This window comes from Oryctolagus cuniculus, chromosome 11, assembly GCF_964237555.1.
Source record: "Oryctolagus cuniculus chromosome 11, mOryCun1.1, whole genome shotgun sequence".
Lineage (NCBI taxonomy): Eukaryota > Metazoa > Chordata > Mammalia > Lagomorpha > Leporidae > Oryctolagus > Oryctolagus cuniculus.
In genome coordinates this window covers 62,073,897-62,362,254 of record NC_091442.1, presented here as the reverse complement: position 1 = coordinate 62,362,254, position 288,358 = coordinate 62,073,897, and the positions used below count along the sequence as shown (strand labels likewise).

Genomic DNA, 288,358 nt, shown 5'->3' with positions numbered 1-288,358 from the left:
AAAGAAAGAGAAATAAAGAAGAAAACAAGCAAGAAAGTAACTGGTTATAATGCCCATGCCCCACAGTGGAAAACCTGTATTTAGTCCCTTACTCTGACTCCTAACTCCTGTGCTATGTGCTCTCTGGAGGCAGTGATGAAGGCTCAAATATTTGGGTCCCTGTCACTCATATGGGATTCTGGAAGTGAGTTCCTAGTCCTGGCTTTGACACTGTCCAAGCCCCTTGTCACTGTGGCATTTGGGAAATTAACCAGTGAATAGGAGTTCTCTCTGTCTCTCCATGTCATAAATAAACAAATAAATAGATCAGGACAAATTCTAAGAAGGAATCATACAGTATTAAAATAAAAATACATAAATTTGCTAACTTACTAAATAAACTCAATAACATTTAATAAAATAAGCATGTTGATTGAATTCTTAAAAATAAAATGTTTTGATTATTGATATAATTATCCTTTGTGCTCCAATTAGCTCGTCCATTCATTTATTCATTTTTTCATAATTGTGTATACTTCATACACATTGGCCGTTGCCTGAGCACTGATTGTACTAGGCCTTGAGAAAAGACACAGGTTAGCAACTCAGAAACTTTCCCCCTCAAGGAGTCTAATGAAAGAGACATTCAATAAAATGTAGATTTCAACATAGCCTAATCATGTATAGAGATAAAATGCATGTGCAGAGTACACTTAAATTTTCAGGCTAGGCCTTCTTTGAGGAAATGATATTTTGCTTAATAATGAACAGATCTGGTGAAGAAACATCCAAAGAGTTTAAACGTTTATGACAGGGTATGGGAAAGCATAGAGCTTTAAACCTATGTCAAATATTGGAGAAGGAATTTAATATGGTAGGATTTTCTGAAAAGAAATATTCACATCAAGGAGAAGAAGTCAAAGGCAGGGTGAGGCACCTGTCAGATCATAGGGTCTGGGTAATAAGTTAAGGCATGAAATGTTAGCCCAAATGTGATGGAGAGGCACTGCAAGACGTGGTTCAAATTACTTTTAAGAAATACGCTGGCAGCACACTGCAAACCTATGCTAGAGAGGAGACTATTGCATCAATCCAGACCACATGTGTTCATGTCTGAATTAAGGCAGTGCAAGCAGAAATTGAAGAGAGAAGCGAAGATGTAGGAAGTGGTAGAATCTATAGGAGTTAGGAGTTCAGAGAATTACTGTGTTTGTGTGAGCATCTACACCTGCGTGACCTTTATTTCTAGGCAGTAATTGGGGAATAATGTTTCCAATTAATAATAAGGAATAAATAGAAATAATAATAAGGAATACATAACAATAAGGAAAAATAGAGCAATTTAAATATTATAGATGAGAAAATGTTTCAGAATTATTATGTATGATTTGCCAAAGATCCTAACCTAATTTTAACATTTCTACTGTAGTATCTTGGCTTTTTCATCAATTCCTTCTGACCTGATTGATGGCTATATGAAGGGCTAATGACAATTAATATTTTATAAAAGTTCCCTGTTCACATCAAAATGGTTAAAAATAGCATGAACTACCTTTTTAGTAAATAAACCTGCCAAATTAGCCAACATTAAAATAAAATGCATGCTTCTTGCTTTATTGGGGTTCATAATCATGCAGGAGAGACACACATAGAAAAAGAAATTTGCACAAAATTCCAAGGCAGAGTAATGAACATTTTATCTAAAAATAGGTCCCAAATAGCCGGCTATGAAAGTGGGAGAGGACACTGAGGGAGATTTAAGACAAAAGATTAAACCACAGTTTTATGGACTGCCAATGTAGGTAATCATGGGAAAATTCATCTAAGAATCAATCAACCCAACTAATTTCCAAACATCCCCTACACTCAGCATTTTGACTGAAGATGTAAGCTACCAGCAATCTTAGTGATGTTAATGAGGTTTTCCAAAATCAGGAAGTGCTACAGGTATCTGAGGCATTAAAATAGAAGAGTTAAGGGTATGGACTCTGGAATTATAGAAATAAGTTTGAGTCTTGAATTTCTAATTTGCCATTAGAACTCAAACTCTCTGTTATCTCAGTCACCTCATTTATAAAACATTATACTGACATACAGATGAATAGAGATGTATAGACTCCTGGAACAGAGTAGGGTGCTCAGAAATAAATCCCTGCATCTGTAATCAACTGATGTTGGACAAAGGTGCTGTGATCATTTTTGTCCGATGGGGAGAGGAACGTCTTCCATAGACAGTGCTGGGAGGTCTGGATATGCACATGCAAAAGAATGAAGTTGGACTGTTAGCTCACAAAATACACACACACAAAAAAAAAAAAAAAACAATTCAAATGGGTGAAAGACATAACCCAGGACCTGAAAGCATAAAACTATCAGAAGAAAATATAGAAGAAAGACTTTGACATTAATCTGGGAAATGATCTCTTAGCTATGACCTCAAAAGCACAGGCTCCAAAAGCAAAAGTAGATAATGGGATTACATTAAACTAAAAAGATTCTGTAAAGCAAGGGAATAAATCAAAAGATGAGAAAGACAACCAAAGAAATAGGAGAAAATTATTTGCCAACTGTATGCCTATCTGATGGAAGGTTAACATCCAAAATATATAAAGAACTCCCATATCTCTATTGCAAAAAATACAAATAATATAATTTAAAAATGGGCAAAATACCTGAATAAACACTTTTCATGAGTAAACAAGGGCATGCTTTTGGCACCTTAGTTAAATTGCTGTTTGAGACACTTGTATCCAAATGCCTGGGTTTCAATCCCAACTGCACTTGCAGCCCAACTTCCTGATAATGCACACCCAGCAGCAGATAACTCAAGAAATCAGGTTTCAGGATCAGCATTGTGACACAGCAGGTAAAGCCACTCCCTGCAGTGCCAGCATCATACGTGGGCACCTGATTCTGTCCTGGCTGCACCACTTGTGATCCAGCTCCCTGGTAATGGCCCGAATACTTGGGCAACTGCCACTCGTGTGGGAGACCCAGGTGAAGCTCCTAGCTCCTGTCTTTGGCCTGGTCCAGCCCTGGCCATTGCAGCCATCTGGAGAGAGAACCAGTGGATGGACATTCTCTCCCCATGTCTCTCCTTCTCTCTCTGTAACTGTGACTTTCTAATAAATAAATAAATAAATAATTCTTTTTTAAAAAAAGAAGGAGTTGGGTCCCTGTCACCCATATAGGAGAACCTAGATTGAGTTCCAGACCCCTTCCTTTGGTCTGGCCCAGCCTTGGTGGTTGTGGACATTTGTGAAGTGAACCTGCAGATGGAAGCCCCCGCCCCGTCTCACAAACACACACACACACACACACGCACACACACCCCTTTCTCTTTTTTTCTCACCCTTCCTGCCTTTCAATTCAATTAAATGAACGAATGAGTAAACTAAACTTCAAAAAAGAAAAACAAACAAGTATGTAAAGAATGGTGAAAATCACTAATCATTAGGAAAATGCAAATCAAAAGAAGTCACATCATACCTGCTAGGATGGCTGTTATCAGAAAGATAAAAGATAGGCCGGTTCCTCCGCCTGTGGTGCCGGAACCCCAGGTTCTAGTCCCGGTTGGGGCACAGTTCTGTCCTGGTTGCTCCTCTTCCAGTCCAGCTTTCTGCTGTGGCCTGGGAAGGCAGTGGAGGATGGCCTAAGTGCTTGGGCCCTGCACCCGCATGGGAGACCAGGAGGAATCACCTGGCTCCTGGCTTCAGATCAGCGCAGCGCGCCAGCCCTAGCGGCCATTTTGGGGGGTGAACCAATGGAAAAGGAAGACGTGTCTCTCTCTGTCTAACTCTGCCTGTCCAAAAAGAAAAAAAATAAGACAAAGGATAACAAGTGTTCATGAGAATCATGAGTAAAGTGTACCCTTGCACACTACTGGTGGAAGTATAAGTTGGTACAGTTATATGTAACAATATACAGGTTCCTCACAAAATTAATGATTGAGTACCATTTCTTTGTATTTATTATCCAAAGGAATTGAAATCGGCTTTTCAGAGATATTTGCTCTTTCATGGTTATTGCATTATTCACAATAGCCAGGATATGAATCAATCTATATCCATTAGCAGATGAATAAAGAAAATTAGGGAATACACGCACACACACACACACACAGGTATTTCACACACACATACAAACAGGTATTTCACAAAAATTCTGGAAATGACTTAAAAGATAAGATTATTTTGGTGCAAAAGAAATGTGAAATCCATGCATAAGTCTTTATAACATACTTTTTATGCTTTTTCAAGATTTATTTATTTATTTGAAAGGCAGAGTTACAAAGAGTCACAGGCAGAAAGAGAGAGAGGTCTTTGATCTGCTGGTTCACTCCCCAGATGGCTGCAAAAGCCATAGCTGAGCTGATCCAAAGCAGGAAACCAGGTGCTTCTTCCAGGCTTCCCACCCAGGTGCAGGGACCCAAGGACCTGGTCCAACTTCTACTGCTTTCCCAGGCCATAGCAGAGAGCTGGATTGGAAGTAGAGCAGCTGGGACTTGAACTGGTGCCCATATAGGATGCTGGCTCAATAGGAGGCGGCTCTACCCACTATACCACAATGCAGCTGTCCCCATAACACACATTTTTCATAAATTTTTAAAGATCCTTCATCTACAGGAATGTCACAAATATTTTTCCATCAAAATAAACATTCTAATTAAATTTTTCCACAAAATTTCTGAAATATCTTCATACATATGTATATATGTATACACATATGCATGCAGACACAGACACATGTATATATAATAAAATAGTAAAAAGAAGAAAATACTACCATTGCAAATCATAGATGCATCTGGAAGACATTATATATTAGCTGAAATAAATCAGATTTAAAAAAAAATACAAATACTATGTGATTTCAGTACATTTGCAATCTAGGCTAGGGGGAAATGGTAGTGTTTGCCAATGGGTGTAGTTTTAGTCATGAAAGATAAATAAGTTCTGGGGATCTAATGTACAACAATGAGGTTATAATTAACATTAAATTATTGCAGTTAATATTTGCAAAGCATGAAATTTTAGATGTTCTCATCACAAGTACACCTAAGTGGGATCTATCTGAGTTGATTGATATGTGAATTAACTTGACTGTCATGATCATTTCACAATGTATATCAGATCATCAAATAACAATTGTAAATATGTACATTTTATTTGTCAAATATATCTCAATAAAGTGAATAGGCACTCACAAAATAAGAAAAAATACGTTCTCATCACATATTTGATAAGAAACTTTCGTCTAGAATGTATAAGGAATGCTTGCAACTCAGTAATATAAAGGTAAATCTGGGGCCGGCATTGTAGCGCAGCAGATTAAAGCCCTGGCCTGAAGTTCCAGCAACTTATGGGCGCTGGTTCTAGTCCCTCTTCCAATCCAGCTCTCTGCTATGGCCTGAGAAAGCAATGGAAGATGGCCCAAGTCCTTGGGCCCCTGCACCTGCATGAGAGACCCAGAAGAAGCTCCTGGCTCCTGGCTTCATATCGGTGCAGCTCCAGCCGTTTCAGCCATTTGGGGAGTGAACCAGTGAAAGGAAGACCTTTCTCTCTGTCTCTCTCCTCTTTCACTGTCTGTAACTCTCTCTCTCCAATAAATAAATAAAATCTAAAAAATCTTAACTGCTGCCTTTTGTGCAGCAGTTAAATCATTTCTTGTGATACCTGGATTCTGTACCAGAATTCCTGCTCTGAGTGCCAGCTAGTCTACTTTCTGATTCATCTTCCTGTTAACACCCTGGGAGGTAGCAGGTGGTGGCTCAAGTACTTAGATCCCTGCCAGCCACATGAGAGACCTAGATTGAGATCTGGGTTCCTGGCTTTGGACTGGGTTACCCCTGGCTATTGTGGGCATCTGTGGAGTGAACCCATAGATGGTAGTCTCACTCTCTCCTATCTCTCTCTCTTTCTCTCTCTCCATTTCAAATAAAAAATTAAAATAAATAAAAATTTTTAAAAATACTGATGGGCCATGAAGTGAAAAGGCAGACAGAAGCTTTGCTTAAAAAAATAAAAAATAAAATAAAATAAAAAAGGGGGGCAAGGAAATGTTGATAGACACTTACCCAAAGAAGATAAACAAATGGATGGTAAACACAAACCATAGTGAAATACCACTTCTCAAATATAAGGATGGCTGTGATACAAAAGACAGGATAAGACAAAGAAGAAAAAGCACTTTCCCAAAGCCTGGCAAGGACATGGAGATATTGGAGCCCTCATGTATTGCTCATGTGATTGTAATGTGGTGCAGCTGTTTTGTAAAACATTCGAGATTTCCTCAAAATGTAAAATATAGAATTGGCCGGCGCCACGGCTCACTAGGCTAATCCTCCGCCTAGCAGCGCCAGCACACCAGGTTCTAGTCCCGGTCGGGGCGTCAGATTCTGTCCCGGTTGCCCCTCTTCCAGGCCAGCCCTCTGCTGTGGCCAGGGAGTGCAGTGGAGGATGGCCCAGGTGCTTGGGCCCTGCACCCCATGGGAGACCAGGAGAAGTACCTGGCTCCTGCCATCGGATCAGCGCGGTGCGCCGACTGCAGCACACTGGCCGCGGCGGCTGTTGGAGGGTGAACCAACAGCAAAGGAAGACCTTTCTCTCTGTCTCTCTCTCTCACTGTCCACTCTGCCTGTCAAAAAATAAAAAAAAATTTTTTAAATATATAGAATTATCATATGACCCAGCAATTGCGGTTCTAGGTATACACCTGAGCAAAAGAAAACATACATGGTCATTACAACATGAACATAAATGTTTTAGAAGCATTATTCATAAAGGTTGAAAAATAGAAACAACTCAAATGGCCATTAAACAACAAAAATGACTGACAGTTAATGAATCTGGGGTTTCTTTTTAATGTGGTAAAACTAGCCCAATTTTATTTTGGTGATGTTTGCATAATTCAGTGAATATATGAAGCCACAAGAACAACCCTGAATTGTTCTTTGAATTGGGTGAATGACTGGTATGTGAATTAGGTCCCAGTAAAGCTGTTTAACAAAGAAACTTGAGAATGGGGGCATGACAAATCAAACAGTCTTACTTCCTCAAATTCTCACACTTCAGTTATATTCTCTGCCTCCTACGCAGATACCTGGACATTAAATTACAATCAAACGCTGCTTGACAGGTGCAGATTTAGAACAAAGAATTTTAGTCACCTAAGCTAGTTGCCAACACTTCTTTGGTTAAGGAGACAGACCAACCTGCCAAAGGCTTTAGATTCTGGGCCCACTGGTCTAGTCTCACTCCCTCCAGAACTCCAGGCAAGAGTCCAATTCTCCTTACTTATATTGTTGTTTTCTGTGCTGACTGCAGGTTTTTCCATGGACATCATTTTATTTAACATCTTGCTAATACTACGGAGTAATCAGAATTTCATTTTTCACCAAAAACTCTGCTAAACTCCAGGCTATTCACTAATTCTGTAACTAGAAGCTGCCTCATAGTCACCCAATTGTGAGGATGCTTTTATCCATTCACAACTTCATTCCCTCTGACTTTGTTTACCAAAACAAACCTTACTCTTTAATTATAAATTCTTGTTATATCTTGCTGCTACCCATATGTCCTAGTGCTTATGAACTCTGCCATTTGTTTTATTATTATTGTATTTCTTTGATGTACATTAGGGTTTGTTATTGGCATTGCTAATTCATAGACAAAGAAACTGTGACCCAAAGACGTTGCAAAAATGATTAAGCCAACATATATAGTCAACAGCAAAACTGACTTCTTTTGTATTTCATTTACTAAGATTTTATTTTATTTTACTAAGCTTTATTTCCCCAGCATCTGCCCCCCTCAGTTCATACAGATGTGTGCTGTGCCTTTCACTCTTGCAGATGGGAATGAGTGGATTCCTTGAGGTGAATGAATAAGTCTTATGTATTTATTCATACGAAGAGACTACAATAGGAACAAGGCATTTGCTTCTTTTGAACTTTTTGTTAAAATATGTTCCCAAATGAGGAATAATCTAAAACTGCTCCAGTATTTTCAAAAATGGATTCAATTATTGCTTTCAGAGACCTAGAAAATCCTGGCTTCTGCCCAGAGTGTGCTAGTGACACGAAAATGGGAGGATTAGCAGGGATCTGACTGGAAAAGCCTGCAATGAGTTATGAAACAGTCTGCATGTGCTTTCTAATAGCTAGTAAATGCAGTGCCATGTTTTTAAATAAATAATTTGCAGCTATGATCAATAATTCAGGGAAAGCCTAATTGACACAAGAAGATACATTCTCTTCTGTGGAAACCACAGGTTTTAGTTTTCCTCTTCAAGGTATTTGCCTGCAGGAGATGAGAGTAACTGCTCTGCAATATTCTCTATAATAGCTTTACGGTTCTGCAGATCTTACCTATAAAAGTAAAATACATTTCCTGCAAAATGTGCTAGATAGTTGCCTCTATCGCCCTGTTCTTATCCTTTAATTAAAAATTGTTGTAGTACTGGGTGTTTTGATCTGGTGGTTGGGAAACCAGCTAAAACACCCCTGATCCCACATCATATACATGGGTTTGATACCCAGCTCTGGCTCCTGACTCCAGCTTCATGCTAATAGGATACCTAGGAGGTAGCAGGTGATGGTTGGAGTGGTTGGGTTCTTGCCATAGATATGGGAGACCTAGTTTGAGATCTCAGCTCCTGAAGATGGCCCAGCCCAGCCCAGCTCCAGCCATTGCAGGCATTTGGAGATTAAAACATTAGCTGAGAACATACTTTCTCTCCTCTCTGCCTTTCAAATATATTTTAAAATTTTGTTGCAAAAACCAGTTACTTTCCACTTTTTAATGGAAGTGTTTCCTGCACAAGGCTACAAGATAAAATGGTAACTTCATGGGATAAAAATTTAAGTGGGGACAGAATGAGAAGTCTTCACAAAAATACTATCCAAAGCAGAGACTAGGGATTGTAACACCAGAGTACTGGGCATTTGGGTCTTGATTTTTCAAGAAATGTGCCTGTAGGGAAATTCAAAACTAGTAGAAAGAACAAGTTTCCTTACAAAAGGATAACCAGGACATACAATGGAGTTCAAATTGCAGCCAAGATCAGGGGAGACTGTTAAGTGTAAAAAGTTGATATTCTAATAGGCAGGAAATCCTATGGGCTTAAAGCAATTTATATGATGGTAACGGAATTCAAAGTCTCAACAGAATAATGCAAGGAAGAGAAACAAATAAAGTTTCAACTTACAAACCTAGAACTCGCCCTAGATTTCTTTTTTATTTCAGAATTTATTTTATTTATCTGAAAAGCAGAGTGACAGAGGAAGAGGGAGTGATGGAGAGAAAGAGAGATCGTTCACTCTCCAAATGGCTCCAATGCTTGAAGCTGAGCCAGGCCAAAGCTATGAGTCTGTAACTCCATCCGGGTAACCAATATGGCTGGCAGGTATCTGAGTCCTTGGATGACTTTCTACTGTTTTCCCAGCTGCATTACCAGGGAGCTGGATTGGAAGCAGAGCAGGCAAGACTCAAACTGATGTTCTGATATGGAATGCCATTGTCATTGAGGGTGGCTTAAACCGCTGTGCCACAATTCCTAGATTTCTTGTTTTCCCTTTTTCTCCATAGCTAATGAGTCACCAAGTTATATCAACTAGAAATTTCTTAGATACTTCTCTGTATGACAATTGCCCTCATCATTCCTTTCAATTCCTACAAAAGACCTTACAGGTTCTTTGTCACCTGCTGTAACTTCTTCTGCTATGTCCTGCACACAGCTGCAGAAGTGATCTTTCTATCCTAGGAATTTCTTGTCTTAAATCTGTCAAATACTTCCTATTGACTGCAGGGTGAAATACTAAACTTTGCATGGCTCTCATTAGTTGGATATGACTTGACTCTGATGAGCCCTTCATACTCTCTTGTCCCAGATGAACGTAAGGATGCTGGTACTCTCCAGAGAAGCCGGTATCTTTCAGGACTAAGTAACTTTGAATATTGCACCATCTCTGCCTCAATGGAATGCCCTTCACTTACCTTCATTTTTTTTTTTAAGATTTTATGATTTATTTGAGAAGTAGAGTTACAGACAGTGAGAGGGAGAGACAGAGAGAAAGGTCTTCCCTCCATTGGTTCACTCCCCAGGTGGCCGCAACGTCCAGAGCTGTGCTAATCCGAAGCCAGGAGCCAGGTGCTTCTTCCTGGTCTCCCATGCAGGTGCAGGGGCCCAAGCACTTGGGCCATCCTCCACTGCCCTCCTGAGCCATAGCAGAGAGCTGGAGTGGAAGAGGGACAACTGGGACTAGAACCGGTGTCCATATGGGATGCCAGCGCCACAGGTGGAGAATTAACCTACTGTACCTAGGAGCCGGCCCCCACTTACCTTCATTTTACCTGATCATCACCCACCTGTCCCTCTAAACTAACCTCAGAATGTGTTTCATCTAGAATGACTCTGTTAACCTATCATCTGCCTTCCCAAGTCCTACTTTTCTTAAATTTAATATTCAAACCTATAATATTGTATTAACTCCTATATTCACTGTTAGTTATAGTCTTTCTCACTATTCCTTGTGGGCAGTCAAGGTGTATTTCTTTTATCACTTTCCATGCATGGCCCAGGACTCTTAAGCAAGTCTTAAGTAGGTTTCAACACATAGCCCAATTCACTGGTACCTAAGTAGCTAACACTATCTAGGATACTGTGTTGAGAAGGATCAAGATTATACTAAGAAAAATAGGGTGGTTGATTAATGATATGCGTCTCGGTTCCTCATTGTAAGGACAGCAAAATGCATATATCATCCTTGCTCTATCTACTCTACCAAACAAGACAATCTCACAGTTTTCACTGAGTCTATGAGAGCATTCTGTAATTTAATGAAAAAAAAATCCAAAATTAGAAGGAAGAGTGATAATATTACACAGGAACAAAGCAAAACTGCAATGTTGGTCAAAGAATTTTAAGTTTCCTCAAACCTGTGGACAAGATTAGTGTCTGAATCTGGAGAAGGCTGAACTCCTCTATTTTAATTCTTGGGACTCAGAAAATTAACTGTAAAGTACGGAATTTTGGCATGCTGAATGCTTTGTCTATTTTTTCCTTAAAATATTGTAACAGATATACAAATATGTTGCATATTTATAGGGTATTAAATCATGTTTTATTACATGTAAATATATTTGGGCATTTAACATTTCTTTATAATGAAAGCATCCGAACTCCTGTCCTCTAGCTTTTATTTAACAGAGAAACATACAGTACATTAACATTATGCATAGTCACTATGTGATGCAATAGAACTCCAGAAATTATTTCTCTTATCTAGCTTTAACCTAGTACCCTTCAATCAACTTTTCCCCATCCCTCCCTCTTCACCTCCCTCCCCAGCCTCTGGTAACCAGCTTTACATTTTTTACCGCTATGAGATCATCTATTTTTAGACCACACATATGAGTCAGATAATTTTGCCTTTCTGTGCTTTACTTATTTCACTTAACATAATTACTTCCATTTCCATCTATGTTGTTGTAAATGAAAAGATTTAATCGTTTTTATGGTTGAGTAATATTCCATTGTGTATAGGCACCACGTTTTATTTTTCTATTCATTGGTGGATGAATATTTAGCCTGTTTCCATGTCTTGGCTATTGTGATTAGTGCTGCAATAAACATGGGAATGCAGATGGCTCTCCAACAGATTTCATTTCCCTTGGATACATACCAAAAAGTGGGATTGCAGGGTCATATGGTAAATTTAATTTTTGTAGTTTTATGAGAAAACTCCATACTGTCTTCCAGTGGCTGTACTAATTTATATCACCACCAACATTATGCATGGGTTCCCTTTTCTACACAGCTCTACCAACACTTGTTATATTTTGCTTTTGGATAATAGCCAATCTAATTGATATTTCATTGTAGTTTTGATTTGAACTTTCCTCATGATTAGTAATGTTCATCATTTTATCATTTATCTGTTGGCCACTTGTATTCCTTCCTTTGAGAAATGTCTATTTAGATCTGCAACTCATTTTAATTGAATTAATTTAATATATACCTTACAGAAGTTTTCTCCCATTCCATAGGTAGTCTCTTATTTCCTTTGCCATGCCAAAGTTCCTTAGTTTAATGAAACTGCATTTGTCTATTTGTTTTCTGTGCTTTGGGTGTCTGAGCTAGAAAATCCTCGCCTATTCCATTGCCCTGAAGTGTTTTGCCAATACTTTCTTTTTTAAAAGATCTATTTTATTTGTTTGAAAGGCAGAGTTAGAGAGAGAGAGAGAGAATCTTCCATCCACTGATTCACTCCCCCAAATGGCTGCAATAGCCAGAGCTAAGCCAATCTGAAGCCAGGATCCAGGACCTTCTTCTGCGTCTCCCACTTGGGTGCAGAGATCCAAGTGCTTGGGCCATCATCTGCTGTTTTCCTGGGTGCATCAGTAGGTAGCTGGATCAGAAGCTGAACAGCTGGGACTCAAACCAGCACCCATATGGGATGCCGGCACTTCATATGGTGGCTTTACCTGCTATGCCACAATGCCCGCCCCTAATAGTTTCAACATTTCAGATCTTTAATCTATTTGGAGTTGTTGTTTCTACATACGTTGTTTTTACATAGTGAGAAATGGGGGTTTAGTTTCATTCTTCTACCTGTGTATATCCAGTTTTCCCCATGTCATTTATTAAAAAGACTATTCTTTTTCCAATGCATGTTTCTAGAACTTCTGTTAAAAATTTGAAAGGCAGAGTTAGAGAGAGAGAGAGAGAGAGAGAGATTCCATTTGCTGGCTCATTCCCAAATAACCAGAACAGCCACAACAACTGGGGCTGGGCCAGGATGAATACAGGAGCTGGAAGCTTTTTCTGGGCCTCTCACATGGGCACAGGTTCCCAAACACTTGGGCCGTTTTCTGCTGCTTTCCCAAGTGCATTGCCAGGGACCTAGCCTGGAACTGAGTAAGTTGGGACTCAAACTGGTACCCTTATGGGATGCCGGCATCACAGGCAACAGCTTTGCCCACTATCCCACAATGCTGGCTCATTTTTAATATATTTTAAAGTCAAATAGTATAATGCTTCATGTGTTGTTCTTTTTGGTCAAAATCATTTGGACTATTGGGGGTCTTTTGTGGAACCATATGAACTTTTGTAACTTGTTTTTTCTAATGCTGTGAAAAATATCACCGGGATTTTCATAGGGATTGTGTTGGACTTGTAAATTACTTGAGTAGTATGCACAGATGGTCACACCTAGGTCCCCTAGTCACAAGTACCTACAAGCCCCAGGGTTGTGTGCCAAGCCCACAAGAAGCTGGCAGTGACACTTGCCAAAATGATTCTCTTACCCCAGAGCACAGGAACCTCCACCAGGTACAGAGAATATTGGAGGTTCAGTGTGTGAACACTGGCTGGGTAGCAGAGATCTTTGGACTTTATTAGACCTCATCACATACACATAGACTGACTCTGAACTCTAAGGCACGGTCCTAAGCTCCCTCTCTGGGCCTCTCCATGCTGTTGGAGTTTCACTTTCTGGCAGCAGCTGTAGGAGGACGGCAGATGTTGCATGGCTGTGGAAGCTCCATAAAGACACTCTACAGGTGGAGCTCCGTGTGACTGAATTCTTCCAGAGTGGCATGGCACACTCTTCCTGTACCTAGCAGGAGATGTCCCTCTATGTCACTTTCTTTCATTCTTGCTTTCTTCAGTGGGACCTTTCTTATGATCATGCCAAGACGAGGCACTGTGGTCTCTCACCTGGCTTCCGTAGCTCTTGCGAAGGTGACAGGTGTGCATAGCGTTGTTCACGTTAGTGTCTCTGTGGGGAGGCGGTCACCTTGGTTCCAATCTCCCGAGTGCTTTAAACTAAAGGAACACCAAGGTCCCCCGATCTTCTGCACTCTCTTATGTCTGGCCCACACTCTGCTGAAGTAAAACGAGAAGATGTCTCTGAAATCTTCCATCTGCCTAGGGACAAATCCTCCAAAACAAAATCCAGTGGTCACAAAGCCCCTCCATAGGAATTGAATCAGCTAGGGAAGGAAGATTGCCTCTCCATAGAGGAGACCAAAGGTTGACACCACAGACTGTGTCACAGGCTGTCATCTGTTCTTTTTTTTTTTTTTTTAACAGGCAGAGTGGACAGTGAGAGAGAGAGAGAGAAAGATCTTCCTTTGCCATTGGTTCACCCTCCAATGGCCACCGCGGCCTGCGCGCTGTGGCCGGTGCACCACACTGATCCGATGGCAGGAGCCAGGTGCTTATCCTGGTCTCCCATGGGGTGCAGGACCCAAGCACTTGGGCCATCCTCCACTGCACTCCCTGGCCACAGCAGAGAGCTGGCCTGGAAGAGGGGCAACTGGGACAGAATCCGGCACCCCGACTGGGACTAGAACCCAATGTGCCGGCGCCGCTAGGTGCAGGATTAGCCTATTGAGCTGCGGCGCCGGCTGTCATCTGTTCTTCTGAGGGCTTCGCCAGGACAGCTGATTATCTGAGGGACTTGCTATAATCCGCATAACAGGACAATCTTTCTTCCCTGTGTATATCTTCTACTCCCCTTCCCACAATTTATTCTGCCACCACCCCACAGAAGCTCTAAGTCCCTATTCCTTTCTGTAGCTCAGGATGCCATAAAGACTTCAATTATCTGGTCCTTCTTGGAGTCTCATTATTTCCTGAGGCTTGTGTGTATGCACATAATTAAAATGACTTTTCTCCTATTAATCTGTCGACTGACAGTTTATTTCATTGATTTAATTATCAGACCTTCAGAAGGAGGAGAGAGTGTTTGCTGTCTCTCTGCTACATGGTTATGTATGTAGAGAACTTAAGATTGAAGCAGAAAGAATATGTTTCTAACTCCAATTTTTTTTAAAAAAAAAATGGCATAGGTAGCCAGTGGTACACACTAGCATTGAAATTTTTTGGAGGAAATGATAAAGCTACTTGAGAATCTGTTGCAGAAACAGTTTTAGAATAATCCCAATAACCGTTCTCTGTGTCTTTACAAAGTTACAATATTGCAGTTGTTAAATGCAATATTGCAGGACTGGTTAAATGAGGACTGTGGATGATGGTTATTACCTTAGTAGATTCAATACGATATTAAGATAACATAATGCTGAGGGAGCTAGTATTTTCAAGGATCATTATTTAAAAGTAGCATCCAAATGAACTTTGTTGGGGCCAGCACTGTGGCATAGCGGGTAAAGCCACCATCTGCAGTGCCAGCATGCTATATGGGCGCTGGTTGGAGTCCCGGCTGCTGCATTTCCAGTCCAGGTCTCTGCTATGGCCTGGGAAAGCAGTAGAAAATGGCTCAAGTTCTTGGGTCCCTGCACCCACACGGGAGACCCAGAAGAAGCTCCTGGCTCCTGGCTTCGGATCGGCACAGTTTCGGCCCTTGCGGCTATCTGGGGAGTGAACCAGAGGATGGAAGACCTCTTTCTCTCTCTCTCTGCCTCTCCTTCTCTCTCTGTGTAATCTGAATTTCAAATAAGTAAATAAATCTTTGAAAAAAATGAACTTTGTTATACATTTGTTCCTGGGGAAGCAGTTGCCTTGCAAACAGATATGTTTCATAATAAGGTGATTTTGATTTTTTCATGACTAAATATCCCTTGGATAAGATACCAGCTCAACATAAATTTTTCCTCCACACATTAATTTTTTGTGAAGATGGTTTGTTCTTCATAAGAAGATTTAATTTTAAACCTTAAACATTGGATTGCATGTTCAACACTTTTTGATATATCTGGAAAATTTGTAACTTACAGTAGTTAATGGCTGTGATTACCAAGCTCCCCAAGGAGAGATTACACGTGTGTGCGTGCACGCGCGCGCACACACACACACACAGTTCTTTGTCTGCTATGATGCTGTTACTGGCATTCCTCCTTTTCTTCCCCTTCTTTTCTTTTACATTTCTATTTTCATGGTGACAATATTCAGTTAGATAGCCGAAAATGTAATAAGTTATGGAAACAATCATTAAGTGTTCTATATATAAGTGTATACACACACACACATATACACACACACATGCACACACACACACCAGGACACTAGGCCTTCAAAAAGTTCGTGGAAAATGCATATTATGAAAAAAATGCATGAATTTTGAGACTTTCTTTGCAACAAAACATTTATCTTTTAATTCCACTTTTTACCATGAACCTTTTGAAGTACCATCTTATGTAAGTTCAAGAGTTTGATAATATATGTGGCTGGCTTCACGGATCTTGTGCTCTCAGCAGACTTTAATTTAACTATGCCACTTCAGTTTACACTGTTTGATGCTAAAGACATGAAATATGATGAAAATAATCCAAAGCACTACATATTTTATAACAGAAAGGTTGGAGAAGCCAATCTTTGTTTTTGTTTTTGTTTTTGGGGGGCTCAAATAAATTTAATTCAAGAGGCATCTCTCATGAAAGACATATCATTACTCTTACTGTAATGGTACATTTTTATGGTGTCACCTTGACTGGATTAAAGAAGACCTAGAAATGTGGGAAAATATTACTTTTGGTGTGCCTATGAGAATGTTTCCAGATGAGGTTAGCATGTGAGATGGAGTAGACTTGCTAAGAAGACCCAGCCTTGATGTGGGTAGGCACCATCAACGGGCTGAGGTTCTAGAGATACTAAATGGGAAGAAATTTAGTCTCCCTTAAGGAGCGTGGATGCACTTGGCTCTGCCTCAGATATTAGTTGCTGGTCTTCGGATTGCAGCATTTACACCTGCAGTCCCCTTGCTGTCACACAGATGTTCAGCCTTGAACAGAGATTCACATGCTTATACTGAAGTTCTTGGATGTGGACCAAGCCACACATGAGTATCCTGGGATCTCCAGCCTGCAGGTGACCTGTCCTAGAATTTCTCAGTTGCCATGATCATGTGAACCAAACCTGCTCATAAATCCTCATATACTTATAGGCATATCCTATTAATTTTGTTTCTCCACAGAACTCTGACTTAAACACAAGGATAAATAAGCTTCTTGCTTTGTCTCCATCTAGCTATTAGTTCTAGAAAAACTTACTTTGTATTTCTGAACTTTTTTAGGCTTATTTGAAAAATGATGGCATTGAAATGGGTTGACCAACTCTTAATGACACTTTTGTTCTTAAACTCTTAGAATCTCATGAGTCACTTGGCTGACTAATGATATAATGGTCTTATGAATATTACTCACCAATATTTAGGGATTAGTTGTTGATATTGAGTCACAACATTTTCCAAAATTCTTTGGTTATACAAAAACAAAACAAAGCATAATGTCCATGAGGTCTATTAAAAATTCATGTTACAGAATGATTTTGTACATTCATTATTAACTTGGTCCTTTTTTTTTTAACTCCAGTCACTGCCAAATACATTACAAAAAGGCCTGGTGAGCACAAGTTTAAAGAAAAGATTTGGTTGCTTATGCACTGGAGGAGATGCCTGTCCTTGTCGGGGGAGGATTGCTTCCCAGAATCTTCATTCTTTCCCTCTGAGAATGAAGAGAGAGGCTGGGCCCACCTCAAACAACAGAATCTGCATTGACTAGTACTTGCCTTGTCAGTCTTGCCTTGTCAGTACACTAGAGCTGGTCTGACGCTCATGGAGAATGAAGCTGGAGGCCAGCACTGACAGATGCAGAGCCTGTGCACTCTTCCTCGGGCACACAAGGAAAGGCCGGTTATGTGCAGTGCAGAATGTGTCCAAGACCCAGCTGTGCAGGCCAGGACTCAGCACTTAGGATAGCAGGCCCTTGCTGAACTTTAGACTTACCAGGGAAACTGAATTTCCTAATCTTCTTTCCATAAATTTCTTTTGTTGATGATTTTATTTTATACTACTATAGTTTTAATGATCTTTGACTGCTTTAAAACACTGTATTTGGTTAAAATGGGCATCTTCTTACTTGATTGATGTTTACAGCCCTTTCATATATTCCCACTGAACTAGGGTGTTTTTTACTTGCTATGTGTAAAACTCCTTGTTTGGTGGAGCATTAAACCCTTGACTATAATATCAATTAAAAATGTTATCTCAAAAACCAAAAGAGAATGGGAGAGAAAAAGAGAGAAAGAGAGAGCAAGAGAGAGAGAGAGGAAGGGAAGGAGAAGGAGGAAGGAATGATGGGAATATCATTATGTTCTCAGAAATGTATCTGTTAAAAACTAAAAAAAGAATACATTAATTAATTAATTAAAATATTCCATTGGATTATTTCATGTTTCATATATGAGCCCTGCAAAAGAAATACTATCAGAAGTCATGAAGTAATATTTTATGCAGTAGTTTTGGAACATTGTATTTAGCTTTCCCAAGACTTGATTATATGGGGAGAAGACTGCAACTTGGAGAGTGTTACGTGATCACCGAGAGCTACACAGCTACTAAAGAGTAGTACACGTCTAGATGACTCCAATGTTCCCATCACGTGTGAGCCACATGGTAAGACAAAATACATGTTAGCTTCCTGTCTCTCCTTAATTAAAATAAATGCATTTGAATAAAGGAAAGAGGAAAAAGGCAGAGTGATAAATTGTAAACAAATGAAAAGTAACTGAAGACACAGTAATTAGTCTTTTTTTTTCTCTGCCCAGAGATTAGAGCATTGAAGGTTGCTAGAGCCAGTCTTAGAAAAGCATTTACATTCACTTCTAAAAGACTTCTCCTCACATTCTCTTTTCTTCATTTCTTACTCTGCAATTCCTCCAGCTCCCAATTACTTATCTGGCAGAGATACAACCAGATAGTAGAGGTACAATCAGAGTTCTTATCAGAATGAATGCAATAAATATCACTGTACCAAATTAAAATATATTTCACTGTTATCAGAAGAAAATAATGCAGTTATAATCCTCAAATCAACTAAACATCATCAATTTTACCCAGGTTTTTGAGACATGAGCTGAAATTGTGAACACCACAATAGTACCCAAGACTTGAAGCTAAGTCTCTACAGCACTTGAAAATGCATCAAAATTCTGTGTGTTGCTTGGTTTTCTATGGTTTGTCAAAGAAACAAAAATATAGAACCAAGACTATACATTGTAGCTTATTTGCCAACGTGACCTTAAAGACAATAGTCAGCAAGGAAAAAAAAAAAACACTTGTACATGTCTTAGTTCCAATTATTCAAGTCAATTATCCAAATTCACATGGATTTGCACAAAATGACATTTTTCTAGTACTTCACTTTGTTCACAAAGTGAATGCTAAGTTTGTCTGTTTTTATTTGTCTTGGAACAAAAGAAAGATATAATTCTACAATTGTATTCTGCTTATTATGACCTAAGTGTTCCTGTATGGTTTTATTTTTGTGTGGTTTTACTAGGCAGGGTTAGAAATATATTCTCTATTTGCAACTTGAGTTAATTTAAAATAAGTATTTATTACTTAAATGATGATTTTTAGATTCACCTGTAACTTATCATCTCTCAAATCCAAACATGGAGTCTTGCTGACTTCAGGTCTAAATTGCTTCCACTTGGGCTTTATTACATACACAACCTGATTTCATGTTTTTATCATCTCTTGGAATTGTAGCCTTCTATTGGTCCCCCTACATATAGTCTTGGGTTTTTCAAATCTAGTCTCCACACAATGTATACAGTGATCTACATATATGCATGTCTTCCCAGGTCATTCCCAGGTTTAAAACCCTTAACTGGTTCCATATAGTCCCAAGGTTAAAGCTAAATCTCCTTAATAAGTGACGGGGCAAAAAGGAATCCTGTATGTTAACCCCTGAGTGACTATTCAAGCTCTCCTCATGCCATTCCATGTTAAATTGTGTTCTTAAGCAGCATAAAAACACTTGCAGAACTATGGACACACTATGCCAGTTCTCACTCCCATGTTTTTGCTCGTGTTATTTCCATGCCTGGAATGCTTTTATTCTTATGTTTGGCCTAGCTAACCTTTATATAGCTTTGGCTTTATGTCCTCCAAGAAATATTCCTGATCTCTCTCTCTTGCACAAGCAGGATGATCAGGTTTTCCTACGCTATTTGTGCAGATCTGTGTCACTATCGTTTACTCAACAGAAAGAAAAAGAATCAGCTTGCATTTCCACCACCACCACTCACATACCTATTTGGACCATCCCATAGAGCAGAGGATATATGATCGTCATCTTTGATCTCAACACTAAGCTCTATGCCTGGCATGATGCCCAGGAGATGTTCAATAAGTCTTTGTTTAAATGAATATACTTGCATAATATGCCAGAAAATTTGTTTTCTGCTCAATTATAAATGCCTTATAAAAATGTCCACATTTATCAGCTGATTCATACTTTCATAGTCATGGAAGACTTAGCAGCACAGCTCTGTTTCTTGATGCTATACATAAATGTAAATGGAACCCTTGAGAGCTTGCCTTGCATTGAACATTCCCAGAGGCTATTCGGGTGGATTTTTTATAGTGAGTTCTTTCAACTTTGGGGAATTTGCACAATTAACTAATTTAAGTCAAGTTTAAATGTGTCCCAGCCAAATTCTCTGACAAGGGCAATGTGCTCTTGCTAATAGCAAAATACAAGTTTGAAACTGCCTACTCTTGGACATTAGGAGAAAAGTATCCTTTTTTAAACAGAATGGGTAATGAATAAAATGATGATAGTTTGTACAAAGGAAATAAAAAATAAAATTCAAGAAACTATTCAAAAATCATGAACTTCAAACCAAAAACATAATCATCTTTCTCTTATGAATAGGCTTATTACAAATAAAATAATAACCTTTTTTCCCTTCTAAGTTTAAATCTCTCCAGCAATGCCTGAACTCTTGTTCATTAGTCAACTAATGATGAAAGCTTATTTTTACTAAAACTGCAGAGAGGTCAAAGGGAGACCTTCCCAGATGTAAGAACTATGCACAGTGTTACATGCTACAGAAAATTAAAAAAAATCAAAGCAAATTAGTCAAGCAGAGAGAGCTTTTAAAGAATAGCATTCTCTTTAGCAGTCCTGTCAGTATCTCCTCTTTTTGTATCCATCTATTCAACAACTAATTATGTGGAAGCATATGCGGGTGCAGTATGGGGTGGGTGGACAGGGAAGACAAGACGCACATTAACAGACCAATGGAGCACTTAATAGATGCCAGGCATGGCTCTACACGTTTTCCATGAATTAACTCATGAATGGTCCCACAACTCTAAGAGGCACTCACGATTATCATCTCCATTTTACTTATGCAGAACCTGAGATACTGAGACTTTAACATGCCCAGTTTTCACACAGCTTATATTCTAACCCTAGTGTCTGAGCTGCAGTTACACTGCTAGTTGAGAAATGGACACTATTCTAGAAGTGCTACCCATGAGGCTAAACATGTTACAATCGTGATATTGATAGTCACAAGTTTGTCTCAGTCACCACATCACCCTTAGTTTGGATGATGCAAATAAATAGTAAATAGTGCTTGGATGAACTAGTTATATGAAGGCATTGAATCAAAACATTCAGGAATAGGAAAGATATTGAGAAAAGAGAAAATATGTACTGATGGTCTCGTATGGAATAGGCACAACCACTACTCAACCCCTATTTTACTGTAGTGGTTGTGAACAAGAATTCTGGTGCTAAATTGGTGGCTTGAAATCCTACCTATGGCGCCCTTTAGCTGTGTGGTCCTGGGAACCCTTACTCTCTCAGGACTTAACCATCTTCATCTGTAAAAAGGAGATAACAATAACTATCAAAAGGATTAACATTAGGATAAAACAAATGAATAAGGCAAATGACTTGTCTAAGAGTAATTTTGTAGTTATTGTCGCTATTAGATCAATACACTAACTGGAAGAGAATCTAAATCAGCTCTGCCTGGTACACTTCATGCCCTGTAATATATGGCAAAGAATACAGAAAACAAGGAGAGGAGGGTTTAGGAAAATATGTAGAGAAAAGGAAGAAAATGAAATGAATATAAGGCTAACACAGGCAGAAGAAATAGTAAATATTGGAGGAAATAAAATATCATGAATTCCTGGACCAGCATTGTGGCATAGTGGCTTAAACTGACACCTGAGACACCAGCATCCCATATGGGTGCTGGTTTGAGTCCTTGGCTGCTCCACTTCTGATCCAGCTCCCTGCTAAACGCCTGAGGAAAGCAGAGAAAGATGGCCCAAGTGTTTGGCCCCCTGCCACCCATGTAGAAGATCCTGATAAATATCCTGGCTTTTGGTTCCCGGCTTTGGCCAGGGCTGGACCATCTGGAGAGTGAACTAGTGGATGGAAGATCTATCTCCCTCTCTCCATGTGTCCCTCTCTCTGACTTTTAGATAAATAAATAACTCTTTTAATAAAAATAATTGATTCCAAAAAGAAGACCTTGTTTTGAGCTACAGTAACTGGTAAGATTTATTGAGAGGAATTCATCCCAGCAATTCATCTTTTTCATCTAGTTCCAAGCTATTGATTTCCCTGGGGAAAAACAAACAAGAGAAAATATGCAGGTAAATTTGAGAATGTAACATTTTCACTTGTATAATTCTAGTTTTCTATATATTAAAGAGCTTCCCTATGTAGTTCCATTGACTTTTAGACTATACATTTTTATCAAGATGGAATAATATAATTTTTACTTGAAACTTGACACAGGTCCTATACTCCCAGTTTCCCTGTGTTGACCTGAAATCTGTTTAAGATCAATAGTGACCCAAAGCCATTTTACTGGGTATCTGTTTAACACATTGTTGAGAGAACCAGGCAGTCCTTTAGACAGGGTCCATTGAATTGGACTGTGATTGCAAGCTGATATTGTAATTGGAAGTCTTCAACAGAGCTGCATGTAATCAACAGTCACTGAAAATGGACAGCCCTTTAATTCTCAGCAATGGTCTCTCTGGATCGGAACAGGAGCACAATGGTACAATAGTGCACGGCAGCGTGTTTACCAGCTTACTGCTGTGTTTCATTTCTAAGGATGGACAGGCCAAATGATGCTCCATTTGGCATCTCTTCCCAATTCTGTTTCATTTTATTATTATTATAAACACTTTTATTTAGTAGATATAATTTTCCAAAGTACAGTTTATGGATTACAATGGCTTTTTCCCTCCCACCGCACCCCTCCCATCTCCCGCTCCCTCTCCCATTCCATTCACATCAAGATTCATTTTCAATCATCTTTATATACAGAAGATTGATTTAGTATATATTAAGTAAAGATTTCATCAGGCTTAGTTTTCATATTTAACATTGCCAATTTTTACAGGAAGCATTCAGGCTTTTGTTGTTGTTGTTGTTGTTGTTGTTGTTTTTGGCGGGGTAGAATAGAGATGCTCTGGCATAATTCTAAAAGCAAAATCAGCTTGGCTCCCAAGTTCTTATCATATGCATTTCTTCCATATGCAAAACAAAATATAATCTGCATCTGATCTCCAAGTTATTCCTGCACCAGAAAAAAAGAGACACTATAAATGATAATCATGTGCTCAATTTCAGGATGTTAGAATCTTATTGTTGACCTTTATGTGGTAGCCTGTTTATGAAAACAAATCATGGAGAATGAAGTCAGCAAATTAGACCTCTATGAAAGGAGGAAAAAAGCTTCAGACTTAAGCAAGAAGCTATGTTAAAAACAGCTTGCTGCATAAATATATTTAGTCAGTAAGACAGTGAACTGGAAAACCAAATTAGGATCTTTAATATAAAAATCTAGAGCTTGGTGGCAAATTCTTAAAGAGAAAACTCACTGAGCTAGTAGAGAGATTTGTTACAGAAAGCAATCCAATTGAACATGGGGTAAGGGTGGGATATAATTTCCCTAGTTTGAGAGAATATATGAGTAGAAGAGAGTTACAGGGGACAAAATAAAACTTCCATAAGTCTTGGTTAAGAATATTTAGGAGAGGAACAGTCTACAAGAATAAATTCAAATTGGAAAAATGTCCAATTTTTGTTTTTATCCAAAATTGGGTGAAAGGGACATATCAAGACTATGTAAATATAAAATATTGAAAGCTACATGTGTAATGTGAAAAATCAAAAATGAGATGAAATTAAATACAGTATATATTCTGGATACTTGCTAGGCAATGTCTTAAAAGGGATTTTTTTTGCCAAAGTTATAGTACAGAAAATATTGGGGTTTCCTATTATTACTTTATTTGTACATATAGTATACATATAGCTATAGTACAATAATTCAATATATGTACATGATGTATATAATGATCAAGTGGGTTAGTTACCATTTCCAACTCTTTAACCATTTTGTTTTCACTTTTGATTCACAAACAATAATTGCATATATTAATGGGGTATAGTTTGAAACTTTAATAAAACTGGATAAAACCAGAGGACATTATGTTAAGTGAAATAAGTCATATGCAGAAAGAATAATGCCATTTATTCTGTCATATGTAGAAGCTAAAAAGTCAATTTTGACACAGAACAGGGAAATCATTAAACTGGAAGTTAGAAATGGGTACAGGGTTCTAAAATATTGGCTAGAATAAGGAATTAATGGTCTAAACTTTTAATCACAAAAAGCCTAAGCATTATCATTAGAAAGATAATTCCAGTACCACAGTCTATTATTTGTGGCATTTAGAGACAAATGAAAAGTGCTTTTTCCAATTTTAGGAATTTTTGGTAAGGAATGGTATCTTAAAATCTGAGGAAGCCTGCATTTCTGTGTGGATTTAGCAAAAGGAACCAAAGAAGGGCAGTAAACTGCGTAGATTTTGTATCTAGAGTGAAAGAAAATATATGTTGCAGTAATATGTCAGAGCTAGACAGATCTGCATGGATACAGAGAAGAGTTGAAGTACAAATAATGAGAAGAAAAAATGGTAGATACTAGACCCAACTGCATACAGGGACAATGACATATTCCAGTAATAAGTCATAGTAGCCAAAAATTAATGGTCACCAGATGGGGAAATGTCAAAAGGATATGACAAGTCTACACACATGTGAGAAGAGAAAAGTATTCTTCATTAAGCTGATTCCAAAACACTTTAACCATGAACCAACAACCACCCCATTCCATTCTCTCTCTTAACAAAGTCATGGTGTTTTATAGAGGAGATACAGATGCGAATAAATGCTATTATTAGTGAGGACCAGAACTGAGCTTTCCCCTTAACAGGATGCAACAATAATAGTTACGTCAAGTGGGCAATGCATTCATTCATCTTCCTATCCATTCCACAAAAACGATGTATGAAAAAAGGACTAGCATGATGCATGGTATGTAATAGCAATAGTAGAGTGTACCAGAAATACTCTTCTTTCCCTTTGTTATTAGTACTAGAATTATTACTACTATAATTGCTATTTTTACTATTGCTACACTAACTAACAAATTTTGATACTAGACAATCAATACTTAGAAAGAGTGACTATGATAATTTCTTATTCTGACTCCATTAGCACCTAACATTCTGTACAGCATATCAGTCACTGCCATTCATTAACTATTAAATGATGACATTAATGACAGAAAGACAAAAAAAAGTTGCAGTCCAAGTGTATACAGTAGCTGTAAATCTATATGATCAGTGCCTTGGTAGAGATCTGCATAAGGGATTGTCAGATCAGAGAGAATTAATTAACCCAGGGAATATTCTTAGAGGACCAGACCCCCAACTCTAATCTGCAGCCTTGTGAAGATGGAAATAGAGAGGATGGTGGTGGGGTTTTAAAAGCTCCGGATGTAAGGGATAACACAGGCAGACAGACATAGATTGAATAGAGAAGACCAAGACTTGAAGGTCATGCTAAGATCTTCAAGTGTTTGAGTGACAGGAAGGTAGAACTCATTGACAAGGTCTGAGTTACTAATGGTTTTGAACGTCATGCCAGGTTGTACACATTTGATTCCTAGTGCTATGGAGATTGATGGGAAGGTTTAATACTGAATGTTAACAGTAAGTTACACATTTTAGAAGTGTCTACCTGGTGGCATGGTGAAAGATAGGGCCTTGGAGATGAGGAAAATATTTTGTCAATGAAGTCAATGAAAGGGAATTTTCCAGAAAGAAGAGAAGACAATAGCATCAGGTGGACAAAGGAAGTATCTATCTGGATTTGGCAATTTGGGAGTTGTGATCTCAAAAGCATAGATCCATGGAGTCTTGACACTGGCCAGTAGAGTGTCATGAATGAATAGAGAGGAAGCTGAACTAAGTACAGACTGATCTTTTAAGCTCTTTTATTCAGAAAGGTATGGGAGAAAACCAGAGACAATATTTGACCCTTAGGTAAATACTGGATATAGAAGAAGCTTCAAAATATTCAGAAGTGGAGAGGTAAGAATCAGGTGGAGATCTGGAAACTGAAACTAGAGAAATGGACTGACATTATAGAAGCAAGATGTTTCAGTGTATAACTCAGTTATACACTGAGACATCAGGTCAGCCTCTGTGCAGTTAGAGAGCTACATGCTTAGAAAGTTCCTGTGACTGATTCCATGCTGCTTCCACCATCTTGAGATTCTTAATCATTTTTAAACAAGGAATTTTGCACTTTTCTTTGGTTTGAGCCCCATAAAATCTGTAATCAGTCCTAGTAAAAATTCTTTCAGTACAAATCATCTAGAAATGCTAGATTCCATAAAGTAAATAATCTCTAAAATGTAAAATTGAGGGACTGGCCTTGTAACATGGTGGAGAAAGCTGCTGCCAGCAATGCTGGCATCTCATATGGGCACTGGTTCTGTCCTGGCTGCTCCGCTTCCATTCCAGCTCCCTGCTAATGGCTTGGGAAAAGCAGCAAAAGATGGTCCAAATGCTTGAGCCCCTGCTACCCACGTGGGAGACCTGGAAGAAGCTCCTGGCTCCTGGCTTCAGCCTGACACAACACTGGCCATTGTCACCATCAGGGGAGTGAACCAGCAGATGGAAAATCTCTTTCTCCTTCTCTCTCTGTTACTCTGACTTTCAAATAAATAAATCTTTTTAAATATGCAAAGTTGAGCTCAGAGGGAAGTAAGTAACAGAAATTCCTAGGAATAAAGTAAAGAGAAAAATGAGTCCCTGTCCCATCAGTATGAGCACCAATACAAAACAGCCTTGGACAATTTTCTAGTCTTGTTAATATAAGGACTTGGATTTAACCTATGTCATTGCAAAAACTCACCAAAGTTAAAATGCAAAGAATATTTGTTTAGTGTTACACGCCAGTCTGAATTCAACTCCACCAAAACAAAATTCAGGAGGGTTTGTAAATACTGGGATGAGCTAGTGGAAAAGTACTGGAAGACATTAGGTGGAAGGTTGATCAATGGGATATATTCAGAACACTGAGTTATTCCTGAGTGTGTAAGAGTTTTTCTATGCAATTAGCCCACCTGTAGTTGGTAATTGACACCTACCCAAATTGGATTATCTACTGATCCAATCAGTTTTTGTCACGAATGCTAGAAGAAAACACCTTTATGAAGCTACCACACAAAAGATCATAGAGGGGTAGGCATTTGGTACAGCAACTAAGATATCAGCTGATATGTGCACATCCCATGCTACAGTGCCTGCTCTCAACCCCAGCTAACGTGGTTCTTGGGAGTCAGCAAGGAAAGTTCAAGGAGTTGTGTTGCAGCCAACTATGGAGGACACTTGGCCTGAGTTCCCAGCTCCTGGGCATTTGGGAAGTGAACCAGCAAATGAGAGGTCTCTGTATTTCTGTCTCTGTCTCTCTGCTTCTCTGCCTCTATAATAATTAAAACAAATTTATTTTTGGAAAAAATTTTGAAAACTGCACATAGTTTTTTCGTAATATACATTTTCAATGAACTTTTTGAAAATAGTTTATAATTTAGCCAGAACTTTAGACAGAAAAGTCTTTCTAGAGAAAATGTAACCATTAACTTAGATTCCAGAAGATTTGGAATCCTAATTTACATTGTAGAATTTTCTGAGCTTAAAAAAATATTATTAAATACAACTCACATGTCTAGAGTTTTCTGGGGTCTTAGATAAAATAAATGTATGAGCTGTCTAGAGGCATATAGACAGTACAAAATACTCAAAGATGCATTCCTCTTTAAAAAAATGAATTTACAACAGAAAATTACAAAAACATACAAGTAAAAGAATACAAAGAAATGTCAGCAAAGAGAGAAAAAGAAAGGATTAGATTTCTAGAAACTGTAGTTAATACAACCATAATATAAACTCATATTGTCCAATAGAGTAAGCATTAGCCACACAAAGCAATTGAAATCTCATTATAACTGAAGATTTTATTAAAATTCAGCTTTGTAGTCCTGTTAACCACATTTCAAGCATTTTGGTCACAGGTGCTTAATAGTCTCCATAGGTCCTGTAGATGTGAAATATTTTTATCATTACACAAAGTCCTACTGGACAGCACTGATAAGGACATAATATAATAAATATTTATATATAAAAAAACAACAGTTGAAGTGGTGGTTGGGTTACAGAGTTAAACTACTATCTGAGGAATCCTCATCATGTGTCGGAGTGCTGGTTGGAATCCCAGCTCCTCCACTTTCAATTCAGCCTCCTGCTAATGCATTTTATGAAGTAGGTGATGATGGCTCAATGGGTTAAGCCCCTGTCACTCATTTAGAAGACCCAGATGCAGTTCCAGTCTCCTGCCTTTGGCCTGGCCCAGCCTTGACTGTTGTAGGCACTTGAGGAGTAAACCAATAACTGGAAGATTCTCTCTCTCTCATTCTCTCTCTCTCTCTCTCTCTCTCTCTCTCTTTCTCTGCCTTTCAAGTAGATGAAAACAGGGGCTAGCACTGTGGCGTAGAAGGTAAAGCCGCCGCCTGCAGTGCCAGCATCCCATATGGGTGACAGTTCTAGTCCTGGCTGCTCTACTTCCAATTCAGCTCTCTGCTATGGCATGGGAAAGCAGCAGAAGATGGCCCAAGTCCTTGGGCCCCTGCACCCAATTGGGAGACCCAGAAGAAGCTCCTGGGTCCTGGCTTCAGATTAGCGCAGCTTCGGCCATTGCGGATATCTGGCGATGGATGGAGCCACTGGATGGAAGACCTCTTTCTCTCTCTCTATCTCTATCTCTATCTCTATCTCTATCTCTATCTCTATCTCTGCCTCAGCCTCTCTGTAACTCTGCCTTTCGAATAAAATAAATAAATATTTAAAAAAATTTACATGGGGGGCTGGCACTGTGGAGTAGCAGGTAAAGATGCCACATGCAGTGCTGGCATCCCATATGGGCTGGTTCGAGTCATGGCTGCTCCTCTTCCAATCCATCTCTCTGCTATGGCCAGGAAAAGCAGTGCAAGATGGCTTAATTCCTTGGGTCCCTGCACCAGCTTGGGAGACCTGGAAGAAGCTCCTGGCTCCTGGCTTCAGATCGACTCAGCTCTGGCTTTTACAGCCATCTAGGGAGTGAACCAGCGGATGGAAGACCAATCTTTCTCTTTCTCTTTCTCTTTCTCTTTCTCTTTCTCTCTCTGCCTCTACCTCTTTGTAACTCTGCCTTACAAATAAATAAATCTTTAAAAATTTTTACATGGAAAATCGAAACATCTAGTATAGACAGCGTGATAATGAAGAAGATAACAATTAGGCATATTTATATTCAAAGATTATTATAAAGTAACAGTGATCAAATGAATATGGTATAGCCTGAAAAAATAGGCACAAAGATAAATCAATTGGCATTAAAAGCCAAGAAATATACCAGAATGCATGGTCATTAATATTTTACAAAGCAACAAAAATGGTTCAACTGAGAAAAGGTAATGTGTGTGTATAGATAAAAGGAGGGTGGATGGGGCAGGCCTCACATCTTCCATAAAATTTATCTGAAAATGCTTCATGGTGCAAAACTGTAAAGCATCTAGAAGAAAGCAAAAATTAATCAAGGCGCTACTGGTTTTTGTTGTTGTTGTTGTTATTTTTGGATATGACACCAAAGACACAATCCATAAAAGAAGTAATAACTTACATTTTATTAAAATAAAAACTTTTACTTTATGAAAGAGATTGGTAATACAAAAGACAAACTACTGATTGCAAAATATTTGTGAAATATGTATGTGATAAGGGCTTTGTGTCTAAACTATAAAGAATGCATAGGGGCCAACGCTGTGGTGTAGTAGGTTAAACCCATGGCCTGCAGCACCTGTATCCCATATGGGAGCCTGTTCGAGTCCTGGTTGCTTTACTTCCGGTTCAGCTCCCTACTAATGTACCTGGGAAAGCAGTATAGGATGACCCAAGTCCTTGGGCCCTCACACTCCAGGTTGGAGACCTGGGAGAAGCCCCAGGCTCCTGGCTTCAGATCAGCACAGTTGCAACTATTGTAGCCATCTGAGGAGTTAATCAGTGGATGGAAGATCTCTCTCCCTCTCTCTCTCGCTTTCACTTTCTCTCTACCTCTCTCTGTAACTTTGTCTTTCAAATAAATAAAATACATTTTTTAAAAACAAATGCCATGGCCAGCACTGTGGAGTAGCAGGTAAAGCCGCCGCCTGCAGTGCTAGCATCCCATGTGGGTGCCAATTCGAGCCTCAGCTGCTCCAATTCCAATCCAGCTCTTTGCTATGGCCTGGGAAAGCAGTGGAGGATGGCCTAAGCCCTTGGGACCCTGCACCCAAGTGAGAGACCCGGAAGAAGCTCCTAGCTCTTGGCTTCGGATCTGCACGGCTCCAGCCATTGCGGCCGATTGGGGAGCGAACCAGCGGATGGAAAATCTCCTTCTCTCTCTCTGCCTCTCCTTCTCTCTCCGTGTAACTCTGACTTTCAAATAAATAAATAAATCTTTTTGAAAAAACAAATGCCTAAAATTTAAAAATGAAAAATGAGCAATAAATCTGAAGAGATGCTGGATTGAGGAAGATATGTATATGGAAAGCAAGTATATGAAGAAACGCTCAGCATACTTGTCATGAGGGAATTGCAACTTGAAACAGCGCTAAGATGCCACTACATATGTAATAGAATGGTTAACCTCTAAGAAACTGATGATATCAGAAATTAGCTATGGTACTGAGCAACAGAAACATTCATTCATTGCTGGTAAGAAAGAAAACTGGTAGGCCGGTGCCGCGGCTCAGTAAGCTAATCCTCTGCCTTGCGGCGCCGGCACACCAGGTTCTAGTCCCAGTCGGGGTGCCGGATTCTGTCCCAGTTGCCCCTCTTCCAGGCCATCTCTCTGCTGTGGCCCAGGAGTGCAGTGGAGGATGGCCCAAGTGCTTGGGCCCTGCATCCCATGGGAGACCAGGATAAGCACCTGGCTCCTGCCTTCAGATAGGCATGGTATGCCGGCCGCAGCGTGCTGGCCGTGGCGGCCATTGGAGGGTGAACCAATGGCAAAGGAAGACCTTTCTCTCTGTCTCTCTCTCTCTCTCACTGTCCACTCTGCCTGTCAAAAAAGAAAGAAAGAAAGAAAGAAAGAAAGAAAGAAAGAAAGAAAGAAAGAAAGAAAGAAAGAAAGAAAGAAAGAAAGAAAGAAAACTGGCACTGCTACTTTGGAAGACAGTTTGTTAACAAGGCTGGATAAATCCTGCCAAATGATCCAGCAACAGAGTTCCTGGTGTGTTTGAAAACTTAAGTTCTTACAAAGGCATGCATGTGAGTGATGATAGCAGCTTTCTTCATAATTGCCCAAGCCTGCGAGGCAGTTGGTTGCCTGTCAAGGTATGTATGGACATGAGGGTATACATGGGTCAATGCGTGTGATGGTCAGTTTTGTGTGTCAGCTTGATTAGACTAAGGGACATCTAGATACCTAGAAAATATTATTTCAGGTGTGCCTGTGAGGGTGTTTCTGGAATAGACTAATATTTGAATCAACAGACTGCATAGGTAGGCGTCATCCAATGATTGAGGGCTTGTGCAGACAAAAAGCAGAGGAAGGGAAAAGAGCGCTTTGAGGTCAGACAACCGTCTTCTCCTGCCCTCAAAGTTTGGTTCTCAGGCTTTTAGACTCATTACACCACCCGCTTTTCTGGTTTTCCATCTTTCATACAGCAGATTGTTGGACTTCTTGGCTTCTATAATTGCAGGGGCCAATTCCTCATCTACAAGGGCTTTTCAAAATGTTTATGGAGGGGCCAATGTTGTGGTGTAACAGGTTAAGCTGCTGCCTGTGATGCCGCCAATCCCTATGGGTACCAGTTTGAGACCCAGCTGCTCCACTTCCAATTTGGTTCCCTGCTAAAGCTCGTGGGAAAGCAAAAGGGAAGATGGCCCAAATGTGGGGAAGATGGCATTTTATCTCTCTGGTCTTTCTCCTCAAAACCAGTAATTGTTGTTTAATCATGGGGAAAACATCAGACTAATTCCAATAGAAGAAAATTCTACAAAATACCTGATCAATATCCCTCAAATGCATTAAAGTTATCAAAAACAAGTGAAGTCTGAGAAACCGTCACCTAAGGAACCATTACAAACCAATGTAAAGCAGTATTGTTTTCTTTTCTTAAAAGATTTATTTGATCCATTTGAAAGGCAGAGCAACTGAGAGAGGGAGAGTCAGAGAGCGAAAGAGATCTCCCGTCCACTGGTTCAGCCCCTGAATGGCCTTACCTGCTGAGTCTGCACCAAAGCAAAGCCAGGAGCCTGGAACTCCATTCTGGTCTCCTGCTTGGCTAACAACATCCCAAGCACTCGGCTGTGCTCTGCTATCTTCCCAGATGTACCAGAAGGGAGCTGGGCTGAAAGCAACTTGGAACAAATGTTCTGACATGGGATACCTCGGTGGCAAGCTGACTTAACCGACTACCTCACAAAGTCAGCCCCAAGGCAGTATCTTTTATAGAACACTAGATAAAGAAAAGAACATTGTTTTACAAACTTAGTAAGTCCAAAGGAAACGTGGTATTAATAGTATTGAATCATGTTGCATTACCAATTATAACAAAACTAACCCATGGTAGAGGAAATTAATGAATTAATAGAGGAAGCTAATTAATTCTAATGAATTAATAGAGGGAATTCGGTGCAGAGTACATGTGTTCAAACTGAGACGGATGTGTCTCTGAAGGGCTTTGTCACTGGGACCTTAGTGTACTCCAGATATATTTGTCACCTTTTTTGCTCCTGAGACCAAAGACTTGAAGCAGGCTGATTTTGTAAAAAACAGAGGTGTATTTTAGCTCATGAGTCTGAAGGCTCTAAATCCAGAAAACATGATGTGCTTATTGTGAGGGCTCCCCTGAGCTACCACTTGATGCTTTAAGACCTACTTGCTAGCACTGCCGAGTGCTGGGGATGCACATGGTGTCATATGTCAAGGGATAGCGAGTATGCATTTCTCTTTGCTTACAAACCCAGGATGAACCAATCATGGGGACTCCACCCTAAGGACCACCTAATCCTTATCTCTTACTGAAGGTCCCACTTCCAACCACAATTGCCAGACGGAAGTTCCACTCTCTTAATATCTCACAATGGAGATTAATTTTCAACACATGAAGCCTTCGGGGGATATTCAAATTGTACCCAAACCATACCAGAACATAAAACAATTAAATTTAAGTAACCAGTCCTCTAGCTTTCAGGGCAGTCTGCTAAGTTCTGGTCTCAGTGGAGAAAAATGCAATCCCTGTAACCTTACTGATAGCAACAGTGCCTTCCGGTCAGTGATGCAGCGAGGACTCTTAATAGAACCTCTGAGAGTCAACAGTGATATCAGCCTCAGTCTCAGCAACCACAAAATCATCTCACAGGCACCCAGACTCCAGGAACCATTTCAGAGTCTTTCATTCATAGGAGGATAAATCACATTCCCCTCTCCAGTGGAAATGCTAGAGTCCAGAACTGAACTCATGGAATGAGGGTGCCCTTCAGGGCTTTCAATTATCTTAAGGAAATGGATTCTTAGTCTATTTTGTGCTGCTATAACTGAATACCTGAGACTGGGTAGTTCATAAAGAACATAATGCATTGGCACGTGAGGCTGGGAACTCTAAGGTCAAGAGGCTGTATCTGGTGAGAGTGTCCTTGCTGCATCACAGCATGATGGAAGGCATCACCCGATGAGAGGCAGAGAGAGAGAACTACAGTTACTCTGGTAATAAGCCCACTCCTGTAAAAACAAACCTACTCTCAAGGTAATTTCTTATTCATTCATGAGCACAGAGCTTTTGTGGCCTAATCACCCTCAAAAGTACTACCTCTCAACACTTGGATTGGGGATTGCATTTCCAGCACATGAACTTTGGGGAACACATGCAAACCAGCTCCTTCTTGTTGGGGAAGAAGAGCATTCTCTCCGAAAGACAGAGAAGAATTTGGAAAAATATTTTTAGAATATGATGTTATTTTTTCACACTGATGATACAAGTTCTGTCCTTTATATTTCAGTGCAAGCTTCCCATTCTTACAGAGTCTTTACATTTCAAAGAATGTTTTCATTATCTATGATCAGGTGAAGGCTTAAAGAATGGTGAAAATTGGTGTGTACAGCAAAGGGGTCCCAGTGGGGACTGTTCTATTTCTATTTCACTGAATTTAAACCAGGAATCTGCATGAGGCTTTTTGGTTCTCTATATAATTCTTAGCGATTTTCAGTTTGAGAAAATAATTGAAGAAGACATAGAAGCAGGAAGGGCTTTTTTTAAAAGATTTATTTGTTTATTTGAAAGTCAGAGTTACACAGAGAGAGGAGAGGCAAGAAGAGAAAGAGAGAGAGAGAGAGAGAGAGAGAGAGGTCTTCCAACCCATGGTTCACTCCCCAGTTGGCTGTAACTACTGGAGCTGCACCAATCCGAAGCCAGGAGCCAGGAGCTTCTTCCGGGTCTCCCACGCGGGTGCAGGGCCCAAGGACTTGGACCATCTTGTACTGCTTTCCCAGGCCATAACAGAGAGCTGGATCAGAAGAGGAGCAGCCAGGTCTCGAACCGGCGCCCTATGAGTTGCCGGCTCTTCAGGCCAGGGCTTTAACCCACTGCGCCACAGCGCCGGCCCCAGGAAGGGCTTTTATGTTTAGAATATTAGAAGGGTAGAAAAAGAAATGAATTGACAAATGGAGGGCAAAATCCACTGTATGTCAAACATAGCATTATGTAAAGATATTACAGTGATTGATAGAATATTGACTCTACAGAGATTAGAAATTTGGAGTAGTAAATAAAGGTGACTTTTACAGATTATATACTATGTTCAAGAAAGTGCTCTGCATTAAAAAACCAAAAGTCTATTTGTTTGAAAGCCAGCAAGATAGAGACAGGTAGACAGAGTTCATCCATCTGCTGGTTCACTCCTCAAATGCTCTCAATACCAGTTCTGAGCCTGGCGAAAACCAGGAACTGGGAACACAATCGAGGTCTACCATGTGCGTGGATAGGGACCTAACTACTTGGGCCATAATCTGCTGCCTCTAGAGTGTGCATTAGCAGGAAGGCAGAATTGGGAAAGCAGCCAGAACTTTAATCCAGGCACTCTGATGCCAGCATTCCAAGCAGCACCCTAACTACTAAGCTAAATGCCTGTCCCAATGTGTTGCTTTAGATCTGTGTGATTTTATGCACAATTGACCCAGTGACAGAGGTCTGTAATTACTCCTTCTAGAGGAAATTGAAGTTGAGAAAACTGTAACTTGTCCAGCAGGTAAGAGATGGAGTTGGAATTCAAGCCCAGCATATTTGGCATTGAAGTTTTTCTTCTTATTTCTATCATATGTAAGGTTTAACTTCATCATTTTTTAACTTTATTATACATGGATTTGTATTATGGCAATTATTTGTGCTAACTTTATTATAAGATGACAGCTTTGAATAGAGTTTCCATCTACCAATTAGGCAAATTAGTATAAAAATAGCCAAGATATTATACTTATTATTGCTTGACCTCTGCATAGCCACTGTTGATGAACTTGTCAGAATATCATCCAAATTCAACAATTCGATCTTAATGTTAAAAGTTTGTTGCAAATTTAGAGCTAGAGAAGGATATATGTGGTGACATTCCAGCTTGTATTCATGTCAATATGTATAAATCAGCCAGTGTTTTTAAATGGCAAATCTGAGTGAATATGGTACCCAGAGAGGCAGCTGCTCTCATGAAGTTTAACTCCCAAGCTCCTCCTTTGTTTGATACAGACAGACTGGACAGACTCAAAAGTGATCAGTAGCTATTTGCTTTTACCATAGCATAACCTTCTAAAAAATTAAAAATTAAAAAAACCCAACTCTTCAAGTGGCATATGAGTTTATTTTTTAACTACCTTTCACACATACCATTCTCAATTATGGCATTATTTAACATCTGAGTGTCAATACTTTACCTTCTGTTGTGTGAAGAGAAGGAGGCACAGCTTCTCTGGCTTCCAATCAACCATAAAGTGTGTGGGAGTATAACAGATGCTGACTCTTTCGTCGTGCAGTTTGAGGTATTGCAAGAGGATTGAGCCACGACACGACTGCCCTAGATAAATACAGTGAGTGGTGTGCAAGGAATATTTCAAATAATATTATCCTCACATTTTCAAGATGTGAAAATGCAAACTCTGAAACCTGAGGCAGAGCAATAGTGTGAAGAAGCAATGTCAAGTATTCTCTTACCATAGTTTTCTCTAAAAATTCCATTATATTCCATCTATAACCTGTGTCCTTTATACTTCATGGAAGTCTTAGTTTCTTCAGACTGCATGCCAAAGTTCAGAAGGATGTGTCTTTCATTTACAATGAGCAAAGCAAACCAGAATTGTCTAATGTAGTATTAGGTGGGATGTTTTTCAAAGTATGAGTCTGTAATAAGGGCAAAATATGTTTCCTTTAATACTTACAAGCATCCTCTTGAGATGGACAATTATAAACTCTCAGATCCTAAAGTTGTCTTATTTTATTTATTGAGTTTATAGATAAGAGAACTAAAATATAGATATTGGAAAAGTCAATAATAGAATCTACTTTCCCTGCCTTCTATTCGTTTTTTTTTTGTTTTTTTTTTTGTTTTTTTTTTTTTTTTTGACAGGCAGAGTGGACAGTGAGAGAGAGACAGAGAGAAAGATCTTCCTTTTTTTTCCGTTGGTTCACCCCCGAAGTGGCCGCTGCAGCCGGCGCACCGCGCTGATCCAAAGCCAGGAGCCAGGTGCTTCCTCCTGGTCTCCCATGCGGGTGCAGGGCCCAAGCACTTGGGCCATCCTCCACTGCACTCCCTGGCCACAGCAGAGAGCTGGACTGGAAGAGGGGCAACCGGGACAGAATCTGGCACCCCGACCGGGACTGGATCCCAGGGTGCTGGCGCCGCAAGCAGAGGATTAGCCTATTGAGCCACTGCGCCGGCCTCCCTGCCTTCTATTCTAATGAAGCTTCTCTGTATAGTTTCATGAGGATTTTTTAAAGACTGTCTTATTTGTTTGAAAGGCAGAGAAGAGGGAGAGATAGAGAAGATCTGTTATCTCCCTAGTTCACTCCCCAGATGGTCTCAATGCCCAGGGCTGGGCCAGGCCCAATATCCAGAAGCCTGGACCTCCATCCAGGTCTCCCACGTGCACGGTTAGGGGGTTAAGCATTTGGGCCATCTTCCACTGCTTTCTCAGGCATGTTAGCAGGGAGATGGACTGGAAGCAGAGCAGTCAAGACTCAAACTAGTGTTCTGAGATGGGGTGCAGGTTTTCCAAGCAGAAGCTTAACCCAATGTGCCACAACACCAACCCCCAGGAGACCCTTTCATACATGCTAATTCCACCTCATTGGAAGAAGTACAAAGCAGGAAATACCTGCTAACGTAATGGAGAGATTTCCCTCCAACCTGGGATAGTCATTCCTTAAGCAATGTACAGAATACCTTATGAGATTTGTCTTCTTTCATTCCTGCATTCTGCCTTCCTCATATTCATCAACTTTGTAAGACCTACAAGGCATCAATATAATTGATTTACACCAAGTACTCATAGCCCAGGGAGTTTGCCTGGGCAGAGATCTGAAAGACATTTTCATTCTAAAGTAGAAATTTTTAAGTGCCGTGATTCAGCTGCTTGAGCCACTTTCACTTTCCTCCACTGTTCACTATTCTGACAAACATTACATAATGTGGAAGCATAAGGCAGAGGTAAAGTGTTATTGGAAGAATTTTTATTTTATTATTAATTATGCCCTTTTGTTTTACATTTATTTAGCGTTTGTGGTTCAGTGCAACAGTTTTTGAAGAGAAAGTGTAAGATCAAAGAGAAAGATTCCAGGGCTAGGTCTCTGGGAAATTTTGATGAGGTTAACAGCAAAGAATTAAAATCTGTGTTATTTCACTGCAATGGAGGACATAAAATCACTGATTTTTACAATGGAAGTTATTTAATGTGTTTTTCATGGGTTGGTAATCAAGTCTTCCTATTGTGTCTTCTCTAGGGAAGACAACTTTCAAATGTACTGATTATTCCACCAAATTCACAGCCAGTTTATCACTAAAGGTGTTTATTATTTTAAACAATAATTGGACTCCCAGAACAAACAGAATAAAAGTTTGATTTCGAAACACCTGGGAAGCAATTTACTTAGCCGAGAACCTTCTTGCCCAGAAAGAGAAAACTAATAATGCAACATGTAAAATGCGAGTAAACTGCTCTACAGTGCAAGATGATATAAAGGCTCCACTTTCAAGTGACAAATAAGGTGAGGCACTGATGGTGCCTCGTGGATCGCTGAAAAGGTTGTGTGCAGTAAATTGAAAAACAACAGCTTCTCTCTCCAGGTTGGTGACTCAACAGATTTCATCAGTAAATGTCATGCTGGAGCATATGGAAGATTTGCAAATTAAGTTGAAGTTTAAGAAGGCTTTTTCTATGGCAGAGAACTGTCTAAAAAATTACCAAAGGCCAAGATATTGTTAAAGTTTTATAAATAAAATATTTGTCTTGGAGGAACTGAGTTGGATGGTGCCCCTCCAACAGTTAGTTTCATGAGAGGTTTAACCCACTTCTCTTGCAAAATAGTGTTATTATACACTGATTTTTTTTTCACAGAGGTTTATTGGTGTCAAAAAAACCTCTTGGAAATGTAATTTGGAGAAGAAATTCTAGATGATGGTACAAAACTGGCTAACTTTATTAAACAATGATGATTCTTTCAAGAATGCTTCTTAAAAAACTCTGCAAAGCTGGAAAAGAGCTCATGATTTTCCTCCTGCTTGCAGAAATCAAGTGATTTAGCAAAGGAAGAGTTTTTGATAGCACATTTAAGTTGAAAGGTAAATTAGCCCAGTGCCGTGGCTCACTTGGCTAATCCTCTGCCTGTGGCGCTGGCACCCGGGGTTCTAGTCCCATTTGGGGCACCAGTTCTGTCCCGCCCGGTTGCTCCTCTTCCAGTCCAGCTCTCTGCTGTGGCCTGGGAGTGCAGTGGAGGATGGCCCAAGTGCTTGGGCCCTGTACCCACATGGGAAACCAGGAGGAAGCACCTGGCTCCTGACTTCAGATAGGCACAGCGCACCGGCCATGGCGGCCATTTGGGGGGTGAACGAACAGAAGAGGAAGACCTTTCTGTCTCTCTCTCTCTCTCACTGTCTAACTCTGCCTGTCAGGAAAAAAAAAGCAAAGAGAAGCTTTTGAGAGATCAGGTTGCAAATGGGAATTTTCAAATATTTCTGCTGCCTCTTGGTCATGAAATGAGAAAGGATATTGGGAGTTCCTAAGTCTTATTGAAATTCCCCTGGGAAAAAACATGGTACCAAGTTGAACAGTACCTTCCCAAAGAAAATCCTTCACAATGATTGCATGATCGAATAACCTCTCTTATTTTGAATCTTCTTAGTCTGTGAACTTGACTTGGAGAAAAGAGGAAAAATCTTATCACAGATGTTCACATAGTTCAAAAAGTTCATAGAAAAGTAGAATTAAAAGATAAGTTTGAAATCCATGCAGTTTTTAAAGCATATACATTTTTATGAACTTTTTTTATTACTCTTTTATTCTTTTTTTTTTTTTTTTGACAGAGTGGACAGTGAGAGAGAGAGAGAGACAGAGAGAAAGGTCTTCCTTTGCCATTGGTTCACCCTCCAATGGCCACCTCAGCCAGTGCGCTGCAGTCGGCGCACCACGCTGATCCGATGGCAGGAGCCAGGTGCTTCTCCTGATCTCCCATGGGGTGCAGGGCCCAAGGACTTGGGCCATCCTCCACTGCACTCCCAGGCCACAGCAGAGAGCTGGCCTAGAAGAGGGGCAACCAGGACAGAATCCAGCGCCCCGACAGGGACTAGAACCCAGTGTGCCGGCACCGCAAGGCAGAGGATTAGCCTAGTGAGCCGCGGCGCCAGCCTTGATTACTCTTACTATGCATTGGTTTCCTAATATTTTGTGACAAGCCAAAGCCAGGAGCCAGAAGCTTCACCTGCTCTCCCATGTGGGTGTCAGAGGCAAATGTACTTAGGCCATCTTCTGCTGCTTTTCCCAGGCTATTAGCAGGGAGCCAACCAGATATGGAGCATTAGCACCATGAACCAGTGCCCATATAGGATGCTGGTGTTGCAGGTGGCACCTTTACCCACTACATCACAGTGCCCGCCTCTTTGATAAGATTTTGAAGTCTGTTTGTTTAACAAAGTTTTTAAAAATCAAGTAGGAAATCAAAAAAAAACAAAGAATAAAAACTAAAATTTCTTCTATCTATGCTACTGACTTGCATCAAAGGTAACAGCTTCTATGAGGAAGAAGCAGATAAAGAGTAGGCTACTTAATTACCCCAAAAAAACAGGTTCATGGGAAAATGGCTATTTACTGAACACCATCAAGTCATATGCATATTAAAATATGGTTAGTCCTGATTCTTAAAAACCCATTACAGGCCGGCGCCATGGCTCAATAGTCTAATCCTCCGCCTTGCGGCGCCGGCACGCCGGGTTCTAGTCCCGGTCGGGGAGCTGGATTCTGTCGCGCTTGCCCCTCTTCCAGGCCAGCTCTCTGCTGTGGCCCAGGAGTGCTGTGGAGGATGGCCCAAGTCCTTGGGCCCTGCACCCCATGGGAGACCAGGAGAAGCACCTGGCTCCTGCCTTCAGATCAGCGCGGTGCGCCGGCCACAGCGCACCAGCCGCGGCGGCCATTGGAAGGTGAACCAACTGCAAAAGGAAGACCTTTCTCTCTGTCTCTCTCTCTCTCTCACTGTCCACTCTGCCTGTCAAAAAAAAAAAAAAAAAAAAAAAAAAAACAAAAAACAACAACACCATTACAATGAATTCAAAGTAGTGGACTCTAAAAGGTACAATGTTCTAAAATATAAAAGTCACAGAATAGAATGGAAATGGAAGGATGTGAATAGATAATACTTGAGCATATATTTCTGCAGGTAGTTAAAAGAGTAAAATACCCCATCATGTCTGTGTTGAAGGTGAATAATGCAGTGTTAGTGTGCTACTATCAGAACTTTTCCATGGACATTAATTAATGAGTACGCCTCTGCTGACAGTAAGATTAAAGGACTTACATAAATTAAACACAGTGTTTCCTCCGAATCTATTCTATATCTTCTCCACCCCACTGAGTTTTATACTTTACAGAATTTTTGAGTCTTCAAAGAATTTTGTAAATGTTAACACATCTAAATATTTTCTTTTCATTTCTCAAGTCTGTGATATCAATTAGCAAAATTAGTGTGACTGTATTTCTATATTCCACAGTTCATGTTTTTTCTTCATAACACTGACAGAATATACAGCTATTAGTCTTTGAAAACTGGTTGCAATGAGATTTTTGCACAGAATCAAACAAAAGTAAAGTAGAATAAATTCAGGGTATAATAAAGACATGGTCAAACTCACTTTGCTCTGTATTCAGGAATATATTTGAAAAATAAATAAAGTGAGAGATCTAAGGAATATGAAACAATGCAATTAATTAGGAAAAATAATCTTAGTATAGTAGTAGAATTTTTTTCTTACTGTACATATTGAACATTTATCATGAACACAATTTCCTCTAATTGAGTTTAGGATTTAATACTAAAAAAAAGAAAAGAAAAGAAAAGAAAGTGAATTTAACAACTGAAGGCTCGGGTCAATGAGGCTTTAGCTATGCGAGGTATTTTAGTTCTTCTCCACTGGGTTTGATTATACTGATTACATTTCCTCAGTAAAGAATCTTACTTATTCTTGCAAGAAAATTTAAGATTGTTTGAATTTAAAATTCCATCTAACTGTAAAGACCCTACAAAGATATGTTTGGATTTGTATAAACAACTCATCTTGCTTATATTCTGACACGATATGTGCAATAAGGATAATTGCAGCTTGTAAAATCACTTTCTTCAGTTCCACCATGTGGTTTCAGTTTTAAAAGACAGCCTTTGATTGTCATTTCCCAAAAAGTGCTTCTTGTACACTGTGACATATGGGAGCTATAATCAGAGTGATGATAAAAACAGAATTTCTAAAAGAAATGCCTAACTTATATTTAAAGTCAATTTATTGATTTTGTTTAGGAACTAATTTTGACATGTGTTTTCACCTTGACTTCTTCCCAGAACCCCCCGTTCCTGGATAACTCACTACTTGACCTTGTTGAGAAAGGTGTTTACTAGCTTAACAAATTTAAATTCAGATAAACTTAATCTACTCCAATTAATTTTATTAATTAATCAATTTATTAATCCACTCCAATCTTGAATTTCTCTCAATGTTTCCCATTTCTGTCATGAAAGACATCATATTTTGTTCAAATCAGTTATCAAAGAATGTTAGTTGATTCTTTGCTTTTCATTTTTGCTGTATCAACAAGCTCTATGAATTCTGTTTCCAAACCATATTACCATGTGCTTGCTCTACCCTACTCCTCCAACATTTCTACCTCATCTAAACTACCATAATACATTGCCTTAAAATTTTAATGAACTTCTACAATCGCAACAGGCTATTCTTTGCTTAGCAGTCAAAGTGGCATTTTAAAACATAGAGTGAAGGCATTCCTCTGCTTTAACTCTATAACCTACTATCTTACCATGTCTCTTTCATTCACTGGCAGGAACCACAGCTGACTACCCTGCATTAGCTAATTATCTAATTATTCTCTATCATATAACAATAATATTTTTGTGATACAATATATATTTGTATTCCTATGATGTTTTATTGTTAACTTATTATTTACATAATTTTTGCCATGCCTGTATTTGTCTTTTAATCATTAATCTACCCTAAATGAGTATAACAGTTCCAAACACAAAGTAGGTGTTCAATACATATTTTATGAGTAACATAAAAATGAATAAGAACATATTGGTAATTTGTTTTACCTTTCTTCTAATTAGTGTTCTCAAAATTATGTAACATAACAGAATATAGCATAGCATAATTATTTAATTTTTAATGTGTGCCAATATGTGAGATCAATTAAATAAGACTTAAAATTAGAAATTGTGTAAACTCTACTCCTCAAAAGTTTCTAATCCTCTTATTGTTATTTCTGTTATCTTAAATATTCTTCATAGTATAACAGAAATGTAATTTACTTATCCATTATGTTTTGCTTTTTTAAACCTGACTATAACATATATTCATCTAGTCTGAATTACTGTTTGTCTCCATCTGAAAAACATTCTTGCTTGAAATACTGATTTATGCATAGTATTTGCCTGATAAATACTTGTGGATAAATTAATATTTGGCCACCTTACTTTTTTTAGTTCTTGACAAGCAAGGAGTAAATTTCCAAGTTTGTGACAGGAGTGAGTTATCTATATTTTCTCCCTAATATATCAGCAAAAATGCATAGTTAACATTTTACAAGATGTTTAGATAAATTTTTAAATAATACAGAAAACAGAAGCAGAGTCTTTTTATTTAAACTTATTAGTACTTTAATTAGGCTGGAACTTATCCCAAAATGTGTTGAAAGAAATATAGACCCTCTAAATAGTTCCTAAAAGTTTCTGAAACTTTCTAAAGAAATCAACTAAAGAAGGAAAACATGATTTCATTAAATTGAAATTTTATCATTTTCTTGTTTTAAAAAAGATTTATTTATTTATTGGAAAGTCAGAGTTACACACAGAGAGAAGGAGAGGCAGAGAGAGAGAGGTCTTCAATCCTCTGGTTTACTCGCCAATTGACTACAACAGCTGGAGCTGCGCTGATCAGAAGCAGGAGCCAGGAGTTTCTTCCGGGTCTCCCACGTGGGTGCAGGGACCCAGGGACTTGGGCCATCTTCTACTGCTTTCCCAGGCCATAGCAGAGAGCTGGATCAGAAGTGGAGCAGCCGGGTCTTAAACCAGCACCCATATGGGATGCCGGCACTGCAGGCGGCAGCTTTACCTGCTATTTCGCAGCGCCAGCCTCTGTATCATTTTCTTAAGCATGGCTTTTCTACCTGCAACTGCTAATAATTACATACGATGCTTTTATTTCATAGTATCATATTCACTTACATGTCATACTCTGTTCTCAGCTATCTTTATTGTAGATTTATTTATTTATGTGAAAGGCAAAGTGGCAGAGTAAGAAAGAGAGACAAGATCTTCTATTTGGTGCTTCAACTCCCCAAATGACTGCAACAGGGGAGGCTAGGTCAGGCTGAAACTAGGAGCCCATAACTCTTTCAGGTGCATAGCAGTAACCCAATTATTGGGCGGCAATATGCAGACTGCCAGGGTGCCTTAATAGAAAGCTGAATCAGAAGTAGAGCAGGCCGGCGCCGCGGCTCACTAGGCTATTCCTCCGCCTTGCAGTGCCGGCACACTGGGTTCTAGTCCCGGTCAGGGCTCTGGATTCTGTCCCGGTTGCCCCTCTTCCAGGCCAGCTCTCTGCTGTGGCCAGGGAGTGCAGTGGAGGATGGCCCAAGTGCTTGGGCCCTGCACCCCATGGGAGATCAGGAGAAGCACCTGGCTCCTGCCTTTGGATCAGCGCGGTGCGCTGGCCGTGGCGGCCATTGGAGGGTGAACCAACTGCAAAAGGAAGACCTTTCTCTCTGTCTCTCTCTCTCACTGTCCACTCTGCCTGTCAAAAAAAAAAAAAGAAGTAGAACAGCCAGGACTCCAGCCAAACTCCCTGATATAGGATGTGGGCACCCCAAATGACTGCTTAATCCACTACACTACATCTGCTCTAAGTGTACATTTTACTTAAAGTGTCATAGGGTTGATTAGGTGGGTATTAGACAACTCTAGTTTGCATACCTTAGTTAACAGTGCCCAGAAGAAATACATTAATTTTCATTGGCATGTTAATAGGTAAACAATTCACAGTATTGTATTACTAAGAATTGTTTAATATTCATCAGCATTACTTGAAAATATATTTGAGCTTATAATGCATAAATATTAATTTTCTTATTTTTTTTTAAGATTTATTTATTTATTTTAAATGCAGCGTTAGAGAGAGAGAATGAGAGAGAGAATGTTCATTCCCCAAATGGCTGCAAAAACCAGGACTTGACATGGCTGAAATCAGGAGCCAGGAACTCCATCCAGTTCTCCCAGGTGAGTGTCAGGGGTCCAAGTACTTCAGGCCATCTTCCGCTGCTTTCCCAGGCACATTAGCAAGGAGCTAACAAGGAGGCGGAACAACCTGCACTTGAACTGGTGCTTACATGAAATGCTGGTATTGCTGGCGGAGGCTTAATGCTCTGGGCCACAACACTGGCCCCCACTTATTTCTTGCAAACATCTCTGCCAAGGAAACTAAGTATAAGGGTGAAGTGATCAGAAATAACCTGAGTGGGCTGTGAGTGGACTTATGTTGGCAGAAGTGCAGAGTTTGTCTGGAAGAATATGGAAAGGGTAAGGAAGGGATGGATGGATGATTTGAAAACACTTAGATGACAGGCCAAGGAAGTAGGACGTTAAATAATCATCAGTTGGATGATACTAGAGGCATTGGGGAGACATTATTGTGATGACTGTAGGAAGTGTAATTTGAAAAAGTGAAATATTAAAAGCAGTAAAAAATTTACAGATTCTGGCAATGGATTGGTTGTGAGTTAATAACAGCCTTGATGTGGGTCATTGGAAGTAACAATGGAAAAGAACATGAAAGGGTTTTCATTGCTTAGTAACTCTCTATGTGGACTTCACCAGAATATTCCTGGAACTTGAAATCCATGTTTGTCCTCTCTGAACACAATTCGGCAAGTCTGAAGAAGGAAATGAGCTTCATAAAGTTGATAGGAACTCATTAACTTCATCCGTGAAGGTGTGAAAAGCTGCAGTCTTACTTTTCCCAGCCAAGTGGGTTGTCTATAATAAAACACCTATCACTTCAGGGATTTTAAATTAGCAAGCCATCTGGCAGAAAAAAAAATAATGAGGACAGCATTACTCATGAGGGAGGGCTTGGGTTTGACTCAGAGTTAAGCAGCATTGAATATGATCTGGTTATATATGATTATAATTTTATATATATATAAAATTTAAAGTTTTGGTTCTCATTAAAATATTGTGCCTCCAAGAGTCACATCTTTAAATAGATTTTTGTGTTTACAAAATCTTAACATATGCATCCAAAAAGTGGCAATAATTGTTAACTAGATGTAGACCCATTGTTTAGTTGAAGTTTAGATAGTACTATGTGAAGGCCTCACCAGTTATTTGTATTCATCCTTTGCCATGAAGTACTCAGCTCAATAATGTTCTAATAAAGTCTCTTATCTCCTTGTTTGGCTTCCCTGACGATCCAGACTTATCAAGGTTTAGGAAAAACAAAACAAAATCCAGTGCTAGTAAAGGGAGATTCATTCACTGCTAACTGGTAAAAATGATGATTGGGTTAGCTTTCAGAAAAAAAAAAATTGTGTTTCAAATTTTCAATTGAGTCTCATGGAAAATTTTCCTATTCAATAAAGAAGTAATGAAACTAAAAAAGGATGCGTGGGCTTGGTGATAAAGCTGTCCATGCCCCATATCAGAGTTCCTGGGTCCAGTTCCTAGCCCCAGCTTCCATTTGCAGTTTCTTGCCAATGCAGACAATGGTGGATAACAGATGGTGGCTCAAGTAGTTAGATCAGTGGCACCCATGTAGGAGACCTAGATTGAGTTCCTGGCTCCTGGCTCCAGCCCTAAGAATCAGCACCAACTCTTGAGGGCATCTTGGGAGTAAACCAGTAATGGGGAGGTTTGTCTGTCTCTGTTCTTCTGCCTCTTCAATTAAAAAAAAAAAAATCTACTTGTGGGGCCAGCGCTGTGGCACAGTGGGTTAAAGCCTTGGCCTGAAGCGCTGGTATCCCATATGGGCACTGGTTCTAGTCCTGGGTGCTCCTCTTCCAATCCAACTCTCTGCTATGGCCTGGGAAAGCAGTAGAAGATGGCCCAAGTGCTTGGGCTCCTGCACCCACATGGGAGACCCGGAAGAGGCTCCTGGCTCCTGGCCTCGGATTGGCACAGCTCCAGCCATTGCGGCCATCTGGGGAGTGAATCAGTGGATGGAAGACCTCTGTCTCTGTCTCTACCTCTCTGTGTAACTCTGTCTTTCAAATAAATAAAATAAATCTTTTAAAAAATCTACTTGTTTAAAAATAGGTTGATAAGCCCTGCTATATCTGGAGGATGAAATATTATCATGCTTATGACTGACAGTTGGGAGCTGTTGAGGAGTCATTGGACAATGAGTAATGAGTTTAGGGGTCTGTGGGGTCTCATTAGGTGACTTACAGTCAGTAGTCACATCACAGAACATAGTCTCAGCTGGCAAAAGACAGGAAGTGTGTCTGTTGGGCAGTCTCTCTCCTCTTCCTCATGAAGCCATCAGGATTCCAGCTCAGGTCTCTACTGTAATAATCTAATCTATTATAATCACTTTCCAAAATGAACATCACAGTCTGATTAAGTTTATACCCTCTTAGAGCCATTAACACACGATTGGGGATTAAGCTCTTGCATGAGTCCAGGGAGACTATCAAATTTTAGGATGTATTAACTACACCCAAATTAGAAGGAAATAAATTTTTATTTTTTATAGGGAACCATTTTATGTTTATGTAGCAGACTGTATTATTGTTCAAAAATTATGTCCATAAGAGGGTTTATTTCATCCATCCCTTGACATCAGTATTGATCATGCCATTTGTTTCAATCATTGCAATGTGAGGTTATATATGCTATTTCTGAGCAGAAACCCAAAACAACATTATAGGATCCCACCATTGCTCTAGCCCTCCGCCAGGGAGGGCTTCTTCTCTCCATATCTGTCTGAAAGCAGCACATGAATTTCCCTTTGTGAAGCTGTTCTCCCTACCATCTCCCAAACCAGGACAAGGAAAGTGACCACTGAAGACAGAAAGTTGTCACTGAGATTGAGCTGCACAAAAACACCTTAATAAAATAACCCTTATAAGCTGTCTTAGTTCCTCTGGGTGGCTATAACACAATACCAAATACTGAGTGGTCTTTGAACCACAGAGATTTATTGCTTACAGTTCTGGAGGATGCAAAGTCCAACGCGAAAGAACCAGCAAATGGTCAGTTGAGGCCAGTTGTCTGGTTCTTAGAAAGTGTCTTGGCTGCATCCTCACAGAACAGGCAGGGCCAGGGAGCTTCCTGGGGCCCCTTTCATAATAGTGCTAATCTCATTCATGAGGGCTCTGTCCTTATGATGTAATAATTTCCCAAAAGACGCTACCTCCTCATCCACTGTCTTGGGGTTAGGATTTCAACATGTGAATTTTAGGGAAATTCAAGCGCTGAGATCATAGTATTTCCCTAAGTTCCTCCCTTGTATTTGCTTTGTTGTGATCTGCCACTCCTAGAAGGCTAAATACCTTTTATTTGCTCTTGTCACTTCACAGATTACCCTTTGTTAAAATGATATAGAAGAGGCAAATGCTAACCACCACTGTGAGTTACTCATCACTGAGTTTTCCCATGGATACGCACATTCTGTGCATAAATAGTTTTATTTCCCCTGCTAATAAGCTTCCATCCTGACCTCTTTCCAGGAGAAGAGAAAAAAAAAAAGGTATTTTTTAATCCTCCCATACTGGTTCAAATGTAATAATAGAACATTATTGGGGCCGGTGCAGTGGTGCAGTAGGTTAATTCTCCACCTGTGGCGCCAGCATCCCATATGGGTGCCGGTTCTAGTCCCGGCTGCTCCTCTTCCCATTCAGCTCTCTGCTATGGTCTGGGATAGCAGTAGAAGATGGCCCAAGTCCTTGGGCCCCTGCACCCACGTGGGAGACTGGGAAGAAGCACCTGGCTCCTGGCTTCGGATCTGCGCAGCTCCAGCCTTTGTGGTCATTTGGGGAGGGAACCAAAGGAAAGGAAGACCTTTCTCTCTGTCTCTTCCTCTGTGTGTAACTCTACCTCTCGAATAAATAAATAAAATCTTTAAAAAAAAAGAACATTATTAATAGGTTTTTCTCATATCAGACATAATTCTATGTATTCATTGGATAGAGATGTCTTTTTGCACAACTAAGTTTATCCCTGAACTTGTCATTTATATTTGATTTATAGCTTATGAGGGGAAATTTGAAGGATGAAACAAATTGTTAGTCATCAATTTCACATTACAGAAGGAAGCTTTACAAACTGAAAGAGAAAATAATTTTAATGATGTTTTTCTATCTATAGAAATAGATGCTATTCTGAAGAGTATTTCCTGGAGAGCGCCACAGGAAATTAATATTTGGTGTTAACTTGTTAATGCTGGGCTCTTTAGTAAGATGTTAAAACTAAAAATTGTACATAACTTTCTTCTAGACTGGTTATACATATGCCAGTTCTTGGAGCTAAATAGTTAATTGATATAGAATTTTTAAAATTTATTTTAAATGTATTCTCTCATAATTTCCCAATAGTTTCTCTTCTTGATCATTCTAGTTTTTCCTTTTTATCACTACAGAACATAAATGTTTGCCTTTAGGCTATAAAGCAAATAGTGTATTTCTACCAACTGTGGGTTGTTAATTAGACTAAATTTTTATAATATTTCTCTTTTGTTCTTTGCTAATACACAACTAAGTACAGAAATTGAGACAATATTGTGTACTGGAAAGTAGTTGGATATTTAAGTTCTCTCTCTTGATTTGCAAATTTGTTGCATCTATTTCACCTAAAGTTAAAATATTTTTAATTCAAACTAAGATAAAAGAGATATGTGACACTGCATCTTTGTAGCACTGGCCAAAGAACAGAGGCCAAAGCCACACTTCTGTTAAATAGACTATTGACCATTTCTACCCTGATGGCAACACTTCACTGGTGCGAGATTGCTGCATATTTTGTACATGTGTAATTTTATAAGGTATTGAATTTCCTTTCCCTGGCCCAGTTATAATGACACATAAATTTAAAATATCAATAGTAAATAGAAACATGACATTACAGGGCTAACTCTCTTGTTCGTGTTTCCCCTGATTTAATTTTAAATCTGGAGATCTATGTTCGTCCTTAAGTTAAAATGAGACCCAAGCATCTGCCTTTTCCCTTTCCAGGTCTAAAACATGCTTGTTCAGATAAGAATTAAAAGATGCAATATTAAGGAGATTAAGGAAATGCTTAACAAAATTTATCCCTACCTTTGTGGATGTTAAATCTCTCATTTAAACACTTTGAATACCTCAATATCTATGCCTCTACGTTGTGTTCTCCAATCTTATGTTTCCTATCTTATCTTTGCAGGAGGCACTTCAAAAAAAAAAAAAAAATTCCCTAGCCAAGTTTAATAACAGCTACTGAGAAGATTGATCCAGCCATATTCCTTACTCAACTTGATTCATTTCTGGCTCCTATTCATCAGGTAAAAAAAAATGCAATTATGAAGCCAGGTCTACATATATCTTTCCCCTACTTGTTTCTCATTTAACATTTTTTGTTGAGTTGTTTTTCTTTTTGTCTCAGGCTGGGAGCCCCTGGTCCTTGATAGATTCCGATCTCTCCATTCCTATCATGAGCTTCAGGAGATTTGGGTGATGCAAGTCGGGACAGGATAGGATTTTTTCCAGTCAGACATCTATAAACTTTCACTAATATAAGCCACAGTGATGACTTTCATAGGACATACTTCAGTGCCCAGCTCTACTACTGCGGGGCACAGGATGAATTCCAGAGGACCTTCCTTAGGCTTCTAAGTGATGTGACTTCATTTCTTTCCCAGGACATACAGAAAATAATCTCCCATTTGTTTCATTTGCTTTCCAGCAATGACTCTAACAATTTAATTAATTTCTCACATAGCTTGAAAAACTGACAAAGTCTAATCACTCCCAACTGTCTGTGTGGCCTCAGGGGGTGCAGCAAGGATTAAAAGGAACCGGCCACAGGTGATGGCCTCATCTACTACTCTCTCTTGCCTCAGCTACCTCAGGCACATATCCTGCTGGCTTTGAATAATAAAGATTTCCTCCAACAGTGTGTCTTCCACCACTACTTTTTTTTTTCTTGGTCTGCAAAAAGAAAAATTAGCTCTGCTCATTCCATGAATTTAACAAGTGAACATTCTGGTTTACCCTTTCTCCTCTGAGGGTAGATGAGAAAGTAAAATCTAAATAACCACTTAATTTCATCATGAGGGGTGAAAAGATGAAAAAGGTAAAAATTATAACTTCCTCCTTCTCCAAGTTGCATTTATACTTGATCTGGATTAATTTATGCATTCAATTTTTTTAAAAAAACGAACAAAGACTAATTCATGGATGTAGCAGTCAGCATCTCAAAGTCTGTAACAGTTCAGCATGGAATTGAATCACATAGCATATTGCAGATTTCTGTACTAGTATTCAGAAAGCCTACTTCATGTATTTAGAAGAAGGATATGTAATTTCGGAAGAGGAGCAGCTGGGACTAGAACCTGTGCCCATATGGGACACCAGTGTCGCAAGCAGCAGCTTTACCCACAACACCAGAATGCAAGAACAAGGAATGCATGGATTCCAAATGTTTTGTTCCAAAATAAACTAATCTTTTAATTCTATTTTCCATATACTTTTTGAAATACCTTCATAACATGTCTCCATGTTGGAATTAAAGCTACTGTCGTAAACAACAATGGACAATACTTCTTTTTCCTACTCTTGCAGGGTTGTGTCACTATGACTCAAAGATGTCTTTGCTCATCAATCAGACAGAATAAAGCTGCCAGGAAAAGCAGAGATCAGCAGCAGCAGAGATTATCCTGAGAGAGTTATTTCAGCATGGTAGAGATGCCACAATGCCTGCATACAGTTTTTCCTTTAATTCCGTGAAGTTTTTAGTTGTCTGTTCACCAGCTTCTTTTTGGCTTACAATGAATTTTTTTAAGATTTATTTATTTGAAAGGTAGAGTGTAAGACAGAGGGAGAGACAGAGAGAGAGAAAAATAGAGACAGAAGGAGAGAGTGAGAGAGAGAGTGCTTATATCACTGGTGTACTCCTCAAATGGCTGCAAAGTCAGAGAGTGGGCCAGGCCCAAACCAGGAACCAGGAACTCCACTGTGATCTCCCATGTGGGTGACGGGGTACAAGAACACGGGTCATTTTCCACTGCTTTCACAGGCACATTAGCAGTAACTTGAATTGGAAGCAAAGCAGCACTCTGCCTGTGGCGCCGGCAACCGTTATGCATTCCAGTTTTAACCCCAGCGGCTCCTCTTCTGATCCAGCTCTCTGCTATGGCCTGGGAAAGCAGTAGAGGATAGCCCAAGTCCTTAGGTCCCTGCACCCATGTGGGAGATCCGAAAGAACCTCCTGGCTCCCAGCTTCAGATCGGCACAGCTCCAGCTGTTGTGGCCATTTGGGGAGTGAACCAGCGGATGGTAAACCTTTCTCACAGTCTGTAACTCTACCTCTCAAATAAATAAATTAAATCTAAAAAAAAAAAAAAAAAAAGGAAGCCAGGAATCAAACTGGTGCTCAGCTCTAGGATGCCAGCAGATGCAGGCAGTGGCTTAACCTGCTGTACCACAACGCTGACCACACTTCCATTGGATTAAACTGGGTTTGAATCACTAGGAACTTCATGCTGAAAAATAATCATGAGGATAACCACATCTTCTATTATGCAATGCAATGTTACTGATGTCTCTGGACAACGTCTTTCCCTTCATATCACTTTTTTATTTCTAACTGATACATAAAAGGTATACATATTTATGGGGTAATGTGATGTCTTGATATACATATATATTGTATAATGTTCTATCCAGAAAACATTCAAAATTGTCTCTTGTAGATTTATGTGTATATACATACACACACACACATGCACATATCATAAATTATTGTTCTGTATGGTCACATTACTATGCAACAGAATACCTGCACTTCTTTATCCTCTCTAATTATAACTTAGTACATTTACTCATCCTTGTCCAATCCCTCTCAGTTCTCTCTTCTCCCAAGCCTCTGGTAGTCACCATTCTGCTAAAGTTCTGTGAGATCAGAATTTTCATTTATTTATTAACTTATACCTCTTCTTTATTTTTAATTACAGGATATCATGTAAACTCCCACACCAAGGTGGGGATGGAGGAGCACAAAGGGGATAAAGCAAACAAAACAAGTATTTCACAAGAGGCCCATGCCAGTGATGGAGCAGCAACTAGTGCTTGGGGAGTCTCAAGGTTAGAACTTGCTCAGGTGTTCTGAGGGATTCTCTTCAGCATTTCTTTGGAGAAGATTCAGAGCAGTTGCCAGCCAGTGCCCAATGTCTCACAGACAGTGTGGTTTTCATGAAGACCCTGAACAATACATTTCTTCTCAAACTTCTCAGATTATCTGAGGTAAGGGCTTCTTCTCCAGCCACAGCCTTCATGGCTTGGGCTTCCTTACCAACAGTGTAGAAACTGACTTCAGACATACGCATGAATTCTTCTGGTCATTCCTACAATAGCCAACTTCATTAACCGTGGCAGTGAGGGTAATGCATTATTAGGTACATAAATCTGTTGTGCAGCTATCTGTCCATGTAGACCCGCCCCTCTGTGATGTTCCCAGTCAAGTCAGGGCTAGAGTGGGTGATATCATTAGCAATGGTGAGAATAGGTATTTGAGTAATAGAGCCATTACTACCTTCCACGGGCCCAGATGCTAACAGGTTGTGGCTAAATCTGTATATATATGAATGAGGAACCACATTGACCAGAAACTCTTCCCTGATTGTAGAAATCTCTCAAAGTACTTCATAAGGACTCATGTATGTCAGGATAACCAGCACATGTTTTTTACACTGGTACCCAAGAAATTCTGCAGTGGTTAAGGGCATGCAAAGTGTGATGATTCTCTTAATGGTTGCATTAGCCAAGTTCAAAAAGAGGCAGACATTGTCCATTGACAAGGTCACCTTGAAGAACCAGGCAATTTCCATGTTTACACCCATAACAGCAAAGATAATTGTAAAATTTTCTCCAATGTAGCCTAAGACATCTTTTGATCTCTTTACCAAATGAGCCTGACAGCAGATGGGAGCTGTGATCTCATTGAAATGTATTCCATTAGTGGAGAAGATAGGCGTTTTCTGCAGCCTAGCAATGCTGTTCATCTCATCTGTGGCTGCAGTACCAGTCTGAATCTTTCCTTTTGGTAGGTTCACCACTGAGGACTGATTGGCTCACACATGATGACCAGGAAGTCTTCAGTCAGGAAAATGGGACCTCTTTGAATGCGCTTGCATGATCCATTGAACGTATCCTCAGACACTGGTGATCAGAGAATACTCCGAATAAATTCACAGGACAATTTCTTGGCCTTAATCTCTGAAGTTCCTTCAAATATGTGAACCACTGCTTTGGAAACAGCAACTTTTAGAACTTGCCCACTTTTCTGGGTGCCATTAGGTAACACCAAGTGGACAATCTCAGCATATCTGGGAACCTTAACATGATCGAAGATATACATGAGTCCTTATGAAGTGGATCACTGGCTCCTAATACAGCCTTGTATGTGAGGCAGGGCTGGGAGAGGAGGCTCCCGGCTTGCTGCCAGTGCCTGCTCCTGTGCTTCTGCCAGGAGGCTGCCCTCATGCTGCTGGCAGTGCCATCTTGTCTCTTCCTTCACCACCAGCAGAGATTAGATTAGATTAGATTCCACGTGAGTGAGATCATGTGGTACCTATCCTTCCTGGCTTATTTCTCCTAACATAAGCACTGCCGCATGGTCACAAGTCACAGGATTTCATCCTTCATTTTGTGATAAGCTAGTATTCCATTATATATATGCACCACATTTTCTTAATCTATTCATCAGTTAATGGGCACTGTTTCCATTTCTTGACTATGTTGAGTAAAGTTCCAATAAACAAGGGAGAGTGATTGTCTCTTGGACATGTATATTTCATTTCTTTTGGATATGTTCCCAGTAAAAGGACTGCTGGATCTTAAAATAATTCTTAATTTTTTGAGTACTCTATGTTCTGTTTTCCACAGTGACTGTACTAATTTACATCCCCAATAACAATGTGCATAGGTTCCCTTTCTTCCAAATCTTCACCAACCCTTGTTATCTTTTGTCTTTTTGATCATAACTATTTTTTTTTTAATTTTTTTTATTTATTTGAAAGAGTTTCAGAGAAAGGTAGAGACAGAGAAAGAGGTCTTCTATCCAATGGTTCATTCCCCAGGTGGCCACAATGGCCAGCCACCTGGCCGATCTGAAGCCAGGAGCCAGGAGCCAGGAGCTTCTTCCCGGTCTCCCACGTGGGTGCAGGGGCCCAAGGACTTGAGCCATCTTCTACTGCTTTCCCAGGACATAGCAGAGAGCTGGATTGGAAGTGGAGCAGCCGGGTCTCGAACCGGCGCCTATATGGGATGCTGGCACTGCAGATGGCGGCTTTACCTGCTACACCATAGCACCAGCAACGATCATAGCTATTCTAACTTGAATGCAATAATATCTCCTCAGGGTGTGACTTGCAGGGCCTTAATGGTTAGTGATGCTGAATATTTTTTCACTTACTTGTGGGCAATCTGGTGCCTTCTTTTGTAAAATGTCTATTCAGATTTATTGCTCTTTTTTTTTTAATGAACTTAGGTTACTTATTCCTATGCAACTGAGTTGAGTTACTTTTTTTCATAAATCTCTTGTCAATGTAAATAATCATGTTTTCAAGTTAATCTTCATATGCTGAAACTTTTTGCTTTAAAACTGTAGAATATTAACAACTCAAAGATTAGACTCACTTGTTAATTCTAAAGTAAAATTTGTATAAATAATATTTATCAAGAAAACTCTACATAAAGAGAAATGTGGAAAACTGCTTTCATGTAATTAAATGAAGTGTAAAATCCACACAAAAATTTGACCTCCTGATGGTAATACAGATATGTTTCATATTTAGTTATTATTTCAAATAAGAAATGATCACATTTGTTTCAGTCTAGGGTAATGAGAAAACTTCATTTCAGTACAATGTATTTCACATAGAAGTCAAAAAGTTTCATATGATGGTGGTGAGGAGGGTAAGGAGGAGGAAGAGGCAGAGGAGGAGGAGTTTCATTTGAATTTCATGAGGCGTCATTTATCTCAAGGTAAACTGTTAAGTGCAGAAATGTAATGCATTAAGACATAGTAACCTAGTGTCGTTGTTTTTTTATCAATGTATAGTAGCCAGTTTTGTACCCAGCATCCTCTCATCTCTTCACAAACCTCAGCAACACTGAGGAGAGGCTCTGTCTCAGCCTGCTTGAGATTTAGCCTGACCAAACCAAAACCTGAATCTTAAATACAGAGATTTCTTGAATGATGAGCACTGGACCCAAATTTATCCAATCAAAGAGGATTCCAGGGCTTGAGAGGATTCACTATGAGCAGATATGCTCTGTTTTTCTGGGCTTGAACATGTGATTATATAAGATTGCAATAGGCAGAGAAGAAGAAAGTAAATAATGATTATATATTTAGTGTGAATGAACCTGCCACAACCAAATTAGAAGAAATGCTTGGATGTAAGATACCAATAGGAAAACCAGCCACTGCAAAGCTTTAATAATAATCACCAGTTATGGAAAATTTGGTCACATAATTACTGTCATCAAAGGACTGTTATTAAAACAACAGGGAAGTAAAGGAAGAGATTATCTTCTCATCCTTCATAAGACTCCGAGAACAGAGAATTCAGAGAGAGGAAGAAATGATCAATGTGAGCAATCAGTGTAATCTCCCCACCACAATGGTTAAAAGGCATTTGTATCCAACAGTGTGTGTTTTAAAATAAAACAATCTTTTCAAAACATGTTTGGAAAAGCAAAACTCAACTCTGATTTCACTAATACTTTCAACTTACTACATGTGCTGAACTTTTATGTTGATTTCCGAATGAAAGTACAACATCAACCTAAGGGCTCTGACTATTCAAAGAAAACTGCTGGTGCCGGCGTTGTGATACAGGTTAAGCCACTGCTTGTGAAGCCAGCATTCTGTATTGGAGTGTCACTTGGAGTCCTAGCTGCTCAGCTTCTGATCCAGCTTACCACTGATGCTCCTGGCAAGTCAGTGAAGATAGCCCAAGTACCTGGGCCCTTGCCACCCATGGGGGAGACCAGGATGGAGTTCCTGGCTCCTGGCTCTAGCTTGGCCCAGGCCTGATTGTTGCCATTTGGAGAGGGAACCAGCGGATGGAAGAACTCTCTTTCTCGCCCTCTCTTGTTGTGATTCCCCTTCCAAATAAATTAAAATCTAAAAAATGAATAATAAATAAAGAAAAAAAAAAGATTGCAATAGGGGTTGGTGCTGTGGCGTAGTGGGTACCACCACTGCCTGCAGTGCCAGAATCCCATATGGGCTCTGATTCGAGTCCCGGCTGCTCCACTTCCAATCCAGCTCTTTGCTATGGCCTGGGAAAGCACTAGAAGATGTTGGGCCCCTGCACCCATGTGGGAGACCCGGAAGAAGCTCCTGGCTTTGGATCAGTTCAGCTTTGGCTGTTGCGGTCATTTCAGGAGTGAACCAGCGGAATGGAAGACCTCTCTCTCTCTCTCTCTCTCTCTCTCTCTGGCTCTATGTCTCTCTATAACTGTCTTTCAAATAAATAAAATAAATCTTTAAAAGAAAAAGACTGCAATAAACTGGCAAATATTGCGCAATTCCAAGAAGCTTTAGAGTGTAAACAGAAGAGGCGATTGCTACAGAATAATAATAATAATAATAATAATAAAAAAACAGAGTCCTAGTGACTTAATTTGAGCCCTTGAATCAAGCTGCACTTCAAACCAATTCTGAGGAATAATTTCCTCTCACTTATCCAGTTTGAGTATGTTTTCTGTCAGACAAAAATGAAATGAAAGTCTCTACTTATAAACTATAACTGGAATCAAGTTCTTAGATTTTGTAGATGTTTATCTAATCTCTCTTACTGGTTAAATGGAAACATAGTCCTGTACAATTTTTCTTTTCTTTTCTTTTCTTTTTTTTAATTGACAGGTAGAGTCATAGACAGAGAGACAAAGAGAAAGGTCTTCCTTCCGCTGGTTCACTCCCCAAATGGCTGCCACGGCCAGCACGCTGCGCTGATCCGAAGCCAGGAGCCAGGTGCTTCCTCCTGGTCTCCCATGTGGGTGCAGGGCTCAAGCACCTGGACCATCCTCCACTGCACTCCCAGGCCACAGCAGAGAGCTGGACTGGAAGAGGGGCAGCCAGGACTAAAACCCGGCGCCCATATGGGATGCTGGCGCTGCAGGCGGAGGATTAACCAAGTGAGCCATGGCGCCGGCCCACAATTTTTCTAACAAAATTTAAAACAGTAAATAAAGTAAAATTATTGGTAAACTCTCAAAGATCAGTATTGATGTACAGGTATCTAGTGCTTGCTTTGTACTTAATACTGAGGAAAAAGAACGAAAGCTTAATGCTTACCATTAAGGAAATTTCAGTAAATTTTGCAGGAAAAGAAATTTACATTAAGCAAGAGTAAGTAAATGCTCCCTGGGTGTTCTAATTAAATATTTTTGTTGAACACCTTCCTACCGTGTCTTGTGCCCCGTCTTTATATAAAATTACGTTTTGTATCCACTAGAGGGCTTTGAGTACTGACTGCTTGGTCAGAGTTTCATTGTAAATTCAGAGATATTTGCTAGGAGATACAGATTAGGTTGGAGAGGATGGAAAAGCTTGAGCTTGATATTCATGTTAATGTATGCATAAGGCATGAGTTTGTGGGAGTAGAGGATATTTGATGGGGAACAAATATCAAATTGTTCCCAAAGCACATTACACGCAACTATTCTGCACTTTAATTAGAAGAAAGTTTAGTCTCTGGCATGTTTACATAATTTTTCCCTAGTTCAAATGCAAGTATAGATTTTTTTTTTTCTGAGCCTGTGGTAATTTTATTCAAAATTTAAAATGAGCAGGAATAAATGCACATATTCAAGACTCTATCTTAACTGTGGTCTAATTAGTAATTAAGTTGTATTGTAAAAGTCAGTAGCTAAAAACATTCACTGGACCTTAGCAGTAATTCATTAGGACAAGATGTGGGAAGAAATCACTATTGCTTTATGGAATAACATGCGGCCAAAAATAGATTTATGAAAATAAGCCTTGGAGACTATAGAAACATTTTTAAAAAAAATAAGTCTAGAAATATAAGTAGTCATGTTATAGGCTTTTATCTTATTCCTTCACAAAACAAAGAACTCCTTTATTTAGAAGGGTGGTAGTGATTTGATTAAAAAAATAAACTAGCCAGAATATGAGGGCAACAACCAAGGGGTAAGTGGAGAGCAGGATTAGGTATGAAACAATCAGGAGATAATGGGCTGGGGGATTGGACAGACTGTGAGGACCCAAGTGGAGTAGAGTGGTGCCCACAGGTGGAACATGGTAATGTGCAAGGAGAAGGTAGAACACTGTTAATGTAGTTGTATTTTTCTACTAAATTACATTAGTTTTCCTATTTTTCTATCTTGGTGGAAAATAATTGTAACCAAATGTTACTTTCCTTTACTGTGTAAGTCAAAGTCCTTTATGTGAACAGTAAGGCCCTAAAATTGATCCCTAATTGACTCTCTGGTTTCATCTATTGCTTCCTCCTGTCACTCTCTTTTGAGACATATGGAACACCTTGCTGCTCTTTGAACAAGACAGACATGCTCCTGGCTCAGGGATTTTTGCACCTACTATCGCTTTTTTGCTTCAGAAGTTCTTTAGTCACACAGACTTGTTTCTTTACCTCATTTAGCTTTCTATGCAAATGTCACTGTTCTATCCCAGCTAAAATTACATGTTCATTATTCTTCCCTGATCTATTATTTTACTTAGCACTTACCACCTAAAATATTATTTTTATCTTGTTTATTTTCTCCATCAAATGTAAGTTTAATGAGTTCTGAATGTTAACCTATTTTGTTTACCACTGTAAAGTCAATATTTAGGACAATATCAATATATTGCATATACTTAAATATATTTGTCAAGGGGATTAAGTGGTAATGTTTCACAGCTTATTTAGTTGCATATTTACTTTTGATATTTTATTTATGTACTGTCTCCACCATTTTGTTAATTTGTTGAAAGTGGTGTAAAAAAAACTCTAAGGTGCAAATCACTCACTCCCATCAGGACCCAACCCCTAGAGAAAACACACACACACACACACACACACATACATACACACACACCAAAACACGTGGAAAGAATATAAAGGATTACAGAAAATTGTGGTATCTGACTTAACGGTACTGTAGATGGAATTCCTAATTGAAATGTATATAGAAGGCTGGCACCGCAGCTCACTAGGCTAATCCTCCACCTGCGGCGCTGGCACACCGGGTTCTAGTCCCGGTTGGAACACCAGATTCTATCCCGGTGGTTGCTCCTCTTCCAGTCCAGCTCTCTGCTGTGGCCCGGGAGTGCAGTGGAGGATGGCCCAAGTGCTTGGGCCCTGCACCCGCATGGGAGACCAGGAGGAAGCACCTGGCTCCTGGCTTCGGATCGGCGCAGTGTGCTGGCCATAGAGGCCATTGGGGAGTGAACCAAAGGAAGGAAGACCTTTCTCTCTGTCTCTCTCTCACTGTCTAACTCTCACTGTCCAAAAAAAAAAAAGGAAAGAAAAGTATATATAGAGTATGTTTTATCAAGTTCCACACTGTGACATGCCTGGTATTCCTTTGACCTTCTCTTATTTTTATTGAAATATTAAACACAGATGAAAGACCCTTGAGCGCAGGAAGATACAGGCTATCAAAACTCCAGGAGAACAATTTACACTGGACTCCGGGTGGTCATGAAAATCTCCTTGGCCAGTGATTAGTTAAGAAGTATCCAGAAGCTGCTGTTCTGGCTAGTGAAATAGCAGAGGGTGGCTACTGAAATGAGTTTCAGAGACAGTCCCTGCCTTCCTGTACAAGACTCAAGTTCATTCAGTATGGTGCTTTGCTGCTCTATACTTCGTATAGTCCCTTTGCCTGTTCATCATGCCTGGAGTGTTAATGTGATGATGGAAGGTGCAGCAGTCAAGAGGTGATAAACACAGTGGAAGCCAATGTATTAATAACAAAGCAAAAAATCAGAAAGGCCTTTAGTCTGTGATGAAGTTACTCATTACCTGAAATAGCTCTTTGGTAGTCACTTCTAGATTTCTTATTACATGAGCTGGGGTAGAGGTGGGTGGCAGCAACCAATTACCTAAGTTCTCTATATTTCTGAAAGCATTCTTAATTGGAACACTAAGGGATTATAATGTAATCTGTAGATGTAGATAACAGTGTCAAACAACAGTCTAGGTTACATCCCTTGTTTATTTATTTGCAATTATAGATTTCTTATAGTCTTTTGTCAGCAATTATTTATATTAAAGCTTTAATAGACTATTAGGGAACTTCATATGTACTTTTGATTTACTGAAAAAGATCAATGGTTTCATGAAGTAAAATTATGTTCAAAAGAGAAGATCTTTATAATGGATAATAGCAGCTAATACATATTATAAGTGAGGTGGAGTTCTAAATGCATTATATTTAATATGCTATTCAATTCTTAAGAGAATTCTACTAGCTTGTGTGAAATCTAATATAAATCTGTGGTATTTAATACATCTCAAACTCTATTTTGCATGTATCATTTTTTTTATCTTTTATTTAATGAATATAAATTTCCAAAGTACGACTCATGGGTTACAATGGCTTCCCCCCCATACCGTCCCTCCCACCCACAACCCTCCCCTTTCCCACTCCCTCTCCCCTTCCATTCACATCAAGATTCATTTTCGATTATCTTAATATACAGAAGATCAGCTTAGTATACCTTAAGTAAGGATTTCAACAGTTTGCTCCCACACAGAAACATAAAGTGAAAAATAATAGATGATTTTTTTTAAATGATGATGAAATCAGATCAGACCTATTGTCATGTTTAATCCCAGTGAGAGTCAAGTTGGGAATTGATAATTTCTTTTTTTGTTTTTTGTTTTTTGTTTTTTTTTTACAGAAGATCAGTTTAGTGTACATTAAGTAAAGATTTCAATCGTTTGCACCCCCATAGAAACACAAAGTGAAATATACTGTTTGAGTACTCGTTATAGCATTAAGCCTCAGTGTACAGCACATTAAGGACAGAGATCCTACATGAGGAGTAAGTGCACAGTGACTCCTGTTGTTGACTTTACAAATTGACACTCCTGTTTATGGCATCAGTAATCTCCCTATGCACCAGTCATGAGTTTCCAAGGCTATGGAAGCCCCTTGAGTTCTCCGACTCTTATCTTGTCATAGTCAAGGTCATAGTCAAAGTGGAGGTTCTCTCCTCCCTTCAGAGAAAGGCACCTCCCTCTTTGAAGACCTGTTCTTTCCACTGGGATCTCACTCACAGAGATCTTTTTGCCAGAGTGTCTTGGCTTTCCATGCCTGAAATACTCTCTGCATGTATCATTTTCCACTAGTTTCTAAACTCCACATTATAAAAAGTTCTGTACCTAATAAAGGAATATTACATAAAAATTAATAATTAATATCACTTATGATAAGACTACATAAGGATAGTTTGGTTAATAGATGAGACCAGCACAGCATAAATTGAATGTCAATTCCCCATCAGTATGTACTTTAAATGAAAGTATGTAAGTCTTCCTATTATCATGACCCAACATTTTCAGGTTCATAATTCTCAGAGCTATTTCCTTTCTTTATTATGCAAAATATGTAGCTTTAATCACTAGCTTGAAATGAACATTGTGAGAAAAGGTTACAGCAAAAATTTAAAAGTTTAATAATATCCTTGAATTTAAAATAATGATTAGAAGACATCCAATTTGAAGGCAATTTAGGCTTGCCAACTAGTGTCTTCAAGCATTTTGCTCTTGAGTCCACAGAGAGGAGCCGAAATAGCAGATAAATAGCTGCATTTCATGGTAAGTACAAGGGAGAACACCAGAAGTCAGCTAGATAACAATGGGAGTCTGGTAGAACATAGACCTTGGGTAGAAGCATAAAGGGAGAAATGAAGCCAACTGGAAACTGAGATCCCAGCCTCATGGCCTGGAGAAATCCTGTTTCAGGGAAAATGACAAACAGGACAGCTTTAGCAGAGACCTCTGGGATCAAAGCCTCACCCAGGCAATCTGAGAAAAAAGAGAAATTCACAGTCATCACAGATTCAGAGTCCAGTAAAGAGAGCTATCTGAAGAACCTGTGATCACTATGAGTTAGAAAAGAAACTCACATCATATCTTCCCCAGTCCCCAGTGCAAAGGCTGTGGCATGGAGGCACCATCTTAAAAAATGGTCTATGTCAGAATCCATACTGCCCTCTACCACAGCAATTGTTGCATACCCTCTTCTTTGGGACCCAGAGAAATTCTACCACACCATTTGAAACAAGCCAAAGAAAAAGGACTAAAAAATATTGCAGCCTCGCAAATCTAACTAGACCCAGTAGAGCAGTGGTAATCATAGCACCCTAGACTACACAGTCCTCTGCACTACAAGAGATAGGGGATGCATGCATCAGGGGGATCCTACCTCCAGGACCCTAGAAATTGGGGTATCTTCCCCCTTAGACTGGAAGGTCATACTTCTCCCTTATACCATTTCCTGGAGTCACTCACCACTGCTTGCACCCATGCACACTGCAACTCAAAGTAGTCTCTTGTAACCCTAGCCTGTTCTGCCAGTGGCACTTAGGACTGTGCACACACTCAAGAATGTAATTAACCCACTCCCAGCTCCAGGGTTGCTCCCTTAGCTGCAAGTCTTCTCACTAATGGCAGGTGGGGAGTTTCAGCACTGTTCTCAGCCCAGGCCATTCCTGCAGCACTGGCCCCTCCCTTGGCATGGGTTGAAAGACTGCACCCCAGGGATTTCAGCAACCATGCTGGGCCCAGAAACACTGACTCTGCACCACTGCTACCATCAACTAGAATGAATGGAGATGTAAGCAGACTATATAACATTCAAGTAGAATTAAAGTTAAAGTAGCCTTCCAAATCAACACTTGAAGACACATATACAGGAAAAAGCCTATTGTGAAACTCATCCTTTTAAGGTAATACAGACAACTGATTCAACAGTGCACAAATATCAATATAAAGACACAGAATCATGGAAAGGCAAGGCAATATGACACCCACAAAGGAATACAATAAAGCTTTAACAACAGATCCCCCTCCAAAAAAAGAATGGCTAATTGCCTGATGAATTAAAAAGAATGATTATACGGATATTCAAAGATCCACAAGAGAAGACAGACAATTGAGTGAAATCAGGGAAACAATGCATGACTTGAATAAGAAATTCAGCAAAGAGACTGTGATCTTGAAAAACAGACTAACATAAATCTTAAAAATGAGGATCTCAGTAGGTCAAATAAAAATAAAGTTGAGGGGCCAGCACTATGGCCCAGCCAGCCACCCCCTGCAGAAATTAGCATCCCATATGGGCACTGGTTTGAGTCCCGGATGCTCCACTTTCAATCCATTTCTCTACTAATGCACCTGGTAAAGCAAAGAAAGCTGGCTAAAATGTTTGGGCTCCTGCCATCCACATGGAAGACCCTGATGAAGTTCCTGGCTCCTGGTTTGGGTCTGATCCAGCCCTGGCCGTTGCAGCCATTTGGGGAATGAACCAGTGCATGGGCAATGTCTCTCTCTCTCTCTCTCTCTCTCTCTTTCTGCCTCTCCCTCTCTCTCTGTAACTCTGCCTTTCAAATAAAAACAATAAAACAAAGTTGAAAGGCTCACCAACAGGCTAGATCAAACAGAAGAAATAATATCTAAATATGAAGACAGGCATTTTTAAATAGCCTACTCAGACCAAAAGAGGAAAAAAATAAAAAAGAATTGAGACAGTCCCAAGATCTTTGGGATATAATTAAATGAATAAATATCTAAATTTGGGGAATTCATGATGAGAGGAGTAGAGGCACACTAAACATATACAATTTCTCCAACTTAGAGAAAGGTACATACAAGTACAGGAAGCCCATGAGACCTCAAGTAGACCCAAACAGAAAAGATCTTCACTTATGACACACTGTAATCAAAGTCTCAAAAGAGAAAGATAGAGAGAATTCTAAAATCTCCAAGATAAAAGCCCCAAGTAACTTTTAAGGGAATCCCCATGAGATTAACAGCAGATTTTTTCAGTAGAAAGCTTACAGACCAGGAGACAATGGAATGATATATTTCAAATTTTTAAAGGAATAAAACAACCTTCCTACAAGAATACTTTACCCAGAAAAACTATCTTTCATAAATGAGGGGGAAATGAAGACTTTACAAGACTAGGAAAAACTGAAATAATTCATCACTAGCAGACTGGCCTTACCAAAGATGCTTAGGAAAGTCTGGTATACAGAAACGAAGAAAGAAAACTACCATGATGGAAACATGTAAAAATGTAAAACTCACTAGAAAAAAAGCAAAGGATATTAAAAGTAAACAGGATAAATTTTTAAAAGACAGGCCTAGTCATTAATTGTCAGTAATAACTTTCAACATAAATGGACTAAATTTACCAGTTAAAAAGTATAGACTGGCCAAATGAGTAATATACAAAACATTCAACAATATACCGTGTACAAGAAACCCACTTCACCATTAAAGTTACTCACAGAGTGAAAGCAAAAAGATTAAACAAAGACATTCCATGCATATAGAAACCAAAAGCAACATGAACAGCGGTGTTCATATCAGACAAAACAGACTTTGTTAAAAATTGTAAAAAGAGAAAAAAAGGTAAAGATTGCTTTAAAATGATCAACAGGTCAATAAAAAGATAAAATAATGATTGATGCTGGAGCATCCAATACTATCAAGCAAACATTTTAGATCTAAGGAGTTAGGTAGACGTAATACAATAATATTAGAGAGCTGTAACATCTCATTTTCATCAATAGAGAGCTCATTCCGACAGAAAAAAAATTAGCAAAGAAATATCAGAGGGGGTCGGTGCCGCAGCTCACTAGGCTAATCCTCCACCTGTGGCGTCGGCACCCCAGGTTCTAGTCCCGGTTGGGGCACCGGATTCTGTCCCGGTTGCCCCTCTTCCAGGCCAGCTCTCTGCTGTGGCCTGGGAAGGCAGTGGAGGATGGCCCAAGTGCTTGGGCCCTGCATCCGCATGGGAGACAAGGAGGAAGCGCCTGGCTCCTGGCTTCAGATCGGCACAGTGTGCCGGCCGCAAAGTGCCAGCCATAGCAGCCACTTGGGGGGTGAACCAACGGAAAAAGGAAGATTTTTCTGTCTCTCTCTGTCTAACTCTGCCTGTCCAAAAAAATAAAAAATAAAAAATAAAAAAATCAGAGGTTAAACTACATTACAAGTCAAATAGACCTAACAGACACTTAGATAACATTTCATTCAACAACTGCAGAATACATATTCTTTTCATCAGCATATGGAACATTATCTAGAATAGACCAATATTTAGGTCACAAAAAAAGTCTCAATAAGCTAAAAAATGAAATCATATAATGTATCTTCTCTGACTACAGTGTAATAAAACTAGAAGTAAACAACTAAAGAAACTTCAGGAATTACACAATTCATGGAGGCAGTAAACTGTGTCTGGAAAGAAATAACAAAGACCAAAGCAGAAATAAACGAAATATAGATTAAGACCACAATGCAAAGATTCAATGAAAGTTAGAATTCTGAAAAGATAAGCAAATATGTCAAACCTTTAGGTAGACTAAGCACAAAAAACAGGGAAGACTTGAATAAATATGAGATCAAAAAGGAGATATTACAATTGATAACACAGAAATACAAAGCATCATAGGGAATATTATAAACACTTATAGGCCAACAAATTGGAAAAATCTAAAAGAAACAGATAAATTTGGGGATACATTTAGATTTAAAAAAAATTAAACAATGAAGACATTAAAGCCTGAACAGATCATTAAAATGTAATGAGGTTGAATCAGTAATAAAAAGTCTCCTAACAACAGAAAACCTAGGAATGGAAGGCTTCAGTGTTGAGTTATACAAAACTAATATGAAAAAATGTAATGTTATATGAGTGAAGTTGACATTTTAAGATTTGATGATTGTTATATCCCTTTTTTATATTATTGAGGAACAGTGGTTCTTCTATTTACTACTTGCTGAATTCTATTTACTGGAAGGTTAAACTTGTGATTACACAGTAAACAGAAAGTAAGTCATTGTAAAAATGAAAAGAAAAATAAAAAAGGAAGAAGAGAAGGTGGGAGAAAGTGTTCTTACAACTGTACATGGGAAATATATGAAATTCATTCCCTTTACATATATTTTTATAAATTGAAAAATAGTATATGGAGTAAAGATCTGTTGTACACTCTTGGTGGGAATGAATGCTAGTACAGCCATTATGGAGAAGAATATGGAGATTCCTCAAAAAACTAAAAATACATTTATCAGATGATGCAGCTTTTCCACTTCTGGCAAAAAAACTAAAACCAAAAACATTTGGAAGAGATAGAGAAACAGGACCGGGCTTAGATATGGCAGAAAAGTCAGAATGATAATACTGGAAACTTAAAATGACTATGACTAATATTCCAAGAGGTCTAATTGATAGTGCAAACATGTATGAACAGATAAAAAAAATGCAAGTAGAGAGGTGCAGATTCTAAGAAAATAATAAATAAATACTTGCGACCAAAACCACTTTAACAAAAATGAACACGGTTGTCGGAATTATTGGATTTAAGAGAACATAGAAAATAGAAAGACATCCTGAGTTCATGGATTGGAAAATCAATATTGCTAAGATATCCATACTGTCTAAAGTCATACACAGTTCTGACAGAGTACCCATCAAAAACACCAATGATATTCTTAATAGAACTAGATAAAACAATCATAAAATTCACTTGATACCACACAAACTACAAAGTAATCAAAACCATCTTCAGGTAATACAAACAGATTGCATTACGTTACCTGAATTCAAAGGTTTAGTAATCAAAATAGCATGTTATTGTGTAAAAACAGACACTCCGATCAATGCAACAGAGTAGAAAGTCTAAAAGTAAATCCACATATCTGTAGCTAACTGAAATTTCACAAAGTTCCCAAGGACCTGCTTTGGAGCAAGGAGTTGAAACTTTATATCCACAAAATACTTTTACAAGGATGTTTATAGCAGATTTATTCATAATTATTGAAAGTTGGAAGTAACCAAGTAGATAAAAGGATAAACCAGAACATCTAGGCATTGGAGTACTATCTAGCCCTTGAATAGAAGTGAGACAACAACCCATAAAAATACAGCAGGGCAACTTAAATTCATATCACAATGTGAAATAAGGCAATCTGAAAAAGGCTGCATGATGTATGCTTCTGACTACATGATATTCTGGAAAAGGATCAGTGGTTGCCAGGATACAAGGGGCTGGGATGCATGGTTGAGCACACAGGATTCTTAGAGCAAAATACTCTGTATAGAGGTCGTTATAAATTCATACAAAACATACAATGTACAACACTAAGTGAACCCTGGCAATAAAGGAAAAACAAAACAAAACAAAAACTATGGACTTTGGAAAATAATGATACGTCAATGTAGGTTTATCAATTCGAGTAAGTATGCTGCTATGGTAGGGGATATTGATAATGGGGGAGGTTATGTATGTATAGGAGCAATGGGTATATGGGAAATTCCTATCATCCTCTCCCCTTTCTTCTGAGAACGTGAAACTGCTCTATAAATCACCTTTTTGTTTTTGTATCAAGGGAATGATAGTAGGCCGGACAGGAGTTTGTGGACAGCCTCTGTTGGGGAGGCAAGGGCAACTTTTTGAAATGGGCTTGTTCTCGGTGTAAACCCATTAAAGTGAATTCTCTTGAAAAACAAACAGCAGACATTCATTTAAGTCCTTGGAAATGGACTGTATTTTCTGCTGTGTCTCAGTACCATTGACAGTGATAAGTGAAAACTCCTTAATGTGTGGATTCTATCAGAAATATTATGTGATTAGCATAGAGTCCCATAGTATTTAATGGTCCTTAAGAACAAGAAGTACAGATCTCATTTCAAAAATTTAACATGAATATTTATTTGTCATTTTAATTTAATAAGCAACATGTTTTTTAAAACATAGTATAGAAATATATATGCATATACTTTCTAAGAAAACAGCACAGGCTTGCAATAAAAATTAGTGAGCAGTAAGAAATAATTAAAATACAGTAACAATAGAGTACAAAGGAACACTGACAGTGCTAAATTGCATAATTTACACAAAAAATACTCTGATTTTATTGCATTTATCTCCCTCTCACACCACCACCCAAAAAAAAAAAAAAAAAAAGAATAAAGCTCAGCGTACAGAAGCACTTATGATCAAGGTCAAGGCTGGAAAATAAGTAGCACCTTTGGTCATTAAAATGATTGTCAACATTTCCAGGAAGCCTAAATAGAGCATTTCTGATTTTGTAAAGAAAGTAAAACTAATTCATATGTACCAAAAATTTAGTGGCTGCATATTTCAGTATTTGCATAGAATGTTTGACAAAATAAAAACGAATTCTTCAAAAACAGAATATTAATTTTAGACAACAAAAATGCTACAGGTGTTTTCTATATCTTACTGTTGCAATTAGCCAAAGAATTATTCTAATATACACTCAGTGTACATCACAGAATACTGCAGTAGTCTTTTAATAATCCAGATCCATCAATTCATTTCAATAAAGGGATTATTCTGTATCTGGCACTTCACTAGGCATCGGAGTTGTACTTATGACTAAGATAACATCCTTGTCCACAAGGAGCTCACAGTCTAGTAACAAAGAGATGAATTTGCAAACGAAAATTACAGGCAAAATTTGTTTTCCCACACAAGAATACAACATTTGGTTTGAAATTTTTGTAGTGAAACTTAGAAACTACAATAGAGGTTTTTCTACAATATTATGTCTATATAACACTGTAGTATAACTAAAAGTAGTAAATTATTCAGTACTCAAACAAATTTGCTTAAAAATGAAGTAGAAACAAAATTAACTGACTATAAATTAAAAATCATCAACAATATTAACTATTCCTGATTTAAATAATTCTACATTTTATTTCATTAAAACAAAATACTTATATGAAAATGCCAGTTCTTAAATTTTTTGGTTAATTTTTTTATACATGTCTTATTTCTCAAGGTGAGTACTGCTATATATACAAAACACTCCAGAAATAAATAAGTATACCAAAATCAAATCACAGTCACTTTAAATACATCCATTTGTCAGAAGGCAAAAAGAATATAGTTCTTTCTTATATTTAAAAATCTTGACAGGCATTTATTTAAATGAATCCTTTACATTTTATTAATTTTTTTTAACAAATGAAATAGTGCAGCTGTGATTTAGGTTATTTGGATTGAATTATCTTAGATGTCAAGCAAACCTACCCTTCTGTTTATTTCATTAGCAGAGTAAGGGTCATTGATATAGCATATAGCATGTGATGTTATGACTATTTGCTCAATGATCACTAAGACAGCTATAGAACAAACAAACTACCATTTTGACTTTACTTAATTAAAAATCAGAAAATATAGCATAAAAGTAACTTACATTTAAAATATAATCATACAGATTAAGTCCTAAATTCTATTCAATAAAAAATTCTTGCCAAATATTAACTAGATATGGCTACTGCCAATGTCCTAACATACACTTTACTAGTAACATTATTACACATAATATTTATATATTGCAAGCTTATTTTTATGCTCCAATTTGATGCTGGGATAAGAAAGATATTGTTTCAAAGATTGTAAGTCATAAATAAAATATTTCCAAAAAATCCTCAAAATGGGTAATTGTTCATTCTAGGAAATATTTAACACACTGGTTTAAAGTATCTGGGGGAAGGAGGTTTTTACATAAAAAGCTTCAATAGTATGTCAATTTTAGTAAATATTTGGGAAAAATCCTTCTCTTTCATTTTCAACAGAGGAATTGCTAAACCTGATTCGTATCTGATTAATGTATGATCTCACTTTTGTCATCATTTCAAACAAAGGGACATATTTAGTTGGTACACTGACTGTAGTTGTTAAGGCCTGTCACCTGTCAGAATGACAATGAGAACTTGGTACATACAGATGTCAGTTTGACGGAAACTAACTAAATATATCACAAATTGCAGATGTAATTATGGCCCTCCCTAATCATAAAAGATTTTACAGTTTGACAAATGAGTTCATCAAAACTTCTATTAAGATGTATTCTTATGGTAAATATCCTTGATGAATGAACAAACAAGTATTGAGTACAGATTAGTGTTTGCATACTTCTACATGGTGAGTCCCTAATATCTACTGAGCTACTAATATCTGCCTTTCACCAGAATCTGTTATTCAGGAGAAATTTTTGTTTGTTTCTGGAAGAGAATGAAAAGAGGAAAATTTAGAAAGACTATCAGTTTAGATAAGATGTGGGTGGAGATAGATGGTTTTTTTAGTATCAAAGGAGTTCTTCTTACATGTTGCCAGAAATATCCTGTGGATTTTGGTATTGTTTAGTTAGGGGAAGTAACTACTGAAAAATAAAACTGTCTGAAATAGATACATATTATTAATTAACCTATCTTTAGTTTTTTACATCAAGAAACACATCAAATCACATTATGGCAAGTATTTCTTGCATGAAATTAAGTAATTAAAAAAATTTAACAGTATGTATTTTATAATCTGGCATTTTACTTTAGGGAACAAAAAATGAATGTTTATTCTAAAACATGAACATAAATAAAATAGGAAATTAATGGAATACTGACACATGATTACTAAGAACACAATACTGGTGTGTTTTCAATTAATTTGCTATTGCTTTGATAGCATATATGGTGAAAAATCATTCATCCCATTATTTTTGATTCACCAAAATTGCCTGCTGTGGTAATCAGCAAATATTCTTCAAATTCAGTTTGCAAACATAATGTTGCAGAGTATTATTGGGGACATACATTCATTTGTGATGTAGAGAATTTTCTAACCGTAGGTTTGGAATATATATTTTTGGGAAAAAATTTAATTCACTCTGTAAGTCACCATTACCAATAGGAAAATTCAAATATGTTCAATAGAGCAAAAAGTTTGATAGGAGAGAAAAGGCCTAGTTCTATCTCCGACTCTGTATTTACTCAGAGGACTGATATCTATTAACACAAAATTCTGAATGTGATCTTGTTTTATACTATAAAAATGGGGATAGCTAACAAAATAAACTGATGCTTTTGAAAATGAAATGAATTAACTAAATGTATCTTTTTATAGATAAATATATCAAAAACAAAATATAAAACAAAATGCTATTATTTAATGCCCGACAAATAAAACATTTCGACTCATATGTCCTGTCTTAATAAACCAGACATCCTTATACTTTAGTTAGAAATACAAAGAAGATGATAGAAAAATAAAGTTTATTAAATGGTATGTCAGAAATTTGTACCCTAATGAATAAGTACAAAAACAAATCTAACTAAAAACTTTTATGATGCATAAGTAAAAAAAATAGAATCAAAGTTTTAGTCAAAAAAGTACATTTTAAAATTCCTCCCTGTAATTCATGAGATAAAAAATGGAAGCTTTTGTTTTTCCCAAAAGAATTTTTGCCCACTTTTTATGCCTTACTGAAAGTTCAATAACAACAGTGCCACATATAGCTTCTCTAGTTTACTTTGCCACATTTGAATTAAAAACAAAGAAACAAAAGAAGTCTGCTTTATCATGTGAACAAGAGGTATTTGATGAAATGCTCATGAATTTATGATCACTGAAAAATATTTAAGTACCACTCACCTTTCTAACAAGGATATGTGAATACTGAAAGAACATGGCGAACGCACAAATAGTGGAAATGTACCTAACCCCGCCAAACAAGCAAAAATGTCCATAATTAGAAGAAAAAGTGCCAAAAGGAATTTTACCTAGGTATCATAAAAGACAAAGGAAGAATAATTTTTCAAAATGATTATAGAAGAAAGGCGATCCTGAAAATTATTTTTTGCAATATTAATTTTACTGTTGAAAACATTTAAAATTATGGTTTTCAATAATATAGCAATTCTTTTATGATCTGCACAGAAATGATAAAGCAGCAGCAGTAGGAGAGAGAGAACTAAAATAAACCAAGGGTGAATACTTGGCACAGGGGCTAAGGCATTTCCTGGGATACCCGGGTCCCATGTTGGAGGGCCTTGGTTTGAGTCCCAGCTTTACTTCCAGCTCCAACTTCTGGAAAATACATACCCTGGGAAGCAGCTCAAGTACCTGGGTCCCTGCCACCCACGTGGGAGACCTGGTTTCCCAGGCCCAGGTGTTGCAGGCATTTGGGAAGCAAATCAGCAGATGGAATACCTCCCTCTGTCTGCCTCTGTCTCTTTCTCTCTGTGCCTTTCAAATAGAATGAAATAAATATTAAAATGAACCACATCATACAACCTTGTAAGAGCTAAGGTCTATAGTATACAACTGATAGCAAAGAAACTAGAACCATAAAAATGTGAGTTCAGCAAATTATTAATTTCTAATTGTACCAGAAAGATCCCTAACTGAGCCTCTTAGTTTTACACGGATCTCAAATATCAGATAATACAGACAGATATACAGAGATCAAAATATTAAGAAAAACGAGATGAGCAGAGTCAAGAATGCAATTCTGATCTTCAATTTCAGTAACTTTGATGCTGCTTGCTATTGTGAATGTTGTGGGAAAGAATCTACTTGGAAGGACGTATCAGTGACGTCATTGCACTGTCAGAACCTACAGGATGAAATGCAGTGGTACCGTGCTGTGAACTGAAGTAAACTTCAATTCTCAAAATTGTCAGGCACCTGAATAAAATTAGAAATTTCCAGGACAATAAGTGCTAAGAACAGGAAGATCAGGTTTTCTAGATTCCTTAAAATTATATTCAATTTTATGCATGTCTTGCACAAGGAAACTCACATTAACAAAAAAGAATCTTCTATAATATAAGGACCTCACTTAACCAGGAAATTTCAAATCTGTTGTCACCTGGGTGCTCGTATTTGTGAAGATGAGTGGCCCTGGCCATGGCTTCAGGAATAAGGCCATTAGGGCAAATCGCAAATAAGACCAGATAGATCATGGATGACTTTGTGAAAAATGCAGTGCATTGGATGTGCACCATCCGAAAATAGGTAAGGAAGGAGAATCACATTCTAAGAACTTCACAACTCCAGAGGGAGACGACAAAAACAGACACCTGTTCTCTCACTAAAACACATGGGCAAGAGGAAAATGATACTACAGATGTTCAGAGGAAGCTGTAAGCAAGTTAGTGTAGGGGAAGTTGTATTAACTAATGAAAAACGTAGGTACTATCTAGATGGACCAAATCATTTATACTTCATAACATTTTCTTAGATAACTTAGGATAATCCTAAAAATATATTTATGAAAATTATAAATCAAATATTCTGTACTAAGTTTTTTTATTTTTTGAGTTATAACAACAACCAATATGGGAATTACTTATTCACAAAAGCAAAATTTACCTTCTAAATTCAACTTCAGGTAAAATATGTTATGATTGAGTCATATACATGTATCACTGATTTTTTGAGGAAAAATCACAATAAAATAATCATGGCTATTGTATAATCACAATCAATATCTGAAATAATTTGCATTGGCTGGAAAACAAGTCAATTGGATATTACATATTCAGGCTATAGCAAGTGCAGTCTCTTATAAAAACTTAATAAATCATAACAAAAACCACAATTATACCTAATTGTCTTATCCATAGCTTTACATTTCTGTGCCTATATTTTAACCTACTTTTGCTTCTATTAGGAGGCAGTGTGATGGTGCTCTTTCTGCTTTTAGAAAGAGCTTTTAGGGGCTCTTTCTGCTTTTAGATAAACCTGAGCTTCCATTCGGTTCTGTCCTATACTATCTTTTAGCTTTGAACAATTTTCTTAGCTTCTTTGAACGTGTGTTTTTGCATTCATTCATCTCTCATATCAAGTTAATAACTTCTACCATGGCTTTGGTTTGAGTATTAAAAGGCATTATGTAAGCAAAATGCATGGCATGTACATATTAGTTCCCTTCGCACTTGCATCCTTTTGCCCTATTAAACTGATTTTTATTGTTTTCTTAAACATTTGTAATATTCTACATAAAAGAGAAATTTTTTTCTAAAGTGTTTTGAAAGAAAATTAAGAAGTGAAACGTAAAAATCATGTGAACTTATGCTGAGAAAACATCGTTCAATGTGAAATACACTAGAACCTGACCCATTATCCCTTAAAGTGTGTTGTTTGGAAACAAAAAGGGTCAGGGAAGAGGGAGGGGGTGGGTCAGGACAAGTCCCTAGTCATTGTTCAATTCCTGTTAATGAGGCATAATTAAGGCCCAATAGTGAAAAATATAAGATGCTCAGGTAATGCAAATGGGAAAATACTGAAACTAGCTAGTGATAATTTGGGAACCAGTTCATGACAACTCTCCTTCTGCACAATTTCAGGATGGAGAATTATGGCTTAGCAAGGATTTTAGTGGCGTACTCTGACAATGCTTCATGCTGTCTTTAACATCCAAAACCTTTTGTTTTCTAGAGGAAAATACATTCAGTACTAATTGTTGTAGACACAAAAGCAACCTATATTTCAAACTCCACTTATATTATTATGTACTAATGAAACTTCTGTGCTGATATTCTTTTCTCAATCTTTGAAAGACTTTGTTAAGTCAACATATCTATCAGGTTCATAGGCTGGAGCAAAGAAACAAGCAGACTCATTTACATGACTCCTGAACAATTCTGAATACTGTAAATAGCACTGATTTCAAGTGTGTAGTGGTTTACTTTTCAACATCAATGTATGGGAGTTAACACATTTATAACTGTACAGTACAGTACTACTGCCAGAAGTGACTATGCACTTCACACACATGTGCTTTGAATGTGCAAATTTACTTCTCTTTCTTCTCTAATAACTTAATACATTGTCTTAGAAATGAAGAATTAATGAATATAACCAAAGAGCAGCAAAGCAAATGTGAATTGGTTTTGACCTGTCTTATCAGGAAGTAAGTAAATCTCCACGGAGAAGTCCCCTGGAATGCATCCAACAGCAGGTCTTCACTGACAGGTGATAAAACGGAAATCTTAGATTTCCTTAGACTTAAAACCCTGTGATCATTACTCTTCTATTTATTTTCCCCTGGGGTCTGATATTTATATTAATTTAAAAGTATATTTGAAGAGAATTAAAAACATGTTCTGGAAATGTTTAAACTGGAGAAGTATTAGACAATTTATGCTGTTGGATTTCTTATGACGAATCAGAGTTGAATATGAAAACACTAGCAACAAAAGACAGCTAATTCAAGAATCAAGGATGGGTGAGACTAAATTAAAAACAGCCATATCCTGCCACATTTTCCTGATTTATGTATGTATGATGTTGGCACATCTTCTTTTATTTAATAATTGAAAAATACAAATACTTCTTCATATGCATAAAGCAATATTAAATGAAAAATGGAATTTTATATAGCTTCCTAAATATCAGCTGCATGCTTAATCAGTGCATAAATTTCGTGACTCAAATCCTTAATGTTAACTACTACGAAAGCTTGGTATCCAGGTGCAATCTCACAGGAGTTACAAATAGCACCTGCTTCTACTATAATAATAATAATAAAAAAGGAACAGCAAATTCCCTTTGACATCTTAAGAGTGACATCACTGCAATAATTAAGCACTAAATGCTTTTTTATCAATCATATTAATTTAAATCTTAGATTTATAGATATACATATTTGTACTTTTAGCCATAATGCACAATATCTTTCTTGTTTGAAAGTACTTTCTCACTCAAAATGATATTGATAGGTTTGAAAGCACAGAACTATCATATGCCCCTGTATACAAGTGTGATTCAGATTCCCAGATGTTTTCATATAGATATAAAAATGAGAAACTGCTAAAGCAATCTGGCGTGCAATATTTCAAGCTTCTGGCTATTACGATAAAAGTAAACTTACAACTGTAAGTCACACACAGTCTGTACTTCTAGAAGCCATTCTGAACAGATTCCTAGTTCAGTTATGTTTACAGGCAGCAGGAAACCTCACCAGGAGAGGGCAGAATTTTCAAATGCTGCCATTCCTATCATACCAGGCGTTTTCAGTGACGGAGTAAAAGCTTAGAAGGCTCATTAAAGCCACCTCCCACATTTAGGCAGTTGAATTCTTCAAAGCGGAACCTCTGACACTGCTATGTGATAGGGAAAATGAGCATTTGGTCTATTTATAAACCTGTTAACTATGTCTCCAGCATACTCGACTTTGATATTTCAGTATGACATTGAATCTAGATTGAGGCCTGGTTAAAATAAATCCCTGGTTATTACTTTCTGGATCAAGAATTATTAAAGTACTTTTAAAATCACTGGACATAACTCATTGCTAGGTGTCATTTGAATGTTTAATTTGATTCTCACATTAGATAAGAATTCTAAAAATTATTTGAGGGCTCTATAACATCAGGTGCTGATGATCCACCACCACCCACAAGGAAGTCATGTGCATGGATTAATCAAGTCTAAAGATACCCAGGAGTAACAATGATTTAAAACTGAGATTTCTCTTTTCTTTATCAAACTTATTTTGTTTATGCAAATGCTTTGTTACAGCAGTCTGTTGTATTTTAAAATTATAGTCACTCTCATTTTGACTCATGTGCTTATGTTTAAAATCCACACTGTAAAGTAGCATGCAGATATACATTTCTTTTGTCACCATGGATTGTTTTTTACTAAAAAATAATAACTATGATAATATTCTTTTAAAATTTATTTATCTTGTTCTCCAGGTACTCTGTACATTTGGATATGAATGTGTGTGTGTGTGTGTGTGCAGGAGAGAATTCTTGTCCCTTCAATTCTATTTTATACCTTAATGTTCAATAAAAAATGAAATAAGAAGAGGCTCATTTATGGGGTTAAACATCTTCCTAACTACTTACACAGGGGTTCAGGATGCAGATCTTTCTAAGTAACCAAGACTGGAAGTCACCTGGAAGACTTTGAAATTAGTATCATAACCACCACACCCAGAGTCGTATTTGGAAATAAATCTGTCACGTAGTTTCTTTGTATGCATATTCTCAACGTTTAACTACCCACATAAGTTTTTAAAACTAATTTCAAACTTGCCGCAGTCTCATCTTCACCCTTCACTGTGACTCCTCATTTCAGCTAAAAACCTTTCCAATATTTGAAAACACAAAAACCCATTCCTAAGCAAAGTCATAAACACTGAACTGGAGACGTGACTCTTGTTAAATATTGGTTTCTCTTTCCGATGGAGGAATATCCTGTGTTTGTGGAACCTTGACAGTAACTTCATCATCATGTGTGGGTTTGTGCAAGGGTTCACATTCCTTGGAGTCAAGCGCCTGCATTTTCTTCTTCTGTGCTTCTTCCATCTTCTTTTCCCGTTCAAGCAATCTATAGTTTATAGCATTGCCAATCAGCAGCCAAATGCTTGCTGTTACCACAACAGCCCCACAGGCTATGTACATGTATTTATATTCTTTAGTTATGTCCACCAATTTACCTAGGAGACAAAGAACATCATTTAGGCTGGCATAATAAAATAGTCATAAAGTAACAACATTTTCAAGTAAGTTTTTCTCCAAATTGAATACCCCGAATATTTAAATTAATGTCAAATGACTTTAGCAAGGACAAAGTATTCTAGATTACGACATCTATATATGCTTAGTAAAAGCATGAACAAGTCCTCTCAGCATTATATCAGCAGTACATTATATTTATTGAAAATTATTTTCCCCAATAAAAAGCAACACAGACAAAATAAGTAAATATGCATCTGTGTGTATGTTTATAAACACGTACTTGTGAGAGGTATATTTTTATATCTATACATGTAGATACAGACATAATCGTCTATTCACTTATAGCACACACACTGAGATTTCTTCAGCCTTCCTACACTTCCTTTCCTATTCCATAAAGAGAGGGAAACTATATCCTTTATGAGAGATGAAAGATCGAAGGGCTTTTACAAAGTTCCTGACAGGCCCTCACATTTACTCAGTACTACACTAAGCACTTTATCTGTAAGATGTCATTTGATCCTTACAATGGATCATTTCTGAGGAGTAATGGGACCATGTGTACATAGCCCCTAAGTGATGGAGCCTGGGCATTCACTGAGGTCCGTATAAATTTCAAGTTCTTAAGAAATCTCCAACATAGCTTCACCCAACCTCTTGGATAAGGTCCATGGGACCTTGGGGAATACGTCATCTTTCCATTTTTATCTGATTCCAAATGATCAAGGCCAAGCTAATTGGGAAGAAGCTACTTGTTCCAGTTGAATACTGAGACCACCAAAAAATTAACTTGCGGTCATTTAGTCTGAAGGTTTAATGACACAAATATTTTTTCAGCTCATCCTCAAACTTAGTTTTGCATACTGCATAGGTAAGTATTTTCGAATTTTCAAAAAAAGGCTTTCTCAGTGTCATGTAGAAATCATTTTAAAAGCTGACTAAACAGGGGCCAGAGTTGTGGTATAGCAGGTTAAACTGTAACCTATAATGTAAGCATTCTGTAATGGGTGCTGGTTTAGTCTCAGCTGCTCCACTTCTGATCCAGCTCCCTGTTAATGCAACTGGGAAAATGGCAGAAGACAGCCCAAGTGCTTGGGCCTCTACACCCATGTAGGAGACACAGATGAAGCTCTTGGCTCCTGGCTTTGGCTCACATCAGCCCCGGCCATTGCAGCCCTTTGAGAAAGTAAACAGGTGGATGGAAGATCTCTCTCTCTCTCTCTCTCTCTCTCTCTCTCTCTCTAATGGAAAAGTTTACATTTAGTCTGGCAGTTAATGCTGAGCATAGGGGACAGGCCAAAAATCTGAGTAACTCCACTGTTAATTAAACATTACACAAGTACAGTGTTTTTCAAAAAAGACAGTCTCACAAAAAGAATTTAATACTTATAGCATTTAAAGTCTACGACTAAACAATGCCTAGAGGCTGGTGTCGTGGCACAACAGGTTGGGCCACCACTTGTGATGCTGACATCTCACATCACAGTGCTGTTGGAGCCCCAGCTGCTCTGTTTTGGTTTTAGCTTCCTGAAAATGGGTGTGGGAAGACAGTGGACGATGGACCAAGTGCTTGGAACCCTGCTACCCACATGGGAGATCAGGAAGCAGTTTCTGCCTTGGCCTGGCCCAGCCCTGGCTGCTGCAGCTACTTGGTGATCAATCAGCAAATGGAAGATTCCTGTCTCTCCTTCTTTCCCTGTTGCTCTGCTTCTCTGCTAAATAAATATTTAAAAAAAAAGTCTTAACTTCAAAAATACATTTATGCATGTGTCTTGAAATCTCAGGCTCAGACAGCAGAAATGAATTTATCAGAATTTCCTTCTAAAAGCATTCACATCTGTAATCCAAAAGGAAACCAAAGAATAATCATAAGGAAATTCAACAGAATTTTAATGCTTCTATTCTGACTATTGTATCCCTTTCTTCCTTCCATTTTTCCTTTATATCAAACCAGCTTATCAATTTGAAAGGGTCTTTGGTGGTGCCCAATACGTAGCTAGTCTCCTTTCTGAACAATGTACCATAGCTACATTTATAGGAATATTTGAAAGTACTAAGGTAATCTTTGTCATTTAAAAATACGGAATCTAAGTACCTGATCAAAAATTAACTTTGCATGATTTTCCTTCATTCTTGCAGTAATGTAAAAATATGCCTTCCTTGAGCATTTAACAAATTCCAAATGATATAAACACGTATTCTAATTTAAAAAAAGATTCTGTTCTTTGTAGAGTATTAGTTTACATTTTTTGAATCCTCTTAATATAAACTTATCTGTATCACCAATGATAAAATAAGCATCCCATTTTACTTTATTTTTAAATATTTTTTTATTTGAAATTAGATTTATGGGATTTGGGGCAGTGGGGAGAGAGGCCTTCCATCTACTGGCTCACTATCCAGATGACTGCAAAGCCTGGGACCGGACTAGGAAAATCCAGAAATCAGGAGCTTCTTCCTAGTCACCCACGTTGGTGGCAGAGGCCCAAACACCTGGGACATCATTCACTGCTTTTCCCAGGCCATTAGCAGGGAGCTGGATTGGAAGTGGAACAGCTGGACACAAATCAGCAGACATATGAAATGCAGGGCAACACTACCCACTATGCCACAATGCCTCTCCCCCAACTTTATCCTTGTGATGTATTTTTCAAATGTACAAAACAACTGATAGAGAAAAAAAATCTTGAGAATTATGTTACTAATTATTAATACTAATTTTTGAAGTTTAGGTATGTGGTATAGTGATGAATCATTTCTTTCTTGGGACACCCATATTTTAGATCTGAGTTCCTGGTTCAAGTCTTGGCTATTCTTCCCACAGAGCTTCCTACTAAAGCACACTGTGGGATGTCAGGTGATGGCTCAAGTACTTGGGCCCCTGGCTTTGGTGTGGCCCAGTATTTGGGAAATGAACTACTTCTTGGATGATCTCTTCACATCTGCCTGTATCTCCCTCTTTCTAATAAAATGAAAATAAATAAGATTTTTAATTAAAAAATTAAGTTCAGAGTTTCAGGCTCTGAAAAAATTTAGGTATAAAATTGACTAATTATGAAAAGCTTTAAAATACACAATAAAACTCCAAATTCCTATTCCCCACATTTCATGCTATTAGTCTTACTACCAAACACATTATTAACTGTAAAGACAGTCTCTACTAATGGATAATAATTTAGTGGCTGTTGTCTTTCCTTGAAGAGAACGCTTCTTACCAGCAATAGGAGGGCCAAGAAGAACTGGCCCACACTCCACAATTGTGACAAGTCCCACAGCACTGGAAAACCTTGGAGCACCAACCAGGTCCATAAGCGTTTCAAAGAGAACACTGCTAACACTCCCAAATCCAAGGCCAAAAAATATAGCATACACCACCAGGCTTGTGTAGTCTGTTGCCAGAGGGCACAAGAGATGACATATTCCGGTGAACATGATTGAAAAACTGAAGAAGTACTGGATTCGGGGTCGAATGAGTTTGGAGTTTGCAATTAGCCCTCCAGAAGGCCTAGCAAACATATCAACAAAAGCCATAATAGACAGCAAGAAAGCTGCAGAATACTCGTCAATCCCCTGATCTTTAGCATAAGGAGCCAAGAATATGATGGGGGCAAAAAAGCCCAGAAACATGATGACGTTTCCCGAGAGGTATATAAGAAATCCTCTGTGCTTAAAAAGGGAAAAGTCTAAATACTTATTAATTTTTTCTGACATTGTTTTCTTCTGGATTTTCTGCAGATTTGAATCTTCTGTTCTTATGCCAATCTTATTCGTGGAATTAGAAGTAGTCTGTTTTGGTCTGAGGGGTCTCATGAGTGACCCAGCCACACAGGCATTCAAAAGTATACCTCCCAAAATCAAGAAGCTTCCCTTCCAACCGTAAGTGTTAAAAAGGTACTGATTGAAAGGAGCCAATGTACTTAAGAAAACAGGGCTTCCTGCCATAGCCAATCCGTTGGCCATGGGTCGTTTTTTATAGAAGTATTTGCCAATTATCGTTAAGGCTGGTTGCAGGTTGAAGGCTAAACCTAAACCTAGAAGGAACAAAACAAAAGAGAAAATAAAACCACAAGCACAGGATGCCACCCACAACAGAAATTACTATTCCAAATGTGCATTCAAGTAGGCAGGACTAAAAGTGCAATGTGGGTACTAATTTTGGATAATTATAAGTCTAAACATAATTGTGTAAGAACAAAAAGGTACTCAAAACTGGACACTTGCTATGACAATTTCACATTCCTTTAATTTTAAACCACAGAAATAAAACCAAGAACTTCTACTGATGGGTGAACCATCACAGAATAGGCTCAAACAGGATGACATTGTTAGTTCTTATTAAAATCACTTAGCTCCACAGATAAATTAATCTCATCCTCTTAATATATGTTTACATAACCACACAGAATAGATGTCTTTCTTGCGACAAAGAGCACAATTTAAGAATGTGAGTATTTTCCCTCTAGAGTTGAAGGAATATGGACAGATTAAAAAGGTCATGTTTTCTAACAATCTTACATCTCCCCACAGACATTTCTTTCAACACTATGTAAATAACAAAACAGAGAAATATATTTATGCCATTAATTGCATGCTCTCTCTGCACACCTCACATTCCACATTTAATGTATACAGATTCACGTGTGTTTACTTAAAAATTTTTTTTTGCTTGAAACATATTTTAATTTCAGAGACTAAAGCTGATTGCTTATATGAGTTGAAATTTCCACTGCCTAGGGAACTCCTTGGCAGTCTGGAACATCACCTTTGAGAAATGAGTCACAATAGTAATGAATAAGATCCTCTAAAATCTATATAAAATTGAATTTTACAAACTGCTTCTTTTACCTTCTCAGCCTAGGTATTACTCTACAATATTTCAGAAACTAGAGAAATAAGTTTAATTTCCTACATTGCTTAAATGGAACTGATATTGCAAAGTGGGTGTTCAGGCTCTGGAACACAGGGATCTGAGTACTGCACTCCTTCATGCAAGTACTTTCTGTGAATAAGAGGACTCCTAAAAGCTCTAAAGAAGGAACCTAGACAATGCTTTGGATAGAAACAGAACAGTATACATTCTAACTCTGTCTCAGCTGCTCCTCTGGGATATGCAGACTAAGTGTGAATAGATTGATTTAGAGATAATAAATTGACCAGCTTATGGTCAAGTAGCTTTGTAAGCAAAATCCTAAACTAAAACCCGGGTATTAATAAGAGGCAGCAGGTGATGGTTCAAGTAGTTGGGTCCAGGATACCCATGAGAGAGACTTGGATTGGGTTCTTGGCTCCAGGCTTCGGCCTGTTCTGCTCTGTCTGTTTCAGGCATCTGGGGAGGGTACTGTATCAGCAGGTGGGAGTTCTCTGTTTCTATATTTGTCTCTTAAATAAACGAATGCTTAAAACATTAAAAAAAAAAAAACAACCTAGGTATTGTGTTTCAAAGATAAAGTTTCTTTGTTATGTTCCTCCTTTCCCACCTTCCGTCCCCCTATTCTTGTGCCTTGGGATGTCCAGTGTTTGTTAACAGAGTCCCTCCCTTTTCCATTCTGGCATGGTAAAATGAACATAAGACCTGAAATCAGTAGATCTGAATCTGCCCCCAACTACTCACCTATTTTGCACTACTGGGTAAAATACTCAGACTTCCTGAACTCTAATTCACTTAACAACAACAACAACAACATCAAAAGCATTTTGTCAAAATCAAGTAAGTTCTAGAACTGTAAGATGTTATCTAAATGACATTATGATTACTATTATTTGCAATTTTTATGTTAAAATAACAAACAGCTAGGAACTTGTAAAGCGATACCCTCATTTTTTTCATTACACATTCCAACTTCCTAAGCAAAAGGTGATTTTTATTTTATAGACAAAGAGGCTGAGGTATAAAGGGGCTAATCTACCCATGACCACAAAGATAGTATGTGCAGCATTAGGTTTAAAAGCTAGATCTCTCCACTTTCAGAGATCAAAGTTGGAAGTGAAGTTGGCTAAGAAAGATCTATGGGAAATCCCTCATAGGTATACACAATGGTTGGCTCTAGAAGCATGAAAGTCTTCCAGACTCAAAGAATGGGATTCTATGTTAAAGTAACAATACTGCTATTGGTGTATCTGGTACAGGGACAATGAAACCATCTTCTCTCTAAATATACTGATTTGTAAACCTGTCATGACTTCTGTGGACCAGTGCACCATCAAGTCCACACAAGGAAAGCAGTGTTTTCTCCATCATGACAATGCTTAGATGTAAGGTTTAATTTACATGATCAATAAATGACCTGCCATAACAAAAGGGCAGAAAGAGGAGGAGATGCTGCGTAGAGAAAGATCTTAACATCTCTATTATTGTAGAGATGCAAGAATGTAATGTACGATTTAATATATGTATTTTGGATCACCAAATGATATACAAGTGTGTAACTAATATACTACACTAATGAGAAATGTGTTCACCTTTTAATCTATGCACATCAGAGAAACAGTCTCATTATATATTTACGTCTGATTTTTTTGGTCAGATTTTTCTTAAAATTTGAATGTAGACTTTTTAAAAGCAATTTATTATGCAGAACAGCAAAAATAATAATTTCCAAATGTATATATTCAGGTCGGTTTGAGTAAAAAAGACACTATGTATGAGAAACAATGATAACGAAGTGACAGCCTGTCATTCTAAATATCTGTGTTGATTTCAAATGTGACTTACCTGGCTTTTAAATAGAATCATTTGGGTAAAAAAGAAGGGAAATGTTAAAGAGCTCTAATGTTCACCAGAACACAGACAATAATAATTTTATTGTTGAAATTAAATCACTGTAACCAGAAAATATTTGTTTGCACAATTTTAACATTTTACAAGTCAGACAGATACTCTCAGTGGGAATGAGAAAAAAATTAAGTTTAAAAAAAATCATTTTTTTAGCTCCAGAAAGTCTGTATCCACCATACAATCTGAACTAGCAGAAGAGTAAAAAATGAGCAACTAAAAACGAGCCTAAGTTGTTTTCTTTTTAGCATTTGATAATATACTTCAATGCACTAGATGAATATACTTTAAAACACCATTGTTTATAGAAAGTAAAGTCACAGAAAATATCAAGAATTTCTGTTGTTCGTCCTCATAGGGTTCTTTAGACAACAGAAGTATTAAGAAGAAGATAAGCTGAAAAGAAAGCCTGGCTTACCTCCAATGAATCCCATAGTGAGGTAAAGCTGTATTACACTGGTACAGAAGGAGGCCAAGACCATTCCCAAACAACATAGTAAACCTCCTGCCATCACCACCGGCCGGCTGCCATATTTATTCACCAAAACACTGCTTATGGGACCTAAGGTGGAATGCAAATTAAGAAATATTCAGTTGTTCGTTATTCACCTATTTATTTATGTCCAACATCTATTACTTTTTAATTTGAGAAAGCACAGTTTAATCATCAAAATGCTCATTCACATTGAATGGAGTGGAGACGACTCACAATATTGCATAAATAACATGTGATTATTTAAAAAATTATTTATTTCATTGTCTTTGAAAGGAAGACACACGCACATACACACACACACACACACACACACAGAACGAGAAAGGCAGAGACAGAGACAGGAATCTTCCATCCCCAAATTCTGTAACAATCAAGGCTGGGCCATGGTGAAGCTAGGAGCTCAAAATCAATCCAGGTCACCCTTAGGGGAGCAGGGATCTGACTACTTGAGCCATGAACACTGTTTCTTAAGGTCTGGATTAGCAGATAACTAGAACTGGGAGCCTGAGCTGGGACTCAAATTGAGGTACTCCAATATAAGATACAGGTATCTTGACCGATGTCATAACTACCATGCCAACTGACTTAACTCTGACTACTTATTTTTCACCATATATGTGAAAGCACATAAAATAGCAAGTTAGAGGTATTCAACACATAATTTATTATGAACATAACCCTTCAGATATTGATGAAAAAATTTTTCAACAGAACATACCTAAAGTGTCTAAAATATCTTAATAAATACAAGCAAATTTATGTACCAAAAATCTAGGGATTACATAAATGACATGTCTCTGTTAAAAGTTTATTGTTCAGAATAATGTATATGTATATATAGACACATTATATATTTTATACATTAGACACAAATGCCATTGATTACAGCTCAAAATTTTTAATTATTTTCACTGTGAATTTCAATACATTTCACTGATTCTAAAATACCAGTTATTTTCATCCTGTATCACAATAACAGTGAGCATAGTTTACATTTGATGGCTTCTTCTAATGTCTGTTCATCAGGTGGCAGTCATAGGTAGCAGCATAGCCATCAAGGTTTATATAAGCCTGAATTTGGTTATGATTTATTGTGACTTGACTGGACAATGTTTAAACCTTCAAATTTGAATCAAAACATTTAAGAAGCATTTGGGAAACTTAATTAACTTTAAAGAGGAACCCAAGAATGATACATATTTTGCAAACACTTAGATATAGCTATAACTTATAAGAATATCCTCCACTTAATTTACTAAAAAGAAGTACATCTTTGAGAACAAGTTTTACTATTAACTCTCATAATACAACTCTTTGAGGACAGAGATCCTGCACGGGAAGTTAGTGCACAGTGAATCCTGTTGTTAATTTAACCATTACCTGTCTCAACTGTTGAATAGTTTTCTTTGTCATACAATTTGTTGAACTCTTTACTTATTATATTCTTCTGTGTTTAAAGTTAATTGAAAATAGATCTTAGTAAAAAAATAAGACTGGGAATAAGAGAGGAAGGAGGAAGAGGGGTGGGAGTGTGGTTGGGAGGGCGAGTATGGTGGGAAGAATCACTATGTTCCTAAAGTTGTATTGATGAAATGCAAGAAGTTTGTATTCCTTAAATAAAAGGTTTATTTGGGAAAAAAAGAAGCATATGGAGAAAGAGATGAAATGAATCCTGATTTTTGTCTTAAAAATCTGTTGACAACTTCTTGTAAGGTTGAGAACAAGTAGCATCAAAATTTAGAGAATGGGTTCAACTAATTAGATGACGTTGCAAAGAAAATAATGGACCTCTCTCTGAATAAAGATAATTTGCGTCATCCATAAGAGAACAAACCAAGGTGTGAGACGCACACATTAAGGACCTTAACTCAAAAGTTACTTGGAAGAGTCAGACACTGAATGAGAATGTTTTAGGAATGCCTTACTGAATTGATTTAACATGCACATACAGTTTCTGACATATGTTATATATTTGTGTGTGTATGTATGAAATAGTCAGGAATGATTAAAAATCGCAAAAATAATCTGTTTAAGCTTAAAAAGTGCTTTTGGTAATTAAAATAGGATATCTAAATTTAAGAAAATATTGTCCTTACTTTAGTGGGAAACATTTTTTCCATTGTTGTTGTGGCATAAAATAGCAGTGGAACTTAAGAATTGAGGCTATCTTAGAGTCAATGAAAGTATTTATTATCTTACAGGTCCTATCAATGTGCTAACTTATCTTCAGTCTACTTGTTCACACCCCACATTGCTGCAATGGTCTGGGCTGGAGCAAACTCAAGCACACAGAACCTGGAACTCCATTTGGGTCTCCCACATGGGTGGCAGGGGCCGACCAGCTGGGCCATCTTCCATTGCTTTCCAGATACATTAGCAGGAAACTGGATCTGAAGTGGAACAGCTGGGATTTGAACTGCAGCGCTGATATGGGAGGCAGGGGTTTCACGTAGAGGCTTAACCACATGCATCAAAACACCGGCCCCTTTTCTTTGTAATTTAAGAATTAAGCTTCAGTTCCTAACAGTATTTGATATTTTGCTACAATATATTTTGAAAGGACATTGGTAATAACACATAATTTTGGAAAGAGATAACTTCAAAACAGAATACAAAATTTTGCATCTATGAGTAGACAAAACAAAACTTCAAAAGGCCATGGGAAAACAAGTGTTGGGAGAAAAAAAGCCAAAGAAAATTGTGCAAGTTGTATTAAAACAATGAATTCTGTCCCTGAAGTGGCACAGGTCAACAGAAAAACTGATGAGAAGAAATTACACACATACACACACATATCTAAATGTATGCATGTATGTTTTTGTATAATATAGGACATGCACATATAATTAGGAAATTAGCTTATTTAAAAAGCACATAACTAACTCACATAGCTTTCTATGAGAAAGTGAGAATCTGAAGGAATTCATTTGCTTTAATCAAACATTGAGCTTAGGTGTGCAAGTTTCATACTACTCCATTCTTCTTTTCTTTAGATTACTTACCTGATTCATTTCAGCTTAACGGAAACAGTTCAATGAAATATCTTAGAATCCTCTACAAAACCATTTGGCTCAAAGAATAAAATAATAACACACAATTAAATCCTTAATGCATCAGAGTCTACAGAATATAATCAATGTAATTTTAAGGACCATGATGGATGCTTGTCACTCCCCCTCTTTGCGGAGGAACGACACAGGACCCTGCGCTGTTCTTTTGTCTGCTCGGCCCTTCCCGGGTTTGCTGCTGGTTCTTCCCGGGTTGGCTACCGTCCCTTCCACCTCCGTGGAAGGGCGGTTCCCCCTGCCACTTTCCCCACTTCCGCGGGGGAGCGGCACACCGCTGGCTGGCTCTCTCGGGGGCTGCTCAGATGTTCCTCAGGTGTTCCTGGTGCATGTTGTCTCTCTCCTCCTTTATAGTCCTCTTCCACCAATCCCAACTCTGCTACCCACACGCCGAGTACGCTGCTCTCCTCCAATCAGGAGCAGGATCAGCTCCTGCAGGTCATCACTCAAGTTGGCGAGAGGCAGCTGCGTAGAAGTTGTTACTCCCTTCTCAGCGCCATATTGTGGGAGAGCAGATGCATAGAATAAGTCTTAATTCCAGTAACTTAGTCTAGTCCGAGTTGCTCCCCACAGATGCTGTGATAAACTGACTATTATAATGGATTTAAAGGCATTTACCAATTATTCAGACTAATAAAAATGATCTATTCTCCGTTTTATAGTATGTATTCCATTGTCTATGTGGTGCCTGAATAACAAATGGACAAATGGGTTAATTAATTATTATAGTTTATAAATGTATTTGCTTAAATTGTGTAAATTTAAATTTGAACATAGGCTATGAGTCACAAATTAATCTCCAATGTATGACAAATAATTCTATCTATAGGTAGGGCTAATCACATCAAGGCTTTTTTTCCTCATTAGTGTGATTAATTAAGAGTAGCCACTAAAGAAAACATTTAGGTGTTGGCAATTTTTTTTGAGGATGCTTTAGTAATTTCCATAGGAGCAACTCCTAAGACACAATGAAGTAGAATTTTAACAAATACTTTTACTTAAATGATATACTTTAGTTAATGATGTTCTGTAGGCACGTATTTACATCTAAAATGATTTTCTAGCAAAAGAATGAAGAAATATTTAGAAATAATCAAGTCTGGAGAAAACTCTCTAACAAGCAGTTTAAACTCACAGGATAGAATCATTATTCGAGGACCTAAGAAAAGTGCTGTCCTGTGGCCATGCACATGAAACCTCGTTGGGAAGCAGTTTCTGCAAGCTGGCACTGTGTTCCCTTGGAGAAGCCACCTCCTGCTGGAACCCTGTCTTGGCTGCCCTTCCCAATGCTGCCCCTTTTCAGCATGAAGTCAGATGGGTTAACAGCCAGTCAGCGTGGTCCCAGTGGAATTTGGGGTGCAGAGTACCTACTTCCCCCAAAAAAGTTAACAACATTAACAAGATCAAAATGTCCAGCCTCCTTCCTTAGGAATCTCCAAATTTACCATGAGAATTCCAAGGGGGTGGTGATTCCATCCTCCTGAACTCAGTTTATTTGGAAAACAAGTTACCTATCTCTTATGGATGGTTTTTTTGTTTTATCATGAGCAAGCCAGATAGGATAAAGGACTGTTAATAAGGTCTTTTGATGGGTTTTGTCCCTGCCTTGTAACTGAATGTCAATCGGACAGTCAAGTTTTTTCCAAAAATTGTGCTTAAAACCCCAACTACCACAGAACACTTGGGTTTTTTTTTCTCTCTCGGAAGCCCCCCTCCATGCCACTCTGGCATGGTCTTTGACTATAATAAATCTTGCTTTTAAATCTCAAAAAAAAAAAAAAAAAGCTCTTTATCCCTTAAAACTAATTGTCAAATGCTATGAAAGATATCTGATCTGTAATAGCTGCAGAAAAAACCTATCATATAGAACAAAGACTTTGTTGCAAAGAATTTCTAAATGCTTAATATTAGCTTGATGAGCTAATTTTTAGTGTAAAATGCACACTACCCAACACCTCTCTCCATTCTACAAGCAGCTTGGTTTACTGTATTAATGTTTGTTACTGGTGAATGGCAGGGTTCTTGTATTTGCGCAAGAAAGAATTCAGGCGTGAGACAGAGAGTAGTGGAAAGTAAAGTAGCAAAGTTTATTAGGGAAGGGACATCCATAAGAACAGATAGGCACCTCTCCAGACAGAACTTGAGAGAGTGCCCAGTTGCTCGGACTGGGGGAAGATCGAGGTTACATGGCTGGGTGGAGAGATTACACCTGGGCAAGCCAGGTGGGCGACTCAACAGAGAGGCAGAGGGCTGAGCTCACAGTCTGGTTGAGGCCAGGGTTTTTTTGTTGTTGTTGTTTTTTATTTTATTTTATTTTTTTGACAGGCAGAGTGGACTGTGAGAGAGAGAGACAAAGAGAAAGGTCTTCCTTTGCTGTTGGTTCACCCTCCAATAGCCGCCAAGGCCAGCGCACTGTGGCCAGTGCACCGTGCTGATCCAATGACAGGAGCAAGGTACTTATCCTGGTCTCCCATGGGGTGCAGGGCCCAAGTACCTGGGCCATCCTCCACTGCACTCCTGGGCCACAGCAGAGAGCTGGCCCAGAAGAGGGGCACCCGGGACGGAATCCGGCGCCCCGACCGGGACTAGAACCCGGTGTGCCAGCGCCGCAAGGCAGAGGATTAGCCTAGTGAGCTGCGGAGCTGGCCAGGCCGGGGGTGGGGGATGGGGAGTAAAGGAGATGGGTCTTGCTTCCACACCTCTGGTCCTCTTCGAACAAAGGACTTTTTGGATGTAAACAGAAAAACTCCAGGGAGAATACTCAGATAGGAGTTTATCAGACAGGGGAAAGTCTGGCTGGCACCACCCCATTAGAGGAAGGACAGGGAGGGCATTTGAAGTGCAGATACTGGGCTGTACCTGGAGGGTTATCAGGCAGAAGGGGTGGGGACCCCCACCTGGCAGGTTATTGGGTAGGAGGAGGCAGGGCAGGATGGGACACTGGGCTGCCCCTGAAACCTTATCGGTATGACTTTGAGATGCAAATGCTGGACATAGATGTCTTCTCTTTAGGCCTTTGTCACACACATAAGCTCATATCTGACTTCTACCTAACATGTTGAAGGATGCAAATGCAATAAAAACAATACATTCCCAAAAGCATAAAATTCTTGTTAAATATGAGCTACCCTCACAGGTGTCCCTTTTGAATAAGCCTAAGACTGAATTATATTCTAAGCTCATTCCTTCATTTCTTTATTTAATTCAGTTGTTTAGGAAGTTTTACTCAGCATGCCTTTTTTGAATAATCACAATGTTTCATCATTAGTTATATCAAAAATGAAAAATGTTCTACCTGCAGAGTTATATCTGAAGACATATCTAAGTAGAGGAATGGTACTGTTTATCAAAATGCTTTATTCTATTTGCTCATCAAGCACACAAAAACATGAAGTGAAATAACAGTAAGGTCTTCTTTCTAAAAAACATTCACAAAGGTAATCAAGCTGTATCTAAATCAGACTGGTATAACAACTTTTATCTATTTATTTTAATTTAAATTGATTTTATTTATTTGAGACAGAGGGAGAAGGAAGGGAAGGGAGGGGGAAGGGAAACTGGGAGGGAGAGGAGAAGGGAAAGAGGGTGGGAGAGGGAACACACTCTCCTATTACCGGTTCACTGCCTGCAATAGCCAGGGCTGGGCCAGGCGGAAGCCTGGAACCAGGAACTCAATCCAGCTCTCCCACATGGGTGGCAGGAATCCAACTATTGAACCATCAGTACTTCCCAAGGTCTGTGTAACAGGAAGCTGGAATCAGGAGATGGAGCTGGAACCTGAATCCAGGAGTATTCTGATAGGATGTAGGCATCCAACTACCATGTCAACTGCTAGGCCAAATGCCCACTCCCATCTCAGAAATTTTAGTGCCAAGAATCATAGCCATTTTAATGAAACCATGAAGAATAGTTTCATCAGTGAAAAGTGACAGGATCACAACTATTACCTATACATCTGCTACATATTTGTCTTCTGAAAAGTAACTAGCAAACAGTTTTTTATGGTTGTGGCTTCATAAGCTTATTCTGGCAAGGAAGGTTTTATGAATTCTTGTGAATTACAGGAAGTGTTGTGCCCATACATATAACTTCTGTTGCACTTATAGTTGGTAACACACACAATAAACATTTTTTATTTAATTTTTTGGTCACACATTCTATTCTGATTTCCTTAAAGGTGGCTGTCAAATATCAATATGATTTATCAACATTTGTATTACTCTTTGCAGACTGTGTGCTAAGAATTGTATGGGCACTATTACAAGTGCTTTTCATGACAATCCTATAACATAATTACCTAATTAAAGCCATTTAACAGTTAACGAAATTGAGATGCAAAGTGTTTAAATAACTTGTTCAAGGTTACACAGTAGTAAGAGGTGGAATGTGAATAGGAGTCCAGGGTCATCTGATTACAAAGCTTGTGCTTTTAATTTCTTTCCAGTAAAGATTTAACATTCAAGAGATAAGACTGCTATCCTTAGAAAGGCCTTTTAGCAAGGTTGACTCTTGGCTGGCATTTCAAAGTGTTTCTATCATTCCCTAAGTGCTAAGAGTGACTGCCAAAAATGTACAATGTGTTTTATGCTGACCACTATACAAACAACACGCTTATGATAATCCCTTTTATATGTCTCATGCTCAATCTTCCTTTTGGGAGACTGGAATCTTGGTACATGGTAGGCAAAGGATATCTATGTGATCAGCTCACCAATTAAAAATCCAAACACGGAGGCTCTAATTATAGTTTCTTGCCAGTCAACACTATAGCTGTTGTCTTAACTAGTTGGTGGTGGAATTGAGCCCATTTTGTATGACTTCACCAGGAGAAAATTTTGTAGGCTTATATCTGGTTTTCTCTGGATTTTATCCTACTGTTGATTTTATTTTGTAGTCCTTCAATGTAATAAACCAAAGCCATGAACAAGAGTAAGTTGAGTCCTGTTATTCCTTCTAGAAAATCTGTGCTATTCAGACCTGAGAGTGGCCCTGTGGTGATAAAGACAATTACTATATCATTTCTCTCTTATGGATATAATTATAAACAGATTTCTTTGCTACATACTCAAAAACTGTATGATAAACACACATATATGAACTGTCACATTCTTTTGCAGACTGTTACAGTGCTTTTTCAACATGAACCCAAAATGTTTATTCTTATTTTCTCTCATATTGCATGAATCCACAAAAAACTCTAAGAGAAAAGTTGGATATATATCATATAACAAGTACTTCATAAAATATATTTGATCTCTGTAAAACCAAGAATTGGAGTTGACCATCAATTGGAGTTTTATTAAATTTTTATGCCTAGTATAAACACTGACAAAAGTATGATAAACTGCTGTAATTTATTTTTTATTTGCTTTATTTCAAATTTGTATATGTGATATCTATAACATCAAATGACAAATAAAAAAAACACTAGTGCAGAATGTGGAGAAAGTTGTTTGTGATTATAGAAATGTATTTATGTTTCCTACCACAGTATTTTTCTCACTAACAATGACTTTCAATAATTGAATGATTAATTATTATCTATAGCCAGTGTCTATAATCCCACTAAACTAGGGTCTTTTTGCTTTCTACATGTTAAGCTTCTTATTCTGTTAAGTACTGAATTTTTTGCTATAATGTAATTTAAAAATATGTTATTTCAAAAATGGACCAAAGAAAGGAGAAGAAAAGAGGGTAGGGTAAAAGGAAGAAGGGAAAAAGAAAATATCCCTTTGTTATTAGGATTGTATCTACAAATCACACTGAATCTTTATATTGAAACTCATTAAAAATTAAAAAAAATAGCAAAAAAGATTGATTTTCAGAGGTTTTTTTTTTGAATTAGAATACTATTGCTGTTTTAATTTGGACAGATGACAGGATCCTTTTCAGAAACTACTTGTTTGAGCTTTCACTGAAGCTGGGATTGAAAATCAACTTACTTCATGTGACTTCCCTTTTATGTTAATGAAATTAGTTTAGTTAATCAAAAACAAGATCATTAGGAAGCAGCTACTTGTATTTGCTTATATAAAGGATGGAGATGAAAAATATTACCTGGTTATCTTCAGTTACCATAATCCTCAATGGTAGTTTCTCTAGTTTTATTCATTTGGGCTAAGACTTTCTTCATGTCAGCTGAAGATATCCATGGTGTTTTCATTAGGTAGGAAGTCAGATATGAACTTATGTGTGTGTGACAAAGGACTAAGGAGACATTTGGGTCCAGCATATGTAACTCAAAGTCATCCCGATTATGTTTTCAGGGGCAGTCCAATATCTGCATCCTGCCCTGCCCCCTTCTAACTGATAACCTGCCAGGTGGGGGTCTCAGCCCCTACTGCCTGATAATCTTCCAGATGCAGCCCAGTATCTGCATTTCAAATACCCTGCTTGGATCCGATCCTCAGGGGATCTTGTTCACTCTTCCTCTAAACCCAGGGCGGCTCCAGCTAGGCTTCCTCCTGTCCGATACCTTCAGAGGGAAAACTCAGATAGGAGTTTTTTAGTATTTACATCCATAAAGTCTTTTGTTTCTGGAGGAGATGTGTGAAGACAAAGACCCATCTCCTTAAAAACCCCTAGCCTCAACCAGACAGCACCCTCAGCCCTCTGCCTCTATGCTGAGCTGCCCACCTGGCCTGCCCAGGTGTCTTCCACTCAACCATGTAACCTTGCTCTTCCCCCAGTCCGAGCGACTGGGCACTCTCTCTCAGGTTCTGTCTGGAGAGGTGCCCACCTGTCCTTACGGATGTCCCTTCCCTAATAAACCTTTCTATTTTACTTTCCACTACTCTCTGTCTCACACCTGAATTCTTCCTTGCATGAAGACAAGAACCCTGCCATTCACCAGTAACATTTCGACTCAGCTTTTTTTTTTTTTAAAGGTTTATTTTATTTATTTCAGAGTTACAGAGAGAGAGAGGGAGAGTTGGAGAAAGATCTTTCATCAGCTGGTTCACTCCCCAAATAGCCATATTGGATGGGGTTGGGCCTTGCTGAAAACAGGAACCAAGAACTTCTGCCAGGTCTCCCACATGGATTAGGGGCTTAAGCACTTGGGCAATCCTCCTCTACTTTCCCAGGTACAACAACAGGAAGCTGGATCAGAAGTGGAGTAGCTGGGACTCGAACCCACATCCATGTTAGAGGCTGGCATTGTAGGTAATGGGTTAACCCAGTATGTCACAATGCCAGTCCCTCAGCTTTCAACTAGTATTTCAAGTGTATAAGTTGATATTAAAATAATTTGAATGAATAGTTTGAGTATCTCTGGAAATCAAGGAAAAGGCTTTGTAACATGCTAGGTAGACACTTTCTGCAATGGCCAGAGTTGGCTTGATCTGAAGACAGGAGCCAGGAGCTTCTTCCGGGTCTCCCATGTGGACCCAAGGAATTGGGACATCTTCTACTGCTTTCCCAAGCCATAGCAGACAGCTGGATTGGACATGGAGCAGCCAGGACTCAAACCAGCCCAAATGGGATGCCGGCATTGCAGGAGATAGTTTTACCCGCTATACCACAGCCCCAGCCCCTGAGAAGATCTTTATTTCACCCTCATTCACAAATGAGAGCTTTATGGGGTACAGCATTCTGGGCTTACGGTTTTTTTTTTTCTTTTAAGACTTGGACTATATCTCACCAGTTTTCTGATGAGAAGTTCTCTAGGAGTCTAATTGGAGATCCTCTGAAAGTAATCTGGCACTTGTCTCATGCATATTTTAGAATATTTTCTTTATGTTTTACTGTGGAAAGTTTTACTACAATGTGTCTGTTGTGTTAAATATCTTTTTCTGGTAATGTCTGTTAGGAGTTCTGTGTGCTTCCTGTACTTAGACATACTTTTCTTTCTCCAAACCGTGGAAGTTTTCTGTAATTATTTCACTAAATCGACGTTCTAGTCCATTCTACATTTCCATACCTTCAGGAACTCTAAAGACCCAGGATCAAGGATGTTGGGTCATTTGAGAATATCACATAAATCTCCAGGACTGTTTTTAAGTTTTTTATTTTTTTTTTCCCAAAGATTTGTCTTCTAATTCAAATATTCTTTCCTCTGCCTCACCAAGTCTGCTGTCAAGGCTTTCCACTGCATTTTTTATTTGATCTATTGATTTCTTTATTTCTAATATTTCATTTTGATTTCTCTTTAAAATCTCAACTTTGTGGGACAAATTTTCATCCATGTCATGTAAAGTTTTCTTTAGTTTGTGGATTTGCTTCCGTATGTTTTTGAATAATTCTATAATTAATTTTTTGAATTCTGTTTCTGGCATTTCCTCAATCTCTTGATCTTTGGAATTGTTGTTATGTTCCTTTGGGAGATGGGGGGGTCATGGTGTCTTCTTTATTCTTGTTTCTTGAATTTCTGCACTTATTTTTAGGCACTTGCAGAGTTGACTTTTGTTTTTATCCTCTGATGACTTTTATCTTGAGCCATGCGTCTGTGGCTTTGTGGAATATCTGCACTTTCAGTGAATACCAAGCAGTGTTTGCGGGGTGTGGTCAGTGCTCCAGGGTGGCCCAAATATACAGGGTAACACTCAGGTTGAGTGTGGTAGATATCAATACCTAGCTACAGTCTGCCCCTTCTCATGTAACCACCAAGTCCCCAAAGTCCCAGCATATAAGGTTCCTACAGTCACTGGGTCCAGGGGTTTCTCTCTGCCTGCCAGCCTGTCCAGGCAACAGAGAGGCAGATGATCCTGGAGACACGCCACCTAGGCGTCTTGATCCTGGGAGGCTGTGGGCACCTCATGGTGCTATGTAGTTGCCTAGCAACCTCCCAGTGAGGCTCAAAGTCAGTGGGCACTGCAGATTGTTCCCTCCACTAGAATCTCTGGATCACATGCACACACAAGAGCCACTGGCCAAATGTTGCTCCTTGCCTACCGCTGCCACCAGTACTGCCAAGAAGATGGTGTCCTATCTCAGCCAGTGGCTGTGTCCTGGCACAAAGGCTTCCACAGCTGCTGCCCAAACCCAAAATGATGCCTGCCCTTTCTCTGCCAGGCAGCAGGCACTGTGGTGGGGCAAGGTAAATGTGAACCCTCTTCTTCCTCTGGATCTGTGGGCAACCACTGGCAACCGCTAACTCTCAGAGCTGCAGTCTGAACTCACGCCACACTCTCCCTTTGGCTATATCACCACGAGCTGCTGAAGTCTTGTCTCACTTCTTTCTACAAACTGCCACCTGCTCTGGCTCTCAGCTGTTACAGCCGAGTTCATGTTCATGCTGTGCGTGCACACCTTCCACACAGGTCCACAGCGTCCCTCTTCCTCTTGTAGGATTTCCAGTGCGGTTCTCTCTCCAATTCTCCACTGAGAGTGCACTTTCGACACTTTTTTTTTTCTTACTCTTTAGTCCCAGCCTAGCACAGCAGGTTGTTCCCTAATCTGCCATCATGGAATCTATCCATTTTCCACACATTTTTGAAGTCCCTTATAATTAATGCATAGTAGGGACAGAGGGTACTGGACAGTAAGGTGGCTTGCAAATTCATCTTTGCAATGCTGTTTCTGCAGATTCATGTGCACGCATGTATGCACAACACACACACAGACACACACATACACATATATAATATATATATATATACTTTTATATTTTTCCTCGTGTTGTCGTCTTTGCAGATATATAACCTCCTCAGATCATTTCTCACCATCACAGTATGTGAAACTCCCCCAAACTTCAATGAGTATTGCACGCTATTCTAAAATACACCATAAAATTCATAGCTCTCTTTTCATAGTTTATACACTAAATATTTTTTTTCTTCACAAATCTCAATGCCTGTTCTGTCAGTGCCCTGGTTGTGGAAAAAGTTCTCCAATTTTACTTTAGTTAAAAACTAATTTTTATGTTTCCACATCCCTTCCTCTCTCTATAAACTCCTTCTACTTCTGCATTCATTCAATCACTAATTCTGCTGTTTAAAAATGATGATCATGCTATTCACATGGGAGAAAGGGCAGGAAAATGGAAAAATGATGTGAAAACCTCGGACTCCAAATCTGACAGTGATTGTTGTTATTCTAAATGCCCAAGAAAAGATATCAGAATGACTTTGTTGTGTTCACAGGCTATATTATTCTCCAGGAGAAACATACCCTTCTGTTTAATCCTAGCACAACAGTTAAATAATAATAAAAATAACATTTTAATGGGGTCAGTGTTGTGGTGTACCAGATTAAGCTGTTGTGATGCCTGCATCCCATATCCGAGTGCTGGTTCAAGTCCTGGCTACTCTGCTTCCAACCCAGCTTCCTGTTAATGCAAATGGAAAAGTAACAGAGAATGAGCCACATGCCTGGGCCCTTGCCACCCACATGGGATACCCAGATGGATTTCTGGGCTCCTGGCTTTTGCCTAGTCCAGCCCCATCATTGCCATTATTTGGAGAGCAAAACAAGGGGATGGAAGATCACGTTTTCTGTGTCCAGCCCCAGCTATTGCTGTCACTTTGAGAGTAAACAAGCAGCTGGAAGATCACTCTCTCTCTATCCTCCTCTTCTCTGTCACTCTGCCTTTCAAATAAGTAAATGGATAAATATTTTTAAAATAAATAAATTAAAAACATTTCTTGAGGATTTAGCTCTATTTAAGTTCTTGACATATAAAATTAAATTTAAGCCTTATGACTGCTTCAAGAGTTATATAAAGATAAATAAAAATGAATCTTAATGAAGAATGGGATGGGAGAGGGAGTAGAAGATGGGATGGTTTGTGGGAGGGAGCGTGGTTATGGGGGGAAAAAACTGCTATAATCCAAAAGTTGTACTTTCTAAATTTATATTTATTAAATAAAAGTTTTCAAAAAAGAAGGATAAATAAATGCACCTTCAGATGGTTAAAAAAATTACTACTTGGTTTCTATTTTATCAATTAGAAAACTAAGTTGAAAAGTAACAGCTTTTCTTAAGAAATTAGACTTATTTATTTGAAAGGCAGAGAGAGAGTGAGAGTGAGAGTGAGAGTGAGAGTAAGAGCGAGAGCGAGAACAAGAGTGAGAGAGAATGAATCTTCCATCTACTAGTTCACTCCCCAAATGGCTACCATGGCCAGGGCTGGGCTATGATGAAGTCAGGAGGCATGAGCTTCTTCTGGGTCTCCCATGTGGATTCAGTGGCCCAAGGACTTGGGCTATCTTCTGCTGCTTTCCCAGACACATTAGCAAGGAGCTGGATTGGAAGTGGAACATCCAGGATTCAAATCTATGTCCACATGAGATGCCAGTACCACATGCAGAGGCTAACCTTTTATGCCACAGCACTGGCCTCAAGCAACAGCTTTTGAGTATCACTCCAGCCTCTGCTATAATGCCTACCAAATATCATTTTATTTTTCCTGTAACTTATAATAAAATCTTTCACATGTATATTTTTTTAAATTTATAATTTTTTAAGGAATCACATTTAACATCACATTACACAATATTTATGCATTACATTCCTGTTCTTTGTAATAATTTTTAAGAAGATGGAACAGGGACCTCAGGCCTAACTCCTGGAGAATTAACCCTATGCACTAGGAGCCAGTCATGATGGAACCATTCCAGTTGTATTACCAGATACTGGTTTGAACAGGTGCATTTTGTGTCAATTTAAAGAGTAAAGTTTTCTGGAGGTGTCCGAGAAAGGAGTTCCTCAGTCTTAAAAAGAAAGAAAGTGTTTCTGGATGTTTTCATGCAAATGTGATGCTTGGAGGTGCCAATCATCTCTGTACCATGAAACAGGTTAGAAAGATGAAGCAGAGTCTTAAGCCTTGAATAGAGGACAGAGCCAATGAGCCAAGCAAGCCAGGAGCTGTCTGATCTGCAGATTGACTACAACTTGACACCTTAGAGCCCCCTGACTTGTTTTCCAGTGTGCACTTGATTATTCCTTTCCTGCAGCCTAAAAGATCCTAACAGTAAAAGAAAAAAGTTAAACTACAACTAATAATTTCATAAAACTTTTTAATATTTTCTCATACTTGGCATCCATTAAGTAATTCCTTTCTCTCTAAAACTTGAAAAGTTAATTAATTTAAAAAATATATTGGTGTGATCTACCTGTAGCACATTTAAACTGATTCTGACATATTTCCAATTAGTTAAAGCAAATATATATACATGAATATATTTTTGCAATTATATGTTATATATATATATATATCAATGTGTGTTATGTCATTCACTTTTTGGGCATTTAGGTTGTTTCATTCTTATTTCCTCTTTTGGGAAAACATGGATTCCCTGCATAAGCAAGCCTTTTATTGAGCATCCACATGCTCAGAGAATTAAACTTCGTTGGTGTGACAGTAAATCCTGATTTACTAAAAGACTGGGCATGGTAACCTCAGCGAATGATTTAAGGCTGGATTTATGAAACAAGTATAACCAAAAAGTTAGAACAGAAAGTTGCTCGTGATTTCTGGGGAAGAGTCTCTTCCTAAAAAGAGATGCAAGGGAACACAAGAGGCCCTGTATACATTTGCAGCCCTAGACCACAACATCCCTTTTGTGAACATGAAGAGTTGCAGCAAATGGTGACACCCAGAGGAGGGCAGTTCAAGAGCATCAGGAAGGGTGCTGTGCTGCTTTATGGTTAGATGAAGTGAAGTGCATCTTAGTGTTTAATCACCAATTCAGATTTTCAGCTGGAAGCACCCCCAAAAGATAAACCTGTAGTAGGACCTATTATTTTTCCTTAAATGTTAGGGTAAAATAAAGGAAAGACTTGAACATACTAAGAGTAGTTATTTTAAAAATGGTTCAATCATATATCTTACTGAGAAACTTACTCAATTTTACTTTGAAGAACTGAGTATTTTCTTTAATAGTCTATTTAACAGGTTTCAAGAAATAAGTGTCAATCATAAATTATTGCACCACATGCATTCATGAAGTAAATGAGAACCTTAAATTAACAATGGTTTATTGCTGTTGTGAACCTCATAGGAGTTTAAATTAAATATATAACATTGTCTATACTTCCTGCTATGTTCCTCTTATATTTACCTCTTCACAAGAAACTGTCATTATATAAACCCTCCTAGCCACATTATCTCATAATAAAAATTTAACAAATGTTAAGAATGGTCTCTGAATTCTGATTTTTATGGCTAATTGTAGGACATATATGCTCTAAACTATGTAATATTGCTACTAGTCCAGGAGTTAACACTATGAATCAATCTTAATTAGGCATTTTATATTTTTGCCACCGTCTGAAATTTCTACAAGCAGACTCACCCATATTAGTGTTTACTGAGAAAATCTAAAATGAATGGATTAACTAAAACTCACTGTTTAACAAAAAAATGTTGACTGTTAGTCTTCTACTTCTGAAAGAGGAATCAATAAGTTCCAAAGAACACCTAACATTACTTGTAGAAACAGCATGTATGATGCACACTGGTAGTAAGAGGGGAGAGTGGACACATGAGCAGTGAACATTATACAGTTTCCAAATGCGAGTTTGTAACCAAACTTAAGGAAGAGTAAAGTATTTGCAATATATTTAAATTTACCAAAATTTTTAAAAAAAAATCATTGGTAGAATATAAGGAGGAACCAAAAAAGGGAAGGAACAAATGTCTAGAAATGTGGGCTCAAGCCAAAACTGAAAGACTGTGAGGTACACTATTGATTTGATACAGAAAAGGAAGTAGATAAAAAATAAGATTAAGAGGGGCTGGCGCTGTGGCGCAACAGGTTAACGCCCTGGCCTGAAGTGCTGGCAATCCATATGAGCGCTGGTTCTAGTCCTGGCTGCTCCTCTTCCGATCCAGCTCTCTGCTATGGCCTGGGATAGCAGTAGAATATGGCCCAAGTCCTTGGGCCCCTGCACCCGTGTGGGAGACCTGGAAGAAGCTCCTGGTTCCTGGATCCTGGCTTCAGATCAGCGCAGCTCCAGCTGTTGTGGCCAATTGGGGAGTGAACCATTGGATGGAAGACCTCTCTCTCTCTCTCTCTGCCTCTCATCTCTTTGTATAACTCTGACTTTCAAGTAAAATAATAATAAATAAATCTTTAAAAAAAAGTTTAAGATCACTAAGGTAGAAAGTGAGTGTACATTTTTAGAAGAAATGAAAGAGTGACAATAAAGCAGATGTAGGTTAAAACCAGAGTGTTAAGTATAACCTGGAACTTAGAGGTCCAATGAGTGTGTAATATTTCAGTTCCTTAACAGGTCTGACAACTCTCAGGTGAAACACTAAGATTTTTTTAGGATGAAAAATATGTAAAAGTAAGGAGTATCTCTACTAAGCACCAATAGATGCTGGAAGGGAAATTAAGTCAATGCATTAAAGTGAGGTATAAAGAACAGAGGTGCTGTGCTTTATATGGAAATATAAACTCATTTCCAGAAACAAATATGCTCCTTATATATTACTGAGTTCAATATCAGCTCTGAAGGTGTCTAAGAACAAATCAAAATAAATTATTGAAAATAAAGTAGAAAGCTATGATCAAGAGAAACCTGCAATTTAGTATTTTAAACTAGTTTTTTCAATATCTTTAGGTCAAAGAAATATGGAAAGTAGCACACCATCTTTTTCTTTTTTTAAAGACATTTTATTTTTCTGAAAGGTAGAGTTAAAACAGAGATGGAGAGATAGAGATAGGGAGATCATTCATTCTCCAAATGATCGCAATGGCCAGGGCTGGGCCAGGCTGAAGCCAGGAGCCTGAAACTCCATCTGCATCTCCCTTGTGGGTGACAAACACCCAAGCACATGGGCATTCTTCTGCTGTTTTCCCTGGCACAACAGCAGAGAGCTGGATTGGAAGTGGAGCGGCTGGGATTCAAACCAGTGCCCATAAGAGATGCCAGCATCACAGACAGGGGATCTACCTGCTGGACCAGAACCTGCCTTAGCACACTGATCTTTATTCAAGACATTTTACCAGATCATTAATGAAATTCCAGTATACAACATAGAAAATAGGTGTTGAATAAAGGTAACAGGCATATTAGGAGAGCTGTACTAACATCAACCTGGCTAAAAAGAATTGTTCTGTAATCCGTCAACGGATTCCATTGTGGAACTCATGCACACCATTTTTATGCTGACTACAACAGGGAACATGTGACTCCCAACACACACAACTGTACTGCATAAGAGCTTCCTTTTTAAAATAAGTCTTTATTTGAGAGAGAGAGAGAGAGAGAGAGAGAGAGAGAGAGATCTGATGGTTCACTCTCCAAATGGCTGCAATGGCTGGGATTGGTCAAGGGCAAAGCCAGGAGCCCAGGTGTCCATCTGGATCTCCCACATGGGTGCCAGGGGCCCATGCACTTGGGCCGTCACCTGCTGCTTTCCCAGGTGCATTAGTAGGATGCTGGAGAAGAAATGGAGGAGCAGGGACTCAAGCCAACACTCCAATATGGGATTCTGGCATTGTAAGCACTGGCTTAACCCCACTGCACCATAATAGTGTTCCCTCGACAGAGATTCTTTACTCAGAGTAGATCTGTCCTTAAAAGGGAGTGCTTGGCACTTTTGAGAACACAGTTTGGCAGGTGGGAGCAGATGCGCTGTTTCCTGCAATGTGCAGGAGCTGCACAGTCCAGAGTTGCCTGATCCAATGACATTAAAGTCCCTTTGAGATACTCAGAGCTAGATAAACAGAAATGAATTTTCTCAAGAGGGACACTTGATACAATGTTGTAACAGAGTGACAGAGTGGTTGCAAAATATCAATTTAGCTTGGATAAAGAAGATTTAGGAAGAGGACAAAAGCTTCCTTTTATTCTCTGAGGAACTGTCAAATGGGTGCAGTTACAGGAAGTTCGTTTTGTGTACAGGAAAGGTATTCTTCCTGCCTTTAACCTATTCAAGAAAACGTGGTGTGGCTGCCAATTAAGAACATTGTAGAGGAGCTCAAGGACTGAACTCACAATCTAAAGTTTCCTCAAGCAGTAAGATTTCTCCAATACCTTTCTCTCTATTTCTCCCTTTCTGTCCGTAGCTCTGTCTCTTAAGTAAATAAATAAAATCTTTAAATAAAGAAACTTCTCCAATAGAATTATTTCAAGTTTCTAATGAATAAAAGCTACAATTCACAAAATGTCAGATTAAAGATTTTTCATACAATAAATTTCAGTGTTTTGAAGATCTTTAAATTTTTAAAAATCACTTATTTCATGTATTAGAATGGTGGCGAGAGACAGCGAGTGAGTGTGAGCACCCCCATCTGTTATTCACTCCCAACTGCCTGCAACAACTATAGTGGAGCTAGATGAAAGTCAGGAGCTAGGATCTTAATCCAGGTCTCCCATGTTGGTAGCAGAGACCCAAGGACTTAAGCTGCCACCTGCCGCTACCCAGGATGCACATTAGTAGGAAGCTGGAATCTGTAGCAGGGCTGAAACTAGAACTCAGGAACTCTCGGACAGGATGCAGGCACACCAAGCAGTGTGTTGCTGCTACGCCACGTGCCCTTGTCTGGACATTGTTTTTCAGTTTAACTGTCACAGTGTCTACTAGAGAGGCTTGGGTTCCTTAAAAAACAATGCACATTCCCTAACAAAAAGTGTTTCCTACAAGAAACACAAAGTGTAGCCTCATTATTCAGTAAAGTGTCAGATTTTCTACCTTCTGTGATTTAGTTTTGATACTGTAGTGTTAATGATCATCATTTGTGACATATTTATTTGCTTGAATATGTCCAAATATCATGGTTATTAAAGTTTTCTAGAGAAGCACAGAACTTCATTTTTTTTTTTAAATGTCAATCTAAGCACTCTGAAGCATACATTCTTCATTCCTTTGTCAAGGAATAGGAATTGACTCCATTAATTAATTGCTCATCCTGAGTCAACTGTTCAGTGCTCTGTTGGGATAGTGGTGAAGAGAATGCTCTCCTAAAAATTATATGGTGGGTGACAGAAAATTAAAAGATACAGTTCTACAGCTGTGGGGATTTCTCTGATCATCTCCAGCCATCGGCAACCTGTGCTACAGCAGCCTAGTGTGGTGACACCTCTTGCAAAGACTCTCACATCCAAAACAGGTTCTCAGGGAAAGTAGATGCTTTTATTTCCATCAAGGAAGAGTCTGGGCCATTTGGTAAACCAATGTTAAAAATCATTCTAAGTAAGCTTTCTTTACAAGATTTGACAATTCTGTCTTGGTACTTTGCTCTAGAATTCACTCGTACATTCAGAAAATAGTGAGTACTGTTTATATACCAGGTATTTTAAGAACTTGCTTCACTGTTGGAGGTAAACAGATCCTACAGTATCCAAGGGTGGGGTACTGGAACCAAAGGAACCCAGGGTACAGTAATAGGAGGTAGTTCAGACACATAAAGAAATAATCGAACTGAAATCTGATCTGTTATTGTAGAAGTCTCAACACAACTATGAGAAAGGAACATTGTGGGTATCTCAGGGAATAGGGAAAATTTCACACTGGAGAGACAGCAAACATGTTAGACGGCAGAAGTAGTGACATGGTCCTGTACAGAACTCAAAATCCTCAGAGAAGTGGTTTTCTAATTCATTCCTCCATCCTAGCCATACTAAAAACATGCAATACTCTGAAAGGAACACTGAGGAGAACAAAGCAAATATAAAAATTAGTGTTAGCTGGGGCCAGCATTGTGGCATAGCAAGTGGAGCTGTCCCCTGTGATGCCAGCATTCCACAAAAGCACTGATTCATGCCCCAGCTCCTTCACTTCAGATCCAGATTTCAGGCCCTGTCAGTGGCCTGGAAAACAGCAGAAAATGGCCCAAGTACTCAGGTCCCTGTCATCCATGTGGGATAACTGGAAGAAAAACTCCTGGTTCCTGGCCCAGCTCTGGCCGTTGCAGCCATTTGGGGACTGATCCAGTGAATGGAGGACCTCTCTCTCTCTGTAACTCTGACTTTCAAATAAATAAATACATCTTTTTTAAAAAAGTTAATTACTGATGATTGTTTCGGAATTTAAAAGAATTTTTTTCAGCTACTCCCTACTCACTCCTAGGACAGTCACTGTTGGAAAGAAAGAGCAGTTCAAGTCACTGAAGCTTATTTGTTTAATTGTAACTGAAATCTTTTCTAGAGCACCAACTTCTTACGTGAAACTGCTTACTTTTTATTTGTTAAAATATTTACTCAGTAGAATATTAAGGTTTTGACTATAACGTAAATTAAAAATCTTATTTCAAAATATCATAAATATTATTTAAAAATATAAAAATACTACAAAACCTCACTTAGCATCTTTTATTTCTTCTTTCTTTCCTTTTTTTTTTTTTTTGACAGGCAGAGTTAGACAGTGAGAGAGAGAGAGAGAGAGAGAGGGAAAGGTCTTGCTTTTCCGTTGGTTCACCCCCTAAATGGCTGCCATGGCCGGCGCACTGAGGCAATCCGAAGCCAGGAGCCAGGTGCTTCCTCCTGGTCTCCCATGTGGGTGCAGGGCCCAAGCACTTGGGCCATCCTCCACTGCCTTCCTGGGCCACAGCAGAGAGCTGGACTGGAAGAGAAGCAGCTGGGACAGAATCCGGCGCCCCAATCGGGATTAGAACTCAGGGTGCAGGTGCAGCAGGCGGAGGATTAGCCAAGTGAGCAGCGGTGCCAGCCAGCATCTTTTATTTCATCATATAACTAAAATGATTTTGTAAAATTATGTCATAAAATATTTATTCTAACTAGAATCAGTTTTCATTTTATCTTTTGAAACTTTTTTTATACATCTTATTTCCAAATAAGATAAAATGGGGTGGGCACTATGGAGCAGCAGGTTAAACCGCTAATTGGGATGCTCACATCCTCTATCAGAGGCTGGTTCGAGTTCTGCTTATTCTACTTCAGATCATCTTCCTGTTAATACATTCTGGGAGGCAGCAAGTGACAGGTCAGGTACTTGGGCTTCTGCCACCGAGGTGGGAGACCCAGACGGTGTTCTGGGCTCCTGGATTCAGCCTAGCCCAGATCTGCATGTTGTGGGCATTAGGGGAGTGAACCAGCCAATGGAAGATCTCGCTCTCTTTTTCTCAATCCCTTTGCCTTTCCAGGAGATGAAAATAAATAAATATTTTTTAAAAATTTGATAAAATAAAGTAGTTGTTGGGCTAGTTGTACTTCAGCATCATATACTTCTTTTTCATTAAATTCATAAAGAAGTTTGATAATATATATCAAAATAGTGACGCATTTCTCAAAATTTATACCTGATTTTCAAAATACTCTAGCATACATATTTACTAAACTATTATTCTGCCTTTTTTAAAAAATATTTTTATTTTTATTTTTTATTTTTGACAGGCAGAGTGGACAGTGAGAGAGAGAGAGACAGAGAGAAAGGTCTTCCTTTTTTTGCCGTTGGTTCACCCTCCAATGGCTGCCGCGGCCGGCGCATCGCGCTGATCCAAAGCCAGGAGCCAGGTGCTTTTCCTGGTCTCCCATGTGGGTGCAGGGCCCAAGCGCTTGGGCCATCCTCCACTGCACTCCCGGGCCATAGCAGAGAGCTATCCTGGAAGAGGGGCAACCGGGACAGAATCCGGTGCCCCAACCGGGACTAGAACCCGGTGTGCCGGCGCCGCAGGTGGAGGATTAGCCTAGTGAGCCACGGCGCCGGCTTATTATTCTGCCTTTCATCATGTGCTTACCTCATATATAAAAATATAACATTAATTGGACATCACATTGAATTATTTCAAAATAAATATCAGAAACAGCATATAGACTTATTCTTGTTTTAAAATTTTTGCAAAAATATAAAGATGTTAGATCAATATCATTTTAGTTTTGACTTAGCTTCCACAAGATGCATTCTATAATTTATTTTTCAATGTTTCTACAGTAATCCTCAAATGCACTTTAAACATTTATTTGAACTTAAAAATCAATACAGACATTTTCTATCTGAAATTAAATCAAATATAGCTGCTTCATTTGATAGCGGGGAGTAGTTTCGGCAATTAAGTTATAGGACATCATTTTCTCAAACATTGAATGACCAAAGTCTGCATCTCCAAATTTTCCTCCAACTATATACTTGAAGCACGTGACAAGACAAAACTTTTAGTCACAAATGTTGAGCTGACAATCATTTGTCCAAGCTGCCATGATTAAAATACCACAGATGGGAGGCTTTATTTCTCCTACTTCTGGGGGCCTGGAAGTTCAAGATCATCACGCCAGTAGAGTAAGATTAATTGTGAATCTTCCTCTTGACTTTAGGTAGCTGCCATCTCAGTGTGTGCTCTTCCTTACGCATGGGCTTGGGGAGAAGGAGGGAGGGGGAGCTTTCTGGGGGTCTCTTCTTAAACAGATACTAATCCTATCACATAAGAGCCTCCCTTGGACCTCTTACAACCTTGTGTACTTTGTTAGAGGGTCTATTTTCCAATGTACCACACTGATGGTTAAACATTCAACATACAAATTTTGGGGGAACACAAATATTCAGTCTATATTTGTCAGTTTTTTTTTAAGCATGTCTTTTTAAAAATTTTTCTTTCCTTTCATTTTATTTGAAAGACAATGGCCAGAGCTGGGCCAGGCTGAAGCCAGGAACAAAAAACTCAATGTAAGACCCAAGTACTGGAAACTTCACCTGCTGCCTCCAAGGGTGAGCTTTAGCAGGAAGCTGGATTGGAAGCAGAGAAGCAAGGACTCAAACAGGCACTTTGATATGGGATGTCAGCATCCTAAGCTGCAACTGAACTGCTGTGCCAAATGCCTGCGCCTATATTTTCTTTTTATGAGCACACTGCACTAAAAATTATCTTCAAATGATAAATAAGCAGTATAGTTAATTATCATTTGTTAAGCTCAGTAAGTGGATTTTGGTAAACTCAGAAATTAACAAATTTATTGACAAAATAATCCATTAGCAAATAAGGTGATTTCCAAAATTCTGCTTTTCCCAAAATTGATCAAGGACATAATGCAACTGTTAGGCAGCAGATAAATAAACAAAAACTCGTTTGATAACAAATTAGTACATGATTTTGACAAATTCAAAGAAATGACTGATATTGCGAATATCAAATAATTTCCATTGTCATCTACTTTTTAAATAAATATTTATTTATTTACTTGGAAGTCAGAGTTATAAAGAGAGAGAAAGGGAGGGATATCTTCCACCTGCTGGTTCACTCCTCAAGTGGCCATTACAGGGTTGGGGCAGGCAGAAGCCAGGAGCCAAGAGCTTTATCTGGGTCTCCCATGTGGGTGTCAAGGGCCAGATACTTGGGCCATCTTCTACTGTTTCCCCAGGTCACTAGCAGGGAGCTGGATAGTTCAGGGACAGAATCCAGTGCCCATATGGGATACTGGCATTGCAGGCAGCAGCTTAACTTACTATGCCATCACACCAGCTTTGTCATCTATTTTTTATATGGAGCAAGATACTGCTTGGTAACTACTTTGAGAAAGACAAAACCAAACAAATCAGGAATATAAGAGAAACTCAAACCTATATCTGCTTAGCTAGCAACAAGGAATACTCGTGTATATACGAGTATGGGAGGCCCATTCATTTCATCAAAAGACACCTTTCCACATAATGCTTAATGTTTTGTTTGGTGATTTTCATATTTTGAGCAAATGTGCTACATTATTATAATAAAACAAAAGTAGGATGATTTTTAAACATGTATAGTGCCTTAGGATACCAGATCATTAAAAGTTACATTTGCACATTTTTTGCAAAGAAAGCTAAAGGAATTAAAAAATTAAACATGAAAATAATTTGTAGAAGTATAACAGAAATAGAAACTCAACTAAGATTGAATGAAAGATTTATCAGATCATTTTGATATCCAGACTTCAATGTTGTTTCAGAAAGAAATTTCGATTGCTATGTGAAAATGAATGGCAAAACCTTAGACATGTTTTAGTACTGAGAATACCTGTTTGATGATGAATATATATCTGATGGGCATTTTGTAATGTCTGTGACTAATTTTAGGCATACAAATAAATCATACTTAAGCAATGATACAGCTTTTCAAAAGTTTACAAGACCTTCAATTCACAGTATGTGCCATACACACATACATAATAAAGGAAATATAATTATGAATTTATCTTAATACATTCTACTTGAAAACTCATTCTGGAATGAAACAACTCAGTAAAAAAGCTTTGTTGTGGGCCATTCCAAGAGAGCGTATTCAAAAAAGCACTCTTTCCCTCCTCACCCATTGCATTCTGGCTTGTGATGTACAAGGTGAGGAATCTCTCAGCATGTTAAAGCCAGAGAAATTTTGATTCCAGAAACAGATATTTCATAGAAAGCAACAGATTGGCAAAGCGCATCCATTTGTTTACCTTGAGTCAGACTGCATGAGAGAAAAATTCAGCCAGAGAAAAGTACACCACCTATTTTATTTTGTGGTAGCTTGGTAAGGGTCCAAGGAAAGATAAAAGTCCCCTAAAGCAAAATGCAGTGAGTACACCTGGTAAGCTCAAATAAGGCATTGCCCAAGCTCCATCTCTCACTTATTTCTCCCCACCAAAATGACCATATTCAAGACTTCTCTTTGAATAAATATTAAAACTATGCCCAGACTCCTTGAAAATACTCTGAATTTGTGTTTACAAAGTCTTGACACCAAAGGAACAGATGAACATATGAACATAACCCTGTCAAGAGTTGCCTTGGGCATTTTAGCATTGCCATTTCCAAGAAATTTTATCCTAGGTATCAAGCATTTAATATTTCTTGCCAAGAATATTTGTTGTTCACATGAAATAGTTACTGTTCAGTTTGAAATGTCAAATGATAAGTGTTCATTGATATACACATGAACACAATGTATGTTGATTAGAGGTCAAAATATGCTACAAATAAAACTATAAACTCAGGTTTGACATCATCATAAGTAGGAAAATAGAAAATTAAGTAAAATAATTATAATTGCCAAACAAGGGTAAAAGCAATAAAAGAACTGAATGAAGAGGCAACAGAGTTTAAGGTAAATCACCATTTTCCATACTCTTTCTAGTAAAATAGACTACTGAAAAGACAAACACAAATGCCATGAAGTTTCATGTGTTTCATCAAAATAATAATGCACTTATTTAACTTAAGCAGTGACTTTATCAATCCAAATATTTGCAGATTAAGAAACCATTGTCAGACATTGAGAAGACAACACAAGTTTCTTACACAGGAAAAGCAAACAGGACCCAGAGGTGGACTAGTGGTGAAGAGATCTGAGCTACCGCTTGGGACACCTGGAAGCCGTATCAAAATGCAGTCCTCATCCCGGCTGCTTTGCGTCTGATCCAGCCCCCTGGTAATGTGCCTGGGCAACGGAGAACGATGGCTTATGTATTCGAGTTCCTGCAATCCACATGGGAGTCGTGGATGGAGTTCCTGGTTCCCGGCTTCCTCCTGACCCAACCAGGTTACTGTGACCATTTAGGGACAGCACCAGAGAAAAAGGAAGCTCTCTTTTTCTTGCTCTCTCTGTGTCACTCTGCCTTTCAAATAAATAAATGAATGACGTGTTTAACAATGCTCCAAGTTCCAGTGACACAGCACTGAATCACGAAAGGTGCAGAGGTCAAGGAGTTAGAGATATTCTACCTGCAAACACAGGAACATTTTGCAGTAACTTCTTCAGTGAAATATCATGATGTCCAAGATACATGTGAATTCTACAACTGGATTAAACACTGAAAGTATTTAAGGACTAGTTGTCTAAAAAATATACTTGGTTTAATATTTAACAGGAAAATCTACGAACCCTGTTACCAAATATTTAACTAATGATAATGAAACCGTTAACCAATCTGCTTCTTGCTTCAGGTTTTTTTCACTACATCCAAAAGCAGGTTTACAATGGAACTAAAGTGGCTTGACCTACACTTATGCAGCAATAGGCCTCTTTCAAAGCCTTGGGAGGACCTAGAGATGTGTTCATGGGGTCATGAGTTTAATACAATTTGAAAAGTAAGAATTTTTATGTATCTTTTTCTCAAATAGATTTCTCCAAGTGAGAGAATACTCAGATGGAACAAAATCTAGACGCAGTCCTGGAACTGACAGGACATTCTGGCTGCAGCCTAAATGAAAGTCTCACATTTAGACTTAGTTTACTTTCATACGGCTAAGCCTAGATTGCTTTGGTCTCAGAATAGCAAGGTTATACTGTCTATGTACTTAGCCATCAAAATCCATGAATGTTAAACTAGTGTGATCCACAGAACTGTAAAAATTACAGGGTGCTCAATGAACATATTGAGTTTTTTTTATGACCACTCAGAACATAGGCCATCTATTTTTGATCCACACATAAGTCTCATTAGAAAAATTAATGCTTCGGTTGAAAATGTCATACTAATAATAGTTACTAGTACAATTTAAGTAACAAAAAAGCCTGAGTTCATAAGAAGTGACCTAAAATAATTGCACTGAAAGGACAAGGTCTTTAATATTTGCATAATTTATCCAAAAAAACACATCACTGCATTGTTCTAGTCTCAGAAGCAGAGCATCAGAGTCACCTGAAATAAAATATTTTCTCCTAAATTTGCTCCAAATTTATCTCACAAATTATTTACTGTTGTTTATGAAACTCATAAATCACGAGAGATATTTATTTATATTCAATAATAAAACATGAATTTTTTTGGAATATGTATTTTTAGCCCAGTAATCTGCAAATAAATACTTGAAAATAAATAAAAAGTTGTTTGCAGTTTAAAAGCAAATTATAAAATTCAGAAATAATCCACAAAATAAGAAATTCAAGGAAATATCTATGTGTCTTTGTATCTCTACTCTCAGAAAGTTTTAAGAAAAAAATGTCCATGAATATGAAGTGAAATTTATTCTGTGAATAAGAAAATAGGATGATATTATAATAACTCAAGTGTTTATAATAATCTAATATGAAGAATGGATCTTCACAGACAGGTGGCTAAGTAATAGGTAGATAGATTGATTTTAAATACTATACTGGATAATTTTTTACATTTTAACATAAATATGTAGGATGCTTGCTTAGTTTCATGACTCTAAAGAAAGAAAACATCTACAGGTTACATCATTAAAATATTCCTAGTTAGCTGTTATCAGAGAGTGGATTAGTACATGTCCAATTTCACAATATACAGAAGTCATTCCTTAATTAGATGAAATCCATCCAGAAGAGTCATGATGAAGACTGATAATTAGCTACCAAATATCTTTCGTATCAAATTATATAATAAAGCTGACAGCCTTGTTATTTAAAAATAACATGACTTGAAAAGGAAATAAGAAATACACTCATTAAAATGATGTTATCCTAAAGCTATCTGACAAATGAAGATGCATTTATTTTTCAGAAATAGTTGCTTAAGAACTAGTTAATCATGAATTACACATCTACCGCAAAATGGAGAGGCACAGAGACTACAATAACAATGACAGATAATTTTCACAGTTAAGAAAGAGCTGTCAGGGTCAGCGCTTTGGCATAGATGGTTAAGTCACCGTCTACAGTGCTGGTATCCTACATACGTGCCAGTTGAGTCGCAGGTTGCTCCATGTCTAATCCCACTCCCTGCTAATGGCCTGGGAAAGCAGTGGGAGATGGCCCAAGTGCTTGGGCCCCCGCACCTACATGGGAGACTTGCAGGAAGCTCCTGGCTCCTGGCTCCTGGCTTTGGGCTGGCAGAGCCGCGGATGTTGCAGCCATTTGGGGAGTGAAACAGTGGAAGGAAGACCTCTCTCTGTCTCTGTCTCTCCCTCTCTCACTTTTTTTTTATTTGCCTTTCAAATAAATAAAATAATTTAAAAACAAACTGTCTTAATCTGTAAGGCCTGGAAATGCTACTCACATGAGTGGATAGTGGTTTACACATTATTTTCTATACATATAAACTAGGTAAATATTTTTAGTGACTCATTTCATATTTGATGCATACACCTTATTTTTTCTCCCTGGTTTACATCATTATCAATTTATTCTATTTGTTATAGATAATTATTATTGAATTAATACCCTCCAACTATTACAATATCTATGATAAGATTTTTCTTTTTGAATATATATTTTGGTGCTGATTTAATTGAAAACAAAGTTTTGAAATTCAAATTCAACTAAACATTTGAAATCTTCCTTTGTAAACTAAGAAGCATATCAGAAAATACAATATCTACTAAAAGAAACAGAATATTCTTTAATAAACTAAAATTTTAAAATTATTTCTCTTTCCAATTTTTCTAAGTCTTTTTTTAAAAATTCTATTTTATTATGGTAAGCAAACTTACCAAGTAATCTACTCTCTTAATTTGGGGGAGGGGACAGAGAGAGAGAGAGAGAGAGAGAAAACAGGCAGAGAGATAGGTTCGCTGTTCACCACAGAAATGCCTGATGAGGACTGTGTACGGTCCTGCCAAGGCAACAGCAGGTGGGACTTGACTTGATATTCAATAAACTTATAGCAGGTTTACATTTAGGTTGATAATTTTGTTTGGTCCATGAGTGATGTTACAAATATCCAAATGGCCATTGGGAGAAAAGAAGCTCCCATCCCTACTACCTAGTCCAGGCCTACGGAGAAAGAATTGCTCATATGGCTGGTTACAGTACCAATGTGTCAAGCCCATGGATGGTATTATCTGTCTTAAATGATGTGAACTATGTCATGTGGTATTTAAAAACATTTTGAAATCAATCCATTCCCATTTTATTTGAAATGAGAGAGACAGAGACAAACAAATGGAGAGATAATTCCCATTCACTGGTTAACTCCCCAAATGACTACAACAGCTTGAAGTGGGCCAGGGCAAAGGCAGGTCTCCAGTGTGGGTGGAAGGGGCGTAAGTACTTGAGCCAGCACTCCCCATTGTGTATTTCCACAGCTATTTGATCACTGATTTATCCAAATGTATAGCATGATAATTTATTATAATGTAATATAATATTTGCTATTGCTGATTAAACAGCAACTTAATATTTAGAGTCTTTCATTATATGTACAACACACACACAGAGGAGTATTTCAGAAAGGTCATGAAAAATAGAATTAAAAAGTAAATTTGTTGAAAAAATTTTTAAATCTATGCAAACAATGGATCTTCAAAAAATTCATGAAAATATATTTTATGAAAAAACTATGCATGGATTTCAAACATTTTTTGAAATCAATCTTCCATTTTCAATTGCCATGAACTGTTTGAAGTACCCTTGAATGCATGTGTATTTCTTGGTAGTGACTGTCATTCATATTAAATATAAAAAGCACTCAATATTGCCTTCCTGATTTTGGAGAAAAAAAAATCAGATTACAAAGACCTCCTCATCCATAACATTCTTAATTATTTTGCTGTCTACTTTGTCAATATTCTTTGAGGGAAAATAAAATAATTTTCTGCTAGGTTCAGATGCATGGAGGGAGAACCAAAGAGGAATGCCAATATGGTTAGAACTAAACTACAGTCCTCATAAGGATGCTGTTGGTGAAGGTAACAGAACTAACCACATAGTAACTGATAATCTCTGTTTTCTTGGCTCAGTACTAAATATAAAACCATCTTCTTATATCACTCTTTGAGCTTTCTTTAGACTTTACCCAATGGGTACCACATTCAAAATTCCACTCAAGAATTCTTTTCTGATTATAGGATGAGACAAACAACCCCTTCCAGCATTTTTTACCTGTATAGGTCACTAACACATCAAAATAAATTGAGTGACATATACTGTTTCATTCGGTCTCCTTAAATATAATTTACTTCTATTTTGTTCTTCTGTATTCCTGATTTCACTGAGAGGCAATCACTATCCATTCAATCAAGCCAAAAAAGACAGGCATCAACCTGGGCAGTTCCTTGTGTTTCACATTTGACATCAAATTAATTACAAAGTACTTTCAAGTTCTAGTTCCTGAAAATATTTGAGGTCAATTCTTTTTTTCCAGTCTTCTTGCTCTTTACTTACACGAACTTTACACCATCTCCGACTGGGCACAAACTCAACCAGAGTGATCTTTCAAAAATCTTACTATTGACCAGCACTTTTCTTCTTAAAACCCTTGAGTGACTTTTGGCTTCAGAACAAAGACAACATAATTAAAAATGAGACATGGTTTACTCATCAAGTTACCTGGCTTCAAATTCATAACTTTCCACTTTGTTCCCCGTCTATTGACTTTCTGAAAGTTGTTTGTTTAATCTATTTGTAAACATTGAGCATCTACTATGCTTTAGACATAGTTCTAGGCAAGGAGATGCAGAATAAACAGAGAAGAAACTTCTTAGTCTCTCAGTGCCTTCATTCTATTTTTTTTCTGACTAGAATATCTTTCTATAGAAATAAAAAGTTCTGAATAAATTCCAAAAAATTTCTTAAATTGGTTTCTATGTACATGTTTCTTGCTCTCCCAGGAACACACATCTGTCTCTTCATTGTGCACGTCTCATAATTGGTACAATTCTGTATTATGGCATTTTCATTTCCCTCACCAGATTGTGAATTATCTGGTGTCACTTATGGTGTTCAGGCACCAACTCATGGATTTTTCTACTTTGATGTTTATGCATAGAATTTCCTTCATTATTATAATTTTTACTTAAATCAATTTAAGTCCTAACCACTTTCAAATAAATTCATAGAAAAATGCCCCATGACCTCTGTGGTCACTATCATCATTGAAGGGAATACTGTGATTGGTTCTCCAACATCCATTCCAACCCCAGATGAAGTTTAGGACTCAAAGCAGGGACAGTGATCCCATCCTTCTTGTCAGTAATCTATCAGAATACTCAGTTACATGAAAACTAATTTGCACCAACGACATGGCAGAAAAGACTTGTTTAGGCTTCTAGGGTAAAGACAATGGGTTTTGTCTTTCTCTTCAGATATGAAAAGTTGTAACCATGAAATTTATATTTATTAAATAAAAGCTTTCTATAAATTAAAAAAAAAAGTTAGAACAATTCTTCTTGCCATCCAATTTCTATCTGGCACACACCCAGGAAGGCAGTACATAGTGGCTCAAGTATGGGCTCCCTGTCACCCATGTGGGAGACCCAGATTGAGTTCCGGTCTCCTGGTTTCAGCTGGGCCTACCGTTGGCTATTGTGGGATTGAATTAGCAGATGGAAGATTGCTCTTTTTTTCCTTCTCTGTGTCTCTGCCTCTCGAATAAAAGGAAAAATAAATAAATAAATTTCTTGTAATATCTGGCTGAAGTGTTTCCTAAATGTATTTAATGTGTATAAAACCTTTTAAGGTTTTAAGGAAAATCTATGTAGGGAGTTTTGTAATACAGATGAAAAAATTCAGTTTATTCTGTTCATTCCGAGCAGTTTTTAGGCTGCATGAAGGGGTTATGATGACCTCCCTTCCAAAATTCTATATTCTGAGGGATTTATATAAACAGTTAAAAATGTAAACCATGTTTTACAACACTATAATGATGTCTCCTTTTCTTGTATCATTTATTTCTAGTTTGGAGATAAGAAACTACCCAAATAACTTTCAAATGACAAATGACATGTTTAAGTTTTGTCAGAGCAATTTTACTGGTGTATTTTTGCATTCCAAAATTATCAATGAAGAGAAATTATATTTCAGGTTATGGGTAAATAATTTACAAGGTTTGTCTTTTGTCCTGATTCCTTAGTAATTAATTTAACTTCTCTGTCTTTAGTTCCAGAGTCTCAAATGTCTCTGTTTACCACAGAGTAGCTAATTATTTAGTGAAATACCATGTGAGTCCCTTGAGAACTGGCATTCACATGTATTTTTCCTTTGGTACAACAAGTATTACTCTTTCTGCAGTCTAGCATTTCACGTATTAAATTCTGAGACAGTGGCTCCTTCTTTGCCAGAATAACCAGAATAATTTCTGTGCATAATCATCCTTTTAAAAAAAGAAGATATATTTATTTGAAAGGCAGAGTTACAGAGGGAAGGGAAGTCATAAAGAGAAACAAGAAGAGAAGAGAGGAGAGGAGAGGAGAGGAGAGGAGAGGAGAGGAGAGGAGAGGAGAGGAGAGGGGAGGGGAGGGGAGGGGAGGGGAGGGGAGGGGAGGGGAGGGGAGGGAAGGGGAGGAGAAGAGGAGATGTCTTCCATCTATTGGTTCACTCCCCAAATGGCCACATGGCCAAAGCTGCACCACACTCTTCCATGTGAGTGGTAGAATCCCAAGGACTTGGGTGATCATTTTCTGCTTTTCCAAGCACATTAGTAGAGAGCTGGATTGGAAGAGGAGCAGCTAGCACTCGAACCGGCACCCATATTGAATGCCAGTATTGCAGGCAGCAGTTTAAAGTGCTATGCCACAACACCAGCTCTGAATCATCCACTTGGTCAATGATATGAAAACATGTGATTCCTTGTAGATGGAAAGATTCTTTCTTAAAGATCCGTAAGTGTACTCTAGTGACAAAAATAAGCTGAAATAGGAAAATCATGAAAGAAACTAACTTGCACAGATTTATATAGAGAAGAAAAAATGCTTAAAGGAAGAATCTATTTTTATCTGTTGCTAGACCAAGGTCATCAGCCATTTCTCACCCTTATTTTTAGTATGAACTATAAGATATTTACAGAAGTTCATAGGGGCCAGTGCTGTAGCACAACAGGTTAATCTGCTGCCTGGAGTGCTGGCATCCAGTAAGCGTAAGTCGAGTCCCAGTCCACTTCCAAAAAAGTTCCCTGCTAATGCACTTAAAAAGCCGCAGAAAATGGCCCAAGTGTTTGGGTCCCTGCAACTACATGAGAGACCCTAAAAAAAGCTCCTGGCTCCTGGCTTCAGCCTGGCCCAGCCCTGGCTGTTGTGGACATCTGGGGAGTGAATCAGTGAATGGAAGCCCGGAAGATTCTCTCTCTCTCTCTCTCTCTTTCTCTATCTCTATCTGTAATCTGCCTTTCAAATAAATAAAATAAATCTTTTTTTAAAAAAAGATCTCATATATGCCTATCTACTTTCTTCAGGATATTTCCCTTGCCTTCAATTCTTCTTTTCATTGGGGAGCTCTCTGCTGATTTCCCCACTTCCAAACTACCTCCTTTCCTTCCTCTTTAGTTAGTATTTGGGTGACATTGTAGAGGACCGGCTAGAAGCAAAGTGCGTCATATTGAACAGTCAACTTTTTCCACTATGTCCTAAAATTAGCTGTAAACTAGCTAATCAATAGCATAACAGTACTGCTTTTAGCTACTGGCTAAACCTCAGGAGCCTTTCTTTTTCAGGTTCAAACCAATGACTTCTTGCTTGCAAATGCAAAGCATGGTGGGAAATGTAAGTGGGAACTCTATGAACACACTATCTGCAAGACAGTTTGCTCTTCCTTGCCTTCTAATGAAAAGAATAGACCCTTCACTGTATCTCTAGATTTTTTGCCCTATTTTTAGAAAGTATCTACAAGAATCCAAGCAAGTCCGTTATTCCTAGGACTATTCTAGGACCTAGAGCCATGAGGGGAAAGATTCCAACTACTGTCCAGCACAGCTCTGGAAAGTTTGCTCCTCCTCACATCACATGGAAAACACATAGGTAAGAGTTCCCAGCATGCTCCCAGGTACAGAGGCGTGCATCCTACAGCTACCACATTAGAATTGTGAGGATGCTTTGGAAAAAGAAATCTGTTCTTTACAAAGATCAGTTTTGCAAGGAGATTGTATTACACTGAAAGGTTACATTTCTTTGCACTCATAATCTTCCCTCTATGACCTGTTATCGGCAGGTTCCTTCTGACATAAGGCTGCACTATGGGTCAGTACTATTGCCAGCTAATGGTACTCAGTAAGATAAAGAATCAAAATCATTGGCAAACAAAAGTTTAAAATGCCATCAAAGGGTAGGATGGATGTCAAAACACAGCCTATTTTGGAAAATGATGTAGTACGATGGCCTGTGTCAGAATTTGGGTCTGATAAATAAGATTTAAAAAAAAAAGTCAACAGGATAACCATGAGAAGCATGAAGGTCACCCTGTCTTTAAAAATGCACAGTAGCAAGTGGAAGACAAGGAAGGAGAACCTAGGGAGCACACAGCCCAGGGTCATTCTTTCAGAGCCGCATTTGGAGAGCTGCTTTTTTGATAGAAAAAAGATACCCATTTTGACTGAAACCATCCTCCTGTCTTTGAAAAGCCCATAAATCTAAACAAGTCAGTTATCTGTCATCAGATATAAGAGCCAAAATAGTGATAATGTTTGAGAAATAATTTAATCCCTCAGTTTGATTAAATCATGAACGTTTTCAAGATAAAAGTGTTCCTATTGTTGACACTTCACTTTATAAATGCGCTAACAACCCAGCTTGAACACATTCTTTGTCCTATTGCTTATAATGAGCAGCTCCACTCAGATTTCTGACAATGCTACTCATCAGAACCACTTTAGTCACCTGATACTGATTGATACTTAACCCCTTAAAGTCTAGAAAGAAATTGTAATTAAACAATGGAAATCCATGATGTATCTTGTGCTCAGCAATCCTAGTGTAGTTTCTCATGTCAAGTCACTTAAGTTATATTCATTGGCTATTTTCTCTCCAAATCCCTTTCAATTTCCAAGCCTTCTCCTTTTGTACCCTATCACTCAGCAAATAATCTCAAACTACTGACTTAGAGAATGCAGAAGAAATCAGGTAAGAACTACTTCAATTTACAGTGACAAAATCTACAAGCTTTTTGCATTTTACTATGTAGCACATATTCAAAAGATTAAAGATAAAATATTTCATATTTAACATCCTAATTTTATTTGTTTCCCTAAATTCCTCACTCAGTTCTGATTTATAGTTGCATTTCACAATCATTCATACTTATGCTTTCCAGAATTATATTTTTGTTGGTAAAGAGTCGCCTATCTTTGAAAATCATAGTTGGCGGCGCTGTGGCTCAATAGTCTAATCCTCCGCCTTGTGGCGCTGGCACACTTGGTTCTAGTCCCGGTCGGGGTGCCGGATTCTGTCCCGCTTGCCCCTCTTTCAGGCCAGTTCTCTGCTGTGGCCTGGGAGTGCAGTGGAGGATGGCCCAAGTGCTTGGGCCCTGCACCCCATGGGAGACCAGGAGAAGCACCTGGCTCCTGCCTTCGGATCAGTGTGGTACACCGGCCGCAGCGTGCTGGCCGCGGCGGCCATTGGAGGGTGAACCAACGGCAAAAGGAAGACCTTTCTCTCTCTCTCTCTCTCTCTCTCTCTCTCTCACTGTCCACTCTGCCTGACAAAAAATAAAATAAAAATAAAAAAAATGAATTTCAAAAAAAAAAAAAAGAGAAAATCATAGTATAGTTCCATACTTTGTGGATAAAGTTATTTTTGATTGGCACAAAGTCCGCCTTCTTGTGATGGATGTGGTACAGATTGCAAAAGTGATTCTCCAAATCAAAACTTGAAACCATCCAAATCATCATTATTTATTATTAGTATCTCATTCTGCAGACAAAACACTGCCAGTGTGTGCAGTCCATGATTCTTTCTGCAGTGTATACTAGGTCAGAGTAATAATGTAGGGATGCAGACTACTGCATTAAACCCTTAGAAAATTAAGGAACTTTTGGGATGGTTCAAAACTCAACAGGATAGAAACAGAAACATGGCCAAGTTACTTTTTTTTTTTTTTTTTTTTTGACAGGCAGTTAGTGAGAGAGAGAGACAGAGAGAAAGGTCTTCCTTTTCCGTTCATTCACCCACAAATGGCTGCTATGGCCGGTGCACTATGCTGATCCGAAGCCAGGAGCCAGGTGCTTCCTCCTGGTCTCCCATGTTGGTACAGGGCCCAAGCACTTGGGCCATCCTCCACTGCCTTCCCGGGCCACAGCAGAGAGCTGGACTGGAAGAAGAGCAACAGGGACAGAATCCGGCGCCCCAACCAGGACCAGAACCCCGGGGTGCCAGCGCCACAGGCAGAGGATTAGCCAAGTGAGCTGCGGCGCCATGCCAGCCGCCAAGTTACTTTTCAATTCTACTGTTTGACCAGATTCAGGAACATTGGTTCATAGGTGGAAGAAACTTTGTAACAGAGACAAATGTGAAAAGAATCTAAAGATGAGAAGTCCCAGTCATCACGCATTTTCAAAACTAGAAAAAGTCACTTTCAGTTTATCCAGTTATGCAAGCAGTCAACATTGTTCATCCAGCCAAAGCAATTAGAAACATCAACACTTCTGTTAGTAATCAAATGCCTAAGAGAACACAGCTTAAATCAAAATTATTTAATGATGTTACAAGAGGAAAGAGGCTTTAAAGATTGCATTGATTATTTTAAAAGTCCATTACTAAGCAAAAAAATCACTTCGGAGAACTCCAATAAACTAGTCTGAAATTCCTTTTTCTCAACAATGCAATCAACCAAACACACTTGTGTTTTAATTTATTATGAAATTTCAATTATAGCTTTCCAATGAGCAGTCTCTTTATTATCACTTTCAAAGCTTTTAGGTGAAAGTTTCTGAAGAAGATAATCTTGCGGGGAGCATTAGGTAAAGGAGGTGACACAAGCTGTGCATCCATTGCATACTGATTAATCCAATGTCTTTCGTGCCTCATTTACTGCTCCAACCCCTTTCTACAACTGTGTCTCACTGCACTAGCACAGATCTCGAATCTTAGGATGGGTCATGGAGGTGGTGATGACGCACTGTTGAAACGCATTGGGATTGTGGTCGCTTCAGCAGCACATATACTAAAGTTAGAACGAAATGCATTGGGGGGACCAGTGCTGTGGCATAGTGGGTAAAGCTGCCACCTGCAGTGCTAGCATCCCACATGGGCGCCAGTTCAAGTCCTGGCTGCTCCATTTCCAATTCACCTCTCTGCTATAGCCTGGGAAAGCAGTGGAAGATGGACCAAGTCCTTGGGCCCCTGCACCCATATGGGAGACCTGGAAGAAGCTCCCAGCTCATGGCTTTAGATTGGCTTGGCTCCAGCTGGTGTGGCCATTTGGGGAGTGACATTTCTCTCTGTGTCTCTCCCTCTCTGTAACTCTTCCTTTCAAATAAATAAATAAACCTTAAAAAAAAGAAATGCATTGGGACAATATGCTGTCCCATCTGAGGGGAAGCTGAGTCAGGGCTTACAACAAAAAGACAGAGGGCTTGTTCAGTGAAAGAAATTGGAGATTAAGAGAACAGGACAAGAAACATCTAAGGCAGTCCCAGAGGGTTCAGCGGGAAGGACTGAAGCAGGTTCAATATGGGACTACAAGTCCTTGGAGGAGCATTTGTTACCGTACAGAGGAAGGCAGGAGCAAGCAACGCAGATGACTGGGAGGATCTGCTTGGAACCAAGGGCTGGAGGGAGATGAAAATCTAACAGGTCTTCATTCCCAGGCAGAACTGTGCAGCCAGGGTTAATGAAGCTGGTTATCTGAGGTCCAAAAGTTCTTCTGTAAAGGTCCTAAAGTCAATCTGTGCAGTCTGCTAGGGGAAGAGACTACTTCACTGCAGCATCTGGGGCAGCTTTGGGCGTGCAGACCAGGCAGAGCCAATTAGACCAATCCAGCCCTGAAGTGATGCCTGACCAGAAGGCTGGGGAACAAATCAGTTCACCAGAACTCATTCTTCAAAGGACTGCAGTGGCTTTAGAGTTGGCTTTTTGGTGTCTGAAATTACTCTTAGAAGCCAACAGGGGCCAGCACTGTGGCACAGCAGGTTAAAGCCCTGGCCTGAAGTGCTGGCATCCCATATGGGTGCCGGTTCTAAACCTGGCTGCTCCTCTTCCGATCCAGCTCTCTGCTATGGCCTGGAAAAGCAGTAGAAGATGGGCCCCTGCACCCACGTGGGAGACCTGGAAGAAGCTCCTGGCTCCTGGCTTCGGATAGGCACGGCTCCAGCCGTTGCAGCCAACTGGGGAGTGAACCATTGGATGGAAAACCTCTTTCTCTGTCTCTACCTTTCTCTGTAACTCTTTCAAATAAATTAAAAAAAAAAATCTTTTTAAAAAAAACAATAGTATTTAGCTTGCTTTTGGTGCCTATTTAAATCATTCCACTCAATCCTATTCTATCTTCTATTAATCCATACATATGAAATCTTTGCTCCCAGAATTATCTTTTACCACTCCCCCTTTAGCTATTTTTCTTATTCTTTGGCTTCTACCATGATTTATGTGCATGTTGTTCCTTAAAATATTTTGCTTCTCCTCTAACATCCAGCTCAAACCCAATGGCTCCTTGGAGACCTGCTTTTCTGTTTCCAACCATTGATACCATCTTTTGTCAATAGGGGAGTAAGTCCCTTGCCACTTGATGACACCTCACCAATTGTTGCCTTGAATTCTTACTAAAACCATGCATTAAAATATATGTTCCTGCCAAGATATTTTATCTCCATTGGACGGTGAGCTCCTTGAAGGGTAAATGATACGTTCTGCTTTTCTTTTCACTATAGCAGCGATCATAGAATATTTATAGGTAAGTATTATTTGGCAGTTGACTTTTATTCTAACGTAGGTATGTATTTAAATGTATGGCAATCTCTTTTACATAAAATTTATAATATATTCCTTACCCTGAAAAATTTCATGATAAATATATGTTAAGAAATGTGTTCATAAAAAAAAACAGTGGAAATTACATGTAAAATTTATGTTTGAACATAATGCAAAACCAGCAGGGCTACAGTTTTTCATCTTGAAACACCCCCACGGTTACCTACGATAAAGCACAACGAAGGCATGATGTATGAGCACTGTTACAGAGAACTGGTAGATTTCTGACCTAACCCCACTTTATTGCAGATTTTTTTCCTTTTTTTTCCCTCTTGAAATGGGCATATTTCCCCATCTGACATCAAGCAATAAAACCTACCACAAACAGAATTCTTATTCCCCATAAACCTATGTAAAGCAGCTTCCTACTAATGGCTCAAAGGCATCATAAATTCAAAATAAATTAGTGGCCATTAAGCCACAGGCTCCCCATCATTTGTATTACAAATGATGCTCAGGCATCAGGCATTACTGGAACCACCTTTCATCTGAAGAGTGATATTGATATTCTTCAGTCAGAGCATATTAAAGTGATTTAATGAAATATACCAACTTCAGGAAAGATAGAGCATGTTATGCTTGTGATGAAAAAATTATTGAGGTTTCCTAGTAGCAAAAAAACCATTTTCTTCCAATATACAAGCTATGTATTTGAAGTAGAAGTCAAATATATACCAAATCTAAATCACTTTTCAGGAACTTACTAGTGGTATACTATTTATACCTCAGTTGTTTGCCATCTAAATCACAAAGCACAGGGGAATGTTCAAATTATATTCATGAGCTATAAAATACAATTTTGCTTTCATTTTTGTATCATGTTTCAAACTCTTTTCAAGATGATTTAGTTGTACAGGAAATGCATTGGCTTTTATTGTTGGTGTCATAGAAATGGAAACTCCAAGCTGAATTTTAAGAAACTGGAGAATAATGCATAAATGTATGAATTTATAGCAAAAGGTGAGGCTTTCAGAAAATCTAATGAAAAGCCTTTTTCCATTCTCTAAAGGGAGGAGAGAACTTCCACTTGGACTATGACTTTGTCTAAATAAGATCAGAGTTGGCAAACTCAAAAGGCTTCCATAGTCTTGGGAGCTCATGACAAGAGCCTAGGGTGATTACTGACGCCATAAACAAGAGCGTCAATTGTTAAGTCAACAACAGGAGTCACTGTGCACTTACTTCCCATGTAGGATCTCTGTCCTTAATGTGTTGTACAATGTAAATTAATGCTATAACTAGTACTCAAACAGTACTTTACACTTTGTGTTTCTGTGTGGGTGCAAACTGTTTAAATCTTTACTTTAATATATACTAAATTGACCTTCTGTATATAAAGATAATTGAAAATGAATCTGGATGTGAATGGAATGGGAAAGGGAGCGGGAGATGGGAGGGTTGCGGGTGGGAGAGAAGTTATGGGGGGGAAAAGCCACTGTAATCCAAAAGCTATACTTTGGAAATTTATATTTATTAAATAATTTTTTTTAAAAAAAAAGCCTTTTTCAATGTATTATTTTTATAATTTTTACTTTATATAACTTCTGAAAAATCTAATTACACGAACAAAATAGAGAATGACAATGATGTAAACTTCAAATTCCCTAAATCTGTATCTCAAGGGAATTTGTGGAATAATTGCGAGTTTACCTTGAATTTCCCAGAGTATTTTGTTGAGCAGAGGTAACCCATAGCCATTGCACACTGAGACAGCACAGTCACCATTTCATTATAATCACTGTGCTGTCTCAGTGTGCCTTCAAATTGGCAATTTCAGGAATTTCTTTTTTTAATATATCAGAATGAATCATACAGTCAACAAATATATTTTAGGAGTGACCTCTTATATCAACTCACACAAGTCAATCCTTGATCTGCCAGCCCCTCTTTTGCAAAATCACACTGGCAACGTAAAGAAGGCCTAGAGCTGATTAGGTTGGAAGTCTGGCTAAATTTGATTCCAGCAGTCAGTCACTTTAATAAGGTGAGTGGGACAATGAACTACGCATGAAAGGAGGAGTCAGGATGATTTCAACGTTTATCAGGTCCCTGATAAAGCAGCAGAGAAATAAGGATCTTGAGTATATTAGAAAATTACTACACGAAGAGAGGGGTTGGAACTTCCTGAGGAAGGCAGAAACGTCAAGGTATGTGACTTAAATGTCACACCTGAGACTTTAGCCACACATGGTGCTCTTGCTGTGAAAAGCACCCTTTCCCCTGCCTGCTTTGGTTTATTTTCTTCAGATCCCAGAAAGATTCAGGAACCATTACTCAAAAATCCTTATTTTACTGTGAACAAAACACACATTCTCAGAATGCACATGGAACCACATAGCTCCAACCGGGAGACTTGAGGTCTGACGACTGTCTTTTGCTTCTGTGTAAAATCCTCATTATAAAATGCCATGGTGGCCTGAAACAGTAATTTTTGTATTTCAGAAGAGCACTCATCATTTTGGAGCACTTTTGCTTTTTTGGTGCAAATCTTACACTGCCCTGTAACCACGTTCCAGATGCCTAAGTCAGTCTTGGCGTATTTAGGTGACTCACATGGAGTTATATGGCTAATAAACAACGAAGTAAAGACTATAATTCGATCTTCTTAAATCCGAAGTTCCTAGATAGCCCACGAACTGAAAAGTTTGAAAAAGTAGAGAAAAAAATTAGTGGGGACTTCTATATGGAACTCTTATCCTACTAACCAACACTTCAAAGCACTGACCTTGGGGCTACCAGGCTTGTCTTTCTACAGATGAATCCTGTGATCTTTTGCACGTCTTTTAACCTTTTTGAACTTCAGTCTTGTCATCTGCAGAATGATGATCAGATTGTTCCCCAAACTCATAAATTATTTACAATTCAAATGAAGTAATACATGTAAAAGGATGCTATAAAGTATAAAACGCTACCCAAATGTACAGTGTTAATGCTTTCTACCACTTAATTTACAATGTCCAAAAAGCATCTTAGGGGTAGTTTCTTATTTGATTTATGAGTTTTGAACATACACAAGAATAAAGTATTTAAAAATCTAGACATGTCTGAACTCAAATAGTGTACATCTAATTTAATTTGCAGTATGTGTTCTTAACGATTACATAAAAGGAATTAAGCCAGGCCAAAAAAATAAATCAAGAAAGAACACTTGATATAAAAACATTTAAGGCCTGTCCTGGAAACTTAATGAGCAAACATATTTGTTTTATATTACATATTAATGATCATATATTCTATGGAGTGATAACATTTCCTTCTTTTGTGCTTGATCAAATCAATATTTCAAAGTCTCATGGGTTTTGGGTATGTGAAGAAAGATTGGATGGATACATACTGCTATGGAATGAGACTTTGACAGGTTAAAATTCAATAACCCTATTAACAAAGTCATATTTTAGTGGGGTACAATAGGACCGTGACTTTCCACTCTGAAGGACAAGTATTTCAAGGCAGAGATGCCAAGCATACAGATATTTTGAAGCAGACTTCCTCTCAAAATAAGTTAGGTTCTGGCGCTGCGGCTCACTAGGCTAATCCTCCACCTTGTGGCGCCAGCACACCGGGTTCTAGTCCCGGTCGGGGCGCCGGATTCTGTCCTGGTTGCCCCTCTTCCAGGCCAGCTCTCTGCTGTGGCCCGGGAGTGCAGTGGAGGATGGCCCAGGTGCTTGGGCCCTGCACCCCATGGGAGACCAGGAGAAGCACCTGGCTCCTGCCTTCAGATCAGCACGGTGCGCCGGCCGCAGCACGCCGGTCATTGGAGGGTGAACCAATGGCAAAAGGAAGACCTTTCTCTCTCTCTCTCTCTCTCTCTCTCTCTCTCACTGTCCACTCTGCCTGACAAAAAATAAAATAAAAAAAAAATAAGTTAGGAAGAGAAAGGGAAGAGTAGATGGGTTTTTCTCAGATACTCAAATAAAATGTCCTCTGTAATAAGGCCAACTACCTACTCCTCCTTAACTAAATCCCTGTGTGTTTTATTGACTCCCTTGTGTTATTTTTTGCTTTAACCATGTTTGTACTCAGTTGCTACTATGTAATAGTATATTTAATACATACTCATATGCTAACACATATCCTATACTTTAATAAGTATTTAAATATGATTGCGGGGAAGGACGAAACTTGGGAGACTCTAGTAGTCCATCATTTTAGAGAATGCGTTTCCTAGTAATTTCTGATTTTAGAGAGCCTACTCTTTGATTATCCAAGTGAGTGACATTAATATTATAAGTTCTTTTTGGTATAAGATGCTTTGTAGACAGTGAACCAAATTTCTGTAGACGTAAAGGTTGGCAGGCCACATGGTACAACAAAAGAAAATGCACAATGACTTTCAGTAATGCAAAAGAATGAATCTCTTCCCATACCTGGTTTTCACTGGATAGCACTATCCAGGTACCAGAATCAGGCGAATTGTCAGCAAACCTCATTGAACTATTTGAAAGCTATGTTTAACTTTCCCTGAGCTATCATTCTGCATTTTAAATGTTTAAGAGATGAACTTTAGAGACAAATAACTTGATTTAAACCATAAATTAATGAAAATGATCTGTTTACAAGAACCATCACCTTGTTATGTAATCATTTTAAAAAGCACAGAAGCATAAGATTAGTGAAATCTTCTATCTATGTAATTCTTTATACCAGAATTAGGAGGGGAAAAGGGGTCAAGCTTCTGGTAGAGAAAGGTGAATCATAAAAGCTTTGGTTTTCACAGGTGCAATCAAAGAACTAACGGCATTCAAATTATAATCTAGGGGCTGGTATTGCAGCACAGCAGGTTAAGCTACCACCTTCAATGTTTGCATCCCATATCACAGCACTAGTTTGAGTCCTAGCTGCTCCACATCTGATCCAGCTTCCTGCTAGTGTGCCTGGGAAAGCAGCGGATGATGGCCCAAGTACTTGGGCTACTGTCACCCTTTTGAGACGGAGTTCCCAGCTCCTCTGGATTCAACCTGGACCTGCCTCGATCATTGTGGCCATTTGGGGAGCAAACAAGCAGATGGAAGATTCTCTCTCAGTGTGTCTCTCCTCTCTCTGTAACTCTACCTTTCAAGCAAACAAGTATTTAAAACATTATAATCAAGAATGAAAACACTGAACAAATATTGATATAGAAAGAAGACGTTTAATAATGACAGAAACGAAAGAGACTGAGAATGAGAAAAGCAGCACCATTTTTCCAGACAAGGTACTGTTTTTTTAGTTTAGGTCACTGAAGGTATATGTGAAGTAAGGACTCAGGAGGAGGTTATGGGAAAGGAAAATACCATACGCACCTGGCCAATCTGGCTATCAACATGGTCAGTTATAAGATAAATGGATTCCCTGACCTAGATTCCATGAAATTGTATAATTTTAACAGTAAGTTCAATGTGTAGAATAAATGAATAAATAAATGTTTTTAAAAAATGAACAAGGGGGCAGCACTGTGGTGCTATAGGTTAAGCCTCTGCCCATGGCACCAGCATTACTTAGGAGCGCTGGTTCGAGTCCGAGCTGCTCCACTTCTGATCCAGCTCCCTGCTAATGTGCCTAGGAAAGCAGTGGGAGATGGCCCAAGTGCTTTGGCCCCTGCACCCATGGGGGACACCTGGAAGAAACTCCTAGATCCTGCCTTTGGATCGGCCCAGCTCTGGCCATTGAGGCTATTGGGGGATTGAACAGTGGATGGAAGACCTCTCTTTCTGTCTCTCTTTCTCTCTGTAACTCTTCATCTTAAATAAATAAATATGTTTAAAAATGAATAAATAAATGGAATGTAAATTATTAATTTAATTACTGAAAACACAAAAAGTAACGAGTTGAAAATACAGTGACTATACAATTAGGGCATGATTTTCACCCAACTTAATGGCACCACTAATAATCTAAATTAGGAAAGTATTTTGCAATCCTTAATTTATAAAAATGAATTTAAAGTAAAGTTGAGATAAGCTGGAAAAGCAATCTCAGACAAATATGTAGGTCGGGCATCTATGATATTTCCCTATTTAGGCGGTGGGTAAACTTTCAGAATTTCTAGATTCTTATTTCCTTTTAATAGAAAAACAAAAAGTATGTGTACAGAAGCTTTTGCTTTTTCATGGAAAAATGTGGCTGAATATCATTCCATGGGTTTCATAGTGATAGCAGGTTTTACTCTCAATAGCTCAAATATTATTTTTGTCAGTAATTAGCATATCCATCTCTCAGGGGCAAGATCATATTGATCACTTTCCACCCCAATTCAAGACATGATAATTTATTGACAAACTGTTACATGTTGCCTAAAGAAGTGCTGACAGTCAACAAGGTCATAATCTAGTATGTGGTAAACAGAACAAAATACAATGGATGTCAGCATGTCACTCGAGGAAACATTTGGAGTCAGGAAATTGGGCTCATGTTCTGCCATCTGGATTTGTCCTAGTATGCCTCAAATCCCAGCAGTGACCCCTGATTTCCATGCTGCTCTCTCAATCCCACCACCTAATACTCCACTTACTAATTTCTATCTTTTTACTGTGCACTACAGAACAACCACATTGTTGGTCGGTTGGTTTGTTATATTTGTTCTCTGTTGTTTGTGGAACTTTGGACTCTTTTTGAGTGTCATTAGTTCCATGATGAATTTCTCTAAATTGTTTTACCGTGCATCCAAGTACTTCAGGACCAGAGTTGGCATGAGTGTTCTCCCTGGTCTCTGTCAACCTCAAAACTCCCTCTCCACCTTTGCTCTTTCTTTTGTAAATGTTTGTGCATCTTTGATGCTGTTTCTTATTTATTTATTTGACAGGCAGAGTGGACAGTGAGAGAGAGAGACAGAGAGAAAGGTCTTCCTTTACCATTGGTTCACCCTCCAATGGCCACTGCGGCTGGCGCACTGCAGCCGGCGCACCGTGGTGATCTGAAGCCGGGAGCCAGGTGTTTCTCCTGGTCTCCCATGTGGGTGCAGGGCTCAAGGACTTGGGCCATCCTCCACTGCACTCCCGGGCCACAGCAGAGAGCTGGCCTGGAAGAGGGGCAACCGGGACAGAATCCGGTGCCCCAACCGGGACTAGAACCCGGTGTGCTGGCGCCGCAAGGTGGAAGATTAGCCTATTGAGCCACAGTGCCGGCCTGATGCTGTTTCTATCAAGCCACAGTGCCTCTCCTTTTTTTTTTTTGCTCTCATCTACTGAAACTCACACTTTCACACTGGCTGAAAGTCTGTCTCTTATCTTTCAACATCATTTTTGTTAGCTCCGTCAGTACACATACAGCTTTGAAGTTTCCTGACCTTTGTCTCCTCCTTGATGTTTTGCCCTTTTATTTCTTTTTTGTCACATTCTATCTCAATCATGTGCTGAAGTGTTCTTCAACAATGATGGCACTATCTTCTCCTTACCTTGGCCCCCGTTATATGCAAACGTTATGCCCTCACCAACTTGGATCACTGTCTACATTTCACTTGCAGACACATTCACTATTAACATGTCCATGAAACCAAGGTTTTTAATACACAAATGTTATTACTTCCCCCAAATCCATCCATTCCTTATCAACTACTCCTATTTTCCTTTATTATAGAACTTGAATTGGATGGCTAATTCCTTCTCTAATAATGGGCAGAGAGACAAACACAGACATCTCCTGTCTGCTGGTTCATTTCCCAAATGCTCATAACAGCTGAGGTTGGGCTGGGACTGATGCCAGGAGCCAGGAACTCAATCTAGGTCTCCCTCATGGCAGGGACCCACTCACTGGAGCCATTACCACTGCCACCAAGGGTCTGCACTAGCAGTAAACTGCAGTGAGGAGCATGAAACTTTGTTGAATGGTGCCTTTAAATTCATGATCTCAAACTTCAAATGGAATCTCAACAGTGTCCTGATACTGCTATATATACCTCATCCTCTATTCTCAAAGCACCTATTTTCTCTCTCCTCCACTACCTACCCTCTGCAAGATCAGACTATGATGAGACCTCAGAAGTCATTACCAGAAACTCACTCATTGTTCCGTGACTAAAAACCCCAAATATACAGTGTTATTTCTTCTCTCATCTACAGCTCTTGACTCCAGCTTCCTGCCAGTGCATCAGGGAAGAATCAAGCACTTAGGTCCTGCCACTCATTAGGAGACACGGATTGGGCATCAGTTCCCAGCTGCAATGCTGTGGCCACTGAGGGAGTTTGAGGAGTGTATCAGGGGATGGGAACTAACTCTCTCTCCCTCTCCTTCCCCCTGCCCATTCCTTTTCCTCTCCTTCTGGAAATAAACAGGTAAATACTCAAGATAAAATAAATTATTGACTGATTGAAGATACACATTTTGGCTAACAGAAAATAGCCATTCCTTATATTCTAGAGACATTTCTCAAAGGAATTTCAAATTACTTTGATTTTCAGCACAACTGTCAAGGGAATTGAGAGTAGCATTCTGATAATTCAAATGTCTAAGGCAACTCAAATTAATCACAAGTACTCAATCCTCATTTTAACTGAAATCATTTTAAACATAGTCAGAGGAAAAGTGAGCTTGAGGCTAAAAAATGTTTCTGAATTCTAACCGCTGACTTTTCACTTTGATCCTTTCTTCATAGCCTGAACTTTGGGATGGTTTAGTCTAATGTACGTTCATTCTGTGGCCTGCTGAGATCACACGAAACACAACGTGGCAATTTGTGCTTTGAGCAATGCCAGGTAAACTGTCAACTCTCAAAAAATAAATTACAGGCCGGCGCCGCGGCTCACTAGGCTAATCCTCCGCCTAGCGGCGCCGGCACACCGGGTTCTAGTCCCGGTCGGGGCGCCGGATTCTGTCCCGGTTGCCCCTCTTCCAGGCCAGCCCTCTGCTGTGGCCAGGGAGTGCAGTGGAGGATGGCCCAGGTGCTTGGGCCCTGCACCCCATGGGAGACCAGGAAAAGCACCTGGCTCCTGGCTCCTGCCATCGGATCAGCGCGGTGCGCCAGCCGCAGCGCGCCGACCGCGGCGGCCATTGGAGGGTGAACCAACGGCAAAAGGAAGACCTTTCTCTCTGTCTCTCTCTCTCACTGTCCACTCTGCCTGTCCAAAAAAAAAAAAAAAAAATTACAATAATAGCATGTAGGAGGCAGTTCAGGGAGAAAGAAATGAAAGGACTAAGAGGCTAAGAGGTTGATTAATGAGAGAGGAGTAAGCAAAAGACAAACAAACAAACAAGAGTAGTTTGGCCAAAGAGCACTAAGGAGGGCGGGAGAATAAATTTTCATATTTCTTGAAAGGCTTAACCATACTGAAAAATAAAAGCATTTATTATTTACCAAGTAGGATAATAATGATAATGAACATATAGCTTATATTTCTTTGGTACACTTTTCTGAGCTAGCATTGCTTAGAGTATAATTAAGCTGCACAGAAATTTTAAATCTATGAAACATTATTTTGTGGCAGATAATCTGGCTAAGGAAAGTGTTTTTTTAATGTTTATGTATTTATTTCTGTGTACCTGAAAAGCAGAGCAACATACAGAGAGGGAGAGAAAGGGAGAGAGAAGTGTCTTTCTCTGCTGGTTCTTTCCCTGAATGCCCACAACAGCCATGATGAAGCCAATAGCCCAGAGCTCCATCTGGGTCTCCCATGTGAGTCGCAGGGACACAAGCACTTGGGCCACTATTGTCTAACTCCCAGGATCCATTATCAGGGAACTTGACTGGAAGTAGAATAGCCAGGACTGAACCAGCACTCCAATATGAGATGTGGCACCACAAGCAGTGATTTAACCTGGGCAGTTATTTCTAATGGAAGACTGTTACATATTATTTTAAATAGGAAAAGTGGAGATTGACCTAACAAGAGAAAATCATTCTGAAAAAATGGTAAACAGCAAAAAAAAAAAAAAAAAAAAAAAAAAAAAAACAAAACCTTGTAAGTCAGAAGCAGATGCCTTCATCCTGCCTCTGCCATTCTGTATGACATTGGAAAACTTCTAACTTCCTTAATGCGTAAAGCAGTAGAGGAAATTTCACTCTATATAGGTCTGTAGACTCACATAATTATGATTCAAAGTTGGAAATGTATCTTTTATTTAATTTTTTGATTTGAGAAGCAGAGAGAGAGAAAGAAGAGTTCCCAATCATTAGCTCAAATCTTAAATGCCTGCAATAGCCAGGGCGGGGCTAGGACCAGACCAGGAGTCTGAAACTCAATCCAGCTCTCCCGCAGGAGTTAAAGGAGCCCAGTCACTCAGGTCATCACTGCTGTCCGCCAATCTCTGCATTAGCAGGAAGCTGGAGTCAGGGGTGGGGTCAGGTTCTGCGCTCAGGCTCTCCAGTGTGGAATGTGGACCTCCTAACAGCTAGACAGCTGGTCCTCAGGAAATATTTCTTTAAATGATATTAAATTATATGCAGTTGGAAGTACATTCTGATTCATGATAAACTCTACCCATGGTGAGACATTAGGCAAGAACTCATCAGCAGCTTTTTATTAGTTCTGTATAGAAAGACTTACTCTCTTATCTATACAATTAAATAAGGATGTGAACTTGAAGGAGAGCATTCACTCAACAATAATTTTGCAAAATACTGTTATCCCTTGGGAGTGGGACACCAATAGTTCCCCTTCTTTTGCAGTCATTTATTAGATGGCAGGAAGTACATTCTATCTGTCATAATTTACTAATATTTTCACACAATAAACATTTTCTATAGCTCTCTCATTTAACAGACAGAGGAATATGTATTGGGTCTTTCTATTATTGTTACATGCCTAAAAGTAGGAATTCCACATATATATATATATATAAATTTTAAATAAATTATTCTGAAAATACCACAAATTCAAATAATATAAAAAGCATCAAAAAATTAAAAACGTGTACTTTAATAAAAATATTCTGAGTGATCATTCAGAGCATCATTCACCAGTTAGTAATGCACTGTAAGGTTAAACACAGTCACATTTATGTATTCAACCTCAGTGCTGTTCTGTTGTGCAGTGTGGCACACATTTCAGATACAAGCAGCCAACTGGTTCCAGCAAGTCTGCTCACAGTTCCACCAAATGAAGTATAACACTTATCTACTGGGGAAGAATATGACCTAAGATAAGCAAGTACAATCATAACTCTTTAAAATGTGCAGACTAACTTATTTTCTTCTTTCCTTGGGCATGCCTATACCTGAAAACTGGTATTGAACAATGACAATAAGCTTAGCTTTCAGGGAAGATATCTGATATGGCCTTTGGCTGGTGTGAAAGGTGAAAAGTTACCCTGCTTTATCACATTACCCTTTATTCCACTGTCATTTTATCCTCAGTGGTAGGAGAGAGGCACACAAAGGAAGAATGCTGTTGAGAGTCTGAGAGAAGCTTCTCTGCATTTTCACAGCATTTTCTGCTGTGAAGTTGTTTTGGAAAGTCTGTCTGATTGCTTACGGAGCTGGTGAGGTATCTATAATACTAAAATCACACACACACATACATTTATATATAGCAGATGTCACTTGCATGTATTTTTGATCTCTACAACTACACTTTTCATTTTAAGTTTATATAAACATGCTTGATTAGGAATAAAAAAAGGAGTATTTGTGAAATGCTTATTAACTATAAGTAGGAAAATATTTCTATCTACAAGGAAAGAAAAGCATTGAAATGAACAGCAGTACAAACTGGAACAACAGTTAAACACCAGTAACTATTCATTATTTTAGAACTTTGTAATGGAAAGAAAGTGAAGAATTATCAGCAGTTATGAGCATTTTTTGCATATGTTCCCTGTAACCTCATAATAGCACACACAGTGATTTTATGCAATGTCCTGTACCTAGATAGCCTACATTTTGTGTTATGTGGAGTAAATAATTTCTATTTCTGCTACCTTTATACTCCAGGATTAACACTTTCCAAACATTTCAAATCCACTCTAAACACCAGAACATCCTGCTTTTTTCTCTCCATCATTTATTCTCTTGTCCATGAAGCCTGTCTTTCATATCTTCTCACTTCTCTTATAAAAGTTCCTGTCTGTGTCTTTAAGATTACCACTCAGCTTTGTGTTTTTTTTTTTTTTTTTTTTTTGATTTCCCTTCTTTCTAATTAGATGGAACTCGTCGGGGATCACAATTGTGTCTTTTTTCATTCTTTCTATTTTTTTTCTTTTGAAGATTGATTTATTTATTTGAAAGTCAGACTTACAGAGAGAGAGAGAGAGAGAGAGAGAGAGAGAGATCTTTTATCTGCTGATTCATTCCTCAGGTGGCCGCAACAGCCAGGGCTGAGCCAGGACAAAACCAGGAACCAAGAATTTCATCAGGGCCTCCCACATGGGTGGTGGCAGGGGCCCAAGTACTTGGGCCATCTTCTGCTGCTTTTCCCAGGCCATTAGCAGGGAGCTGGATTGAAGTGGAACAGCTGGGACTTGAATGGGTGCCCAAATGGGATGCCAGTGTCACAAGCAGCGGTTTTACCCACTCTACCATGTCGATGGCCTTGGATCATGTCTTTTTCAACTCTGTACATCAGTATCTACTATAATTCCTGACACACAGTAAGAACTCAAAACATGTTTCTTAAATGAAAGAAACAATATGAATGAAACAAATTGGATTCCAAGAAAGCAAGAGACTCTTGAAAAATCACACTGTTGTTAAGGGCTACATTCAGGACTAGAACTCATTATAATATGTATTCAAAATTTCAATGTATTATTTGATCATTATTACAATAATTTTGACATTGACCAATGTAAAGCAGCTTCTATGTGCCAGGGTTATATGTATCTGCCAACTACAAAACAGTAAGCACAAAGGAAAAAAACCTCTTTGCTCTCAGGGCAAAGTGGTGCAGCCGGTTAACGCCCTGGCTTGAAGCGCCGGCATCCCATATGGGCGCCGTTTCTAGTCCCGGCTGCTCCTCTTCCAATCCAGCTCTCTGCTATGGCCTGGGAAAGCAGTGGAAGATGGCCCAAGTCCTTGGCCCCTGCACCTACATGGGAGACCCACAGGAAGCTCCTGGCTTCTGGATTCGGATTGGCTCAGCTCCAGCCATTGCAGCCATCTGGGGAGTGAATCAGCGGATGGAAGACCTCTTTCTCTGTCTCTACCTCTCTCTGAAACTCTGTCTTTCCAATAGTCAAGTAAATCTTTAAAAAAAAAAAAAATTATCATAATTAAATTAATTTAAATTAAATGCAATAAAAACTCAGTTCCTGACTCAAGCAAGGTTGAGTTTAAGTTTAGAGCCATACATTTTTTTATAGTATGCATTTTCCATGAATGCAAGTATGTCATAGTTCTTCTGACTGCTTCAATTTTCTGAATAAAGCAGTAATGATTCATTTTCAGGAATGCATAATGAAGGAGATATTAATAGATTTGAGGAATGCAGACTAAAGAAAAATATGAATCTCCCAGAGTGAGAGGGAAAGGGCTAGGGCAATAGAGTACAGGCAGTATTAAGGGTGAACTCTGATTGCCAATGATGAAGTAAAAAAGACCAGAAAATCCTGTAGGATGGATTTCTTGTGTCTAGCGATAGACATAATGGAACTGAGCAGATGGTTTTAACCAAAGTTATGGTTGCATCAAGGGATACCAGAAAATTAGCAGTAGGTGGGTAACTTAAGAAAGTACACAAGGGGGACTGGCTCTGTGGCAAAGCAGGTAAAGCCACTGCCTGAAACAGCTGGCATCCCATATCGGGGGCACTGGTTCGAGTCCTGGCTGCTCCACTTCTGATCTAGCTCCCTGCTGATCGCCTGGGAAAAGCAGCGGAAGATGGCCCAAGTGTTTGGGGCCCTCCTACCCACTTGAGAGACCTGGAAGAAGCTCCTGTCTCCTAGCTTCCATCTGGCCTAGCCCCAGCCTTTGCAGCCATTCAGAGAGTGAACCTACGGATGGAAGATCTCTGGCTCACCTCCACCCCTCACCTGCACCTCTCTCTCTCTGTAACTCTGACTTTCAAATAAATAAATAAATCTTTCTTAAAAATAATGTATGCAAGGAATTGATAATCAATGAATCTGAAATTTAGTCAGGTAAGGAGGACAAAGATGGAACTGGAAAAGCAGCAATAAAAGAGGCAGTGTCAACAGTTTGATAGTGTCAATGGGTGGAGGATTATTAGAGTTGCAGAACTGAAGAACCTGGGCTGGAAGACAGGATCTGGGAGACAATGATTGGAGAGTCATTGAGGTTACTAAGGTTTTGCACCTTATTGTTAATAACAGGTTTCAGGGAGTTAGCATCTCCCTTGGAGACAGGAAGTCAACAACTTGGAGGCTAGGGGATTACAAGGCAGAGAACTGGATGATGCTGATGCTGATAGTTCTGCCACCTTTTTCAAAAACAATTACAACAACAAGAACCAGAGCTGGAGTCTATAATTTTCCTCTATATTTGGAGAACACACTGAATCTTAGAAAGGACAGGTAACATACCTAACGTCTATCTTGACTCCCAAGTCATACTTTTGTGTTCTATTTAATTGTAGTGATATAAGAAGTTTAACTCCAATGATTGATCCTTTTCAACAATAAAAGAGTTGTAGTCATCCTTCTGTATCCATGTGTATATCATCTGTGGACTCAATGAATCACAGATCAAAAATATTCTAAAACAAAGTTACATTTATACTGAACACGTACTTTTTTTTCTTGACATTACTCCTTGAACATCCCCTTGGCATTATTCTCTAACATAGTGTAACGATTTACATAGTGTTCACACTGTATTAGGTATTGCCAATATTCTATAGATGATTTACAGTATATGGGAGGAAGTGCATTGGTTATATGCAAATAACCTGCCATTTTATAAAAGGGCCAGAACCTCCACAGATGTTGATATCTGTAGGAGGATCTTGGAACCAACCTCTCATGTACTACAAAACCACTGTATCGGGGAAAAACTGTGTATTTTGATGCCTTCACAACACTGAAATGTATTTGGAGAAAAAAGACCAAATTCACTAATGTGTGAGTAAGAGAAAGTAAGACCCAATAAGAAATTTTAGTTAACTATAAATACAAAAGTAATTCTAATGTAAGACAATTCCAGACAGAGAGAGAAGTAGTGTCCTTTCAATTCTGTGTTCCAGTGATGCCATAAGAGATGGAAATAAATTGATGGAATGTATGGCTGTTTCACATGATACAAAACAGGAGAGATCAGAAAAGCTAATGCAGGCACAACAGTGAGACATCCATACATCACTGAAACAGAAAAGTAAACAAGAACATGAGCTTTATTGGCAGTTGAACCGAGGTAGGGGTCCTGTCTCTAATATTTCCTGGAAAGATGAACTTGTTAGCTTACTCTCAGTAAAATCACAATGCAGTAACCCCCAATAAGGAGCAACTGATAAGTAATTTACATTGAATATCTTTGTTACCTTCTATATCTAGACTTGTCACTAGTGACTTTATCTAAAATTTGACTCTGTTAAAAATTTTGGTTTAATTCATTTTTTTATTGAGACCATAAACTCTATAGCATTATTGTTCCCTTATGCTTTAAAATTAACCCTTTCCAGGCTTCTTTTGGGCACCAGTTCCTTCTCCTTTACCACCATAACTCCAATATTGTGGAACTTAGTTAACACAGCTATTCGTATAATTCATAACCTTCAGGAATACACATTATTGTATTATAGCTCTTCTTAGATTTGGTAGTTCCGCCCTGCAAAAACAAAATCTGATTTGTCTGTCTTGCTAGAAGAGGTATTTTCTACCTCAAAAACAAATACACATTCACAATTATGTGCCTCTGATCATTTTAGCTTCTCTGCTTTGAATTTGCTCTGGCTGTATTACATTAGGGAAGATGCTGTTCATTTTGTGGACATATTGTATAAAAATCTGTTCAAACACAATACACAGCTATTCCCAGGAAAAGGTGCAAAGCACAGAGGCCTCCACGTAATTACAATGGATTTTGTGATTTATGCATCACCACATCAGACAGCTTTGCTGTCTACTACAGTGAAAAAACACAGATGGGCAACAGGACATATAGAAGGCAGAATACAAAGCCTGAGCAAAATGTTAGGATGTCTGATTCAGACAGGACCTGGACAAAAGATAGGCAAAAGATAGTCAAAGTAACAGAAAAATGGATCATTTTCCTTCTTATCACTATCATTCTTTTAGGTTGAAAGCTTAAGGCAATGCAGACATTCTCATAGGATACATTCATTCCTGCTTAACCTATGTTTCTTAATTTCTGCACTACATAACTGTGAATTTTCAAAACAGCTTACATAAGCTCAATGCTGGAACATTTTCTTAACTGTACGGTTAGATAGTAAGACATCTTTGCCCTTATAGCCACATTATTCTCTTATCATGCTTAATTGGTGGATACAAAACTAATCAACACAGTTCAGAAATATAGACTGATGAAAATAAACATGGGGCAGGCATTAAATCTAGCAATTACGATGCCCAAGTATCTTAGTATCCAAATACCAGAGGGTCCGGTTTTAATTCCTGACTCTAGCTTCTGACACATACACTGGGCATCAGAAGGTGATGGCTCAAGTAGTTGCATTCCTTCCACCATGTGAGAGACCTGGCGGAGTTCCCAACTCCTGGCTTTGGCACCAGTGCAACCCCAGCTCTTACAGGTGTTTGGGGAATGAACCAGTGGATGGGAGTATGGGAGTGTTTCTCTCCTCTGCCTCATCCTCTCAGATAAATAAGTAAATAAATGTTTAAAATAAATGTGGATAGTTTGTGAATAAGGAATTAAATCACAGAGTATTAGGCATCTTTCCAGAATTACTCAGCTAGTAGACAGGCAATACTAGAATTCGAAGACAGCCAAATCTTCCACATATCTTAACCCTCTATTCCACCACATAATGCTTCTCAACAACAACCAAAAGGAGGAAAAAAGGTTTTTCAAAAGTTTTGTAGGGGCTGGCGCTGTGCTGTAGTAGATTAAGCCACCCTCTGCAGTGGCAGCATCCCATACGGGCGCCTGATCAGTCCTGGCTGGTCCTTTTTTTTTTATTTGACAGGTAGAGTTATAGACAGTGAGAGAGAGAGAGAGAAAGGTCTTCCTTCCATTGGTTCACTCCCCAAATGGCTGCTACAGCTGGAGCTATGCCGATCTGGAGCTATGCCGATCCGAAGCCAGGAGCCAGGTGCTTCTTCCTGGTCTCCCATGCGGGTGCAGGGGCCCAAGCACTTGGGCCTTCCTCCACGGCCCTCCCAGGCCACAGCAGAGAGCTGGTCTGGAAGAGGAGCAACTGGGACTAGAACCCAGTGCCCATATGGGATGCCAGCGCCGCAGGCAGAGGATTAGCCAAGTGAGCTGGCCCCGGTCCACTTTTAATCCAGCTCTCTGCTGATGAATCTGGAAAGGCAGCAAATGATGGCCCAAGTTCTTGGGTCTCTGCACCCACGTGGGAGACCCAGAAGACGCTCCAAACTCCTGGCTTCAGCCTGGCCCAGCCCTGGCCATTGTGAAAAAACATCAATTGGGGACGGCGCTGTGGCATAGCGAGTAAGCTGCTGCCAGAAGCTCCAGCATCCCATGTAGACACCAGTTCATGTCCTGGCTGCTCCACTTCCTATCCAACTCTCTGCTATGGCCTGGAAAAGCAGTGGAAGATGGCCTAACCTCTTGGGCCCTGCACCTGTGTGGGAGACTCAGAGGAAGCTCCTGGCTCCTGGCTTTGGATTGGCGCAGCTCTGGCCATCACGGCCATCTGGAGAGTGAACCAGCGAATGGAAGACCTCTCTCTCTTCTCTCCCTCTCTCTGTCTGTAACTCTCTCAAATAAATAAAAAAAAAAATCTTTAAAAAAATTAAAAACACATCAATTACTCATATCTGAGGATTTTGGGTTATGCTTTGGAAGAAGAATGTCTGTAGATTTTTCACTTAAAATCAGTGATTAAGCACTCCAAAGAATGAAACAGACTGCTAGTGAAAAAATTAAAATATCTTAGAAAAAAATCATACAAATAGTCACATTAGAAATGTTGTGCATATTACATAAGTATCACTTAAGGTAAAAATAACATTGCTATATTTAATTAACCTAATTTGGGCTTTATTAAATTCATTCAGTAAAAATAAATATTTACAACTCAGCAAAACAACAAAAAAGTGCTGTCTGAAACCAAATATAATTTCAAATACTTTGAAGTGTGTTTTTCTGATCATTATCACTGACTGCCTAAGCAATAATGAATGACTGAAAAAACATATACAGCAAAAAAGTATTTCTATTTTAATTTTTTTCTTCACAACTAGCTAAGAAAATTCTGTATCTAATAAACTGACATAACTGCTGCTTCATTCTATAAACCTAAGAGAATAAAATCGATCAAACAGACAAAACAAAAGGTCACAGATGTGAACTGAAAATACAAAGTGAATAATAAAAGCGCTTCCTTTTCTCTCCCATATGCGTATTTTGGAATGTTTATAGCACACGGGGGGCCAGGCTACTTTGTAAGGGAAAGCAGTCTCAAAAACATGCATGAATTGCCTCTGGCTTCCTGCTTATTGCGTTTGATCTAATATGGGAGCTAACTTTAAGAAGCAGGGGATATGCTGCCTTTGCAAAGTTTTATCTAACTTCTAAGAAATATCACCTTTGAAATAAAAAACTGCTAAGTAATATTTTTGCTACAACATGAAGATACTTAATATTTCTTGTGTGGTGCAGCATTCACGAGGAAGACATAATTTACTTTATATGAGCCATCTCATTAAATTTGTTTTTCTTTATTGGAAAGTGGCAAATTAACTCTACATTGATATTTTACATATATTTTAAACTAATCATGAAATATTCCTGGTGCCCAAGAGGGATTTGGAAGGTTAATGACAACTTCTGAATGTTCAAGGGCACTATAAATGAGGTTATTAAAATTCAACCCTTTGCATATTTCTGATCCAGGGGGAAAATATTTTTCCCAGACAATAAGGGAAACAGAACACAAAGGGAGACTTAAGGGTTCTCAGTCTCCAGACCCAAGTTAACTCTTTGGAAGATGATAGAAATCTGCAACATTGAGAACGATCTTGTTCAAGAGCAGTTTCTATAGCCCAGTACTTGCACAAAGAGTAAACAATCTACTGTTTGTGCTACCAGATTTCAGAAACTCTCCTTGCCAAAACACACATCATTTCATCTTCCCACCAAAGTGACAACAATTTAGATGGGCTGAGATACAAATCCCAAATGTTTTGATCTCACTGTATGATTTCTTTCCCTCCTATTAGAATTCAAAGGATACTTTCAATGCTTATGGTATATAAATGATTCCTTTATTTTTCTATCAATATAAGTCATGGATATGAACGATGAATTGCACAAGACTGGGAAAATCAAAAGAAACTCCAAATCGCCTTCACAATATGTTTCTCCAATTGGTCTCCTTTTTTTTTCACTCTACAAATTTCCTTCATGACCCAAACAAAGAGACGAATCTGAAGCAGATCAGAGATCCGTTTTTTGGCTTTCTTTTCAGCCTTCCAGGAATGCAGATTCATTCCCTGGGAAGCTTAGAAAATTTACAATTTACTTCCATGTAGAGCCTCTAATCCTATCACTGATTTTCTGAGAGGTATAGCCAAAGCAGAATAGGAACCAAAGCAATGTTATAGTCATCAAACACCTGGAATAGACACAGTACATCCTAATCAGAATAGTTCAAAGTCTGTAGATCATCAATTTTGGAAAATCCATCAAAGCTTCCACAGAGGCTTTCTAACACTTGCACTTAATGACCTCCTAGTGACCTGACAGATTCTGAGTGTAGTTACAGCATGGGCTCTACATCTGTGAATTCAACTAACCTTAGATCAAAATTTCTTGGAAAAAAACTGCATCTATACTTACTATGCACAGACTTTTTTTCTTTGTCATTTATCCCTAAGTAATAAACTACTATGCATATAGCACTAACATAGTATTAGGTACTATAAATAATTCAGAGATGATTTACAGTATATGGAAAGACCCCACAGGTTTTATGCAAATACTATATCATTTTATATTAGGGACTTGAGTATCCTTAGATTTTAGTATTCACAGGGTAGGGGCAGGGTGTTCCTGGAACCAAGCCCCTGCAAATACCAAAGGGTGATTATTTTATTTTCATAGCTTAAGAAAGTTTACTTTTTATTTTATTTATTTGCTTATTTTTAAAGGTTTATTTATTTTATTTGAAAGTCAGGTTTACGAGGGAAAGACTGAGAGAGAGAGAAAGAGAGATCTTCATTCGCTGGTTCATTCCCCAGGTGGCTTCAATGGAAAACACTGGACTAGGTCAAAGCCAGGAGCCAGGAACTTGGTCCACATTTCCCAAGTGGGTGGCATGGACCCAAGCAATTGGGACATCTTCTGCTGTTTTTCCCAGGCAATTAGCAGGGAGCTGGATCAGAAGCAAAACAGCCAGGACTTGAACCGGCACCTGTGCTGAAGGCAATGGCCTTACCCACTGCACCACAATGCTGGCTCCAAAATGTCTATTTTTTCAGAGGAACTTGAATAAAATCCAGAGTGATAATCAATGACTATCCACATAAATGCTAATGTAAATTAGCTTTGTGGTTGTGCAGGTTTTGCCCATTCTCAAAAAGAACAGAAAAACAACTGTAATAGAAACATCGGGTAATTGCAAATATTTTCATACAGCATAGAGAATGCAATAATTCTGCCAGAGAAAGGTTATAGGTATGATCGATCTTCATTACTCACATATTCTATCCATATCTGCAAATTTGCTTACTCACTAAAATTTATTTGTAACCTCAAAATCAATACTCAAATTGCTGTCACATTCATTGGCAGATTTGTGCCAAGTGGTGACAAATTTGAAATACATGTTCCCAGATGATATGAAACACGACAATACTCTTCCTACTTGTTTCAATTCTCACAGTATAAACAAGTGTCCTTTTCATGGTCCATGTAATGCCACATTTGCTGAATTTTTGTGCCTTTTTTTGGTGGTGATTTTGCTGCTTAAAATAACCCAAAGCATAATGCAGAAGTCCTGGTTAATGTTCTCAAATAAAAGAAGGCTGTGATGTGCTTAAGGAGAAAACAGATGTGTGAGACAGTCTTCATTCAGGTTCTGTTAGCCATAAATGCAATGTTAATAAATAAAATACATATATATTGTGTAAGATGTTTTTTGAAACAAAATACACAGAAAAAAAGGTCATGTATTGCTCTATTTATAAAAATGTCAGGATTAGAGTATAACAGGTCCCTAGCCCTGTATTTCCTCTTGGAGCTGCAGTTCAGAATTTATTAACTTGATGTTCATGGCAAATTTATAGAGCATAACTACCAGGAGCAATGCCAGTAACCTATATGTGAGCACATTCTGGATCATGAATCTACTCCTAACACAGATGGAAAAGAGAGTACTCAGAACTGTGATTTATTATTTTATTTATTTGCTTATTTTTAAAGGTTTATTTATTTCATTTGAAAGTCAGGCTTACAGAGAGGGAGAGACTAAGAGAGAGCGAGATCTTCATTCGCTGGTTCACTCCCCAGATGGCTTCAATGGCCAACACTGGACCAGGTCAAAGCCAGGAGCCAGGAACTCGGTCCACGTTTCCCAAGTGAGTGGCATGGACCCAAGCAATTGGGACATATCTGTTATGAACGTAATTGTATTAAGTCCTAACCCTCACTATGACTGTGGCGATATGACATTTAAGGAGCTAATTAAGATTTAAGAAGGTCACAGGAAACATTAGGGTGAGCCTTATTCCTCTGTGACTGATGTCTATGTACAGAGAGAGAGAGAGAGAGAGAGAGAGAAAGGGAGGGAGGGAGGGAGATGCACACAGAGTAAAAGCAGTCATCTGCAGAACAAGGAGAGGCCTTACTAGAAGCCAACCCAACCGGCACCTTGATATTGGATTCCTGCTTCCAGAACTGTGAGAAATAAATCTGTTATTTAAGCCACTCAGTCTGTGGTATTGTTTCATGACAGCCTGAGCAGGTTAATACAGTACTCTTGATTATTTTCCAATCCCTCTCTCTTGTGTCTGTGTAGACACACAATATGTGGCCCATGGTCATTTCCAATGTTTTGGGCCTTTAATTTCACCTTTCTCCAACTGGTCACCATCTATGAATCACAATTACCTAGTATGGGGCCACCAGAACTCTCCCTAACTCTTCCAGGGCTTCCAGTGTTTCCTGTACCTCAAACATTTCCCTTCCCATATTTATGCTGCTTCTTCACCCTTCAAGTTCAACTTAAAGAGATTTTATTAGCTTGTTGTGGTTTTAGAGGGAAATACCCATGTCAGAATAATGTATGGAGAAAATAGGTTTATTCAGCGTAGGTTGGAAGGCTGAACATCTAAGACTGGGTGTCCCATCAATTTGGCCTCTCCTGAGGGTCCCTCTTGGCTGGCTTACCATGCAGCAGATGTCACCATGGTGGAAGCTTATGTGTGAGGAGGAAAGCACATGAGACAGGAAGCCAAAGAGACTGGCAGGGGCCAGTCTTGCTCTATTGTATCAACCTTCTCCAAAAATGAAGTAGGCCAGGAGACTATTTTATTGCCTTTGAAGGGCAGCGCCCCCAGTGGCCTAAGGATCTCCCACTAAGCCCTGTCTCAACATCAATACACTGGGGACCAAGATTCCAACTCATAAGCCCTTAGCTATGAATGACACACAAAGCATAGCAGAGATATTGCCTGATAACTCAATAATGAAATCAATTTCTATTGATTCAGTTGCACGGCACCTACTGTGTTTCTGTGGGAATACCTATGACAGCTGTCATTAAATAACAAATGGAGTAAATAGGTAGCTCATATCACGATGGCTCTGTTGGCATGGCTTTTCCAGGGCCACATTTGTGTTTTGAACATTTTAGAGGTGAATGGGTGAAATTATAACCATGTAAGTTTTCTGTCCAGTTGTGATACAGAATTAAGTGACACCTGTACAATGATTGTTCAGGACCAGCATCTGCCATAGTTGGAGGTCTCACCTTAGAGTCAAGTCTGTGAACCACACTCTGATGGAATATGATTTCAATCAGCTGAGAAAATTCTTGCTCAAGTATAGCTGCCAGGATTAATCATTTAAAGACTTGTCTGGAACAGTGCAATTACTCTGCCAAAGTTACTACTAATATAATTTTAAAACATTAAAGATTATTTACTTTAAATTCTCTGACCTCATTGTCCAAATTCATTCACAGTATATAAAGATATGAAATTTAATTCCTATTTTCACAAGGCCCTTTAAAATTAGTCAATTGAAAAGATTAGTGGAAACAGATAACAATAAAAGATAACTGAAATAATTGCAAGTTCGTCTATCCTAATAGAACTATTATTGAGGCTGGTGTTGGGAGGGGAGTAGAGAAGTTCCTATTTCTTTAAAAGAACTGTTCAAAGAAAGTTTTCAAACAATCAGTATAGTTCAGGAACCCATTTCCTACTGAACTACACCAGGATCTTCTAGGAACTTCTTTCCATATGTTTCTATCCAATATCCTAGTTACTTGAAGATGAAAGGACTCAAAAAGCTCATAAAATTAAATCACAGAATATGAGAGTTACTAAGATTTGGGTGCGGTTTGAATTTGTCTCACAAAGGTTCACCTGTTAGAAGCTCAGTTTCCCAATGTGGCAATGCTAACAGGTGGTGGGACATGTAAGAGGTGAGCTTGCAAGGAATTTGTCAGGTCATTTGAGGGCATGCTGTAAGAAGGGATTAAGCCAATATCATGGGATGCCAGACAGTTCTCCCAAGAGTGGGTGGTTCCACAAGAGGAAGACTGGTCCCTCCGCAGTCTCTCTGGCTGCCTTCCCACCATGTGATCTGTCCTCCTCATATGTGCTCCTACCATGTATTTACCATGATGTGCCACAACCACAAGGACCCTCACCAGAGACCAAACTGATGGGTCTGGCTGCTCATACTTGGATTTTCTGCCCCCAAACTTTGGAACTACATACACCTCTCTCTTTTAATATGTATTATTTAGCCTTGGATATTTTGTTACAGCAAGGGGAAGATGATCTAATACAAGGAGGATAAAAAAAATCAATTTGGACATTGTTCAAATCACAATAATAAAATGCAATGCTCCAGGGGGACACCACCACCAGCACGATTAGCAACACACTGCACAGCCATGCACAAGCTCCAGTGACCCCAGCACTGATACTACTATTGTGCCAATGGATTCTGGATTGTCTATATCCGAATGTGTTCCTTCAAACATCTGCATCTTCACTTCAGTAGCTTCCAATTCAAAACTTTCCTGGATTGGGATCAGTGCTGTGGCGTAGTAGGTTAAGCCTCTGCCTGTGGCACTGGCATCCCACGGGGCGTCAGTTCAAGTCCTGGCTGCTGCAATTCAGATCTTTCTCCTTATTAACGCACCTGGGAAAGCAGGGGAAGATAGTCCAAGATTTTGACCCCTGCTCCCACATGGGAAACCTGGAAGAAGCTCCTAGCTTCTGGCTTCAGATCAGCCTGGCTCCAGCTGTTGTGGCCATCTGGGGAGAGAACCAGTGGATGGAAAACCTCTCTCTCTCTCCTCTCTCACCTTTTCTCTGTCTGTAACTCTGCCTCTCAAATAAATAAATAAATCTAAAAAAAAAAAAAAAAAAAAGAAAGAAACACTTCTCCTGGGTTGATGAGCCCTGGGTCACATGCCTTGTTCAAAGTACAAAGAATTCTGGGAAAACTGAATTTCTGGATTTTCCTTAGGGAGGCAGAAAATGATAAACTTGGGAATTTTCTAAACAAATGAAGAATTTTTTTCAATGATATAGGATAGTCCAAAAGAATGAGTAAAGGCCACACTACTACCCAAATCATAGCAAGAAAAGGTGAAATAGCATAGCACATATGAAAAAAAGACATAAAACTTATTTTAGAACTGATTATGAACCATTTAGTCCTTGCTTTTCCTGCTCTTTCCAAATCTGGGTGGCACAGTTTTCTCAGATCAAAATATCTTCATGGTTCCTTACCTGTGACTTTGCTCACTGCACAATGGATTATATCAAGAACACAACAGCAACAACCACCACAATGAAAACGGAACAATTTCTCAAGTTAAACCACTGCCTGTAACACCAGCATCACCTATGGGTGCCAGTTCCTGTTCTGGCTACTCCACTTCTGACCAAGCTTCCTGCTAATTTTCCTGGGAAAGCAACAGAGAATGGCCTTGTGCTTGGGTCCCTGCCACGTACATGAGAGACCTGGATGAAGTTCCTGGCTCCTGGCTTGGGCCTGGCCCAGCCCTGGCCTTTGTAGTCATTTGGGAAGTAAACCAGTGGATGGAAAATCTCTCTCTCTTTTTGCTTCTCCCCCCTGTAACTCCATGATTCAAATAAATAAATAAATAATAAATAAATATATTTTTTTAAAGTTAATGGAAAGCTGAATTTTTAAAAATTTATTTTTCTGCAAAATATTTTGAAAACAAAGCATATAAGGGGTCTTCCAAAAGCTAATGGAAAATGCATATTATGAAAAAAACCATACAGGGTTTTCGTACCAATATAATTATCTTTACTTCCACAAACGTTTTTATGTATTCTCATCTAGTCTTTTGTGATTTTACACAGATGAGAAAACCAATGATCCAAGGTCAACTGTCAAGCAGCCTGAACAACAAAGTGACAAAGTCCCAATTACACAGAGCTTATTTTGGAGCTCATTATTTTAATTACAAAAATCTTCTGACTCTCATTGGACGATTAAATCATTAATAAGCAGTCTGAGACCTAAAGACTTCCCATTTCCAAATTCCACTCTATGGACAAACTCATATATGATGTCATTGGGTCCTCTGGCTGGTTCCTAAGTGTTACATTTTATTAGGCAATAGAATTCTAAATATAGTAAATGCATTTCTGACATTTAATCCACCCAAGAAAGTTCATGAGTGATTAGTAAAAACCAACACATGCCTTTGTTCTTGAAAAACAATATATGAATCTCTTTAAGAAGAATTGCTACTTTCTTATTTCAGAAATAGAGTTGGTTTCATCCACTGCCTGCAGGGCACAAGCAAAGCAGGCTGGGTTTGGATCCCTAGAATTTGTCAGAATGTAACATAGGGAGCAAGGGTAGTCTCCCTTGCATCAAATCTGAGCCTGAGATAGGAGGCTGCCATGGAAACCTGGATGGTAACCTTGAGGGAGGATATCACTATAAATACACAAAGCTGCCCCTCTGGAAAAAGAGGAGGAGAAAGAGCCACAGGCCCCATCAACAGACTCCCCAGTGCTATTTGCCCCTCCTCTGATTGGTATGCAAGAACTTTTCCCTGTAGGCCTGAGGGTATCTAAATAAAATTTCTGTTATTTGCAAACAAAACACATCTGCTTAGAGTACATATTGATAAAATAACTTACTTTACATGAATTTTTAGCCAAGAAATCAAGAATGAAATTCCTATTCTTTTTTCTTTCTTTCTTTTTCCTTTTTTTTTTTTTTTTTTTTGACAGGCAGAGTGGACAGTGAGAGAGAGAGAGACAGAAAGAAAGGTCTTCCTTTGCCATTGGTTCACCCTCCAATGGTCGTTGCGGCCGGCACGCTGCGGCTGGCGCACCGCGCTGATCTGAAGGAAGGAGCCAGGTGCTTATCCTGGTCTCCCATGGGGTGCAGGGCCCAAGCACTTGGGCCATCCTCCGCTGCCTTCGTGGGCCACAGCAGAGAGCTGGACTGGAAGAGGAGCAACTGGGACAGAATCCGGCGCCGGAACTGGGACTAGAACCCGGGGTGCCGGCGCCGCAAGTGGAGGATTAGACTATTGAGCCGCGGTGCCGGTTATATTCATATTCTTACCAGGTTATCAATTAGTAAATAATTATTTATATAAATCAGTAAGTAACAGTTTCACTATCCAGACATATATATCCGTCAGAAAGGATCTCCATAGAAATTCTCAAATTTTCTGGTGAAACATTTGGAAATAATCTGGTAGTATCTGCACTACATTATCAATCATCTCTCAAGGAAGCAGCTTCTGGAACAGATGCAAGCCTAAGCAAGCCTGGAATCCTCCCTTGATCTCTGCCTCCTTCCTTCCTTAACCTTGAGATAGGCAAGGAGGGGCACAATCAGCTCCTACTCTGTTTTGATGTATGTGCCTCTCACTTTTATTCCCATGAAAACCAGAAATCATGATAGCCACTTATAACTCCTTTTTCAGTTGATACTAACAGCCCCCTCCTCTCTCGCACAGATCTGACAATGTAGCACATATAGAAATATTCTCTCAAGCTAAACTGACTGCAGACATCACCCTAGTCTGTTCTCATCCCCATGTAATAATTTACGTAATTCATGTTATAGTTACAAAACAAACTAAGCCTTCATATTTGTCATGGTGAGTGCAGTGCCAGTCTGAACTACAGTTCTCAGAAACTTAACATTTATTTACTCTTTTAAAGTCTGAGATCGATCAAGAGCCCTCCCCTCGTGGCCATGTCTGATGCAACCAGCATGCAGCAGCAGAGGAGAGTGAAGGGGACTAGACAGACTAGGCACATCAACTCCAACTGCCTTGTCCAGCAGGTGTCCAGGGGTGACCACCTCCTTCCACTCCCATTTCATTGGTCCCAATTAGTCACTTGGCCTCAGCCTAAGGGGCAGGAAGCTGAGAAATACAGAGGAACACTTGGATACATGATGGGCGCTGTAGTCCCTGCCACACTGTACCCTATTTTCTAGTAAAACTTTAGCACACCCATACTCATGAATGAAAAAAAAATCTAATATAGCATAGGTATAAAGTGCCCATAGCTTGCTCACAGAGGACTGTCCATCTATTCTTGGTACTTTCTGGCTTTTGCAAAGCTATGATGAAAGCTCTAGCTATCTCAAACACAGCCAGGAATGGAATGAGCTTCTTTTTGTCTTACCACTAAGATATACCATTATATGAATTATTTTGGTAGTCTCCCTTAGTCCACAAAAATGTTCAGAGCAGAAAGCAGAATAAGATAGTAAGTTTATGTAAACTTAAAGAGGAATAGAAAAATACACATTGTATATTTTGGCCACCAATCTGCTATGCTAAAACCTTTTGCTTCTTGGTCTCCCATAAAGTTAGCTCCATGGTCTAATGGTTGATTCCCTGTGTAAAGTAATCCAACATAAAACCATCACCCCTACTGTAAAATAAAACAAAAGCGTAAGTTACCATGGAGACAAAGCCAACTCTGCTCTCAAAAATGGTTGATTCTTCCAAGACTAAACAGGTATTACTAGAAAAATCACAAGAGATAGTCATAGAGCCTGGTAGCTAAAAATCTGTATCCAGCAATTACACAACTAATCATGCTTAGATTATCCTGTGATAGAAAAACAAGGACAAACATTGCACTGAATGCTAATCCTTTGAAATCACTGCTTACAAACCAAATCCCTAAATCATGTACAAAGTTTAAATTATAATGTGCTTTCTACCTCTACTTAGCACATTATTAATGGGGTGACCACTCTGCTTGACCTCTTTGCTGCAATTTTCTAGAACTCCAGGACACCATATGGACAGCCAGATGGGCTGTTACAATTTAATGCCATTATTCTAAGGATGAAGTAAGGTATAAACATAATTTGCATTCTTTCCCACCCTTCCTGCATACTTTTATTAGTTTTTTTTTTTTTTTAAACTCAGTCATCAGATGGGAAGACAATACCCTGCTACCAAGGCTCAAATGCCAACTAATTACTACAAGAGATTCCAGCCCTGACATCACAGGCCAGGCCTCAGAACACGCTCCATCTTACTCAGTGACCCTGCTGTAGTGATTAATGGGTTCAGTGCTAAGCCCTAATGAGTATGTCAGATCTTAGATGCTCTCCAGGCTAATGTAATTAGCATTACATTGAACAGAATATTTCAGTTACTTGGTGGAAAGTATCATGCTTCATAGTCAACTATATACCTTTAAACCTCATAGTCTTTGAATTTATTTTGCAATCATCCATCTAAAAGGCATCTGTAAGCAGAGATATTTCAAATACCAGAATAATAATCTGAATATTTTTAAATAAAATATTTTCTTCTACAACAATGTACCCAGACAGATAGACACGAGAGAGTTCCCATCTGCTGATTCACTTCTCAAATGCCTGCAATAGCCATGACTGGGCAAAGACAAAATCTGTGAGCTTGAGCTCAGTCAAGGTCTCCTTTGTGGGTGGCAGGGACCCAACTACTTGAGCTGTCAGTTACCGTCTTCCAGCGTGCACATTAGCAGGAAGCCAGAGTCAGCAGCTGGGACTCAAACCTAGGTGCTCTGATACGGCCTATGGGAGTTTTAACCAGTGCATTAACCACTGAGCCAAATGCCTGCCACACTGATGCTTTCTTAAAATGCAAGTTCCTAGATTCTTCTGACAAAAAAAGGGCTTGGGATAAAGCATAGGACTATGTATTTTTTAAATAATGTACCCAGAATATGGAAGCAGGCGATCTGTTGACCAACTGGAAATCACACTGCAGTGTGAGTAACAGGACTGATACCTGTGGCTTAGATGAACTGAATCTACCAGATTTTTTGGTTTAAAAAGTTACATTTCTTAAAAATAAATCTATATTTACATAAAGAAATGTTTTCACATATATTGAGATTATAGTTTTAAATGTGCCATTTATTTTGTTAAAAAATAAAAACTATCAGATAAGGCACAGAAATTATTACTAACAAACTATATAAACACATGAGAGCTGCATTCAACAGCACATATGGCAGGCAGTGACCTTTCTATACAGCAGGCAAGGGACCTAGAACTGTGTTTCCAATTTTAAAAGCAAGACCAAAGGTAGCAGAATTTCTGAAATTCCTGACTTTTCCATACTCAGAGATGAGCATGCAAAATATTTAATCCCTAATAACTGAGAAATATTCCAAGTATCACTTGGTTCTCATCTAGATATTACCATTATCAATTACTATCTACTAAATGTTTTATGTGCCTAGAACTCTTCCTGAAATAACCAAACACAAAATCCATAATAAACTAAGACACATTCATCTATTACTCTACACATTTTAAGGAATGTCCCCCCAAATTTTAACTGGTTTACCAAGCTACCATTTTTGTGATGAATTTCAAAAATTTTTTTGTGTGCTTTAAAAAATTTGCACCACATATATTAAAAATAGGAAAAATGAGTATTAACATAGTAAAATCTGCATTTATGATAAAAATGGTATAGATATTTACTTATTACAATTTCATATAGAAAGTGGTTTGAGTAAATTAATTTGTCATTCCAATGCAGCTAGGGAATGGAAGGCTATCATATGACCATGCAAGTCCACAAATACATCCTGTTACATAGAATGGTGAATGATTGTTGAGGCAGCATACTTTGTCTAGGACTGGCTGCAGGCCACCCAGTTCAGTTTATTTCTCTAGAGAGCCTACTATTCCCAGCACCCATGGTCTCTGCCTCTAGGTAGAGCAGTATGAGTTCTGACCAGGGTATGTGTATAGCACTTCATCCTTTCTAGGCTTGTCCCCTGAAATATCTCATATGCTCTTCCATACTGTTTGTCTGTAGTCTTTGTCCAACAGATGTCCACAGCACACCTGAGGAACAGTATGAAGCCTAAGATGTTTTCATCACCAGAAGAAACACTGCTTGAACAAGAAATAAACTTATATTGCCTTAAGCCACTGAGATTTTTAGGTTGTCTGCTGAAAACTAATAGCAAAAGTAAACTAAGACTTGACTTCACTAGAAGACTACATAAAATTTTATCTTACTTATTATTTAGTCAACTATGTGCTCAATAAAAAATTGTGATAGCACCCAAAGCCCAAATTCAGTGGACGTTTATCAATTCACTACAGAAGTCTGCTATAGTTGCGTTTAAGATGGAAGAACCCTACATATCTTAACATGAGCACCTGTAGGATTCGAGACCAAGATGACTCTGTGTGTTGTTCTAATAAAGCATTATTAAAGAATACCTCATGCACAGAAGAGAGGAATAAGACATACTGCTGTAATATCAACTGCTTGTATAGTCATAAAAATAACACTGTTGGGACAGGTGTTTGGTGTGGTGGTTAAGACACCACTTGGGGCACGGGAATCCCACATTGGAGTGCCTAGGGCTAAGGCTCAGGCTCCTCTTCCTACTCCAGTGCTCTGCTAATGCGTATCTTGGGAAGAACAGATGATGGTTCAAGCAGTTAGGTACCTTCCACCCACATGGGAGACTTGGATTGAGTTCCAACCTCCTGACTTTGGCATGACACAACCCCAGTTGTTACAGACATTTGGTGAGTGAACCAGGAGATGGGCAATCCACCCCTTGACCCTTTATTTCTGTCTCATTACCTTTCAAATAAATTAAATACATAAATAAGTAAATTTTTAAATAACGCTGTTATATCCTTAAAGCAACCGTCTGAGAGATTCTCCAGATGCATTGTAGAAGCAAAACTGTTCACTGAGAGGCCCAAATGGATTTTAAAGATATCTTTTGAAATTGGAATAAAATAATCAGAAGGATAAGGGAGATTAATCTAAAATCACAGATAATCTCAAAGTAGAAAACATACCAACACTAAGACATGTGAGGTTATTTCAGGATCTATTTTTGTTCCTTTGCAGTACAATGGAGAGAAAATATCTTTAAAATAATTATCACACCAAAGAACAAATAACAATGGTGAAGGTGGCACACAAGTCACTAGACCATAGTGGAAAGTGAATGGAGTTGGCAGAAGGCCTGCCCAAGATCAGTTACTATATGTAAAGAGTAAGGGCAGAGAAAGGCAGAGACCATTGCGATTACATGTTTGGAGTCTCAATTTCTAATGAGCTGTTGGATTTGGGAAAACTACTTTGTCTCTTTCCTCAGCCACCAAAAGGAGAGAAATTAATATTTATTTCATAGAGAACTGAGAAGACCAGGACATATCACATTCACAAGTACTGAGGCAGGCCTCTGTCGAAAACACATGTGAATAAATACAGGATAATATTACTAACAGTATATTTCTCTATCACCAAGAGCCTTATTATCCTTATTTGTAAAATATCCTGAGATTATACTTGTCCCTTAAATATTCAATTGAGAAACAGTAACTCTAAAGTCCATTTATTTTAAGTAATGACTTTTTAAAATCCAGACAACAGTCTGGTCTGCTGTTGAAATTGATTTAAAGAAACAGGTGACATAATAATTTCTTTAACTTTCAGAAACAAGATGGTATTTTGATTTATTCATATTTCTCATAACTCATTACCTCATTTGAACACAGAATATAACAAGATGATGGTCAGAAACCCATTAAATAATAAGATATCATTTTTAATGAGTTCTACAGAGATTAGGAATTACTTCAATTATAGGAATTTGAATGAGTCCAGGATGTACATGGTAACATGTCAGATCTTCAACTTAAGGTGAAGAAGCACTTTCTGGCTTTATAAACTGTCAACAAATGAAGCTGCCTTCAGAAATCATTTCTATCAGCTGTTGCAGTAGTAGTAGGGCAATAAAACAAGACTATTGTGTAGGCTTCATTCCAAACTAAATGGAATGATGCTTCACTTGAAAATTCCATAATTTAATAAATCTTGGTCTGTGCAAATTAAATACTCTGGTAAGACTCAAAATGAAGTGAATAGTTCAAGATGTTGGATCATTAAAATCATGGAAACTTCAGTTCTAACTATAATTTTTATTGGTTGTAGGTGATTCTAACATGAAACAAGGGTTTTAATATAGCAAGACATGCATGTAAACCTTGTAACACAGAATTGTTTTCTTAATCCAAAACATCACACTTTCAGGGAACCTTACCTCCCGCGTACATAACAGCCAGCATAATGGATGATATCCATGCTATTTCACTGTAGGATGTGTGGAATATTTCCTGAATTTCTTTGAAGAATACTGTGACGGCTTTGGGGAATGCATACGAAAATCCAATGGAGATAAAAGCTGCTCCGACCACAACCCAGCCCCATCCTCCATCAGGAGGTGGGTGCTGGGGTGGCTCACTTGGCATTGGTGGCATTTCTGCTCTTCTAATTGAACCTTAAATCACCTGAAGAAAAAAGAAAAAGAAAACCAATTTAAACCTTATTTCCATATGTATATCACTCTTATTAGTCACTAATATAGTACTTTTTAACAGCGAGTTTTCACAGATATTGTTAACATTCTTAAATTCATAATATTATCAGCAAATGTACACAAAAATTTGAGGTAAGGAATATAACTCTGAATCTTATGGATTAAAATTTGAAAGCATTTAATTTGTTTAGATGACAAGAATTTAAATCTGAACTCGTCAATCAGTAAGAGCCACCTGAATTTTATTTCAAAGCTTTAAGGAAAACGGAAGTGTCACCACTTTAAACAGAATGCTCTCTTAACCCAAAAGACTTATTTCAACATTTCCTATACAAAGTTCATAAAGATAACATATTAAATCTGATGAATTATAAAGAAGTAATTAGTAGGCATATATTATACTTTTTCCACTTTCAATAATTGAGAATATGAGAACAATCTCAGCCTTGATCTGTTTTCTAAACCTAAAGGATTAGAAATTATATAGAGGCCGGTGCTGTGGTACAGCAGGTTAAAGTCCAAGCCTGCAGCGCGGGCATCCCATAGACGTAGCAGTTCAAGCGCAGCTGCTCCACTTCTGATCTAGTTCTTGTTAATGTGCCTGGGAGGCAGCAGACAGTCCAAGTCCTTGGGCCCCTACACCCACATGGGAGAACCGGAAGAAGCTCCTGGCTCCTGGCTCCTGGCTTCAGATCGGCCCAGTTCCAGCCATTGCAGTCATTTGGGGAATGAACCAGTGGATGGAAGACCTTTCTCCATCTCTCTGCTTCTGTCTGTTACCTCTCTGTAATTCTGCCTTTAAAAATAAATAAATAAATCTTTAAAAAAATTGTATAGTTCTGTGGAGTTACAATGATTTTTTTCTTTAAAAAAAGATTTACTTATTTATTTGTTTATTTGAAAGGCAGAGTAAGAGATAGATAGACAGAATGAGATCTTCCATCTGTTGGTTCATTCTCTAAATGATTGCCAAAGCCATGGCTAGGCTAGGCTAAATCAAGGAGCCTGGAACTCTGAGGTGGCAGGGGCCCAAGTACTTGGGACATCTTCCACTGCTTTTTTCCAAGGTGCACTTGCAGGGAGCTGAATCGGAAGCGGAAGAGCCAGGATCCAAACCAGCACCCATATGAGATGCTGGCATTGCAGGAGGTGGCTTAACCCACTATGCCACAATGCCAAAGCTGGAATTAAGTTAATTTTAATGCTCTTCTAAAACTGGTATTACCTATCATTTTATTAATGATATATTTTGTGTATTTTTCATAGCAATGAACTTCTCCTAATTGGATAAATAGAATGCTGCTTTTTTGAGAAGGGTGGGGAAAAGGACTTTCTTTGGATTATAAACACTTGGTGGCTGGTTTATGGAAAGCAGCAGCCACCTTCCTGTGGGAGAAAATAACAACATATAACAAATTAATTAATTAAAGACATCTTGGTTGTTTTAACATCAACGTTTCATTGTAGAATGGTGTTACTTTCTAGCTATGAGCTATATTTGCCAGAATTTCTCAGTATTCTCCTTATACTACTCTCACTCAGTTTTTCAACTGAAATCTAGAGGGAAAGAGAGAAACACACTTATGCTGTTAAGACATCTGAAGTTAATTAAAAACTAATTTTTCCATGTCTTCAGAACACCTACCAAAAACTAAACAAGTATAGGAAAACAGAAGCAGATTTAATTTTTGTTTAATGTCAAATTGTATCTAAGATATTTGTAAGTGCTCTTCTATATGCACTTTTCAGGTTTTAGTAAAAATATTCTCTGGAGTTCTCAAATTTATCCAAGACCATAATATAACCAAGGACTTATTTTCCAGAAACTCATAAGAGAGAATTTACAATCCGAAGCTGCAAACAGGTAGAGCTCTGTTTTGCTAAACTAAATGCTAAGATGATAAGTAGTACAATGAAAGTAACGATGCAGAAAACACCATCATGATCATTCTTACTAAATTTTGCTTTTATTTATTTGAGAGATGGAGAGATAGACAATCAAACAGGGAGCACTGTCATCTACTGGTTTACTGCCCAAATACCAGCAATGGTTGGTACCGGGCTATGTTCCAGCCAGGATCTGGGAACTCAATTCAAGTCTCATAAGGGTGGCAGGAATCCAGTTACTTCAGCCATCACCACTGTCTCCAAAGGTCTGCATCAGGCAGAAGCTGGAGTCAGAAGACACTGGTGGGCATTGAACCCAAGTACTCTGATAGTAGATGCAGGTGCTCTAACTATAAAGCCCAATCTGGACTGCTCTAACTCTTGCATGTCTAGCTTGACAAATACACTTAAGATTTCTTCATTCATGGATGAAGGGAAATCAATATCATCTATTAACAGATATCAGGATTGAAGGTTAAAACACTTATTTTACATTACACGAGGCAGATATATCTAGGAGGGAATCTCATACACAACCTACTTCACTCATCACTTTTTTATTTATTTATTTTTTGACATCATTAATTGATACTCACCGTTCAGGTATAGAGTATCACTTTCTATTTAACGCTGAATCAAATAATGGAACAATTCTTGCAGTGCCTTTTGACATGAGCTATTCTCTCTTTCTATTGTCTCCTATTGTTACCCTTGTTTGATGATTGTGAAGATGGTCCAATTGTTACATTTTAAAATAATTAAAAATATATTAAGGGTATAAAACATGATGCTCTGATGTTCATATACAAAATGAAATGACTGCTACACTCTATACAAGTAACACATCCACTCCCTCTCAAATTCCACATCTCCCTCCCTCCCTTCCTCCCTCCCTTCTTTTTTCCTTCCTTCCTTCCTTCCTTCCTTCCTTCCTTCCTTCCTTCCTTCCTTCCTTCCTGTAGAAAGAACACCTGAAATGACCTCTTAGCAAATATCAAGTATACATACAGACCTATTAACCATATAACAATATAGTTTTGCTGTCTGTTAGAACTCTGGACTTAGCATCCTACATAACTGCAACTTTGGATCCTTTGACAATGCCACTCCCTCTTACCACAAATCATTTCCCCACTGCTCTCCCTGGCTCTGGGGACCACTGTTCTATTCTCTGCTTCCATGAATTCAACCTTTTTAGATTCCACATAAATATGAGATCACGCAGCATTTTTCTTTCTGTGTCTGGCTTTAGTCAATTAGTATAATGTCCTCAAGATTATTAACTTATGTTGTCACAAATAGCAGGTCAACCCTGCTATTTTTGAATAAGATCAACAGTAATATTTTATTTCCTTTATAACATTGATATGATTATATTAGAAAACAAGAGTTTGCAAACTTTTCCTGTAAAGGACCAGATAATAAATGCTTTAGGTTGGCCAGCGCCACGGCTCAATAGGCTAATCCTCCGCCTGTGGCACCGGCACCCCGGGGTTCTAGTCCAAGTTGCTCCTCTTCCAGTCCAGCTCTCTGCTGTGACCTGGGAGTGCAGTGGAGGATGGCCCAGGTCCTTGGGCCCTACACCTGCATGGGAGCCCAGGAGAAGCACCTGGCTCCTGGCTTCGGATCAGCACGGTGCGCCGGCCACAGCGGCCATTGAGGGTTGAACCAACGGAAAAAAGGAAGACCTTTCTCTCTGTCTCTCTCTCTCACTGTCCACTCTGCCTGTCAATAAATAAATAAATAAATAAATGCTTTAGGCTTTGCTGGCCATATGGTTTCCCTTCCAACTAGTTCACTCAATAGCTTTGGAACAAAAATAGCCAAAGACAATACTACCAAAAAGGGGAGGGGGGAACCTCACTATACTCCAATAAAATTTTGCTTACAAACTAACATGAGAACTTCAACCTACTTACCTCTGTAATAGCATATTACAAAGTCAAAAAAAGAAACCCAAAATCCCATAATCACACTATCCTGTCACTATTAATAATTTTACACATTCTTTTCATTATTTTTCTACATACATATATTTTTGATTCCATAAAATATTATAACTTGTGAATATTCTTTGTCACTTTGTGATTTTTCATTAGTTGTCTTTGTTAACATTTTTCTCTTAGCTAATACAATTTTTTTGCAATACAGAAGAATGCAAAAAATTTAAATTAGAACTTAAAATTATCAAGTAAAACCTTGATTGCCACCGTGATTGAATGAGAAAATTTTTTTCTGTATTGCCATATTATTTTTTCTTTGAAGATGTATTTTATGGACTTGGTTTTTTATTCATTCACTGAGAAATGTTTTTCAGAAAGAAATCTCAAATTAATGTTTTAGAATCAATCAGGGTAGAATGACAAATGCACCAAATGTTGCATTGGGGACTGTAGGTAAAAGTGTTTTATAATCTTAAATATTTTTTAATGATATGGAAAAGGAAAACTCCTTTGATCTTTCCAAAAATACACCATAAAATAGAAGTTATTCTTAACTAAAGAGACATACACAGCCTCATAAAGCATGGATCTAGATACAGTGACATTTTTTAATTTGATGGACTAGCTTCAAAACTCAAACTGCTTGTTTCTAGCTTACTGATTTAAAAGAATGATCATCTATACTATAATCTCTAAGGATACAAAAATGGTTAAAAGTATTTGACTCAATAAATACTGAGTAGGTATTATGCTAAGCAATGTCTTCTTATCTCCAACAAGTATTCAATTTACTTTCCAAAAATAAAAGATTTTTTTTTTTTTTTTAGTTTTTAAATGATGTAAATCTCGGATATTAAGAAACTTGACCCTGGGGCCGGTGCTGTGGTGCAGCCGGTTGACACCCTGGCCTGAAGGGCCAGCATCCCATATGGGCGCCGGTTCTAGTCCCAGCTGCTCTACTTTCTTTTCTTTCTTTTTTTTTTTTATTTTTTTGACAGGCAGAGTGGACAGCGAGAGAGAGACAGAGAGAAAGCCACAGCAGAGGGCTGGACTGGAAGAGGAGCAACCGGGACAGAATCTGGAGCCCCAACCAGGACTAGAACCTGGGGTGCCTGTGCCGCAGACGGAGGATTAGCCTATTGAGCCGCGGTGCTGGCCAAGCTGCTCCACTTTCGATCCAGCTCTCTGCTGTGGCCTGGGAAAGCAGTAGAAGATGGCCCAAGTCCTTGGGCCCCTGTAGCCATGCGAGAGACCCGGAAGAAGCTCCTGGCTCTTGGCTTCAGATATGCGCAGCTCTGGCCATTGCGGCCCACTGGGGAGTGAACCATTGGATGGAAGATCTCTCTCTGCCTCTCCTCTCTCTGTGTAATTCCGACTTTCAAATAAATAAATTAATTAATTAAAAAAAAAGAAATCTGACCCAAGTAAAATAAGAGTATCAGTAACTGGATTTCACTAATCACTGCTGATTCTGAAAATAACAGAAACACAGTCAGAAATAAGATAGCAAAAACAAAAACAAAACCCCAAAATGACACCTTGGCACTTTTATTATATTCCCTGTGCTTATGAATCATAATCAGACATACATATGATTTTCTGAAACACTAGGAAAATAATTTGAAAATTCTTTATAGAGGTACATTTATGTGTTAGAAGCCTACCAAAACGTCAAGGGCACTGCAGCAACAATGCTAAATGAGAGCTTTAAGTAAAGATAGATCATGTGCACAAGGTAGACGTTGGCCCATCATGGCCGTCAGGACAGGATGCTTTACCAGTCAGTTCTTGGCAGAGACTAAAATTGCTAAAATGAACCCAAAATGTTAAGAATGAACCATGTGAAGAATCATTTTGGCTTGTTTACAGTCTCCTTTTGTAATTATCCTTAATTTAATGGAAACAACAAAAATACCCATTTATCTGTTCATCTATCCAATTTGAAGAAAGGCTGGTTTCTCCTTGGCTTTCAGCTAATCCAACATGGTGAGTTTACAATACAGAAACACTGGAAATATCTTTTAAAATTCACACTAGTTAAGAAAGGAAAAACAGAGACAGACTATAAGTATTAAACAAGCTAAAAACAGCAATTTTTGTTAATTTTTTAAAATTTATTTGACAGAGTTAGACACTGAGAGAGAGACAGAGAGAAAGGTCTTCCTTCCGTTGGTTCACTCCTCAAACGGCCGCTGCAGCTGGCGCTGCGCCGATCCGAAGCCAGGAGTCAGGTGCTTCTTCCTGGTTTCCCATGCAGGTGCAGGGACTTGGGCCTTCCTCCAATGCCCTCCCGGACCACAGCAGAGAGCTGGACTGGAAGAGGAGCAACCGGGACTAGAACTGGCACCCATATGGGATGCCGGCGCCGCAGATGGAGGATTAACCAAGTGAGCCACAGCGCCATCCCCCAGCAATCAGTTTTTAAAAATTTTTTAAAGAATCTGAATCTCTATATTCCTAAATTTTGTTATTTTACTTTAAGGCATCCAACTTTCTTACAGCTTCTGTATTCTGAAGCACACAGAATACTGAATACCAAAAAGCATTTATGTGGTAAGCTAAGTTTTGCTGTATAGTCAACTGTAAAAAGCTATGAGGCTTAAAATCTTCGTCGCAGTTTTCTTGCTTGCATAAATGAAACTAATTTGTCTGTCTTTGCTAATTCATGAGTTTAAACTATTGTTTAAGTAATATAATAAAACCTTAGGAATATAAATACAAGATTCATTTTCCAAGTCATTTCAAAGGTTAAATAACATTTTTATCTGAAATCCACATTGTAAAATATTGTAATTTATTAATATGTAAGTCATGTTACAAATAGGAACTTTGAACTGTGTTAATGATCTGGGTTGACACTGGAATGTCTAGATTACAGATAGGAAACTGTACACATAGAGAAGAAAGGGGGTCCTGTGGAATCACACAGCGAATAGGTGTACTCTTATCAGTTCTGAGTTTGAACTCCATATTAGGTAGGCTCCACCTTCTATAAAGATGCATCACATTCTCACATCAAAATAAAGTACTAGATTCCTTAAAACACTGCTCCCATTACAAAAAATGGGAAAAGGAAGTTTATATATAAACTTATTATTATATATTATATATATATTATATAGGCATATATAAATTTTCAGACAAAAATGCTTTCCTCCAAAATCATTCCATTCTCTAAACTGATTGTTTATATCCTTGTATTATAATTACAGATGTACACATGGTACATATAGACTTATTTATCCGATGTTATAAAATGCAGTTCATTTCTCATTATTCATAGGAGTCGTGATCTAAAAGTCACCATCAAAACCAAATTAGAAAATACTGATTGATGCTCATAGGAGAACTCCACGGTTATGATTCTGTGTGAGACCCTGATCTCAAGATTTTCACCGCCCAATCAATACATAACATTGCTTTGTGTGTGTTCCTGTTTAATGTTACTTTATCAAATAGGTTTAGTTTATCCGTTAACGTTGAATTCAAGGCCAACAGCACCCGAACTCCAGCTTCAGTGAGGCATGTCCACAACAAAGGTTTTCTCAGTGAGGTACCCCACAGCCTTGTTCTCAGGAACACCACACAGCACTACTCGTGGGGGTCATTTCAGACAGCAAAGTCACCAACAGAAACATCTAAATGGGAACTGAAACAAGATGACAGAACGTTGGCTGACTCAGATGCTTCGCTCCTTTGTGCATGTCTGCAAATAATTCGGAAGTGCTGTGAGTCACAAATACATTTTTGTGAGTAAGCATATTCACAAATCATAAAGATCGGCTACATTTCATTTCTGAATATATGTTTCATGTGTGTGTAAATAAGCTCGCCACATACACAAATGCAAACTCACATCCATATATGTGGAGCTTTGAATTGTTTCTAGTTGGTTGTCAATCTCTCACACAGTACAAAAGCAGACTGTTCTCCAGAGATGTTGGTGAGGAACCACCGAAGATTCACTGGACAAAGTTACACTGATATCGGCAGTGCACAAGCATTCTCCTTGCCACACGTCTTGGCCAATATATAATTTTAAATTATTTATTTCTTAATTTTGTAGATGTGAAGTACATCATTGTACTTTTACTTTATATTCTTTAATAATTAATAATTTTGAGCACTCTGTGAATTCAGTATTTTTTGTATTTTGCTAGTTGTGCTTGTACTAAAGAGAAAAAAAGATTAAAAATGCTCTTCTAAAAGCTGGGAGGTTATGCATTCTACTTCAGTTATGAATTTAGAAATTTAAAATGAATTTAAAAATTTTAAAATAACTATTTGTTATTCCCTGTTATACAAGTATTTACTAAAAATTTCAAATATAAAAACATGAAAATATAAATAACAAAGAAAAACATATAAATAACATGCATTCCTAACATTATATTGTGTTAGTTTCAATTACATACATGTGTCTATATATAACACAATTCATTCAAATGGAAATGACAATTTTAAGTCATGACAAATTGATACAAATATGTACCAAAGGAAAAAACTTCCAACTGGATTAAGTATTTCTAAAGGTATACACGTTCAGATTACAACTCTAATGAATCCCTTTCTGACACACAATTTGCAATGTGTGTGTTTTCCTACACTACATTGTATTCCAGGCTTCCAAGAGCACTGATGAGCCAACATTTCTACAGTGTTCTATTACTGTCTCTAGGAATTTCTTCCATGCTGCTTATGTTACTCTAAGTTTGACACTGATGCCTTCTTGAACTAACAAGACCATACCAACAGAAGATAATGTCGCTCCCCCTCTTCGTGGAGGAACGACACAGGACCCTGCGCTGTTCTTTCGTCTGCTCGGCCCTTCCCGGGTTTGCTGCTGGTTCTTCCCGGGTTGGCTACCGTCCCTTCCACCTCTGTGGAAGGGCAGTTCCCCCGGCCACTTTCCCCACTTCCGCGGGGGAGCGGCACACCGCCGGCCGCCGGCCGGCTCTCTCGGGGGCTGCACAGGTGTTCCCTCAGATGTTTCTGGTGCATGTTGTCTCTCTCCTCCTTTATAGTCCTCTTCCACCAATCCCAACTCTGCTACCCACACGCTAAGTACGCTGCTCTCCTCCAATCAGGAGCAGGTCCTGCTGTTTATTGGTTGAACTGGAGGCAGCTGTGTAGAAGCTGTTTCCTCCTCTCCCAGTGCCATATTGTGGGAGAGCAGATGCATAGAATAAGTCTTAATTCGAGTAACAGTCTAGTCTGAGTTGCTCCCCACAGATAATCAGCAAACAACAAGATTTATATTTCTTCCTCTAAAGGTGTACGATTGGTTTGTTGTCAGAAACATCAAGGGCTTGCAACTGCCCAGTTATTATCAGAAACCACCACATAGGAAACCTAGAGATTCTGGCCTCCTGGCTTCAGCCTTTCCCAGTTTTGCTGTTATGTGCATATGGGGAGTGAATCAGCAGATGGAAGATGTCTCTGAGTGTGTAAGGGTGTGTGTGTGTGTGTGTGTGTGTGTGTGTGTCATTCTGCCTTTCAAATAAATAAATAAATGAAATCTAAAAAAACAAAAGCCAGAAGCACCCAAAAATCTAAAAGAAGTAAAATGTACAGCAATGGTATATGCTAACTCTCCTTTCTACAGACACATATACAAACATACATGTGCACACACACATACTTAAGTACACATACACATAAGAACATATTTATCTCTTTTAGGTTTTATGCCTATCTACAGACATCTTTTTGCTATTAAGAATTTTTTTGTTAAGAATTTTGAATGACAACTCATGATATGTACATCAGCCTTCTATAGATAATCACCTATTTATTTCTCTGGATGATGGCTTTTGGGAAGATCATCTAGAAATTGATTTCCACTATCTTCTAAACTCATTTCATTTTAATGTATATTGTCCAAAGCATCATCTTTGCTCTTTGAATTGTCTGTTTTGTCACGGAAGTCAAGCCACTTACTTGTCTTTTACACTATCTATTTTGTTTCTATCACATAAAGTGACATCTTCCTTTCTCCTAACTAGCTCAGTAAAAAATGGATCAGGAACAAACTGGACTTTGGAAAACTCTACTTCCAAAATTGCTGCCTCTTCTGTATTAGCAATTCTTGAATTCACCAATATCCAAGATTCAATTCAAACACACTGATTGGCTTCATGATTTTTTTTTCATGTGCACAAATCTGCAATCTTTTATGCAATTTATAACTATTGTGCCTTGATCCTTTTTTAGGAAGCCTAGCCAAGAAAAATAGAGCATATGGTATATTTTTACCTGTTGACAGATGCCCCCTTGAACAGATTTCTTTGGATTAAAGGTGGAAACTTTATCTTAATCACTATAGCTTGTGAGTGATACGTGAAGGCAATACAAAGGAAAAGAGGTAGAGCACACTTCAGATTACCTAAAAAAATAAAAAAGCAAGTGTTACTAACATTTATAATTAAATTTCAAAAATCTCATTAGAGGCTCTAGCTTTAACTCATCCTAAAAATTGTGATAAATTTTTATATTGAACAAAATTATCTATGTATACATACATATGTGTACACATATATACATACATGTGTGTGCATGTGTATTTACAACATGTGCAAGTATTTATTTATTCATTTATTTTTCTCAATCCACTGACAGAACAACTAAGGTATGATCAAAATGATCAAATGTTTATATGGAAAAAAGAATGAAAAGTGTAAGATAAAGAAATTTTGGATTTAATAAATAAATAATGTAGATTACATGAGAAAGAAAATCTACTGACATTCTTTAGCTGCCACTCAAATAATTTCCTATGCCCATTTAAATATTTTTCTAAAATTCTATTAAATAAGTTACATCATCATTAACAATGTAAATCAAGAGAAAGTTTAAAAGAGAATTATCAGAAATACATATAAGTCATAATAGAGTCTTACAATGAGTCAGACTGGGTGTAAAAAAGAAACAATGACTTAGAGAATGTGGGGAGCAACCGGACTAGACTAAGTTACTGGAATTAAGACTTATTCTATGCATCTGCTCTCCCACAATATGGCGCTGGGAGAGGAGAAAACAGCTTCTACGCAGCTGCCTCTTGCCAACTTGAGTGATGACCTCCAGGAGCTGATCCTGCTCCTGATTGCAGGAGAGCAGCGTACTCGGCGTGTGGGCAGCCGAGTTGGGATTGGCGGAGGAGGACTATAAAGGAGGAGAGAGACAACATGCACCAGGAACATCTAAGGGGAACATCTATCTGGAGGAACACCTGTGCAGCCCCCGAGAGAGCCAGCCGGCGGTGTGCCGCTCCCCCGCGCAAGTGGGGAATGTGTCAGGGGGAACCGCCCTTCCACGGAGGTGGAAGGGTCGGCAGCCAACCCGGGAAGAACCAGCAGCAAACCCGGGAAGGGCCAAGCAGACAAAAGGACAGCGCAGAGTCCTGTGTCGTTCCTCCACGAAGAGGGGGAGCGACAGAGAACTTCCAATTTAGAATTCAAATTCAGAGTTTGGATGGCAGATGAAGACGCTAAAACTCTAATATATCAAATATCATTATTTCCACTGGAATACGAATATGTAGAATCTAGTATGTAAGAGTTTATTTTGCTTTGGCCAAGCCTTCCTTTGCCTAGATTAAAGTCAATTATTTCAATTAAAAAAAAACAGTCGCCTAAGATGCATTCGAGACCAAGTGCTGAACACAGACAATACAGCCACCAGGTCAAAGAGATTTGTATTGAGAGGACGGAGAAGCTGTGACCTAAACTCCTAAAGTGAGAAACTGAGTGAGGATGGAAATGAAGACGATTAAAGGAGTCTGAAAATCAGGGATAAAATCTGAGACATTGAGAGGAATGGAATGAAGAAGAGTTCCCACTAAATGTGCCTCACGGGTCTGGAACAATAGCAGTGAGAAGAGGCTAACAGTCCTGGTCCTACCAGGAGTCTCAGCAGCCTTCCTAGTTTTTTCTCAAGGTAAGGAATTCAACAATGGCTACAACATTCCCAATCCAAAAACAGGAAACCTTTCTATTTCAAGGAAATGTATTTTGTGTTCATTTCCTCTGGCAGAGAGAACTTCCCTGAGTTCAGGGCAAAGTTTTGAGCAAAGTCTGAGGCATTTCTGACGAGTGGACCCAACTCTCCAGTGAATGATTATGTTCACTCATGGTTTACCCAGGTCAGTATAAGAGAGCTTGAGAAGCCCAATTCCTCTGTGCACACTACAGAGAACATTTCTAGGAAATGTCACAGTGCCTTAATTTGAGTGGCTCATTTTTTTTCTTTCTTTTTTTTTTTTTTTTTTGACAGGCAGAGTGGACAGTGAGAGAGAGAGACAGAGAGACAGAGAGAGAGAGAGAAAGTTCTTCCTTTGCCATTGGTTCACCCTCCAATGGCCGCCGCGGCCGGTGTGCTAAGGCTGGCGCACCGCGCTGATCTGATGGCAGGAGCCAGGTACTTCTCCTGGTCTCCCATTGGGTGCAGGGCCCAAGGACTTGGGCCATCCTCCACTGCACTCCCGGGCCACAGCAGAAAGCTGGCCTAGAAGAGGGGCAACCCGGACAGATTCCGGCACCCCGACTGGGACTAGAACCCGGTGTGCCGGCGCCGCAAGGCGGAGGATTAGCCTAGTGAGCCGCGGCGCCTGCCTGAGTGGCTCATTTTCTTCCAGAGTGACTGACCAACATGTATGGATATTGTCCACCATTGGGTAGTGATTATGGAAGTTTTGCTTGGTAATTATACCTATATTAATCTATCTTACACCCCTTTCTCTTTGAATATTAGAGTTCCATTAAGTACACCTTAATGCAGATACATAAATATAATTCATATATTGATATTATAGTTAGAAGTCTTGCTGTGGCATCTGCCAATTTAGTTTCTTAGCAGTACACTATATATTTTATGGTAGTTTTCATTTAGCTGTATTGAAAAAATAAACAGTGCTTTAGGGCTTTCAAGGAATTGATTTTCATAACCCCATGAACTCAGAGAATCTGGTGTTTTGAATCATATTTAATAGGTGAGAGCATAAAGGACCAGAGATGCCAAGTGATTTTTTTCAAAGTGGAATGTCTAACAGGTAATCAAATTGCTGCAAAGACTTTTTATTAGGGCCACTGTTACTGATTTTGTTTTACACATCAACTTATAGGCTGTTCATTCTGCATGCAATCATACCCCTTCAAGTTTTTTTTCCCCCCCTAGGGAGAAATGCCAAACTTCAATTTTTATACATGTTCTCGTTGTCTTCTGTTTTTAATCTGTCTTGTCAATCAAAATTTGTAAGTTGTTCTTTGGAATTCAAAAACAACAACTGTTCTTCAAAATCTTTTGAAATTTACCACTAACCCAAGTTATTCACCCTTATTTTTTATAATGCTTTTGAGTGCATAGGCTACAATATATTATTACTGTTACTAGAGAACAATTTGATGGCTACAGGAAACATTCAGCTATTTGAAGTCTTTTTCAACATTTATGTGGTAGGCTGTGTATTGAAGCCCAAGAACTTTGCCTTTTCTTCTAGAATCAATGTAAGTTGATTAATCTATGCAGAAGAAGATATCAGACACAGATAATGAAATTATTGGTGACAGTGGTTACACTCCACTATTATATTCAAGGCTCTTTCTCATGCAGTTGTACTGGCTATCAAATGTTCTTTCCTAAACTTTTGAATAATCCTTTCTTCAACTTTCCACACCTAAACCAGTTTCAATACTATGAAACTCTATCAACAGTCTATGCCGTCTAGAAGTTTATGTTTCAAAACACAGTCCAGAAATAATGCACTCAGTCCCAAATAAAATCAATGGGTGTTAGGGGATTATCAATTATACCATACATTCCTCTAGATATCCTGCAGTTAAAACATGAGTTTTTCTTTACATCCTTCCAATAAAATGGCTGTTTTCACCTGTACAAATTAACATGCTCCTTAAAGAATGATCAACTGATCTTTTTGATATTTCCTATTTCTTACACAAAAGGATATATCCAAATCAAATTAATGCACAATGTTTAAGTTTAGGTGACAACTCATCCAAAATTATAATAGGAATTCAATTGAACCAAATCTTATCTTTTACAACATGTAACTGAATTAATATCGGAATCTAATCCTGGGAGGCTATTTTATTCTTCAAAGCGAGCCATCTTTTAATCCTATTGACTTATTTACTCCGACATCTAAACAAGAAAGATATCAATAGTTCATGGCCCACAAAATGTCAGTAACATAAATACTATTTTTATATGCAAACTAGTGCTGTAGTTAAAATGATTCTAAGAATACTAATTGATAGTAAGGGTCAAACCAAATAAAGATTTTTTTTTTAATTGTAAGACACATAGATTTATTTAGCTCAGAGTTCTACAGAATGGGTAAGAATATGGTGCCTATAGCCTGTGAGGACTGTGAGGACATTCTTGCTACATCAAACCATGGGACAATCGATAGCAAGACAGAGACACTACCTAAAAATCTTTTTGTAAGAGGCCAATTAGGAAAAACTACCAGTGCATAATTATCTATGAAGAATTGGAACTGGATCTACCAGTTGATTGTTTCTCCTGATTTCTAATAATTGTACTGTTAGAGCAGTGCAAAAACAATTATAGTAAACTGAATGTTAGCTGTGCCCATGTTTTAATCCCTAGAACCCGTGATGTCATCTTATAACTTTATAGTGCCCACTTTATAGAGTAGAAAGTGGTGGCTTAATTGATTATACAAATAGGATAGAGTTTGGGCAGCATTCAGAGCATGTGATGACCTCTGGGAAAGTTTTATTGCATCTCCATATGGAGCTTGGCGTACACATGTTCATCATGGCGTCTTCACGATGGAGGAGGCTCAGCTGCATCACGGGAAAGTGGGTGTGGTGAACTGGCTTGAAAGATTTGGAGGTTTTTTATATTGAAGGGCTAAGACACAGAAACTGCTAGAAACCTCTTAGGTCCTTTGTCCCTCATTAATACCCTGTATAGCCCATATCATTACCACAAACTGCAAAAAAATGAGGCAGCTCTATAAACACTGATATGTGTGGAGTATTCTCAAAAGTGTAACAAAGAAGTGAGCTGTATGGCCGACACTGTGGTATAGTAGGTTAAGCATACCATATGAGCACCCAGCTGCTACACTTCTTGGGCCCCTGCACCCACATGGGAGACCGCAGTGAAGCTCCTGGCTCTGGCTTTGGTCTGGCCCAGCTCCAGCTGTCACGGCCTTTTGGGAAGTGATCCAGGTGCGTGATCATGATGTCTCCCCTGACAGGTAAGTATTGGGGAGTGATCCAGAAGATGGAAGATCTCTCTCTCTCTCTCCATTTCTCTCTCTAACTCTGCCTCTCAAATAAATAAATGAATCTTAAAAAAAAAAAAAAAGCTGTAAAACAGGAAAATTTTAGCCTTTGTCTATACTCCTGTGGATCAATGGTCCATTTTTACTTGTTGAAGATGATGATGGGGCCAGTGCAGTGGTGCATGGGTTAAAGTCCTAGCCAGAAGTGCCGGCATCCCATATGGGCACCGGTTCTAGTCCCAGCTGCTCCTCTTCCAAACCAGCTCTCTGCTATGGCTTGGGATAGCAGTAGAAGATTGCCCAAGTCCTTGAGCCCCTGGACCCACATGGGAGACCCGGAAGAAACTCCTGGCTTTGGATTGGCGCAGCTCTGGCCATCTGGGGAGTGAACCAGTGAATGGAAGACCTCTCTCTCTGTCTCTACCTCTCTCTGTAACTCTTTCAAATCAATAAAATAAATCTTAAAAAAAAAAAAAAGAAGATGATGGCTAGTGGTGCATTAAGCGTTAAGCCTGTAATTATAAAGTAAACTGAATTTACGTTATCACAAAAATTAAAGGAAAAGAAAAGAAAAGGAGAGGGGATTGAAGGAAGCAGGGAGGTAGGGAGGGAAATACATAGAATTACATCTATGAAATACTTGAAATCTGTTCTCTTTATATTATTAAAATTATTTTGAACAGAAAAAGTTGAGTCTATTAATCTTTAAATTATGCACATAAGGACACTATGGGGCTCAGAGAACAGTACACCAAGGTGAGCACCCCAGTGTGCTGGGTTGTAGAAACAGTGACTCAAGGCCTGATATTCCTACAGTTCCCAGGCCTCTTGGTCGTCTTTCTCTCTCAAAGGTATGGAGAAAGTCTTTACTCCTATAACCCCTTATCTGCCTTAAGAATGAACCTGCGGAAGAGAACACAGTTACCTTCCACCCCTCCCTAAAATCTCATTATCTATTTTAGAAAAGAAGACTGAGGAATGTGACTACATCTAGACAGACTTTTGTCACAAGATAATGTGTCTTGCAGGCTCATTCAGATTTCAAAAAGAATCACTTACACATTAATTTTTGTCTCCTGGATCCATTCCTCCTCCACAATAATCATTTATTATCCTTGAAAAAGAATTGCCTACATTCCCTTACCTCTCTCTTCCCCAAGAAGATAGATACACTGAATGGGCAGGTAATCACACTCCTATGATTCCCCACCCCCACCCCAGCACCTTAAGTAAATCTGAATGCCTTTTTCTTTTACTAATCTGTCTTTCGTCAGTTCACTCTACTGAACCTTCAGAAGGGACTGCGGACACTCCCTTCACCAATGCATCCTACATGTACTTTTATATGTATACAGCCTAATTAGAACAATACATAAAAATCTATTAATAACAATTATATTTAGAAAGCGATTATGTATAAGTTATATATTTTTAAATGTTTCAATACTGTACAAGGAAATCTTCAAGAAGTTCATGAAAAATGAGTATTGTGAAAAATTATGCCTGGTTGTCAAATGTCTTTTCCAAGAAATAAATTCATACTAACTTGTTACATCATGTCTGAACTAGATCTAGTCTGAGACACTAAGATAACATATCCTTCTGAAAAGTGTCCTTATCAGAGAAACATGAATTCTGCTAAAGTTGAAGCATGAACAAACATCCAACTTACGATGATGCTTGTGTGGAAAAATGGTGAAAACCTGTACTCTCTACAAAAAGTATATGAGGACAATACTCCAAAAAAAAATATAACAGTTTACAAATGGATAACATTAGAAAAGATGAAATAATGCTGCTGATGAAGCCAGAGCAGACGACCAGCCAAATCAATTTGCAAAAAGATTAAACATAATAGTGCCCTAATTGAAGAGGACCAACAATTAACAGCAGAAACAACAGCCAACACTACAGGCATCTCAAGGGTCCACTTACACCATTCTGGCTGAAAAAATAAAGGGGAGCAAATTTTTCACTCTGGGCACCAAAACTGTTGTGCCCAGACAAGAGCAGAACTTGCAATGGAAATTTCAAACAAGTAGGATCAAGAGCCTGAAGCACTTCTTCCAAGGACTGGAACTGGAGAGGAAGCAGGGCTTTACCAGTGTGATCCCCAAAGCAAAGCACAATCACGGCCATGGCTTCCAAGAGGTAAAAGCAGTCCAGCAAAAGAAGACCTTGAAACCAAGCCTCTGTATAGCACCTTAGCTGCAGATACTGGATGCTACCAGGTTCAAGCCTCCCAGACTAAATCCCTTAGCTTAATGTGTTTTCGCTGTCTTCCTGATCATATACCAACTTATTACTAAAATTAACTCACTGAATTGAGGGAGTACATCAGCTATCATCCAACTCAAGATCATTTATGACTCCAATAATTAACATCCTGAAGCTCAAACTGCCCCAAGGGATTTCTTTCCCAGGTGACTCCAGGTCCAGGCCAAGAAGCAAGTACTACCTAAGGAGCATCCCCTGGACTGACTGGAGCCCACTTTGCCACCATCAAACTTCCCTACAGGACATGAATCACTAACTGAAGGAGCGTCCGAAGCACTGTGGACAGTGGTACATGAGCTAAATACCTCTTAGCGCCAACATGTGAGCAAACTCAGTCTATAAAACCTTCATGCCTAATCACCTAGGGAGCTCAGAAATTAAACAGCAGTTGCCCTGCTCTTTGCTCCACACTTTGTGACAACCACCTCCTGTCCTGCACCACCCCGGTATCAGGGATTGGCTTTTTATGCATCAAGTGAGCAGACCAAGGTGTAGAATTTCTTTGGCAATTCCTCCAATTTTGGAGGAATTTTGGGGTTTATGCAATTTTGGGGTTATGCTATATCAAAGAAAGTGCAATTTGTGAGTTTTTGATGACAAATCATTAGATTTCTATCTTACAGTCATGATTTGGCTCTTTCTGATTTATTTTTGTTTCCTAACCTTAAGAAATCTTTGAAGGGCAGTCAGTGTTCTTCAGTTAATAACGTAGTAAAGGCTGCGCTGTGGTGATTAAATGCCCAGGGTTCTCAGTCTTTTAGGGATAGACCTAATGACTGGTATCATTGCTCACAACAGTGTCTTGAATTTGATGAATAATTTAAAATGAATTTTAAAATATAAAGTTTGGGCCGGCGCCGTGGCTCAATAGGCTAATCCTCCACCTTGCAGCGCCGGCACACCGGGTTCTAGTCCCGGTCGGGGCGCCGGATTCTGTCCCGGTTGCCCCTCTTCCAGGCCAGCTCTCTGCTATGGCCAGGGAGTGCAGTGGAGGATGGCCCAGGTGCTTGGGCCCTGCACCCCATGGGAGACCAGGAAAAGCACCTGGATCCTGGCTCCTGCCATCAGATCAGCACGGTGCGCCGGCTGCAGCGGCGGCCATTGGAGGGTGAACCAACGGCAAAGGAAGACCTTTCTCTCTCTGTCTCTCTCTCTCACTGTCCACTCTGCCTGTCAAAAAAAAAAAAAAATATATATAAAGTTTATATTTTTAATTTTTAAGTTTGTAAAAAATATTTATTTATTTTAAATGTAGAGTGAGAAAGAGAGATCAATCTTCTATCTGATGCAGGCAGCCAGACAGGGTTAAAGCAATCAGACTCGTGAGCTGGAAGAGCACACCTTTGCTCTGCCCCTTTTCGTGATCTCACAGCCCTGCCTGACTTCACCTGTATGCCCACCTGCCAATCAGACTACGTAGCCACTCCCCTTTTGGAGGCAGATAAAAGGCTTGGAGTGTCCAGGCCTCTCTCTACTTTCCCACTTGCGCTACACTTCCTGTGGCTGCTCCTAACTGCATGCTTTGCCCCACATGGCTCCTGCCTGCTCTCTGCCTGGTATGGATCCAACTTTCGTTTCTAGACTAATTTCTCCCCTAAATGAAGCCTTCACTTTCCTGTGTATTTCTCTCACTGAATAAATGCTAAAAACCTTACCATGTCCCCTGTTTTATTCGAGCTGATATTCAGAATTCTTATCTGGATAAACAGCAAGGACCCTCAACATTAATATTAAAATTATTCATAAAGCTAGCTGATAACACATCTGCTGGTTCAATCCCCAAACTCTTGCAACATCCAGGGTTTGGACAGGAAAAAGCCAGGAGCCAAGAACTCCATCCGGGTTTCCCATGTGGGTGGAAGGAATTCAAGTACATGACCCATCATCTGCTATATTCCCAGAGTAGCTAGACAATCCAAAACGGGATGCAAGCATCCCAACAAGCAGCTTAACTTACTGCACAACACACACCCCTAAGTATTTTTTAAACACTTGTGAATTAATATACAGTTATGCAATATACAAAAATAATCACTCCTATCTCTGAAGTTAAAAGTTCCTAAATTCAAACTCCTAATTCTACTGTTTTCTTGATTAGTTATTTCTTCCTTTCAGTATAAAATGAGGATTTTAACAGGAAGTATCCAAACACTGAAGAATAAATCAAGTATTTGATAAAGGGTTTACTGTGATTATTAGTAAGATTGCCATCCTGTAGTACTGAATATTGGCAATCCAATATGTCTGGATAAGACTCAGCCCAAACTTTTAAATATGTCTTCCTGTTTTCAGAATGTCTGCAGTCTTTTCTTCTCTCCTCAAGCCATGGCTCAGGGAAACTATGTATGGGTGTACCATGATAAAGACGTGTGTTTTTGTCACTTTGCTCCCCCTACTCCTCCAGTTTTTAAAGCAGCCCATTTTACTCAAAATCCTATTATCTAAACCAGTTAGAGACTCTTGTTTATGAAGGGATGAGGAGAATAAATACAAACAGAGAGCTTAGATCTCCACCTATCCACATTCCCTGAGTAGTCCCTAAAATTTTTCTTAAAATGCTTAGAATTCTTTGGAGCCCAGCTGGAAATCTATCTACAACATCTTTCTCATCTCTCTAACTTAGTGACATTCTCTGGTCAACTTTGAAAAAAGAAAACAACAACAACAACAACAAAACAGGATTCTATTTAAGAGATTTGGATCTTCCATATTTAGTCTTCTAATATTTTCTGGCTTTTGGCTTCTTTTCTCAATTTGAAAAGATTTGATCATTAATGCCATTAATAAAGAAGAGGATTTAAGAAATCCTAGATGTTTCTGGGAAGATTACACAACCAAGGAAATATTTTCCTGACTTTTTAATTGAAATGCTCATTGACAAAATATCAAATAAGAAAAGAAAATCCTTAAGGTGTTGTGATACAAATGATGAGATTCTAGAATCCCCCAGACATTCCCATAAAATACAATACCACTGGGGCAGGACAAAAAGTACCATAGCAAGTTGAATCAACCTGGCCACAGGCATCAAGAAACAAGGTCTTCCAAAGATGAGCTTCCCTGATATTTTGACTTCTTTGTCCACCTGATGATGTAAGCGTCCTGTGAACCATTACTTACTTTAGAATCTGGAACATATTTAGTTCCATCTATGACACATCTCTTTGTCACTTAACATGTTGTCAGCTACATGATCATGATTCTATGATCTCTGACCTCAACTTGAAGAATCATGTATATAGTATGGGGAAATTAAAGACAATCTAAATATCCAACTCTTGACAGAAGCGGGATAGACTAATGCCATCTACTTGATAAACAATTATACACACATTAAAAATGATTATGAAAATTAGATAATATGATCAGAAGCATTATAAAATGGTCAATGAAAAAATGGTAACTTTTATATACCATAAAAAAACTTCAAATCTTTGGAAATAAGAGATCATAAAAGGAAAATACATAGACTGTAATGTTAGGGTAAGTACAGAAAGAAAATTATATTTTCTTAATTATATTTACTTGGCATAATGTTTTCATATATAAAATACCTTAAGTTCACTTTACACATATGTTTATTTCCATTAGTATTGGTTACATACTCTATTTAAAAAATAGGTTTTAACTAGTCTACAACAGATTCAAGTAAGGTTATTATAAGGTAATACTGTGTGGAAACTGTAAGCTATGTTTTGAGATTTTGCCCATGTTCTTAAGTCTCTCTGTCTGTCTGTCTCTTAATTTATTTGAAATGTAGAGAGACAGAGAGAAAGAGAGAGGAATAAACAGATCTCTCATGTGCTGGTTAACTCTACAAGTATCTACCACAGCTGGGGCTGTGCAAGGCTGAAGCCAGGACCCTGGAACTCAACCCGGATGCCCACATGGTGACAGGGACCATACTACTTGAGCCATTACCTGCTTCCTCCCGAGTTGTACACGAAGAGGAAGCCAGGATTGAAAAGCAGAGCCAGGACTTGAACCCAGGCCCTCTGATACAGCATGTGGGCCTCCCAAGCAATGTCTTTACCACTATGCCAAATGCCTTCCCCCAAAGTTTATTTTTTGTTTGTTTTTAACATACAAAAAGAAATAATGAGGTTCTTGCATAATTGTAAAGTTGTGACGAGGATACCTAGAGATGATAACCATACATAAATTTAAATAATATTTTCTAATTACCAGTTGCCCATATAAACAACATTTGTTACTTGTTATGAACAAGATCACTGAGCAAGACAGTTGACACTTCAATCTGCAGTTTTCCAATATTAGTTAGTAGCTATTGCCTCCACTTTAGAAAAATGAAAATTGAAGGATGTCAATTATCTTTTGTAAAGTCCTAAGCGTACCTGTAGTATTTGACTCAGTTCAGAACCAGGTTCTTAAAGAGTTAAACGTCCTAGATTTTCTACTATCTATCTTCAACTTACTTCTCATCCATGAAGTACTTGAAGTGTTCCAATTGCCACTCCTACATCCAAATGTATTTTGCCTATTTTAATATATGCTTTGCTTGTGGTCAGTTGCCTGAGTTCTCTTCCCTCACTCATTAAAGCTGTGTACTTTGTCAGTGACTTCACTTTTCACTCAACTGGTTTGTAATTGCTGAAACAGGAAAAGGAACTAAAACTTGGAACCCAAAGAAAATAAACTATTCAGCAGATTTATGAAAATAGCACAAATGGTCATGAAAGAGTGAACTGCTTTGAAGAGGACTACAGAACACAAAGTGACTAAGAGAGTTAACAGTTGCATCCTCTACTACACAGATGCTCCTCAACTTAGGATGGAGTTATGTCCTAATAAAGTCAGCGTAAGTTGAAAATATCCTTACGTCAAAAATGCATTTAATACTTCACCTAGTGAACACTGGCTGTAGCTCAGCAACACAATAGACTCTTGAGTGTCAGTTGTTCCTCTTGGGATCACCTGACAGACCAAGAGCTGTGCTCAGTGCTGCTGCCCAGCAACATGGGGGAGTATCACGCTGCCTAGCTCTAGCCTGGGAAAAGATCAAAATTCAAAACCTGAAGTATGGTTTCCACTGAATGGGCATCGTTTTCCAACCATGGGAGTCAGAAGATGTTAAGCTACATCATCATAACTTCGGGACCACCTGTATATGCAGGAATGAATTAAATGCACAGAAGCTATTTGGGGTTCTGAGAAAAGAGGCTTGGAGACAGAATATTGGTAGCAGAAGCTGGTTTTATCTAGCTACACTCAGCAAGAGACTTGAGAAGCTATGAGGCACAGTAAATTTGGCACATTTGTAAGCAGAAGTGAAAAGGGAAGGCAGGTACGTATTATAGGATTTGCAGGGATGAAGAACACATTAGTCCCCCATTAGGGTGAGTTCATACCATAACCCCTAATAAATGCCTGAAATCATATAGAGTAGTAAATACTACAAAAATTTTTTTCTCATTCTTACAAAGATTTTAGCAACCTCAGCATGTGATTATTATTATTATTATTATTTTATTTTACTTACTAAGGTGACAACTTCCACCATTTCATCTAAAGGAAGTATTTTATGACTTCGCTTTGGCTTAACTGAATTTCCAGTATCACTGCTCTTTTGCTTTGGGTACACTGTTAAGTTTTTTTTTTTTTAAGATTTTATTTATTTATTTGAGAGGCAGAGTTACAGACAGTGAGAGAGAGAGACAGAAAGGCCCCCCTTCCATTGGTTCACTTCCCAGATGGCCGCAACAGCTGAAACTGTGTCTATCTGAAGTCAGGAGCCAAGTGCTTCCTCCTGGTCTCCTATGCGGGTGCAGGGGCCCAAGCACTTAGGCCATCCTCCACTGTGCTCCTGGGCCACAGCAGAGAGCTGGACTGGAAGAGGGGCAACGAGACCAAAACAGGTGCCCATATGGGATGCCGGCGCTGCAGGCAGAGGATTAACCTAGTGCCCCATGGCACCAGCCCCACTGTTAAGTTAAACAAAGATATTCGGACACAAGCACTGTAATACTGAGAAAAGTAAAGCTGAGGGGCAGGCATTGTGGCACACAAGTTAAGCTGCCGTCTGCAACGCCAGCAGCCCACATTCTAGTCCTGACTGCTCAGGTTAAGATCCAGTTCTCTGCTAACGCACCTGGGAAAGCAGCAGAAGATGGCCCTTGCCACCTACTCATATGGGAGACCATCTGGGGAGTGAACCAACAGATAGACAATTTCTTTCTGTCTCTCTGTCTCGCTCATTCTACCACCCTGCCTTTCAAATAAATAAAACTTAAGTTGATTAGAGTACACAGTTTGGACACAGCAACCAAAGGAATCATTCACATATCAGGCAAGATAGAGCAAGACAGAGCAGGAAGGCAGATTTTATCACTGCTACTCAGGATGGTGCCAAATTTAAAATTTACAAATTGCTTACTTTAGAATTTTCCATTTAATATTTTTGGACTGTATGTAACTAAAATTACAGAAAACAAAATTATGGGTAAGGGTGGACTACTGTAATTTTTTTTTCTCTCATCTTCAGCCTACTAAAAGATTCTCAAGACACTGCTTCAAGGCAAAAACAAATCAAGGTCACCGTGCTAGGGAGAAGATTAAAAAGTGAGAGAGGCCTTATTAACTCATTTTTTAGGCCTCTGTGCATTTTAATAATAGATTTTAATTCTAACTAAAAAATTTACATGTTTGGGGTGGCCATGACTTTTCGATCTATGGAATTTCGATCTACAAATTATGGAATGGCTAAATTAAGTTATTTAACCTATGACTTAATTTATATACTTATTCTTTGTGGTGTAAACACTTAAATCTACTCTCTCAACAGTATATCATAGTTAACTGTAGCCATCATGATGTACAATAGATCTCTTGAATTTATTCTTCCTGTCCAGTTGAAATTTTGCTTAATAATTTTTTTAGAAAAACCTCTTAATAGAATTAAATCAGACACAGAAAATTCTTTTGTTTAAAAATAGTTGGGGTGAACACTATGGCTCAGCGGGATAAGCCAGCACTTGGGGAGCCCACATCCCACATCAGAGTGCCTGGGTTTGAGTTCTGCCTTCGAGTTCTCCCAACACAGCTTCCTGCTAGTGCACCTCCTGGGAGGCAGCAGGTAATGGTTTAAGTACGTGGATCCCTGCCACCCATGTGGGAGACCCAGGTGAGTTCCTGGCTCCTGGCTTTGACCTGGCCTAACCCTGGCTCTTGTTGGCAATTGAGGAGTGAATCACCAGTTGGAAGCAGTGTCTCTGTCTTCCCCTCTCTGTCTCTGTCTTTCCCTCTCTGTCTCTGTCTCTCTTCCTTTCAAATAGAATAAAAATAAATAAATAAATAAAATAATTGAGAAAAGGATGGGGATCAGTCTTGTGGTTCCATGGTGGTTTGATAAACTCAAATTTTCTATAATTAAGTATACATAGAGAGATAGGCATCACAAATGGATGGTCTATTTGCACAAACTGGAACTAAATAATGTTTTAAGGTTTTAAAATATGCTGTTATCCTAAATAGTAAGGAAAAATGGTCACTGGAAATATAAAATGACAATGGTAAAGATAATTCCAATATACAGTAACTTACTTTATGTGCAAAAATATAAAACTACAGAAAATTTAAATATATACATCACAGTAAGTCACAAAAGTGTCGTAACCCTTTGAGCAAATGGCAATTACACTGGATCTTAGTTTCTTTATCTATACAGACAAGGCAGGATTCAGTGTTCTCTGAAGTCCCTTTGAACTCCTAAGCTTTGATTCCATGACACTAAAATTTTTCTCTTTTGCAGATTTTCTTAGCATGTGGAACACAAATGTCTTCCATGCTCTGAGAAAACGCTATTGCCATTTAAACCTAAGTCAACACAGATAGGTAGTATCCTAACAACTATTCCATGCTTCTAAAAACCACAGGCTGAATGAGAAACGTTAATCTGAAATGATCATGTGAAGGAATTCCACTGTGTAATCAGCCAGAGCCTGGTTAAATACTAGAAGTTCCTAAAGGCCAAGTCTTAGTTTCTTAATAATAGAATTTTATTTCATTCCCAAATCATAATTTAGTTTCCATAAAAGTTATTATATGAGAACCTCAGGGAACCTGGAATATGTTTGAATAATTTTCCATTTATCAATATCAAAATAGTATAGCATATTTTCATGCTATCCAACAGAATACATTCTCATAAAACTAGAACAGTTTGACTCTAGTTGCAAATCAATCACATAAAATATTTTCTCAAAGACAGAATGAAAATAGAACCTTGCAGATTGCATATTCAAGGCATTTTAAAAGACTAATAATTTCAATGTATAAACTGTGTATTTTATTTGGTACCCTGTATCTGCCCAATTTAAACACCTTTATTTATTTATTTTTTTTTTTGGACAGGCAGAGTGGACAGTGAGAGAGAGAGACAGAGAGAAAGGTCTTCCTTTGCTGTTGGTTCACCCTCCAATGGCCGCCGCGGCCGGTGCACTGCGCTGATCCGAAGGCAGGAGCCAGGTGCTTCTCCTGGTGTCCCATGGGGTGCAAGGCCCAAGGACTTGGGCCATCCTCCACTTCACTCCCTGGCCACAGCAGAGAGCTGGCCTGGAAGAGGGGCAACTGGGACAGAATCCGGGGCCCCGACCGGGACTAGAACCCGGTGTGCTGGCGCCGCAAGGCGGAGGATTAGCCTAGTGAGCCGCGGCGCCAGCTCCAATTTAAACACTCTTAAGTAAAATTTACTGTTTAACAAATGAGAATCATGTCAATCATACGCTGTTGGATGAAAATATCATGTTCAATAACATTTAAAGAGTCACTAATGTAACATTACTAATATGTAAGAGCTGATGATTTATCAACACTCCAAAAGACATTCCCCTTGTCAGACACTTAAATAAATTTCATGACACTGACATGGTGGGAACTATTACCTACAAGCATATCTTATAATGGTTTGATAAAACCTGCTAAAGTAGGAAGTGGAGTCAAAAGAGATGGTTTCTGTCACATTCTGTCACATCGATATGCCATAGAATTCATGACTCCTTGGTTTTTAAGATTTCATGTTATTGTTTTGTAAAAATCACTGATTCAGATAAAATGCACAGTTTATACATTGAAATTATTAGTCTTTCAAAACTCCTTGAATATACAATCTGCACTGATCATGAAGTTGGTACTGAGTGCAAAAAGGATGGGCCCAAAGTTAGATATAACCTAGATGAGAGCTACAGGAACTGCTTCATGTAAATCAACTGGCTGGGTCCAGCTTGTCACTTTGGGAAGCTGACCAGAAAGAAGTACCACCCCAAACACAGGGAAGAGAAAAAACTTCTTTTTCCATTTTCCAGTCTCTACTGCAGCAGTCAAGATTCTGAATCCCAAAAAGGACACAAAAATGCAAATAGTCAGTCCTCTGAGAACTGACGGCATTCTTGTATGACAGCAAATCAGATGAAATCATCAGAAAATTCTCACCTCTGCACATTGTGTCTACCTTCCCTCTGGCTTTTCCCTAAACATTCGTATGTGGGCTTCTTCCAAGTTTGATGATAACTTAGAAGGGATGTTATCAAAAGCACCTGGTATCGACTTGATCTCATTTTCATTTCTCAAGATCTTAATTATTTTATTAATTTGATTTTGTACCTGCTCATCATTCCAGAGAATCCCCTGCTTGACTGAGTTCCTTTTTGTTCCATTCTACTCACTATGCTTATTCTGATCTTTCTGTGACTTGCATGAACGGCTCTCTGTTCTTGTCCTACTGCATCCTTGACATACTTCCATGTACCACTGACAGCATGTGCTTTTCTGACATTTTGTTTGCCTACCCTACTCACTGAAGGTTGATACAGAGCACCGCAACAGCTGAGACAGGAGCACCCAGCTGCCATTCTTCCAAACCTGGGACAAAAAAAGGGAGCTATCTGTCTTCCATCTTACTCTCAAACAGTGCTTACTTTCTTCTGTCCTAGCGAAAAAGCCATCCTTCTTTTATCTCACAACAATCCTTTTAATAATGATTCTAATGAAATTTCTCTTTTTTTTTTTTTTTTGGAGGAAGTGGTTCCAATAATTTTCATACATCATTTTTAATTTGTCAGTCTTTTCTAGTTCTTTCCCTCAGTCTACCAAATATGTACATATCCCCATGCCTAAAAATAGCAGGGAAAAGTAACCTGCTTTAGATGTGCTTTTCCCATGAACTGGCAATGTTTTTCTTTCATCTTCTTCACTTCAAACCATCACACGAGGGCCAGGTTTCCTAGAGGACTCTACTCACCACCTATGGTTGTGAATTTCTTACTTTAGGTTTTTCTCTTGCAAAGTTTAACTGAATGTATTTTCTCCTGAATATGGGCTATGACTTCCTAATTTCTAAAATTATTGAGCCTCATCTCATTAAAATTCCTCATAGTATTTAACAATATGTACTTGTGCTTTGTGCATAAGACTTTGCAGTCATTGGCTTCTCTCTTACTATATGACTATTCCATATTTCATGACATTTTACCTTTTTAGATCCAACATCTGTGGGTTTTCATAAAAGCAATATTGCTATCTTTTTTCTTCTTACATATGTTCATAATATGATCCACCTCTGCAAATTGAGGCTAACACTCTGATTAGAGGCATGTCCCAATTCTTCCTTGTTGCAGTATTCCTTTTCCTGCATTTTAATTCTTCATTTTTTATGCTCTCCCAAGATATTTTTAAATGGGTGTGCAACTGTAATATGTAATTGCCTTACTCCTAAGTTTAATAACAGTTTTGAAACCAAAATGCTGGAGTCCTTTCCTCCTCCTCCTCTATAATAAGTCATTTCTGTTGAATGCATCTTTCTTCCTGTGTCTCTTAAACATCATGGCTCATACCCTCACAGCACTGAGTATGAGAACCTGCAATAGTCCACTGAGCACTTTCTCCTTTTCAGTTTCCCATCATTGCGCCCCACAATCCTTCACACAAACATCTCTCTTCATGTACCCCAGCAGTGTAGCATGGGTCCAGACTGGAGCTCTGGGGGTTGGCAGTTACCCATGGACCCAGTGGAAGTGGAGGAGGATGCTTGATTCCCCACCCCCAGTCTCTCCAAATCAGAGCCCACTGTCTGGATTAGGATTTTGGATTAGGGCAGCAGCTACTAAAACCTTTGGGTGCAGGCATAGCAGCTGACAGACGGGACACCTGATTGGCAGTGCTGGTGGCAGTGGCCAGCAGGCAGCAACCAGAAGCAAATCAAAATGAAATATTAGAAATGAAGAATTCAATAGATCAAAGAAAAAAATGCAGTGGAAAGCCTTAACAGCAGACTTGGCAAGGCAGAAGAAAGAATATCCAAACTAGAAGACAAATCTTTGGAAATCTTACAGTGAGACAAAAAAGAAAACAAAAAGAAAATAGAAATCTTAAAAACACTGTTGGAGAGCTATGGGATACTAACAAATGACCCATTTTGATTTCTCTTTAAAATCTCATTTTTCAAGAGAGGACATTCAAATGGACAATCCCCATGTTCATTGCAGCATAATTCACAATAACTAAGATATGGAATCAACCCAGATGTCCATCAACTGTTGACTGGATAAAGAAATTATGATATATATACACTATGGACTACTACTCAGATGAAAAAAAAAAAATGAAATCCTGTCTTTTGCAACAAGATGGTAGCAACTGGAAACCATTATACTTAGTGAAACAAGCCAGTCCCAAAAAGATAAATATCATGTTTTCCCTGATCCGATGTAACTAATAGGATACCTGAAATGTAATGTATTGGAGTGAAATAGACATTTAGAGAATAGATGGTGGTTTATAGCCCTTGTCTCCTCCATTGTGGAACAATGTTTTGTCTTATTTTTTTCCTCTTCATACTATTTGTTGAACTCCTTTGTTTAGAGTAGGGAAAACCATACAATCATTAAGTGTACTGCAAATAGATCACTGCAAAAATTAAGAATGGGAATCCGAGAGGGAGGGTGAGGAAGTGTTGGAGCGTGGGAGCAAGGGAGGGACGTGTCACTATGTTCCTAAATCTGTATGTATGAAATATATGAAATTTTTATAACTTAAATAAAAATTTAAAAAGATGAAAAAACACATTGATGGAAATACTGGTAAAATCCAAATATAACCTAGAATCTAATTAACAAAAAAAGATTAATCTTCTAACATTACTTCTAATGTTCCTTCTCAGATTAGGTCACCCCACCACTCAAAAATCTTTAATTCAGGTTTTATAAAGTTCAAATGCATTAAATCTTTGTTGCTCAAATTTCACCATTCTTTACATTTTACTCAAATTGTCTAACTACTGTGTCAGGAAACACCTGGATGTTAATAGGCATTACACAGAAACGGTAAGATTTGATCAATTCTCTGCTAACTAGAATATTTATTCCGTATTTCCTCAGTGTCTTCAATATTTCTTCAATGTTAACACGCATTGCAATTTTAGTTGTATAAAGTATAGAATTTCTACTCTTGTTTTACTGTAGAAAATTTTCTTTATCAGAAACTCACTTTCCTTCCCTTTATTCAACTTTCCTGCATCATCACATGATGAAATCACATCCATCCTTCCATAAAAATAAGTGATGCCGTAAAAACAAAATCACAAAATCATTTCTATTCATTTCAGAGAAAGGAAAAGCTCCCTTCTCTAAACTCTGAATTGAAGCTATATGATTATATCATATACTATATGTACATATGTTTTAAAGATTTATTTATTTATTGGAAAGACAGAGTTACAGAGAGAGAGGGAGAGACAAAGAGAGATCGTCCATCTGCTGGTTCACCCCTCAAATGGCTACAACAGCCAGGGCTGAGCCAGGCTGAAGCAAGGAGCCAGGAGCTTCTTCTGGGTCTCCCAAGTGGGTGCAGGGGCCTGAGCACTTGGGCTTCCTCTGCTGCTTTCCAGGAACATTAGTAGGGAGCTGAATTAGTAGAGCAGCCAGAAGGGAAAAACAAGGAAGTAGAGCAGGTGGAACTCAAACAGGTGCCCATATTGGATGCCAACACTGCAGGCGCATCTTAGCCCACTGTGCCACAATGCTGGCCCCCTCATATTATATTTTTTAAATTATTTATGTCCCTCCATCCTGGATTGTATCTAGAGAAATGAACAATGAATAAATCAAATATGTACTCTCCATATATCCTATAACACTAATCTCAGGCCAAGTAAATAATTTCTTGTCAGGATATGCAAAACATTACATTATTTCCTTTTTACAATATTTCACTTCTTCTAAACCTTAAGGTAGTGAAATATATTTGCATATAATTATATAAAATATGACTTAAAATAAAATTAACCCTAAGAATGTAGTTTATTATTCATACAACCTTAACATAGACATCAGTAATAGGATCATTTTCTGTAGATAATGATGAAGTGTATAGCTACTCAATGATTCAATTTAAAAGGTTGAATTCATTTCAGTAAGATAAAGTTCAATTCACATGCTAGATAAAATTAGGTAGTAGCACTTTTTATTTAAGAATCAGAGAGAAAGAGAGAGCATTCACTCCTATTTATTAGTTCACTTCCCAAATGCCTGAAGCCAGGAAATGGAAAACAAATTCAGGTCCCCCATGTGGGTGGCAGGAATTCAGTCACTTGAGTCAGGAGCAGGAGCCAGGTATCAAACCCAGGCACATCAACTTGGGACGCGGACATTTTAATCAGTGTTTTAGCCATTAGGCTAAACAGCTGCCGAAGGTAAAAAAAAATTGATCTCACAATACAATTTTTTAAAGAGCATTTAAATTCCACTTGGATTGTGAGGATAAGGTGAACCCAGTTCCTTTGGCTTCAGCATGTAAACTCTATCCCCAAGGAACTTAGGAATGAAATTCATGCAGGAATTCTTGGGATCTCAGTACTCAACTGGCTCTAAGCTGGCTCCTCTTAGTGATGATCAGACTTTTGAATCTAATCGTACCCTGAGAAGTTCAGACTGTTCTGAACCTTGTTCTTTAACAAAGGAAAAAATTACCTAAATGTCATTGGTTCCATAGATGTCTACCGCTGGCCCTCTCAAGGCTGCCAATGACAAAGAGATTCCCATGTAAATAAAAAAGATTAAGTGTACCAGTTGAATCACTATTTGAGGTATTGAGTTTAAACACATTAGAACCTAAGAGGAGCTACCAAATAAGAAATATTCTTCATCCTTCTTCATTCCCCACCATCTCTCTCTAAATTGTGTGCACCTCCTAGTGAAGATGGAAATTATTACAAAAGATACTTTGCTTAGGAAAAATCATTTCAACCTTTTTTATAATTTTTGAGGCAGTTCAATAAAAATGTATTTGTGGGCCGGCACTGTGGCGTAATGGATAAAGCCGCCACCTTCAGTGCCATCATCTCATGTGGGCTCCAGTTCGACTCTCGGCTGCTCAACTTCCAATCCAGCTCTCTGCTATGGCCAGGGAAAGCAGTAGAAAATGGCCTAATCTTTGAGCCCCTCTACCAGAAAAAGCTCCTATCTCCTGGCTTCAGATGGGCCCAGCTCCGGCCGTTGCAGCCAATTGGGGAATGAACCAGCAGATGGAAGACCCCTCTCTCTCTCTCTGCCTCTCCTTCTCTTTGTGTGTAACTCTGACTTTCAAGTAAATAAATAAATCTTTAAAAAAGGTATTTGCAATGAGCCTTTGATGCAGCTAGATTCAAATAGAAACAGTAGCTCTATACAGAGGACTGATTTGGTGGAGGTAAAACTGCGATTAAGAGCTATGCTTGCAAAAGGAATCTTCAGAAGGTTAACAGAGAATGCAAGTTTCAAAACTGTGTTCATCTTTTAATTACATTTTTCTTTCTTTTTTTTTTTTTTTTTTTTTTTTTTACAGGCAGAGTTAGACAATGAGAGAGAGACAGAGAGGAGAAACGTCTTCCTGCCATTGGCTCACCCCCGAAATGGCCGCTACGACCAGCGCACTGCGCCAATCCAAAGCCAGGAGCCAGGTGCTTCCTCCTGGTCTCCCATGTGGGTTCAGGGCCCAAGCACTTGGGCCATCCTCCACTGCCTTCCCGGGCCACAGCAGAGAGCTGGACTGGAAGAGGAGCAGCCGGGACAGAACCGGCGCCCCAGTCGGAGGATTAACCTAGTGAGCCACGGTTTTACTCTATGGCTATAAGCAGAAAGAATAGTATATTGATGTCCAGAAGAGAGTTAAACAATAATAAGATGGGCTGCATGGTACCCACATCTGTCCAACTTTCAGGACAAGGAGTTCCAGAGGATAGAAGACGGACAGTTTAAGGACAGAAGCTATTTCTATAAAATATTTTGATGCTCTGTGCACAATATTTTAACATTCAGATGATAAAGTGTGGTACAGACTTAAGTAAGGGAATTTTTGCCACAGCTGCCTGAACCTTGGGAATCAGTCCTTGGAAATCAGTTACTTTAGGAGTTACCAGAGGACAAGGCCCTTTATACAGGCAGTGTTTTCTGTTGTTGCTTCTTTTTTTCCACCAAGGGTATTAGCAATAATGAGAAAAGAGTAGTGGACAAAGTCATTTGACTTCTCTTTCAGAGTTCATGTGATTCCCACAAACACCTGATGGAGGACTCCACAGAGAATTAAAATGCATCATGCACAGCAGATAAAGAGTGAAGAATCTGAAGAACTGGGATTACTACTTTCAGTGTGACTTCATTTCTAGGTATCAGTTCATCCATTCATTTATTCAACAAATACCAACTCAAAGTCTACTATGAGCTAAACACAGAGGATGCAGTGCTGAACAAGGCAAATTCCTTCCCGTGAGTGTACACTGTCATGGAGAGGAAGTGAGCACGTTACAAATATAAATAAGTTACAGACTGCACTCTATATGAATAAATAACTAGGATATTATGACAGACATTAACCTATCTGGGAGATAGAAAGTAGCCAGGGAAAGTAAGATGTGGAAGATGTACTGTTTAACTTACTTCTGAAGAGTAGAAACTGAAGATACTCTTTTTCTCTGCCCTGCCTTCTTCTCAACACCAAACACAATAACAATCAAGATTATTCATTTGCATAAGATTATATTTAATTCCTATAAATTTCAAGTTTTTTTCCAAGTCTAGTTAACAATTCAAGGTTAGACAAAGTCCTCCATCATCTGTGCTGTTCAGCCCCAGGGTTACTGGAAGCTCTCAGATTCAATTCAGACACCCCTGCTTTATTCTTTCTTAGCTATGGGTCCCAGGAACTTGGTCTTCCTGTCTGTTACTTCTGTCTCAAAAAATTCTATTATTGGCAGTGTGGACTACAAATTGTGATGGTCTCCGTCACCTGTCTTTCCTTGATGTCTCTAAAGTTAGGCAGAAAACTGCTTACTTTTTAAGGTTATTACCAACCATCTCTTTGGGGAAATGTATGGAGATAGTAAAAATGACAAATATGGATAAGCTCCACAGTAAATGAGTATTAACAATACTGGTCTTCAATTACAGATCCTTGATCTCTGATGTGATAATACACAGAGCAGTGACTTTCTCTCTTGAATTTCTACTCTTAGGGTAAGCTTTACCAAGTTAACATCTTCATATTAATTCTACCCTTATGATGTTAAGGTAGACTATTGTATTTATGGTCTTCTTGTTTCTTGTATTCATTTATTTGCCAGGCATTTATTGAGTGTCTCATTTTATGCCAAGGTCCTGTGCCAGACAATGGAAATACAGATGCCAAAGATCTAAGACATGAGTACAGATTCTGACCCATAAATGAACACAACCTGGAAGGTAACTGTGAGTTAGATAATTACAAAATTGTGTTTCTATGGGCATAAGATCAGGAAAGGCTAACCCAGACAGTGATAGCCAAGGAAATGTCTTCAGTTGCTAGAGTTTGAACGTATCCTCCAAAAACTCACATATTGGAAATTTAATCCCCAAACTCATGAGTAATGATATTTGGAAGTGGGAACTCTGGGAAGTAATTAGAGTTGGATGAGATCATGAAGGTGGGACACCACATAAAAGGATTCGTGGTTTTATATGAAGAAGAGAGACCTGAGTTCATATGCTTGCTGTCTCGCCATGTGATGCTTCCCTAGTTGGCACATTGATGCAGATTTCCCAATCTCCAGAACTGTAAGAAATACACCTATATTTTTATATATAACTCACTGTTCCATATTTTGTATGGCAACAGAAAATAGACTAAAACACTCATGCTGAATTGGGCAAGCTGAATTTTGACAAGGGAATGGGATTATCACCTGGGATGACTGGGGAGGGGGTAGGAATTGGGAGTGGTAACAGGTAACAAAAGTTAAAAGTTGGTATGTCCTGTTAATAGCAGGCACCATAACACCATGGCATGCAAAGCTAGAGAGCAATGAGGCTAGAAAAGCACATGTTTCATTCATCTTAAAGCTTTGAAAATCACTGAGGTTTTTAAGCAAGGGAATGAGTTAGTCTGCATTTTAGAAAATGATCCTAAATATAGTGTAAAAAAGATGACTGGAGACAGACAAAAAAGGCAAGAAACTAGTTAGGTTCTATTAAAGGAATCTAGAAAAGACACAGAAAAATAGCAGCCTTGGAGAAAAACATAAGGAGGGCAGATTTGAGAGCTATGAAGAAATGAAATCCTTGCATATACTTGGAAAATGGATGCCAAACAGCAGTGAACAAAAAAGAGAGTGACTGAGGTCCACTGAAACCATTAACTAAAACAAGCTGGGCTGGAAGAAGATAAAATGTTTAGTTTGGGTTGAGTGCAGATGATATTAACTTATAAACATGATTGGCATCGCTAATAAGCATTTGGATACAAAGGTTTAGAACTCACTGAAAGAATCTGCTCAATTTATATTCCAAATGTATCCAGTTTGGATGTAACCCCTTCCAACAGCCCTCAAATCTGTCCAATAATGAACTACTGCAGTCACGTCTTTACACTAGCATAAATTCCAGTTTTTCCTTTTTACTGGAAAGCAAAACACACACAAGCAGTGACCTGAAACAACGTTTAAAAAAAGGAGTTATCTGTATCAGGAGAAGGTGAGGATGAAAAGAGAGAATTATGAGGGCACTTCAAAAAAACTGCAGAGAAATAGAATTAAAAGACAAGTTTAGTTTGATGAAAAAAGTGTTTGAAATCCATGCACAGTATTTTCAGAACATACATTTCCATAACTTTGCTGAAGATCCCTTGTGAACTCATTTCAGATGACAGCATACTATTAAATTCTTCAGCAGAATAGTATGTTTCTGGATATTTGTTCTATTAATACATTTTCTAACTTACATAAGTGTTACTCAAAATCTTTTATTTATCAATTTTATCTAAATTATTTAGAAATATACCCTAAACAATAACATTTCTGTGCCTAATTAGTAAATGAAAGTATATATATATATATATTCTCTTCATCCCCTCTATTTTTTACACTTTTGTTTCTTTTTTTATTGCAGTATACTTTAACTGTTAAAAATAAATTTAAAACATTAGAATAATTCAAAATATTCCTGTGGAGTCAGATAAAAATGATTTCTGATTTCTCTATTTTCCAGCAATTATAAGATCCATTAGTGGGGGATGTACCTAATTGTTTATGATTATTTTTCAAGTACATATGCTGTGCTTGACTGAATAACTGGTACTCAAAATCCAATAGCTACTATCAGATTTTTGTACGAGAAATAGTTTACTGTTAGGTATAATTTAAAAAAAACCAAGAACCACTTGACATGAAAAAAGGAAAGAGTAATAGCATGTCAGCATACTAAAGAAACAAACTGAAATTGTACTTTTTAGAAAATAAAACCTTAATTTAAAAGATAAATTTATTCAAAATGTTCATGACTTCAATATAATGGAAATTCAATTTTTTCATCCAATTAGCAAAACAGCAAAGTAAACATACTAAAAAAAATGAAGCAAGTTGTTTTTGTCTAGAAGCATAATAAATCAGAACCACACTCTGTCACACGTTAGTCACTGAGAACATCAATCTGTACAATGACTCTGCTGTCAACTTCAGGTTTGAGACTTAATCATCTCAAGAGTAAAAAAGCCAAGAGTCATATTTTCCACAAGAGACATTGGGTATACATATTCATGCTGTTACCCTCATAAATTCTCTGATAAATTGCTTGAAGGTCAATTGACAACGAAATAATAGAAATTTTAAATCTTGGACAGATTATGTGAAGGCAAATTTCATGAACAGTCACCATGTATTGTCATTTGCTTCTATATACAGAACCACTAGGAAAAATGAGCTAGCCTACAAAAACACGTAATAATACTGAAGTATACTTAAGAACAAACATGATATATAAGGCAGAAGCACTGAATAACATGAGAATATCTGCCCTCAGGTCATTTTTTCTAAAGGGCATTTTTAAAATGTGATATCAAAAGAAGCATAAATCATTAATGTATAATTCCCATACAAATTTATTATATCACAGATGATATTTGTTCACATCAGGGATGACTGCAAATTAGGCCCCAAATGATTCCTCCTCCTTCTATCTATTTAAATACACCTTTTGCATTTACTTTGGGGATTTACAATGTACCTGTGTCTATCCATCTTCTCAGGATCTCATAACAAAATATCATACCCTAGGTGGCTTAAACAACGGAAATTTATTTTCTTGCAGAGCTTGAGGCTAAAAGTCTGAGATCTGGGTACCAGTATGGTCGTGTTCTGGTGAGGGCTCTCTTTCATGCTCATCTGAGATACATTAAGCTCTTTGGTGTCTCTTCTTATGGGAGCATTGTCCTCATGACCTACTTCCCTCCTGAAGACACCGTTTCCAAATACCATCATATTGGGTGTTTGAGATTTTAGTGGCTATTGAATGAGATAATAGCAAACATGAAACAAGTTGGTACTTGGAAACTATTTGTGCATTTAAGCCTGTCCTCTCTTGCCAGAATCAAGGTTCTATTTGAACTCTTGTCACTGACACCTTATAAAGGAACTCAAGATAGGCTGCTGGATAATGAGAGACATGAGGTCGCCTTCCCTTACTTCACCTGTTGATCCAAACTCACTCAGTTAACAGTATGAGGACTGGTTGCTGAGGATAAGCCCCACTCCTCTTTGGGGCAGTTATAACTAAGTCATTATTTTAGAAGTCCCAGATGCTTCAGTGTGTATTAATATGATCTATCTTCTACACCACTGCATTCAGGCTAGTCTTTGAAATCTGAATGCCAACTGTATAGTCTTCCCAAATGTAACCCAATCTTGGAAGCATGATTTCTGTCTTGACTGCTGGTTTCACTCCAGTTCTCAATGGACTGGTGTCCTGACCTAAAGTCTTATCTTTCTTATTAGAACATAAACCCCTTGTTATATCTGCCACCATCTTCCTCTTTCTACCCTTATCACCTGATGTCTCTTACTTTAGTGAGCTAATGACACTGCACAGGATTCTGCGTTAACCTAAACAAAACTGTGAGTACTAGCAACAAATATAACACTAATGCCCTGATAGTAAAATATCAGCATGGTTCAGAGATTTCTGCTACTCTCTCCCTCTAGTGGGACCTTTCAAATATCAATATTATGAGGCAGATCTTTGGTCTAGTGATGAAGACCCTGGTGGGGTTGCCCACAACCCGCATCTAAGAGCCTGAGTTTGAGTCCTAGCTTCCTGTTCATGCATCCCTTGGGAGGCAACAAGTCATGGTTTAAATGGTTGGGTTCCTGCCAGTCACATGGAGACATGGATTGTGTTCCCAGCTCTTGGCTTCAGCCCAGCCCATTGCCATTCATTCAGGGAGTGAACCAACAGATGGGAGTACTCTCTCTCTCTCGGGCATGTGTGGGCATGCTCGCTCCTCTCAAATAAATAAATGAATTAAAATATAAAAAGAAAACAAATGTCAACACTAGTTACATATATACAAAGCTCCATGGACATTGTGGATATGTACTACCAGTAATCTTGAACTGTTCTGTTCTCAAAGTTCTGCCAGAGGAAGTATCCCTCACTCTATTATTTAATTCAAAAACAACTCCTGCATCACGGAAGTCCAGTGGGATAGCAACAGAGATATAATGATGGGAAAAGACAAAGCCTGTGCTTTCAAAGATTATACATTTTTTTTGGGGGGGGGAATAACAACAAATAAGGACAAGATTATAATTCTATGTGGCAGTTTTTCTCTTCTGAACAACTGAAAATAGAAAATTATTTTAGTGGCTACTTTCTTTTTTTTGCTTAAAGATTTTATTTATTCATTTGAGAGGTAGAGTTACAGACAGTGGGAGGGAGAGACAGAGAGAAAGGTCCTCTGTCTGCTGGCTTACTCCCCAAACAGCCGCAACGGTCAGAGCTGGGCCAATCTAAAGCCAGGGTCCAGGAGCTTCTTAAGGGTCTCCCACATGCGTGCAGGTGCCCAAGTGTTCGTGCCACCTTCCACTGTTTTCCCAGGCCATAACAGAGAGCTGAATCGGAAGAGGAGCTGCTGGTACTAGAACCAGTGGCCATATGGGATGCCCGTGTCACAGGCAGAGGATTAACCTGCCACAGCGCCGGCCCCAGTGGCTACTTTCTTCGTTCTCATAATGTCACATTAATATAAGACACCTCAGTGCACAGGAGCAAAGTTAATCCAGTATATACAACAGATGCCTTAGACACCTTAGGCCATAAACTTCTCATCAAACTGAAGTTAAAGAAAAGGAGTCTATAGTAATAACTATTGTATAAGGCTGGACAACTAAACCGGCCTGAGTTGACCATAAACACATTCTGGTCGAGTTTTAAATGAAGAGTATAATGAAGTTAAGTGACAAGAAAAGTGTAACATGAGCCAACAAGAGTGTGCAGGAACTTGCAACACTTTGTGGGAAAATAAGTTTATGGACAGGCACTTTGTGCAGCAGTGAAGAGGCCACCTGGGACTCCGGCATTCCAAGTCAGTGTCTGAGTTTGAGTCCTGGCTCTGCTTTCAATTCCAGCTTCCTGCTAGCACACACATTGGGAAACAGAAGATGATGGCTCAAGTATTTGCTATCCCATGTGGGAGACATAAATTGAGTTCTCAGCTCTTGCCTGTGGCCTGGCTTAAGTCAGATGGAATGAACCAGTGGATGAAACAGTCCTCTCGCTCGCTCTCTCTCTCAAATGAAATGAAAATAGCAAAATAGCAAGATTCTGTGGTACTTTTTTTTAAAGATTTGTTTATGTATTTGTTTGTTTCAAAGGCAGCATGACAGAGACAGGGAGAAACAAAGGAAGAGCGATCATCCGTCTACTCATTCACTCTCCAAATGGCAGCAACAACCATTTCTGGGTCAGGCCAAAGCCAAGAGCCAGGAATTCCATCCTGGTCTCCCAAGTTGATGACAGCAGCCCAAGTACTTGCACCATCTTCCACTGCCTTCCCAAGCACATTAGCAGGAACCTGAATTAGAAGCAAAGAAGCGGGCCGGCGCCACGGCTCACTAGGCTAATCCTCCACCTGTGGCACTGGCACACCGGGTTCTAGTCCCGGTTGGGGCGCCGGATTCTGTCCCGGTTGCCCCTCTTCCAGGTCAGCTCTCTGCTGTGGCCCGGGAAGGCAGTGGAGGATGGCCCAAGTCCTTGGGCCCTGCACCCACATGGGAGACAAGGAGAAGCACCTGGCTCCTGGCTTCGGATCAGCACAGTGCACCAGCCACAGTGCGCCGGCTACGGTGGCCATTGGAGGGTGAACCAACGGCAAAGGAAGACCTTTCTCTCTGTCTCTCTCTCTCACTGTCCACTCTGCCTGTCAAAAAAAAAAAAAAAAGAAATGAAAATAAAAATTTTTTAAAATAATAAAAAATAAGACTTTTGGTACAAACATTTTTTGAAATTCAGGAGTAGCTTTTACACAATACACTTTTTTCATGAAATGTCTGAATACCATTCATATTTGCAAAAGTACCTGGCAAGAAATGGTGAAATCCTTGAAGAACTAACAGTAAAATCAATTCTCTTTTCCAGTTAGACAGCCAGTGATGCTCCAATGAATCCCAGAAAAGTCAACTGAAGTCACTTAGAAAAACTAACACAGAGAATGAAACACATGGATTCATCTTTATAAAGCTGTTCTGGTACTAAGTCCAAAGTTTTAAATAAGAAATAAGTATTACGATTTTTTTCATTGTTGCCAGTGTCTTCACGGGTTATGATGTCATTACTACTCATATGGTTTATAATTATTCCAAGGAGAAGAAAATGTGTTAATTAAATGTTAATGTAAAATATTTTATTGCTAGCAAAAATTAAATATATTAAGGATTACCAATAGACCTCCCTCCAAAATAAAATCCAGCAGCTATTTAATCTGCAAGTGACACATTGATTCAACCTAGAAAGTTAGGGCTTAATTTTGTTGAAAGATCATGGGATTCTCACCTTCAGTATTTATTCTGTCTCTGTTGCTGACATGGTCTAACTGGTATAATTCAGAACTAGCCTCAGAAACAACCAAATCTATTTGTCAGTTACTCTGTCAGAAAGAACAGCTCAGTATTAATCATGCCAAATCCAACTCCTCATCTTTTGCAAATGTTCTTTTACACCCGTGTGTAAAATGCTAAACATTCTATCCATCAGGTTAGATTCATTATATGTGGGAGCATTATGTTGCAAAATCATCCTGATATGCTTACTACACTGCTCAAAATTCAAAATTTTCTAAGAGCCTTGTAAATTATTTTACTATGGAGATAATAGAAATGGAAACTCCTGCCTATAAAATATCTTAAGCCAAAGTCACTCTTTTATGCTTTATAGTGTAGGGTTTCATGGCTGCATTAAAGCTTTGGTTCAAATAGCTGACTAGATCCAAAAGTGAATTTGAACTGAAGCTCTTGGACTAATATAAAGTGTACTTGCAGAACTCTCTTGGTAAGGATATAAATAAAACTCTCTGATTTTCATGTGGGAATGTCATCTTTGCATCCCACACAATTGAAATTCAAAGCAGATCCATCATAGTGTGTGATAGGCAATATGGAACTGTCAACCACTTCCTATTTATTTGCTATCAAACCTATGCCATAGTAAGCCAACACATCAAGATACGTCAAAAATTTGGATAAAACTCCTCTGCTGCAAGCACATGGTGCTCAAAAATAAAATCTGAAAAGAAAACCAAATTAAAGAACTAACTAAAATGACAATAAAATAACAACAAAAAACAAGAAACAACCCCACTGCCCAGAAAGAGAGCAGCGGCACTGCAGTGAAACAATGTGCCAGCTGGCCTCTGGGTCTGCAGCACTGAGTGAGACAGAAGTTCACGCTCCACGTGGCAGGGGGGACTCCAAGTGCTCCATGGAAGATGGGAGATGAGAAAGTCCGTCTTTCTGACGAAAGCCTGGTGCTGCTCTGGGTCTGCTTTCCACATCCTCAACCCCTCCTGAATGGAGGAAGCAAAAAAGAACCTGCTGCCCAGCTACCTACACGACGAAACTTTCTTTACAGTACAGCCAAGGGGACACAGGCAGAAGAACTTTGCAACAAAACTGAATGAAGCTAGTCTGGGGCTGAAAGCCTTGATTTCCAAATCTTCCAAAGAGGGACAGGACGCAGAGCAATGGAAACTCTTCAGAGCTTCAAGCTGGGTCTACGTTATTTTACTATCATCCACGTCTCTCAGGTATATGCATTCGTACAAGAGAAGAAATGTAAAGGAATGATTATAACAGCACAATATATAAGAGTTGAAAAGAGAACCCTTTTAAACATACATCAATAGGAGAATGAAGTGCACCTGTTCATAGAATGTAATATACAGGAGTTAAAGTGAATGAGCTACAGCTTTATGCCAGCCGTGTCGTTTTAAACGTATTATGGAACAAATGAAGCATGCACCTTTTTAAAAGGACTAATTCAGAATGATACCAATATATGAGGTCTGCTAACTCTTAAACCATCATAAAACACTATATAGTAACAGTATAAAATCACACAAGAATGGCAAACCTCAAATTCAGGAATAGAGATGCAGGTAGAGAGAAGATCTATAGAGGGACCTCTTGTTTGGATTCCCATGAATTTCACAAAAGGCTGAAAAGATTTTTGAAAATTTTATATGAGCAAAAACACTGCCAGCCTTCCTAAAAAGACCAGAGATAGGGGCACAGAGATTTGGCATAGCAGGTAAGATGCCACTTGAGATGCCCACACTCCTATCAGAGGATCTAGGTTCAAGTCCCGGCTCTGTTTCCAACTCCAGTTTTCTGCCAGTGTGTACTCTGGGAGGCAGCAGGTGATAGCTCAAGGATTTGGGCCTCCGCCACTCACCCCGGAGACCCAAACTGACTTCCAGGATCATGTATTTCGCCTACTCCAAGCAGGCCCAGCTATTGTTTGCAATTAGGAATGCACCAGCAAGATGTGAAATGTTTGTTTCTGTCTGTCTGTCTCTCTGTATTTCAAAAAAAATAAATATAATCTTGTTTTGCATTTTTTAGGAAAGGAAAGGAGGATGAAATGAAAGAATGGCTCTGAGGGAAGAACTGTGGTTACAGAGGGTTTGGGTAATGGGCCCTCTGTTCAAAATGCAGGGCTAGGGCCACCACCCAGGCTGAGCAGCACAGTTGATGCCCAGGGCTAAAGAGGTGGGACCACCACAGCAGGCCCAAAACACAGAGCACAGAACTACGCAGAATTATCTTCAAGCCTTACAACCTAGTGGAATTTGTCCTGAGAAGTTGTGAGCCTACTATGTACCATCTTTTTGTCCCTCTAATCTGTCGCTTTTGGAATAAGAATGTCTTTTCTGTATCTATCCCACCATGGTACCTTGAAAATAGATGAATTGTGTTCTAAGTTTCACAAATCCAAAGACGGAGAGAAATTTTTCCCCATACTGGACTATATCCCAAGTCTCTCACCCATAACTAATTTACATAGAATTTGGACTCACAAGGGCCAGTGCTGTGGTGCAGTAGGTTAAGCCTCTGCCTGTGGCACCGGCATCCCATATGGGCGCCGGTTCATGTCCCAACTGCCCCACCCACTTTCAATCCAGCTCTCTGCTAATGGCCCAGGAAAGCAGAAGATGGCCCAAGTGCTTGGGCTCCTAGATCCACTTGCAAGACTTGGAAGAAGCTCCTGGCTCCTGGCTATGGATCAACCCAGCTCCAGCTCTTGCTGCCATTTGGGGAGTGAACCAGCAGATGGAAGACCTCTCTGTAACTCTGCTTCTCAAATAAATAAATAAATTTTTAAAAAAAGAATTTAAACTTACAGTCCTGTCAGGACACTTTAGGATATCGGGATCAGTTGGATGCATTTTGCACACTTAAATTTCAGAAGTCAAAAATCAGCTAACTATGGATTAAATTGTGCCTCTCAAAGAAAAAAAGGTATTTTGAAGCCTTACTCCCGGTCATTAACTCAAAACATGAAGCACAGAGTGGGCGGCAGGTGAAGATGGAGGTAGAGCCTACAGTGACACACACACCCAGGGAAGCTTGGGTCAACCAAAAGCTGCAAGAAGCAAGGAAGATGTCTCCTCCAGATCTCAAGATTTCAGTTTTCCAGGCTCCAAAATGGAAAGAGAAACAAATTCTGCTGCTTAAAGCCACCCAGTTGGTGGTATTTTACTATGGCAGAACTAGAAAGTGCTGGATAAAGATTTACGATCTATCAGGTAGTTTTCTTACACATAGTGACATGATTCTTACACTAATCAAGTGAGAGAAGCATTATCTTTACTGTCATATTCCCATTTGTAGCTCATTTAAGCAGTGACTCCCCAGAGTTGCATGTATTACCCATGATTTGCAAAGTATGGTAACTGTGCTACTGAGACTTTCAATACTACATTGTGTTCTCCAACGCTCCCACCCCTCCTAGTGCTGATGGCACTGCTACCTTCTGCATGTCTCCCTTTTAGATAAATGTGTGGGTCTATGTATGCGCTAACATTGATGGATAACTGCCAAAAAGCCTTGGTGAACTGTTTAGCAATCCATGAAGGATATCTAACGAAGAGCTAAAGGAACAAACTTTTGCTAGTAATTTGTCTTTTCAATAGGAAATTTTTTTTTTTTCTTTTTTTTTTTTTTTTAATCTTTTATTTAATGAATATAAATTTCCAAAGTACGTCTCATGGGTTACAATGGCTTTCCCCCCCATACCGTCCCTCCCACCCACCACCCTCCCCTTTCCCACTCCCTCTCCCCTTCCATTCACATCAAGATTCATTTTCGATTATCTTAGTATACAGAAGATCAGCTTAGTATACCTTAAGTAAGGATTTCAACAGTTTGTTCCCACACAGAAACATAAAGTGAAAAATAATAGATGATTTTTTTTTAAATGATGATGAAATCAGATCAGACCTATTGTCATGTTTAATCCCAGTGAGAGTCAAGTTGGGAATTGATAGTTTCTTTTCTTTTTTTTTTTTTTTTAACAGAAGATCAGTTTAGTGTACATTAAGTAAAGATTTCAACAGTTTGCACCCCCATAGAAACACAAAGTGAAATATACTGTTTGAGTACTCGTTATAGCATTAAGCCTCAGTGTACAGCACATTAAGGACAGAGATCCTACATGAGGAGTAAGTGCACAGTGACTCCTGTTGTTGACTTTACCAATTGACACTCCTGTTTATGGTATCAGTAATCTCCCTATGCACCAGTCATGAGTTTCCAAGGCTATGGAAGCCCCTTGAGTTCTCCGACTCTTATCTTGTTTAGACAAGGTCATAGTCAAAGTGGAGGTTCTCTCCTCCCTTCAGAGAAAGGCACCTCCCTCTTTGAAGACCTGTTCTTTCCACTGGGATCTCACTCACAGAGATCTTTTTGCCAGAGTGTCTTGGCTTTCCATGCCTGAAATACTCTCATGGGCTTTTCAGCCAGATCCGAGTGCCTTTAGGGCTGATTCTGAGGCCAGAGTGCTATTTAGGACATCTGCCATTCTATGAGTCTGCTGAGTATCTCACTTCCCATGTTGGATCACTCTCCCCTTTATTTATTCTATTGGTTAGTGTTAGCAGATACTAGACTTGTTTATGTGCTCCCTTTGACTCTTAGTCCTTTCATTATGATCAATTGTGAACTGAAATTGATCACTTGGAATAGTGAGATGGCATTGGCACATGCCACCTTGATGGGATTGAATTGGAATCCCCTAGTATGTTTCCAACTCTACCAATTGGGGCAAGTCAGCCCGAGCATGCCCCAAATTATACATCTCTTCCCTCTCTTATTCCCACTTTTATGTTTAACAGGGATCACATTTCAGTTAATTTTCAACACTTAAGAATAACTGTGTGATAATTACAGAATTAAACCAGTCATATTAAGTAGAACAGACAAAAAAAAAATACTATGAGGGATAATGTATTAAGTTGTCCATTAGCAGTCAGGGCTATGCTGATCAAGTCACCATTTCTCATAGTGTCCATTTCACTTCAGGAGGTTTCCTTTTTGGTGTGCAGTCAGTTGTCACCGATCAGGGAGAACATATGGTATTTGTCCCTTTGGGACTGGCTTACTTCACTCAGCATGATGTGTTCCAGATTCCTCCATTTTGTTGCAAATGACTGGATTTCGTTGTTTCTTACTGCGGTATAGTATTCTAAAGAATACATATCCCATAATTTCTTTATCCAGTCTACCGTTGATGGGCATTTAGGTTGGTTCCAGGTCTTGGCTATTGTGAATTGTGCTGCAATAAACATTAGGGTGCAGACCGCTTTTTTCTTTATCAATTTAAACTCCTTTGGGTAAATTCCAAGGAGTGGGATGGCTGGGTCGAATGGTAGGGTTATATTCAGGTTTCTGAGGAATCTCCAGACTGATTTCCATAGTGGCTTAACCAGTTTGCATTCCCACCAACAGTGGGTTAGTGTCCCTTTTTCCCCACATCCTCGCCAGCATCTGTTGTTGGTAGATTTCTGTATGTGAGCCATTCTAACCGGGGTGAGGTGAAACCTCATTGTGGTTTTGATTTGCATTTCCCTGATTGCTAGTGACCTTGAACATTTTTTCATGTGCCTGTTGGCCATTTGGATTTCCTCTTTTGAAAAATGTCTATTGAAGTCCTTGGCCCATCTCTTAAGTGGGTTGTTGGTTTTGTTTTTGTGGAGTTTCTTGATCTCTTTGTAGATTCTGGTTATTAACCCTTTATCTGTTGCATAGTTTGCAAATATTTTTTCCCATTCTGTCGGTTGTCTCTTCACTCTCCTGACTGTTTCTTTTGCAGTAAAGAAACTTCTCAATTTGATGCAATCCCAATAGTTGATTTTGGCTTTGACTGTCTGTGCCTCCCGGGTCTTTTCCAGAAATTCTTTGCCTGTGCCAATATCTTGAAGGGTTTCTCCAATGTTCTCTAATAACTTAATGGTGTCAGGACGTAGATTTAGGTCTTTAATCCACGTTGAGTGGATTTTTGTGTAAGGTGTAAGGTAGGGGTCTTGCTTCATGCTTCTGCACGTGGAAATCCAGTTTTCCCAGCACCATTTATTGAATAGACTGTCCTTGCTCCAGGAATTAGTTTTAGATCCTTGATCAAATATAAGTTGGCTGTAGATGTTTGGGTTGATTTCTGGTGTTTCAATTCTGTTCCATTGGTCTATCCATCTGTTTCTGTACCAGTACCATGCTGTTTTGATTACAACTGCCCTGTAGTATGTCCTGAAGTCTGGTATTGTGATGCCTCCGGCTTTGTTTTTGTTGTACAAGATTGCTTTAGCTATTCGAGGTCTCTTGTGCCTCCATATGAATTTCAGCATCATTTTTTCTAGATCTGCGAAGAATGTCTTTGGTATCTTGATTGGGATTGCATTGAATCTATAAATTGCTTTTGGGAGAATGGACATTTTGATGATGTTGATTCTTCCAATCCATGAGCATGGAAGATTTTTCCATTTTTTGGTATCCTCTTCTATTTCTTTCTTTAAGGTTTTGTAATTTTCATCGTAGAGATCTTTAACGTCCTTGGTTAAGTTTATTCCAAGGTATTTGATTGTTTTTGTAGCTATTGTGAATGGGATTGATCTTAGCAGTTCTTTCTCAGTCATGGCATTACTTGTGTATACAAAGGCTGTTGATTTTTGTGCATTGATTTTATATCCTGCCACTTTGCCAAACTCCTCTATGAGTTCCAATAGTCTCTTAGTAGAGTTCTTTGGATCCTCTAAGTACAGAATCATATCGTCTGCAAAGAGGGATAGTTTGACTTCTTCCTTCTTGATTTGTATTCCTTTGATTTCTTTTTCTTGTCTGATGGCTCTGGCTAAAACTTCCAGAACTATGTTAAATAGCAGTGGTGAGAGTGGGCATCCCTGCCTGGTGCCAGATTTCAGTGGAAATGCTTCCAACTTTTCCCCATTCAATAGGATGCTGGCTGTGGGTTTTTTATAAATTGCTTTGATTATATTGAGGAATGTTCCTTCTATACCCAATTTGCTTAGAGTTTTCATCATGAAAGGGTGTTGAATTTTATCAAATGCTTTCTCTGCATCAATTGAGATAATCATATGGTTTTTCTTCTGCAGTCTGTTAATGTGGTGAATCACATTGATTGATTTGCGAATGTTGAACCATCCCTGCATACCAGGGATGAATCCCACTTGGTCTGGGTGGATGATTTTCCTGATGTGTTGTTGTATTCTGTTGGCCAGAATTTTATTGAGGATTTTTGCATCTATGTTCATCAGGGATATTGGTCTGTAATTTTCTTTCAGTGCTGCATCTTTCTCTGGCTTAGGGATTAAGGTGATGCTGGCTTCATAGAAAGAATTTGGGAGGATTCCCTCTTCTTCGATTGTTCTGAATAGTTTGAGAAGAAATGGGATTAGTTCTTCTTTAAATGTCTGGTAGAATTCAGCAGTGAATCCATCTGGTCCTGGGCTTTTCTTTGTTGGGAGGGCCTTTATTACTGTTTCAATTTCTGTTTCAGTTATGGGTCTATTTAGGTTTTCGATGTCTTCCTGGTTCAATTTTGGTAGATTGCATGTGTCCAGGAATCTATCCATTTCTGATAGGTTTTCCTGTTTGCTGGCATACAGGTCCTTGTAGTAATTTCTGATGATTCTTTTTATTTCTGTGGTGTCTGTTGTTACGTTTCCTTTTTCATCTCTGATTTTATTGATTTGGGTCTTTTCTCTTCTTTTTTTAGTTAGTTGGGCCAATGGGGTGTCAATTTTGTTTATTTTTTCAAAAAACCAGCTTCTCGCTTGGCTGATTTTTTGTAATGTTTTTTTGGATTCAATCCTGTTAATTTCTTCTCTGGTTTTAATTATTTCTCTTCTCCTACTAGATTTGGGTTTGGTTTGCTGCAGTTTTTCTAGGTCCTTGAGGTGCGCTGAAAGCTCATTTATTTGGTACCTTTCCAATTTCTTGATATAGGCACCTATTGCTATAAATTTGCCTCTCAATACTGCTTTTGCTGTATCCCATAAGTTTTGATATGTTGTGTTGTTGTCTTCATTTACTTCCAGAAAGTTTTTGATTTCTCTTTTGATTTCTTGAATGACCCAGTGTTCATTCAGGAGCATGTTGTTCAGTCTCCATGTGTTTGCATACTTTCTGGGGTTTCCTGAGTTGCTAATTTCCAGCTTCATCCCGCTGTGGTCTGAGAAGCTGCATGGTATGATTCTAATTCTTTTAAATTTGCTGAGACTTGCTTTATGGCCTAGTATGTGATCAATCCTAGAGAAGGTTCCATGCGCTGCTGAGAAGAATGTGAAGTCTGTAGATGTAGGGTTGAAAGTTCTGTAGATATCTGTTAGATCCATTTGGGCAATAGTGTCAATTAAATCTGCTGTTTCCTTGTTGATCTTCTGTCCGGATGATCTGTCTATTTCTGAGAGTGGAGTATTGAAGTCCCCCAGTACTATTGTATTGGAATCTAAATCCCCCTTTAAGTCCCTTAACATATCTTTTAAATAGACCGGTGCCCTGTAATTAGGTGCATATACATTTATAATAGTTACATCTTCCTGTTGAATTGAACCCTTAATCATTATATAGTGTCCCTCTTTGTCTCTCTTAACAGTTTTTGTATTAAAGTTTATTTTGTCTGATATTAATATGGCTACACCTGCTTTTTTTTGGTTTCTGTTGGCATGGAATATCTTTTTCCAACCTTTCACTTTCAGTCTGCATGCCTCTTTGTTAGAGAGATGTGTTTCTTGTAGGCAACAAATAGTTGGGTTGTGTTCTGTGAGCCAGTCAGCTAAACGGTGTCTTTTAACTGAAGAATTCAGACCATTAATGTTCAATGTGACAATTGATACGTAGTGACTTTGCCCTGCCATTTTCCCGGAAATATTTTCTAGTATATGCTTTGAGCTTCCCATGCTCTTTTACTGGTAGGTGTTCTTCCTTTCCCTTCTTTCATATTGATGGCCGTGTTTCTGTGTTTCTGAGTGTAGCACATCTTTAAGTATCTTTTGCAGGGCCGGACGAGTGGCCACAAAGTCTTTCAATTTCTGTTTGCTATGAAAGGTCTTTATTTCACCTTCATTCACAAATGAGAGCTTGGCAGGATATAATATTCTGGGCTGGCAATTTTTCTCTCTTAGCACCTGTGCTATGTCTCGCCATTCCCTCCTAGCTTGTAGGGTTTCTGATGAGAAGTCAGCTGTGAGTCTGATTGGAGATCCTCTGAGAGTAATCTGACGTTTCTCTCTTGCACATTTTAGGATCTTTTCTTTATGTTTCACTGTGGTAAGTTTAATTACCACGTGTCGTGGTGAGGATCTCTTTTGGTCATGTTTATTGGGGGTTCTATGAGCTTCCTGTACTAGGATATCTCTGTCCTTCTCCAAACCTGGAAAGTTCTCTGCTAGTATCTCACTAAAAAGGCCTTCCAATCCTTTCTCTCTCTCCATGCCTTCAGGAACTCCTAGAACTCGAATGTTGGTTTTTTTAATAGTATCCTGTAGATTCCCAACAATATTTTTCAGGTTTCTAATTTCCTCTTCTTTTCTTTGGTTTGACTGTATGTTTTCCTGTGCTCTATCTTCTAAGTCCGATATTCTCTCTTCTGCTTCACCCATTCTGTTTTTAAGGCTTTCTAATGTGTTTGTCATTTGATCTATTGAGCTCTTCATTTCATTTTGATTTCTCTTGACTATTACACTTTCCTGTTCTACTAGTTTCTGAGTTTCATTTTGACTCTTCCTTAAAATTTCATTTTCACGAGAAAGATTTTCAATCTTGTCCATTAAGGATTTCTGTAGTTCAAGGATTTGCTTTTGAAAACTTCTAAATGTTCTTATCATAAATTTTTTGAAATCCGTATCTTGCATTTCTTCTATCTCATCATCTTCATACTCTTGGCTTGGGGTGTTTTGCTTATTTGGAGGCATCATAGTGTCGTCGTTGATCTTGCTCCCTCTATTTCTGTGTTTGTTACTCGGCATAGTTAATTCTTCTTGCGTCACTGTGCGCTTTTTTTTTTTCTTTCTTTTTTTTTTTTTTTATACTGTGTCCGTGTTAAGTGGACTGCCTGCTGTTGGAGGAGCCTTGGAGGCTTGAGATGGGTGGGGCCTGAGAGCTCTGCCTGGTTCTTCCAGGTTAAGGGTGTGCAAAGGTGACACCCTCAGGTTATGCGTGGTAAATCTCTCTCTTTTTATTTATTTATTTATTTTATTTATTCAGGGGGTAAGTAACACTGCAGGGCAGGGCTGTGCAGAATTGATGGTATTTAGCTTCCAGTCTTTGGCTCCTCTGGACTCCCACTGGGTTGCCTAGGCTACTGAATTGTAGTGACTCAGTTCCTTAACTCTCCCCCACTGATATGTAAATCCAAAGAGGAGGCCTGCTCTTTGTCTCTTGGGAATTCTTCAAGTCTTGCAGGCTTGTAACCTTTGCAAGGTTAGGGGGGAAGAGAAACCCCGAAGCTTTTTTTTTTTCCTTCTTTCCGGTAGTGAGTTTGCTGCACTTTCCGGCCCCCCTCTAGATTCTGACCCCCGTTTCCCCACCAATGTCTCGGGTTATTGAGCTCACCTCCCCTTCCAGCGCCGATGTGTGGACTCGGAGCCCTGAGCGTCTCAAGTCTCCCCGCTGTTTTCTGTGTGGCGTGCACTCTCCTTGGAGCACTGTCGCGCAGACCCTGGGGCTTCTGCGGCTGGGTCCCGCGACTTTGCTTCCGTGAGGTGGGCGACCTTGTTCTCCCAGTAGGTCGTCCGATTCACGCCTGCTCCATTCAGAAGGGTTTCCCCTGCAATTTTTGTTTGGTTCTATTTTCTGCGGCTACCGTAACTCCCCTTTTATTAAACTAAATTTTCCCGGACTATCGGTGCGCGCCCTCACTATTCCGCCATCTTGGCTCCGCCCCCTCAATAGGAAATTAAAAAGTAAGTGAACATCCAAGGGCCACAGAGAATTAAAACAGCACTTAGTTATTAATAGGTGCAAGCCAATTTCTGAATATGAGTATCTAGTTGAATCTACTAAAATATAAGAAATATGAATATACCCAACTTAAAAAAACACTAATAATTGTTAGGATCCCACATACATTTTTGATCATGTCAAATAACTGTTTTATCTTTAGGTTGTATATGAATATTTCAAGTTTAAAAAAGTTTCATTTTTATTCAAATACTTTGATTCTATACATATTTAAAATTTCCTTAAATATGAAACATTAGAATATTTAATGATCAAATTATGAACCTGTCAGCATAGCTTTAGTGTGTAACTGAAAGAGATCTGGCAAAACCCTCTTCTCTAGCTTTGAAAAATTCCTTTTGTAACAGAACTGAAATTTATCTAAACAAATCCAAATATAGACACAAAGGTGAGACTGTATAGAGCAAATTGATGACACAAATTTACCAAACCTAGGAATAAAGCATGACTTCCTTTTCAAATACAGCATGAATATTGACTTAATAAACCATTAACTCTATTTGTCATCCAATAAATAGAGACTTTGCTTCCAGTCTAGCACTCCTACTGACTGCTGTAACTTCTTCTCTCTGTTCCTCATTTACAAAATGTAATCATCTCCACCTTTAGTACCACAAAAACATGTAGCTTTTAATGTTTACTTGTCTTTGTTCTTTGAATATAAATCCAAACCAAACCAGTTTGCTTGTTTCTGCATACTTGCTGGATAAAGATTGCAATGCCCAGGAACTTTAGAAAGAAACCAAACTCTGTATATAAAATTATTTAAACTGTGACTTCAGTGACCTAAGCAATAAACCTGTATCTCTTTGTGAATTCAATGCAGAAAATGATTACTCTACAAATGTACAGAAAAGATGCTATTATGTTTAAAAGCCATATTTGTAGACTGTAAAGTTTAGTGTGTAATTCCTTTAATTACATCTACATCATACAGATAATATCACCTGAAATATAAACATAGAATAACTTCATAAATATGCCATCATACCATCCCAAACATATAGAGCTAAAATAATCTAAGTTCCAAAATAAAATCTAACATGTTTACTGTTTTTTTTTTCAGAAAATTACATAGAGAATTTATAAAATATACTGATTTAGATATGAAAAATGAGGATATTTTATATAACACTGAGTACAAATAAAATATTAGTGATTAAAGATTCAGTTTCATTTTTAAAATTTCAGTGTCAAAGAAAGTTTTAAAAATTTTCCTTACTAACTGAGACCCGGTAGACTAGGTAATGTACTGTATTATTTGAAATCACTGTGATTATAGAGCTTTCAGCCAGTAAAATTAAGAACCACAATAGTTAGTTTATAAAAGTATTTGAAAATCTCAATTCCATGATACCAGTACAAGCACAGAGTTCCTCACTAGCCTATATGCAGTACTCTTCAAAAATGAAATCTTTTCATCAGCTGACATTTAGAGAGCTTTTCGTTGCTCTTTCAATAAACTTGAACACAAAATCAAATGATGCAAAAGGAATAAAAATTAAAACCACATATCTACCTTCTAAAGTGTAGCCAAATGCGGGTACAATTCGTGTAATTTTAAAGTTACCTGAAAAGAGAGAGAATCCGAGTTTGCCACTTTCTCAGGGCTCAGAGCTGAGAACAGAGGCAATTGATTATTAACTTGTAGCCAGAAGCAAGCTTGCACACAAGTCTCCAGAGATTCTCTGCTTTGCCCTTTCCTCTCTCTTCTCTCAAATAGGGGAAAGGTAGCCCTCCTCTCTTCTGGAAGATCTTGTTTTGACATGCACAATTAGTTCATACTTTTCAGCATGTAAAGTTAGCTTGGCTTAAATTATATCCTGGGTCAAAGAAGGTGACCAAGTCTGCCAGTATGAACTGCTAAATTTAATCTCCTGATTCTCTGATGTTGATGTAGCCATATTTTCAAGTGCATTTTTCCATCATGTGAGTTAATATCATGAAGTACTATGCAATGCACATTAACATCAGTGAATCTTCACCAATCTGAGGCCAGGTAACTCTGAAAATTATGAATAATAATGAAGAAGCCAAGGTCATGTGTTGACTCCCTGGAAAGCCAGACGGTTTCATTCCTTTGCCTGATCACACATTATGTTAAGCTGTTCTGGAAATTCATGTTCTTTGTCACAAAGGGTCCCCAACCTAAGGAGGTGAGAGTGATTCTGATGGTAGCACAGCTGTGCATCTTGGTAGCTGAAAAAACTACAGTGACCTTTGGAGAAACAATGAGCCATCCATTATTATTGAAAGTTCTGTATACTCCAGGATGACATTTTGCCACACAATTTACACCTACTAACCTCACTCTAAAACATGTAAGATACACTATTATGATCAACACTTGAAACATGGGGGCACTGAAGCTCAGAATTTTGATTATCTATGTCAGGTCACAGAGCTAGAAAATACTGGGTCCTGGGTTCCAGTTCTAAGTTATCTGGATCCATGCCCCAAGTATCTCTTCATGATGAGCAAGCCAGCCTCCATGTAATCACTGGGTGAGGGGCATCTGACTTCCCATGGGAAAAATGCAATCATTTAGATCTGACATTCAAGCAATAGCCAAGCTCAAGATAGACTTCCCAAGGATTTTAATAGGATGCATTCTAAATACAAATCATGGTTACAATAACCAGGTAAAAACGTAAGTAACCTGCAAAAATTTCCTCTAATTATTTTAAGACTTATTTAATTGAAAGGTTTGGTGAACAGCAGAGAGAGAAAAATTTCTCCCATTCACTGGATCACTCCCCAAATGGCCATAACAGCCAGGGCTGAGTTAGGCAAAAGCCAAGAGCCAGGAACTCCATCCAGGTATTCCATATAGGTGGCAGGGGCCCAAGTACTCAGGCCATCTGCTGCCTTCCCAGACACACTAGCAGAAAACTGAACCCAAAGCACAAAGTAGCCAGGAGCAGCAGCTCAGCCTACTGTGCCACAACACCACCCCTTTCTCTATTTAATAAAACAAAGCAAATGCATTTGCATATGTGGGGTGGGTACTGTGGAACAGTGATTAAGCCACTGCTTGAGACACCTGTATTCCCACATCAGAGTGCCTGGGTTCGAGTCCTGGATCCTCCTCTTCCAATCCAGCTTCTTGCTATTGTGCATTCTGGGAGGCAACAGATGCTGGCTCAGGTTTTTGGGGCCCTGCCAGCCAGATGGGAGAAAATGAGGGGGAGCTGACTCCTGGATCTGGCTTGGCCCAGCCCTGGCTCTTGTGGGGAACTGGGGAGTGAATCAGCAGATGAGGACTTCTCTCTCTCTCTTTCTCTCTCTGAAAGTCTGCCTCTCACATAAATCAAACTAAAAAACAGAAGATATGTGGTATGTTTCTGTGTCTTCTAAAACTTCATGTTTCAAAACGAATATGAAATAAAGGCATAGGAAACCTTACCTCACACTAAATTAGACATACACAGAGTAATACAGTGAACAAACTGCACTATGGGTGTTAGAACTATGCAGTATATATATTGGACAAGCCAAAAAACAGACGAGATCTCCTCAAATGCATCTCTGTCCCAACAAAGCAGGGCACTCAGCTTGCGTCCAAGGGCAAAACCGCAACATTACAACAAATTTAGTTTAGAGATCTTAATTGGTTTCATTTTTTATTCTAGACCCAAGCAACATTTCATTCCTGAAACAGAATGAATGTTCTGGTGGGCTGAGCAGAAGAGGTTGGTTTTTTTAAACAGAAAAAGACTGAAAAAAGAAAAAAAAAAAAGAAGAAAACCACTCTCTCCATAAGATGGGGACAAGGAAACAGAACAACAGGAAGATAACTGATTGGTTCATGTCAAGTTACTCCAGGTTACTGTTCTGTATAAAGATTAAGGTAAGAGGGAACTTACTACCATGCCAACACAAACTGGCCTGTTCGGCTATTTGGTTATTTCTGTCTCCTGATTTCTCAGAAGGCCATATAAACAGTTTGGTTTTCCCTTGGTGATGTGGAACTTTAGCCTGAGTGACTCCATTTTGATTTTTTGGCTAAAACCGTTGGGGCTTGTGAAGGAACTTAGTCCAAAACAATAACATCCTGTAATTTTTAATGTGAGTAAGGTTCAGCATACCTATTTGGGTAAAATTACTGATATAATACAAATGATTGATTAATTAAAATACTTTATTTTGTAATCTATAGGTATACCTCAAAATTATTTTTTTAAAGGATAGAAAAATAAAATTTCCATGACTTATTTTGTTGTTGTTGTTGTTGTTTTTTGACAGGCAGAGTTAGTGAGAGAGACAGAGAGAAAGGTCTTCCTTCCGCTGGTTCACCCCCAAATGGCCACCACAGCCAGCGCGAGTCAGGTGCTTCCTCCTGGTCTCCCATGCAGGTACAGAGCCCAAGCACTTGGGCCATCCTCCACTGCCTTCCTGGGCCACAGCAGAGAGCTGGACTGGAAGAGGAGCAACCAGGACAGAATCCGGTGCCCTGACAGGACTAGAACCCCGCAGAGGATTAGCCTAGTGAGCTGCAGCGCCGGCCAACTTATTTTGTTTTACTAACTGCTTTACTATAATGAAAATATGACAGGAGGGGCCGGCACTGTGGCTTACTTGGTTAATCCTCTGCCTGCGGCACCGGCACCGCATATGGGCGCCAGGTTCTAGTCCTGGTTGCTCCTATTCCACTCCAGCTCTCTGCTGTGGCCCAGGAGGGCAGTGAAGGATGGCCTAAGTGCTTGGGCCCTGCACCTGCATGGAAGACCAGGGGGAAGCACCTGGCTCCTGGCTTAGGATCGGCACAGTGCCGGCTGTGGCAGCCATTAGGGGAGTGAACCAATGGAAGGAAGACCTTTCTCTCTCTCTCTCTCTCTCTCTCTGTCTATAACTCTACCTGTCAAATTAAAAAAAATATGACAGGAAAATTAGTTTTATCAAAGAAATGATTGTTAACTTTATTAAGTAAATATGTTATTAATTAGACCACAAATGCTAACCTTTAAAATCTCTGGTAAGTATAATTAACTTTTTATTTAGTGTTATTATAAGAAGCTCCAAAGCTAAATAAGAATAGAAATATAAAAATGCACTTAAGTTCGACATGTAAAAATTATGCTATAAAGAAAATGACTTTATAACATAAAATCTATAAGGATTTGAATTGGCAAGCATGTGCATAATTCCTTTTGTACTTATTTTGTATTATTTTTGTTATCGTTGTTTCAGTATTAAATCCTTAAAAACATACTATCCACTGACAGAAACAATGACCTGTTAAATTTACAGAGCATGTCACAAAAACCTCAGCTTACAAATTGCATATTTGCTTTCTATATGTGGAATTCACGTTTCTTTGCATATTACTACTAATAAATTATTTAACACTTTACATAAATATTTTTAACAAATCTACCAGAATTCAATTTTACCTATAAAAGCAAATTGTGGATTAGTGTTTGTTAAAAAAAAGGCAGCAACAACAAATTATATGTGCAATTTTTGTCACCCTTGATATCATAGCAAGACTTTCAAGAATTTGATTCATTTCTTTTTAGAAAAAATATATCTTAAGTAAAGCACATATAAATAGGGTAATTTAAGCTGAACAACTGCATTCTGTGGTATAGGAGACAACCACAGACAGCTGCATTTGCTCCAATGCAAACAGACCCGTTCACATAGCCCTGGGGAGAAAATGGCTGAAGGTGACTAACCTTTGCCAAGGTGACACATTCTCAAGGGGAGCACCACAAATAGGATCATGTGAAGAATGTTTTCAATCCCAGTTTCCAAAGGTCCTCAGGAACGTGGGGGCAAGAGAGAGGGGGCTGGTAGTCTTAGGAGGAAACCCCGATGAACAGCAAGTGTGCTCTTGGAACAGGTTATTAATTTCCACGTTTGAAACATGACAGTGAGTTCTTGGCAAAAGATTTGTTTGTAATGTTATTCCCAAGTTTCCTGCAGCATTTGCACATCTCCCTTGTGAGATTTCGTTGTTTTCACATTATGACTCAGGAGTAAAAACAAATGAAATGTGCAAAATTCAGGTTTTTCAACTGAATCAAAAGTGCAAGAAATTTTAAAGAACAGAATGCATAGGTATACATTTTTGATGGGAAACAGTAGTAAATTAGAGGATACAAAAATCAAATGTCTCAAAAACATGACTGAATCTTCTAGAATTCACTGCTTTTCTCAACTGAATGAAAATTTTTTCTTTCCTATTCTTTTCAAGAACAAGCACATGTTGACCAAGATAAAAACTAACCTAGTCAAGAACAAAGAATGACATTTATTTGGCGGTTAAATAAGATTGCAATTCAGGAGACACTGAATTCAAGCAGTCTTGAAGATAGGTTCTGAGATTCTACAAGACAGAGACTGTTTTGTAGCTTTATTAATAACATCTCTTGTTTGTCAAGACTTGTGATTGAGGGACTGGGCATTTGGCTTGGTGGTTAAGCTCGGGGCTGGGAATCCCTGCAATCCCATATAGGAGTGTTTAGGTTCAACAGCTGCCTCTGACTCCTGACTCCAGCTTCCTGCTAACACAGACCATGGTAATCACCCAGGTACAACTTAAGTATTTGAGTCCCTACCACCTTTGTGGTAGCCTTGAGTTGAATTCTGGGTACCCAGCTGTGGTCCAGCCCAGTCCCAGTCACTGCAGGCATTTGGGGAATGGACTAGCAGATGAAAGCTCTCTTTCTTTCTTCTCTCCTTGAAGTGAATTTTTCTTTAATTTCTTATTAAAGAATTATGAATGGTACAGCAAGGGTTTGCAAGAGAGGAGCAAGCAAGAGGGATGACTTCATGAACTGTTACAAAGACTGATGAAGTTTGTCCCAGAACTGCAGTTCAGCCCAGTTCAGAAAGTCAGCACACACTCAGGTGGGTATGTGAAGACAGCTAAGTTCAAAAGTTCAGCTCAGAAATTCACTGTGGTTGTACTTCAGTTCAAAAGTTTAACCCTGCATGTGTCTGAGACCTGCTTAACAAGGGTCTCCCAACTCCATTTTGAGTGCCTGAACCAATACTACTCCACTTTGATTATATTCCTTGAAAACAATAACCTTAATGTTCTTTAAGCATAGTGGCTCTGATTCTATTTTCTGAATTCTAGAATTATAATGGAGATCAAAATGAGCATATAGGAGAAAACAATCCAAGCTTATTACCTGAGTTAATTACACCCCAGTTGTATCTTTTTCTTTTTTTAAACTTGATAAGGATGAAAGAAAAAAAGTGGTCAAAATTGCACCTTACAATAATTCCTTTAAATCTTTAATATACCGCAGGAAAATATGATGGATGGGGAGGAGTGACCCTACACACAAATCACTACTGATATGGGGGAAACGGCAGGAAGATTAGGTAGGAATAGATAAGATGGAAGATTTCTTACAATATCTGCACTGCCCTGCACTGTCTTACATGCCTCCACTCCCTTACCTATCAATCCAATATGTGCATTTTCCAATGATACACTTGTGTCTCATCCAGGACCTGGAAGGAGGCAATGGTATCATGGCCATACAGAAGCTAAACTCCACGTGGAGGTTCCATGAAATTCCCAGATGACTCATGCACACTAAAATCCACCCAAACTTCACACCCCTATCCCTTTATTATTATTATTATTATTATTATTATTTGACAGGCAGAGTGGACAGTGAGAGAGAGAGAGAGACAGAGAGAAAGGTCTTCCTTTGCCGTTAGTTCACCCTCCAGCAGCCGCCACGGCCAGCGCGCTGCGGCCGGCGCACCGCGCTGATCTGATGGCAGGAGCCAGGCACTTATCCTGGTCTCCCATGGGGTGCAGGGCCCAAGCACCTGGGCCATCCTCCACTGCACTCCCAGGCCACAGCAGAGAGCTGGCCTGGAAGAGGGGCAACCGGGACAGAATCCGGCGCCCCGACCGGGACTAGAACCCTGTGTGCCGGTGCCGCAAGATGGAGGATTAGCCTAGTGAGCCTTCACGCTGGCTTACACCCCTATCCCTTAATGTGGATTGGTACAGGTGGAAGTAGCTCCTTGTTTCTTTTGGTTTCCTGCCCTTGCTGTTGTCTTCTCTGTCCTCCTCCCATGCTCTCTCCAGATAGGCAACTCCCTAGCCCACTCATGCCAGGTATCTCTCTTTGGAAAGTTGCTCTTGCTTGTGCACCTTACTTACGTCCCTGCTTTGAATTCATATGTCTGTGCAGGCAAGAACTTGGAATAAAAACCGAGATACACATTCCCATAACACTACCTTAAGGGATTCCTCCTTCTTGCTGACAACAGCAGCTCACTAATGGCGCAGGATATTGGAAGGTTGATTTGAGTTCTAGGAATATTTAGGGTGCTTTCTTCCTTGTCTGTTACCCAGTCAACAGTTATTCAGCCAATAAAAGAAACATGCAGAGAGAGAAAAGGCTTTTAAAATATCTTCCTAGCTCAGAATATTTGATTTGACTTAGCACCCTGCAATCACCCACAGCATACACTGTGGTCTCACAGCTCTCTATTAAATTCATCAACACTCTGCTACTGATTTAGCACAAATCCCAGAGTCATGTTTCCCACTCTCTACCACAGAATCAATCCTTATAGATTCCACTTCCTTAAGGACTCAAATTCAATTCCTTTCCGACATTCCAACATGCTCCATGTAACGTCAATACATTAAGTAGTCTCCCAATTGTTATCCTAGCAACCAACTCTACTCACATTCCACAAACATCTACCTATCACCCTATCCCTCACTTAAACCACACAAGAATACCAAGGAATCCCTTATAAAACACATTGTCATTAAGTATGTAGGTTCTATGTATTGCTACAACCAATACTATTGTAGGTGTTGTAATGTGCTTTGGCTTTCTACCACCATTTGTAAAATAAAAAGCCAGTATTTATATCCTGGTTTTAAAAATACTACAAAGGTATTATTGACCAACAAGATATTAGTAAGTGGAGTTTAAGACAACATTCAATCTACTGGCTCAGCCACAGAATACAGAATATAACATTCTCCGCTACATCAAAACAATCTTAAGTAAAACTTAGTGAGGGGCCAGCATTGTGGTAGAGAGAATATACCCTCCCCATCCAGCACCCTACTAATGTGCCTGGAAAAGCAGATGAAGATGATCCAAGTGTTTGGACTCCTACCACCCCCTTGGAAGACCCAGATGAAATCTCAGATGAAATGAGCTAGCCCCAGCCATGGTGGCCTTTTGGGGAGAGAACCAGCAAATGGAAGATCTCTCACTTTGTCTCTCTCAAGTTTAAAAGTTTCACATGAAAACATCAGGGAATAACAACAGGAAAAGTTATATGGCAAAGACAGTTTCCAGGAGTCAATTAGTAGGGGCTAGCGCTGTGGCACAGTGGGTTAACCCTCTGGCCTGAAGCGCCAGCATCCCATATGGGCGCATGCTCGAGTCCTGGCTGCTCCACTTCCAATCCAGCTCTCTGCTATAGCCTGGGAAAGCAGCAGAAGATGGCACAAGTCCTTGGGCCCCTGCACCCATGTGGGAGACCTGGAAGAAGCTCCTGGCTCCTGGCTTCGAATCGGCTCAGCTCCGGCTATTGCGGCCAATTGGGGAGTGAGCCATTGGATGGAAGACCTCTCTCTCCTCTTCTCTCTGTGTAACTCTGACTTTAAAATAAATAAATAGATCTAAAAAAAAAAAAAAAAAAATGGCCGGCGCCGCGGCTCAGTAGGCTGGCTAATCCTCTGCCTTGCGGCACCGGCACACCAGGTTCTAGTCCTGGTGGGGATGCCGGATTCTGTCCCAGTTGCCCCTCTTCCAGGCCAGCTCTCTGCTGTGGCCAGGGAGTGCAGTGGAGGATGGCCCAAGTACTTGGGCCCTGCACCCCATGGGAGACCAGGAGAAGCACCTGGCTCCTGCCATCGGATCAGCGCAGTGCACCGGCCGCGGCAGCCATTGGAGGGTGAACCAACGGCAAAGGAAGACCTTTCTCTCTTTCTCTCTCTCTCACTGTCGACTCTGCCTGTCAAAAAAAAAAAAAATCAAAAAAAAAAAAAAAAGGAAAAATAACTGCCCTAGAATTAGATAAAGTCCAATGACTTCAATGCTTTTACTCCTGTCTGTTGTCTCTGTGTGGAAGTGACTTTCTTGGTGTCCTCCTAGGTAGCAGAAAGAGGACATGGAACAGGGTTGGGGTACATCCAGCCCACTGGCGATATAAGACCCATGAAATCATTTGGTATGGTCTTACCAAGGCAGCAACAGGTAAGACTCCAAATTCAATAAATCTATGTAGCAGGCTAGTTTTTAACTTCATAATGTTGTATGGCCCACGAATGATGTTATAGATATCCAAATGGTCCTTGGCAGAAAAAAAGATCTCTACCCTCCTTGACTGGCCCAGTGACATTCCTAGCTTCCTCTCTGGGCTTCATTCCTCTGGGAAATCAGCTATTTCCTACTAGGGTGTAGCATTAACTCCTTGCTGCCTTTCTTCAATCTATTCTTTAAAAATTACTTAAAAGAAAATGGCACTTGATTGACGTTAGAAGACTTCTTTTTCTGCTTCTTACATTGAAATCACCTAACTCTGAGTCTCCAGCTTCTCACCTACATTCTGGCTACACATTCCGTTACACAAACACTTCCTTTAAAAGAATACTTGAGTCATTTCACATCTGATCTGGATTCAGAAGGAAAATCTGTGCAAGCTTGATGCAGCCATGTCCACACTCGGTCTTTCTCTGGGTATGCTGTCTTACAGAGGAGAGGAGACACATTCTGGTTTGATCTACACAGTGTGATAATTTTACCAGGGCACACTGTATTACTATAAAGGGAAAGCCATAGTTTGAAAAATAAGTTCAAATGAAAAATTCCATTTCACCATAGAGTCAAGTCACGTCTCTAGTGAAGCCTGATGAAGATTAAACAACAGTCAGGGGTTAGCTGTATCTATGTTTCCTTCTGTTTAATTAATTAGTTTAGTGAGTAATTAGGATACCAAAGCCATTATGTTATGAGTAGTAGGAATGCCTGGATAAATAAAACAGTTTCTCTTTTTCTCAAATAGTTTCTCTCCCAAGGTTTGATTGGTTCATTAGTTGCTAACAAGCCAGAATTATGAAAGCCATATAGAGGTATAAAGTGTTATTAGAGTTCTCATGTACTGTAGAACTTCATGTGACTTAATTCATTGCCATCAGAATTAACCTATACTACAGCTAAGTGCCCAAATCATACAACTACCTGCTCCAGACATGTGCTGCTACACCATAAAGCTGTTAAGCAATGCTAGGATTTGATTTCCAGTTCACTATTACAGACAAGCTCCTCTGAATTTAGAATCATTATAGTCAGTATTATCCAGGTTTTCCATGGAAACATTAGCAAACATGACTGACTGACTCACAACAGGAACTCTCAATTCATGATTTCTGGGCCAGGCTCTGAATGGAGAAGACTAAAAATTTAACTTAATTTTTTCCTAGTTTTGCCAAAGTGTGGCAAATCCAGCCTGGAAGAAGATTCCTAATTATTGGCCTATTAGCATCACTGTCAACCCACATAATTCACAGTCTACGCAGAAAGAAATGAGGACACAGTGAGTGCGTTAGAGGAAATTTAAATGCAGAGAATACAACTGAGCCTGTTCAGCTTCCATCCCTACCAATGTCTTCACACTGTTTCAAGGGAGAGAAGCACACAGAGGAGACATGGCAAGGTATTTGATAGGTAATTTAGTGGGCAACTTCCTCTAAATCACTGCAGTGATGTTTCTGGTTGTTGTTGCTATAGTTCAAATGGTTCCTGTTTTTTTCTATCCTGTAATCTATTGAATTAAAGTCAAAGCAGAAGCAAGAATGAGTGATATCCTGTGTAGGTTCAGTGTTCTAAAAGTTCTCCATGGTCACCCAAAGATCTACATGTGGGGAGCAATCCGGACTAGACTAAGTTACTCGAATTAGGACTTATTCTATGCATCTGCTCTCCCACAATATGGCGCTGGGAGAGAAGTAAACAGCTTCCGCACAGCTGCCTCCAGTTCAACTAATAAACTGTAGGACTTGCTCCTGATTGGAGGAGAGCAGCGTACTCGGCGTGTGGGCAGCCGAGTTGGGATTGGCGGAGGAGGACTATGAAGGAGGAGAGAGACGGCATGCATGGGGAACATCTATGGGGAACATCTAAGGGAACCCGTGCAGCCCCCAGAGAGCCGGCCGGCGGTGTGCCGCTCCCCTGCGGAAGTGGGGAATGTGGCCAGGGGGAACTGCCCTTCCACGGAGGTGGAAGGGATAGTAGCCAACCCGGGAAGAACCAGCAGCAAACCCGGGGAGGGCCGAGCAGACGAAAGAACAGCGCAGGGTTCAGTGTTGCTCCTCCACGAAGAGGGGGAGCGACATCTACATACATGTATTCCCAGATAGATAAGTCCTTTGGGGAAAGCCCTCTGAATTTTGTGATTTTTTTAACTGTTTCCAGGCCAATTAGATGCCTATTAGTAAACTGTGTGAGAAGTAGGGTCATAAAATAAAAATAGAAGGAAGTGACAGAAGGGCACCACAAAGATGCCAGATATAATTTAAGGAAAAACAGAAATCTCACTTAACTAAAAGCACACAGGGTGATTTTCAGTGTTTGTTTCTTAAACACCCAATAAGGCCTGTGATTCAGTAGTTAAGAGGCCAATTTAAAGAAGTGGAATTCCTTGTATTTCAGGTATCTTTATAAAGACTGTGTTTTGTTTTGCTTGCCCTCCTCCTATAGAAAACCTAGGGAGCCAAAAGACAGGCACAGACAAGTTGTTCCCTAAGAGCAGTGCACAATTTAAAGCTGGATATGAAATCTTGGCATACTGCTATTTGCCTTTTTGTGTAGGTAGCTAGAATGAGTAAGTAGATCTTCCATGCCCAATTCTACTAGAAGAATCTATGCTAGGGGCCTGTACCATGGCTCACTTGGTTAACCCTCCGCCTGTGGCGCTGGCATCCCATATGGGTGCCCGGTTCTAGTCCTGGTTGCTCCTCTTCCAGTCCAGCTCTCTGCTGTGGCCCAGGAAGGCAGTGGAGGATGGCCCAAGTGCTTGTGCGCCTGCACCTGCACCTGCATGGGAGACCAGAAGGAAGCAGCTGGCTCCCGGCTTCAGATCGGCACAGCGCTGGCCGTAGCGGCCATTTGGGGGATGAACCAAAGGAAGGAAGATCTTTCTTTCTCTCTCTCTCTCTCTCTCTCTCTCTAACTCTGTCAAATAATAAAAAAAAAAATTTAAAAAAAAGAAGAATCTATGCTGTTTCAGTGACCCTTGGTTCTCCTCCACTTTGCTGGGAAAGCCTTGAATAGGCATCATTTATCTATTGATACTGGGAGATGTGCAAGACATGTTGGCTGAATTGAGTATGTATTGTGCCTTCAAACATGGCTACTGTGGTGAAGGTCTAAAATGTTGACCAAATAAGTGTTTCTACCAGGCCTAAAGAAAAAGCCCCATAGTAAGACCAGAGAACATGGCATCAAGAAGTAGCAATTTTTATTTGTCTATTTAAGAGACACCTCTCTTAACAAAATGTCTTTTTGGGTGGGCATTTGGCAGAGCAATTAATATGCAGCTTGGGATATCCACGCCCCAAACTGGAGTGTTCGTTTCAGTCTTAGCTCCACTACCTATTTTAGCTTCCTGCTAATGTGCACCCTGGGAGGCAATAAGTAATGGTCAAGTGGATGGTCAAGTAGAAGATTCTCTCCCCAGCCAATCTTTCAAATAAACAATAATTTTTAAAAATCTTTAAAAACTCAATATTCAAACTAGGGTTTTCTCACTTTCAAAATATTTTTTATCTAGGATTTCTTTTTACAGTGTGCTGCACACTTTTCCTAGTACCAGAAAGTTTGCATGCTTAAACAGTAACATTAAAACACTGAGATTCACAATGTAAGAAAGCTAAAATAGGCCAGCACCGCGGCTCAATAGGCTAATCCTCCGCCTTGCAGCACCGGCACCCTGGGTTCTAGTCCCAGTCGGGGCGCCGGATTCTGTCCCGGTTGCCATTTGGGTGGTGAACCAACGGAAACGGAAGGAAGACCTTTCTCTCTGTCTCTCTCTCACTGTCTAACTCTGCCTGTCAAAACAAAACAAAACAAAACAAAACAAAACAAAACAAAAAAAGCAAAACAAACAAACAAAAAAAAACAGGAGTCACTGTGCACTTACTCCTCATTTAGGATCTCTCTCCTTAATGTGTTGTACTATAAGAATTAACAGTAAAACTATTCTTCAAACAGTACTTTATACTTTGTGTGTCTGTGGGGTACCAACTGTTGAAATCTTGACTCAGTATAGAGTTGATCTTCTGTACATCAAGATAATTGAAAATGAATCTTAATGAAGAATGGGATGGGAGAGGGAGTAGGAGATTGGATGGTTGCAGGTGAGAGGGTGGTTATAGGGGGAAAAACCCTATAATCCAAAAGTCGTACTTTTGAAATTTATATTTATTAAATAAAAGTTTAAAAAAGAAAAGAAAATACCTCTGTATCAGAAGCATTAACCCTCAAAGTTTTAGACACTATCCTATTTGTAACTGAAAAAACAGAGTAAGTCTAGAAAATATAGTACTTAAGGAAGAAATAATACTAATAGCTAACATCCTCATAACATGCCAAATTCTGTGATGTATACACAATGTGAATCAACACAGTTAACCCTCAAAACAGCACTAGAATGTGGATACTTTTTGTTGTCTTCATTTTACACATGAGAAAAAAGTGATGCTTGGACAGATTTTAATTAGTAAGCATCAGAGTCTATAGTCCAAGCTCTTAATAATGAAGAGGCAGGAACAAACTGGTTCCCTTAGTAAACCATGCATTCAGTAAAAGGCATTTGATATATTGCAACTTATCTCAACAATCATTCTTTTAGTACGGAATAAAAATGCAATCAAAGGAACAAATTAAAAATGCATCACACAGACAGCCAGTGCTGTGGCATAGTGGGTAATGCCACTGCCTGCACTGCCAGCATCCCATATGGCACCAGTTTGAGTCCCAGATACTCCACTTCCAATCGAGCTCTCTGCTATGGCCTGGGAAAGCAGTAGAAGAGGCCCAAGTCCTTGGGGCCTTGAACCCGCGTAGGACACCCAGAAGAAGCTCCTGGCTTTGGATCAGCTCAGCTCCATCTGTTGTGGCCATTTGGGGAGTGAACCAGAGGATGGAAGACCTCTCTCTCTCTGCCTCTGCCTCTCTGTAACTGTCTTTCAAATGAATAAATACTTTTTAAAAATGCATTCACATTAAGATCCTCTACCTCCATAAGCAGCATGACATAAAATAACTAGATGAACTAAAAAAGCTCTCCACGCCAGGGGGTACTCACAAGGAAGCTCTCTTGGCACAAAGAATCCTAAAGTCCTTTGGTTTCCAAGATCCCCTGGTCTAAGGCTTCAAAGGAAAGCATTGTCCCTTAAAAGTGACTCCTAGAAGGAAAGAACAGAGTATCCACTTAAATATTGAGATGCATGATTTAAAAATGAAAAAGGTATCCAACTTTATCACATTAGCTGAAACTGATTTTCCCTCCTTCAAACTCTAAGGTTTTACTTAAAGCCTCCTCTACATTTGGATAGAGTATTTGTTAAATTAGTTGACACCATCAACAATTCCATGCTGTAACAATGGTATCTGCCTTTATTTGTCCCCGCCTTTTCCTTTTTCCTTTTTTTTTTCTGTCTTAAGTCAAATTTCCCCAAACACAGAGGAGTTTCTACAAAACATTAAAGAGATTCATTCAATCTAGAGTCACTGGGTTTTATAGCAATAACTTGTTATTAACTTCTGTGTGATGTTTCCTCCACTTTCAGCAAGATAATTTATGTGTGAACACACTTGAAATTTTTAAATACATTAAAACTATATTTACATTAAATGTATTGTACTTTATTTGTTGGAAAGGCAGAGTTACGGAGAGAGAGTGAGCAACAGAGATATTGAGAGGTCTTCCATCTGCTGATTCACTCCCCAAATGGCTTAACAGCCAGGGCATGTGGATGAGATGGTAGGGAACCAAGCACTTAGACCATCTTTTGCTGTTTTGCCAGGCACATTACCAGGGAGCTGGATCAGATGCGAAGTAGCTGGGACTTGAACCAGCGGTCATACGGGATGCTAGTGTCACAGACAGTGGCTTAACCCATTGCACCACAACACCAGCTCCTACATTGAATTTATTAATTAAATTTGAAGTAATATTTCATTAACATGTCTAAAAATTAATGAGAAACACTATGAAAAGATCATCAAAATTGGACCACCATTTCTTGCATGTACTTTGATTATATGGGCCTTGTCATAAATTTTTGATTTTTCTATCCAATTCCTTTCTATGAAAAAGAAAAATATGCATATGGTTGTATCTACCCCAAAATTATGATCATTAGTTAAGGCAGATAACATCTTTAAGATACCTACTACAGTATTCAGCAACAAAAATTACTATTAATAATAATTATTATTTATAGTTGCTACTTAGGACAGTGAACAAATATTAGTTCATATAGTTAAAACATACTGCATTCCTGCTAATTCACCATCTGAAAAATAAGAGAATTATTAAAGTACACAGTCATAATTATTTTATTATAAAACCAATATAACCAACCTTCAGATATAATAAAAAATCAGATTATTTTGTAGTAGCTCAGTGCTACACAAATACATTTCACATAAGCAAGGACAAAGAGGAGAGAATAGAGGTAATACGAGGTCATTTAGATAGTGTTTGGAATGTTACCTCATTTGACAAGAGAACATTGTAGTCTAAAATGGAAGGAATTTTAGACTGACAATCTGTTTACTGTGTAAGTTCCAAGACTAAAATAAGCAAGGTATTTACATACAATTTTCTCCATTTAGTATAAATAAAAAAAATATCAATTCTCTCTGCAAATAAGCTTCTTATACTGGTAATTAACTTGATTTGAATTTAGAATCAATATTAAGATATTTCACAAAATTAATGGTATTATTCCACAATAAGTGAGATGTGTACTGTAAACATTTTTAAAGACAAAACATCTTATTATAACTAACTTTCTTGCTTCAGTGACTCATACTGAAATGTAGAATACTGAATTTATTTTAAAGATGTCATAACATATTAGTTCTATTTGCTACAACCCACTTTTTTCTGTGTAATTATATTCCTTAAAAGCAACAATTCCCATCTTTTGATATACATATGAAATAAAATTACATTACTAATACTTGGGAATGATGTGATAGGAAGTTCCCTTTTTATTTTCTTTTTTCTGTCAACAACTTATTCTAATGATGTGAGTTTAAAAATTCCATTTCCCCTACAACATTAAAACAACAAAGTTAATTTTAATTTCTGAGGTTTTATCAAGAAAAAAAATAGGACAGAGACATTTTCTCATATGCTTTAAGGTATGTCTATCAAAAAAAAAAAACCAGAAAACACACCTTAAAACATAGGTGTTTTGGGATGATGAGTATAAAAAAAGCAGTAATTTGTTATATGATATCTGTCAAATAAAATATTTTTTTAAAATTTTATTTCTTATATAAGTTTCATGTATTTCATTTATACAGATCTAGGAACATAGTGATACTTCCCACCCTACCCTCCTTCTGGCCCACGCTCCAACCCTTCTTACTCCTCCCTCTCCCATTCCCATTCTTAATTTTACAAAGATCTGTTTTCAGTTTATGTAGTGATAAATTTAACCCTACACTAAGTAAAAAAGAGTTCAACAAATAGTATGGAGGGAAAAAAAAAAAACACTACTCTTTAACAGAAAAGACAGAGGCTGTAAACAATCATCAAATCTAAAATGTCCATTTCACACCAATACATTACATTTTAGGTACTTTATTAGTTATCTCGTTCAGAGAAAACATATGGTATCTGTCTTTTTGGGATTGTCTTATTTCACTAAGTATAATGGTTTCCAGCTGCATTAATTTTGTTGCAAAAGACAGGATTTCAGGCTTTTTTTACAGCTCAGTAGTACTCATAGTGTATATATATATCATACTTTCTTTATTTCTTTTTAAAAAGAGGTAGTTAACATGAAATAAAGTGTTTTCTATTTGTTTTAGCATACCTTTTGACCTTGCAAGTTACTTTCACCTAGTGCCAATGTTAGTATATCTGACCTTCACAAATACATGTCTAAATAGCAGTTAAGTTATAGAAAGACATTTATTTTAAAAAGTGTTTTGTAATCACCTCAATATAAAACTAATAGTAAAAGCATAGGCTGTACAATACTGTTCTAGGAACGTTATTAACTAGAAAAGATACAGCATTTGCTGGTTCACTCCTCAAATAGCCACAATAGCAGGAGCTGGTCCTGGTCGAATCTAGTAGCTTGGAATGCCATCCAGGCAGGTGGACAGGGGCCCAATTACATGGACCATTTTCTGTTGCCTTCCCAGGCACATTTGCAGAGAGCTGGATCAGAAGCAGAGCAGCTGTGTCTGGAATCGTGATTCTGATATGGGATTCCAGCACTGCAGGCTGCGGCTTAAACCACTGTACCACAATGCAGGCCCTAAAATATTATACTTTTAATTCTGTAATTTCAGAGGCCATTATTTAGGTGATTTAAGTGGCAATATGTTTTAAAGACATCTGGCAGCTCTTTCCATACTGATATTTAGATACCCTGTGGTGTCACAAAGTTCTATGCCTAGTGTGTCTCATAATTAATTGACTTAAGAATGTTAGTTATAACCAAGCTGCATTACCTAAGGTGCATGATCTTTTCTAACTCATGAACAAACTTTAATGAAGACATGAATAAAATATATTTTTACAAAGGTGTTTATTAAAAAAGCTAAGAATGTATGATGTCATGGGGAAATACATTATTCATGTTTACACATGGTTGATTATTATCTACAGAATGATAAAAATAAAAAATTGCATAAACTGACAGAGGTAATTTTATTAGTATTTAACAAAACAGACAAGAGTCTGCCAAAAACAATGGACTATTTCAGAAACCATATTAAATTTAAAAGGAGTATTTAACATTATGTAAGTCAAGTTTCAGAAGTAATAGATGGATCTATAGCTCAGGAAAGAGACCGTTTCCCCTTTAACTCAGCAGCATCTTCCAATCATATTAGTAAATTCTCAGTGTTCAACAAGGCTTCAGGAAAATGGTTCCCTAAATAAAATACTCATTAATGTTTCAATCACGATTCTGTACTCTGAATGACATTAGTTAACATTAATAGTAAAGTCAAAGTAACTGAAAACCCAGCTCTTATCTTCTTTTAAATTTCCTTCTCCTTTCCTTTCCACACAAGCCCAGAAAACATGTTTGTTTTGGAAGCAACTGGCAAGCACTTTGAAAGGAGACTTAAAGTGAGTGATTAATGATACAGGCAAAAATGCAAGACTACATCAGCTGATGAGTGGCTGACTAAACCAAGGTTGAAAAATATGAGGGCATTAAGGCAAAGCTGAAAAGGAACATGCCTTTCACAGTTAAATAATAGCATGAGACACCACGTCATCCTGTCAGATATCCAGAAACAGACCTAAGTTTGCAGTTTACACAGCATCAAAGGTGATCTTTGAAAGTCACAGGATATCTAGAAAGCTTGTGGCATAAAACCACAGAACCTATTTACAGCTACAGAATGCGGTCATTTTCATGGCTTACTTCAAGAAATTCTATTGTATTCCCAATAATCAGAAATATAAACTCATAGCTCTAAACAAGCGTAATACAATTACATGGGAGGAACCTCAGGAAATGACTTAATACTATTTCAAAATGGAAATAGAGAAAACACTAGAACAAAAAAGTTTGATCTCAGAACTTCAGCAAAAATACTGAACTAATCTCGTTCACTCATCCTATAGAGCTGTCAATGGCCTGTTTTTCTTCTAATTGAGAAAGTCAAAGATGAAACAAATCAACGAATATTGAAGACAAGTATAATTGGTTTAATGTTGTAGTTGAAATTTAACCGTGAAAAAGAATAAATCCAAAACATACTCAAATGCAGAGTTTGATGAACACTTCTTTTGAAATGCATAGGTGAGGGGGATTCCACAGGAAGACAGGTGAAGACAGCAACACAGACAGGACCCTCCATTAGCCACCGTATCCTCTATACAAAATATGCATTCATATGTTATTGTATGAAGTAAACTGTACTTTAGAGTCTTGAGCATTATTACTTTTACATATGATTAAGATAGACAAATGTAACGAGGTGCCCTAAAGGACAGGCCTCAAAGAACAACTACTAGAGGAAGTGTAATTGACCCAGGGACATGGTTGCCACACCCTGAAAGTCACTGCTGGATTTGCATGGAGCCCACATCTGCCAACCCACTGAGCAGAGCAGAGGCATAGGTTTTCTCCAGGAGACGCCTAGATGGTTTTGCCTGGCAAATTTTATTTCTTCAATGCTACCCTTTGGGGAATTTTTTTGTGAATGTTACTATTGAACTGTCAAAGCCTAAGTTGCTGCATAAATATGAAAAACATAACACTTAATTTTAAGAAACTTTAAATTTTCTAATGTAATTCCAAAATGCTGAACTACAGAATGTGGGTGAGAACTACAGACAGATGGATTTTTGTTCAATATCAATATAACCTGAAAGTTATACAAGTAAATGGGCTGCTCCAATTCTGTCAATTACTCTTTGGAAATACTAACAACTCCCTTTATGGAGGAGGAAACAGCACTAGGCTTGCAACAGCCGACTCTCAGGCTTACACAGCTTTAAAGACAGGAGTCAATACTCCAATTTTAATCATACTAAGCATTTCCACAACAGTGAGAACAAATATCTTTGCTGAAAAGACACCAATTGCATGCACCAGCCATGGATGGGTGGTTGGACTCTGCAATATATAAAAACACTTTGAGGGCTAAACTTTGATGAATTTTGTGCTAAAATTCACTTGATAATATATCTTATTTATTTTACATGAGGCACACTTTCTCATATGCTGCAGAGCAAGCCAATCTATAGACCCAATTCATATTTTTTAACTTACATTGCCATTGTCAAATGCTCAAATAAGACAATCTTGTTTTAAAATGTGACAATGGAAATTAATAGCAAATAGTAATCTATCCGAATAACAAAACTATGGTATATAAATCTTAATAAATATCAAATTGGTATAGTGTAACACTGAAAAAAGTGTTATCTTGGAAAATTAGTCTATGAAATATGTACCTCTATCAAGTTTAAAACTGTTTTAAGTACAAGACTATCCAGCAAGGCCACAAAACTCGAATAAATACTGGTAGCTTCATCCAATCCTTACACTGAACTGAACAACAAGGTGTCTATACCAGCCTGGGCATCCACTGACCTTTAGACATTGTCATCCTCACCATTTAGTTCAAACAATAATGTAGTAGAAATCTGGTCATGGCAGTATTTGGAACTGAAATAGTGAAACACCTTTAAGCCAAAGCTCTATTTATGTATCTGCAGTCATTAAATTCTACTGACGCCCCTCACTGGCACTCACAGCCCCAGTTTTCCCTAATCACTAACACTCTCGCTGAATCCCTTACTCACACAGCCCTGCACTGCTTCTTATGTGGTCCATACTCTCCAGTCTGATGTCTTTCTCAACCTTTCCCTTTTTCTGTTTATATACAATCTTCCTTATTTCTAACTAAGACACTGTCTACTCCACATTCTTTTCTCCTTCAAAACCTGATGGACATAGCTGTTTTTGTTATACATTTAGGTGTCCAGGGCAGAGGCTAAGCCTAAATTCTACTTCTACTCTGTGGCTTTTGTGTCATCACTTTTTTACCTTCAAACAAAGGGCTCTCTTCATTTAGGTTCATTTCACCAAGCTATATCTCCCTGAACACTGGGATTTAGCAGCATCAGGTAACTCCTTCAAAACCCATTTATCCTATTCTAAAAATTCCACCATGGTCATTATTATTAAACAATGCCCATGAACGGCCATCAGTAGCATAGCCTAGGACTGATGACCTCTACTTCTACTCTCATTTCAGTAATCCACCTGTAATCTAGACCTCATGGCAGCTTTGAAGGCCTCCAAAGGGGAGTGCTAACGATCCTCTCCAAGGAGTTTTACACTTTTCTCTGAACTGACATACGTCATTGTTGAGATTACCCCCAAAGTCACCTTTTAAAAACTGAAATACAGATGCAGCACTTGGTAAACTTTCAAAACCTGTTCAGGGCCGGCTCACTAGGCTAATCCTCCACCTGCGGCTCCGGCACACTGGGTTCTAGTCCCGGTCAGGGCACCGGATTCTGTCCCGGTTGCCCCTCTTCCAGGCCAGCTCTCTGCTGTGGCCAGGGAGTGCAGTGGAGGATGGCCCAAGTGCTTGGGCCCTGCACCCCATAGGAGGCCAGGATAAGAACCTGGCTCCTGCCTTCAGATCAGCGTGGTGCGCCGGCCATGGCAGCCATTGGAGGGTGAACCAACTGCAAAAGGAAGACCTTCCTCTCTGTCTCTCTTTCACTGTCCACTCTGCCTGTCAAAAAAATAAAATAAAAAAAACCTGTTCAGGTGTAATGTCATAATTTTCATCAAGAATATCAAGCAAGTAACCAAAATTTCCTCTGTGCAACGAAAAGGCTATAGGAAGACCGATGCTTTCCAGCTGTTCAGCTTGATTACAACAGAGTAGTCGCACTTATCTAAAGCTATTTTCAGCATCCTCTTGGGTTACCGTAAGCTACATTGTAAATCTAATTACAATTACCCACAGAGAAGGAAGGACATAAGAACCCTGCTCTGTAATCCACTTAACAAAAGGCACCAACAGTTTCCTTCTTAGCATTTTTCAAAATTATTATTTTATAGTTACTTGTATTTCTAATTCTTGTGTCTTCCACTATCAATTCTACCAGGACATGTGGTAGAATATGGATATGTGTTGTATATGCAGTTCCTAGCACAATGCCTAGAGGATCAACAAATGTTTGATGAATAAATGAATGAATGAATCAATGGCCAAGGCAATAACTTCTATACATTTATGTTTGTCGCTTTAAACTTGTGCAGAAAATTTAAATGTGTCATGCAGCTCTGTGTCACTGTACACCATAAAATAATGGAATGGGTTTAATTTCAGATCTGGTATTAAATAGTTCTGAAATCAAAGACAAGTGTATTGGGGCTGGCATTGTAGTACAGAGGGTTAAGTTGCCACTTAGCGACACCAGCATCCCATATGTGTGCTAGTTTGAGTCCCAGCTGCACCACTTCCGATCCAGCTCCCTGTTTATGTGCCTGGGGAAGCAGTGGATGATGGCCCAAATGCTTGGACCCTGCCACTCCTGTGGGAGACCTGGATGGGAGTCTCAGGCTCCTGACTTCAGCGGGGCCCCGCCCTGGCATTTGCGCCCTTCTGGGGAGTGAACCAGCAGACAGAAGATCTCTTTCGCTTTCTCTCTCAGCATAACTCTGCCTTTGAAGTACATAAATAATTTTTTAAAAAACAAAAACAAATACAAATGTATTAAACTTTCAACCCTCTGTTTTTCCACATCTGTAAAATGTTAATAAAATGGTAATAATTGTACTGGAATAAGCATTAAAGATACGCATATAAAATATACAGCAAAGTCCAAGCAGGGAGCAAAGCCTAAATAAGATTGGTAATATCATTTATTAATATTTTACATAACTTTTAAATGAGTTATATTAAGCTATATTATCCGAGGGCTTTTAAAAATTGACAACATACATTTACTTTCTAAATTATAACCTTCTAAAATGTATTAAAGTGAATTTTCCAAAATGCTGTATGCTATTTTTCTAATTACTCTAAGACTTTTCAACAAGTTACCTTTTAATTAAATTTTACCACTCCTCCAAATTCCTCACAACTGTATGGAATCCATCTCTACTGATGCCATTTTAAAACTCTTGTTCAATACTCAGTTAACAAAGCTCAGGTTCATCATTAAAATATGTAGGAGAGAGTTTAATTTACATTGTATTTAAATGATAATGAATTAACATAATAATTATAAAATCTGTACATGTAAACATTTTTTCCTCTTATAACTGTGTGAAGTCTATTAGGAAACAAGTGCATTGTTAGATGATAGTGTTTAAGAGCACATGGATGCAGTCCTTTTTTTTTTTTAGATTTATTTTATTTATTTGAGAGGCAGAGTTACACAGTGAGAGGGAGAGACACAGAGAGCATCTGCTGGTTCATCCTCAAATGGCCGCGATGCCCAGGGTGGGGCCAAGCCTAAGCCAGGAGCCAAGAGCTTCAGGAGTCAATTAGGAATACTTAACTGCTTTTATGTGCTATCAAGGCAAAATCTTCACTTTTTCTCAACACAATATCTCCACCAAACACAAAGTCAATAATAAATGTTTTTGAATGAATGAATGAATGAATGCTTACTATGTATAAGAGCAGACTTAGGAGAATTTAGTAGCAAATGAACATACAGTAGGGAATCCAACTATAGACAGACTAAAAGGTTTTCTTTGTATGAAGTAAATAGGAACTCTACAAATAAGTGGTAAGAGAAATTGTTCCTTTTGCCCATGTGATGCAAGAGGTGGCAGTGGGATGGACATTTACCTAGGTAAATAATCTGTTAGAGGGCACTACAAAAAGTGCTTGGAAAATGTGATTGAAAGATAAGTCCATTGTCACGCAAAATTATTTTGAAATCCTCACTTACTCATAGATGCTGTTTCATCTAGTTCTCACTACAGTGCATCCTAGCAGCTATCATACATCCAGTTTATGGAGAAATTAAAGCTTAAAGAGCTGTAGGATTATTTCAAGTAATACATATGTATGTATGTACATTTTTTTAAAAAAGGTTTCTCTATAAATGTTTTGTTCAACTGTAACCCTTTGGAGGCCTCTAAATTTGCCTACACAAGCCTTTTTTTAAATTTATTTATTTTATAGGCAGAGTTACAGACAGTGAGAGAGGGAGACAGAGAGAAAGGTCTTCCTTCTGTTGGTTCAGTCCCCAAATGGCCACCACAGATGGCACAGTGCCGATCTGAAGCCAGGAGCCAGGTGCTTCCCCATGGTCTCCCATGTGGGTGCAGGGGACCAAGCACTTGGGCCATCCTCCACTGCCCTCCTGAGCCACAGCAGAGAGCTGGACTAGAAGAGGAGCAACCGGGACTAGAACCTGGCGTCCAAGTGGGATGTCGGCACCGCAGGCGGAGGATTAACCAAGTGAGCCATGGTGCCAGCCCCACACAAGTCATATGTTTAATACATAAGTTCCTCTGAAAAAAACCTATCCTATGTGAAATTAAAAGTTCCTGGGAGAACTTTAGCAAAGTACCAAAATATCATACACACACACACACACACACACACATATATATATGGAAAGACATTAGAATATCAAACTCTTTATCAGGTTGCCAAAAAGAAAACTGGGTATTTTTTTTGTTATTAATACATGGCAGCAGTTGTTTGTGATAGGGGCTGCCAACAGCTTTCATTATATCTGTCAATCAACTGGTAAAAAAAGAATAAAACCATTGAAAAAAATCCTACACAATTGCAAACACTTGGCATGATAAATGGTTTTAGCAGTAAGTGGTGGCATGGATCCACTTCTTATTTGGGTAGACAGAATCCAAGACTATTTTAGGGAAAATACTATTTTTTTTTCTGTTAGCATCTCGATCATTTAACTTCTTATAGCAAGCAAAAATAACTAGTTGTGCTACAATTTCACTTAATTCTGATCTGATGCTAATGCCTGCCACCTTGTGAATGAAGACTCCGCAGAGTAAGAACTCAGTCCCACAAGCGTGCTGTCTGCTTCAGTTGCAGATTACAAGGGAAAGGTCCCCAGGTTATACCTATTACTACTATCCAAATGTGGGTTGAGTTTCTAGCGGAAACAACAACAAAAAACTTAATAAGTTGGTGCAATCAGGAATTATTTTCTCATAATCTATGTACCATCTGAAAAATAGTATGTCAAGTCTATGGGCTTAAAGATTAGCAACTGGATGTATACAGTATGCCTAGCACTACATGATACATATGTAAAGCTGGAATCTCTGATTATAAATTCACACAATCACAACCATAATATGTATCAAAAGTATGCACCACCTACTGTTTATCTTGCTGAATTTTCCTATCCACCTTTATAATTCTACAAGTAGCAATACCCAATAATACATTTCTAGCTTGTGTGTGTGTATATATATATATATGTATATACATATATAGTCACTGAATATGAATCATGTCATTCAAACATGCTATAAAGTAACTCAACCAAGAAAAGCCTGAAAAACTTTGTCCCATACATTTAAAAAGATGATGATTTAACCTCAATTTTCAGTGACAAAATTTTTATACTTTTTTTGCATCTTTGTTTCTCAATATTAATGCTGTGAAAAATAAGTCCATCACAGATCTTAATTTAGAATCCATAAATACTTTTGATCACTTCATTTCATGACCTCATGAAGCTGAAATTTTATTAAGCTGAAGACTGTTTAACAGTTTTAATAGAAAAATAAAAACATAAGTAGAACAAAACTTGTATTCCAACACTTCACCGTTGTGTCAAAATAAGTGCTATTTAATTGAAATTGGTGAAGTAAGTGCTTAAATAGTTAAATATGAACTGAAAACACAAATACTTCTAAGTAGGCACTGAAGGTAACTATTTGTGAGTGACACTGAGTTCTAGAATGCTGTAACTAATGTATCTAAATAGAACAGTGACACTTCCATGGAGAGGATTTTCTGCATAAAATGTGGCCTCCCTGACTCTTAACAGAGTGCTGGAAAATTCATCAGCAGGAACTCATGACTAGAATGGGAAATCCAAAGGATTCTCTCAGGGAAATAATTTTGCTGATGGACACATGTATTAAGTCAGAAACACTGCTTCTGCTACCTCTGAGCTACCCGAGAGTCTTGTCAAAATAGAATCCAAAATAGAATAGAAGTGTAGGTAGGCCTTAAGAAATTAAAACATACTTCTTGGAAACTTTTCATGGAATTTACTATTTTATACCTGCTACTTGGATTTTCAAACAGTAAAATGAGTTTCAAACTGCTTAAAAATTCATGAATTTGTCCCTAGATTATTAAGTGAAAAAATAGTGTGCAAGTAATTAATTAATAAAGGACATGTTAATATTCTCTAATGGCAGAAGTATCACTGTACTCTTGTTTATTGCGTTGCATGATTTGTAATGTGTTCTACCATAAGTTCACTTTGTATATAAAACTGTGGAATTTGTTTCAGCTGGGTTTCCAATGGAAAGAGAATTGAAGAAATAAGTCACAAAAGCAATGTTAATAAGGGGCAGAAATTCAAGCTCTGATAGTGCATTTTGTACCTGTATATAGCAGAGAACTTTCCAATTAGGGCCAACAAGTAGAAAGCTGATAACTCCAAGCTGAGATTTATAGGGAGAGGTCAGCAGCACGTAATGAGAATTTGGAGCACATACATCCAACTGTAATACCTTTCCTCTAAGTTTAGTTTCTAATGGCAAAAGCTAATGGCTCCATGACAATAATAAATAATGGTGAGAGAATATTCCAGCCTTAGGCCTTGGAAAAAGAACTCTACTACTGTTATACAATTTTCACTAACACTAGCTGATGGAGTAGTTCTAAGCGCGTCAGCTGCACTGGAACGTGAAAACCTCAGTAAGGAACAAACCACCTTTCCATGGAATTCCAGCCTTCCCTCAGTATCATTCACCTACGCGTGTTCCTGTAGAATGAACTGAAAGACAGGAGGGAATGAGTCACTGCCTGCTTGCCCATCACCCGCTATACAGCACTCAGAATGAAATTTTAAAAATTGACGAAGACTCTCTGCTTGGCCAAACTTGAATCAGCCCCCTAAACCTTCTTCTAAGCCAACTGGTACACTTCCATATAAAACCTAACTTTACCAATGCAGGGTCCCACTACATCAGGATGCTCTTCGAGCTGGATATCGGATCAGGTTCCTGATCAGGTTCCTCGTCCTCCACCACCCCTCCTGTGAGGGTCTCAACTCCCTGGTCTGCCTTCACCCAGAATCCCCTTTACCTCTGAAATTTCCTCTTGGTTATTTTCTATCCACTGACTCCCAACTTTGGCTATAAATTTCCACTTGCCCATTCTATATTCATAATTAAGTCTATTCTTTCTACCACTACTGCAAGAACTCATTATTTTGGTCCCTATCCCTATTGCAATCATCCTGAATAAAGCCTCCCTTCTGTGTGGGAGCAAACTGTTGAAATCTTTGCTTAATGTATGCTAAACTGATCTTCTGTATATAAAGAGAATCGAAAATGAATCTTGATGTGAATGGAAGGGAAGAGGGAGTGGGAAAGGGGAGGGTTGCGGGTTGGAGGGACGTTATGGGGGGGAAGCCATTGTAATCCATAAGCTGTACTTCGGAAATTTATATTCATTAAATAAAAGTTAAAAAAAAATAAAGCCTCCCTTATCATGCTTTAACAGGAATCATTGAGTGCACTTTTTTAAATAAATAATACCTGAAAACACTGGGAATTCATTGACACTTACTCTATACCTACCAGTATGGTTTCATGTTATTTGTTCATAATGTGCACTCTGTGTATAGTATTACCACTTAAGTCTATCTACAGATATCTACACTGAAAAACACAGACTCCAGAGTTGGCAGATATGCAATGAAATGATCCAACCCATGTGCCTCTGGAGAAGTTAATGAACCTGGCTAGGTCTGATGCTCAAATCTATAAAATAGGGTTAATGTTACCGAGGATTAAGTCCAAACAAAATAAAGCACATTGTCTGGCAGAAGTTGTTGTGCTATTATTAAACTGAATGCTTTAATTCGTTGCTATTAGCATCTGCTGTTTTAGTGCACCAAAAAAAAAAAAAAAAAAAAAAGGAGCAATGTGTTGACTGACACATTTGTGAAGGTGAGGCACTAGGAATTTTTGGGATTAAATTCTACTGCTAAACATGAAGTAACAATCTCTTGTTTTAAACCTAGACATCATACTACTCAGTGTGGTTTTGTGATCTCATACTAACTAGTATGATTAGTAGTCCATTACCATCTGATGTATCTTTAATCTACTTGGCAGCTATGCCATACACACCACACTCCCCAAAATGCCACAGCCTCCCTTAAGGCCCAAGAAAACAGAAAAGAGTAAAGTAGGTAGGATAGAACTGAGATTAGCCAAAGTAAATAGAACAATGAGGTATTAATCATGAAGACTGCCTAACTTTGTAAAAAGAAAATAAAGTTCCAGTTTATTGTAGATATTTTGAGCATTAAGATCAGGAAAATGTACTTGAAGATCCTGTCATATCCACCCCAAAATGTACATGCGAATTCTTACTCTTCACTGCAGCTAAGACATAAAAGTCAGGTCTGTTATGCATAGTAGAATAAATTCCCCCCTTTGGGTAACTTTTCATACAAGCCCTGGCACTCCCTATCACCAATGCCCAGCAGCCCATTAACTCACAGTGCTTTCTTTCCACAGCTCTCTCTTCAGACCTTCACTTCCCAAGTGTCTCAGCCACTCACTCACCACCCAAAGTACACCCGTGTTTAGTTATCACTGAGTACAAAAAAGGTCACACTACTGGCTGCTCCTCTTGGCATTCTACAAAACAAAACAAAACAAGAAACACGCTGAGTCACTTCAGAAAGACTACAGCGCATCTCAATCAGGGGTGATTTTGTCCCCCAGCAGTCAGCAGTGTTGGGAGACACACGTGGCAGTCACAACTGGGAGGAGAGAGCCAGTGCCAGTACTGGGCAGAGGCAAGGAAGGTGCAAGGAGCTCAGTATTTAAGGAGGCACTCACTTGCAGGGTTGTAGAAGGGCAGAATTAAAATTTACAATGAGTGCCTCCTTAAATATTGTGCCCTTGCTGGTTCCTTGCCTAACCCTAGGCCCAGTTGAGCAGAGGCCAGGAATGGTGCTAACCATCTCCCACAAAAGGGATTAGCCAGTCCAAGATACCAACAGTACTGATGTTAAGAAACTCAGGGAGTTTTAAAGAATCTAAAGAAAAACAGTGTTGCAAACTTTGGATTCTCTTCCTTTCTGCAACTTTATCAATTTAAAAATCATACTATGTGAAATGTACTTCAATGTGAAATCACATAATTCTAGCATTTAGGTTTTTTAAAATTTTTAATTTTAATTTTTTTATTTTTGGCCAGGCAGAGTTAGACAGTGAGAGAGAGAGACAGAGAGAGAGAGTTATAGACAATGAGAGAGACAGAGAGAAAGGTCTTCCTTCCGTTGGTTCACATCCCTAATGGCTGCTACAGCCAGCCCTGCGAAGATCTGAAGCCAGCAGCTGGGTACTTCCTCCCGGTCTCCCATGTGGGTGACAGGAACCCAAGCACTTGGGCCATCCTCCACTGCCATCCTGGGCCACAGCAGAGAGCTGGACTGGAAGAGGAGCAACCGGGACTACTACCTGGTGCCCCAACCGGGACTAGAACCCTGGGGTGCCGGCGCTGCAGGCGGAGGATTAGCCAAGTGAGCCAAGGCAATGGCCTAGCATTTAGGTTTTAATCTGTTTATAATCTGCTTAAACTATGATAAAGTGAAATTACTCAACCCTTTCTTTCCTAGCCTTTGTGCTCAGTCTTCCTTCTGTGTCAGTCACTCCTCCTATCTACCTCTAAGCCCAGATGCAAAGCTGCCTTCCAACTGATATAAAAGTGTGAACTTGCCCTTCACAGGAGGACCAAAGTCTCAGATTTCTTTCTCTCTCCCCCCTCCTTCTCTGTTCCTGAGGGTCTTAATAGTATTGTCTTGCATTATGGAAATTTATTCACTTGTTTAATTCTTCCTATCTGACCCTCCTCCTACAAGCAAACATGCACACAAATATGGAGTTGCTTTAGAAAACGCATGGAAGAATGGAATTAAACACAAGTTAATCTGGGAGCAAAAGGTTTGAAATTTATAATATGAATTTTCCATTAACAGTTTGAACACCCCTCATACACACACTAGTTTAAGTTCTTGATGGACACTGACCACATATTCACTCTCCTAACCACCTCTATATAGAACAGAGCTTTAAACATGTAAAACTCATGTGTATTTTAAATGAATCAGTGGAACAAGTATACAGTAATATCTAACAGGCAGCATGAACTAAAGTTCATATTACCTACAGGCTCCATAAACATGAATATAACATTGCACCATTAGACTTTGCTGAGTTCAGTACCTATGTCCTTTACCTAGATCTCTCCATGTATTTCAAGTGTGATATCCCACTATACTTGAGGATTGTCTTCAGGTAACTGACTCAACATTTTGCTACAAACAAAACCTACAAAGTAGAATCTATTTTTGTTCCAGAGATCTATTCTAACAGCAGAAGACCTGATGTCTTTGCTTAAGCCAACGGCCCAAATTCAGATAGAAAATAAATCCCATTACTACTAACAGTTGAAGAAATAGCCTTGTAGTCCACGTCAAACTCTTCAGGAAACCAAACTGATGCAACCTGAAAGCACATTTCCATTGATTTCTACCTTACCCTTGACCCTAAAACTATTCTGAAACATTTCCAGTTTTTAATTGTAGCCAAAAATCTGCTTAGACTGCTTAAGTAGTTAATATACAGCTATAAATATCTCCTCTCAAGAAAGAATACAATACATAAACAGGCAAAGCTCTCAGTTATGTGTCCTTGAAACAAATACAATAAATTTCATGTTTCTGTATCATGTAATTCTATCAATGACAGGGCACAAATATAATGGCTATCCCATCAAATTATATCCCCTAGTGACACCAAGCCATCTCAGTTTGGAAAGTACACTGTATGGTGTTTGCACAACACAAAATCCTCTAGCGATGCATTTCTCAGAATGTATCTCCGCTGTGAGAGGACACATGACTCTATGCAATTTCCCAAAACGACAAACTAAAGGCCTTCCCTCGTGGATACCATGAAACCACTGACTTTAATCATTTAATCTAACAGGGAATTTGCTTAACCTAGAAAGGTTAAATTCTAGTTTTACAAACTTATGAAAGTTATTGCAAAAAAACATACTGCAAATTCAACACATATATATTTCATTGATGCAATAATTTTCGAAACTTGATGTCACAGAGCTACTCTTCAATTTTCTCACAGTGTTCTTTGGTCCACAACTGTAAGAGAAAGAAACAGCCTCCTTCTGAGAACAGAGCATGAGCCAGTGATTTCCGTAGGCATTTCATTCACTGCTTGTGACAAACTTGATGAAACAGGTTTTATCACCCACACTTTGCAGATGAGGAAGCAATCTTAAAGAGGTTTAGCAAGTTATCAATGTTCATATCACTGATAAATGGCCAGTGCACCTAAAGCATGATCTTTTAACTATATCTAACTACTACCATTTTCAAAATGTTCTGGATTGGTCGTAACCTACAAAAGACAGAAAACCTGTACATATTCTTTTAATATTTATTTATTTGAAAGAGTGACAGAGAGGGAGAGAGAAAGACAGTGAGAGAGAGCAAAAGAGAAAGAGACCTTCCATCTATTGGTTCACTCCTCAAATGCCCATAATAGCTATGGCCGAGCAACAGGGAAGGCAAGAGCCCAGAACTCCATCAGGCTCTCTGACTCGAGAGACAGGAAATCAACTTGGACTACCATCTGCTGCCTTCCCAGGTACCTGTGCGGGAAGCAGAGGTGGAACTCAATCCCGGGCACTCTAGTATGGGATGCGAGGTTTCCAAGCACTGGCTTAACCTGAGGATATCATTTTACAGTCAGGAACATGGAAATGTGATAACAACTTTTTGAGAAAATACTGAATGATAACCAGGTTCTCCAAGCACTGTTCTACTAATGTAATTGTGAAAGGAAAAAGAGACACACAGAGTTAGATGAAAAATATTATGGACTGAATATTTGTGTCCCTCCAAAATTCACATGTTAGAGCCCTCTTCCTCAATATGATGGTATTAGGTAGCAGGACCTTTTTAATGTGATCAGGTGTAGGTGAGGTGGTGATAGTCAGCTCTTAATGATGGAATTAGTTCTCTTATAAGAAGGCACCATAAGCCGGTTAGAGTCCTGGCTGCTCCTCTTCCCATCCAGCTCTCTGCTATGGCCTGGGAAAGCAGAAGAAGATGGCCCAAGTCCTTGGACCCCTGCACCTACGTGGGAGACCCGGAAGAAGCTCCTGGCTCCTGGCTTCGGATCAGCTCAGCTCCGGCATTGTGCCCATCTGGGGAGTGAACAGGAGGATGTAAGGCCTTTCTCTCTGTCTCTCCCTCTCACTGTCTGTAACTCTACCTCTCAAATAAATAAATAAAATCTTTAAAAAAAAAAAAAAGGCACCATAAAATCTGCTCTCCTTCTCCTTCATCCCATCATGTGAACACCCGAGAAGACGGCTGTCTACAAGCCGAGAAGAGGGCCTTCACCAGGGACCACGCACCTTGATCTTGGACTTCCTAGCATTCAGAATCAGACATCCCTCTTGTTTAAGTCACCCAGCTTATGGTATTTTGTTATGGCAATTGGAGTTGACTTAGACTGATAAACAGATATGGAGGCACATAGATAAGCAAACTGACCTCCACATCATATAAATAAAAACAGAAAAAAGTCTTTTGAGAATCTAATGTCGTCTTAAGAGATTATTTCTCTTTCTATCCTACACATGTAAAAATCTACATCAAAGACTAGATGGGATGTTAATTAACTAATTCATTTATATAGTCAGTAATTAAGAACCTATCATATGCCAGTCCCTAAGCTAGGTGCTGGGTTAACAAACCTACACATACTAAAATCGTATGTTTTTCTCTCACTGCATAGTGAGAGAGACAGATACCTAAGCATGTTATTACAGTCAAATGCACTAAAGCTGTAAGATGGGTGGGTTAGGTTTCTGTGAAAGCACTGAATGCTGCGGGTAGGACTCCCTCATAATTTCATAGAGAAAGTGACAATTAAAGCAAATCATGAAACACAAGTGATTAGAGAAAGTTACAGAGGTCATTTCACAAAGAGCAAAATTCAGAGACATCAATCTTTTTTTTTTTTTAAAGATTTTTGTTTATTTGAAAGGCAGAGTTATGGCGACAGAAAGCGAGACAGAGAGAGCTCTTCCATCCATTGGTTCACCCCCTACATGTCCACATCAGCCAGGGCTGGGCCAGGCTGAAGCCAGGAGCCAGGAGCTTTGTCCTGGTCTCCCACATGGGTGCAGGGGCCCAAACACTTGTGCCATCTTCTGTTGCTTTCCCAGGTGCTAAAGCAGGGAGCTATATCTGAAGTGGAGCAGCCAGCACTAGACCTGGCACTCATATGGCATGCTGGCATTACAGACAGTGGCTTAACCCGCTGTGCCACAGCCCTGGCCCCAGAGACATCGTCCTCGATGGGACTAACATACGACAGCCCTTGACTCATTGAATGAATGATCAGAAGGGGAAGGGCCGGCACCGTGGCTCACTAGGCTAATCCTCCGCCTTGTGGCACCAGCACACCGGGTTCTAGTCCCGGTCGGGGCGCCGGATTCTGTCCCGGTTGCCCCTCTTCCAGGCCAGCTCTCTGCTATGGCCCAGGAGTGCAGTGGAGGATGGCCCAAGTGCTTGGGCCCTGCACCCCATGGGAGACCAGAATAAGTACCTGGCTCCTGCCATCGGATCAGCGCGGTGCACTGGCCGCAGCATGCTGGCCGCGGTGGCCATTGGAGGGTGAACCAACGGCAAAAGAAGACCTTTCTCTCTGTCTCTCTCTCTCTCTCACTGTCCACTCTGCCTGTCAAAAAAGTAAAAAATAAATAAAAAAGAAGGGGAAGGAGTTGAGACTAAAAATTAAGGGCAGTGCATCAAAATGTGTAATAAAAGGAAGGCTCAGGATTCCAAATGCAAAGTGTGTGTATACTGGGGCAAGTTCAATACTGTATAGCAGCTCCTCAATAAATATTCTTTCTTTTCCTAACGTGATGTGACCTCTGGTCTGATGAACTGTGGCCTGGAGTTCAGACAGTGTAAAACCATTATTTACCTGGATATATGCCTATAGCACCACTGAGACTCAAACTGAAAGGAAGGGAGACATAGCAATCATGTCAATGCAGACTGATAAACCAAAAATAAAACAGCTTGTCACTTTGGGGGAAAAGACTTTATTATATAATTTCCTTTGTAAAAAAAAAACTGGAGTGATAGAATTATTATTTAAAGGTGAGGATTAAAAAATAATTAAATTAATTGAGCTATATTATGTGTAAAATTTCATACCTCATGTTTTTTCTATTATAATTTATCATATATTTATTAGCAGCCCAGTTTCAGAAACACTGTCATATGGGAGTAGAGCATAAGGGAGGTAGAGAAGAATGTATTAGACACAATCACAGCTTATAAAACCAAAAATCATAAGCACTGTATAGCAGAGTCTTATTTTTGTTAAATTCTAAGAAACAGTTTAGATATTTCAGGAACAGTTTTCTCTGGCCTTCTTTTAAGTACCTGGAGGTATTTTCTTTGTTTTTAACAGTTTTGTTTATTTGCTGATTTGTTTCAAGGCAGAAATAGGCTTCATCTCCCAAAAGCATGCAGTGACTCCAGGCTGGGCACTGAAGCTGCAAGACAGGCACTCAATTACTTGAACCATCCCTGCTGCCTTGCCAGGGTCTGCTTAGTAGGAATGGGAATTGGAAGCCGAGGTGGAGATCACACCTGGGTACTCTGACATCCAATGCAGGCATCTTAACCACTAGGCTCAATGCCTACCCCTGTTTTTTTGTTTTGTTTTGTTTTGTTTTTAAGGGAAGAAGATGTAACTTAAAAGTGAAAATGTGAACCTAGTCTAATTCCATACAAATGGGTATTTGCAGATATATTCTAGGTTATTACCAGGTCTTTGTAACTTGAAAACAAATAAAACAGATTTTCATTTCTATGGTGAGACTCCGGGACCTGAAGTGGCTCACTTACACTCACATAACAGATTCCATAGTGAGCCAGATTGAAACACAAGGGGCCAGCATCCAGCCTCGAGTCTTCTCCCTTCACAGCAGCAGCTTATCCTGGCACAGAAGGGAATATTCTGCTGTCAGAGTATTAGAACATTTTCCTGAGCTCAGAGTAAGTCCACAGTACAGGTTTCTGCTAATTTGGCCTTTGATTTTTATTTTTAAAATTTTGATTTATTTAATAGAGAGAGGTGGCTGTTAGTGGGGGGGAAGGGGAGACAACCCAGTGCTCAATGTGCTCATTCAGGCCCCAAATGCCCTCAAGGGCTAGAACTAGGCTTCCCCCTCCCATAAGCCAGGAGCCTGGAACGCAATGCAGATCTCCCAAGTAGGTGGCAGGTACCTTACTACTTGAGCCATCATCTGCTGCCTCCCAGGGTCGGATTAATAGGAAGCTGAAGTCAGGAGCCGGAGGCAGGTATTGAACCCCGGCACTCCAATGTAAGACACAAACGTCTTAACCACTAGGCTGAATGCCTGCTCCTCTGATTATTTTGCTGCTGGACTTTCAGACTCACAGCTGATGGCAATTTGGTCAGATTAAGAGCGAAGACAGTCTGGCAAAGATGAAAGGGACATGGTCATGGTTAGGAGACACTTTTAAGTCCTTTCCTACTGAGCAAAACAGATTTAAATGGTTCATCTGGATACATAGCGTGTGGAAGTTCAATGTATACCACGGCCAAGAGACTTACAGTATTTACAAATATTTATAAATATCATTTATGATAGCTCCCCCCCCCCCATTTTCAAGAACATGGTGAGAAGTTGTTAGAAGTATTCAGGCTTTAAATGCAGAGTCTCTAAATTAATTCATGCTCTTATTCCAGTTTCACAGCTGAGCTGTCTTGTAAATAAAACTTTTCCCTCATTAGAAATGAAACCAATTTTACCATTCCCTATAGGTCTCCTACTGCCTACACTGTGCGAGCTTCATAGACTGACTCTGAACTCAAGAGAATTTATACACAATTGGTGAATTAAACCAGAAATAATTTCCTGTGGCATTATGTGATCCCAAACAGTGAAAAAAAAATCCCTTAATTTATTTTACACTTAATTAGAAAAAATTTATGACTTTTTTCCTAAGTATATAAAGCTTACTAGGCCAGTATTTACATTTTTTGTGCTATATGGAGTATGTATCTATTATGAAGCTGTGTTTTTATGCAGTTATTATATATTTGTGTATGTACCAGCCTTTTGATTTTTATTTACTTGTCTTTTTACCTCTGATGTTTGTCATTAATTTTGCCAGGGAGAAACATTAGTCTGTTGGAGTAAGGAAGTTTTTAGTCTGTCTTTGCCCACAAAGCTTCAGGGGAAGTAGCATCAAAACTGGGACTTGTCATGAACCACTGCAGCAGAAAGAAAAACTGCCATCTACTGTCTTTATAGACCAGATTCTGTGACCTGCAGTTTCTCCTGTTTTTTTTTTTTTTTTTAATAATGCCTTATAAATTAGAATTACTTGGCTCCTTATCACCTGAGAATTATCTGTAAATTTGGGTTGAGCCAGAGTCTTAGTTGAGAGGGTATGCATTTCCTTCTGCCAGGGCCTGGAGTATTAACAGACATTGTGAACTGCTGATGTTTTCAACCACCCTGGAATACGAAACTGGACTGCAAAGATGTGGGAGCAATGCTCCTTGCTCAGGAATCGTTAGGTGGTATTTTTTCTCTATACTAGTGCCAAGTTTAGAGGGAGTCTGGTTTCTTTGCAGTCATCGGCTGTGTGTGTATGTGTCTGTGCACACATGTATAATGCGTGTACTCCTGAAAGCATATTTCTGATACAATGATGATACAGGTTAGCGGGTCACAGGAGGGCACACCATCTTTAAGACTTCCCTCTGGCTGGTCTGGTGTTTTGTGATCACTGCATAGTACTTTGGTCTGTGAAACCCCAAGTCCAAGCCCATTAAGTCCATCAAATATCCCAAGAGGAAATCTTGATAAGTAGTCACTTTTCAATTAGTTTTACTCTTTGGGCATTGATTACTTATTTGCTGTTTCCTGTTTGCTGTATAATATCAAATGCTTTCAATGGAGGGGCTTTCTATTACAAAGGACCAGGTCTTACACAAATTAACTCAAATAATAAACTCAGTCATCAGACATGGAAAGGAATTTCTTGAAGCCTATTTCAGGAAGTATAGCTAGATCTTAACGAAATTAAATGGTAATGCAGGAAAAATTCTATTATTATTATTACTTTCTATTTGAAAAAGGTCTAAAATGTATGTTAAAGAGTCAAGAAATGTCCAACAGCAAAGCAATCAATATTATTATTGTTGTTTTTATTTGAAAATCTGTTTAAAGTGCATATTAAAGATTCAAGAAATGTTCATGAATAATAAAGTCATTTCTAAATCAGAATAACGGTGGAATCTGGGGGCATATGTATTGTTAAATACTAAGACTAACTTTAACACTGTACTGATTATGACTGTATGGGGTGTGAATGCCAGGATATATTAATTCATCAAGAAACAGAATAAAAATCCCAGAAATACACACATACACACACATATACAGAAAGAGAGTGAAAAGACATTGCCTTTTTTTTTTTTATTTGACAGAGTTATAGACAGAGTAAGAGAGAGAGACAGAGAGAAAGGTCTTCCTTCCGTTGTTTCACTCCCCAAATGGCCACTACGGCCAGCGCTGTGCTGATCCAAAGCCAGGAGCCAGGTGCTTCTTCCCAGTCTCCCATGCAGGCAGGAGCCCAAACACCTGGGCTATCCTCCACTACCCTCCCGGGCCACAGCAGAGAGCTGGAGTGGAAGAGGAGCAACCGGGACTAGAACCCGGCACCCATATGGGATGCTGGTGCCACAGGCAAAGGGTTAACCAAGTGAACCACGGCATTGCTTTAAGTCAACTGGTCATTCTGGGAAAATATGACACTAGACTTTCCCCACACACACAATGCAAAATAATGAACACCAGACATATTAGTGTAAGGGATAGAGCAAATACCCACATGAGGCTGTTTAAATTAGAATTAAAATTCTAAATTCAGTTCCTTGGTTACATTATCCCCATTAGCAGTGTTCAACATCCACAAATAGTTAGTGGTGACTGTATTAGTGCCAAATACAAAAGGTTTCCATCTATGGGGGCCAGCCTTGTACCACAGCAGGTTAAAGCACAGCTGGTTAAGCTGCCACCTGCAATGCAGCCATTCCATAAGGGCCCCAATTGGTATCCTGGATGCTCTGTTTCTAATCTAGCTCGCAACTAACATGCCTGGGAAAACAGCAGATAGTTCAAGTACTTGGGCCCTGACACCCACATGGGAGACCTGGATGGAGTTCTAGGCTCCTGGCTTCAGTCAAGTCCAGCCCTGGCCAATGTGGCCATATGGGGAGTAAACCAGTGGATGGATGCTTGTTCGTGCTCTCTCTGTCTCTGTCTCTCTCTCTGCCTCTCCCTTTCTCTCTGTAAGTCTGACTTTCAAATAAATAAATAAATATTTTAAAAAAATTTCCATCCAAGGAGAAAAATCTATTGGATAATACTGAGAAATAGTTAAGACAGCATCTGTTTGACCTTGGAGTTGAGAAAAATGTTCTCCCAAAAAAGAAGGGTGAGTATTTGGTGCAGCAGTTAAGGTGTTACTTGGGATGTCTGCATTGTATATTGGAGTGTCTGGGTTTGAGTCCTGGTTCCACTTCCAATTCCAGCTTCTTGATAATGCACACTCTTGGGAGCAGAAGGTGATAGGTCAGGTCCCTTTCACTCACCTGGGGGACCTGAATTGAGTTCCTGGCTTCTGGTTTTGTCCTGACCCGGCCCTGGCTGTTGTAGACATTTGGGGAATGAGCCAGCAGATGGGAGCTCTCTGTTTTTCTGTCTCTTTGTCTTTCAAATAAATAAAAATAAGTAAATGAATAAAATTTTCAAAAGAAACCATAACAGAAATAACTGCTAAGCTCAACTACTGAAATTCAGAATTATTTTTCAAAAGACACCATTAGAAAATGAAAAAGAAAGCCTTAACCTGAAAGAAGGTACTTGCATTATGTAAATATAAAGTACACAGTATATATAATGAATTCATATAAGCTAATAATAAGAAAATTATAGAGAAAATGCACAAAACACATACCAGGCACTCCATTCTATTTGATGTCAGTTAAAGAGAATTACAGAGTGACTTATTTTATCAATACATGCAGTGGCTGAAATGTTTGACAAACTTATGTGATCTATCTTAAATGAACAACAGTAAGGTGGAAACAACAACTTATTTTTTAAGCCTGAAAGAAAGCTTATAATGGCTTACACAGCAGCCCAGCAACATATAAGTAGGTTGTTAATAATGTTTGAACATATAATTAAATAGACATGTCTAGTGTTAGTTTATCCTTCATTAAAAGATAGTTTTCCAGCTCACATTTACCTAGTTTCAAGTTCAGAGTAGAGTACTTCGGAGCAAATAGTATATTTACGCCACCTTTCATTCCAAATGTAGAGTTTTAAGGTGATAGCATTAATTTTATATTTACTTTTACGAGAAGAATGAGAGCATATAAAGCTGTATGTGATTAGAAGGCAGAATGGAAAAAGGGAGGTAGCGTTATAAACATATTTAGAAATACAGTAAATATAACTAAAATTCATGATTTCCTCAAAGTAAATATAACTTACTTTCCATCACTGAAATAACGTGAATAACTATTGCTATGTACCATCCCCTCTCCCTACCTCCATCCCAATCCACTCCCCAGAAAAACATTAACAGGATAAAAAAATCACACTTTCCTAGCATATATATATATATATATATATATACACATATATGTATATATATTTCTTCATATTTTAATAAAAGTTAAATTTTAAAAGCTAATGCTTTTGTATGTTAAAATTTGAAACCAAAGTATGCTATGTCACATGATCTACACTGTTCACCTCTCAACACCCTTGTAATCTAAGAATGGGAGGAAAACAATTAGCAGCTTGGCAGTTGCAGTAGAACATGAAGACCATTAGATAGCTACACAGAGAATGAAGCACTCACAGCAGATTAAATATTAGAGGACATATGACAATCACTGGTAATGAACAGGAAGAGCTCATACCATGTCCCATTGGATGGAGCCTGATGTCCAGGCAATCTAGAAGCTGTCACAGATGTAATCCATGTACAGCAGCTAGAATTCAGCTCCTGGACTGGGATTCCAGAACTCCTCTTCCCAGGGAAGGTGCCTGAGTACTCATAAAGGACTGGAGACCCAGAGATTTCTGTAATCGATAGTTAGCATTTGGAATAATCATAATCTAACCCCAATGACAGGCACATCATCGCCTTAGGAAATTCAAGAATGTATGAATGTAATGCCCCAATAAGAAAAAAAGGGGTTCAGACTCAGAGAGCAAAGGGTCAATTATATGCATTAAATCTTGAACTGGACTTATTAGAAGGAAAGACTGCAAAATTGAATACCTCCAGTTGTCCTCAATAGCGTACCCATCTCAGGTTAGTTACATCCGTTCCAGGAATCCTAGACAGACTATATTTGGTCTTAAAAAATGTAATCAGTTGATCAACTTTTGAAAAAACAGAAAAATAATAAGGCCATAAAATCAGAAAGGAGTGTGAAAGGCAACTTTCTAAAAAGCAGTATTGTGCACAATAAAAACTATAAATCCTATATGGCTCCCTACTGAGGTGTGTACTTACTGTACATTTGATTTTTCTCACAAATGCTTGCTTCCTACATCTGTCTCTGCTACAAGGTTCATAATCATTGTCTTGCCAATTTCCTATCTTCACCTCCTTCCAATGGTGATATGCAACCTTTTTCCAGCCTGCTGTCACGAGGAGTTTGGGGTGGGGGTGGGGTTTACACGTGTCATTCCTTTCACGAAATCAAGAATAGAAACAATTAGAAGAGCCTTAGTCATCCATTTTCCAGGCTGATGGAAATGCCAAGAGAAATGCTATCACCTCTGAGCGGCACAGGGCAAAAAGTGTGCCCTAAACTCACAGGCAGCATTACTTGGCTGCCAGCTGTTTTCTTCATATTAATTCTATCATAGCCCATATTGTACTTGTTCCATCTTTCATAAACATACCTCATCGTAAATTCAGCCACTATTTGGATTTTTCAGAGCAAAAGGTTTTTATGTGAAGCAGTAAATAATCTCCAAGGTAATCTGTTTTGCTTTGCTTCTAAAATCTCGAAAATGAATCTTTAACACTCGGAGATTTTTACGCTGACAGAACTTAGGATAACATAAATAGTTTGATTTTTTTCATAGCAGGTATCTGTGTTTCCAAGAAATCAAAATCCACTCAAAGTAAGGGGAGGGAACAAAGGCAGTACTGCTGGGGTTCAGAAAATTCTTTTCCAAACGAAAGTCCTCCTTAGCAAAGTTGCTCTCTGGCCTTCTCCTGATTTTTGCCTCTCATTCTTTCTCAGAGGCAACCATAATAAAAACGAAGGCTCTGCTCTCTCAAGGTGGATCACAGAAACAAGAACACCTTTTCCCAATGCCAATCACAAAAACCGAAAACTCCGACTGTAGCTTTCCCCCACCTTTCTGTTTAAGAGTTGGACATAAAGAACCCACCAGACCTACCCTGTTTGATTTTAAGTCGTAAGACCCACAGTACAGAAAGGATCTTGCCCCACCCCAGGAAGGAAAGAACACTACATAGAAAGATCAAGACAAATCCAAACAGAAAGGCCTTGCTGCATCTCCCTCCCTTCAGAATGCTACTACTAGGGCATCCTCAAGACATTTTTGTTCAAGACATTTCCACACAGCTTTCCATGCGTCATGGATGCTAAGCATAAAAATGGAGAGCTCACACTGGGCCTTTGAGGCTTCAACTGGAAGAAGCCTGTGTAATGTCAAACTACGATCTAATCAATTTGTTTATGCTTTTAGCTTCTTAACCTGTTTTGAAATACAGATGTTGGCAGGACAAGGATCACTCCCTTTTCTGTCCCTTAAGTGTCTACACAGAACTCAACTGCAGAGCTAACCTGCTGTCAGGGAGCTATTCTGTCTCCAAGTGCCCCTGAACGGTTCAGACGCTGAGAGTGATCTAAGCGTTAAATGTGGATTCTCAGCCTGAGTGTTTAGCCTAGCCATTAAGACATCTGTTAACACTCCCAAGTCCAAAAATGGTGTACGTGGGTTCAATTCCCACCCCATTCCTGGCTCCTGAATCCGGTTTCCTACTAATGAAGACTCTGGGCTACAGTGGTGATTGTTCAAGTGATTTGCTTCCAGCTGCCAACATGAGACCTGGATTGAGTTCTGGGCTACAGCTTCAGCCCGGAGCAGTCCTGCCCATTGAGGGCCCCTCAGGAGTGAAGCAGCAGGTAAAACCTCTGTCTCTCTCAAATAAATTAATTACCTTAAAATATGAAATCCTAGGCTAGAGTATTCAGTCTCTATTTGCTAACTGAATTCTAATAAATCACTTACTGTCACTGTGCCTTCATTTTTTCTCTATAAAAAAGAGAACAACAGGGGCTAGTTTTGTGGGATAGCAGGTTAAGCTGCTGCCTGCAATGCCAGCATCCCCTACTAGCATTAGGTTCCAATTCTGGCTGCTCCTCTCCTGATCCAGCTCCCTGCTAATGTGCCTGGGAAAGTAGCAGAGGATGGCCCAGGTGCTTGGACCCCTACCACTCATGACGTGGGATATCTGGATGGACTCTCCTGCTTTTGACTGGGCCCACCCTGGCCACTGCAGCCACTGAGTAGTGAATTAGCAGATGAAAGATCTGTTCTGCAACCCCCTGTCTCTCCCTGTCTTTCTGTAACTTTACCTTTCAAATAAATATATAAAATCTTAAGAAAAAAAAAGGAAGTAATAATGGTCCCTGCTATTGCCTGGATTTAATAAGATAATGCATATAAGATGTTTAATATAGTGCCTGAGGCAGTAGACACTCAATAAATGTAAATCATAATCACAATTGTTTGTTTTAGGTACATGCTGTACTCTTCTGCCAGCCCAGTTGCTACCATTTGCAGGTGTCAATGTAGCCAACCAACTGAGTTTTTGATAAATCAAACTAAAGTGCCCACCACTTCCTTTTGTTGCTGGTGATGAGTTTTTACATTTTTACTTTAATTGTACATACCTGTGGAGTAAAATATGAACATTTGATACATGTATTCAGTGGGTGATGATCAAATCAGGTCAAGTAGCATTTCCATCTCCAAGGTTTTTGCTCAACACTCCATAATCATTCATATTTAAGGGGCACAGTTGGACACACTTATCAATAAATGCATACTATGCATACTGATCTTGTGACTTATTCAGCCCTGCTCACATGGTGGCTACCTTCACTGGCTCAGTGGACAGGAACAAATTCAGAGGGAAGTCAGCAACCTGATTATCTGATATGAATTTTTTTTTTTTTTTTTTACAGGCAGAATTAGAGAGTGAGAGAGAGAGACAGAGAGAAAGGTCTTCCTTTACCGTTGGTTCACCCTCCAATGGCCGCTGCAGCAGGCATGCTGCAGCCAGCGCACTGCGCTGATCCGAAGCCAGTGAGCCTGGTGCTTCTCCTGGTCTCCCATGGGGTGCAGGGCCCAAGCACTTGGGCCATCCTCCACTGCACTCCCAGGCCACAGCAGAGAGCTGGCCTGGAAGAGGGGCAACTGGGACAGAATCTGGCGCCCCGACCAGGACTAGAATCCGGTGTGCCGGCGCCGCAAGGCGGAGATTAGCCTATTGAGCCGCAGCGCCGGCCTGAATGTTTCTAATTCATGCATTTTAACAAATATTAGTAACTCAAAGAATGAAACTCACAGTTAAATTTCCTCTTGGGATAATACTAAAATAAACTTACAAACAAATGAAACTAGCTAAGAAAAAAAATGAGCAACTTGCAATGTGGTGAATTCCCTGTATGCCTGGTAAATATGTTAATTGAAGCTGGATTATGTCATTTCATTGATTCAGGAGGATTAATTCACTGGATAAGATTTTTGGATTAATAATATCTAAATTTCTTTGATTGTAGTATTTAATTTTGTACAGGGAGATTGTGTAATATAATCCACTACACAACACTAAAATGAAGTCCTCAATGCAAACTTGGAATTTAAATTTCCCTTTGTTTGAATCTTACAAATCTGAAAGAATACAGGAAATACCTTGCAAACTAGATTAAGCATAACCTAAATGTCCAATTGAATAAAAATATTTGGTAAGATTTTCATGTTAAAATGAGAAGTCATTCTAAAAGATGAAGTGCTCACTTTAGATGTATCTCAATTATTAGGCAGTTGAGAAATAAAATGCATCTGAGGAAATTTTCTTGTAATAAGGCATTACAAATAGAATATACAGAGATCTGAGAAAATCATGAAATTATATTAACATATATTCTATAGAAAATGTAGGTAATTTCCAAGTAAAATATCAGTCTATTATCAAGAATATAATATTCCAAAATTTTACTGTAAATGAGTGATTATCACCAAATTCAGAAGCATATTTCAATTTCACAGGTCTCAAGCATGCTAGAAAGAATGAAATGAAATGGAGATCAGGACCCTCAGCAGGGCTTTGGATGCACTTATCGGGTCCAAGGCTTCCAGTCTCCCAGCCTCTATCCTTGATCTTAAAGTTTCCTCACCCTTCTTTTATGACTGCCTATCGACCTCTTACCAAACTTATCTCACTGAATTGAGGGAGTTGTGCAGCTGGACACAGCCTCATGAAGTCATGTATCTCCCATCTAGATAACACCTTAATATTCCATCTTGTGTTAAGAGGTTTCTTCTCCAGGAACTCCAGGCCCCTGTAAAGGATAACTACCTGCAGGTAACCCCTACACTGACTGGAGCCCACCCTGACATCATCAAAATTCCCTAAAGAACATGAAATTGCTGATCAGTGGCAGGGGGGCCATAAGCAGTCCAGACCAACCAGGATCTTAGACATGAACTAAACATGTACTTCTCGGCCCCAACTTCAGTCTATAAGAAACTTTACCCCTAAGCCCTCAGGGAACCTAGCAATTAAGTAATAGTTCCTGGCTCCTTGATCAGCGCTTTGCAATAAACACCTCTTTTTTTCCTACCATCCCAGTGTTGGTAATTGGTTAGGGACCCAGCATTGAGGGTTCTCCTTCATCAGTTTTGATGGTGTTTTGCAACCAAATTACAGGAAAATATAATTGACATAAAAGTATTAAGTATCCATAGTTTGAAATCCACAATATGTTAGTCACATGGTTTAATAATTGCATGAGTGCATGGTATGAAGAATAAAGCTTTAGAACTTGATGAGAAAGATGATTTAGAGATGTTGAGTTGTGTAGCAGATAAGCACATAAATGTTATTGATAATTAAGCCATACAGCCATATGGCTACAAACTGCGACACTGTGGCTATAAAATGAAAGGTAATTTGTATTACAGATGTCAGGAAATGGTTTCAATATATTTTGGGGAGCATTCCTGCAGTACTTACTAAATGTCTTGTCTTCTATGAGAGAGAAAAATGTACTCAGAATGAAAGAAAACCGGGTCAGCTAGTTAACAACAGTGAAATGAAACTATAATGAACAGCTTTTACTAGCAAATGAACCCCAAAGTTTAGAATGCTTCTATGTGTGATATAGCAACCCACAGAAATAAGGGGGATCAATACACCAGCAAAAATTAGTGCTTTTTGTGACAATTAAAACTAGATTTGAGCTGGCGCCGCAGCTCACTAGACTAATCCTCCGCCTTGCAGCGCCGGCACACCGGGTTCTAGTCCCGGTCGGGGCACTGGATTCTGTCCCAGTTGCCTCTCTTCCAGGCCAGCTCTCTGCTGTGGCCTGGGAGTGCAGTGGAGGATGGCCCAAGTGCTTGGGCCCTGCACCCCATGGGAGACCAGGATAAGTACCTGGCTCCTGGCTTCGGATCAGCGTGGTGCGCCGGCCGCAGCGCACCTGCCGCGGCGGCCATTGGAGGGAGAACCAACGGCAAAAGGAAGACCTTTCTCTCTGTCTCTCTCTCTCACTCTCTAACTCTGCCTGTCAAAAAATAAAAAAATAAAAAAAAAACCTAGATTTGAGAAGATAAAGATTCCATGAGATAAACCATAGAGGTTTCACATTACTATATGTTCATTTAGTACCTATGGACCAATTTGGCTAAAATTATTTTGAGTCCACTACACTATATTCCAGATCTCAATAATTAATTCCCACTTCAATAATTCTATTTATGATTCTACTGTGATTATTGTTCATTATATCAGTATTAAAACTTCAGTAAACCATATGATCTTGATGTCTGTCACTTTATTATGAATCCAAGGAAGGAGTGACCTATTTGGACATCCATTGTACAATACCAGGGAATAGGTCACATGTTTAGAGTTTTGAAAAATAAGTCCAAATTTAAGTGCTCTTTAGATATGTGTGGGGAGGGGCTTTATAAATAATATTTTCAAAACGCCAGTTGTCTATAAATACAAAAGTCTTTCCACAAATCCCACAAAATAAACAAATGTTTTCCACAAACAAACGTTTCCTAAATGGTGCTTCAAAAAATCCCACTGCCAGGAATAGCTCTACTAAAATGGCATCCATAATAAAATGGATTTGTGAAATCTTGAACATAGGCATTGTCTGAATAGAGACTGCAGACTATAGTCAAGTACCTGTCCAAGACCAGGAGCACCTTATGAGTACTATGATAATAATGATGCATAAGACTGTGCACATAGCTATTAAGAAGAAAGCATGTTGCATTTAAAAATCTTACAAATGTAGATTAACTCTGTTATTAAATTCACATGATTAAGAGTGTGCAGGGGCTGGCGCTGTGGCGCAGCAAGTTAATGCCCTGGCCTGAAGCACTGGCATCCCATATGGGCACCAGTTCGAGACCCAGCTGCTCCTCTTCCGATCCAGCTCTCTGCCATGGCCTGGGAAAGCAGTAGAAGATGGCCCAAGTCCTTGGGCCCCTGCACTTGCGTGGGAGAGCTGGAAGAAGCTCCTGGCTCCTGGCTTCAGATTGGCACAGCTCCGGCCATTGCAGCCAATTGGAAAGTGAACCATTGGATGAAGACCTCTCTCTCTCTCTCTCCTATCTCTGTGTAACTCTGACTTTCAAATAAAATAACTAAATCTTAAAAAAAAAATGTGCCGACTAGCCCAAAAATACAGGCAGATAGAACAATTTTATTCCTTACTTGATGAAGAAATAGGTCTAACAAACATACTAAAATAAAGAAGCGATTTTGTCTTCACACTATAATATTAACCTGAAAAGCCATTCATTGGAAAAATATAGAGAACTATTTAATAAAGTTACTCTGCCACTTATCCATTGAATGCATTTATGCCACAATATATAACAATTAGAACCCATAAAACCTCACTTATTTTAGGAAATTCCTCAAGCAGCATATGATTTTCATCTGGGTAATGATGCTAGAAAATATGCTAGTAAGTACATTAGTAGAACTAAGTTCTAGTTACCTTTTACATAATGAATGTTCAAAAAACTGCGGGAATAGACTGACATGTATCATAGCTTCCTCATATAATGGGCTTTCCCCTGAAAATGTTAAAATTTCTCTAATTTCTTTTTTTTTTTTTTTTGACAGGCAGAGTGAACAGTGAGAGAGAGAGACAGAGAGAGAAAGGTCTTCCTTTTGCCGTTGGTTCACCCTCCAATGGCCGCCGCTGCAGCCGGCTCACCGCGCTGATCCTGGCAGGAGCCAGGATCCAGGTGCTTTTCCTGGTCTCCCATGGGGTGCAGGGCCCAAGCACCTGGGCCATCCTCCACTGCACTCCCTGGCCATAGCAGAGAGCTGGCCTGGAAGAGGGGCAACCGGGACAGAATCCGGCGCCCCAACCGGGACTAGAACCCGGTGTGCCGGCGCCGCAAGGTGGAGGATTGGCCTACTGAGCCACGGCGCCGGCGAAATTTCTCTAATTTCTATGAACTACCATTTTATCCAGAATAAAAGTGGCCCAGTTTTCCTTATTGTATTGAGCGTCCCTTATGTTTACTCAAACAGCTGAGCTGAGACAACTGAATAACTAAGAAATCGAGTTAAGAAGACTCAAGAACATAGGGTTACTTTCAACAATTCAGTCTGTAAGGTCACCTAAAAATCAACTTAGAACATTTCTTAAAGCAGGAACTTACTCATAGAAAACAAATACAAATCTCGACATTTTATTGATCTTCCCTAAATATCTGAACCACATGAGTTTTTGCTGTTGTTGACTAATTTTATTTAGTTTTGCTCAAAGTAAATGATAAAGTGCTTTGGCTGGAAGCAAAAGAAAAGAATCCAACAAATTGATGCTACATAGGTATTCTCAGGCTGTTTCCCACCTTCAGTAAATGCTATTTAGTAACTGCTCCCACTTTTCTGTTATAGGCCATGTGAAATGCTGAACAATGAACTCCCTACTCTATTTATCCCTAAAGGTTACAGACCTGGGGAGGTAAAGCAGCAAGCCAGTTACTTTAGGCATCACACTGTTTGTTTGTCCTTTACGCTTTTTGTCAGTCAGGCTTCTGGGAGCTATTAGGTTCCCATGACTATTATTTTTAGTTTCCCCTTCCAAAAAATCTGAAGGACGACTCAGAGAACAGTCACCAGGTCCTGGCCAGAGTTAATGCCAAGATCCAACAGTGTTAAGTCATGGAGCACGAACCAGGTCAGGGTACAAGATGAGGCAACAAGCAGGCTCCAACAGGTTCCCTTTGGAGTGTCTGACACAGGAACTCACAGCGAGAAACCTGCATCTCTTACGAGGAAAGTGAGTTCAGAAACACTGCCATGTACATTTACAATGTCTGATGTAGATTAAGACTCTAGTTCACAATAGGCCAGGGGTAAATTTCTGGGGCCACTAGCAATTTTGCCATCCGTAGCGTGGCGGTGCAAAGCGCAGAGCCACAAAAGAACTCCTGCAGGTGTGATTATTGATACAATCCTGTGACTACTCAGTGGCACGTTGGTGTGCTGATTTCACACAGGTGGCCAAGTGAGCATCTGAATGACTGCCAATCCTGACACACATTTCTCTCTGAAAATACATGTTTTCAATCCTATCAGAAAATTCCTACTCCAAGAAAGTATAAAGAAACAAAAGTTAAAAGTTAATGTCAATTGCAGGGAAAAAAAATGTTATTCGTGATCACTGCCATTTTTGAAATAAAATTATTCGAGAAAATTGGGACCTTATGTCATTTATGTGTTTCTATTTTCAGACTTCCAGGCATTTGGGAGCCTTCTCAGCAGAGTAGAAAGAAGGTGGCTACCTTATGCCTCAGTCCATTCATGCTGCTCCAAGCAAAATACAATCAACTGGTAACTGATAAAGAATTTAAGTTTATTTCTCATGGTTCTGGAAGCTGGGAGGTCCAGCATCAGAAGGTTCCATGTCTGGAGCAGGGTCCCTCTCCTCCCTCCACTGCTGCTACATCCTCCAGAAGAGGAACACTGCACCCTCACAGGCAGAGGAAGGAGGACAAGAGAGCCAGGGTGCATGAAACCTTTATTCCATTCATAACTTAATTCAATGATTAATTCCATCCACAATACTATCACATTAGCCAATAAGTGTCAACACATGAATTTTGATAGAAATGCATCCAAACCATACAGTTGACCAGGCCAAGAAGTATGATTTTCTACATAAAGTTTTATTCCATAATAAAATAAATTTTAAAAAATCCTGGCATTTCTGCCATCTTTTATTATTATTATGTCTTTTAAGAACATTAAGAGCACACTCAAATCATTTCCTTTGAAGTCACTGATGATCTGATTATTAAACGCGATCCTTTTTAGGAGACAAATTGTTCACGTAAAAACATTTCTCACTCCAAGATACTATCAACACATGCTACTTCCAGACCCAAATTGATCTTTCATTTGTGTATCATATTTGTTTAGTATAGGCCTTATCATAATCCTAGCATGTTTTCAACATTTCTAGTTCTGATTTTATGGAAAAAAGTCGCTTGGATATTGGAATACCTGATTTATGTAATTTCTCCTTGTTTGAATTATTGCTCTCAGACACTTGGCTTTAAACAAAAGTTTAAATACTAGAGATTGTCATAAAAGTAGATGATCTCAGTCTGTACACGTGTTAACAGTGGAGCACTCTTTTCTGTAAAATACTACTCAGTGAGTAGTTCGAATGTATCTTTTTTTCTCATAATTTTCCCAAACTTCCCAGGTAAGTTATCTTCTTGGAGTCAAGAAAGAAATACTTTAATTGCCATGCCTGAACCAGATTCTCTTGACAACTGTAAAGAGAAAGTCCCAATCACAGTGGAACTAGACACTATCAGCACCCTTACAAAAGACTCCCGAGAGCCCCTTCCTACTTGTGCCATGTGAAGACACAGCCCAGCCAAGGGCCCACCTGACACTGAATCTGCTGGCACAATACTGTGAATTGTCCAACCTCCAGAACTGTGAGAAATAAATATCTATTGTTTATAAGCTACTCAGTCTATGGCGTTTTGTTACAGCAGCCTGAGCTAAGATAAAACGTGATAACAAGATATGTTTTGTTAGACACCACTGCTTCATATTTGCAATCATGCATTTTGGAATTATGGGTTACTATGAATGAAACACATGTTTAAACATATATGCTATAATTTCATTAGGGCATCTGCAAGTTTCTTATAATGGGATGAAAGTTAAGAAAAAAACTTGCTCATAATGAGGGACTTCCTAAATCCCTTTAAAATGGGTTAAGATCAATTCTTACATTGAATTTAAAATCATAATGAAGTTCTGGCATTTTATTTTGGTTTTGCAAAAATTTGATTTATTTGTATGCTATTTCTTCAAAAGGCAGCCTTTGAATCACTCCCCAAAGGCCAGCAACAGCTGGAGTTGGGACATGGCAAAGTCAGGAGCCCAGAACTCTATCCGGGTTCCCCACTTGGTTGGAGGGACCCAAGTAAATGATCATCACCACTGCACCCATGGTGTGCACTAACAGGAAGCTGGATCAGAAACAGAGGAGCTGGGACTCAAACCAGGCATCCTGATAAGAGATGTGGGTGTTCCAAACAGCATTTTCAACTCTGCAAAATGCCCATCCCAAAAATATGATGTTCTTTTTAATAATGAATACATTTTAAAAGTACAAAACTGGCCTGCGCCACAGCTCACTTGGCTAATCCTCCGCCTGCAGTGCTGGAACCCGGGGGTTCTAGACCCGGTTGGGGCGCCAGATTCTGTCCCGGTTGCTCCTCTTCCAGTCCATCTCTCTGCTGTGGCCAGGGAGTGCAGTGGAGGATGGCCCAAGTGCTTGGGCCCTGCACCCCATGGGAGACCAGGAGGAAGCAACTGGCTCCTGTCTTCAGACTGATGAAGAGCACAGCCATAGTGGCCATTTAGGGGGTGAACCAACGGAAAAGGAAGACCCTTCTCTCCCTCTCTCTCTCGCTCTCTCTCTAACTCTGCCTGTCTTAAAAAAAAAAAAAGTACAAAACTTTAAGTATTGGGGCCTACGCTCTGGCACAGCAGGTTAACGCCCCAGCCTGGGTACCAGCATCCCATACGGGCGCTGGTTCTAGTCCTGGCTGCTCCTCTTCCAATCCAGCTCTCTGCCATGGCCTGAGAAAGCAGTGGAAGATGGCCCAAGTCCTTAGGTCTTTGCACCCATGTGGGAGACCTGGTGGAAGCTCCTGGCTCCTGGCTTCAGATCGGCGCAGCTCCAGCCATTGTGGTCAGTTGGGGAGTGAACCAGCGCATGGAATACCTCTCTCTCTCTCTCTCTCTCTGCCTCTCCTCTCTCTGTGTAGCTCTTTCAAATAAATAAATAAATATTTTTTAAAAAAATACTTTAAGTATCTCTTGTTTATTGTCCAAAAAATTTCCTTCTTCTCTACAAATGCAATGTGTGTGCAAAGAGAAAGAATTTGATTTTACCTAGGGAGACAATATAGAATTCAGGGGAATTTGTGGGTGCTGGAAACACACAGCTTTGTTACCTAACTCACCTGAACCATCAGATACTACTTTTCCATCCCACACTGGTGATGACCATGCCCAGGTTATAGGACTGTTGAGATCGTCAGATTATGTGAAGTGATACAAGTAAAAGATCCCATGACCCCAAACCAGCACCAAGTTTAATTTCTCTTCCTCCTTTTCCAACTTCAAAAATCTGTTTAAATCCTTTTGAAAATCCTTCAGATACCAAAAATTATATATTTAAATTTAGATTTCATAGAACACAAGTCATTATCCAAATGTATAACTGAACAGACATTAAGTATTACTAATAAAATATGAGAATTAATAAAATGGGAAATAATTTAAAATAGCTTGTAGACTAAAAAAGTTGGATGGAACATTCATTCTTCAGTGAAAGTTACAGATCAAATATGCATAATAATCTTGAGCATAAACACTGAAGTATCCTAATGAAGTCATAATTAGATTTCTAGGCATTTAAAATATTTTATACATTATTGATACATCCCTTCAATTTGGGAGAGACCATTTGAAAATAAATGTAGGTAACAGACCTGGGTATCTTACTGAGACATAGTAATAAATACATGTCATTAATGAAAATAAAATAGAAACCAATTAAAATTCACATTTCCTCGCTAAAGTATTTTTCTTTAAATTAACAGCATTTATTACTTAAGAAATGATAAAATAGGAAATAATTTTATATGAGCTTTATATCTGATATCTGTAAATCCTATTACACCAGGTCACCACTATGTGTAATTAATGTTCTCCCCTTGGGATAAATGGCCAGGTAACTCTCCAGAGATGCTAATGCAGCCCATTGGGGGCCAAGAGAGTTACATGTCCTTAGACTGCCTGAGGCTTCCTCTGAATCATTCACCTTTTCCTGTCTATTTATTATTTTGTCACATCCTATCAGTACCTGCTGCCCCATGTATTTAATTATTTATGTATTTATTATTTTTTCACCAAATAAGAAGATTAACAAGTAAAAAGCAAAAAGACTCTAGTTTAGTGGGAAATAGGTAATAACTATAAACAAAAATTGAATATAAAAATGACCATTTCATCCATATACAGTAAGTTTTAAAGTAATCACTGATCTTTAAACTATAGTAATATAACACTCTTCACCATTGGTTTGACAATGGTATAAAACAAAGTTTTTAAAACTATATTTTGCTGTCCCTTTTTAAATTCAGCTCAATCCAAAGCTATTAAATACAAAATTCTAAAAATCAATGAACAATTCATATGTTTTCATTCATGTGCTATTGTGAGTAGCCTGGTGCAATCTTGCACTATTCTACTCCGTCCTTCTTGGGACAGCTTGTCTAGACTGTGTGTCCTACACTCGTAAGTCACTCAGTAGCCTTCTTGGGCACAAGATCAATGGTGTAGTATGACAGTGCCCCTTTTCAAGTCATTCTTCTTTTACTTAATAATGGTCTTACAGTACAGTCTGATGACACTGGCAATTCAGACATGTCAAAGATAAGCCAAAAAGTAAATGCTTCTGCTAAGTGAAAGGTGAAAGTTCTCAATTTAACAAGAAAAGCAAAAAAGTATGCTGAAGTTGCTAATATCTATGGTATAATAAGAGATTCACATAACTACTGGTATAGCATATTGTTATAACTGTACTATTTCACCATTAGTTACTGTTGTTAATCTCTTATTTTACCTAATTTATAAATTAAAACTTATGATAGATGTGTATGCCTGAGGAAAAAGCATGTAAAAAGCTAGATCCTATTGAAGGTTTCAGGCAATCCTTGGGGACCTTGGGACGTGTCTCTCATGGATAAAGGAGACTACTGGTATTAAACTGCATTGATTCTTCTTCCTCTGAAAGCAGCCTTTGCTTTAAGAACATGCACTCAAGCACTCTATTGCCGCATCAAAGAGACTATGCAACAGGTAACCAGGACCTATATGACTACTAGAAAAAGACATTACAAAAAATAAAGAGGGAAAAAAGGAAATTACAAATTGCTAACCACTAACAGGAAATGCAAAGAGGAAAAGAGTTGTGAACGGAAAGTGACAGAGACAGAAAGGAAACAGAGGGCACAGAGCTCAGATTCCATTAAATGTCAGCACTTTGAATGAAAATTTGCAGAATTTGACAGCCGGCGCCGCGGCTCACTAGGCTAATCCTTCGCCTGCGGCGCCGGCACACCAGGTTCTAGTCCCAGTCGGGGCGCCGGATTCTGTCCCAGTTGCCTCTCTTCCAGGCCAGCTCTCTGCTGTGGCCAGGGAGTGCAGTGGAGGATGGCCCAAGTACTTGGGCCCTGCACCCCATGGGAGACCAGGATAAGTACCTGGCTCCTGGCTTCGGATCAGCGTGGTGCGCCGGCTGCAGCGCGCCAGCAGCAGCGGCCATTGGAGGGTGAACCAATGGCAAAAGGAAGACCTTTCTCTCTGTCTCTCTCTCTCACTATCCACTCTGCCTGTCAAAAAAAAAAAAAAATTTGCAGAATTTGTAATGAAAGCTGACTCAACATTCTAAAAAGCAATATGGCACAATGTCTTGACTGGAAAAGGATTACATCATCTAATGGAATAAATTATGATAGTCACTTCTGGAAAGTTGATTTATTTATTTAAAGGCAGAGAGAGAGAGAGGGAAAGAGAGAGAGAGAGAGAGAGAGAGAAATCTTCCATTCTCTAATTCATTCCCCAAATGCAAGGCTCAGCTGGGGACAGACAGGTCTCCTACATGGGTGGCAAGTACTTAAACCATCAATGATCTCCTGCCTCTCAGGGGAATGTATTAGTAGGTAGCTAGATCAGAAGCAGAAACAAAATTCACACCAGGCACTCCAGTATGAGATGTGTGTATCATAATGACTGGCTTAACCACTGCATAGCGCCCAGCTCCAGGAGTTTCTAAGAGTCGATTTCTTCATCATAGTCCTATGCCAATCATTTAATCCATTTGTTTCTCAGAGTTCACTTTATATAATATAGGAATAAAAGCATTTATCACACTGGGCTACTGTTTTTTTTTTTAATTTTTATGCATCTATTTATTGGAAAGGCAGAGTGATAGAGAGAGAGGGAGAGATAGCAGAGATCTTCCATCTGCTGATTCCCTTCCAAAATGCTCAGATCAGCCAGGGCTGGACCAGGCCAAAATCAGGAGTCTGAAACTCCATCAGAGTCCCCAACATGGGTGTCATGGACCCAAGAACAAGGGCAATGATCTGCTGCCTCACAGACGCATTAACAGAAAGCTGGGTTTAAAGCAGAAGAGCCACCCGAAACGGGATGCAGGTGTTCCAAATGCTGGCTTAATCTGCTATTCCGCAAATGCACACCCCATACTACAATTTTTAATGAGATAAGACACAAAAAACTCTTGGCACAGAGCTGGCCTTTAGCTGTGTGCTAAATATCTTATATTTATTTTACTATAACCAATGATTAGGAAAACTTGCAAGTGCTGTGTCCAGCATTCTCAAATTTATGAAAGTACAGAGAAAATATAACATGGGAAAAATAGCTTCTACTCTCAATAAAAAATAATCAGTTTTATCAAATGAATAGATATCCCAGATTGGTGATTTTCCATATGGAGTACATGTTAGCAGAGTGGATAACTAAGTAAAATAAAACTCTTATTTTAAATAGCTTACAAATTGATTCAAACATTTAACCAAATTTGACTCACTTTTAAAAATCAATCCAAAATGGATTAAACACCTAACTGTAAAATCTAAAGCTTTAAAAACACTAGAAGAAAACATAGGGGAAATGGTTCAGAACACTCAAATGAACAAGGATTTTTTTTTTTAGATCAGACCCCAAAACACAAGAAATAAAACAAAAATAGACAATTGGGATTTCATCAAACTAAAGAGAAAAGGAACAAACAACACAGAAAAGGAACAAACAACAGATTGGAGAGCCAACTTACAGAATGGCAGAAAATATTTCCAAATTATACATCTGACAAGAATTTCATACACAGAATACAGACAAAATTCAAACAACTCAGTAGCCAAGCAAACAAAAAAAAAACCCAAATAACCCAATAGAAACAGACAGTAGATCTAAACAGACATTTCTCAAAGAAAAACAAATGGCCAACAGGTACATGATAAAATGCTCAACATCATAAATCATCAGGGAAATGTAAATCAAAACCACAATGAGCCATCATTTCCCTTTAATTCAACTGGCTATATCAGAACACAAAATATAACAATGGCTAGTAAGGATGTGGAATAAAGAGAAATCTTGTACATTTTGGGTGGGAATATAAATTAGCACATCCATGGTAGAAAACAGTATGGGTATTACTCAAAAGATTACACATCTAACTGCCATATGATCTAGCAAATTCACTGCTGGATATATATCCAAGGGAAATGAACTCAGTGTGCTGAAAAGACATCTTGTTGGGTCTGATGTTGTGGCGCAGCAGTTTAAGCCACTGCCTGCAATGCCAGCATCCCATATGGGTGCTGATTGGAGTTCTGGCTGCTCCAATCTCAAACCAGTTCCCAGATAATGTGCCTGGAAAAGCAGCAGAAGAAGGCCCAAGCAGGAGACCCAGATGCAACTCCTGGCTTCTGGCTTTCACCTGGCCCAGAGTGCACCAGCAAATGGAAAATTTCTTTGTATCTCCATCTCTAATTCTGCCTTTCAAATAAAATAAATAAATCTTTATTAAAAAGAAGATATCTCCACTCCCATATTTCTCAAAACACCATTCATAAAGGGTAAAACATAGAAACAACCTAAGTATCCAGCCACTGATAAACGGATAAAGGAAATGTGACACATGTACACAAACGGACTACTACTCAGCCATAAAATGATGAGACGTTGTCATTTTGCAACAACGTGGGTAGAACTGGAGGTCATGTTACATGAAGTAAGCCAGGGTCTGCACTGTGGCGTAATAGGCTAAGCCTCGGCCAGCGGCACCAGCATCCCATAAGGGCACCGGTTCGTGTCCCAGCTGCTCCTCTTCCAATCCATCTCTCTGCCATGGCCTGGGAATGCAGTGGAAGATGCTTGAGCCCCTGCACCCCATGGGAGACCCAGAGGAGGCTCCTGGCTCCTGGCTTTGGATTCGCCCAGCTCCAGCTCTTGCAGCCATTTGGAGAGTGAACCAGCAAATGGAAGACCTTTCTGTCTCTCCCTCTCTCTGTGTGTAGCTCTACCTCTCAAATAAATAAATATTTTTAAAAATGAAGTAAGCCAAAAACAGAAAGACAAGAACTTCTAATCTCACTCATAAGTAGAATCTAAAAATGTCTGCAGACAGGATAGAGTGGGGAAAAGGAAGGCATGAGGTCAGGTTATTTAACAGGTACTAAGTTATAGGTAGATAGTAATAAGAAGTTCTGGTGTCCTATTACACAGTAGGGTGATGATAGATAATGACAGTGTACTGCATATTTATCTGAAAAAAAAAAAAAAAGAAGAAAGGATGCATGTCTCCATCATAGAGAGACAAATGTTTGAGGAAACAGATACCCAGATAGGACATTTTGTGGTATCAACATGGATTAACACATCACATGATACACAAATATGTACAATTTTTGTGTGTCAGTTGAAAATTTTTAAGGTATATTAAAAAGAACCAGTGCTGTAGATGAATACTTGCAGTATATCTAAAGTACACTTACAGAAAAATGATTATGCCATTGTATAAATTATACACAGTAATATGATCCTTATACTTCAGCAGGCTTTTGTATTTATCCATGAGCCTGCTTTTGAGTTTGAATCACTTACGATGACCAAATACTCTCTCCAATTAACCAAAGTCCATCCATCTCTCAGTTCCAAAGCAAACGCCACTTCTTTCATTAAAGCCTTCTTTGATTCTCCCATAACAACGCAAAGTCTCCTGCTCCTGAAATTTGAGAGCAGGGGTCAACAAATATTTTCATCTGAAGTGCCAGACAGTAAATGTTTAGGCTTTGCAGGCAAAGACACAACTCAACTATGCCCTGCAGCAGGAACGCAGTCACAGAAAACACAGAAGCAAAGGCTATGACTACATTCAATAAAACTTTATCTACGAAACAGGCTGCAGGCTAGATTTGATCCAAGAGTATAATTTGTCAACAGCTGTCCTAGAAGATCATGGTCTCTACCATTTAAACACCTCATCCTCTCCAGACCATACTTACTTTATCATCAGTGAATACACACAGATACAAGACACTGTGTCTGAATTAGTCTGTCTGAGAAGGAGATGGTGAAGACATCTCAGAGAGCATTTTTGATAGCAATCATTCATTATTTACTGATTTGAAATAATTTAAGATGTGGGTACAAGATCTAGGTGACATGGGCATTTTACACACTAAACAGCTGCTGAGGCATTGAATCTTGGGGGTCTTCGAACGGTCAGTCTCATCTTGCTGAATATTTATTTCCCTATCTATAAATTAATATCTAACTTACATGGTAACAATGAGGATTACAGATACCATGAATGACAGAGCAGACACATAGCAGGTACTTAAATGATACCAATAATTATGCTGACCTATGTTTTGTATGTTAATATGAATAAGTATCTCTCAGTTATAACAGGATAATTATTGTCTTTTTTTTGTGGTACCTTTTAAGAGTACTTATGTACACTATTATATCTAAGTGGAAACTAAGGAATTCCCATCTTAAAATTCTCTTGAAACTTGTACTTCCCAATTGATACAACTTTGCAGCCAAGTGAAAAATTCAACATGTAAATATTTTCACAGCATGAAGAACAATACTTGAGTATTCTCCTATATATGAAGCCAGAATTCTGCTCATATTGGAGTGTGATGCACATTGTAAAGTTACAAACCTATGTGTTTTCTGAAACTCCTACTTGGCTTAGGTTGTGAGCAGCAACATTATAACTCATAAACACTTGTGCACTGGAACCGAAGTCTGTAGAAATAATCTTTATCTGAGTACATGCCAAAATTTTAGGCAGAAATAAAAATGAAATGGTTATGATTACCATTTATTGATTACCTTCATTATTTATTTACTCTCCAACAATAATCCAAAGGGCTTTATAGTTTCCAAAACAAGAAAATCAAGGCTCTGAAAGTTTACATATATTGATTTTATTCAAACAGCTTAGAAGTCGTTGAGTCAAAATTCCATCAAAGTCTATCTATCCCCAAAGCCTCTTAAATAACTTATGACAAGCAGAGACAAAAGAAAACAGAGAACAGAACAGAAGAATGAAACAAACTACAGAGGGAAAAAAATGGCATTGTAGGTCCACAAAAAGTTGATTCAAGGACATAAGTTGCTTGACTTTGCTTTGAGACTACATCTGATTACTTGGATAATTTAAGACTAAATGGACTTAGTGTTTTATTCATAGCCATCTCCCTAATGTCTAAAAAAAGTGCCTGGGATGCAATAAGCAAATAAATATTTGTTAAAGGGTTGCATTCTCTGGCTTGAAATATGCCAGAGGCTTTATTCAAAATCCCACTTCACTGTAGACTTGACATATACATATCCATGAACATCCTCCAGTCCCTAGATCACCACAGCCCAGGGATCCCTAGGGAACCCTGCCACCCCACACACATTCCACCTGCACTATCTAGGAACCAACCTAAAGGAATGGTGTCCTGGACTTACTGTCCCCTGCAGTCTCCTCTGGCTCCCCAGCCCCACTGGGTTCATAAGTAGTAGGCGGTCTAAGCACCGGCTAGGATCCAGATACCTCCTGCAAACTGTAGGAAAAGCTTATTATTATTCTTGCTACCTCTGTTTGAGCACAGAAAAACTCATCAGATTATTTGACCCATTCCTTTGAAAAAATTCTCCAACTTCTTTTCTCTAGAATGTCTTAAAATCCATGGTAGTACTGAATATTTAAAAATGCAAACATTGGGACTTGCATTGTGGTTTAATGGGTTAAGCCAACTCCTGCAAGCATCAGCAACCCATATGGCTGCCAGTTCAAGTCCCAGCTGCTCTAATTCCAATCCAGCTCCCTACTAATCACCAGGGAAAACAGCAGAAGATAGTCCAAGTATTACAGGCCTTATACCTATGTGGGAGACTGGAGGAAGCTCCTGGCTCCTGGCTTTGGCCTGGCCAAGCTCCAGCCATTGGAGCCATGTGGGGAGTGAACCAGCAAATGGAAGATCTCTCTCCATCCCTCTCTCCCTCTCTCTCTCCCTCTCTCTCTCAACTCTGCCTTTCAGATAAATAAAACAAATTTGTTTAAAAAAAATGCAAGTACTGAAAAGATATACTGAGGTTAATGCACTGAAATCCAGACCCTCTCGGTGACAAGATATATAACCGTAGGCAAAATGCTCTACCTCTGTGCTTTAATGCTCTCATCTCTATAATTAGGATAGTAACAATGCAGAAGCACTGTTACTATCAATAAGGAATTATAGGGTTTAACGGATTACATTTGTTAAAGTAGCACAAATACTAAAATATTGCCTGGCACAAAGAAGTTTTTAACAAGAATAAGTGCTTTTCACTCAAAGCTTAACTCTGTAACTTTACTTAATATCCAAGTTCTGGTCCAGTATCTAAACTCATCTATTATACATATCCAGGGTACATTTTTTATTTTATTTCTGAGAGCATTCATTCTACAAAGGAGAATGATTTTATTGAGTCACTAATTTCTAATGTTAATTAAAATTTAAAATGACCTTTCCTTTCTTTCAGTGGTTTATCATTTATTCACGGACAGAAAATATTCAGCCCTGAGATAGCAGTGAGGTTCTCCCAGAGGTGGACCACTAAATACACCTTCATTTCTGCCTTCTGACTTCCCCTGAAGTGGGCAGTTGTGTCAAGAACAACAGCCCCCACTGTCATTCCTGAGATAGTCCGTACATTTCTTGACTTTCCTGCACTTGACTGCAACCCTAAAAAAGACCTTAACCAGGTCAGTAAAGAATAAGTGGAAAAACTGAATATGTTAAACTGATAGAGAAAACAAAAGACACATGAGCTGTCACCACAGGCTGTCATTCAACTGGGAAACGGATTTATTTTGTATAGTGCTATGATTCTGAATAAAGACCCTAAGTAGAGCAAATGGAGTTTAGTCACCACTGGAAAGAGTTATGGGCTGCTGGGTCGCAGCCTGGCTCTGCAGATAACACACTGCTTGGGACACCCCCATCCCATATGGAGTGCCTGGGCTCAGGTCCCTGCTCCACTCCCAATCCTGGACTGGAAGTAATTGCTCAAGTATGTGGGTCCCTGAAACCCATGTCAGAGATCCATATGGAGTTTGGGTTCCTTGCTTCAGCCTGACCCAGGTCTGGTACAACACTGACTGTTGTGGGGGCAGCTCTCTGCCTTTTAATATAAAAAATTCCATATATATATAAATATTTGAATAAATTGAAGAACAAGCTGCCTCAATATGTTAGAGAAGTGTTCAAGAAGTTCATGCAAATGCATATTATGGAAAATCTACACACAGATTTAAAAATTTTTGCACCAAAACAAACTTCCCTCTTATTCTATTTTTCCATGAAGTTTTTGAAGTCACCTGTATTCTTAAACAATAGAGGCTGTGTATTGCAGATGCAGAGGATGCTATAGAAATAATACATAGGGGGCCAGCACTGTGGCATAGTGGGTAAATCCACAGCCTGCAGCACCAGCATCCCATATGGGCATAGGCCCAAATCTTAGCTGCTCCACTTCTGATTCAGATCCCTGCTAATGATCCTGGGAAAGCAGTAGAAGATGGCCTAGGTCTTTGGGACCCTGCACCCACATGGGAGACCCAGAAGAAGCTTCTGGCTCCTGGCTTTGGATTGGCCCAGCTCTGGATATTGCAGCCATTTGGGGAATGAACCATTAAATGGAAGAGACCTCTCTCTCTCCCTCTGCTTCTGCCTCTGCCTCTCTGTAACTCTGCCTTTCGAATCAATAAATAAATCTTAAAATTGAAATAATATATAAAAGTTGAAATACAGACTCAAAATCAAATAAGGTAGTAGAGGAGATAATAAAATGTAGACATTTTATTATTCTTGACATTCAGAAATGCATATTGAGTGCAGAGAAACTGAAGGCTTCTACAAAGGCAACTACCGCAAAACATTTGAAACAAATAAAACACTACAGATGCAATGTCACTGAAATTTGAGAAATCCTTGACCAATGCAGAGGCTTCCCAGAAAATTTGAATGCAGTGTTTAAGTTCAGCTTTGGTCGTAATGTTAAAGCAAGAAACGGAAATAGAAGGATGTCAGTGCATTTCAAGATGACAGCACAGAGGACCAAAGATACAGTGCTGGGAAACAGAATGAGGATGAGGCACACGGGCCAGCTCACTTTTACTTGAGTATGATGACAATGGGAGATGAGCCTGGCAAAGTTGGTTATAATTACATCACACTGGGACAGACTGCTGATCCTTGGACCCAGGAAATGGGGTCACTAAGTGTTATTCAGGTGTAGGTAAAGAAAGTGTGCTCCAGGAAGGGTATCTGGTGCCATGTAGCCAGGTGGTAGGATGCTCTCGGTAGACTATCAGACACCTGAACTCTTTGTATAAAGTATTTTTGAGTGTAAAATTGTCAGGTGTTAGCAACTGTGAGATACAAGACTCAGGGGAAGGAGACCGCAACAGCTTCTAGATTAAAGCAATGATGATGCCAAATCAAAGAATCGGGGGCAATACAAACAGAGAAGACACAAAGGCAAGAAGAGGCACAGAAGATTCAGGTGAGACCGCAATATTGTAGGGATCAGCAGCACGGTCAAAGGAGCTGTCCAGCAGACATTGGGAAATGTCTAGAAATGCCAGAAGTGTAAGGGCGGATGAGGGCTGCAGGCAAAGACCTGGGAGTTACTCTCGCGGAGGTGAAAGTGGTGGTCAACAGCAGAGGAGCTTTGCCTAAGAACAGAATGCAGGCAAAATAAATGCCCGGAGCACAAATTGAGAAACACATAACTTAGAGAGTAGGAAGCGAACAGAGAGCTAGATAAAGAGCTGCGAATGAGCTCTCAGAGGAGGACAAAGCACATACAAGAGCCAAAAGGGCAGTTGAACAGCAACAGATGCCAACACTGCCAAAGGTTGTTGACACACTAAGGCAAACAAGAATTTGTAGCTTAAGAAGTTAATGACAACCTGAGTGTTAAACATTAAAACTGAATATCTTTAAGAATTAAAGAACACATTTTCAAACAAGATTATTTTTTATCCTTTGAGGAAAAACAAAACAGGAGACTCTGTTCTTGAGGATAATTTCCTTAAACACTCTCTAGTTGATTTTAATACATTCTCTTTCCACTATATGAATATACAAGAAGTACTCCATCTGCCCATAAGAGGGCCCTCACCAGAACCTAGTCATGCTGATCTGACTTCCAGCCTCCACAACTGTGAGAAATAAATTTCTGTTGTAAGCCTCCCAGTTCAATAATTTTTATAGTGGCCCAAACTGAGACAGATGATTGACCATAAATATACTACAATGAAAGAGATATGCCAACACAGTGAAGACCAAGACATGTCCTACCCAAAGTGCTGATATTCCCACCCATTAAGAAGCAGGGTCACATAATGTTGCTTATCACTGAATGCATCATTTGCATAGTTAAAAAAAACTTATACAACTTCAGAGTCTGGGATCTGGGAATCAGGTAAATAGTATTAACATAGTTTATCCTTTAATATTGTGCCAAATGAAAGTCTTTTAGTCTTATTGTTTATTCATATCTAATCTAGTTCCAAAATGAATGGGTCTTTAAGTAAGTTACTTAGTAGGGTAGCGTCTTCTTACAAATACCATTCTTTCAAACAGTAGTTTTAATCAGAATCTGTATCATGGGTATAGACTAATTAATAACAACATCTGTCATTATGTTATTAGAGAGAAAAATAGTAAATGTTGGAAATAAAATTCTATAAAGTGCCAATATTTTATATAGCCTTTTAAAATTATTTGATTTATTCTGAAAAAGATAGACACAGAGAGAGAGAGCCCATTCACTGTTCAATCCTCCAATACCCACAGCAGCCGGGAGCCAACAGCCAAGAACTCTTTTAAGCACTAGGCCAAAAGCTCACCTCCCAGATTTCAGTTTATATACACAAAGATTTTATGGTGTTCATCACTCATACTAAATATTTTCAATGGAAAGTCACTGCTTAATGCCAAGTATTAACAAAAATCAAATGATTTCTATAACTGAACCACAGACATTTTTGTGGGACTGCCCACACTGCAAACTTCCACAAAAATACCTTTACACTAGCATCTTGGAGCTGTCACTCAATGTCCTATAGGATTTTCATTAACTTGCTTGGGATTTCAACAGATATTAATAAAACATTTGCAAGAGAGATTCGTTACTAGGTCAGGAAACTTATTCCCAAAAATATTTGCATCATTTGCCATCACTTATATTTGTGAATATGTTGAAAATATCTGGGATGCACCCAAACACTTATCAGTCCAGATCTAGTTGGTATACATTTGTTATAGTTAAGTTTTCTTTAGCATTTGTTTAATTTTTTACAGTAATTTCGATCATTACAGTTGATACATAAATGTACATATCCTCCCACAAATGTATTCACTAATTGTCAAAAGGGAGACAAATATATTCATTTTTTGAGAAAACGGTTCATCTTGCGTATTCTCTTTTTTTAAATTATAAACTGCTGAGTTTCCCATGTAGGCAGACAAGGCTACTGGGTTCACTTTTCAAGGGAGCAACGGAAAAGGTCAAGTTTCTCTACTGTGTTTTTTTTTTAAGTTCTATTATTCACTAAGAATCACTGTGCACTTGTTTCCCAATGTGCATTTCCTAATTGCTTTGATGTGAACAGTTTTGAGAAAGCCTGTGATAAACCAGGACAACCTCTCAAAGGGAGTCCATTTAGTGGTTTATGATGCAATTCAAATCTCTTATGCCATCAGAAGGGAGGCTTGGCATTTCAAAGGTTTCCAAAAATCTGTTAAGAATAAGCCAGCAGTCCCTGTAGCAACGTGAAAGACTTATGGCTAAATACTTAATTCCTAACACTAGTTGCTATCATATATTGAGTTATTTCTAAGTATGCACTTTTACAGATACTATCTTATTTAAACTACTATCTTATTTACAACTCAAATTTATTATGATCCTCTTTCACACATGAAAACACCAAGAAGTAAAGTCTTTAGCAACACGCCCGAGGCAGTAAACAGCAGAGCCAAGATCACGCTCTGCACAGGCCGGATTCTGGGGCTCCTGATTCAACCCGTCCTGTCCAGTGACCTGGGTCCACAGGAGTTCCCAGATTCACTAACTGTTAAGGTCTTTACTCTCAATGACTATACAGCCTAGGAAGAGAGTTAGGATACTTACCCAAATAATTACAATTCAAAGTAAAGTAGAATAATTGGCTGAACAGAAGCTCAGATAAAGATACAAGACAACTCATGGTGTGAGGACCCAGAAGGGGACATTTTCTTCAGAATACATTAGAGGAAAATAGAATGTAGAAAAGTAAAGGAATATATTCTTTTGTATGCCATTCTATTCATCAAGCACAGAAAAGACTTTGTATTTGTTACCTTCTTCGGTGTTCAAATAACCATACAAGTCCTACCCCCTTAATGCCTAAGACAAAGCCAACCAGTGGCTTAAATGAAATTATAAACTCAGAGTTCTTGACTGGTGGCCTGCCCTTTCTTTTTTCTTTTTCTTGTCTACCTTGAGTAACTTTTTTTTTTTTTAATAGTCACTGTCTTATAGGCATCCTTTGCTGATTGGTCAGCCCAAAGAGAAAACTTTTCTAATTCACATATGTGATTCTCTGCCATGTGGTGATGCAGCCAGATGCTGGAGCCATGCTGTTTGACCTTTCCAGCCACCAGTGTCATCAGCCAGATTAAGTTATTTTTCTTTATCCGTTACCCAGTACTAGGTAGTCTACTATAGCGACACAAAATAGACTAAGGCACTAGCAGTGTCAGTAGAACCAACTATATAGCTCTTTCTGCACAAATACTTCTTCTATGGATATGGATATGGACAGACCAACCTCACAGGTTGTTACGTGCTACCAGGGAGTAGAAGCACACTGCCTGGAATATGGTGACCATTAGAGAAATGTCATCATATCTACTCTACTCTCGGGCTTCTAGCAGCAAGTGGATTGGACTGTCCAAACCATAAGAAGAAATTGCAGCTCACATTCTTCTTTCAAAAGGTGGAAACTGGCAAAGATACTGGTAGGAAAAGAGGTGCAGAACAGAGAGAAGGCAGTGTATGAATTTACAGCCAGACTGAATTTATTTAGAGAAAATAAGTCTGCAGAGGTGAGCGACCAACTTCCCCGGGTGCCCAGGATGGAACAAGTAGCAGAAGGCCTAGACCCCAGGGGCTGGGAGGAGGGCTGGGAATGGGGGTGGGGTAGGGGGCAGCAGGCAGAGGGGAATTCCTGGAACTGGTCTTTCAGGTATTCCAGCAACTGGTCTTTGAGGTGGCTGTGGGAGGGTGGAATATGAAGGCTATAGGGTAGGGGGGACCCAATTGAGATTCAAGGGCAAGACATACATTCCAAAGTTTATCTCTTTTGGGCAATGAGGGAGAATGGCTGAGGCTTATGTCCTTGTTCCATCAGATACTGCTCAAGGAAGGGAAATTCTCCCCTCATAAAAGTGAGAAAATCTTCCATTTTCTATTTGTACCATGTCACCCTCCGTGGACCACAGTGAGGCCAATTTTACAGGTTCCTGAGGCAAGGTACCCTTCTCAAATTTGTAGTAGTTGTTTTATAAGTTCTTACCGGGGCCAGTGCTGTGGCACAGCAGGTTAAAGCCTTTGCCTGCAGTGCTGGCATACCATATGGGCACCAGTTCAAGCGCCAGCTGCCCCACTTCTAATCCTAATGTGCCTGGGAAAGCAGAAGACAGCCCAAGTACCTGGGCTCTGCACCCATGTGGGTGACCCAGAAGAAGCTCTTAGCTTCGGATCAACTCAGCTCTGGCCGTTGCAGCCATCTGGGGAGTGAACGAACGGATAGAAGTCCTCTCTCTCTGTCTCTACCTTGCTCTGTAACTGTCTTTCTTTTTTCTTTTCTTTCTTTTTTCTTTCTTTCTTTCTTTTTCTTTTTTTTTTTTTTTTTTTTTTTTTTTTTTTGACAGGCAGAGTGGACAGTGAGAGAGAGAGAGACAGAGAGAAAGGTCTTCCTTTGCCGTTGGTTCACCCTCCAATGGCCGCCGTGGCTGGCGCATCACACTGATCCAAAGCCAGGAGCCAGGTGCTTCTCCTGGTCTCCCATGGGGTGCAGGGCCCAAGGACTTTGGCCATCCTCCACTGCACTCCTGGGCCACAGCAGAGAGCTGGCCTGGAAGAGGGGCAACCGGGACAGAATCCGGCACCCCAACCGGGATTAGAACCCGGTGTGCTGGTGCCACAAGGCAGAGGATTAGCCTATTGAGCCACGGCGCCAGCCTGTAACTGTCTTTCAAATAAAATTTAAAAAAAAAAAGTTCTTACCAACACTGCCTACAGATACAGAGTCATTTTCTGGTTACTTAGCATGTACAACGGGTCTTCAAAAATGTGCACCACTTTTATTTCCACTATTCCACAAACTTTTTGAAATACTGAAGTTTGTCTCTTCCATTGAGAAGACAACTGAGGGAAAACATGGGACAGATTAACCGAGGTGGCAGGATGTAAATTTCTTGAGAGCAGAATTCTAACGTCATTCATTTTGGAAGTCCTGGCAGAGTATCTAGAACAATTTTAGTGGCTCAAAAACAATGAGTTTATATTCCTTTTTTTTTTTTTTGTACTCTATTTCTCACAATAGCATTTCAGGGGAGTCACAGTGATTCCATTCTGCAGGTAAGAAAAAAAAGCCAAAATTGTTAGGAAAAGAGACGCAGACTAGAGAGGAGGCAGTGTACAAATTTACAGCCAGACTGAATTTATTCAGAGAAAATAAATCCGTATAGGTGAATGACCAACTGCCCACGTGCACACTCACACTGATGACACTGACGGAACACATGGCAGAGGCCTCAACCCCCAGGGGCCAGGCCTTTCTACATTTTAGGAGGGCTGGGGCTGGGGGTGGGGTAGGGGGCAGCAGGTAGAGGGGAATTCCTGGAACTGGTCTTTCAGGTGTTCAGAGCAACTAGTCTTTCAGGTGGCTGTAAGGGGTGGGGTATGAAGGCAACAGGGTGTGAGACCCAACTGAGTTTCAAGGGCAAGGAATACATTCTAGTATTTATTCTGGGTAATAAGGGAGAATGGCTGAGGCTTATGTCATTGTCCCATCAAAGATCTTAAAACAATTCTTCAACTTCAAGAAAGTACAGAAACCAGCCTGAAGCCTAGATCTAACTCACCGAAGTTAAGTGTCTTTTTCCACGTGAATCTCTCAAAATGTTTGGCAGATGAATACAGAATTGGGAGCAAACTCGGAGACACCCTTTTCATCCAAGAATCTGATTCTGGACAAGAGACACTGTTAGGTCACTTAGCCCTCCTGCCCTTCAGGAGTGCGCAAGGCCAAAAATATAAACCAGATCCTACAGACGAGTAAATGCATGTCTAGAAATAAACTGAGCATTAAATGGGACTCTGTGAAATGGGTGTTGAAACTTCAGTTCACTCACCACTATTAAAACACTTGGGTAACTACAAACTGTTGATGTGCATGTTTGCAAAGAATGCTTTCTAAGTTCTCAATACACTGAGTAGCCTACAGTTCTCATGTTCCCTTTCAGGGAGCTCACGCCACTGCCCTCTCCCTTAGACTGGTTTAAATGCAATGTGCCCAGGAGCAGAAACTGCAGCAAGAATTGCTCCATGTAGGGCTAAGTATGATTCACCCCATTTACCCCTCATCTGCCTTCAGCAGCCTCTACCCAACGAACTTCTCAGCCACACACTCTCACATGCACACTTGGTATCTGTGAAGCCAAGGACACAGGCACATTCAAGCTAACCTGTCTGCTGCTCAAAGTCTTCAACCCTTTGAGCTCTGATTAGGTTTGGCTATGAAGCCTGCAGTGCCAGGAAAAGGCAGTTGTGCCCACGATTTCCTCTGACTGTTTTTTTTTTCTTCCCTTGGCATCTTCATCACTGCTCGCTATTTTTATTTGTTTGTTGTGTCTCCTTTTGACCCGAGAAGGGAGGAGACCACAAAAACATTAGCTTTCCTATTGCCACTGGCCAGCCCTCACCCAGCGCAGCCCAGTCCTACGTCCCCAAGAAAGAGGGTCAAAGATAACACTTGCAGAGAAACTGCTCCTTGTTCCCTCTTCCGCGTTGCGCGTGTGTTTAATTTTTCATTTTCCTGCAGTGGAATCGCAAAATCCCCTCCCAGTCTTACAGTAACCAAATGGCCTCGTGCACGACCGCCCCCGCCAAGGCAGCTTGCAATCCTTGTCGTCCGAAGTCTGGGAGAAAAGCGGCCGGCTGCGGTAGCAGCATCCGCTAGGGGAAAAAGGCAGTGCGCACGTGAAAGGGCTCGCAGCCACCCGCGCTGCCTGGCCAGGCCTAGCGCCCCCGGAACCCAGCCTGTGCCCGGCGAGGAGCAGGCCCTTCTCGGCTCTGGCCCAGGCAGGGCTCGCCTTCCGTCAGGGCGCCGGCTTCGCCCCCTACACCCTCCAGTCCCGCCGCACCATGCCTCCTGGGGACAGGAACAGACGGAAAATGAGCCCCCTCCTCGCCTCGCCTAGTTTGTCCCTTCCTATGAATTGCCTCTCAGAGCTCAGCTCTTCTGCTGAAAGAGACGACGTCCCCTAGACGCATTCTCACCCCCACCCCGTCTCCACGGCCTGCAGCACGGACGCCACCCCCAGGTGCGCGGGGAAAGCGGCAGGATGCTGGAGAGGCGCACGCCAGGGACCGGCCGGGCAGGAACTGGCGTCCGCAGTCCCTTGGGCCGAGAACGGGGCGAGCCGCGCCGCCTGAGCCTCACAAGAGAAAAGGCCGAGGAGCCGGGCACCTCCGGCCCCGGACAGGGACACTCTCGGAGCGCTGGGCACCCGGGACCCCGCGCGCCCCCTCTGCCCCGGCGCGCGCGCGGCCCCCGCAGCCCCCGCGCCGCTGTCCGCGCGCCCGGCTGGCCTCCGCCAGCCCTCGCCCCGCACCGGCTGCAGGTTTTGTGTTTTTGTCTATATAAGGGCTCTCTGGCAAACTGCGTTGGCGCGTCTGTCACGGGCTGGCCATTATTTCGGCACACGCGTGCGGCTCTGGGGACCGCGCCGATAGCAGACGCACGACCCCTCCCTCTCGGCGGGCGTCTCCGCCGCCGCCTCTTCCTCCTCCTCCTCCGCCGCCGCCGCCGCCGCCGCTGCGTCCCGGGTTGTACTTACTCTACCTCGTCTCCGGCTCCGGGTGGACGCCGCGGCTCTCCGTTCCCCCCCGCCCCAGCGGCAGCCGGCTCGCCTGGCTGTCACCGGATGAATGGAATTATTTATTTATTTATGTCCCCTGACGTGTCCTCGCCCGCCACAGCCGGAGGCGGGAGGGGAGGCGCGGCCGCCGAACGCCCTTGTGGGTGCGGAGGAGCGCGCGTCTGGGTGGGGTGCGGGGGAGGTGGAGGGGCGGGGGGCGCCGCCCGGGACTGCGGGCGCACTGAGCATGCTCCTAGCGGCTGTCCACGCTGAAGACACTTTCCCCTGTGGCTCCGGGCACTCCGCTTCGGGTTTGAGGTTTGCGCTAGAAAGCCGAGAGGCAGGCCGATTCATTCTTCCCGATCGGCCCTGACACGCTTTACGAGAAGAGCTTTGGCGCCTTACCTGGGGAGCTAGGTGTGTGGTTACCGTGTTTAGATAGCCCCAGGAGTTGTGCAACCTGACAGAACGGCAAGCAAATCCAGCCTGCAGAATGCAGACCCTAGCACGTCCTCGCTGGGAGCTTGCGGGGGAAACCGTTGAGGTCATTTTAGGGAGACGGGGCTGCGGAGGGGTTGAGGGTTAGACTCAAGTCACCCCCAAGATAAAATAAAATAAAATTTACACCATGGAGGTGGAGCCTGCAGAACACCAAAAGCAGACTTTGAAAATAGCAAAGAAATGAGAAAATCAGTCATTTGAAATAATTCCAGCTCCAGTTTCTCATTCAGATGTCCCAAGGTCAAAATTTAATTGTCCAAAACAAGGTTTACTCATTGGACAATGAAAAGAGCTGGAGATGATGGCAATTCCCTAGTCATCGGTTGGCTTTCTTCTCTTGTCTAAAATGTGCTTTTGGGGGAAGCTAGAAAGAGGAAGTACTGGAAATGAAAATTTAGACAACTCCTAAGATAGGGCTTCTTTAATATATTTAAGTCGAATGGCTAGTAGGAGAAAAAGCAGCTATCCAGAAAAATAAAGGAAAGCCTAGTTTTCTGTCAATTTAACTGCCCCCCTTTTATAATCATTCTATTAGATGTATTCAATTATTATTTGCATTTTTAGAAATACACAGAGCTTGGCATTTCTTTTTAAAGATTTATTTTATTTTTTGAAAGAGTTACAAAGAGAGTGGGAGAGACAGAGAGAGAGAGGTTTTCCATCGCTAATTCACTCCCTAATGGCCGCAATGGCCAGGGTTGGGTCAGGCCAAAGCCAGGAGACAGGAGCCTCTTCCGGGTCTCCCACATGGGTGCAGGGACCCAGGCACCTGGACCATTCTCCGCTGCTTTCCTAGGCCTTAGCAGGGAGCTGGGTAGGAAGTAAAGCAGCTAAGACTCAGCCAGTGCCCAAGTGGGATGCCAGCATGGGCCCCAGTAAGTCACTTTTATAAATTTATACCATCTTTTGGTGCAGCTAATCTGTGGGTGTGGAAAAACTTGAATTTCAGTTTCTTCAGCTACAAAATAGAAACCGTGGCGTGTTTTTATTATTTTCATAAGATTTAATTGAGATGACGTATGTGGAGTGGCCGGTAGATAAGACAGGAAGAACAAATGTTGACTATTAAAAATCTTCAAAGACCAGTGCCATGGTGTAGCTGGTTAAGCCACCACCTGCGACATACCAGTTTGTCTCTCAACTGATTCGCTTTCAATCCAGTTCCTTGCTAATGTCATTGGGAAAATATCAGAAGATTGCCCACATGCTTCGACCCCTGCCACCCACATGAGAGACTGAGAAGAAGCTCCTGGATCCTGGCTTAGGCCTGGTCCAACCCTAACCTTTGTGGTAATTTGTGGAGCAAACCAACAGATAGAAAATTCTCTCTCTCTCTGTAACTCTGACATTCAAGTAAATAAATAAATCTTTAAAGAAAACCTTCAAAATATTTGTAATATAATTTTATAAAAAGAATGATGTACAAAAGCTAAAAAAATAAATTCCAGAAAGTGCTTTGCATTTTTAATCCAATAAATTCATAAACAGACATTTATACCCTATTTAATAGGTGTTTAATAATTATGGAGTTTCTGGCAATGACTATACAATTTTCATTTACAAAAAAAAAACAACATAAAGACATATGTCAGAGGTTGTGGTCTTGAGTATTTGCTGTGGACATTTTTTCTGCTCATTCATCACTTTTGTTTCCTTTCCAAAAAGAGGAAGAACAGCCATAACTGCATATTTCCTGAATCTTGACCCTATTCTCACTGTTCCTGCTCTTTGAGTCTTTTTTGTCTTTCTTTCACCGTTCCATGTTCTGGCCTCTGTAACCCACTGCCAAACTCTCAGACATCACTACTGACGGCATTGCATCACAACCTCAGCAAGTTTTCTTCTAAGTCTTGTTTTTCCAGCAATTAAAATGATAGATCCAATTTACATACCTCCCAGAGTTCATATTTATGTACTTATTTCTAAATTGCCTTGTGGTTGTATTAGGTAGCAAATCAGAAATTGAGCCTATGTATGTATGAGAAAGGCCTGAAGACCAGCACCCACTGGGGAAGCTCCAGAAGCCCAGCATCTTGCACTTCAAAGTCCTGCCCGATCCTGATGACCTTCCAAGGAGTCCTACCCCTTCTACCTGATGACCTTCCAGGTACAGCCCAGTATCTGCACTTCAGGGTCCCACCCGGGTCCTGATGACCTTCCAGGGAGTCCTACCCCTTCTACCCAATAACCTTCCAGGTGCAGCCCAGTATCTGCACTTCAGGGTCCCACCCGGGTCCTGATGACCTTCCAGGGAGTCCTGCCCCTTCTACCCAATAACCTTCCAGGTGCAGCCCAGTATCTGCACTTCAGGGTCCCACCCGGGTCCTGATGACCTTCCAGGGAGTCCTGCCCCTTCTACCTGGCCTGATAAACATTTTTCCTCTAAGGTGGGGCATCGCCAGCCACGCTTCCCCTGTCTGATAACTTCAGGGGGAAAAACTCAAAAAGGAATGTTTCATATTTACACCCAACAAGTCCTTTGTTCTGGAGGAGAAGAAGGAGAGGGGGAGGGAAAAGGCAGAAGGCAAGACCCATCCACTTAGAAACCCCAGCCGAAATGTGAACTGGGCACTCTCTTTCAGGTTCTGTCTGGAGAGGTGCCCGTCCGTTCTTACTGATGTCCTTATCCTAATAAACCTTGCTATTTTGCTTTCCACTGCTCTCTGTCTCATGCCTGAATTCTTTCTTGCATGAAGACAAGGACCCTTAGCTTCTCCGGTAACAGTTGTACCATGTGACTATGTGCTATGTAACTGTCTGCTCAGATTAGAAGGGAATCTGAAAGGAGATTTAGGTGAGAATAAATCCAGTCAGTTTATCCTAAGGATTGTAGTTTTACATTGTTCTGAGGTTGAGGAGGGGCAGCATGTAATTTAGGGGAAACACAACCCGTATTATCAGAACATGAAATGTTCTGGAGTAATTTTTGCTTTGATTTCGATTCATAGGGTAAAATAACAACAGAAGAATCAAATAGCAATATACATAATATTCTAAGCAACTTGCATTCCACAAATAATACTTTTATAGCATATAGCCTAATAAAGCACAGATGTCTTCTGCTATATACCCTCAACCTCATATTCCAGCCTCAGTGTCCCTTTCTCATCTTCAGTCATAATGTATCTTCTTGTATTTTTGTCTTTTATCAATTGCTGCCCTCTTTTTCATACCAAATTTCTTGAAGTCTTTTTCCTCTTTTAAATCCAGCAAATATGACATCACCTCTATGGCATTTTTAGAATTCCTTAAGGATTAGCTCCGCCTTCCTCTGTGCCCTTTCCCAAAGAACAGGGGTAAGGAACTCCAGCCCGTGGGCCATATAAGGTCTGGGAAATCATTTGGTCTGGCCCTGCCAAGGCAGCCACATTTGCGACTCAAAATTCAATAATTCTATAGCAGGCTAATTTTTAAGTTGGTTCTTTTGTGTGGTCCATGAAAGAGGTTACAAATATACAATGGACCTTGAAAGAAAAAAGTTTCCCCACCCTTGCATAGAACACGGTTTATGCCTTTAGTTGTGCCATTTTCTTTCACATATTATATTATTTATCATATGTGTTTGTCTGTCTCTCCAGTCTATTAAGCTCTTTTAAGGTACAGATGATATTTCATCCATCTTGGAAACTTCTACATCCAGTACAAATACTTGCAGATAGGAAAGTAATCAATCATGTGTGTCAAATGTAGGAAAGAGATGATAGAATGAGTTTAGAAACATTTGTATTAGAGGTTATTACTGCTCACAATGTGCATAATCTTCATGGGTCTGCATTTCCGGGTTTCCCCTACAGTTATGCTGGACTCTTGCTACTAGTTTTAGCTAATAGAGTATGAGTGGAGGTGACGTGTAGACTGGGAGTAAAGGGAGTTACTCGTTCGTCATCCCTTTTCCCTGCAACAGTACCATGTTTCTAATGCAACAGCTATAAAATGAAGTCACAAAAAAATAAAGACTGCATAACTTGTAGTGGCCTTTATATGAGCAAGAGTCTGTTGTGTTTAGCTTTTGAGATTCCAGGTTTCATTTGTTTTGAGAAGATAGCCTATTCTGTTCTAACAAATGCAAGGTATTACTTAGTATGATTATAACTCACAATGGCATAAAAAAAATGAAACATTGAATTTTTAAGGCTTCATCTGAAGGCTTAAAATGTATTCTCATGATCCCTTCATAAATAGCTTTTTAACTATAAGACTGAGAAAAAAAGATGTGTGTGTGTGTGTGTGTGTGTGAACAAAGGCTTTAACTAAGAGCAAAAGACCTGGTGTCCTAATATTCCTCTCAATCTGAGTGAAAACAGCTGTGCACCTGCCATCCAGTGGTAGCAAACTGTGACTGAGATTGTAGCTGGCCAGCAGCTGTGAACATGATTGCTGTGACCTGGCTCAACAGAATGCAGAGAGTACGAAAGGCATTCCTCCATTGCTTCCAGATTTGCATCTTTAGCACATCTACATCAGCTACTTTGGCAGTCTCTTCTCTAGAAACCTCCCATAGAGTGTTCGGGAATGTAAATCTAGTCCAATTTTACAAGGCATAAAAGAGGGGAAACACAACCCACAACCAGTTGCATGGGCATTGCTATATACTATACCTTTCAGTGTCTGCAATAGTGTAGAACAATCTTGTCAGAAGAAGTGACTGTTTGGTTTGTAAAAATCTCTCAATGGATCATACATTAGAAGTTTTATCTGTTGTTATTTGTTATTATTCATAAACTAAGCTTGATTGATTCTAAGTGCTTTATAGGTGTTTTCATCTGAATATTTTGATTATTCTTAAACCATATAAATGAGCAACTTGGATTAAAAGTTTTCATCACAGACTAAATTTTTCAGCAGAGAACTTTTAAACAGTGGCTTATGAGTATTTAATTCTCAAATAAATGAATTCAATAAATCAATGATGACTGAATATGGTACTAGGGAACTTAGACTTTAATGCATTTGCTGGTACATATGGCTTTAAGTGGGCCCCTTAACCTCTCAAAATTTTAATTTTGAAACCTTAATAATTAGCCTGACTTTCAAAAATTATATATAGATATATGCATATACATAATATTTATATATAATTATATATATAAATTTATATATATAATTTTAGAATTTAGAACTTTAATAATTAGCCTCACTTTCTAAAATTATATATATGTATATATATGTATTTATATATAATTATATATATATATATATAATTAATGTGGAGTTCTTTTCAACCCAAAAGAAATGTTTACTTATCTTTTGGAGAACCATGTTAAACAAGATGCTTATTAAATGTGACTATAAGTTTATCTGTGTAACTTTTAATCTTTATATCACCTGCTATATTGGAGGTTATATGCCTGGAATGTCCTTGAGGAGTTAGTCATTGTTTGCATTAACATAATACCTTGCAGGTCATCAAAGAGTTTCACACTATATACTCTAAACGGCAGGCTTTTCAGTAAGCTGGGTTCTCAGCTGCAGTTGCTTTGTTTCTTAAAGTTAAGGCCACATCACTGTTTTGTTTTCCTTAGGAACTGTTCTCTAGCTTTCCATCTGCCAGGAATTTTCATGCTATTTTGCTAGATATTGCAAGTTAATTTCTTAATGCTGGTTCATTTTTGTAAGTCTGATGATTGCAGTCGTGAATTATCACTTGTTACAATTTTTGTTAGGACACAATCTGTATGAAATCTATGATGTCAAATGTGATGGAAGTTGCAGGTCTGTTTGCTTGTGCCTCTGCTCTTTGGCCATGTAATGTGGGCTGGGGTCCAGCAATACAAATGATCACTTGCAGAATATTAACTTTGTTGGTTGTTTTCCCCCTTGACTTAACAGAACTTCATTTGTCAAAGCATGTTCAGAGTCATGGCATCCAGGGATGGTTGTGGAACATTTGTCTTCACTGCATTTCATTCATTCATTTGATGTGGTTTTTTGAGCTGTCTTGTGTTTGTATTGACTCCCTAGGGCTCAGGCCCTGAGGGCACCTCCGCAGAGGGTACAGTGGCTCCTGTTGCTGCTTCTTGGTCTTGAGGTTCTCCTGGTGCTTGCATGGTGCGTGTCTTCTCGCCCTTGCAGAATTTTCTGAGATTTTCTTTCTGGGTCTGGTTAACGACAGTGACAACTCGGGCGATGGATTCGCGGAGGACTCGGTTGGTGGAGAGAGCATGGACGCTGTGCCGCCTGTTATCTCCCCGTGGTCCACCTCTTTCAGCAGCTTCTCTTCTTGTCTCGAAGGTCCTGACTGCACAAGCCCCGCCGCTGCCGCTTCCCGGAGGGAGAGAGGGAGAGAGAAGTGAGGTATTTTTGAAGCAATGATTATATGAATATTCCAGGCACTATGATACATTTTTCAGATGTAAGCAATGGTGCCCTTGAGCCAACTCTACACCATTCCTTTAACTTTCAGACTGACTATGATGCCAGTGCTATGATAACGTTCCACAA

The 288,358-nt window shown here is 39.1% G+C and overlaps 1 protein-coding gene, 1 long non-coding RNA gene and 1 pseudogene across 37 annotated transcripts; 1 reads left to right on the top strand and 2 right to left on the bottom strand.

The window, feature by feature from the left end:
* Positions 1-53,303: 53,303 nt before the first annotated feature.
* Positions 53,304-55,206, bottom strand: LOC100357101 (V-type proton ATPase subunit B, brain isoform pseudogene; annotated as a pseudogene).
* A 13,904-nt stretch (positions 55,207-69,110) lies between these two features.
* On the bottom strand, positions 69,111-281,740 carry SLC16A7 (solute carrier family 16 member 7). Of its 28 annotated transcripts, none has more exons than XM_070052542.1 (8): positions 281,401-281,539; positions 225,468-225,567; positions 211,672-211,722; positions 168,544-168,673; positions 158,183-158,429; positions 85,898-86,041; positions 81,923-82,738; positions 69,111-78,685 (listed from the first exon to the last, which is right to left on the bottom strand). In XM_070052542.1, the coding sequence occupies exons 5-8, from the start codon at positions 158,397-158,399 to the stop codon at positions 78,408-78,410; spliced, it is 1,455 nt and encodes a 484-aa protein (XP_069908643.1). In that variant the 5' UTR covers positions 158,400-158,429; positions 168,544-168,673; positions 211,672-211,722; positions 225,468-225,567; positions 281,401-281,539; the 3' UTR covers positions 69,111-78,407. The 28 variants fall into 28 exon arrangements, with proteins under 28 accessions (XP_069908643.1, XP_069908649.1, XP_069908638.1 ...); XM_070052548.1 differs by lacking the exon at positions 211,672-211,722 and adding an exon at positions 165,790-165,937 and having other exon boundaries at positions 281,396-281,527; XM_070052537.1 differs by lacking the exon at positions 211,672-211,722 and adding an exon at positions 239,599-239,739 and having other exon boundaries at positions 281,401-281,516.
* On the top strand, positions 179,044-238,341 carry LOC103352257 (uncharacterized). 9 transcript variants are annotated; one of them, XR_007914221.2, is made up of 11 exons: positions 179,055-179,320; positions 180,458-180,656; positions 191,360-191,489; positions 192,271-192,336; positions 192,475-192,561; positions 198,763-198,872; positions 213,785-214,002; positions 216,872-217,007; positions 217,415-217,490; positions 220,256-220,357; positions 221,584-238,341. It is a non-coding gene; the product is annotated as an uncharacterized lncRNA (long non-coding RNA). The 9 variants fall into 9 exon arrangements; XR_011380122.1 differs by lacking the exon at positions 217,415-217,490 and having other exon boundaries at positions 179,065-179,320; positions 221,584-221,816; positions 229,430-238,341; XR_011380123.1 differs by lacking the exons at positions 180,458-180,656; positions 217,415-217,490 and adding an exon at positions 190,670-190,937 and having other exon boundaries at positions 179,060-179,320.
* Positions 281,741-288,358: the final 6,618 nt, after the last annotated feature.

Excerpts from the sequence above, each read along its gene's own strand:
- SLC16A7 (XM_008274239.4), bottom strand. The coding sequence starts at position 158,399 with ATGCCACCAATGCCAAGTGAGCCACCCCAGCACCCACCTCCTGATGGA. Across the intron at positions 82,739-85,897 it reads CACTATGGGATTCATTGGAG|GTTTAGGTTTAGCCTTCAAC; the intron begins GTAAGCCAGGCT and ends TGTTCCTTCTAG. Across the intron at positions 78,686-81,922 it reads TCTTGGCCCTCCTATTGCTG|GTAAATTGGTGGACATAACT; the intron begins GTAAGAAGCGTT and ends TTTGTCTCCTAG.